The sequence below is a fragment of the Mirounga leonina genome, unplaced genomic scaffold (genome assembly GCF_011800145.1).
Source record: "Mirounga leonina isolate KUSES-001 unplaced genomic scaffold, KU_Mleo_1.0 Mir_91, whole genome shotgun sequence".
In the NCBI taxonomy this organism is placed as follows: Eukaryota; Metazoa; Chordata; class Mammalia; order Carnivora; family Phocidae; genus Mirounga; species Mirounga leonina.
Window position 1 is genome coordinate 45,945,082 of NW_023270839.1, and position 233,999 is coordinate 46,179,080.

General features: G+C 39.4%; 3 protein-coding genes and 1 pseudogene across 5 annotated transcripts; 2 read left to right on the forward strand and 2 right to left on the reverse strand.

Annotated features, from left to right (window-relative positions):
• Positions 1-5,286: 5,286 nt before the first annotated feature.
• Positions 5,287-30,137, reverse strand: HEXA (hexosaminidase subunit alpha). Of its 2 annotated transcripts, XM_034994761.1 has the most exons (15): positions 29,843-30,105; positions 21,170-21,260; positions 15,632-15,724; positions 14,650-14,715; positions 12,964-13,010; positions 12,337-12,447; positions 11,125-11,226; positions 10,528-10,660; positions 9,732-9,912; positions 8,661-8,747; positions 8,316-8,388; positions 7,383-7,566; positions 7,080-7,170; positions 6,571-6,675; positions 5,287-5,534 (listed from the first exon to the last, which is right to left on the reverse strand). In XM_034994761.1, exons 7-15 carry the CDS (start codon positions 11,218-11,220, stop codon positions 5,471-5,473), a joined length of 1,014 nt encoding a protein of 337 aa, XP_034850652.1. In that variant the 5' UTR covers positions 11,221-11,226; positions 12,337-12,447; positions 12,964-13,010; positions 14,650-14,715; positions 15,632-15,724; positions 21,170-21,260; positions 29,843-30,105; the 3' UTR covers positions 5,287-5,470. The 2 variants fall into 2 exon arrangements, with proteins under 2 accessions (XP_034850652.1, XP_034850651.1); XM_034994760.1 differs by lacking the exon at positions 21,170-21,260 and having other exon boundaries at positions 29,843-30,137.
• A 13,378-nt stretch (positions 30,138-43,515) lies between these two features.
• On the reverse strand, positions 43,516-44,454 carry LOC118003357 (annotated as a pseudogene).
• Positions 44,455-46,897: 2,443 nt separating this feature from the next.
• TMEM202 (transmembrane protein 202) lies at positions 46,898-55,097 on the forward strand. The gene is made up of 5 exons (XM_034994624.1): positions 46,898-47,451; positions 47,671-47,926; positions 53,828-53,977; positions 54,316-54,447; positions 54,901-55,097. The coding sequence occupies exons 1-5, from the start codon at positions 47,371-47,373 to the stop codon at positions 55,095-55,097; spliced, it is 816 nt and encodes a 271-aa protein (XP_034850515.1). The 5' UTR covers positions 46,898-47,370.
• Positions 55,098-98,689: 43,592 nt separating this feature from the next.
• On the forward strand, positions 98,690-226,144 carry ARIH1 (ariadne RBR E3 ubiquitin protein ligase 1). 2 transcript variants are annotated; one of them, XM_034994895.1, is made up of 15 exons: positions 98,696-99,392; positions 127,860-127,927; positions 148,747-148,814; positions 172,610-172,754; positions 180,206-180,298; positions 180,787-180,842; positions 196,464-196,530; positions 198,309-198,415; positions 200,646-200,688; positions 201,199-201,270; positions 204,854-204,984; positions 209,120-209,177; positions 214,908-215,168; positions 216,828-216,940; positions 217,964-226,144. In XM_034994895.1, exons 1-15 carry the CDS (start codon positions 99,362-99,364, stop codon positions 218,046-218,048), a joined length of 1,398 nt encoding a protein of 465 aa, XP_034850786.1. In that variant the 5' UTR covers positions 98,696-99,361; the 3' UTR covers positions 218,049-226,144. The 2 variants fall into 2 exon arrangements, with proteins under 2 accessions (XP_034850785.1, XP_034850786.1); XM_034994894.1 differs by lacking the exon at positions 127,860-127,927 and having other exon boundaries at positions 98,690-99,392.
• The last annotated feature ends 7,855 nt before the right edge of the window (positions 226,145-233,999 follow it).

The following is a 233,999-nucleotide window of genomic DNA, read 5'->3' on the forward strand; positions in this document are numbered from 1 at the left end:
CTGTCTGAAATTAGTATCACCTTTCCAGCTTTTCTTTCCATTACTGTTAGTCTGGCAGGGGGAGTGGGAGAGGGAGAAGCAGATGTATACAGACAAGATGTAGTTGGGTCTTATTTTTTTTAATCGTCTCTGGCAATTTCTGTCTTTTAACTGGTGTATTTATTAAAAAATTTTTTTTTAAACTTTTTTTTTTTTTTTTAAGATTTTATTTATTTGACAGAGACACAGTGAGAGAGGGAACACAAGGAGGGGGAGTGGGAGAGGGAGAAGCAGGCTTCCCGCAGAGCAGGGAGCCCGATGCGGGGCTCGATCCCGGACCCTGGGATCATGACCTGAGCCGAAGGCAGACGCTTAATGACTGAGCCACCCAGCGCCCCTATTTTTAAATTTTTAAAAAAAAGATTTTGAGTGAGCGAGAGAGCACACAAGTTGGGGTAGGGGCAGAGGGAGAGGGAGAAGCAGGCTCTCCGTTGAGCAGGAAGCCTGTTGTGGGGCTCAATCCCAGGACCCTGGGATCATGACCTGAGCCAAAGGCAGACGCTTAACCGACTGAGCCACCCAGGCACCCTTAACTGGTGTATTTAGACCATTCATACCTAAACTGATTATTGGTAAAGCTAGATTACTATCTAACATATTTGTTACTGTTTTCCATTTGTTGCCCTTCTTCATTGTTTCTATTTTTGGTATTCTATTTTCCTGCCTTTTATGGTTTTAATTGGGCATTTTATGATTATATTTTCTCTCCTTTATTAGCCCATCAGTTACACTTTCTTTTTAGTGGTTGCTCTAGTTCTTGTGAAATACATTTACAACTAATCCAAACCCACTTTTAAATAACACCATACTTCTTCACAAGTAGTACAAGAGCCTTATAACAGAGTATTTCCAATTCTTCCCTCCCATCCGTGATAACATTACTATCATTTATCTCATTTATAAGCTATAATAACCAAATATATTATTTTGAACAAACTGTTACCTGTTAGACAAATGTAGCATAAAAACTAAAACTTGGATTTTAATTTGAATCACATGGAATCTACAGATCATATTTACATCCTTACAATGTTGAGTCTTCTCACTCATGAACATGTTACCTATTTACATTTGGGTCTTCTTGTGTCTTTCAGAAATTTAATAATTTTCTCTCTATATTATTAGATTTATTCCTAGGATCATATAATTGTTGACTCCTGTTACATGACGTATGCAATTGCATGAGTCAATGTTATGTTTTTTTGCTTAAACCAGTTTGTTTCCTTGCAACTCAAGGAGTCCTAATACAGGTAGAATGTCAGGAAATGATGCAGAGCTCAAGAGACACCCCATTTTGAAGGGGAAAAGTAGCATACCTTAAGTGAATTGGACAAGGGGGCGACTTTGAAAAATTAAAAGCAGAAAACGGACATATTATGCCTGTGTGCAGAGAGAAAGGAACCATTCATAAGGAAAAGGTTTGAAGAGCAAGGCGAGAGGAAACGGACTAGAGCCCAGATATAGCTAAGTACTCAGCTCTATCCATGTGCCTGAGCATAGTGTCCAAGAGCAGAAGAGTGCGGTGTGGGGTACTGGCTAATGGCTGGGTGCAGTGTAAGGTAGAATTAACCGGGTGAGCTTCGATCCATATTGCCTAAGTACAAATCCTGACTCAGCCTAACTGTGTCGCCATTTAATCTTTGTTTCCTTATCTGTCTGAAGCTAATAAAAAGTAAAATAAAAAGTGAGGATAATATTGATACCTAACTCACTGGTTAGGAAGGGGGTTAAATAAGTTAATATCCAATAAAGTACTTATAACAGTGCCTGACACAGAAAGCACATAAAAATGAAGAAGCACTGTTCCCCTAGATGGATCTTCACAAGCATCTTCATTCAAATTTCTGATTTATGTGAGTCTAAACATCCACATAGTTCTCTCAAAATTCCTATGTTCAACATCTTCTCTTTTATAATAGATTATCCAGATACCTCCAACATGCTTTCTCTTACATTCAGCAGCACCCCAGCACAGCAGAGATGCCCCTCTTCCCAGCCTGTGTCTGCCTGCCGGCTGGTACCCACATACACACACACACTCTCTGTCTCCTCTTTTGGGGGTGCCTTCTCAAATATCCCTAATTTGCTATAAAGTGAGCTATAAAAAAATGATTAACAATGAAGAAAAATCACAGCTAAGTATCAGATACTCCAAAGAAAATGAGATTTAAAATAAATTCTAGAAAGCGGTTATTTTGGGAAGGGACTGGGAAAGGGACATATATAACATCTCATCTCTTTTAAAAAAATCTGAAGCAAATATAACTAACTACTGAGATGTGGTAAATTTGGGTGGTGGTTATACTGTGTTTATTATTTTATTCTCTACACTTTTCCATTTGCTTGAAACATTTGAAATCATGAAAAAATATAAGTAGTTACTGTGGTAGAGAAGACATAACATGGATGTGGTTAGAGTACAGTAATTATTGTGAAAATAAGCAAGACTCACAGACTTTTTCACTTTAAAAATCTCTTTGAAAAATGCAGGAAAACACACACACACACGGACTGCTGCAAAAAGGATTTTTTTTTTTTTTTTTTGCAAAAAGGATTTTTAAAAACAACCGTGAGGACTGTAAAGATTTATATACAGAGTGAATAGTAAGTAATGAGGGAAAATTCAACAAGTAAACATTTCACTGAAACTGGTTAATATGTATTTATGTATACATTTATTAACAGTTGGAATAAAAGGATACTAATTTTCAAATTTTCAGAGTTTATTTATTCATAAGAAAAAATACAGAATGATTTTAACAGACAAAGTACCCGGTTCCTCCTTATTTTCTTTCTTAGTGGGGAAAAAAAAGTATATGAAACACAATTGTCATGGCCTGTATTGATTAATCTTACAAGTGATGTTGACAAAACTATAAAAACCTAAACTTTAGAGTGCAGCAATGTTGCCACCATGTGTGTATATGTACATCAGTACAAATTAAGTCAGTCTATACCCACAGAACCCCTTTTCACCCATTCCCATTATCATTCGGCTTTCTGAAGCCCCTGCTATTCCCTGTGCTGTCAGGTCCTCTGCTTTCCCATCCCTCTGCTAATGCACTGAGGTGCACCTAGATTCCAAGGGTGTGGGCTATCTGGCACTCGATCTCAGCTCCTACCAGGGAGAGGGGACGCTGCATGTCCTCCCAGGCTCCATTCACTCCTTTACTTGTATCCCCATTAGGCCTGCTTTGCATCTGTACTAAGATTCCTAAGAGAGCAGCACGGACCCTGCGCTAAGATGAAGAATCAGGAAATCCATCGGGCCGCTTCCTCGCCCCCTGGTGGTGCACAAGGAACATGAGCAGGCTGGAGGCGGCCGGCCCGGTGCAGGGTGGGGCACTGAATGCGCTGCCCAAGTAAAGGAGGAGATGGAGAAGCAGTGGTTCTGTGCACTGGAACAGACTGGGCAGTTGCTGCAGGCACTGCCTCTGACCCCCCATAGGTCCCAGGTCTGATGAGGATCTTCAGGTCAATGTGCTCGTGATCAGTGGGCCCAAGGGAGCAATGGTGGAGGTTGGGGCACGGCACATCCCACAAGTGAAAGTCTTGACTGGGCCACACGAGTTTTTTTTAATTGTAAAAATAGTAACATTGCAGAAAATGTTTATAATAATAGGAATAAGAAATCATAGAAATGAACTGCTGCAACAGGGTTTTCATGGCCTCTTCCTTGACTTGACTGAGACAACCTAAGTGTCTGATCTTTTTACTTCACATTATCTCAAAAAGTAACAGTTATGATCAGGAAGGAAGCAGGGGCACTTAAAGTGAGCAGCATTTCAGGGTCCCAGGTAAGGGGGCTCCTTTGGTAGTGCAGATGGTAGAGGCTTAGCTTGTATCTCTCCAGGCCAGAGCCCTGGGCTTGGCTAACCTGGGCTGTATGGAGACCCTGTCCCCAAGAGGATTCTGCAGACAGAAGATGCCCACCCTGTCCCTGTAAAAACAGCACAAGAAGGCAGGGCTGGTATACCTCCAACCAGGTCCCCACGGGAGCGTGATAAAGGGACCGAAAGATGTCGTTTATGGACCAAATTCTACTCAGACCCCTTCTCAGCCTGTCTTCCCCAAGTTTCTGTGTCCACCAGACTAGAAACCTTCTGAAAGAAATGTCTGAGACTTCTCCATTGCCCTTGCAACCCAGGACCAGGTAAAAGAATTAAATCATCGTCAAAGAAATCCTCATCTAAAACAGCTGCTGCCTACTGTTGGCCCAGCCTCTGGACTGCATCGTTGCTGCTGTTGCTGCTGCTGTTTTTTTAAAGATGTTATTTATTTATTTGACAGAGAGAGACACAGCGAGAGAGGGAACACAAGCAGGGGGAGTGGGAGAGGGAGAAGCAGGCTTCCCGCCGAGCAGGGAGCCCGATGCGGGGCTCGATCCCAGGACCCTGGGATCATGACCTGAGCCGAAGGCAGACGCTTAACGACTGAGCCCCCCAGGCGCCCCTGCATCATTGGTTCTGAACACGAAACCACCAAGGGGCAGTCTGGCCCAAGAGTGAGTCATTTCTTCCTAGGCAAAGCGGGTCACATGTGCAAAGACCCTCTACCAGAGCCACTTGCCCACCTCCCGGCCCTCAGGGGCTGTCCCCTCATGGCTTCGGCTGAGCCATCAAGTCTTTGAGAAGATGCTATTGGGCTGCAAATGGATGGGAGGAGGTGGGTGGAAGTTGCTGGCATATTGGGGAGTGGACCAGGGCCTCTTGGGACCAAATCCTTCAAACGCAACACCTAACACAGGGTCAAGACCACAATGTATGTTCAATATTATTAAAATAACGGTTGCACGAAACTGAACTAACAAGAAACCCAAAGCAGAAGAAAAGCTCCAGGGGAAGGAAGTGTGTGAGTATGCATGGGGGAGGGCTGCTCTGTAACTAGGTTGGGTCTGGAGCCCTTGCCACTCCCCGGAACTTCCTGGGGCTACTCTAATGCCTTCTTCCATACACAGAAGCCTTGGAGGCCTAAGTGACCTCTGCACTTGGAGGGAAGGGAAGTGAGCAGACTGAGCATGGGGGTATGTGGTTAGACTAAGTGTCGGGGGTGGGAGAGGCGTCACACAGCTCAGAGGCTGCGCAGGGTTTCATTCCCAGCTGTCAACTTTCGAGATTCCTCCAGGGGCCGACACTGATCCCAGCCTGGCTGGGCTGCTGCGCCCTGTCGCTCCCGGGAGCAGAAGGCCAGGGCAGGCAGCTCCCCACCCCAGGGCCAGTCACATTTCTCTTACACAGGTAATCCATGTTCATTATGGAAAAATGCCACATCACTCTTTATTGGATGCTAGTGCCAACACTGGCCCCCTTCTCTCCGTGCACAGGGGCACGTGGGCAAGGGGCTCCGTCCCCCGGCCGGGATGCAGTGGAAGCCTGGCCCCACTCCCAATCTCCTAGGGCCAGCACCCTCCTCAGTGCCTGGGGCTGCTTGCTCAGGTTTGTTCAAACTCCTGTTCACAGTAGCCTACACTGAGGGGCTGGGCCTGGACACCTCGCCTGCAAGAGGACATGAAGAAACAGGGCGAGATGAGCCACTGAGACAGGGTCAGTCCAAGGCCCCCGCAACACCTCTACCACAACCAGCAGTCTCCCCTTCCCCTCCCCCAGTGCATCTTGAACTGCCACTGTATACCAGAATTACTCAGGGATCTCATTTCCAGAGATTCTTACTTGGCCTGGGCTCACGTGTTGGCAAGAATCTGCATTCTGAACAGGCGCCCCACAGGGACATCTGGGAATTTGGGGGGACACCTCTTTCTAACCCGCCTCTGTACCCGAGTTCCAAATAACGCAGCATCTTCAGAAAAGAGCTGATGCCTAGGGGTGCCTAGTGCTCTTGGCCCACCGAGCCCCCCTAAAATGGCTCAAATGCTGTAAATGCAGTGGCGGCGGGGGACCAACGTGCTGTCCTGTTCACGCACGGGGTGTGGACATGAAATCCCGTTTAGCTTCACAAGTTCCAGGATGTGACCAGTCTCCACAGGGGACCCCTGGGCATGCCTTCTTTATTATTCAAACGAGCAAGGTGCGTAGAGATGGTAGGGAACTAGCTCAGTCGCCCGGTGAATTACCCACAGTTGAGGCCTAGACCTTGCCACGGCTGGCTCTCAGCCCTGCACTAGAGGCTGCGTCCTCCAGGTCCTCAAGACTTAGTCGATGAATAAATCAGGGAAATGACCACCTTATGCAGGCCCATCCCCAACAGTGGCACAGGGCGCCAGGAGAGCCCATAAAAGCATGGCCATGGCTAAGAGCATAGACTTTGAAGTTGGCTTGGATCAAATTCTGGTTCTGAGTGATTTGGGGCTTTACATTAACTTCTCTGTGCCTCAGCTGCCTATCTCTAAAGGGAGGATAAAACTGCCTACGTTCCAGAGTTATGGTTAAGATTCAATGAAATAATGCCCATAAAGGGCTCAGCACAGTGCTTGCCACAAAGTAAGCCTCTGTCAGCATTCGCTATTGTTGTTCCTGTAAGTCCTCAATCCGCCCACCCACTGTGGGAAGGCCCCAGCTCGGCCTGCTTGCTTACCTTAGGAGCTCACAGCGGAATTGCGTCAAACGTTTAAAGGCAAAGTCCAGGCTAGTCACCAACTTGTTGCTCCACAGCCTTTCAGCAACAGCCCCTGCCCTGGGCCTAGAGGGAAGGGTCACGCACCAGCTTGGCTCCCTTCAAGGGAGCCGGACCCTCACAGGCTGCTGCCTCTTATTTAGGCACCCTGCACTCAGGGCCAAGGTCATTCAGAGCGACAACCTGGCTGGGGGGCTCCTGGGGACTTCTAGGGCTCAGCTCCATCTTCATTCAGAGGTGGATCATGATCCCATTCCCATCCTCTCCCAGAGATATGGAACCAGAGTAAGTTGTAAAGGGATCATGAACGGTTACTGACAGTAGCAGCAGGTGCTCTCAAAACGTACAGCTCCTTCTCTCTCAGGCCTGGAAGGAGGGCACTTGTCTGGGGGCGACTAGACAGGAGCGAGTCTATAAGGAAGAACCCGTGCCCACGAGCTCAACTACCCACATCCTCAGGAAGCCCTTACCAGAGTCTGGGGGCCAGATTGGTGCTGTCCACGTACTCCCCCCACATACAGGCCTCTCCACCAATCACGAGAGCCTTCTGCTGAGGGCTACCTAAGGGGAAACAAGGACCAACAGGCCGCTGCTGGTGAGGGGAGGAGGTGGTAACCCTAGGGTTTCCCCCCAACCACCTTCCTAATGTAGGCCCCTTTCCAGAGAGCTCGTATCTCATCTCACCTGAAAGGTCTAGCCCAGACCCTCCTGTCTCCCGCTCTGTGCACCAGCCCAGCCTCCTCTGGTCAGCAAGGAGAGCTCCCTGCTTTCACCTTTAAATTCCAGGGGCTCCACCATGTAGATCTGTCTCCAGTCAGGGCCATAAGTTATATGATTCAGGTACCAGGGGGCAGAGAGCAGGGCGCGGAAGCCAGCTCCAGTGATCAGCTCCATCTCCTTCATATAACGTACTGGCTCCTCTTCTCGCCATACCTGAATGATTGTATCTGGCCGAACCTGTCAGAAAATTAATGGCACATAGCTGAGATTTCTGGCCCACATGCTTATACAAACAACCCAGGCCAAGGGATATGTGCCCACTCTGCTCTCAAGCAGCTAAGCATTTCTCTGTGACTCCTAACCCCTGGGCGCCTAGCACAGAACAGAAGCCAAGGACTCTGTAGGCCCTAGGAGTCCTCCCTGCTGCTTCCACCCTCAGTCCTTCTGCAGCCTCCTTGTCCGGAATGAGACAGTAACACTGGCTGTGAGCTAAGGGAGACAAGCAGTGGGACACAAGCAAGGGAGACTCATCAAGAGCTACCATGTCCAAGAATCTCCAGATGTTTCTGAGGATGAGACAAGGTTCCTGCAGAGCCCCTGCATTTGGCAAGAGGCTGGGACCTAACTGATCAACAATGAAGGAGAAAGTAGCCCTGCTCCCAAACCTGGAAGACCCTAGTCTATGACTCAGAAAGGAAAAGCCAACCCAGCATGCCAGTCTCAGGAATCCTAAGTAACCTGGCAGCAGAAATAACTCTTGATCAGTTTGTGGTGAGGGAAGAGAGACAGATGTTCTGACACTCACACCCAGGGCTTAGACCTCTGTGACCTTTCTGGAGGGGAAAGGAGAGATGGCCCCTCAGTGCTCTGAATATTAAAGCCTAATCCAAACCCAGGGAGGACCAGTCTGTGCAGAAGCAGAGAAGGGCTGAGAGACCAGAGGGAAGCACTGTAGGTGGCTCCTTCTCTCTCTGCCCCTGGCTCACCTTTACTTTATTATCAAACACCTCCTGCCACACCACATAGCCCTTGCCATAGGCAGAGACGATGTTCAGCAGCCTGGAGAGTAAAGAAAGGGTCTGCTCAGCTCAAATAGGTTCTAGGCTGTTGGTGCCGGTGCTCAAGGGGTTGAGGCTGCCTAGGGACTCGTTCCTGATTGAGCAGTGTCTTCCCCAGTTGGGAACGGACTACTCCAAAGTTGAAAAGATAGGACAAAGTACCCCTCCAAGGGCCTAGAGAGTGGTCAAGCAGGGCCTGGCCCTGGTATGGAAAGGGAGGACTGCACAGGAGGTAACCCCAAGAAACCCTGCCCACCCTCTTTCCTTCCTCACGTCTGTATGTAGAAAGACTCCAGCTCCTTGAAGTCATTACCAAAGCCTTGCTTCTTCATAAAGGCCTGGATATCTGGGTTGGACTTCCTGAATCCCAAGAGAAAATGAAGATTAATTCTTTCAACATTCTCAAAGTCCAAAGCTTGGGGATTAGTCACCTGGCCTCCCACAACTTCTTTTTTCACTTGAAAAACCAATCAACTTCGGATCTCAGAGGCCCCAAATATGGCAGGTGTGGCTGAACAAAGCTGTGTGAAGGGGGCCATTGACATAGGCTGAGCAAGGAGGAGTTTCGACCCCAAGAGCTTTCAATTTAAACTCTCAACAAGAACACGTATTAACCTGTCTGGTCTACAGCATGTGGCTCTGAGGTCTTGGTCTGGGGCTCTGGCACACTGGATTCTGGCTTCCCTGTTTAACCCCCCACACTCAGGCATATTCTGCTCTTCTCATTTATTCTTTATTCCAGCTGGATGTTAAGTGTTGCTGTTACCTGCTGCAGCTCCCTCCCCCAAGAACGTCTACATTTTGCTCACATTTCTTCCTGGAATGTTTTCCCCCTCCTCCACTTCTCAGAAAAGCCTATTTCACCCAGATCCAGCTCTAATGTCCACTTCTCAGAGAAGCCCATCAGCCTCTTTTGAGCAAAGTAGATCTGAAGGTTTGGACCTTACACTTTAATACTGACTAGACACTTTCATACATTAGTGTTAAATTCATCTGTGTCTTGACCCTTCAACCAGACTATTTTACAAAGGCGGGGATTATTTTTCTCTATCATGGACTTTCCCAAGACAATTCTGTTCCCAGACCTGGTTCTTCCCTAAGTATATCAAGAATATGACAGGAAAAAGGGACAGTTTCACATTCACAGCCTTGCCAAAATCAGGGAGGGCCCTGATGTAGGTGGAGAGAGGAAAGGCCCAAGGCCTGAGCCATCTGGATGGAGACAGATTGTTCTCAGAGGTTAGCCCCTGAGGAGCACCTAAGGTAGGTAGCGTCTTAGGAGCTAACCTCTATTCTGAGTGAGCAATTCATCAGGCAGGGATGGGAAGATCAAAGGGATCATACCAGCAGGTGAAATCAACCTCATCTCCTCCAAGGTGAAGATAAAAATCCGGGAAGACAGAGCTGACCTCCAGAAAAAATGTGCTCATGAATTCATAAGTACTGTTGAGAATGGGATTCACTGGTCCGAAGGTGCCAGAGGGATGAGACCCAGAGTAGCAAGGAGTCAATAATCCAGGGACACCTAAGCCGACAGAGAATCCCACACAAGTGTCACAAATACATAGACCCCCACACTGTCATATACTTAAGGACATTAAGCTGCACAAAGTAAGATAATCATGTTCATAAACATTACATGTACATAGGTAGGGACCATCAGGCACTCACAGACGCTGGTGATCATGAGCTTTTAGTCACAAAGAAATAAGTATATCCACAATCATAGACAGAGATGGGTTACCGCCAGACGGCTATCAACACACACACTCTAGCCTTGACACACAGCAGGGCTCACCTTTGTTCCCAAAGGCCGCTCTCCTCATACTGCCTTTAGGCAGCAGAGAGAGACTGCCTGATCCAGCCAAACTGGCAAGACCTTTCTTCCACTCTAGGGCAAAACTTGCAAGAGCATCATTAAGACAAGAACATCTGAGAAGAATCTGCCCATAGTTTAATAGTAAGCAGTGGCCTCCTTTATCCAAAGTAAGTTCTGCCTACCTCAAGTCCCAGGTGGAAGGAGCTGATGGAAAACATTCTTCCAGGGACCAAGGCCGGGGCATGCTGCATCCAAGAGTCAATGCCCTGAAGCCCCACCGAGGGGGATCAGTAGACTCCTTCTATCTGACTTTATTCTTACCTGGTCCCCAGGACAGAGTGTGGCCAGGAGTGTCAAACTCTACCAACACACGGATACCCCGAAGCCGTGCATATTCAATCACCTCCCTCACATCCTGTGCTGTGTAGATATGGGTGGCAGGATTGTAGGACCCCTGAAAGGCACAAGACACCCTTAACAACGTCCTTATCTGAAGGCTAGCAGAGTAGAAGATACTCAAAATGCCTCCAGGACTCACTGCATATCAGGAAATCTACCCACAGCTCTTTGGTATCAGGGACTATCTCCAAGGATCTTTATCATAATTTCCCATAAGCTAGCACATCTATTGCTTTACCTGAGTGTCATAATGCCAGTGAGACAACAGGTAGGCAGGTAGCAGAATATAAACAAACAAAAAGAAAATGAGACTAGGAGAGATTATATGTCAGAGAAAATTAATGGCAAAGTTTGGACTCAAACTTAGGTCTCCTGGTCCAAATCCAGTGCCCTTCCCCTAAGTCAGTGTGTCCCTCAAACTGGCTGGTGAGGATGAGAGCCAGTGTCCTTGCCAGCAGGGCCACAGCCCAGGCTCAGACATCAACCCACAAACTTGCTCTTGGAGAAATTAAGATGTACCTTTCTGGTGAGCTCCGGAAAAGTGAAGCTGTCATATGGGAAAGAAGAGTCATCGACCAGATGCCAGTGGAACACATTGAATTTATTGTATGCCATGACGTCCTGTAGATGAGAGCACACACTGTGAACCCATCAGAGCTTCTCCAGTTTCGGCCTCAAACTTGGGAAGGTAGGCAGACTGGTAGGCTGCTCCACATACCCCACCAGGCTCAATCTGCACCAGCTTCCTGATCAATGTTTATAGGGTCTATCTATCAAATCTTCCCATCAGGGAATGCCTTACCATAGAGGGAAGGAAGACCTAGCACATTTCTTCTTCTCCCAGGGCACATCCAAAGATGTCTGACAGAGGCATTACCTCCTCTTTTTTAGCCACATTGAGAGGACAGCCACAACTATGTGGTACCCTGGTTTTCCAAAAGCACCACCATGCCCTGAAGACTAATAGGTCTTACTGCCATTTGTTCTGGGTTGTCTAACATTTATCCAAACTGTGAAGTCTATTGTTGAATTTAGTAGCGCCATAACCCATAAATCTCAGAAGCCAAGACTGATGGATGTGTCCTCTCCTTTGGTTCCAGAAGAGGAGCGAAGGAAAAGGTAGACACATGAGTTGGATCAGCAACTGTAAGATAAGACTGCCCATCAAACTTAAGATAGTTAGGAACAGGGCGCCTGGGTGGCTCAGTTGGTTAAGCGACTGCCTTCGGCTCAGGTCATGATCCTGAGTCCCTAGATCGAGTCCCACATCGGGCTCCCTGCTCGGCAGGGAGTCTGCTTCGCCCTCTGACCCTATCCCCTCTCATGTGTTCTCTCTCTCTCTCAAATAAATAAATAAAATCTTTAAAAAAAAAAAAAAAAGATAGTTAGGAACATCCTGAGCTATGGCTTTTGAACATCTCTTTCCTATGACCTTGTCCGTAACTAAGCTAAAATAAGCTCAGCTTGATCAAAGAAGCCAATTCCCCAGACCACCTTCTGTATTCCTGGAGATAACCTGGACATTGATCCAGAGCAGCCAGTGGGGTAGATTTAAATCACTCCTTTTTTTTTCTTTTTTGTCTCAGAGTGGGTCATCTTTTCCATTTTCCCTAGGAGCTCATGAAGTTACATACATTCCCTCTGCAACTCTTTAGGAATATGGCAACTGGTCTACCCCTTGCCCCATCACCCCAAACACTAAGGGCAAAGATGGCCTTAAGGCCTGGGTACCAGAGTGTCCAGGATGCTAGTCAGTGGCAGGTAATGGCGAGACGTATCCAACAACAAGCCCCGGTGAGAGAAGCGGGGAAAGTCTTCAATCTCGGTCTTGTTGATAAAGAACTGTGTGGACCAAACATTGAACATATCAAGATTCAAAGGGAACTCACCATGGGGGTGGAGGGGAATGAGGAAAAGTCTCCTGATCCTTCAAAAGCCAATCTATGACTGTTCTGCAGAGCAACTATCTCCCCAAATGCCCCACATCTCAACTTAGGCGACCATAAGCAGGCTCCTGTCAGAAGGTAATGGTCCCATGCTAGCCAGATATAACTGTCCCACACACTACTCAGCCTACACATTCTGGATTTTCACTGTTAATCTGTTTATTTTCTTCAAAGCAGTGTGGTCTCAAGGTCATTACTAAATAATGACTCAGGGGAACTAAATTACAGTGATTACAAACAGGCCAAATCTACCAAACCGGTTTCCACTCATGTCTCCTTCTAACTCTTGTTGGGGCCATCGAGAACCACCAGGACTCTGTCTAAGACAAAGTAAGTTATTCCCAGGATTCTCAACATTTGGAGCAAATCCCCAGAGGTATAAAAGGAACCCTTTCGGAGGACCCCCACTCACCGTGCCCTCAGGAGATCGCCAAACAAGCTGGCTAAAAGTCTCCAGACCTATGGGGAAGTAGAGAGAGTAAAGGCTTAGGGATGTGGGAAAAGAGATGCACCCATTTGGAAGGTTCCCAACGTGACAGAGGAGAATGCCTGGGCACATGGTAAAATGGATATAGTATGGGCTTGATGAGTCTCAACACAGATGCAAAGGGGATACTAGGAAGCCAGCATCTGTTTTTACTCTGCATTTTATTTTGGGAGGTGGCAGTGTAAGGGACTTTAGTGCCTCTCCTAGGAACACACTAACCCTCAAAATCCACATACCTCTTATCCATATTTCCTAAGCCTTGAACTCACAAGAGTATTAAGACAGGCCAAGATGTCTGCTTATGAGTACAGAGGCAGGGACAAACCAGCTCACATGGATTAAGGCTTTCCAAATTAATACTGATCAGGAGCTAAGGGAACTGAGAAAAAGGGGTCCTCAATCTACTGCCCCTTCTATTATCCAAGACTGAATTGTGAAAAAGTAGTTATAAGCTGAAGTTTCCAAGGAGCTTGGGTCCACAGCTGGACCGCAAAGACAAAGAATCATCTATCTTTCCTCTTGAGAAGGGAACTAGCTATAGAGAGCTGAGATATGGTAGGCAGCAACAGCCCTAGAAGGACTGCCCCAGTCCACTGGACACAAACTCCTAGATTCTAGCAAGGCCCAAGGGCAGGCAGGCTGAGTCCAGAGTGTTGTATGTTCTCAACAACTGGAGCCCCTCTTCTGAAAACGCAGCAGAAGGATTTCCAGAGTCCCAAAATTTCAGCATGAAAGAATCTGAGGTCTTAGCGGTCACTTGGCACCTACTTCGAGGCAGATTGCTCTTACATTGTTTTGGCTTCTTTCTATTTTGATTCTGACACCCAGAATTCTGGAGTCCCAGATTTCCCCCTGCCCCAACCTGACTAATCACAGCACCTGCACAAAAGGTATAGAGAGAGCAGAGAAGGGAGTCAGCTCCCTGTTTCTCCCAAACACAGGAGAGGAGGAGAGGAGGGGTAAGGGAACAAAGATGAACCAAAACAAGGTCTGAAATTCTGTGAGAATTTCCCTCCTCATTCACCAGCAGGGGCTTTGCAAAAGTAGTAGAGGTATTTGGCTAAGTCTATATCTAAGGACCAAATACCTTTTCAGTAAAGCAAGAGGAAGGGCAGAGGCCCATCACATGTTAGCTAGTAAAGTTCCAATTTTCTCCTGAAATACTATAGTTCTACATGACTTATACTATTTACTTCTTTTTGACATTTATCTATTTCTTGTGATCAAGTTTTCCTTTTTAAAGAACCTTTCCAATTACGTGTGTTTCGTGAGAGCTGAACAGGCAGTGTTTGTGGCAGAGTCCCAAGCAGCCTGTTCCCTGCTGGCACCCGGAACGTCAGCCTGCAGGGTCTCTCACTGCTTCCCCAGAGCACCTGCCCAGGAGAGCTGCTGCCACCACCACACGGGCTGACACCTGCCAAGTTCTAGAGACAGCTGTAAGGAGAACACGCCCTTCAGGGAGATGGGGAAACACTCCAATCGGTCTCCATAAAGAAAGCTTCCTACACTGAGGATACGTGCTAGGCCCCCAGTCTTGTCCTCCCAACCCACCAATGCCAACCTTCCCACTTGATCCCTCTCTTTCTCTCCCAGCATCAGTCCCCATGTTACCTCGGAGAGCTCCCCAGACAGTCTCAGAGAGGAGGAAACAATGATCATCATTTATGGTCAGGGTGTCTGAAACGACAGGAATGACTCCATTGGTTAAGGACTTCTACTCTCAGATTACAGATCACACGTCCTGTGTAAATCCTTGGATTACAAAACAACAGTAAGATCACATTTTTTTTTTTCCTTTCAAAGAGGAGACATCCCCAGAGCAGAGCAGCTGCAGGTCAGCTAGGCTTGGGTCAGAGTGGGAGGGTGGTCTCCCAGAGGCTCTGTGGGCCCTAGAAGATAATGCACAAGGAGGGTCAGGCTAAAGAAGAAAAGTACCACCTGCCTTGTGGTTCAGTCTATCCCTCCAGAAACATGAGTTCCTGCCAGCCCTTAGCTGAAAGTATGAGGCGGACAGGGATGCTTGGAGGATGTGTCCAGGTTACAGTGTTCCCAAAGCCTTTGTAATCACCCTCCTTTCCCTTTGTCTCCAGGCTTCATTTAGCTACTTCATCCAAGAATGTGAGGAGGAAGCCAAGACTTGAATGATCATTTTGGAGATTGAGAAGTTCCCCGATACTGCTGCTTAGGGAAGACAGGAGGCATCACAGGACTCATGAATTGACTTTATTCAGTCATTATGTCCAAAAACATTATGACCAAAAACTCCTTCTCTCCCCAGAGTGGGGTCTCTTAAAGAAAATCAGCAAAGTGTACAAACTCCTAAAACGGCAACAGAATTATATGCAGTCCAGAAGGCAAGTGTCCTGTGGGACTCCGTGAAAAGCCACTGTGACGTTCCACAGCCAACCTTCAGACACTGGTTAGAGTGCATATGAAAAATCCACCTTCTGTGGCTCTCAGCCCTTGATGACCCGGGGTCTCCACAGTCCTGGAGGGCTGTAGGCCTAGCATCAGGAACTTAGGTCAGACCAACCAGAGCTACAGCCCCAGGCAAGTGCTTGCTCTCTACAACAGGGGACAGGGTGGTACTTACAGTTTTCCACCGACTCCAAAGAAGGAAGCTGGTTACATCCAGGAGTGCCCACAAGGATAACCAATGAATTCTTCTCCGGTGCATGCTGTTTTCCTGAAAGGACAGGGTAAACTCAGTGTGGCTGACCTGCCACCAGAAGCAACAGGCAAAATCAAGGTCCTACAGGAAGGTCCCTAGCTCTAGTCCCTTCTGCTTGCATGTGTGTGGGAAGAGGCAAGGGAGGAGAGGGCATTTACCCTTGGCACAGGCATGCCTCATCACCTGCTCAACTTTCTCATTTTGGTTGTGTTGCCCTCTCTCCCCAGTAACCTGCCCTGACCCACGTATCAATGATCTGGCAGCAGTTCTTTGTAACCAGGGCTCTATACTTCTAGTTTGGTACAGTAAGCACGACTCCAATACTTTGAGAACTGCTTTTAAACTAGAGGCAGCTTGAGGGCATTTCTACTCAAAGCGTGGTCTGCAGATTAGCTGCTGACTTGCAAACTGCAATACTGGTTGAAAGGAAAGGTACTGATAGATAGGAAGCTTATACAATGCCAGAATGTAAATCAATTATGTCAGAATAAACACACTGTTTAGTCCTAACATTTTTCAAAACACATTTTTTTGATGAAGGGAATAGTTTCACATTCCGGTGTGTGTACCTCTCCTCTCAGTGCAGACTCTCGCTTGAAGGAGCACTGTTCTGGAGGGCTCCAGGTAAAAGGTTTCCAGCTTTGTAAGAGCCCAGGAGCTGATGCAAGCAGATGAAGCAGATGACCAGAGGAGCTCCTACGCAAAGGAGGCCTGAGATCATCGAGCTGGTACCCCAGCAAAGGTATACATGGTTACCAGCCCATCCTGCTTCCTTCCCTCTTCCCAAACAGGCTCTCTGTCTGAGGCAGTCTTCTGCCCAACAGTGGAAAGTCACCAAGTAGGAGCCAACATCTAGCATAGTTCTTCAGATGTACCCCACCCCCCCCCCAAAAAAATACAGAGCCAAAGCCAAAATACTAATGCACCATCCCTTCCCATCCACCTAATGGTTCTTCTTTGTGACCTTCAAGGTGGTTCTGATTGTACTGCCCCAAGCCTGACCTCAATGAGATCCTTTCTATTCTTTTCTGGAACCACATTCATCCACACTGGCACCACAACAACCATGACTTCCTATGGAACCACAAAGTCAGGGATAGGATGGCCTGGGAAAAGGCAGGGAGAGAGAATTCAGAAACAAACTGGATCCCAAATGTTATCCATCTCTAGGGCAGAAGTAACCCAAGAGCCTTGAGCCATTTCCAGAAAGCCTGCTCAAACTTCCTGAGCACTACCACATGGCCGCATCTCAGCTCTCGGGCTTGCCAAGAAGCAAGCAATAAGGCGCCCTTTTCTATCATCAAGAACAAAATGTATTCTTTCCCCTCCTTGAAAATATCCTGCATCCCAAACTAATACCTAATACTCTGGGCCAGGCAAACTCACAACTCCATTCTAAACCCTGAAAACTCATCTCCACAACAACAGAGAACAAACAGACTGTCAGGGCAGAGACCACCCTCAAAGCAGAATCTGTAGGGCCCTCCCAAGCTCCCCAAGCAGACAGGCCATCTCTACAAACCCCCAAGACCAAGGAGGACTTAACTGAGAGGTAGGAGCGAAGAAAACTATAAAAGAATATTCTTCCTTAAACTATGCCCTCATCCCTTGCTACCTTGCCCCCACTCCAATCCCATACATCACAGAGCCCTAATATCAGTATGTGGAGAGCTCATCTGCATACTACCCAGGTGGCCATCCAAAAAAGGGCAAAGTCCTGAACTTTAGTGTTAATTCCCTGGACCTCAGCCTATGAAACTGAGGAGAAATCACAACTATCCATGTGCAACTGCCACAGTCACGGTCCTAATGACATTTAGAGGCTGCACAAACACCAGGTTTATCTGAACTATTACCTGGAACATTAAAAAAAACTCTAACTTCTGTTGTTGCTAATATTTTTTTTTCCTAAAACACACCTGCACTCTGTCCTCTAAATCCAGAGTCTTTTCAGGGGGAGGGTTGTAGACTCCTTACAAGATCTGATGAAAATAAAAATGAAAGGACTTTTTCCCCTAGAACAATGGCCCTTACTAAGGGCTCATCCCTCCACCCCCTGCCTCTAATCTTATGGTGAAGAATCCCTGTCCTAAGCGTTCTCAGTGACTCATTTGGGTTTGGGCTGATAAAGGAGGTAGAGTCATGGCTGCTATTTAAACAAGCCATGAGGGGGAAGGTCTGGGGGAGGTGGCAATGTGAGAACTGGCAAAACAGGAGGGGCACTGGGTCATTTAAAAGGATGTAAATAGCGTATCATCATTGTGGTTTTCTGCCTCCAAGCTGCTACCTTGAAGCAAGCAGGAAATAGGCAGGGGACAGGCCAGCTTCCTCCACACACACCCACATGCCCTGCACTGGGAAGAACTGAGGTGTAGGAAGCATGGCATGGCACACTCACAATGAGCCCGCTGGCACAACAGGAAATTCTGAAGCCTCAAGTGCTCAGGAAGAAGCATGGCAAACAGAGCACTGAGTTGGGAAATCAGGAAAGATTGGTTCTGGTTCTCCTGCTGCTAAGCTGAGCGAGTCTCGGGACTCCTATTTTCTCCCCTGCAAACAATGGCAAGATAGGACCGCATTCCAGCTACTCCTCCAAAGAGGTAATACTTGGTGACTCCACACACAGATAGTATGCTCCAAGGTCCCAGTCCATGACCATTACTTCCTATCTCTATTGCTTCCCCATTCCCCTGCTTTCATGTACACCTGCTCTTTTCCTCTGGTTCACTGAAAAGTTTGCACCTTCTAAATTTAGGAAGGGGAAAACATTCAAACAGTACAGAAGTCTTTACAACAAAAAAGCTAGTTACCTTTGGCACCCCTCCCCTTTCAGCATCATTTAGCCTACACAGACAGGTCAGCTCTGGACATGGAACTCTTGAGACCCTTTTTCTACCACAGTCCTGCTGTTGAACTTTCTCCAGGTGTCAGTGCTATGACCCTTCCATTACTCCTCTGTTCCCAGTTCTCTCCCATCTTCACTTCCCTCCCTGCTGGCCTAGGTGTGCTGATCCATCACCTCAAACACAACCTAGCCAGGGCTCTCAGCAACCTGTCCTTTTCTTTTGCTGCACCCAGTGGATCAGTTAACATCTGCCTTCTGTGCACCTACCCTGGCTACTGCATCCTACTGGAAGGAAGAGAGACAATCATGTAACAGCAGGATTGGGCTGCTGTAAAATCATGGTCTCTCATCTTGGCTGGGCCCCTGATGCTGCTGCCCTGAACATCTCCCGTCTCCACCACTGCTTTCTTCTATTCTCCGCAAGAGCTATTTCAAATTTGAGCCACTTTCTTCAAGTCTGTAACTCGATCACCACCACCCTTACTCTCAGTAGACAATCAAAAGAGCACGCCCATCCATCTCTACTTCCCCTCTCCTCCCTGACAAAAACACCTGCAACATACGCCTGGTTTTTATCTTTGCCTCCTATCCTGGTGGAAGGGGTTTCCTTTCACCTGTGCTCTGGATCTCTCCTCAAGTCTCCTTTTGTATAAATGATTTCCCTTTTCCCCCAAATCTTCCAATTATTTCTTTCTACTAATCCTTTCCCATTAGCATTCAAATATTTGCAAGTCTTCCTGGTTTCAACTCCATGTCCTCTCCCAACAGATTCTTTCTTTTGTCTTCTGGTCCCAAAGAAACTCCAGAGAAAATGCAGCCTAAGCAGTTAGGTGCTGAACTTCAAAGCCATACAGACCTGGGTTCAAATCTTAGTTCCAACACTTTCTAGCTGTGGGACCCTGGGCAAGTTATTTTCCCTCTGTGCTGCAGTTTCCTAACCCAAAAAATGGGGATCGTGATTGGTAACTACCTCACTGGGCTGTTGGGAAGATTAAATGAGTCAGTGCATGTAAAGGGCTTAGTGCCCAGACACAGGTGCTCATGGAGTTGGCCAACCTTAGTCCTCTCTTGGTAGCCACTTCTGACATCCTTAGCTACTCCTTAGTCCACTATAACATGGCTTCCTTTTCCTCCACTCCTCTGCAAATGCCTTCACCAAGGTCCTCTGGTTCTACAACTACATTCAAGGGACGCTTTTCAATTCATTCTTCATTCATTCATTCAACAGTCATTTACTGAGTGCTTACTATGTGCCAGGCTGTTCTAAGTGCTGGGGACACAGAGTGTCCCAACACGGTGATCAAAACAGACAAAAATCCCTGCTGTCCCAGAGGTAATATTCTGGTGGCCACTCACTTCTTCGGGGACCTCCTGGCAGCATCAGACATCCCTGATGTTCATGAAACTAAACTCCCTTAGCTTAGGGGACACGTCTCTCTCTTGGTTTTCCTTCAAGCTCCTTGAATATGCTTCCTCATTCTCCCCTTCCTTCGCCAGCCCCTACATGCTAATGTTCCCCAAAGTCTCTAGGCTTCTCTTTTTCTCTTCACTTACACTCTACTTGGACAATGTCATCCACCCCACAGTTGGTTGATGATTCACAAATCTACCTTTCCATGCCAACTCTTTTTCTGGGACTCTAGACTCATAGGCCTACACTCAAATAGCTTAAAAGCCCTTCAAATCTTAAATACTAAGTTGAACTAACTCTTCATTCCTCTTCCTGGCTGATCTTCTCTCTCAGTTTGATAACAGTACCATCTATTGATTTATCCAGACCAGAAACCTCTTCCTTCTCTCATCTTTCTGAGTAGATTAAAAATTCATGCCCCCATAATATTTACCGATGGCCTACTATGTGTCAAACACTGTGCTAAGCACTGAGATTACAACACTAAAAAAGAAAGACCCAACCAAGTAAGTCTAGTTATAACAAAATCCTTATCTCAACATCTTTACCACCCTCCCACCCTCACTGAGTCAATGCCTTAATTCAGCCTCTGGTAAATTCCCACCTGAATGACTAAAAAAAATCCCCCAGTTGTTCTGCCTCCATATATACCCCATTTCAATCTACCGTCCTCTGTGAGCTTTTAATATGAAGATCTTTTCTCTGCTCCTGTGCAGGAATTCTCACGGTAACACAATGAACTCTTTACAGGATCCTGAAAATGCCACATTTTCTCCATACTTCCTTTGCACATATTGCTTCCTCCAAGTGAAGCAAACTTTGCATTGCCTCCACATCTCACCTAATTACGAAATAGCTGATTCTTCCTTTTATAAAACTTTTCTGTCATTCCCCCACCCTCTCCTAAGAGACCTTCCTAGTAGATCATGAAACAACGTATACATACATTTTTTTTTTTTTAAGATTTTATTTATTTGAGAGAGAGAATGAGATAGAGAGAGCATGAGAGGGGGAAGGGTCAGAGGGAGAAGCAGACTCCCTGCTGAGCAGGGAGCCCGATGCGGGACTCGATCCCAGGACTCCAGGATCATGACCTGAGCCGAAGGCAGTCGCTTAACCAACTGAGCCACCCAGGCGCCCGTATACATACATTTTTTCATAACACTTATCTTAATATATGCTGTTTATTTGTCTATCTCCTCACCGAGGCTGTAAGTTCCTCAACAGCAGGGGCCAATCTCAGGGCCTTTGTATTTCCAGTGCCTGACACACGGCAGTCATTCAATAAATGTTTGCTGAAAAAATGAATGATGCTAGAATTAAAAAATGCACATTTAATGCTATGTATGCATAATGATTGTGCTACATGATAAGCAGGCATAAATGGCAAGTAGTTAATGGAGAGATTACTTTTATACGCCCAAACCTAGTATTTGTGAAGTCCTGGGATTAGGGTGGGGAATGATAAGAAGACCCCCAGGCATAGAGAAAGTGCCTTTTCAGATACTGCTTTGAAGAACCGTGGCTCCATTAATCCAAAGATTCAGGTCTTTCTACTCTCTGGAAGGGAGCGCTCATTCCTGCATCAGGGTACCCAGAAAATATGTCTTTACCTCAGGGCACAATAGCTTCTCCTTGCACCCAACCTGCTCCTCCATGAACCAAAATATTTTAGCAGCATGGAGAAAACATTCGTTTTGGTTATAAAGTGGCATTGGTTTGGCGTCTGGAGTGGACACTAGGAAAGTCAACCCAGCCTAGGCACCTTCCTACTCTTTCGGGTGTATCCTGCCCTGCTGTGTCCTGGTATTCTCCTAGGCTGGTGCCCTGTCGATTCTCCATGTCCACATTGTTCCCTTCCCCCTCCCACCTTTATCTCTGTCATATCCAGGCTTTCTCTCCCCATATTCAGTCTAATGAAAGCCCTAGAAATCATTCATTTACCACTCATTTCTTCATTCCAACCAAGATATATTGAGCATTTACTGTACATCTGGAACTGTGCTAGGTGCTGGGGCAGTTCAAAATAAAAACAAGCCCAGTCCTTGCCCTTGAGAAGCTCACAGTCTAGTAGGAGAGACAAATACAAACAACAATTACAAAGCAGTGTGATTAAGGTTAAGGGTGGATATTATAGCTACCTCCAGAAAGGAAGGGATGCTTCACCTTGGAGAGGATTTCTGAGCAGAACTTTGAACCCTGAGATGGTGTTTGCCAGGCTACCAACAGGGGAAAAGCAGCCAATACAAAAGTACATTGTTGTGGCTAGGGGAAGAGGCAAGGCCGCCCCTGTCAAACCTCTTATCCCAGTAAAGTAGGAGTCTGAGAACCCAACTGCCCCTGAGCCTGGAGCCCCGCCACAGTGCTGCTGTATTCAGTCTGGACCATAGTGCCTCCTCCTATGAGTCCCAAGACTTTTCACCCTCTAGAGACTACTAATATCCACTCAGAAGTGCAATCTATTCAGCCCATAAATGAATCCTGAATGTTCTCCCTTCTACCTTCTTTGTAAATGTTGTAGTTAAAAGTTTTCTTGTTTTCCCCTACTTTTAAAACTTAATCTGTTCTCTTCCTCTCTCCCCACCCACAAGAGAGTACCTCCCTGTAATTCTGGATCCCAAAAGATAACTTAGGTTAACATTTTGCACAGTCTTTCAATTTTTTTTTTCTAAATACACAGATTTATTATTTTTAAAGCAAAAATGAGATCCTAATATATAATAGTTTGTAACTTTTTCTCCACTTACCAAATGATTTGCAGATCTTTTAATGTCAATATATATAGATCTGGGGGCGCCTGGGTGGCTCAGTTGGTTAAGCGACTGCCTTCAGCTCGGGTCATGATCCTGGAGTCCCAGGATCGAGTCCCGCATCGGGCTCCCTGCTCGGCGGGGAGTCTGCTTCTCCCTCTGACCCTCCTTCCTCTCATGCTCTCTGTCTCTCATTCTCTCTCTCTCTCAAATAAATAAATAAAATCTTTAAAAAATATATATATAGATAGATAGATCTGTATCTTTACTTATAAATGCTAAATAGAATTCAATTTTTAAAATATACTTTAAAAAGTGGCAAGTCCTAACTTCTCTTTGTGGACATTATAGAATGCTTCTAAGTTTCTGATATTATAAGCAATGCTCTAGTAAACATTCAGATATATGTATATATATATATTTAAAGCATTGGTTGAGAGATTTCTGTAGGAAAATTACTAGAGGTAGAAATGTTAGGCCAAAGATATGAAAATTTTTGGTTCTGACACTGCCAAATTACTCTTCCAAATTGTTATATTTGAACAAAAGTATAAAACTGATTTATATCTGAACCAACATACATGAGCCCATCCCTCCACATCCTTCCAAAACTAGACTATCTCAATTCTTTTTCAACTATGCCAGCCTGTTAAAGAAATATACCACTGTTTTAATCTGTTTTTTAAATATAATGACTGAATTTGAAAATCAGTCGCATTTACTGGCCATATATGTATGTGTGTGTGTATGTGTGTGTATTTTTTTTTTTTTTTTTGAAAGAGAAAGGGAGTGAGCAGGGTGGGGAGGGTCAGAGGGAGAGGGGGAGAGAGAGAGAATCTTAAACAGGCTCAACGCCCAGCGCAGAGCGACTCTGGGCTCAATCTCATGACCATGAGATCCTGATCTGAGCCGAAATCAAGAACCAGACGCTCAACCAACTGAGCCACCCAGGTACCCCTTTACTGGCCATACTCTTTGCACGTTTTAAAAGTTTTTTTCTTGATTTACAGAGCTCTTTTTAGATTTTAACCTGTCTTCTAAGACTGCAAATAGTTTCTCTCTCTCTCCCTCTGCTTGTGCTGTCAAATAAATAAAATCTTAAAAAAAAAAAAAAAAAAGACTGCAAATAGTTCCCCCATTGTGTCTTTTTTTTTTTTTTAAAGATTTTATTTATTTATTTGACAGAGAGAGAGATAGCGAGAGCAGGAACACAAGCAGGGGGAGTGGGAGAGGGAGAAGCAGGCTTCCTGCCGAGCAGGGAGCCCGATGTGGGACTTGATCCCAGGACCCGAGTATCATGACCTGAGTCAAAGGCAGATACTTAACGACTGAGCCACCCAGGCACCCTGTGTCCTTATTTTTTAACCTTATGGTCCTCTTGCTTTGGTTTTTATGTAGTCAAATTTGTTCATCTTTTCCTTTATGGTTTCTTTTATCCGCTTGCTTAGAAAGGCCACCTCTGCCTCTGGGACCATATAAACAGTTTTCTATACTGCTAATAGTTTTATGGCATGGCTTTTATCTTTAGATCTTTAACCACCTGGAATTTACTTTTGTGTTTGATATGAGATATAGATTTAATTTTATTTTTTCCCAAATGGATAACCAGTCATCCTTACATATTTATTGACTAAACATCTTTGCACTTTTGATTAGAAATGTTTCCTTGACCATATATTAAATTCTCCCATGTATGTGAACTCTTGTTTGTCTCCGGAGCTTATTTTCATGGCAGTCTTATAGTTGGGAGGACCTACCATGTCATACCGCTATCGTCTTTTGTCAAGCGCCCAGTATATAGACGCCTCTGCTCATTTCTGTTCTGGACCCACACTCCCATTCCTATAAATGTTGTTTCTTGTCCTCCACCAAGCCACCTGGACTACATATCACCCACCCCCACAGGCCTCTGGAATCCTGTTATTGAACTACCAACATCCTCAGTCTCTTCTACATCCTCCTTAACTGAAGACTGGCTCTCCCCAGGAATATTATTTCCGCTACAACCTGCTCTGAGAGGCAGCTCCTTTTCAGCTGCTTCCAGGACAACTAGTCTCTACCATCAAGTGAAAAGAGCACCTCTTTTCTGTGGCTCATGATATTCAGCTGTAAAATCTCGAGCCTCTCCTTGTCACCAACACTGCAACATCCTGGTCACCTCTTTACTGCCCAAGACTTTGGGTCCTGGTCTCCAGTCTTCCTCTCCATTCCAAGGTTGGCTTTCATCCTAGGTGATTTCAACACTCAAGAGGAAGACCTAACCCACAGTCTAGCTTAGCAGTTATCCAACACCACCTTAACACCCTCCCATGGTCACCTTTTGGAGCTTCTTGTCCCCTGGAGGTATTCCAGCTCATTCTCTCAAGCTTCTGTACTGTATAACTAACCTGCTGAGCCACCCTAGATCTGTGTGCTTCAACCACAGTGACACTGAGTTTCTTAAATATAGGACATGAAGGCTTCTTTCCTGAAGGCTCTTCCCACATGCAGTTCTTTCCATGTGAACGACTACCTATTCCACCAACTCCTGCTTTCAAATACGATTGGACAGCTCTTTATGGAAGGCTTCTCAAAAGGTACCCTCTCCTACACCCCAACACACACACGTGGGTCAGATGCTCCCGAAGTACCTTGTACTTACCAGCAAAAATCACTTTACTGATACTTTACTGTATTCCCACTTCCAGAGACTCTGAATTCTTTAAGGACAAGGACAGTTCAATTAATATTTTTGGACAAGTGCTAATGACAAATTATAGTTGCTTAGTAAATACTACTTGTACTAAGGATGGAAGGAAAGAAGGAAGCTGGCCAGAAACACTACTGGAATCTGATAATGATGGGCCCGGGATCAAAACATTCATAACTTGAGTGCTAATGATTAAGCAATTAGATGTTAGAAGTTACTATCGGAGGTAATTAACACTAAAGTATGATCAGGGCTTACTCCTTCCAAAGGCCAATAGTTTTCCAAATCTGGGGCGCCTGGGTGGCTCAGTTGGTTAAGCGACTGCCTTCGGCTCAGGTCATGATCCTGGAGTCCCGGGATCGAGTCCCACATCGGGCTCCCTGCTCAGCAAGGAGTCTGCTTCTCCCTCTGACCCTCCTTTCTCTCATGCTCTCTGTCTCTCATTCTCTCTCTCTCAAATAAATAAAATCTTAAAAAAAAAAAAATAGTTTTCCAAATCACTAATTGGTATAATGCTTGGTGAAAATATTTGTGAGTAGTAGACCGCCCCAAGATTGCAAAATCTTTGTAGACAAACAGACCTGACTGGAATTTCTGCTCCACCACTATTAGCTGTGAAACCCTGCACATGTTACTTAGCCTTTGTGAGTCTCAGTTCTGAAGGATGGGGATAACACCAACCTCATAGAGTTATTAAAAAGATGAAAGGGCATAATATAAAGCAAGTGCCAGACACTCAATAAATGCTCGTTTCCTTCCACCTTCTACTTCCTTTTTCTTAAGAAGTCAGTTTTGCCACTTGGCTGGAGGAGCCCAGAGTTGGGGTGTCCTGTGGGATAACCACACCATCAGAATGGCTTCTCTGAGGGCTTTTCATGAGCTTCTCATAGGAGCCCAAAAGCTCCACTACTGTGTGATGACACCCTGTATGGCAAACAGGCTGAAACTCCAATAATATAAAAGGGACATGAGCTTAGAGCTCTGAATTTACCTCAAACTAGGACTGTGGCTCTAGTCCAAAGACCAAAGCCATTAACGTGGGATCTCAGTACTAGTTACTACCAGGACAAGGTCAAATAAGACAACAGTTAAACTTTTCAGCTAGGATATAGTGTACCTGGTAAGCCATCTCCCTTGTTCCCAAAGCTTTGCAAAAGAAGGGGAGGCTGCTTACTGATACCCAAGGTGATAAGCACCCAAACTTCCTGCATCCGAGCGTACACTTCCAAAGGAAAAAGCTCTACACCATACCCAAGCCCAATCACCTTCAAGAAGTGGACATCAATAGCACACCACTATTGTCTAGATTCAGGGCTGAGTGCAACGCTAAGGAAGCTTAAGCAATAACAAAAGCTTAAAACAGAAGCAAAGGAAATGAAAGAGAGAAGTTGACACAGTAATGGGTCTTCTTCACTCTAGCCAGGAATTGAGAAGAAAAGCAAATCCATTTCTCTATGATGATGGATTATATAGATCCATAAACCTTGAGGCAGATCACAGAAAATCCTTCACACATAAAACTTTATCACCTCGGGCGCCTGGGTGGCTCAGATGGTTGAGCGTCTGCCTTCGGCATGGGTCATTTTCCCAGGGTCCTGGGATCGAGTCCCGTGTTGGGCTCCCTGCTGGGCGGGGAGCCTGCTTCTCCCTCTGCCTCTGCCTCTTTCTCTCTCTCTCTCTCTCTGACTCTCATGAATAAATAAAAAACATTAAAAAAAAAAAAACTTTATCACCTCCACAGATCCAACCTCCTCTCTTCAGCTGTCCTCATTGTCAGTGACTCCACAAAGGTGGGAGAGAACTCCTAATCCAACTGGCTAACCCTCTTGTTGATACACATTGTCTCACCCCTTATCAATTATTTTCAGGGACAGCAGAGGAAATTTAGGAAGATGCAGAAATATAAAAGTTACCTCTTTTATTTCTAAAAGAAGTATTGGTTGGGCAGTAAATGTAATCCACAGGAAAAGGATTGAGGTTTATGCCTTAAGGAGGCTAAGAAATTGACAATGTGCCCCAGCAAAAAACTGTGCAGCTATAAGAAAAGATAGCTCACACTTGCTATTAAAAACAAAAACAAATTGAAATAAACATCTTATTTAGTTTTTTTATCTGTCTCTAAATCTTTCATTAGGGAATTTACTAGGACACCATTGTCACATATCATCCCCATTTCTATTTTCTTCCTTATACTCTAGACCTACAGCAATGGAGGTAATGGCTTAATTTAGATGTATATGAATTATCCGAATTTATACCATAGTAGCAAACATTCTAATATCTTTTAAGCATTTTATAATACATTGTGTCCTTTTTTTTAAGAATCACTTTTTTTTTAATTTTTTTAAATTTTTTTATTTTTTTTTTTTATTTAACAGAGATAGCGTAAGTAGGCGGAGCGGCAGACAGAGGGAGAGGGAGAAGCAGGCTCTCCGCCAAGTAGGGAGCCCGATGTGGGGCTCGATCCCAGGACCCTGGGATCATGATCTGAGCCGAAGGCAGCCGCTTAACCGACTGAGCCACCCAGGCACCCCTACATTGTGTCCTTTTGCTTCATATTTCCCCAATTGGACTTCAAAGCTTGAGCCTACTTTTTTTTTTAAGACTTATTTGTTTGTTTTAGAGAGAAAGAGAGGGAGGGCACAAGCGGGAGGGGCAGGGAGAGGGAAAGAGAATCTCAAGCAGACTTGCCGCTGAAGGTGGAGGCCGATGTGGGGCTCGATCTCAAGACCCTGAGATCACGACCTGAGCTGAAACCAAGAGTCAGATACTTGATCGACTGCACCACCTAGGCGCCCTGAGTCTACTTTAGAGCATGTTTTTCTTGTAACCTCCAGAGTGCCCAGCGCTAGAATAGGCACATACCAATTAGATGACAGATCTTTTTTTTTTTTTTTTTTTGGACAAGCTAGGCCCTAACTGTTCTATACCAAAATAAACACATTCTGAATGCCAATCTTGTCTAAGGCATTACTTGTCATAAAAGATTCACAGAAATACGTGATCTACCACACACAATAGCAGGCCTTTTATCCTTCCCAGCCTAATCCATCTTACCAGTTAAGAACTACCCTGATACTGAGACTGTATTCCTTTCCCTAGATTATCTAAGTACCATCTGTTTAATGAAATGCCTTTAATTCTATAAATCAAATGAGAACATTTGTGAAAGTAATTTAATCACACTTGAAACGGTACAAGATGATGTTACCATATGGCCCAATCATAAATATGGCTTCCCCCCCTAACTATCTATACATCATAACCAGAGAACCGGATTCCAAAATAGTGTGAAGAAAACTCTAAATTTTAAGCCCAGAAAGCAGAATTTTATTCCTTTGTGTTGCTGACTCTTCTGACCAATTTTCTGTGAAATAATCCACAAATACAATTTTCAGCAACTACCTTAAAGAAAACTGCTCACCCCTGCTGTTTTAGATGAAACTAATATTCAAAGCACTCCTGACTTCACTTCAATCCCACACTTCTCCCCAACCTCATTCTTCCCCACTCCCCAGCCCCACCCTCATCACCTATACCCTCAAAGCACTTTGAGCTCAGGGCGCCTGGGTAGCTCAGTTGGTTAAGCGACTGCCTTCGGCTCAGGTCATGATCCTGGGGTCCTGGGATCGAGTCCCGCATCGGGCTCCCTGCTTGGCAGGGAGTCTGCTTCTCCCTCTGATCCTCCCCCCTCTCATGTGCTCTCTCTCATTCTCTCTCAAATAAATAAATAAAATCTTAAAAAAAAAAAAAAGCACTTTGAGCTCAATCATAACCATCTGTGCCTCTGCTCAAGCCTTTCTTCCTCCCTGGAATACTCTTTCAGTCCTGGCCAATTATATCCACCACCCCACTTTAAGTGGTTACTCAAAATTCATTTCCCTATGGAAGTGTTCTCCGATTTCTCTCACAGTTTAAACATTTACTGGACATGCCATGTGTCAGACACTTTTCATGTAATTCTGCATAGGTCAAGTCATTTCTAGTGTCTTATCTTGCCAATCTTTGGTGTCAGCTCTGATGTCCTCTACCCAGCCCCGGTCACAGCCTCACTGGGACCCTAGACACTTGAACACGGTCAGACGGATCACCTTCGATGTCTCCTGGCCCAGTATTTTCAGCAGTTCGACATCCTGATTGAACTGCAGTCCCGCAGCAGGCATTCTTGGTGAAACAGAGCCCGGGGGGCAGGATTCCAGAGAAATCCTGGCTCCAGAAGTCAGCTCAGTGAAGCAGAGAACGGAGCTGGGGACTAAACGTGGGGGGGTCTGAGATGACGGCTGGAGAAAGGGCGCAGGAGGAAGTGGAGACCAGAGGGCTGTGACTAGACGACAGGGTTGGGCAGAAGCCAAAAGAAGGGCGTCTCGGGAGGTTTGGGGAGGCGCCCCCGGGCAGGCTCTCTCGGAGCCGGAAACGAGGCAGGGCAGGTCCGACTCACTTGTGGGTTCAGGAGGTTGCCAAGAGCGGGAGGTGAAGAGGAGGTCGCGGTAGCGCTGGAAGGCCTCGTCCAGGACGGAGCAGCCCGGCTGCGCGGCCGAACTGACGTGGTACCGGAACTGGAAGTTGTGCGGGAAGATGGCGTAGTGGGACTCGGAGGTTTCGATGTACTGGGGCCAGGGCCAGAGGGCCGTGGCCCGGCCGCCGAGCGCTGCCGCCAGCAGCAGCCGACACCAGAGCCCCGAGCCCGCCATGGCCCGCCGCTCTCTTCGCTCCCGGCCGCCGGGGCCACGTGAGCCCCCGGTCAGCTGAGCGGCGCCCGCGTGACTACCGGCGTGCCACGTGACCGGCCGGCTCCGGGCCGCTCCAGGCGCCGAGACCGAGCAGCGCACGCCGCGGTGCGAGCGCCGGGCGGCGGGCGGCGGGCGGCGGGGGCGAGCGGGAACGGACATTTCCCCCAGCCTGAAGGGCGAACGAGCTAGAGGACGGCCCGGGCTCGGGGAACTTCGGAAGCGGGAAGATGGGAGGATCAAACCACTGGTGGTTTTAACGGGAAACGCTGTGGGGCGGAAGGGGCTGGAATCGGGTAGTCTGACTGGTTCTTCTAGGGAGAGATCACAAGATCACAAGAATGAGATGTATTGGGCGCCTGGGTGGCTCAGCTGGTTAAGCGACTGCCTTCGGCTCAGGTCATGATCCTGGAGTTCCTGGATCAGTCCCGCATCGGGCTCCCTGCTTGGCAGGGAGTCTGCTTCTCCCTCTGGCCCTCCCCCCTCTCATGTGCTCTCTCTCATTCTCTCTCTCAAATAAATAAATAAAATCTTTGAAAAAAAAAAAAAGGAATGAGATGTATTTATGGCTGGAAAAAGTCTGTACTTTCAGCTAGCTGGAGGCATCCCATTTCCTGCCTCGGGTGTGGGCTCCTTCCTCGATGGTTGATAATCTCTTCCTCAGTGCCCCCCCCCCCCCAGTCCCTTCCCCCAAAACAAAACTACACGAACTGGGGTATATACTTACTGCGAGCATTAAGACATTGCTTAGACTTAGGGTGCAAGATGGAGAATACCCGGCAATAAGACAGGCCCCTTCAGGGGCTTACATAGCAAGCCCCAGAGTCAGCACTTCATTCCGTGGGCTGGGCAAGTGAAAATCATCCCAAAGGCTTGCATTTTACAAATCTCACGTCGAATAGTTGGATGGATAAACCAGTTAGGGAGCCCTTGTTTATTGGGGGTGGAAGATAATGAAAGCGTGAACTAGAGCAATGGGGAAGGAAGAGGACTGCAGATCCAGGAAATAGTGGGTATCCGGAAGCAGAGGGATTGCTACAGGAACAGTAGGTCAAAGTGTGATTTCAGGACTGAGCATGTGCCAGGGCACCCCTTTATGTGATATTCAGCGTGTACCAAGGGAGAGGAGTCATTTACTTAAGTTACAAAATGAAGGAGCTGGATTCTGAATAAAGAGACTGTAAAAATTACTAATGAAAATACAAAGATTTTTGTTGAGAGAATATTTCAAACATATTATTCCAATTATCCTCTCTCACCACTCTAGTAGACAATCATAAAAGTAATGAACAACTATTAAAAGTTAAAAAAAAAAAAAGACACAAAAAACATAAGGGGCTCCTGGGTGGCTCAGTTAGTTAAGCATCTGCCTTCAGCTCAGGTCATGATCCTGGGGTCCTGGGATCCAGCCCCACCATGGCTCCATGCTCAGCCGGGAGCCTGCTTCTCCCTCTCCTCTCCGCTCATTCTCTCTGTTGCTATCTCTGTCTCTCTCTCAAATAAATAAATACGATCTTAAAAAAAAAATACATCGTAATCCATATAAATATTTAGAGACCAGCATAGAGATAGTAGCAAAAGTAAATTAAACAGTTATTTTTTTAAAAAGATTTTTATTTATTTGACAGAGAGACACAGCGAGAGAGGGAACACAAGCAGGGGGAGTGGGAGAGAGAGAAGCAGGCTTCCCGCAGAGGAGGGAGCCTGATGCGGGGCTTGATCCCAGGACCCTGGGATCATGACCTGAGCCGAAGGCAGACGCTTAACGACTGAGCCACCCAGGCACCCCTAAACAGTTATTTAACAATATGGATTCTTTAAATTAGTATATATTCAATTCAACATTGCCATCAATTTTAACAGATGAATAACAAGAATAATGACACAGATAGTATAGTATATGATATTTGGTTGTTTTCTTAATTTTTCTTTTTATTAAAGAGCTTGTTAAATGAATAAAACGATTTAATTTCATATCTATAGCTTCTTATAAAATTAGTTTACGTATCAAAAAAAGACATATCAGACAATGTGTCCAGATTTTTAGTTCATTCAGTCATCACTATAGAAGCAGAGAGGAGGGAATGACTCATTTTGCCTGGGGAAGTCTTTCACAAAGGAGGTGACTGTGAGCTGGCTCCTAAAGCATGAGTTAGCCAAGCAGGGAAGGGGAGCACGGGCAAAGCACAGAGGAGTGAAAAAAGATGGCATATAGGTTTTTGAAAGTCGTCATTAAGCCACTCCCTTTTACAAAAGGCTACATCAGTACCTGTTTTCACTAACCTAAAGAAATCTGGAGGATTTTTGTTTTTCAAATAAATAAATAAATAATCAATCAATCAATCAATCAAATGAAAATAGTGTTGTTCAGCATTTGTCTTGCAGCCAGCCATTATACAGGCAGTGCGCGTCCCACGCAGCAAGAGTGGCCTCGTCAAGCTCCTTCCCTGGGAACCATCCTCAGCTGCCATAGCTTTAAACTGTGTCTGTGAACATCTGTGTTTCATCTCAGTTTATTTTGTGCATGCATTAGCAAGATGTGTCCTAAGGTATCAGAAAAGCCTAAGAGAGGTTGTTTTTTGGGTCTGGGAATGCTCAAAAATTTTCCATATAAATGAATGGTAATTGCTTCACCTTTGCTTTACACTATTTTGATTTATGAAGGGTGTCATAGGAATGCTCTACTTTTAGATAGTGAGGAATCTGTATTGAGCGTAGGGTTTATGGGGATAGCAAAAGGAGATGTGTCATGATTATCTCACTTTTACCATACTCTTCTCCTTGGAATGCCTTTCCTACCTCCCACTCCCAGTCCACCTACTTGAAGGTTTTAACATTTATTTTACCACCCTGTAAATCTCTGACTTCTCAGACCTGGGTAAAGTCTTATAACCCTTTGATTTTACCTCCAGTAGACCACTTATGTCATAGTATTGTAATTGCTTGCCCATTTGTCTGTCTTCCACACTAGAGTAAAATCTCCTTAAGCACAGGTTCTGTGTTCACTGTTGTATTCCTAACCCCAGGCACAGTGTCTGGCACATAGTAGATGCTCAATAAAGACTCGTTAAATGAACACCTACAGGGCTCTGAATATGTGTTCTCCAATTTAGCATCTACTTATCCTTCAGGCCTTAGCCTAGACCAGACCAACAATTATGCTGTGAATGGGGTACAAGTGTGCTGAGACAGTGATCCTCTCAGTCCTTAGGTTGGCCAGGCAGAGCCTGGGACAGCTAGACATTCTAGCTGGTCACCTCCAGCCAAGAGCAATCTCCTGTATGTGCTATGAGAAACTTTGAGAAGCACTTAGACATTACCTCCTTTTGGGTACTTCTTTATGGCACCCTCACTTTAGCTTCTTGTTCGTGTCTACCACAGACCACATGCTGAGTGAATGGTGTCTTTTTCACAGTCGAATCCTTACTGCCTGAGCCAGGACTCTGCACACAGTTAAGTGTTCAACCAGAATTTTTCACAAGAATGCATGAATGAGGGAGTATTTGTATTAAGATTTTAAAGACAGAATATCAGTGTGTAGACAAAAAGCAGTCCATGAAGGAGGACTACAAATTTGAAGGAGAACTTCATCTAACTTGTTTGGTTTAGGATCCAGCAGGCCCTAGAACGGTGTCTGGTGCAGAGATATTTAATGAATAATTTTGAATGAATAGAATGAAACGGCACCGAACGTAGGCAGAGATCTCTGAAGAATCTGGAGTAATATCGGGGAGGTAAGAATTCTGTTGGTCTAGAATCAATAGTGTATGAAGAGGAATACTGATAAAGATGTTAGTTTCCCCTTTACCATTGTTTGATTAAGGCTTTTGCCTACTTTAAGCTTTTATCTCTCATGGGAAAATATCAGCAATCCTATCCAGGGTCCCAAGCAGCAAGAGTGGCCCATCAAGCCTCTGATGTTGGGATTTTTAGACCAAAAAAGGGCTCGTTTCTAAAGGTAAGACCGTTGTGTGGTGTTCAAGGCCCTTTCAGTGGGAATCTCTTTTGCTTAAACTACATCCTGCTCCAGGCAACCTGATGGCTGCTCTGGATTAGGATTATCTTGGCTCCAGTCTGATCTCTTAAGCCTTCTGCCTAGAGCCTCAGTGGTTATAAATGCTCATGCTAGCCAAACCCACGGATGTAATCTGCAGCTCCCTTCAGGGAGTGGGGCATTGATGAAACCTTAAACTGATTATGTAAGTCCCTTATGGAAAATAATTTACCCCCTTCGCCCACTGGAATTCCCCAATCGGTTCTAAAAGATTTATCACTCATTTCCTTGCCTTCTTACCATTCTCCTCCTGCTTAGGTCCTCCGTGTCTTATTTTCCTTCCTTGACTAATAGCCATGATATAGCCTCCAAGAAACCTAGAGCACAGATACCGTCAACATTTCTGTTCTTTGGCCATCTACTAACATTTGACTTCAGAAAACATTACTGGTATATTGCTGTGATTCAGGTTTCCAAAATGTCCAATTTCACCAATTCTACGGGTAGACTTCTTTGTCGTAAGAGCACAGTTAAAATGTCTTCTGTTGGGAGTGCCTTTTGGATCTTCTCTTAAATTTCTCTTAGATTTTTTTCTATATCGGGATTGATTATCCTTCTTAGAATTTTTCTGCCCTGTGGATGGCACAGAAAATGCCCTGGGGCTTCCTCCCACTTGAGAGAGAAATGCGGAGATGAGTCAGGAGGTGTCCAGAAGAAAGGGAGGAGCACGATGCATATGCAGGCTAGGCAGGAGTCCCTGTGGCACCTGGGTAGTAATGCCTAGCTTGCCTGTATAGAGTATTCATTCAAGATCTGGATCAAGGCCCCAGCTGTAGTGTTCCTTGGCCTGGATTATCCTCAGCATGTCTCTTCCATAGGGACCTGACAGGGTTATTACCACATTAGGCAGTTGGTCAAAATTCAATGGTTTGAATATTCTGCTCCTGGCCTCACACAATCATGAGTAGATCAAGCATTCATGAAATTCCATAGAGATAGGTTCAACTTCTAACAAAGGTTTAGGGAGAAACAGTATACTACTGAACTCAAATCAATATATGCTATTTGCAGGAAATATATAGGGGTGCCTGGTTGGCTCAGTCAGTTAAGCATCGACTTTGGCTTGGGTCATGATCTCAGGGTCCTGAGATTACGCCCTGCACCAGGCTCCCTGCTCAGCTGGAAGTCAGCTTCTCCCTCTCCCTCTGCCTCTGCCCCCCACTCATGCTCTCTCTCTTTCTCTCAAATAAAATCTTTTTAAAAATGAAAAAATTATATATATGTTGTTTGTAATGTATGTTTGAGAACTACTTAATCCTCTATTGTAAACTTTTGCTTGAGTTAAAACAATAACAAACCAACCTCTTTGCCCCACCCCAAAGGGGTACAGAGGTCTAGGAGGAAATTCTGAGAGGCATAGAAGTTTAGACCTAGATAAGATCTTAGAAGTTATCTAGTTTACTTCTCATTTGAGCTAAGAGACCTGAGAACTAGAGAGGTGAAGTGCTGTTCCTCAAGAGCAAGAATAGGATATTGGTCATGATCAGGTCATGATCCCGGGGTCCTGGGATCGAGCCCGGCATCCGGCTCCCCGCTCGGCGGGAAGCCTGCTTCTCCCTCTCCCACTCCCCCTCCTTGTGTTCCTGCTCTTGCTGTCTCTCTCTCTGTCAAATAAATACAATCTTTAAAAAAAAAAAAAAAAAAAAAAACAACTTTATGGGGCACCTGGGTGGCTCAGTCGGTTAAGCGGCTGCCTTCGGCTCAGGTCATGATCCCAGGGTCCTGGGATCAAGCCCCGCCTCTGGCTCCCCGCTCAGTGGGGAGCCTTCTTCTCACTCTGCCTCTGCCTGCCACTCTGTATCCTTGTTCTTTCTCTCTATCTCTCTGTCAAATAAATAAATAAAATCTTTTAAAAAATTATATAAAAAAACAACTTTATGTATAAGCTAATACTCAGGTTTTCCCCGATTTTATAGCGGTATAATTGACATACAACACTCTGTAAGTTTAGGTTGTACAGCATAATGACTTAATTTACATATATCATGCAATGATTACCACAATAAGTTTAGTTAACATGATCATCTCATATGTATATAATTTTTTCCTTGTGATTAGAACTCTTAGGATCTACTCCCTTAATGACTTTCATATATCATACAGCAGTGTTAGCTATAGTCATCATGTTGTACATTGCATCCCCAGGATTTATCTTAAAACTGGAAGTTTGTGCCTTTTGACCACCTTCATCCAATTTCCCCTCACCCCACTCCTTACAATATTCTATTTTTAAAATCTGAATAATATTAATAATGGTAGCTACCATATACTATGTACTTATCATGTGCCAGACACCATTTTAAGGGCTCTACATGTTTATTTAAGTCTCATAATAAACTTTATGATTGATATAGATGCTCTTATTATTCCCATTTTATAGATAAGAAAATCAGAATTGAGGGGTTAAATAACTTTCCCAAGATGACAGAGGGGAATAGTGTGAAAGTTCCATAATTAATTAACCAGTTCCCCATTAATGCACATTTAGGTTGCTTCCAAATTTTCTTACTTATAAGCAGTACTACAATGACCATTATAGAGGATATTGTTTGCCATGCCAGCATCTGTTTTTATACTTTCCCACCATTAATACCTTGTTTTTCACTTGGAAATTTCATTTTTCAGTTTTGTGCCTTGGATGAGTTTGATCACAGCCCTAGGCCCTTCCTGGATTAAGCTATATAATCAGGGCTACTTTCCCCACCCACTCTCTATAAATACTTGGAAACATGGGATAAAAATTCACATTCTCACCAATAATGTGTGAAAATGCTCGTTTCATCACTCCTTTTCAACATTAGTATTATCCTTTCATTGCTACTGTTAGTGTGTTGAAATTAACTTTAAATATGTGTAATAGAATTGATGAGTAAGATCTAGCAAGACAGAAACAGCATACATGACTTCCACATCATTACAGAAAAAGAGAAGGACCAAAGGAAACTGGATCATTCTGGCAAAATAAGAGGGAAATAGGAGGAAACAAGAATATGTATTTAACAGAAAATAAAAAGAATAAGAGGATAGGACTAAGTCCAGTCTGTCTAAATTATCACACTGTATGTAAATAGGTTAAATTCCACTAATCAAAGACAAAGACTCTCAGATTAAGCAAAGAACAGTCTAAATGTTGTTGATAAGAGACATTTAAAATGATACCGGACACCTGGGTGGCTCAGTTGGTTAAGCATCTGCCTTTGGCTCAGGTCATGATCCCAGGATCCTGGGATCAAGTCCCACATCAGGCTCCCTGCTCGGTGGGAAGTCTGCTTCTCCCTCTGCCCCTCCCACCTGCTCATGCTCTCTCTCGCTCTCGCTCTCTCTCTCTCACACACACAGACACACACACAAATAAATAAAATCTTTTAAAAAAATATTAAAATGATACCAAATTAATCTATGACAAATTAAGCAAAAATATATAATGGGGGAAAAGACTGTCTGCGATAAATGGTGCTGGGAAATCTGGACAGCCACAAGCAAAAGAATGAAACTGGACCACTTTCTAACACCCTACACAAAAATAAGCTCAAAATGGGTTAAAGGTTTAAATGTGAGACTGAAACCATAAAACCCTTAGAAGAGAACATAGGCAGTAATCTCTTTGATGTTGGCCATTGCAACATTTTCCTAGATGTGTCTCCTAAGGCAAGGGATACAAAAGCAAAAAGAAACTATTGGGACTACATCAAAATAAAAAGCTGCATGGTGAAGGAAAGCATCAACAAAACAAAAGGCAACCTATTGAATGGGAGAAGATAAAAATGGTTAGAGGACTTGAATAGACATTTTTCTAAAGAAGACATGCAGATTTCCAACAGACACATGAAAAGATGTTCAGCATCACTCATCATCAGGGAAATGCAAATCAAAACCACAGTGAGATATCACCTTACACCTGTCAGAATGGCTAAAATCAAAAAGAAAAGAAATAACAAGTGTTGGAAAGGATCTGAAGAAAAAGGAACCCTCGTGCACAATTGGTGGTAATATAAATTGGTATAGCCACTGTGGAAAACAGTATGGAGGTTCCTAAAATTTTTAAAAATAGAAATACCATATGATCCAATAATTCCACTACTGGGTATTTACCCAAAGAAAATGAGAACACTAATTTGAAAATATATATGCACCCTTATATTTATTGCAGCATTATTTACAATAGCCAAGCCTAAGTGTCTATTGATAGATATATGAATAAAGATGTGGGATGTACATATATACACACACATATATGTACATATATATCCCATATGTATGCATATGGAATAGAATATTATGCAACCATAAAAAGGATGAGATACTGCCACTCACAATAACATGGATGGACCTAGAGGGTATTATGCTAAATGAAATAATACAGGGAAAAGCAAATACCATATGATTTCACCCATATGTGGAATCTAAAAAACAAAACAAATGAATAAACAAAAAGCAGAATTAGATCTCTAAATACAGAGAACAAACTGAAGGTTGCTGGAGGGAAGGGGGTGGGCGATGGGAGAAATGGGTTGAAAGGGAGTGGAAGATACAGGCTTCTAGTTATGGAGTAAGTTATGGGAATAGAAGGTACAGCATAGGGGATATAGTCAATGATATTGTAATAGTGGTGTATGGTGACAGATGGTAGCTACACTGTGGTGAGCCTAGCATAACATATAGAGAAGTTGAATCTCTATGTTGTACACCTGAAACTAATGTAACATTGTGGGTCAGCTATACTCAAAGAAATTAAAAAATAAAATGATATCAAAACGATGACAGTAAAAAAATGGTATATCAAAGATATACCAAGAGAATGTAAACAAAAAGAACAAGTTAACATCTGACAGAACCCAAGGCAAAAAAATTAAATAGAACAAAGGTGAATATTTTTAATAATACAAGGTTTAAATCACAAAGAAGATGGAAATCATGAACCATCACACAACTAACAACAAAAAAATATATAAATATAAAGCAAAAATTGGAAAAATTATAAGGGAAAAGAAAAAGCTATAATTATAGTAAGGTAAATTAAAATTTATCTGGGAATATTTTATCAGTGCAGAAAAAGTAAATAATAGGAACATCTTGAATAATATTAATAATGTGAATGTAATAGATTTAGAATCATTTTCTACACAAGTAAATTTAAAGCTTTGTATCTTACACATTGTTTTTAAATGTCTATAGGACATTGAGAAAAACTGGCAAAAAACCAAATATTACTAAATTCCAAAAGGTGGAATTATTTTTTTCATTTTTTGAGGTATAATTGACATATAACATTATATTAATTTTAGGTGTACAACTTAATGATTTGATCTTTGTATATATTGAAAAATGATCATTGCAATAGTCCAGTTAACATCCATCAGCATACATAGTTACATTTTTTTCTTGTGATGAGAAGCAAAAAGTAGAATTCTTATAGGGCATGTTCTTTGACCATAATATACTAAAACTGGAAAAAAATCTAAACATGTGGATATATTTTTAAAATTCTAAAAAAGGAGCACCTGGGTGGCTCAGTTGGTTAGGTGTCCGACTCTTGATTTTGGCTCAGGTCATGATCTCAGAGTCCTGAGATCGAACCCTGCATTGGGCCCTGTGCTCAGCAATGAGTCTGCTTGTGATTCTTTTCTCTCCCTCTCTCTGCCCCTCCACCCCGCCTCGTGTGCTCTTTCTGAAATAAATCTTTAAAAAAATAGAAAAATAAAAGGACAACTAAACACACTAGAAACTTATGCTTTGATTATGATATTGAAATTATTGTAGCTTCCCCTATGTCCCAAGTTCAGATAGGAAAAAATATCAATATTATATAAATAATGGCTAATGTATTAATTCAACAATGCTGTATTTTCCTTATAAATGGTGACTAGTAACTGTACATGTTGATATTACTGGTGCAGCCAGTCTGAAAAACAGTATGGAGTTTCCTCAAAAAGTTGAAAATAGAGCTACCCTATGACCCAGCAATAGCACTACTAGGTATTAACCCAAAAGATACAAAAATACTGATTCAAAGGGGCACCTACACCCTGATATTTATAGGAGCATTATCAACAATAGTCAAATAGGGCGCCTGGGTGGCTCAGTTGGTTAAGCGACTGCCTTCGGCTCAGGTCATGATCCTGGAGTCCCTGCATCGAGTCCCGCATCGGGCTCCCTGCTCAGCAGGGAGTCTCCTTCTCCCTCTGACACTCCCGACCCTCCCCCCTCTCATGTGCTCTCTCTCTCAGTCTCTCTCTCTCTCTCAAATAAATAAATAAAATCTTAAAAAACAAAACAAAACAATAGTCAAATAATGGAAGGAGCCCAAATGTCCATAAAGAAGTTGTGGATTATATATATACAATGGAATATTACTCAGCCATCAAAAAGAATGAAATCTGGCCATTTGCAACAACGTGGGTGGAGCTAGAGAGTATTATGTTAAGCAAAATAAATCAGAGAAAGACAAATACCATATGATTTCACTCATATGTGGAATTTTAAAAGATTTATTTTTTTATTTGGGAGGGTCCAATCAATTCAATAAGGCAAGTTTTGTAAAGGAAGAGACAGAATTATTACTATTTGATGATGATACAGTGTTTACTTAGAAAACCCTAGGGAATTAGCCAAAGGAGCTATTGGAATTAAAATGACTTAGTCAAGTGGCCTTATAAAAAATAAATACATAAACAAAAATAGCTAATTTATATGTTAGCAATAATAATTAGAAGATGAAATGGGAAAAATGTGATTCACAAAAGCAAGTGGGTTAATGTACGTAAAGCACCTAGCACAGTTCCTAGTAGATAAGAGGTTACATTAACAAGCTATAAAAATAATATTGATTTCATAGATCCTAGAGGTGAAATTACTGAGACAAAAGATAAATTTTTAAGATTCTTGATTTTATACATGCAAATTATTTAAAATATAGTATACATATAGGACTCTGGTAATCAATGCCCAGATCAAGAAATAGAACATTTCCAGCTCCATAATCCCCTTATGTATTCCTCCCAGTCCCTAGTCATCTTCCTCCGGAGGGTATTTCTGACTTCTGAAAACACAGATTAATTTTGCCTGCTTTGTACTTCACATGAATGCAATCATACCTATGTAGTCTTCTGTATCTGACTTCTTTTGCTCAGCATTGTGTTTATGAGATTCATCCATATTGCTCGTGTGCCTGTAGATTATTTGTATTGCTGTATAGTATTTCATTGTATGAATGTACCATGGTTTTCCATTCTTCTGTTGATGGGCAATTGGGTAGTTTCCAATTCGGGACTATTATGACAGGTGCTGCTATGAGCATGGTAATACATGTCTTTTGGTAGACATGTGGACATTTTTCCGTTGCCTACCCACCTAGAATGAGAAGAGCATGTGTTTATTCAGCTCCAGCAGATACCACCAAGCAGTTTTTCCGTGATTATACCAATTTATACTCCCAACAGAAGTGCATGAGCGTTCTAGTTGCTCTGCATACTTGCCAGCACTTTTTCATTTGAACCATTCTGGCCGATGTGTAGTGATATTGCATTATGGTTTCTTTTCTTTTTCAAGTGGTTAACCCTTTTATTATGCAATAGAGGTAATTGACAGCGATCACGTGGTACATCAGGTTTCCCCTTAGAGAGGCTCTGTGTAGATTCTCCAGAACACACCCTTAAAAATGTACAAGACACATTAATATCTCCAGAATACTAATCACAATGAAAGAACAGTGATGCTCTCTACATAACTTATTCCTATACAATATCTGTTTCAGTTTTATAGACCGATTCTTAATCTGGAACAGCAGTCGTCAAATTGTTGTGATCCAGCACAAAAAATAATTTCACAGCACCCCCCACAATTTATAAATTATATACGCAGATTAGTTGTCATTTAAAGAAGCACATTTAAATACAAAATAGGAGTTTTAAAAGGATGAAATAAAATTTTGTATAAAGTATATTATTTTCTCTACATATCCATGATCAGAGACTACTTTTACTTAATTTTAGGTGTTACATGATTAAGAAACCCAAATATCAAACTATGCATTGAGCACCATTCTAATGCTTTTCAAATATTAATTCATGTAATTCTCATAACTACCCTGGGAGAAAGGTACCATTATTTCCATTCCACATATATGGAAACTGTTGTGTGGAAGGTTAGATAACGGGCTCAACATCAGAGAGCTAGTAAGTAGTACTGCCAAAATTTTAATTGAGGCACAATCATAACTGCTACTCTATTCTTTTTTTTTTTTTAGATTTTATTTATTTATTTGAGAGAGACAGAGAGAGAGTACAAGCATGGGGAGCAGCAGACAGAGGGAGAGGGAGAAGCAAGCTCCCCGCTGAGCAGGGAGCCCAATTGGGCTCAATCCCAAGACCCTGGGATCACAACCTGAGCCGAAGGCAGATGTCTAACCAACCGAGCCACCCAGGTGCCCCTGCTACTCTATTCTTATTAAGAATCATCTATCTCGGGGCGCCTGGGTGGCTCAGATGGTTAAGCGTCTGCCTTCAGCTCAGGTCATGATCCCAGGGTCCTGGAATCGAGCCCCACATCGGGCTCCTGGCTCAGCCAGGAGTCTGCTTCTCCCTCTCCCTCTGCCTCTCCCACTGTTCATGCTCTCTCTCTCTCTCTGTATCTCTGTGTCTCAAATGAATAAATAAAATCTTTAAAAAAAAAAAAAGAATCATCTATCTCAAAAGTCATTCATTGTTAAATCAACCCAAAATTCCCAGGTGCCCCAGTGCATTATGGTTTTAATTTGCATTTCCCTCATGACTAATAAAGCTGAGCACCTTTTTATATGTTTATTGGCCATTGCCATATCTGGCAAAATGTCAATTAAGGACTGTGCTCATTTCTCTATTAGGTTGTCTCTCTCATTGATTTGTAAGAGTTCTTTATAAATTCTTGCTATGAGTTTTTTGTTACACACATTGAAAAGATCTTACCCCACTCTATGGACTGCCTTTTTACGTCTCAAGGGTATCTTCTGGTGAATAGAAGTCCTCTTTATTTTACTTTATTTCATTTTATTAAGATTCTATTCATTTATTTGAGCGAGTGAGAGAGAGCACGAGGAGGGGGAGCAGCAGAGGGAGAGAGAGAAGCAGGCTCCCCGCTGAGCAGGGAGCCCGATGCGGGGCTCAATCCCAGGACCCTGGGACCACGACCGGAGCCGAAAGCAGATGCCCAACTGACTGAGCCACCCAGGCGCCCTTAGAAGTCCTGTTTTAAAAAAAATTCTTGGCCTGCTGCAAGGTCACAAACATATTACTCTGTTTTCTTCTAGCCAAACTGCTTTTTTTCCCCAATGCCATGAAATTAAGTTCTTCTTCCTCATGACTGAATATACACAGATAATGGAAGTAACGGGAAGCATCCGTCTGCTGTAAAGATGGGTGGAATATATAAAAATTCATTTGTTGAATTTTCTTTAAGTAGTCCTCCAGAGCAACTTGAAGAAAAGCAGGAAATGCTTTCACAAGAACACTTTGTGGAAGGACCTAGCATGCTTTAAGTGCCAGCGTCCTGGGCTAGCAATGACACAAATATTTCATCTCTCACCTTTATAGCTTGGTTCTTCCATAGAAAATCCTCTTGTGAAACGCCATGTGTTGTGTTTGTCAAACACACAAATATCCAAGAGAAGGAACACCCCTCTTCTGCTACCGCGATAGGGCGTTGCTCTCAAGCATGTGACAATGCCCTGTGCTTTTCCAGCGTGACTTGTGGCATGAGTGGTATGGAGTTCCTGTTGGGTAAATAGTTCTATTGTTAAATGAAGAGGAGAGTTCTGTGCGTTTTCAGCAGAATTTTCCAGTTCCCGGATGTTATATGCTTTGTCATCCAAATTTTAGTCTCCTTTACCAATGATTGTCATAAGCCATCTTTTAGTCAGAGTATATCTTTTGATAACAGCTTCCCAGCTGCCTTTTTTTTTTCTCAGTCCCCCATGGCGGGGGCCTGGCTTTTACCCCTTGGGGCTCTGCAAGGTCAGTCTGGGGGCCCAGGAGAGGGGCTTGCCTCTGCTGGTGCCTCATCTAGTTCACTGGCCACCTGCTGTGGTGGTGAAATGTTAAAGGATACACCATCCACATGTTTTTCCAAAACTGCATTCACATCAGTCCAATTGTTTTCTCAGAGACTGAGTCCTCAACCAGCCTGAGCCAGTTTCACATTGAAGGGCACCAGGGCAAGAGCGGAGCTGCAGGATTCTGCAGGGAGGAGCTGGGAGCATAAAAAGCCCCCATAATCTGGTTTCGGCAGCAGCTCCATGTTGTGTCAGGTTGGCGCTGGAAGCTCAGGGTCCACGGGCCTCAGCCGTGCTCCTCCTGGACCCCGGAGGCTGCAGGGCAGTGGCTGCTAGACAGGCTGGGGACCCCAAATTGCTTTTAAAGTGGGTAAATAGCAGTATACACAGCCACCAGTTATGCACGAATGCTGGTTTTGTCATATGCATGCAGGCCCTAGCAAGTTCCCAGCTAGACAGAGCATCCTACGTCTCAGTAGGCCTGCGAGTCCAGTGGTGCCTGATCTGTTCCTTCAATAGCTGGAGAGTTGCATCATTTACCAATCAGACACTGGTCACAAAATGACCTGTTAACCCACATTACATCAATATCCTCTCTTTGGTAATGTTCCGGTTTAGTGGTACTAGTGAAGTGGGGAGTGGTGACACATCCTGTTCATCAACATTAATATTTCCTCTGTTTCAGGGGGGCCTGTGCCAAGGTCATGGTCCAGCAAACTTGGAAAGACAGTTTAAAAAAGAATAATGAGGCTGGCTGGCTCAATCGGGAGATCATGTGACTCTTAATCTCAGGGTTGTGAGTTCGAGTCCCACACTGGGTGTAGAGATTACTAAAAAAAATAAATAAACTTAAAAAAAAATAAAAAACAGGGGCTCCTGGGTGGCTCAGTCGTTAAGTGTCTGCCTTCGGCTCAGGTCATGATCCCAGGGTCCTGGGATCGAGCCCCGTGTCGGGCTCCCTGCTCCGCGGGAAGCCTGCTTCTCCCTCTCCCATTCCCCCTGCTTGTGTTCCCCCTCTCTGTCAAATAAATAAATGAAATCTTTAAAAATAATAAAATAAAATAAAAAACAATAGATAGTATTTACTGAGCACATATTAAGGCATTGTGCTAAGAGCTTTATGCATATTATCTCATTTAATCCTCACAAAATTCTATGAAGCAGGAATGATTATTAACCCAGTTTTAGAAATGAAGAAACTGATGTTCAGTGAGGTTAAGGAAATTGCCTCAAAGAACCACGCCAGTGAGTGTTGGAACTAAGTAAGTGCTAGAATGGGGACTGAAATGCAAGCCTGGGTATTCAGTGCCTATGTCTAGCTCCCTAGACATGCATGTGCATCTCACAGTCATGCTGTGCAAGCCACTTAGCTACAGATGGAAAGTCTTTCCTCCAATCAAGCCAGGAGTGCTAGCGTTTTACATTAATTGAAACATCACAATATAATTGCATAGCATGGGCCTAAAGGATTCTTTGTGAGCTAGCTCTGGCCTATATCTGCAACCCTCAACCCCCCTCCCATTGGAGTCTGTACCTAGTAGAACCATACTGCTTCTAGTGCCCCGAGAACCTCATGCCTTGAGACATACTATTCTCCTCACCTCAAATGCCCTGTCACCTCTATTACCTGGAAAATTCCCTTGAAATCCAGCTAATACATCACCTCTTCCAGTAAAGCTTCCCTAATTTTCCTCTGACAATGTTAACCATTCTGTCCTCTGTACCAATCTCTCTCCTTTACATAAAAATACATTGCAGGGCGCCTGTGTGGCTAGGTTAGTTAAATGTCTGCCTTCGGCTTAGGTCATGATCCCAGGGTCCTGGGATCAAGTCCCACATCGGGCTCCCTGATCAGAGGGGAGTCTGCTTCTCCCTCTACCTTTCCCCCCTGCTTGTGATCTCCCTCTCTCTCTCAAATAAATAAATAAAATCTTTAAAAATATATATATATGTATGTATTGCTCATTCATTCCTTTAACATTAAATACTGTTCTTTCCAGGCACTAGGCTAAGTGCCGGGAAACAGAGAGTCAAATGACACTTTTGGAGAAAGAGGACGTCATGCTAGAGCATGGACATAAGCTAGCTAAGTGCCAGTTGTCCTCCCACCCCCAGCTGACATAAAGTATAGGTTTTGACAGGTCGGGGCAGGTGAGGAGAGGGCATGCTCAGAGAAAAGTGTGATAGGGCATTCTGATTCAGCCCAAATTGTGGACTCAGAGTTTATCTGCTCGTGGAAAACAAGAGCAGGCAATGCAGCTGGCCATTAATTTGAATAAATGTCCAGGATGGGGAACAGGATGGCGTCTGTCCACATCTTGGACTAATTTTGAGCCCTCGTGGGAGGAGGAGTTAGGACCAACACTGAGAGAATCATTTGAAAAGAAGACTTTGAGCTCCTCTGGGCACAAGCTGTGCTGGCTATGGGAGCAGGGGAAGGCCATCCTCCTCGCTTTCCCAGAGAACCCAACCCTGCCACCCGGCCCGTGAATGGTAGCTTTCAGCACGCTGGCGGGCAGCCCCCCACGCTGGGGATACTGGCATTTTCACGGTGGGCCCTGGCAGCCCTGGCAGCGACAGGCAGGGGTGTCACGCCCTTCAGGGGCTTCATGAGGAGAGGGCATTGAAGTGCGGGAACTCGAGCAAGAAAGGAGGAAAAGGCTGGATGCTGCATGCCAAACCATGGCCAACAGACTGGTTCCTGAGCCTGTTGAGACACACCTGGGGCCCCTCCACTTTGCGGTGGGGCAAGAGCGTGAAGGCCATCCCGGCTACTGGTAATCTTGAATTCTAACCACAAGCTGCTAAGTCCCGAAGCCACCTGAGTTAACTTCTTTATTTGCTGTTAGGGAGCTGTGTCTCATTTATCTTTCTCTCCCAGGTCCTAAAACAAAGCCTGACACACAGTAACTGCTGACAGAATATTTGTGGATTTCTTTAATGAAGGAGCTGAAAGGAGTCAGACAAGGGAGGGTGGGGAGCATCGTATACACATGCACCCGATTAAAATGTGATGATTTGTTCCTGATCTGATCAGACCCAGAATATGAAACAGACATGGAATCTGGCCCATGGGTTCTGGCCCCTTTTGATTCTGCCAGCACGTGTGGGAGGTACGGAGACAAATTCCGTGGCAGTTAGAAAGCGAGCTGGCTGCCAAGATGGAGAAGAGGGACCACTTAGTCTTGACCTTCTATAATCCTAAGGCTCCCAAAATTCAGGGGAATCGGAACTACCAAAGGGTGAGGAGGTACCTAATTGTAGGTCAGATGGGAGGAAGAAGACTTACTTAAAGGTGGGCCAAGACAGAGTGCCCTCAAGGTAGAGAAATATCACCCTGGGTAAGGAGAGACATCCACAGATCAAACCCACATGGGGATACTTAAGGGAGAGATGAGTAGGAGACCCTGGGGATCAAGGGTGATCTTTTTGGGTAGGCAATATTTCCCTCATCCTTGTAGCCTACCCTCCCCATCAACAAACATCTGAGTGCCACGATACCACCCCGGAGGCGGCAGCACCATGTGGACCAGACACACATCTACATCCGAATGTTCTGTGGCAGCCTGTGTGGTTTTGGTCTCCTAATGCTGATCTGCACAACCCCACTGAACTGGGTGCAGTTCCTGGTGGTCAAGAATGGCCTTGAACTCTACGCAGGACTCTGGATCTCATGCAACCATGAGCTGTGCTGGAGCCACACACCTAAACCGCCCTGTGAGTGCCACCAAACCAAACGCCACAGGCCCCACAGTTCCCAGAGCTTTCTGCCACATTGGCTCTTCATCTTTCTTCCTTCAAGATCTCTTTGCCCTCACCGCTCCGAGTCCAAGAGGGGTCTCAGGCAAACTGTGGATATAGCCATCCTTTTCTCTGGTGTCTCAGTGTACCCTTTCTCCCTCCTACTCCGGGTTGTTTTCTCTCCCAGCTTAGTAGTTGATACTCTCTTTACTCTCTGGGAAGAACTCTTTGGGCCTTTATAAGCTGTCACTGTGAAGCAATGTGATGAGTATTCTAATGTGCCTTGCAGAAATAGAAGTAATTGATCAGAACTGGGAAACAAAGCCAAGTGTCTCAGCCTCCATGAGATTTAACTTTTAAAAAAAATTCCTTTAAGATTTTATTTATTTATTTGAGAGAGAGTGAGAGAGCACAAGTAGGGGGGAGAGGGAGAGGGAGAAGCAGACTCCCCACTGAGCAGGGAGCCCGATGCAGGGCTCGATCCTAGGACCCTGAGATCATGACCTGAGGCAAAGATAGATGCTTAACCGACTGAGCCACCCAGACGCCCTCAGATTTAACTTTTAAGGTCAATTTGTTCTTCCGCCAACAGTAGAAGGGAATAGAAATGCATGTCAGATATGTGCTATAACAAATGCCAGCTATGTAGAATACATTATTAACGTCCAATTTTATGTGAATTTAGGTAAATCTGAAAATGCAATACAAAACATTTAAAAATAAGTTTCTAGGGCTAGAAGATACCATATGCATAAGTTTTTAAATCAGAACCAAGACTTAGAGGAAAGACATAACTACACTAAACAGTTTCCCCATCATCCTCAAAAGATACATTTACATAGAGAAACAGGTATTGTGAAAGAAAACATGCATGAATAAGGCATTTATTTCTCCTTCTCAGATAAGCAGGGGCCCCAATTGCTGGAGGTGGAGTTGGGGGTTGCACCTAGGCTCAACCCTGAACTGGAGCATCTATGGCATGTGGAACTAAGGAGCAGGACCCTAACAAAAGAGCTTGAGAAGAAACTACAATCAAAGGCAGGCAGACAATTCAATTACATCTCCAGCTTAAAAGAAAAACTAGGGAAAACATTTGCAACAAATATGAAAGATAAAAGACAAGTGGCCTTGATGTTTTTTTAAAAAACAAAAAAGGTGAATACCCCAATAAATTCTTGATAAATAGACAATTCATAGAACAAAAGCTAAAAGTATCTAATAAACATCAGAAAAACCATTTTAACCTTAATCATTAAAGAAAGGCAAGTCAGGGCGCCTGGGTGGCTCAGTTGGTTAAGTGACTGCCTTCAGCTCAGGTCATGATCCCAGGGTCCTGGGATCGAGCCCCACATCGGGCTCCCTGCTCGGTGGGAAGCCTGCTTCTCCCTCTCCCACTCCCCCTGCTTGTGTTCCCTCTCTCGCTGTGTCTCTCTCTGTCAAATAAATAAATAAAATCTTTAAAAAAAAATGTTTAAAGAAAGGCAAGTCAAACGAACAATGAGATAAGATTTTTCAAACAGGATGTTAGCAGAGATTTTTAAATGATGATTCACAATGCTGGACACTCTCACATACACTGGGGACCATAAATGGGTACAACCAAAGCAATATGATTATGTGTATCTGGAGATTTACACTCACGAATTCCATTTCTAGGGAAATGGAGTAAAAGATATAGGCATAAAAATTGAGCTGCCATCATACTTATGTAACTGTGCCCAGGCTAAAATTCAGGACTTGAGATTATTATTTGAATGTTTAGTGAGTCAGAATCTTGGAATTTTGTCACTTACAGTAGCAAATAGTTTATTTCTTGCAGCTTGGAATTCACCTGAGGCCAACCATTAATGATTTAGAGAAGGTCAACTGAGTCCTTTAAGTACACAATTATAAGTCAAGTATCTACCCTATTTCCAATGTCAACTAGTCCTAATTCTAAGATCAGTAAGTAGTCTGCAATACAGAGCTCATAATGAATTCCCCAAATGTAATGAGTATGTCCAGGCCTCATGAACCTGTTACAGTATGTTATTATTGACCCAAACATTATTATCCAAATTCGAGAGCTTTGAATTTTCACCTAGTGATTGCAAGAATTCAGCCCCCTTTCCTATGGTACCTCCTGTCATTTCTGAGAGTTTCATGGGGACTCTCTCTGATGGGCTCAAGAATATGTGTGCTCATGATCTTGTGTCCTGGACTCACATGAGGCCATTGTGGCTCTGGCTCTGACTTTTCCTGGTTCTAGATGACTGATAACCCCTCTGCTGCAGCTGTTGCTAATAGAATGGAGAAGGGGTGGGAGGTAGTAGGCACCATCCTTCTCTTTTATTGCTAGGTCTCAAGTGTGGGACAGACCGTTCTGTTACCTCGCCTGTAGGACAGGTGAGGTCAGACCATAGCGTAAAGGAACGTGTTGCCACAGAGGGTAACTTAAACCATCTGGAAGACTGTGGGAAAGAAGGGTAGGTCTTTTAGTCCGAGCACTGGAGCCTCCAGAGCCAGGGCCCTGGGAACCACTGCACAAGAAACACAGCCAAGCTGTGTGGGGATGCTTAATTCTGGCACTCCAACCAGGTTACCAGGGAACCTAAATCCTCAGCCAATTTCACAGCCTCCTCTCCAGGATGCTAGGTCTCCATCCATGATCTTTTCCATTCCCAAACCACCTTCTTTTCCTTGAGCCTGGGGAGGTTTTGTCTCAGCCTTCTGTTGTTGGAACAAAGGTGCAATGTCAACAGTGTGGAGGTTTAGATTTGGCTAAATAAGTGGGCTGATCCCTCAGCAGCACCTTCTTCATCCATATCCACAATCCCACCTCTATTCACTCAGTCTAGCTCCTTCATAACTAAAAGGATCCTGATCCTTTTGGAGCACTGCCTCCCTATCCTGGCTTTGATTTTTGCTGAAGGACCTAGGGTACAGCAAGAGGAATTCCAGGAGATCCTGCCCACCAGTTACAAACCACCAAATGGTGAGTGTTCTCAGTTCGCTGAGAAATCATTACTGCTTTCCGGTAGGGTCGTATTCCTTCCAGTCTTGGTAGCTTTTATGTCCTACCCGATGGTGCTCTGAAGTACGGAATCACTGACTGGGACAACCCTGAGGACCCTACCAAGGATCTTACCAAGCTTTTCAAATGATTCGGACTTCTTCCTCTCCAAATTGAAAGTGACATCCCCTCTCTTCCCAGGGCATTAGCTTCATTGCCTTCAGTAAACTGGGGTGTTGGCCTTCCTTTTCCTGCAACCCAAGGCCACATTAAAGAATATTACTAAGGAAATCTTCAGAAATGTTTGGAAGAGACTGGGATGTCAGACGAAGAAAATCAAGCCTACCACTTAGTCTCTCTAGAGTTGCTTTGTCGTTCATCTTTGTTTATACTTTGCTTTATCACTACAGCTCAATTTTTCCTGTTTATTAGTGTGCAAGTGCCCAAAAAGTGATATCTCAGTCTGGCTATGTATCTTCTTGGTTCAAGCAAGCAAAAAAGGAAATTAGCATCAATCAGTCTCAAATCCAAATTTTCAAGCATAAGAATCAAATTGGTCCAACTTAGGTCAGATCTCCTTCCTTTTTCCAATTAGCTATGGTCAGGAGACTATAGGCAAAGGGCCAGGGCTATAGGCAAGGGCTGCTAGGTCTTGTGGGGGATTGTGGGCTAAATACCATGAACGATGCCTATCACACTGGGCTTCCTGCAGCTCAAAGCAGGCTGATGGTTCTGACTGGCTACATATCCTGCAATTCTGAATGACCCAGATTTCAGGAAATGCGTTGCTCTTGGGTTATCATGTTTTAATGTGGCTAACTTGTTCTGGCCACAGAACAACTCACCTCTATGTGTAGGTGTGTGGTTTCTCTTCATGGACTTTACTATTATCGATGATGTTAGTAAGTGGTGAGTTCTAGAGAACAAAATAAGACTTAAGAGGCAGATCTTAAACTGGGATAAGCTTTGATATAGTTTCTTCTCTCTGGGTTACTTGGAAGCTGGACTAGGATTCTCAGGCATAGAAGTGCTTAGAGAACTTTGAGTGGTAGAGATGAGCTGGCCCCTGTTACCTTGAGACAGGAAAAAAGCTAGACAAGGAGGCACCCTCTAAAGGATATTAAAGAGATTGCAGGATCTGTAGCATCTCAGGAGAGCTATATTTACTTGCAATTGTGTGTTATCCTTTATTTCCTTTTTTAAAGGTTTTTATTTAAATTACAGTTAGTTAACGTACAGTGTTATATTAGTTTCAGGTGTACAATACAGTGATTCAACACTTCCATACGACATTGGGTGCTCATCACAACAAGTGCATTCCTTAATCTCCATCCCCTATTTCACCCATTCCCCCATCCACCTCCGTGCTGGTAACCATCAGTTTGTTCTCTAGAAATAAGAGTCTGTTTCTTGGTTTACCTCTCTCTCTCTCCCACTTTTTTTCTCTTTGCTTGTTTGTTTTGTTTCTTCAGTTCCACATATGAGTGAAATCATATGGTATTTGTCTTTTCTCTGACTTATTTCGCTTAGCCTAATACTCTCTAGCTCCATCCATGTCACTGCAGATGGTAAGATCTCATTGTTTTTTATGGCTGAGTAATATCCAAGTATAGCTATAGATATATTTATAGATATAAGTGTAGATATAGATATATAGATATATATCTATATCTATTTATCTGTATCACATCTTCTTTATCCATTCATCAATCAATGGACTTGCGCTGTTGATTATGTTTCCATAATTTGGCTATTGTAGATAATGCTGCTATAAACATTGGGGTGCATGTATCTTTAAAAATTGCTCTCGAAGTCAAGGGAAGCATCTGTTTCATATTAGGGAGGTGGTAGCAAAAAGTAATGTTTATCATGCCCTTTCTTCTCTCTTACCAACATCCACTCTGCAGAGAACAGAGATCTTGAGCCAGGAGATGAGAAAGGAAGCAGTGTTATGGTACTTGGGTAAGGGCTTTGGAGATAAAGAACTCTAGCAGACCTCTCCCTGAGCAAACATGAGGCAGGGCCTTGAGGGACTCTCAAGAAAAAAAAAGAAAAAACAAATAGAAGATATTTTTAGGGTGTTAAATTCCTGCAATCCAGTAAATTCAGGCTTGAAATCATTACAGTATGGGAGTTTAAGTAAATGGGACTTCATTTTGTAGTCATAGGCTGACAAGGCTTATGCCAGCCAGATAGATTTAAAAGAGAAAAAACAAATAGAAACAAACTACAAGTCCAACAATGGTTGAATCATTAGGCGAAATATGTTAATATGATAAATTGTTCGGTAGCCATTAAAAATGATGTTTACAACAGGTGACTAGGGAAAAAATATCTTACCATATAATCTTAAGAAAAAAATCACTTGATATTCAGTATCATACCCAGTATGTACAGAGGATAGAAAAATACTGGAAAGAAATAATATAAAATGCTAACAATAGCTGCCCTGGGTAGTGGGATTGTGGCTGATTTTTTTCCCCGCTTCTTGGCACTTTTGTAGCCTTTCCAATGCTTATATTGAACAATGTATTACTTTTAGAATTAGAATTAGGAATAAGAAAATGTTTTAATATGTGCTGTGATGTTTAGAGTCACACTTCTTAGAAGCTAGTTTACATCTAAGTTAAATGGGTTAATGCATCCGGAACTATTTGTATATTATCTTCAGTTTTACAGTGAAGGCTTTGCCTTCACAGTAAATAAATTCTGAGTATCAGTGGAAAAACTGGGAAATAAGATCCTTATTTGTGCCCTGGATGCCACATGGCAAGCTCTGCTTCATCTCCTTAGTTCTCACGCCCTTCTCTAAGACTCTGTCTGGTTTTAAGAGAGGTTCCCCCGCTGGACTAACCAAGCCTTCCCTTTCTCCTTTCCCTTGGCAGATTACCTTCAGTTTTCCAGGGCTTTCTTCCTCATCTCTCTCTTCTCCACACTCGTTGCCCTTGGCTGGCTCATCAGCTCTTGCCTGCCTAGAAGAGGAAGCTTAACCACCAACTTGGATCTGAAGGTATCCATACTCAGCTTCATCTCAGGTACAGACCTAGATTGGCAGGGTAATACCAGGGTGAAACTGTCAAGGGAACCAAGTTTCTCCGTGGGCCTTTCATTCTCTTTTTCTTGTCCCTTTCCTCTTCTTCAGTATCACATCAAGTTGCCAGCCACCTGACCTATCCTACTGTATAAAACACACTTCAGCTGACTTAGCCTGGGGGAGAGGTAGAAGCTCCTTTCTTTTTCCCATCTTGGTAAATCCCTAAATTTTAATTCTGCCATACATATGGCATCTGGAAGCAGAAGGAGAGTTGGGGGGGGGTGGTCAAGGCAGACTGAAGACACTGATGGGTTGTGACATCTTTTCTTCTGGTCCTAGCCATCTCCCTGCTCCTCTGCCTCGTCCTATTTCTGGCACAGGTTCACTGGCATGCTAAGGATGCCTTGGAGCCAGATCTCCTATGGGCCTATCACATTAATTGGTGGAGTGACTTCTTATACACATTTTCTGGTGAGTCAGTCCCCTTATGCAAGAAGGATGGAAGAGGAAGTCACTTCTTGAAAGGGAGGTAGAAGTCTAGGAGAAATAAAAGCACTGACTGTTCCTATTTAGACTATTCATACATGGAAAGGCAGCATGGTGTGGTGAGGAAAGCATGGATTGTGGAGTCTGGAAACCTAAATTTAGCAACCTGTTCTACCATTAACTGAGGCATGCACAGGTTGAGTGACTTGCCTAAGACTACACAGAAAGTCGTAGAACCATCATTTGAATCTAGGAGGTTCAAGCTTTGTCTTCACCATGTGAGAAATACTATAATGCAATGAGAGCACAGGAGGATAAAGTAACTGTGCTGGGGGAGAGGAGGGTTGGCTTTTAGAACTGAGGAAAGCATGAGTAAGAATTTTAAAAGTCTAAAGACTATCTATCTATTGAAATTCACCTCAAATTCTTCTCCTCTAGGGATCATCTCCTTCCTCAACTACATAACTTTCAGATTTCGTTCCCTTGATCGAAATGTCAGTGCGATTCCCATAGAGCAGTCAAGGCTGGGAGTTGGTCCAGTGACTACAGTAGTACCTGATGAAGATGAAAGGTTAAGGTCTGATAAGGAATCTCCAGTTGAGGAAGAGAAAACAGCCCCAGAAGCAGAACCGTGATGGTGATAGGAAAACCCAACTACTGCTTGTCTTAAAAACGGAGGAGAGGCTGAATTGGAAATGATGGTGCAGATTTTAGGAAACTCTCCTAATATCATGTCCATGTTACTGAAAGAGAAAGCATTAAAGCTGCTGAAATGTGTTTTGTGTCCACTGGATCTAAAATATGCATTATAGTCATAAAGAAAATAATAAAATTTTACTTAAGAAAAAATTTCTAAGAGAAAACATCAGTGGTTATGGTCATGAATGAAAGAAACTAACAACAGCTGCATGGTGTAGATCAGAGATCTCTTTGGGCATCAGGGATCTTACAGACCAGAATGATTCATAGGGAAAGATGCCACCTAATTCTACTTGAAATTTTCTTTTTATGTGTAGCCTTGGACACCCTCAGGGTGGAAGGCATTTGATCAATATTGTTGAATTGGAATTGCAGATCATTACCAGCAATGGAATGAATATGAGTGGCGATAATACCTACCATCCAAAGAAGCTGAAGGATGTTGGGGGAGGAGGGAGGTTCTGGGGAATCCGTGAGGTCCCATTTCTTGTGAGGATTGGTAATTTGGAACACTTAAAGTCTTATTACATGAGCCCACTGCTTCTCCCTAGGTGGGGAAATATCTTAACCAGGCCCCCACAAGCTGAAATTCTACACAAAATTTATGTATGCACTTTTTTGTGAAGAGAGCCACAGATTCCATCAGACTCTTGATAGGCCTGTGACTCTTTCGACTCCTTAGGCATCAATTTTGTTTTAATGAGCCAAATGAGGCTAAAGGACTTTCTTCAGCCTAAGTATCTATGTGAACCAAATTGAAAGATTAGTCCATGTTTTATATACCCTGTAAAACTAAGTAAAGGGTGTGTGTGTGTGATGATTTCAGGCCATCACATATGTCTTTTGATGGCTAGAGATCCCTTTCAAACCCAAACCAGATTCCATGCAGAAAGTCCCTGACATCCATTTTGTCCTTTATTCCTTTAGAAGCTACCGCAACTACTCTATTGGTTGAGGTCCATACTTCTCCCCAAATCTGGCAATGGAATGGACTAAAGTGCCCAACATCGCCCCTTGCTTCTCTTAAAGATAAGCTTTTGGGTCCTTTTGGTTTAATTTAGAGATTTATTGGTAACCTTTGTAGAAAACAAACATAGCAGACATGGAGCAATTAAGTAGTTCTTTTTTTTGAGTGGTTCTTACAATTTATGTAGTTTTTATAATCCTGGTCCCTGATCAGGAATACCCAAACATTTCCAGATGGTAACAGAAAGACCATTAGATTAATATTTTTAAAGATTTTATTTATTTATTTGAGGGAGAGAGAGCATGAGTGGGAGGGGGAGGGGCAGAGGGAGAGGGAGAAGCAGGCTCCCCACTGAGCAGGGAGCCTGACACAGGACTCAATCCCCGAACCCTGGGTCATGACCAAAGCCGAAGGCAGACACTTAACTGACTGAGCCACCCAGGCACCCTAGATTAATATTTTAGCTTTTATTCCTTTTTTTTAAAGATTTTATTTATTTATTTGAGAGGGAGAATGAGAGAGAGAGAGCATGAGAAGGGGGAGGGTCAGAGGGAGAAGCAGACTCCCCGCTGAGCAGGGAGCCCGATGCGGGACTTGATCCTGGGACTCCAGGATCATGACCTGAGCCGAAGGCAGTGGCTTAACCAACTGAGCCACCCAGGCGCCCTTAGCTTTTATTCCTAAGGATAAGAGTTTAGCAGTACAAGCACATGTGCCCCCACCCATAGAGACACACATACAAACACACATATATACACACACTTCATTTTGACCCTATCTTAGAAAGCTCTCCATGTTGGCGCCTCTTCTTAGCAGGTGACCTTAGTTATAGCAAAATGACTGGTGCCTCCTTACTTCAAGGGGCCTCATTTCAGAGGCTCCTCAGGCTGTTCCTGAGCCTTTGCAAGAACAGGTATGTATTGAAGTCCAGCTCCCCTTCCTCCCACACCCCTCATACACTAAGTATACCCCACACATTGACAAATGAAGAGTTCATTAAGGTCACAAGCTTTACTTATAATTCAGTTGGAATACTTTAGTTGTAGGACTAAACTGACAGAGAGCTAAGTATTCATGACTCTTTAGGAAATGGAAGTCTTAAATGGGATGAGAAGAAGGAAGTAGGTCTGAGTGAGAGTGGAAAATGCTAGATTATAAGAAAGTAACCATAAAGGCCCTGGCTATTAGGAGAGAATGGGTAGTAATTATAACTTAGTTTTCTACTTTGCAAGCAGGAAATGATCTTAAAAGAAAGAGACAACCTTTCATTGCTCCTTTAGAAGCTGAATGCTCTATTTTCTTCTTTCTCACTTTCTTTTCTTGTAGAGATTCCTTTAAAAGCTTAAGTGAATTTCCAATAAGATAGCTCAGTAAATCACCCTTCAATACCTTCCCTCTACTTCAAATACATTGCATGATAGATGAAGTGGAAGGGGGAGGGAGAGGGAGAAGGAGGCAGAAGGTGGAAGAGGGAGAGAGGGAGAGAGATGCGAGGATGAGAAATATAGCCAGTTTAAAACAAGACAAGCATTTTCACAGACCAGAAAAATGATCCAAACACAAGGCTGTGATTTGATTTAAGCCATGGATTTAATGGGCTCCAAGTCCAAAAGTAAGTGGAAGTGAACAGGAAGTCAGCTGCCATAAAGTGAAAAGAGTTAAAGTACTTCTCAAGACATGGACTAGCGGTGGGTTCATGGCTCAAACTAGGGACTTATGGAAAGTCACCAAGGCCTGATTGGGGCTATAGCTTACTTGGAACCAATCCTTGAAGAGGTAAAAAGACTCTAATACAACCAGGCTTAACCAAGCAGCCCATTGGTTCATTAACCAGGTCTGTGATATTCCCTGACAACATAGCAGAACAGGAAATCTGAAATACCATATTATGAGAACTGACGCTGGACTGGGGCACTTGGCCAAAGTAAGGAAACCCCCAAACCATTCGATGGTATGAGCACAAAGGGAAAGAAAGAAAAAAGAAAGGCAACAAAAAAATTTGTTTGCCTACAAATAGGAATTCCAAGCATGTAAAGAAATGTTCAGAAAAAACCTCAAAGTCAACAATCAGAACATGAATTAATTTCAGATTAATTTGCAGTATAGTATGATAGAGGCTTTAAGTAGTCTTAGGATACATACAGAAATATATGACAGAATCACTGATTACAAAAAAAGACCCCAAACTATGAAACAAAAATACAGGGAAATAAAACAAGAACAGGTTCAAATGAAAAAGAACCCAATAGAAATCATAGAAATGAAAAATATAGTAGTCATTAAAATAAAAAAGTCAATAAATAAAAAATCTAGATAGTACAGTCAACAAAAAGAGAAATATTTTATTTTCAGATATATCTAGAATAATTGACCAAATAATATGTCTGAAAGAAAGTTCCCACAATTTTTTTAAGGTAAGTTTCTTTTTCTTTTTTTTTTTTTAAGATTTTATTTATTTATTTGACAGAGAGAGAGCAAGCAGGTGGGGCAGCAGGCAGCGGGAGAGGGAGAAACAGGCTCCCCGCTGTTAGCTCACATCCCAGGACCCTGGAATCATGAACTGATACTGAGCCGAAAGCAGACGCTTACTTGACTGAGCCACCCAGGTGCCCTGAGTTTCAACAATTTTAAAAGGCTATTAATCAGTCTGTGTTTCCTGACCACAGTGACATTAAGTTAGAATTCAAAAAAAATAATAATTTTTTAAAACATTCTCTATATGTTAATCTAAAAAATGCTCCTTAAAAAAATGATGAGTAGGGGCGCCTGGGTGGCTCAGTTGTTAACCGTCTGCCTTCTGCTCGGGTCCTGATCCCAGAGTCCTGGGATCGAGCCCCGCATCAGGCTCCCTGCTCAGCGTGGAGCCTGTTTCTCCCTCTCCCCCTGCTTGTGTTCCCTCTCTCGCTGTGTCTCTCTCTGTCAAATAAATAAAATCTTTAAAAAAACAAAAAACAGGGCGCCTGGGTGGCTCAGTCGTTAAGCGTCTGCCTTCGGCTCAGGTCATGATCCCAGGATCCTGGGATCGAGTCCCACATCAGGCTCCCTGCTCTGCAGGAAGCCTGCTTCTCCCTCTCCCACTCCCCCTGCTTGTGTTCCCTCTCTCGCTGTGTCTCTCTGTCAAATAAATAAATAAAATCTTTAAAAAAAAAAAATGAGGAAAGAGGAAATCACAATGGAAATGACAAAATATCTAGAACAACAATAAAAGAATTGCTACCATAAAAACCCACAGGTGCATTTATTTAAAACAAAATAAACAACGAAAAATAGTTTAAAATAAATTATTATACAGTCAACTTATGAACTTGAAAAAGAATAACTAGATAAACCAACAGGGGAAGAAAGAAAAAAAAATTTTTTTAAAGATTTTATTTATTTTTTAGAGAGCAAGCGAGAGGGAAACAGCATGAGAGGGGAGAGGGTCAGAGGGAGAAGCAGGCTCCCCGCTGAGCCGGGAGCCCGATGCGGGGCTCGATCCTAGGACCCTGGGATCACGACCTGAGCCGAAGGCAGACGCTGAACCATCTGAGCCACCCAGGTGCCCAAGAAAGAAAAAATTTAAAGTAAACAGTAAAATACAAAAAAGTTTTTAGGTTCAAACAACCTAAAACCTAATTCTTTGGAAGCCTATAAAATAACAGACAAACTACAAGCAAATCTAATTAAGAGAAAAAAGAGGGGCGCCTGGGTGGCTCAGTCGGTTAAGCGTCTGCCTTCGGCTCAGGTCATGATCCCGCGTCCGGCTCCCTGCTCCATGGGGAGTCTGCTTCTCCCTCTCCCTCTGCCTGCCACTCTGCCTACTTGTGCTCTCTATCTCTCTGTCAAATAAATAAATAAATAAATAAATAAATAAATAAATAAAATCTTTAAAAAAAGAGAGAGAAAAAAGAAAAAACAAATAAATAATGTCAGGAATGATATTGTACACATTTTTATATATTTATATATATAACATTAAATATATGTTACTCAAGCATATTTTATTGTTTAAAATTTCTGTTTCTTTTGTGTTGGTTGTTATTTCTCCTCTCTCACTTCTGATTTTATTTATTTGGGTCCTTTCTCTTTTCTTTCTGATAAGTCTGACTAGAGGTTTATCAATTTAATTTTTTCAAAGAACAAGCTCCTGGTTTCATTGATCTGTTCTATTGTTTTTTTAGTTTCTGTATCATTTATTTCTTCTCTAATCTTTATTATGTCCTTCCTCCTTCTGGCTTTAGGCTTCATTTGTTGTTCTTTCTCTAGCTCCTTTAGTTGTGAGGTTAGGTTGCATATTTGAGATTTTTCTTGCTTTTGCTACATATTGCCATCTTAGGACTGCTTTTGCTGCATCCCAAAGGTTTTGGCCTGTTGTGTTTTCATTTTCATTTGTGCCCATATGTTGTTTCTTTTTTTAATTTCTTCTTTGATTTCCCGTTTGACACATTCATTGTTTAGCAGCATGTTGTTTAAACTCCAAGTATCTGTGGTCTTTCCAGATCTTTTCTTGTGGTTGACTTCTAGTTTCACAGTGTTGTGGTCAGACAAAGTGCATGGTATGACCTCACTCTTTCTGTATTTGTAAAGGCCTGTTTTGTGACATAACGTGTGATTTGTTCTGGAGAATGTTCCATGTGCACTTGAAAAGAATGTGTATTCTGCTGTTTTAGGATGAAGTGCTCTGAATATATCTGTGAAGCCCATCTAGTCCAGTGTGTCATTCAAAGCACTTGTTTCCTTGTTGATTTTCTGCTTAGATGATCTGTCCATTGATGTAAGTGGGGTTTTAAAGTGGGATTTATTCCTGGGTTGCAAGGTGGTTCAGTATTCACAAATCAATAACATGATACATCACATTAATAAAAGAAAGGATAAGAACCATATGATCATTTCAATAGATGCAGAAAAAGCATTCAACAAACTACAACATCCATTCATGATGAAAAACCCGCAACAAAGTAGATTTAGAGGAAACATATCTCAACATAATAAAAGCCATATATGAAAAACCCACAGCTAATATCATCCTAAGTGGGGAAAAACTGAGAGCCTTTCCCTAAGATCAGGAACAAGACAAGAATGTCCACTTCTACTACTGTTATTTAACATAGTACTGTAAGTCCTAGCCTCAGCAATCAGACAACAAAAAGAAATAAAAGGCATCCAAATCGGCAAGGAAGAAGTCAAACTTTCACTATTTGCAGATGACATGATACTAAATATAGAAAACCCTAAAGTCTCCCCCAAAAAACTGCTAGAACTGATAAACAAGTCAGTGAAGTCACAGGATACAAAATCAATGTACAGAGATCTGTTGTATTTTTATAAACCAATAATGGAGCAGAAAGAGAAATTAAGAAAACAATCCCATTTACAATTGTACCAAAAATAGTAAAACACCTAAGAATAAATCTAACCAAAGTTGTGAAGTTGTAAAAGATCTTGTACTATGAAAATTATAAAACACTGATGAAAGAAATGGAAGATGACACAAAGAAATGGAAAGATATTCCATGCTCATGGATTGGAAGAACAAATATTGTTAAAATGTCTATATTATTTTGTGCAGACAAAATAATCTTCACATTTAATGCAACCCTTATCAAAATACCAATAGCATTTTTCATAGAACTAGAACAAACAATCCTAAAATTTGTATGGAACTACAAAAGACCCCAAATAGCCAAAGCAATTGTGAAAAAGAAAAGCAAAGCTTGGGACACCTGGGTGGTTGTGTCGGTTAAGCATCTGCCTTCGGCTCAGGTCATGATCCCACGGTCCTGGGATCGAGTCCCACTTTGGGCTCCCTGCTCAGTGGGGAGCCTGCTCTTCCCTTCGCCTGCCTCTCCACCTGTTTGTGCTCTCTAGCTTTCTGACAAATAAATAAATAAAACCTTTAAAAAAGAAAAAAAAGAAAAGAAAAGATGGAAGTATCACAATTCCAGACTTCAAGTTATATTATAAAACTGTAGTAATCAAAACAGTATGATACTGGCACAAAAATAGACACATAGACCAATGAAACAGAATAGAAAATCAAGAAATGAGTCCATAAATGCATGGTCTTAGACAAACAGGAAGAAATATTCAATGGGAAAAAGACCGTCTCTTCAACAAATGGATTGGGGAAAACTGGACAGTGACATTCAAAAGAATGAAACTGGACCACTTTCTTACATCATATACAAAAATAAATTCAAAATGGATTAGAGAGCCTGGATGGCTCATTCAGTTAAGCATCTGACTCTTGATTTCAGCTCAGGTCATGATCTCAGGGTCATGATATCAAGCCCCATGTCAGGATCTGTGTTCAATGGGGAATCTGCTTGAGATTCTTTCTCTCCCTCTCTCCCTGCCCCCCGACTCTTGCTCTCTCTCTAAAATAAAAATAAATAAATCTTAAAAAAAAAAGCCTTCAAAATGGATTAAAGACCTGAATATGAGACAGAAACCCATAAAAATCCTAGAAGAAGACACAGGCAGTAACTTCTTTGACAATGGCCATAACAACTTCTTTCTAGATATGTCTCCTGAGCAAGGGAAACAAAAGCAAAATAAACTATTGAGACTTCAAGATAAAAAGCTTCTGCACAGTGAAGGAAACCATCAACAATACTAAAAGGCATGGGGTGTCTGGGTGGCTCAGTCATTAAGCGTCTGCCTTCAGCTCAGGTCCTGATCCCAGGGTCCTGGGATGGAGCCCCGCATCAGGCTCCCTGCTCAGCGGGAAGCCTGCTTCTCCTTCTCCCACTCCCCCTGCTTGTGTTCCCTCTCTCACTGTTTCTCTCTCTGTCAAATAAATAAATAAAATCTTAACAAAAATACTAAAGGCAACTTAGAGAGTATGAGAAGATATTTGCAAATGTCATATCTGATAAAGGGTTAGTATCCAAAATACGTAAAAAACTTACAAAATTCAATACTCAAAAAATGAATAATCCAATTTAGAAATAGGCAGAAGACATGAACAAACATTTTGCCAAAGAAGACATACAGATGGCCAACAGACACATGAAGATGCTCAACATCACAGATCATCAGGGAAAGGCAAATCAAAACTACAATGAGCTATCACCTCACACCTATCAGAATGGCTAAAATCAACAACACAAGAAACAACAGGTGTTGGAGAGGATGTAGAGCAAGGGGAACCCTCTTGCACTGTTGGTGGGAATGCAAATTGTTGCAGCCACTGTGGAAAGCAGTATGGAATTTCCTCAAAAAGTTAAAAATGGAATGACCTTATGATCCACCAATTGCACTATAGCTGTTTACCCAAAGGATACAAAAATACTAATTCAAAGGGATACATGCACCCCAATGTTTATAGTAGCATTATCCACAATAGCAAAATTATGGAAACAGCCCAAGTGTCCATCGACTGATGAATGGATAAAAAAGATGTGGTATATACATATATACAGTGGGATATTATGTGGCCATAAAAAAGGAATGAAACCTTGCCATTTGCAATGACATGGATGGAGCTAGAGAGTATAATGCTAAGCGGAATAAGTTGGAGAAAGACAAATACCATATGATTTCACTCATACGTGGAATTTAAGAAACAAAACAAATGAGCAAAAGGGAAAAAAGAGAGGCAAACCAAGAAACAGACGCTTAACTACTATAGAGAACAAACTGATGGTTAGCAGAGGGGAAGTGGGTGGGGGGATGGATGAAATAGGTGATGGGGATGAAGGAGTGCACTTGTGATGAGCACCAGGCGATGTATGGAAGTGTTGAATCACTATATTGTACATCTGAAACTAGTGTTGCACTGTATGTTAATAGCTGGAATTTTAATAAAAACTTTAAAAATGTTTCTGTTTCGGGATGCCTGGGTGGCTCAGTCGGTTAAGTGTCTGCCTTTGGCTCAGGTCATGATCCCAGGGTCCTGGGATGGACCCTCACATTGGGCTCCCTGTTCAGTGGGGAGTCTGCTTCTCCCTCTGCCTGCCGTTCCCCCTGTTTGTGCTCTCTCTCTCTCTCTCTCTGACAAATAAATAAATAAAATCTTTAAAAAAATATGAAAATGTTTCTGTTTCTTTACTACTCTTTATTTGTGTGTTTCTCTATGTTAAAATCTCCCATGATAGCTTTAGATTTTCCCGTTTTTTTCCTTGTAATCCTATCAGTGTCTACTGAACATTTTGAACCATTAAGATATCAAGTCTCTAAATTAATCTGTGGATTCAATGCAGTTCCAAACAACGTCTGACAGTTTTGTTTTGTTTTTGTTTTTTGTGGAGAATGTCAAGCAGGTCCTAAGATATAGGGCAGTTATTCTCTTCTCCTTGCAAAGAACCAAAAAGAGGCAAGGTAGTTTTGAAAAATAAGAAAATGGAGATATTTATCCTAACTGATATGGAGATAACTTAGTAATCTATTGTAATCAAGACAGTGTGTTATTAGCACAGATATAAACAAACAAATGGAACAGAATAGGAAATCTAAAAATAGACACAAGTGGAAATGTAACATATGATAGTTAATAATTAAAATAGATAAATAAAATAGATAAATAAAATCTTAAAAAAAAAAGAAATCACGTGGTTTTTCTCAGCGGTATTAATGATCCTGTGGATATGTATGAAATGTACTTGTTTCTTTTTTTTTTTTCAAGATTTTATTTATTTATTTGAGAGAGAGAGAATGAGAGAGAGCGAGTACATGAGAGGGGGGAGGGTCAGAGGGAGAAGCAGGCTCCCCACCGAGCAGGGAGCCCGATGCGGGACTCGATCCCAGGACTCCAGGATCATGACCTGAGCCCAAGGCAGTCGCTTAACCAACTGAGCCACCCAGGCGCCCCTGAAATGCACTTGTTTCTAAGGAGATATGCTGAAATATTTTGAGGGGATGTGTCATGATTTCTATACTCTCAGATGATTCAGCAAAAAGAAAAAAATAGAAAGATAGAAAGATAAAGCAAATGTATCAAGATGTTAATAGTTGGTAAATATAGGTGAGGGGTGGGGCGCCTGGGTGCCTCAGTCAATCAAGTGTCCAACTCTTGGTTTCATCTCAGGGCATGACCTCAGGGGTTGTGAGATTAAGCCAGGCATCAGGCTCTGTGCTCAGTGCCGAGTCTGTTTGAGATTCTTTCCCCTCCCTCTACCACCCCCCTGCTCCTCCCCCTACTCCCACTCTCTCTCTCTCTTTTTTTTTTAAGATTTTATTTATTTATTTGACAGAGACAGAGATAGCGAGAGCAGGAACACAGCAGGGGGAATGGGAGAGGGAGAAGCAGGCTTCTTGCTGAGCAGGGAGCCCGATGTGGGACTCGATCCCAGGACCCTGGGATCATGACCTGAGCCAAAGGCAGACACTAAACGACTGAGCCACCCAGGGGCCCTCTCTCTCTCTTTAAAAATAAATAAATAAAACCTTTGGGTGCCTGGGTGGCTCAGTCGTTACGTGTCTGCCTTCGGCTCAGGTCATGATCCCAGGGTCCTGGGACCGAGCCCCACATTGGGCTCCCTGCTCCACGGGAAACCTGCTTCTCCCTCTCCTACTCCCCCTGCTTGTGTTCCCTCTTTCGCTGCCTCTCTGTCAAATAAATAAATAAAATCTTTAAAAAAAATTTTTTAAAAAGTTAGTTAGAATTCCTCTGGGAAGCCAAACCCTGGACTGTTGTTTGTTGGGAGTTTTTTGAGTATTGTTTCAATTTCCTCACTGGTTATGGGTCTGTTCAGGTTTTCTATTTCTTCCTGTTTCAGTTTTAGTAGTTTATAGGTTTCTAGGAATGCATCCATTTCTTCCAGATTGCCTAATTTGTTGGCATACAATTGCTCATAGTATGTTCTTATAGTTGTTCATATTTCTTCCATGTTGGTTGTGATCTCTCTTCTTTCATTTGTGATTTTATTTATTTTGGTCCTTTCTTTTTTCTTTTTGATTAGTCTGGCTAGGGGTTTATTGATCATCTAATCAGAAGATCAATAAGGAAACAAGGACTTTGAATGACACACTGGACTAGATGGATTTCACAGATATATTCAGAGCATTCTAGCCTAAAGCAACAGAATCCACATTCTTCTCAAATGCACATGGAACATTCTCCAGAATAGATCATATACTGGGTCACAAATCAGGTCTCAACCAGTACCAAAAGATTGGGATTATTCCCTGCATATTTCAGACCATAATGCTTTGAAACTGGAACTCAATCACAAGAGGAAATTTGGAAGGAACTCAAATACTTCGAGGTTAAAGAACATCTTACTAAAGAATGAATGGGTCAACCAGGAAATTAAAGAAGAATTAATAAATTCACGGAAGCAAGTGAAAATGTAAATACAACAGTTCATAACCTTTGTAATGCAGCAAAGGCAGTCCTAAGAGGGAAGTATATAACAATACAGGCCTTTCTCAAGAAAGAAGAAAAGTCTCAAGTACACAAACTAACCTTACACCTAAAGGAGCTGGAAAAAGAACAGCAAATAAAGCCTAACCCCAGCAGGAGAAGAGAAATACTAAAGATTAGAGCAGAAATCAACAAAATAGAAACCAAAAGAACAGTAGAACAGATTAACAAAATTAGGAGCTGGTTCTTTGAAAGAACTGATAAGATCAATAAACCCCTTACCATTCATTTAATTCTTTGTTTTCTTTTATCAGAGTTCTGTATTTTTCCTTATATAGGTCTTGTACATATTTTGTTAGCTATAAGCCCAAGTGTTTCATTGTGGAGAAATGATATTATGTTTTAATTTCAAATTTTACTTGCTCATTACTGGTATATGGGAAAATGATTGACTTTTTTTAAAGTAATCTCTACACCCAATGTGGGGCTCAAACTCACAACCCCAAGATCAAGAGTCACATGCTCTACCAACTGAGCCAGCCAGGCACCCCAGAAAATGATTAACTTGTGTATATTAACTTTATATCCTGCAACTTTGCTATAATCACTTATTGTTTCCAGAATTTTTGTTGTTGTTGTCAATTCACTTGGACTTTCTACACAGTCATGTCATTTGTAAACACAGTTTTATTTCTTCCTTCCCAATATTTATACATTTTCTTTTCTTGTCTTATTGCATTCCAGTATGATGTTGAAAATGAGTGGTGGGAGGGGACATCCTTTCCTTGTTCCTGATCTTTGTGGGAAAGTTTCTGTGAAATTCACAAGTGCTTCTCAGTTCCCCCTCCTTGGGAGAGACAGGATGGCAGAGTGGGCTGGGGTTGGGCATTTTCCTTCCCCCACATGAAAGTTTAGAGCAGGCTGGAATTAGTATTTTCTTTTCCCCAGATTGGTTAAACTCTGATAAAACTCCAATAGTTTAGGTGTGGGTAAGATAGTTTCTCTTCATTCTTCTGCATGTGGCTGTCCAATTTTCCCAGCACCATTTATTGAAGAGACTGTCTTTTTTCCATTGCATGTTTTTTCCTGCTTTGTCAAAGATTATTTGACCATAGAGTTGAGGGTCCATATCTGGGTTCTCTATTCTGTTCCATTGGTCTGTATGTCTGTTTTTGTGCCAGTACCATGCTGTCTTGGTGATCACAGCTTTGTAATATAGCTTGAAATCGGGCAACGTGATGCCCCCAGCTTTGTTTTTCTTTTTCAACATTTCCTTGGCGATTCGGGGTCTTTTCTGATTCCATACAAATTTTAGGATTGTTTGTTCCAGCACTTTGAAAAATGTCATTGGAATTTTGATCGGGATGGCATTGAAGGTATAGATGGCTCTGGGTAGCATAGACATTTTAACAATGTTTATTCTTCCAATCCATGAGCGTGGAATATTTTTCCATCTTTTTGTGTTTTCTTCAATTTCTTTCATGAGTGTTCTGTAGTTCCTAGAGTATAGATCCTTTACCTCTTTGGTTAGGTTTATTCCGGGGTATCTTATGGTTTTTGGTGCTATTATAAATGGAATCGTTTCTCTAATTTCTCTTTCTACAGTTGTGTTGTTAGTATATAAGAAAGCAACTGATTTCTGTGCATAGATTTTGTATCCTGCCACATTACTGAATTGCTGTAAAAATGAACTTTTGGGACTTCATCAAGATAAAAAGCTTCTGCACAGCAAAGGAAACAGTCAACAAAACAAAGAGGCAACCCATAGAATGGGAGAAGATATTTGCAAATGACACTACAGATAAAGGGCTGGTATCTAAGATCTATAAAGAACTTCTCAAACTCAACACCCAAAAAACAAATAATCAAGTCAAAAAGTGGGCAGAAGATATGAAAAGACACTTCTCTGAAGAAGACATACAAATGGCTAACAGACACATGAAAAAATGTTCATCGTCATTAGCCATCAGGGAAATTCAAATCAAAACCACATTGAGATACCACCTTACACCAGTTAGAATGGCCAAAATGGACAGGGAAAGAAACAACAAATGTTGGAGAGGTTGTGGAGAAAGGGGAACCCTCTTACACTGTTGGTGGGAGTGCAAGTTGGTACAGCCACTTTGGAAAACAGTGTGGAGGTTCCTCAAAAATTTAAAAATAGAGCTACACTATGACCCAGCAATTGCACTACTGGGTATTTACCCCAAAGACACAGATGTAATGAAAAGAAGGGCCATATGCACCCCAATGTTCATAGCAGCAATGTCCACAATAGCCAAACTGTGGGAAGAGCCGAGATGCCCTTCAACAGATGAACGGATAAAGAAGATGTGGTCGATATATACAATGGAATATTACTCAGCCATCAGAAAGGATGAATACCCAACTTTTACATCAACATGGATGGGACTAGAGGAGATTATGCTAAGTGAAATAAGTCAAGCAGAGAAAGTCAATTATCATATGGTTTCACTTATTTGTGGAACATAAGGAATAGCATGGAGGACATTAGGAGAAGGAAGGGAAAAATGAGGGGGGGGAATTGGAGGGAGAGGTGAACCATGAGAGACTATGGACTCTGAGAAACAAACAGGGTTTTAGAGGGGAGGGGGAAGGGGGGAGGGGGGATTGGTTAGCCCGGTGATGGGTATGAAGGAGGGCACGTACTGCATGGAGCACTACGTGTTATACGAAAACAATGGATCGTGGATCACCACATCAAAAACTAATGATGTATTGTATGGTGACTAACATAACATAATAAAATAAAATAAAATAAAATAAAAAGATAGTTTCTCTTCAGGAAAGGCCTTGTTAAGAAGAACAGAATGCTCTAGCATGTTTCCAAATGGTTCCTTTTCTCCTCCAGCCAGAAGTGTAAGGGGACTTTTCTCTGATATTCACTGTGAAAACCTGCTCAGGGTGCTGGAGGTAAAATTCACTAAAGTGTATGGACCTCTCTAAGACTGGATACAGAGTTTGTAATCTTTTAGACCTGTCTACACTGAACCTCCAGCAATTCATCAATTACAATTCAGATTTACCTATCCTTGTACTGGTTCCTGCAGGAATTTGTGCTCTAGTAGTTGTGATTGTCTTATTTATCTTTCCATCTCTCCAATTTTGGGAGCCACAGTTTGCCTTGTGATCTTCTTTCTCTGATGAGCCTAAAAGAATTGTTTTTTTTTCAGTTTGTTTAGCTTTCTGCTTATTTTATAATGGAGTGACCACCTCCAAGCTCCTTGCATGCCAGACTAGAAATTAGAAGTCCACTCTTTCTTTTTTTTTTACCTTTTTAATTTTCAATCAATAAGCATTTCCTGAATCATTATTAAGTTCCAAGCACTGTGCTAGATATCGAGTATTATACGGCAGAATAAGATAAGCCCTTGCTGCTGAAGTTCACAGACAAATTACAAAAGGAAATATAGACAGACAAATTACAATACTATGTATGAAGGTTATGAAAGAAGCAAACCCAAGGTGCTGCGGGAGCGCAAAGTCTGGGACTGAGGGTTGAATTCAGAGAAGGCTTCCCCAAAAGGGTTAGATTAAAATGAATCTTGACTAATGTTAACTCAGACAAAGATAAAGTGGGAAGTGTGATAGATACCATATGCAAGTAGATAGCATTTGCACCATGTGCAAAGGAGGGACCAAGGTGGTTTTAAGCAACTGCAAGAAAAATAAATTTGTTTGGAGCACAAGAGAACATGGAGGGAGAGAATGAGCCTAAATGTCACCAGGCTTTCTACTTCATGAAAACAAGGACCATGTTCAGCATGAAACAGATGGCTTGCTCAAACAAGTTAATCTGGGGGAGTTAGGGGACTATTTATAAAGTCCTCTTTGAACTGAAAAGGATTTGGGGAAGCCATCAGTGAAAAATTATTACCACTCCTAAGCCTGATCACATAAGTGAAAGGAGCAGAATGGAAAAAGGTGGCTCTATGGAGAAGGCTGCCTTCAAGGAACTCTGCTTTTAGTAAGAGAACACAGACAACCCTCAGTCATCTGGTAAGGAAAGACCTAGTGAATAAACACACAGACCTCTGGACCTCTGATCTTCCGCCCATGACTGCTATTGGTTAAACCTAATCAGAAAGTGGACAGCGAGGGCACCCATTGATATAGTCCATATCAGTCAGCCTCTTTGAATAAGGATGGAGAGTGGATCCAAAGGGACATATGAAAGATACCCAACACATCACTACACCCTCAGTACCTACCACCACACCTGGCACAGAAGAGGTATTGAATGATTGAATGAAGTTGGATAGCAAGCAGAAACCTGATCTTGCTGGGTTTAACTAATTCATGCTAACAAGTTAGGACCTTACCTCACAGCAGTGGGGTGCAATCAGAGCATTTTAAACACAGGAGAGACACATCAGATTTGCATTTTAGAGGCAAATTTGTTGCGAATAGACTGAAGACTTGTAGCAGAGGTACCAGGTAAAAAGCTGTTTATAGCAATCTAGGACAGAGATGACAAGATGTTCTAAGGAAGAGGAAACAGAAATCCAAGATGGGCTTGAGAACATTAAAGAGTTGGAATTGTCAGGACATGTTGTGATTGACTGGCAGGAGATAAGTAAAGGGCACAAGAAGGGGGTGTAGGATGAAGAGAAAAGATGCCTCCATTTCTCAATGACCTCTTGGGTGTGGTGTGTCGGTGAGAAACCTGAGTTTGGCAGGCAGTTTGCTATAGGTTTCTGGAGCTCAACAGACACCAGGATGGGAGAAAGGGATTGAACCAGATCTGGCAAATGAGACAGAGACACTGGACACTTCCTGTTAGTTCTGTTTCCTGGGGTGGGGGAGGGACAGGAAAGTGGGTTAGGTTCTATGGCAGTTGAGAAGAGCAGTGGGCCAGAGACTAGGATGGAAAGAAGGGAAGGACATACCATGGTCTTCCACAGTATTTACAATTCCAGCATCCTGGGTTACCCAACATACAGGGTGAGGAAACCTTTTGTAGGCTAGGTAGTGATGGGGTCCTTTTGCAGGAAGCAGCTTGGGTGTGGCATGGGGGAAATGTCAAGTTAGTAGAGGCAAAGGTCACTCCATCTTTTTTTTTTAACTGGGGACAAGTTAAAAAGGAATATATTTTAAAAGTTGTGGGAGCCAGAGGAGAAAAAGACCCTGAAGTGTGGAGGGAGGAGGAGTTCCTGCCCAGTAGAGGACCCAGGGCTTGTCTTTTCTGTGAGTGGAGATGGAGATGCCTGAGATGACATTCCTCTCATGATGTCCTCCTCCCTTCCCCACCACAGCCAATTCTCCCCTACTGCATGCACCGCTTCTCTTCTCTGTCACCATACCAGCTACAGCTTCTGGAGAAGACCCGAAGCTACATTCGCATGTTCTGTGCTGGCCTCTTCGGCTTCATCTTTGTCCTGATGCTGTGCTTGTCCCCTTTACATTGGGTGAAGTTCATGGTATTGAAAGAGAAGAAGATGCTCTTTTCAGGGCTCTGGACTGTGTGCCACCATGATCTCTGCTGGAGCCATGTGCCAAGGGCACCATGTGAGTGCCTTCCATATCCTAGAGCCCCCTCCTTTGGTAGATTTGCTCGGATCCTCCACATCCCCTCTCTTCCTTTCTCCTTCCCACAGACCTGCCCCTTCTTTTCTCTGCTGATTCACAAGCATGTAAGGACAACTCCTCTGAACAGGGTAAATTTACCCAGGTTTGTTGGGACTAGACTTCCCCAATGACTTAAAAGCCACAACTCCTTAATTATTGGAAGCTAATGCCTAGTGACTTTGTGTTTTTATTACCTTTGCACTCACAACTTAATAAAGAAATATTAATATGAAAGTTACCTCATAATGTACCTCTCAAGGTTATAGTTACAATCTCAACTTGTCACTCATTGTGGAATAAATTTCTTTCCTTGTTAAAGGAATTCCACATGTCAATGAGGAGATGGAAAGAGCGTCCTTACTGGTGCCTGTGAAGCCACGCACTTGGTGGCTCCTTACTCTGACTCCATTACATGTAAGACATGCCCTAATTCTGTCCTCCGTTGACCTTCAGTCCCTTCCCTTTATTTAAGGGCAGGTCACCTCTGCTCCAGCCAAACATCTCCTTTTCCACTTTTCCTGGCAGACTACCTCCAATTCTCCAGGGCCTTCTTCCTCATCTCTGCCCTCATCATCCTCATTATTATTATATGGCTCAGCATCTCTCTCATCAAAGGACCAGGAGACAAAACCTACATAGATCTGGGCATATCCATCTTCTCTTTCATCTCAGGTACATGGTGATGTTGGAAAAGTTTGTCCCTGGAGTCCTTGTATTTCTTCCCCTTCTGTGTCGGTTTCCCTTATTTTACCAAGTTGTTCCCTCCCTCACATGAACACTGCTATCATAGGACAGTGTCTCTTCCCAAAGGGAAGAAAACTTTTGATAAGCTTTTACTCTTCATGGGATTATTACCTCTTAAGGAGGGAACCCTGAAGAGATTATGCTTAACCCAATGGAAACATCTCTGGGAGTTGTCATCTGATGGACTAGTAGAGGAGATATCATAGGCTGGGGGCCCTTCTGGAACCCAGAAAATTACTATGTGGCTAGCTTGCTACCTCTTCTATTGGTCTTATCTCTAGGCTCCACCTTGACAACCTTATTCCAGTCCAAGCAGAAGCCTTTTGCTCTCCCATCTTGGTTAATTGCCAAGTGGGTCTTCCCATGACCACTGCCATAGGTAATAGGCCGCCATGACATAATTGAGATGGTTTGGGTGACAAGGAAGTACAAAGAGAGGGAAGAGGGTGGATGGGAGGGATGGCAGAAGGAGGGTTATGATGGGTAGTGATAGCTTTCCTTCTGATCCCAGGCACCTGCCTACTCCTCTGCCTCATTTTGTTCCTGATGCAAGTGAAATTGTACAGTAGGAACGTCTTGGAGCCTCACTTCCTATTAGTCTACCGCCTCAATTGGTGGAGCAGTATCTTCTACATGATAGCTGGTGAGTTAATGCTCCTGTAAACAGTGAAGGCACAGAAAAGACATTTCTACATGGTTGGTCCCATCTCTCTCTCTTTTGTTTTCTTTTGGTTTGACATCTCACAATTTGGAAGGGCTCTACAAGAGTTATTTCTATGTCAGTGAACAATTCTTAAGAGCAAGTCCTTCCGGGCGCCTGGGTGGCTCAGTCGTTAAGCGTCTGCCTTCGGCTCAGGTCATGATCCCAGGGTCCTGGGATCGAGTCCCACATTGGGCTCCCTGCTCGGCGGGAGGCCTGCTTCTCCCTCTCCCACTCCCCCTGCTTGTGTTCCTGCTCTCGCTATCTCTCTCTTTGTCAAATAAATAAATAAAATCTTTAAAAAAAAAAAAGCGCAAGTCCTTCCAATTTATCTAAAACATTATTTTTCTATAATGATACCTGTCCCTACACAGATAGGAGCAAGATTCAGGAAGTAGAGGAGGAAGGCACAGACTTTAACTGAGCTATTCATAGTTCTTCTGTCCTTCCAGAAGACAGTTCTTAAGTCCTCCTCTCTTTTTATCATATCAAATAACCTCTCCACTTTTATGAATCTCCACAATAAAGCTTCAACATATGACGTATGTTCCCCTGTCATATTACCAATGTAAAACAAAATGGTAACATAGGAGTTTTGCCTTTATAACACTTCTCCTTTCATACTTCTAAGCCATATACTTATTTTTATTCATTAATTAACAGTGGTCTCCAAACCATTGCATCTTACACCCTATTAGCAAAACACTTCTCAGCAAGCATTCCAAAAAGACATATGGTTATTTATAAAATACGTACATGTATTATATCATGAATATATTCATTACATTGTAAAATATACTCAAAAATGAACTGAAAACAAAATTTGCTAAAAATACAGAAAGAAACTACTATTTTCTTCCCATGCCCCAGTGAGTTGACTTGCATACCCCTTGGGAAACACTGTATTACAGAAAAGCTGGGATCAATGCTTTGAATCCCAGGTCCCTAAAGATAATGAACAGGATATTCAGAAATGTATTGTAAATCAAGTTCTGTTATAATTAAGCCAGTGTATCAGGGGTGTTTGATGACTTAAGATTTTATCTATTACTAATCCACAACGCTGACTGACCTTTTCTTTTTCTCTAGGGTTCCTCTCTGGACTCAATCACATAAGTTCTCGGGTTACCCCTCCAGATCAAAATCTCCTTATGATCCCTAGAACAAGAACAAGGATAGGAAGTATGGCCACAGTACAACTGGGGCTAACTGAAACGAATGTAGGTGCTTCTACACGGATGAGCCACGTACTAGAAAGGCAGTCAGGTTCAGTGGCACAATCAAGCGTCCATAGAGCAGGGACTCAAACAGAGGTAGGGATCCAGACAGAGCCAGTGACCCAGACAAAGATAGTAGCCCAAAAAGTGCTAGGAACTCAGACCGGATCAGAGGTCCAGGCTAAGTCAAGGACCCAGACAGAGCCAGAGATAGGAAATGAATCAGTGATGAGAGATGCATTGAAAATTACAAGGTTCACTCCTGAGATAGAACCAATTGACACAGTAGAGCCAAGGCCTGAGGCAGAGATAATTGGGAGTGTGACTGGTGATATGTCAAGTAATCGCCTTGAGGGTAATGAAATCAGAATGACCAAAGTCAAGGATTATGAGGACAGAGAGTCAGCTGAGAAAAATAAGGATGACAAGACAAAAAATTAATCTTAGATACAAGGTAGTGAGAGCAGAGATATTAAAAAAAAAAAAAAAGGCTGGCAGAAACGTTTCCCTTCAGGCTTAACGATGTTTTGTTGGGTCTGTAAGAAGTGTGGTAGGAGTATCTGAAGTAATTCTGAGGTAACAGTAGAATGGCTCTGTGGAACCCTCCCCCCCGGATTATACCTCCTTCACTGAGCAAGTTGATATTATGGGTGAACCATACAGGTGATTAGGATGGCTTAGGGCAAAGCCACCAATAATTTAAGGACCATGAGGAAAACAAAGCAAAGCTTATTGAAGGAAGTTTCCGTGTTAGTGTTGTGCACTGTGACTGGGAGAGGCTGTCAAGAGATGACATGCCCAGGCCAACAAGACTTTCCCGCTTTCCACGACCCCACGATGGAACCTCTCAGCAGGTTTGAAAGAGCTTCTGGCATGGAAATTCAAACTTTCATTTTTGGTCCTTAGTTCCCTAACTCGTTAGGCTGACTTTTAGCAAACATTTAACTTTCTTGGGCCCAACACCCTTCATTGACCAGGTAGGCTTTGAGATCTCCTCTAGTGTTATCTATGGCTACGAATGATAAGCAATGGAGAAGTTAGTCCTGTTGGCTCAGACAACCCTGGGTTATTTTAGCAGCTAACCCAGTGTAGCCAGAGCCACTAAATTCAGTTATCTACCTCCAAGGCTACTTTTGGCAACTCACTTCTTATTTTTTATTTAGTCATCTCATTTAAAAATATAGGTGAATCTCACTGTTTCCAACTGTTTAGAAGAAGTGGAAAGGAAGGGAAAAAATAAAGGCAAAAGGGCCCAGACTCTCTAACAGAGAGTGTACCATACAGACTGAGGGAATTTCATTGGGGCGTTAAGCAGTTTCACAGAAGGGACTGTGACCTTTGAAACTGGAAGCTAGTTTTTTGATTGGAAATATTAGTTGTTCACCATGAGAACCCACTCTTAACTCCTTAAACCATTCACTATTTTACTATTGCTGGCTGCCTGGGCCTCTAGCTAATCAAATATTCTGACCCTTAATTTTGTCATCTTTAAAAGAGACTTCAATAAATGATATCATCTCTATTCCACGTATTTGACTTTCTAGAATATTAGATAAGGAACCAGGAGAGAGAAGAAGATGGACAGGGCAGGAAGCATTAAAAGATATTTCTCCCAGCAAATACGAATTAACAGATATCTGCCTTAAAGTACAGATTCTCTAAGGGGATAGTTAAGATTTTGGTCGTACTTCAATTTGTGTTACTTGCATTAATCAGATAATTACATAGCTAAATACAACTAAGCAGATGCTTTGACAGGTGAGAGAAGAGAAAGAACAAACTTTGCAAAGTGAAGGTCTAACAGGAGGGAGAATTTTGAGAGCTTTTGGTTGGGATGAAGGGGCTGACTACCTGGGGCGGGGGCAGGCATACTGAAAGAGTAAGAAGAAACGTGGGAGATTGATAAAGACAAACTTCACCTCCATTACAATTTTGTCTAAAACCATGAAAGTATCCAAAGTTTGGCTGCTTTGGAAACCTGTATCCACCATTTTCTTGTATTCATACTCGTCTTCCCATGCATCATCCATCCATCAAAAAATTGTGAAATTTTTATTGAACATTAACAAGTAGTTCACTGCATAGAGGGGGATAGAGACAATATGAGTAAAGGGTAAAAAACAGGTTTCAGGAATTCTAATAGTACGCGAAAGACACAGCCCAATTCAGTCTAGGGGCTTAATGGAAAGCTACTTGAATTGGTAAAACATGAATGAGCTCGGTCTTGAAAAAGAAAAATGATAACATAGGATTTCATCTAGAAGAAGAATCACTGAACAAGTCTTTAGTGTGAAGCTGACTGTCTCAAAGATTCTGGAAACAATAACATTACAGCAACACAACTTAAAATTATATTTCAGTTTTAAAGGTAAAAAGCAAAAACAAAATTTACTCGGCCATTTTTGCTCCTTAGACTCTAGCTTTTTGTCATAAATCCTTCGCTTTCCTTTCTCCTTTCTTTCCCTTGTCCTCTTTTACTTTTTGCTGTCCTACTCTTTTTTGGAGCAATATTCATTTCTTCCCCGCCCCCCCCCATTTTCTTTTCTTTCTTTTTTTTTTAAAGATTTTATTTATTTATTTGACAGAGAGAGACACATCGAGAGAGGGAACACAAGCAGGGGGAGTGGGAGAGGGAGAAGCAGGCGTCCCCTGGAGCAGGGAGCCCGACGCAGGGCTCGATCCCAGGACCCTGAGATCATGACCTGAGCCAGAGGCAGCCGCTTAACAACTGAGCCACCCAGGTGCCCCCCCCCCCCCCCCGATTTTCTTACACAGAAATTTCACCTCTCTTCAAACCTTATACTCAATATCACCTCTGGGTCTCTTTATGGAGACCCAAGGACTCAGCTAATTACTTGAAAATATTGTGTTTAAAACTGTCCATCCCCTTGTATTAAAGGAAGGGTTTATTTCCTCAGTTACACTTGCTCTTTGAAGTATTTTGAAAAGCTTTCTATGAGTTCCCCTTCTAAGAGTAGATGAAAAGATAAAACACAGTATTAAATTGCGATGCTTTCCTTTCTCGTCCCTCTGTTGTGGGCAATTGCTATATCTCTTCCACTCTTAGAGGATGTGTTTCCTCCACCGCTCTCCTCTTCAAGGCCCCCAGGCCTCCCTGGGTGGGTAAGCTAGCCCAAAGGTCCTCCCTTTGCAGTAGGGTCTAAGGAAGAGCAGTCCTGATGCCTCATTCCAGAGTGTCAGAGGTTCCATCCTCCTTTTCCACCTCACCATCCCAACTTACTATCAGAACTAATACAGGGCACCTGGGTGGCTCAGTTGGTTAAGCAACTGCCTTTGGCTCAGATCATGATCCTGGAGTCCCAGGATTGAGTCCCGCATTGGGCTCCCTGCTTGGCGGGGAGTCTGCTTCTCTCTCTGGCCCTCCCCTTCTCTTTCTCTCAAATAAACAAAATCTTAAAAAAAAAAATACAAAAAATTTTAGTTTTATGGATGAATAAAAAAATCAGTATAATCAACATTCAAACATCAACAGCTAATTTAAAAATTAGCACTATCACCAGTAGAAAAGGTAACAAAGTTTGTAATAGTAGGGAATAAGAAAATACATAAGGATAAACACAAATGTGAAAGGTCTTTGTGAAGAAAACTAGAACTTTCTTGTAAGACAGAAGAGAAAACCTATTTAAATAGTAATATGCCACCTAATTAGTCACTTGGTCAATTAGTCTGCTTTGCTTCCAGCCTCCTTTATAGCTAGCGATGATCATGTTACATATGCGTGGCCGATGAGACATCAGAGGAAGTATGTTGTGGAGTTACAGAGATTATGTATTTGCTTTACAGACACTCAGGGTGCTGCTCCTAGGTTTTTCATTTTGCCTTAAGTGCTAGTGTGATGCCTGGAGCTGCAGCAGTCATCTTAGAAACACAAAGCAACGAGCATGAAGTCAAGAACCAACATCTGAGGATGGCAGAGCAGAAATGTAGAAAAAAACTCAAGTCCTTAATGGCTTTGTTGAGCAGGTGAAACAATGCTGAGAATGACCTCCTTCCAGAATTCTTGTTCTGTGAGAAAAATAAAGCTTTACTTTTAAAGACAGTGTTTACTGTAATTGTCTCTTATCCACTTTATAATAAAGTTTTAAGTAAATTTAAAAAAAAGCAATAAAGACAGTGTTAGATGAGTTTTCTATTCCAGGCAGCTACATACTTTTCTAGCAAATACAAAGTGTGAATACTACAAAACGAAAATATAAAATCAGATGGTGGAAGAGAAGGAAAATACTACTACCGATTTAATCATTCTCCTAATAGGAAGTCTTTAGACCCATCTACAGAAAATGAGAATAAATGTTTATATAAAGTTATCATTATAATTGTGTTCAATAAAAAAAAATGCAAACTTTCCAACTTGCTAGAAGAAATATAAACACAAAGTGAAGGAAGCACAGAACACATTTTGAAGAAAATTAAAGCTATAACAGAAGCATATCTGAAAACGATATGCTCAAAAATGTAACTCATTAATGAATGTGGACACTTAATATTTAACTAATAAAAGAACATGTTTCAGATTGGACCACAAAACAAAGTCTGAGTGTTATATACAAAATGTATCTCCCAAGCAAAGGAATTCAGAGGATTTTAAAATAGGAGGATTGAACAATGAACATGTAGAAACCAGAATTCAGAAAATAATACCATTTACAATTGCTCAAAGAAAAATGAAATACTTAGGTATAAACCTAACGAAACAGGATCTGTATGCTGAAAATTATGACACTGATAAAAAGAAATCAGTGAAAGTCTAAATAAATGAGGAGACATACCACTTTTGTAGATCAGGAGACAACATAGTAACAATGTTCATTCTCCCCATATAGGTTTAAGGTAATTCCTATCAGAACCCCAGCAAGGATTTTTGGTGACATAGATAAGCTTATTCTAAAATTTATGTGGAAAGACACAGTCCTTAGAAAACCTAAAACCAGTAAGAAGAAAAAGTAGGAGGAGTCACTGTTTAAGGCTTGCTTAAGGAACTCTGTAATAAAGACAATGTAGTACCGTGGAGGAATAGATAACATAGATCAATGAAACAGACTAGAGATCACACAAATATATCCAACTGAAGCACAGTGACAATTTAGTGGACTAAGGATAGCCTTTTCAAGAAATGGTGCTAGAGTAATTAGACATCCCATAGCTAAAAATATGAATGTCAACCTAAACCACACACCTTATCCAAAAATGAACTCAAAATAGGTCATGGACTTAAACGCAAATTGTAGAGTTCTTAGATAGGACACCAAAAGCATCAATAAAAGGGAAAAGTTGATAAATTGGATTCCATGAAAATTAAAAACTTTGGTTCTGTGAAACACCCCATTAAGAAGAAGAAAAACAGGGCGCCTGGGTGGCTCAGTTGGTTAAGCGACTGCCTTCGGCTCAGGTCATGGTCCCGGAGTCCTGGGATCGAGTCCCACATCGGGCTCCTGGCTCGGCGGGGAGCCTGCTTCTCCCTCTGACCCTCTCCCCTCTCATGCTGTTTCTCTCTCTCTCTCAAATAAATAAATAAAATCTTAAAAAAAAACAAAGAAGAAGAAAACATGCTACAGAGGCCTGGGAGAACATAGTTGCAAGCCATGTATCTGACAAAGGACCAGTATCTAGAATATAGAACTCTCAAAACTCAACTAAAAAAAAACCAGACAAATGGAGCAATGCAATTAATTAATGTGCAAGATGCATGAGCAGCCATTTTACCATACAGGATATACAGGCAACAAATAAGCACATGAAAAGATATTCAGCATCATTAGACATTAGAAAAAAGTAAGTTAAAAACCACAGTGATATATCACTGCACACCTGTGTAGAATGGCTAAAATAAAACATAATAATACTCCCAAATGCTACTGAGAATGCAGAGAAACCAGATCACACATATATTGCTAGTGAGAAGGTAAAGTGGGTCCCCCATTCTGGAAAATAGTTTGGTAGTTTCTTGTAAAACTAAACATACAGTTACCATATGATCCAGCAATTGAGCTCTAGGGCAATTATCCTAAAGAAATGAAAACTTATATTCACATAAAAACACGCACATGAATGGTTGTAGCAGCTTGCTTCGTAGTAGCCCCAAACTGGAAGAAATGTAAATGTTAACAGTTAAGTTGTGGTCTATAAATACCACGGAATATTACTCAGCAGAAAAAAAGGGAAAAATATTGATAGAACAATTTGGATGGATCTCAAGGGAATTATGAGGGAAAAAAAACCCTCAGAGGTAGCATACTGAATGATTCCATTTATATAACATTCTTGAAATAACAACATTTTAGAGATGGGAAAAATGGTGGTTGCCACAGGTTAGGGATGAGTGGGGGGAGCAGGGTGAAAGGGTGTTGTGGTTGTTAAAAGACACAGAAGGGATCCTTGTGTTGATGGAACTATTTTGTATCTTGACTGTGGTAGTGAATACATGAACCTAACCCCATGATAAAATTGAATAGAACTAAATACGATAAAGTTTCTGGAAGGAAGCATAAAAGAACATCTTCATGACATCAGAATAGGCAAAGATTTCTTTTTTTTTTTTTTAAGATTTTATTTATTTATTTGACAGAGAGATAGAGAGAGAGAACAAGTAGACAGAGAGGCAGGCAGAGGGAGAGGGAGAAGTAGGCTCCCCGCTGAGCAGGGAGCCCGATGCGGGGCTTGATCCCAGGACCCTGAGATCATGACCTGAGCCGAGGCAGCCGCTTAACGACTGAGCCACCCAGGCGCCCCGGCAAAGATTTCTTAAACAGGAAATACACACACACACACAAACACTAATGTAAAAGAAAAATAGATACACTGGATTTCAGAAAGTATCACTAAGAAGGTAAAAAGCCAAGGCAATTCAGGAATCATTTAGATTTCATTTTCTGTGAGTCTTTTCATTTTCTTGATGGTACTGTTTGCAGAAAAAAAGTTGTTAATCTTGATTAATCCAATTTATTTTTCTTTTTTTAAAGATTTATTTATGGGATGCCTGAGTGGCTCAGTCGTTAAGCATCTGCCTTCGGCTCAGGTCACAATCCCAGAGTCCTGGGATCGAGCCCCACATTGGGCTCTCTGTCAGCAGGAAGCCTGTTTCTCCCTCTCCCCCTCCCCCTGCTTGTGTTCCCTCTCTCGCTGTCTCTCTCTCTGTCAAATAAATAAATAAAATCTTTTAAAAAAAAAGATTTATTTATTTATTTGAGAGAGAGAGAGAGCATGCCCATGAGTGGGGGGAGGGGCAGAGAGAGAGCGAGAGAATCCCTAGCAGACTCCACACTGAGCGTGAAGCCCTATGGGGGGCTCAATCCCACAACCCATGAGATCATGACCTGAGCCAAAATCAAGAGTCTGATGCCCAACTGACTGAGCCACCCAGGCATCCCCCAATTTATTTTCTCTTATGTCACTTGTGGTTTGGGTGTCATATCGAAGAAACCATTACCTAACTCAAGGTCTCAAAGAATTACTCCTATGTTTTCTTCTAAGTGGTTTATATTTTTACCTCTTACATTTAGGTCTGTGATCCATTTTGAGTTAATTTTTTTGTATGTCTATCCTTCTTTTTTCTTTCTTTTTTTTTTTTTAAATACTTTTTTTTTTTTTAAAGATTTTATTTATTTATTTGAGACAGAGAGAATGAGAGAGACAGAGAGCACATGAGAGGGGGGAGGGTCAGAGGGAGAAGCAGGCTCCCGCCAAGCAGGGAGCCCGATGCGGGACTCGATCCCGGGACTCCAGGATCATGACCTGAGCCGAAGGCAGTCGCTTAACCAACTGAGCCACCCAGGCGCCCGTGTATGTCTATCCTTCTGCCAGTGTCACACTGTCTTGATTACTGACTGTAGCTTTGGAGTAAGATTTGAAATTAGGAACTGTGGGGCATCCAATCCTGTTCTTCTTTTTCAAGATGGTGTTGGCTGTTCTAGGTACCCTATATATTTCTATATGAATTTTCGAATCAATCTGCACATTTCTGCAAAAAAAAAGCAAGCTGGGTTTTTGTTGTTGTTAAAGATTGTGTTGAATCTGTAGATCAATTTGGCAAAAATTGCTGTCTAAACAATATTAAGGTTTTTGACCCATGAACCTAGGATGTCTTTCCATTTACTTAGATCTTCTTAATTTCTTTCTTTTTGTAGTTTTCAGCTTACAAGCATTGCACTTCTTTTGTTAAATTTATACCTAAGTATTTTATTCTTTTTGGTGCTATTGTAAATGGAATTATGTTCATTAATTTCATTTTGGAGCCCAAGATATGCATTGCTAAGAACTACTAATAATTTGTTGCAGCCAATCTAGCACCAGTTCCTGGATGCATATTTAGTTATCTCTGGATCAGATTTTGTTTTTATAGATCAGTTTAAAAATACAAGTTAATAATCCATTACAGTGAAAAGGGCATTGCCCGAGAGGTTAGGCAATTGCAATTCTAGTGCCAACTCTGCTGTTGGTCACTTAGAGAACAGGCAAGTAAGTTTTCTGTGGAACTTCAGTTTCTCCTTTTATAATATGAGGGACCGGGGCGCCTGGGTGACTCACTCCGTTAAACGTCTGCCTTCAGCTCCGGTCTTGTTCCCAGGGTCCACCAGGCTCCCTGATCAGCGGGTAGGCGGCTTGTCCCTCGTCCTCTGCCCCTCCCCCTGCTCATGCCCGATCTCACTCGCACTCTCTAAAATAAATAAAACTTTTTTTTTTAAGATTTTATTTATTTATTTGACAGAGAGACAGCAAGAGAAGGAACACAAGCAGCGGGAGTGGGAGAGGGAGGAGAAGGCTTCCCGCCGAGCAGGGAGCCCGATGCGGGGCTCGATCCCAGGACCCTGGGACCATGACCTGAGCCGAAGGCAGACGCTCAACGACTGAGCCCCCCCAGGCGCCCCAGTAAATAAAATCTTTAAAAATCACTAAAATGAGGGACTTCTTAAGTCCCTGCAGCTCTAAACCTAGTCGATTCTACTTGTTTGAACATTCAGAGGAGCCAAGCACGTATTTTAAAGATTCTAATTCCCAATTCTCTCTGCTGTTTTAAAGAGATTATGCATGTTGAGCCCTGTCATCTCACAAGAAAAGTTCTAGATAGGGCCCATAGAACTGGTGGGAGTGGTATCACTGTAATGATAACTTTGAACAAATCTCTCTGGAAAAAGTGGTGACAAAAGCCATAAACATATGGACAAAAGCCTCTTTGTTTACCAAAAGTAAATGGGTGTGCCATCAGCTACCCCCGGAAACTTTTGGCTCTGACTCTAGGTTTGGTAGGATATTGCAAACCACATCACCCTTAGGCCAGCTTTTCAAAAGTATAAGGAATTCCCTTTTTATAACTAACGGTTGTGGACGATTTGGTTATGGGCGAGTGTTTCTTAGTTCTGTGCATTTACTGTCCAACATCTTGACCTCCTTCCTTCCATGCAACTGTCAATCTCTCCTGTGCCTTGGTTTCCCAAAAGAAGCCTGATACATCTTCCTAATCCCTTGCTATTTCTACCCACTTCCGCTCAGCTCCTTCCTTCAGTTGCTCTGGGCGGACAAGCATCTAACACCGGCTTTTTCTCTCGCTTGGCTCAGGGAACATGGTCTTGGAAGCCCATTCCTACTAACACTGGAAGGCTCACAATTCCACCACAGCCCAGATTTCCGCAGAGATTTTGGTCCATTATTGATTTAAAATTCTCATACGATCCAGTTTTCTTCTGGTTATCTTTCTCTAATTAACTCAATCCTAGTGTATTTCCTAATCCATAGTTTCTCTCTCACCCCATTCCCTTTTCTCTCTCCCCCATCTCCACACATAAGTTCAGTTTTTTTTTTTTAAGATTTTATTTATTTATTTATTTGAGAGAGAGAGAATGAGAGAGAGCACATGAGAGGGGGGAGGGTCAGAGGGAGAAGCAGACTCCCCGCCGAGCAGGGAGCCCGATGCCGGACTCGATCCCAGGACTCCAGGATCATGACCTGAGCCGAAGGCAGTCGCTTAACCAACTGAGCCACCCAGGTGCCCCCATAAGTTCAGTTTTTTTGATCCCCTGTTTAACAATGTTTTAGTCACATTCCTGCCTATCATGTTACCATATAAAAACTTTACATTGAATAATAAATAGCTACTCTTTATCAAGCACTTACTATATGCCATTTTATAATAATAGGTGTTATTAAGCATTTTACATATAATATCTCAATCTTAACACACTCTTGTGAAGTTCTATTAGTTCCTCTACTTTCTTTTTTCTTTTTCTTTTTTTAAATTTAAATTCAATTAGCCAACATATAGTACATCATTAGTTTTTGGTATAGTGTTCAATGTTTCATTAGTTGTGTGTAACACCCATTGCTCATCACATCTCGTGCCCTCCTTAATGTCCATCACCCAGTTACCCCATCCCCCACCCACCTCCCTTTCCACAACCCTCAGTTTGTTTCCCAGTCCAGAATGTCTCATGGTTTGTCTCCCTCTCTGATTTCTTCCCATTCAGTTCTCCCTCCCTTCCCTTGTGGTCCCTGTGTTGTTTCCTATATTCCACATATGAGTGCAACCATATGATAATTGTCTTTCTCTGATTATTTCACTTAGCATAATCCCCTCCAGTTCCATTCATGTCGATGCAAATGGTGGGTATTCATCCTTTCTTGTGGCTGAGTAATATTCCATTGTATATATGAACCGCCTCTTCTTTATCCATTCATCTGTTGAAGGATCCTTCCACAGTTTGGCTATTGTGGACATTACTGCTATAAGATGAGAATCAAAAAGATTAAGTGACCTACCAAAGATTACATAGCTAGTTAGGTGGTGACCCAGGATTTGAAACCTCTTAAAAAAATTTTTTTTAATTCCATATAATTAACATACAGTGTTACATTAGTTTCAGGTGTACAATATAGTAACTCAACACTTCCATACAACACCCGGTGCTCATCACAAGTGCCCTCCTTAATCCCCATCACCTATTTCACCCATCCCCCCACCCACCTCCCCTCTGGTAACCATCAGTTTATTCTCTATAGTTAAGAGCCTGTTTTTGTCTCTTTTTTTCTTTTTTCTTTTTTCTTTTTTTAAGATTTTATTTATTCATGAGAGACAGAGAGAGAGAGGCAGAGGGAGAAGCAGGTTCCCAAGGAGCAGGGAGCCCGATGCGGGACTCGATCCCAGGACCCTGGGATCATGACCTGAGCCGAAGGCAGTCGCTTAACCAACTGAGCCACCCAGGCGCCCTGTCTCTTTTTTTCTTTGTGAAACCAAACACTTCGATTCCAGAGCCTCCACTATATTGCTTCCCATAAAAACATGGCTTAAAATAAAAAGCAGTAGATCAAGAAGAAAGAGATGAGGGTTTTAAGTTTTTTTGACACTAAGCTAATAATATCACTGAGGACAGATCATGATCTTTATGATTTTCTCATTCATAAAATAAAGCGATTGAAGTAGAGATAACTAGTATGTCATTTCATAATATTCTGTGATCCTCTTGTGTGAAAAATGTATTTTTGAATTTTATTTTTTCCTGTTGTTGCATGGAAAGGTTTTGGAATTTCACCCTGCTCTCCCATATTTTCATATTTATTCCAGAACTAATTTACATACTAACAGTGAAACACAGGTATGTGTTCTATTTCTATAAAACAAAATATCTTCGGGTGTAGGATAAAACTTCAGAAAATTTCAAATCTCATCCCTATATATCTGGCATTTTAAGATCTGATCTCTCCATGGTGGCATTAGATGTTTAAAGGTGGAAAATTATTGTGGTTTTGAAATCAGTGTTTCTTTGGCATATATCATATAGTTTCCACAGCTATAACAATCGGTTATTACATGTTGATCCTTGAAACATCAATCTATTCTGTTATTTTTTTTGATCCCATGTTCTTCCATGTTCCTATTTATTTCTTGAATTCATTTTCCCTTATGTTTATCAATTCTAAGTCCAATTTAATTTTAAGAACTAAGATTGAATTAGGGGCGCCTGGCTAGCTCAGTCAGTAGAGCATGTGACTCTTGATATCCAAGTTGTGAGTTCAAGCCCCATGTAGGGTGTAGAGCTTACTTAAAAAAAAAAAAATCAGAAGAATTAAGATTGAATTAAAAATTTGAATGACTCCAAAACTAAAACTCCTTATTCCTTTAAGCTGAAATACATGGAGAGGATCAGCAAGGTCAAGGAGAGAGGGCAGGTGGGGATAAAAGAGTAAAGCCCTTTTGCAAATAGGCACACTTCCACAAACTGAAAGCAGGTCTTTCAATCTCTGTGCGTCTTCAATCCCTCTATAAGAATTAAAGTGTGTTTGCTCGTTTCCTTTTTCATTCTTTGGAAAGCATTTTAACTACCATTATAGTTATTTTGACATTTTGTATTTTGCCTCCTCTTTGTTTGGAGAAGTCAGTAGTAAAGGAGGAATTTAACTTTTAAAGTGACCAGTTATATACACTTATTGCAGAAGTATTAAAAAAAACAGGTAAATAAGAAAAATTCCTTTAACTGAAATGTGATGGCTGCAAAACTCTGTAAACCTATTAAAAATAATAAAGTCATACACTTAAAATGGGTGAATTTTACGATATGTGAGTAAAATTTTATGATATGTAAATTAAAAATCCTCTTGCTTGCTTTCTGCCCATACAAATGTACATAGACCATACGACCATCCTCTAATACTGGTTTTAACTTCCTTCCCCCCCCCCTTATTTATCCAGACATCACTATCTTTACAGATCAAATATTTTTCTACAGTGTCATTTTAAATGGTACCATAGTTTTTTGTTTTTTTAAAAAATGATGGCTGCCTTTCTTGCAAGTTTTTTTTTGTTTTTTTTTTTAAGATTTTATTTATTTGACAGAAAGAGACACAGCAAGAGAGGGAACACAAGCAGGGGGAGTGGGGCAGGGAGAAGCAGGCTTCCCACCGGGAAGGAGCCCGATGCGGGGCTCCATCCCAAGACGCTGGGATCATGACCTGAGCTGAAGGCAGATGCCTAACGACTGAGCCACCCAGGCGCCCCTAAATGGTACCATAGTTTTTGATTTTATAATTTGTTTAACCAATTCATTCTCTGAACATTTTTGCAGCTAGATTTTGGTACAAATTTCCCTAAGTTACTAGAAAAAATGTTACTGGATCAAAAGATATGATCATTTTAAGGTTTTTCTTGCTTATAAGCTGCCCTCTAGAAAAGCTGTACTAATTTGTATTCTTACAAGTCATCATTCTGTTCCTGTTTCTCTCCCATCAAAACTCAGTATTCGAATTTTATAAAACTTAACACAGGTGAAAATTTTGACAGGTGAAATTGTATATTGTTATTTCCATTTCATTTACTAATAAAATTGACCTTTTTTAGTTACTTATTGGATATTTGTATTTTAGTTTATGTCTCTGCCCAACCCCCCAAACACACTAAGTCTGTGTATATATGTCTTAATTCATGAGATTTTCATACATTAAAGTTACATAACCCTTTGTCATACACACTGTGAAGATTTTCCCTATTTTGTCTGTCTTTTATTTATGATTTCGTTTTTACAGAAGGAAGCATCAAATTATGTAGTCATATCTATTAATATTTTGCTTTGTGGATTTGTCATTGGTATAATCATTGAGAAGGCTTTTCCTACTCCCAGATGATTAAATATTCACCAATATTTCTTGTGCTGATTTTATATTTTCTTTCCCTGTACTTAAACATTTATCTGGATTTTATTTTGATATATGACATAGGATTAGGATCTAACTTGGTAGAAGGAATACATGGGAAAATAAGTTAGGTCTTCGCCTTATTTGTTGTATGTCTTCTAAGTATGGAAATCTGTGTTGTATATGTATGTAGTCCATAGTCATAAACATGACAGGAATAGTCTCTGCCCTTACGTAACTAACCAACTTGGAGAAGACATTATACAAGTCTGGTGAGTGCTATGAAGAAGTGCTAAATTCTATGGTCGTGTATAGTAGGTGGAATCTAATTGGTTATTCTGACACCTATTGAACGATTAAAAGGAGATCTTTTGGAATTGAAGGAGAATTCAATGAAAAAAACACAGTAACAACAAATGCTTATTATCTCAGAGTATCTGTGGGTCAGAATATGGGTGTGGTTCAGCTGTCCTCTGTCTCAGGATCTCTCACAAGGATGAAACAAGGTGTTGGCCAGGCCTCCAGCTTCACCGGAATGCTTGACTGTAGGAAGAATCACGTCCAAGTGTGCTTACGTAGTTGTTGGCAGGACTTAGCTCCTCACGGTACTTTCGAACCAAGGCTTTCAGTTCCTTGCTGAGGATTCAGTACCTCACAGGCTGTTGGCTGGAGACCTCCCCTCAGTTCCTTGACATTTAAGGCCAGGAGAATTCAGTTTTGTCCCAGGGTGGGCACTTCAGTTTCAATAAAATGATTTGTAAAGAGGTATCTAGGTGCTGTAAAAATTATGTGCATAGCATTTGTATTCCTAGTTCGGGACTGAGGACTAAAATCAGTGTGTGCACACTGTGAATTTTCTGGTTGGTGTGTATTTCTGGTCTGTATATAAATTAATATGTGAGTGAATGAAGCATTCACAAAGAATGAATTGCATATTGAAGGGGACAAACACATAATTCTATATAGGATAGGAATGTCAGGAAAAGTTTAAGATGATTAGAGCGGGCAGAAGTTGAAATGATTTATGAACTTGAGTTTCTCTTTCAACCACTTCATGGTTATAGCTTCAAATTATTTTTCTTTCTCTCCCTCCATTCCTATCACACAGAATGTACTGTGAATCTACTCCCCTGGAGTTGCAGGGTGGCAGCCCCACACTCAGCCACACAGGCATGAATATATCCAATAATTTTATTTTTTGATCTAATGCTGTGGGTTTTATTTTTTAAAAGATTTTGTTTATTTATTTAAGAGAGAGAGAACACAGAGGGAGAGTGGGAGAGAAAAGCAGACTCCCCGCTGAGCAGAGAGCCCGATACAGGGCTTGATCCCAGGACCCCGAGATCATGACCTGAGCTAAAGACAGATGCTTAACCGACTGAGCCACCCAGGCCCCCCCATGGGTTTTATTTTTAACTCAGGAAATTTAATTTTTAAATTATATTTAATCTTAGTAGATATCTACAGAAATTCTGAAACTAGAATTTGACAGCCAATCTTAGACTTTGAAAGTGATAGTGTTAGCTGAGTGCATACATCCTCAACACAGCCAATATTGACCCTAAGGGGGCAAAAATTGGTTCTGGGTGTGTGTGTGAAAAAAAGTAATCTTTTTACGTATAAAGCACTGATATACATACAGTACATAGATATACAGTCTATCTGTGGTAGTAAAATTTCATTGGGGGTAAGTGACTAAGATGGAAAGGTTTAAAAAGATTCCTTAGGGGCTGATAATAAAAAAAAGTTGAGAAATACTGTTCTGGTGCTAAGCTTAAAAGACAGCTGGTAGATGAGCTGTCTTGCAATAGATTATTTCCTATATCACTTCCTATATTAGATTGTAGGCTTCTTAAGGATAGGAAGTGTAACCTGTTTTGTATTTTCAATAACACCTACTAAAATGGTTTATGTTCAATTGCATTCACTAAATGTATACTTAATTGAATTAACATGGAACATATCTTACCCTCCTTGTACCCAATCTACTGCCCCATAAAACCAAAATGCAATGATCAAAATTAGTCTAGTAAAAGCAAACAACCTGACATAGTCTCCCTCACAAAAATCCTAGGAAAATAATGACAAACTTTATTAAAAGAGTGAAAAATCTTAGTATAGTAGGAGAAGTACAGACTATGGAAACAAAGACGGATCAGGGCTTGATTTCTAGCTCTACCATTTGAAAGTTGTGAAATCTTTAGCCAAGTTACCTGACCAGGAAGGAGGAAGGAGGAAGAGGACCAAAAAGAATGAGAGAAGGGAAAGATATATAGAAAGAATATAGAGAAGAGACAAGGGCATTGCTAAAAGTCTTATATACACCCTAAATTTCAGGTATGTTGACCTACTGGCAATTCCCCAAACAGGTCATGGCTCCAATATGCCATATTCTTTCATACAGATATATACTCCCTTCCAGAACATTATTTTTCCACCAATATTCAGCTCAAGCCACATCCTCCCTAAGAGGCCCTCCATGACACCCTTGTCTGCCTCCCACACTGAGATGCCTATCTTCTTGCTCCCCGAACATTCAGATCATACTTTATTATAGTGCTTATCATATTGTAATGTAATTAATGGGTTTACATGTCTGTTTCCCTCACTAATGTGAGCATCTTGGGAACTGAAATGGTTTTATCTTCTTATTCTCAACATCTAGCAGTGCCTAACGTACTTGGCGAATGAACAATGGGCTTGTTGAATCAACTAGTAAAAATACAGGCATGCGAGAGGAGCATAGCCACATTTTTCAACAGTTTGATAGATAAGAGCCATTGCTTTAGAACTGACTGAATAAATTCTACTTCGGAAACCAATATTGCACCGTATGTTCGCTAACTAAAATTTAAATAAAAAAAATAAAATTGGATGAATAATCATGTTTGGGTTTTTTTTTGTTTCTTTGTTTTTTAAAGATTTTATTTATTTATTTGACAGAGAGAGACACAGCGAGAGAGGGAACACAAGCAGTGGGGAGCAGGAGAGGGAGAAGCAGGCTTCCCACGGAGCAGGGAGCCCGATGCGGGGCTCGATCCCAGGACCCTGGGACCATGACCTGAGCGGAAGGCAGACGCTTAACAACTGAGCCACCCAGGTGCCCCTGAATAATCATCTTTGTATACATTCTCAGGTCAAAAACAAAACATTTGTACATTCTCTCTGTCCAATAATGATAAGCGTAATGAGTCTTTCACATTGTCAGTTGTTACAGTCCAGTGAGGAAAATCCTATTGTTATTCCTATTTTTTTAGATGGGAGCACAGGCTCTTAAGTGGTTATGTAACTTGCCTAAGGTCATATGCTTAATAAGTGAGGCTTCTTGTTCTGGAGCCTACGGTGCTGTCACCCTACAGCGCCTCTCAAGGTTAGCTGGGTGAGAATATTCACTTGAGCACAACATTCCTCTGTCTGACCCTCTCCACCTGCAATCTCCTACACACACTCACCTAGAAGAAAACAAAGGCTCAACATCATACTTGCAGTTTGTTATTGTTCAGCTTTGCTTTATGTAAAAAAAATACCTATCAATAATTATTAAATAATCCTTTGGGACTATTCCATTTTATAACATTTAGATAGAATGTAACAATTTTCATTATTTTATTGACCTTCCAAAATCTTTGAAATGGGAACCCTGTTCAGTGCTTCAGCATTCGAGTGTGTTAAACCACACATGTGACGTGTGAAATTATCTTTTCATGAAAGCAAAATGTGGAGCAGCTTATAAAGACTTCTGGATGAGAAGTCATGTACCACAAGCCCTCCATTACTACCTTACTGATGCTGTCTGTGAGGGTATAGTTGGAAGGACAGAATTGAAAAACCGGTTCCTGCCACATTGCAAAATAACCATAAGGAGTGGCGTCTGGTTCTTGGAGCTAGAAGAGGCGACTATGGCTTTTAAATCAAGGTTATTGTCTCAAACACAACAGATGAAAAAAAAAAACCCAAACCAAGAGAGAACCCCCCAAAAAGGAAGACTTTTAAAAACAAAAAGCTTTTTCATTTCTGAAATCTTTGGGGCCAGGTGGGCCTGTCAGGTGCCGCTGTTCCGGGGTCCCCTTGATCACTCTGATCTTCAGGTCCTTGAGGCATTTCCCTCTGGCTCCCTGCTATAGTCCTTTACCCATTCACAACCTGGCTGTGTTGTATCAGTTGCATCCAATCTGCTGAATGCCAACATCAAGCCTCTCTTGCCATGAAGTGTGAGAAGCAGAGGTACCTCTGGGGATGGTATTTGCCCTATAGAAACCCTAGATCAAGAGAGCTGTGAAGGACATGCACAACGGGCCCCCTCCTCCTCCTCCACACAACCTTCATGTTTTCATAAAGACCTAGAATTAAGAGGTAAGAATACCAACGATGATATAACGTTGACAAGATTCAACACATTTGCGGTAAGAAGGCAATAAATGTCTATTGGCCTACAGCTTTTGGTTTATATTAATGCATTCCAACAGTATCAAAAACTTGGAAGTTTGTTAGGAATGGGAGATACATAGACTACTCATGTTCTAGGCATCAAGTGGCAGGTTTGGAATGGCTTGGAAAAACAGCCGTCTCTAAGCATGTGGATTAGGTGCTGGTAAAGAGTGGCTGGGAAGGATGTCAGGCAAAGGGAATAGCAGATGCAAAGGCATAAAGGTATGAGAAAGTCCGGCATACAATGCTTTCTTAGAACACCCAAGTCTAGTGACGTCTGTCTTCTTTAAGCTCCTTTAGCATTTACCACCTGTAACATTCTTCTTGGTTTGTGATCTCTCGTTGATGCACAGTTACCATTTTTATAGCTAACCTGTTCATTTAAGTCTCTTCCCCTTAAGTAATTTGATTTTTTAGGTGGCAGCCTTCTTTTTTTTAATCTCTCCAGAATGCCATTGAAAGGTACTTTGCACTTGGTAAACACTAATAAGTAATTATTGATTCATTGACCAAAAAAAATAATGACTTACATATTTTAAGTTTTCATTAAAAATGCTAAGATTGTATCTACAAGAATAAAGCAGGACTATGTAAGTAGAGGATAACACATCTACTTATTCACTATTATATTTTAATGACATATTTCTAAGTAGGAACAAACATTGCATACAGTCAGTTTATGCTGCCAATCTGGACAGCTGTAGGTTTGATAGCAATTACTCCATTATAACAAATACAAAAGCACGTTTTAGAACAGGAATAAGATCTTACTACAATTACTGAGAATTGCATGGTAAAAACAGTGGACTTGAACTCTAAAAACCTGGATATGAATCAAAGCTCTGTATCCATTGTGAACTTTATTTTTATTATTTTTCATCTTTGAGCCTTTTTCCTTATCTATTAAAGAAAATTAAGAATCCCAACTTCACAAGATCGTAAGGACCGAATTAAAAACATACACACACCTACTGTGGCATAAGAGACTCAATAATACATTTGTTCACTTTTTGCCTATTTTTCATCCATTCATTCAAATACATTCATAAGGCAACACAACGAACTAGAAATACTGCAAACCACAGAGAAGCATTTCTTCTGAAAACTTTTGTTATAAACCCACTTTTTTGGGGCGCCTGGGTGGCTCAGTTGGTTAAATGTCTGCCTTCGGCTCAGGTCATGATCCCAGGGTCCTGGGATTGAGTCCTGCTCGGGCTCCCTGCTCCACAGGGAGTCTGCTTCTCCCTCTGCCCCTCCTCCCACTCATTCTCTCAATCTCCCCCTCTCTCTCAAATAATAAATAAATAAAATCTTAAAAAAAAAATAAACCCACTCTTTTCTTCAAGTGGTTAAGTCATTAGGACAAACATGTTTCCTTTTGGGGGGATGATCATTTGCTATTTTTTGCTGGAGTATAAGCACACATTAAGGCCAAATTAACGTGTCTTGCATTTACAGGGAACACAGACACTATGGTACATTTTGTACATTTGTCTAATTACACGAGGGTATGTACTCTCCTTCTAGTTTCAGCATATCCTACCACCTGTTGTAGGTAATTCCTTTCATAAAATCTTAAGTTCAATAATAGAGTCCTTAGACCCTGTACTCTGGAAGAAAGATAGTTAGAGAAAGGGCTGCAGTCAGGAATCTCGGGTTCTATCTCAGTTATTAATATCTCTACCAGACTTCTAATGAAGCATATAACCTCAGTTTCTCTAAGCCTTATTTTTACCACACTGAACTGGTATAATAAGGGGCGCCTGGGTGGCTCAGTTGGTTGAGTGTCTGTCTGCCTTTGACTCAAGTCATGATCCCAGGGTCCTGCAACTCAACCTTGTGCCGGGCTCCCTGCCGAGCAGGGAGTCTGCGTCTCCCTCTCCTTCTGCCCCACTCCCTGCTTGCGCTTTCTTGAATAAATAAATAAATAAAATCTTAAAAAAAAAAAAGAACTGGTATGATAAGATCTACTTCTCAACAATGATGTAATGTTTAATTGTGTACTTACTTAATTTGTAAATACACAGACAGATGTTTTTAAAGAAATTCGAAGTACTCAATTAGTTTATTAATATCTCTACACTTGTACTAAAATTTAATCTTAAATTTATATTAAAATTTAAAATTTTTTACTTCCTACCTGGTAAAGCACAAGAACAACTAAAACATTTTTTAAAAGGGCAAAAAATGCTGCATTGAAACAAACTTTATAAACAACATGATAAAAAGTAATTTCTTTCCACTTACTTTTGGAAATAGTGTTTTAATTACATTATGGAAAAATTTTTGGTGAGGTGCCAGGTTAGGTGACCAACCATCCCAGTTTGCCTTATATTTCCCAGTTTTAGCACTGAAAATTCCACATCCCAGCAAACCTCTGTTCTGTACCAGCTAGGGTTGGTTCACCCTAGTGCCCTGCCATTACCGGAGGCCATAGCTTACAGCTCTGTATATCTGCCCTTAGAAAAATTCCAGGACTATTTTAATTTCTATATATCTGAAAAGCATTTGCATATTCTTCCTATTGGAATTTCATTAAATACCATTTGGTGAGCATATCAATATTTATGGAGTTTTGCTCTGTGAGTAGATATTTAATAAATGTATACTAATATCTTTTGACCTTATTAGGACATGGGGGTAATGGGAGTACCTAATTACCAATAGCGATTCTTTGGGCATCAAGAAAATATTAACTTGTGTTTTTTTTTCAAGGACCTTGTCCTGTTGTTTACAGATTACTGTACTTCTACCCAGTAATCACCACAACTAAGAAAGCAGTATACCGACAATACTTTTAAGCTCAAGTCACTTAAAAAAACATTGTATGTGGGTCATCCCTTGGACAATTTGGGGCCAGAGAGAAGTTGTTATACTGATTTCCTTAAATAGCACTATAACCTAACCTGATTGCAAGATAATTTCCAAAATATCAATGGAATGAGTGTTGCTAAAAATCTGGTTAGGAACGTTTATCCATGAATAAGAGGCCCCAAGATTCAGAAGCCCTATGATGTTGTCCATGATATTGACCAAAAAAGAAGTTATGAGACTATGGAAAAGATTTCTGAGAAAAAAGGCAGACCAATATTCTTCCTCAGAAAATGAGGATGATTGAGGCCATGTGCATACTTGCATAATTAAAAAATCAATTAAAAGGTTATAAATCCAACTGGCTGTAGTTTTTCCCACAAGATGCAAGGTGACTTATGACACTTTTTTAAAGTTCAAATTTTGTGAGCACTTAACTATGTGTCAGGCACTATGTCAAGTGCTTTAAATACATTATTCATTTGATATTCACAAATAATCTTATGAGAATAGGAATTATAATCCTCCAAAGTCAAGCTCAGAGAGGTTCAGTAATTTGGTTCAAGGTTATAGACAGCAACTGGAGGAGCATAGGCAAATTCAGGTCTGTTTGCCCCAAAGCCTAAGCTCTTAACCTTTAGCCTATGCTGCTTATCAACATTGTTGACATAATCTCGGAAATTTCTATCTTCAGTCCTACCTCCCCTGACCTTCTGTCTTATACACCAGTAGATATAACTGCCTATTCAATATCTCTACTTGGATGTCTAACAAGCACTTCAAATTTAACACGTTTCAGTAAATGGTACCTCCGTTCACCCAGTTCCTCAAGTCCCAAATCTAGTAGGCATCCTTGATTCCTCTATCAACCCCACAGTCAAGCCATCAGCAAAGCTATTGGCTTTACTTTCAAATTATACCTGAAACTACTTCTCATCATCTCTACTGTCACAACTCTGGCCCAAGCCATTATCATTATTCACCCAGACTACTGAGATAGCCTCATAATTGGTCTCTGCTTTCATAGTCCATTCTCCACAAAGCAGCCATAGTTCTTATCTTCTTTTAGCCATAGTTATTTTTTTAAATGCATATTATATTGTTTCATTCTTCTGCTTAAAACCTGCTAATGCTTCCCTTTGCAATAATGTAAACTTCTTAAGATAGCCTACAAGCCCGGCTGGCCCCCACCCCCCCCCCTTGATAGGCCTTTTCTGACTTTATCCCTTAACACTCTCTTCTTTGCTCAGCAAGCTTGTCACATTGGTCCTTATGATTTCAAATTTCTCTGTGATGTGAAGTTATTGAGAGGATTTGAAAAGACAGCAGTGGGGGTTTGAGAAAACTGGTGAAGGTTTGCAAAAGTTGTTAGAGAGGGAGGACAATTCAGAAAAATTTAACAAGATTGCTGAATGGTGTTGATGGTTCAATTGTGCTTGATAATTGGAATTTAATGATAGAATGCATGTGATTATGCAAATTTCTCCAGCAGTGGTCAGCAGCTCCAGTACCAAAGGGGACAAAAAGGATGGTAGGATTTATTCAGGGTAGGGGTAGGATGAAATGAAAAATGGGGCAAAGGAGTTGAGGGTACTCACAAGTGTTACTGAACTTTCCCCCCATATATGTAACAATGGGGATGGGGTAGAGAAGCGTTTGCTAGTGTCGTCAGCTTACCCCAGCTGTGGCAAAAACCTAAAATTGCTAAGTAGAAACAAAATCAAAGGACCAAGACATACCAGCATTTATGTTAAAAGCTTTAAATTACAAATCCTGATTATTTTAGGAAATCTGATTAAACATTTACAAAATTGACAAATTGGTAGAAGCTTATTTACATTATAAAGGAATTTTTCAATTTTAAAAGTCAATTTCCGAAGGGAATCTGTCATTTTAACAGTAAATTTATCAGTAAATTAGGGATTCAGATTTTTTAAAATGTCTAATCTGGCCAATCCTTCAGGGTATCCCAAGAGGGTGCTTTCTTAGGCCTCTTCCTCCTTCAGGACACTTCTCTGGTTCTCCTGTCTTACTTAGAAAGATTTAAGTCCACTCTTAGAACGGCATAAAATACTCTTACTGTCCTGACCCCTAACTTGCCTAATATTTTCCCATTTACCCTCCTTGCACTATAAGCTGCTGAAACAAAACTACTTTACACCTACTGTGCTTTTGCTTCTGTTATTCTCTCAGGCTAGATCATCTTCCCTACCTTCTCTGTTAAACTCCTAGCCATCAATCAACACGCAGCTCACACAGTACATTTCTAGATAAGAGACAAGCACTGTCTCTCTGCTACATTTGGTCCTTGTAGATATTTCTATTACTGCTTTCTATTACAATGCATTTTACATACTCTGTAGTACCTAATTCATATTATGCATTATAAAGTATTTTTATGATTGATGTTTTACGTGACCCAGCCGCTGAAACAGGGCGTGTTCTGTGATCTTGGGCAAGTCCCTTTCCCTTCGAGCCTCAGATATACAATGGGTACTGTGGCTCCGTGAGGAAGAGAGAACATACGTAGAGCCCTTACATGATGCTCCATTAAGGAAAGCCATGACTGTTTACATTGTTCAGGGCTCCGAATAGGTAGGTTCCTGCTGAGCTCAGTTCAGGAAACGCTTCTCTAAAATGACGTCACTATCAGCGACTTAAAAACCACTGCACATTTGTCCCGGAGTACAGAAGCAGAACTACTACGAGGTTCACCTGTCACACAGTTCACGGGTTCCGCATGAAACAGGTTTCCATTTAGTAGCTCAGGCAACAGGAATTTTAGCTCAACAGCCAAGGACTTCCCCGAACTACTCCAGGGCGGGCGGGAAGTGTCTCTACCGCCCGGTGGGAAAGCCACCTTCGCTGGATTCAGTGAGGGGGCTGCATCCCTATGGCCTGCGGCAAAACCCACCACCGGGTCGAGGGGCCTTTCTCTCGGTGACGAGGAGGCCGCACCCTTTTCAGGAGCAAGATTCACTGGTGTCGGTCCACAGAGCGACCGCAGCCGGAACCGAGAAGGCGATTCCCGCGGTGCCGCGCTCCCAGGGCCAGGCCGGGCCGTGGGGTCTCCCCGCTCTCCACGCAGGGGCGGCGGGGCGGGGCGCGGTGACGCCAAGAGGAGTGACGCGACGACGCAGCGCGACGCGGTGACGCACGCCCCTTTGTTGGCTCAGTAGCGGTAGCGGCGGCCGTGGAGGTGGCGCTGGGGACTGTTTTCTCTCGGAGGCCGGAGCGGAGCCGCGTCTGACTGAGGCGGGCGGCAAGCGGCCCCCTCGCTCCCTCCCTCCCTCCTCCGCGCCCTCCCCGCCGCCGCCAGCCGCCAACCGCCAACCGCCGCGCCCGGGGAGGAGCCGCGGCCCGCGGGGCCGGAGCCAGGCCTGCGTCCGGACATCAGCCGGAGCCGGAGCGAGAGCTGGGGCCTCGGCGTCCCCGCCCTCTCCCCGCCTCAGGGCCAGCGTCCGCCGGGCCCTCGCGTCTCGCGCCATGGACTCGGACGAGGGCTACAACTACGAGTTCGACGAGGACGAAGAGTGCAGCGAAGAGGACAGCGGCGCCGAGGAGGAGGAAGACGAGGACGACGATGAGCCGGACGATGATAACCTGGATCTGGGCGAGGTGGAGCTGGTGGAGCCCGGGCTGGGCGTCGGCGGGGAGCGGGACGGACTGCTGTGCGGGGAGACGGGCGGCGGCGGCGGCAGCGCTCTGGGGCCCGGCGGTGGCGGCGGCGGCGGCGGCGGCGGCGGCGGGCCAGGGCACGAGCAGGAGGAGGATTACCGCTACGAGGTGCTCACGGCCGAGCAGATTCTGCAACACATGGTGGAATGTATCCGGGAGGTCAACGAGGTCATCCAGGTGAGGGTGGCCGCCGCGCTGGCTTGACCTGGCCGGGCAGGGGAACAGAGTCGGCGGCCCGAGGGGCAGGCCCCGGCCTGGTGCGCAGCCCAGCCCGGTGCCTCCGGGCCCTGTCTCCTCCGCTGCCTCTGCTGGGGATAGGGGGTGTTGAAAGCAGACATTCACCGGTTAGCCGGGTGTGGGGAGGTGCGCTGGGGGCGGTGCTTTCCAGGTCCTGCTATGGCGGAGGCCTCCGGCCGCCTAAGACTTCTCTTGCGGGCCATTCCTGCCCGTCCCTGGGCCCGGTGTCCTTCGGGCGGGGGGGGCGCCTACAGGGGCGGGGCGGGGGGGGGGGGGGGCGGGTGGAGAAGAGCAGGAAGAACGCTGCCCCAGAGAGGGTTATCCCGGCCTTCAGTCTTGCTTGAGCACTTTTGGAAGGGGTTGGAGTAGGCCTAAGAGCAGCTTGGTGTACGGTTGCCCCAAGTGGGCACCAGTTAATAAAGAAATGGATCTGCTTGGCAGTCTTAAATGCCTACTTAAGGGTGGGGGAGGGGAACTGTTTCTCGGAAGAGGTCCTGATGGGCCTTCTTTTCCGATGGTGAGGTTTCTGCTCTCATCTTTGTATGTCTTTGCTGTTTGTTTGAGACCTAATGCTACTTTTTCATTGGTAGCCTATGACTTACTTGAAGCTGTTGAAATAGTTACTGTAGATTGCATACCCAGCCTTGCAGCTAAAACAACAAAATGCAGTGTTACTATTATTAGACAAGACTCTATTGTGAGTTAGGAGGGAAGGGCTTTCTGCTTCTAGACTAATTTTCTCTGATAATTTTTATTTCTTGGTGAGTTAGGCTTGGTTTAAGTTGATAACCACAACTCATTTAACCGCGTGGGTCAGATTTTGCATTTTTAGCTTTAGGAATTCCAAACTTTACATTTGTTTGGGGGAAAAAACAGCTATGATGGGTGAGGGATATGATTCAAGAATAAAAATGAAGTCTTGATTCAGGGCAACTTTTAGAAAACACTAGTTATATATGAAGAAACTATATACAGGAGCAAGTTACTCTTGCCTTCTTGTATGTCAGTCATTACTTTTTTTTTCCTACCTTAAAATTAATTGGCTAATATTCACTGGGAAATTGGCAGTAGTATGTCACTGCCTACTTGTTCAGTTTCCATGATTAACAGATTTTTACAATATTGTCTAGTAAGCAACGCTTCCACTTGAGCCCTCTATTTTGGCTCATTTGGAGACCCTGTTTTGAATAATAGTAAAAAAAGTATCTGTGATATATAGTGGTACTACTAAACAGTGGACATCTCAAACTTTCATAAGGATACTGCAATCTAAGGAGGAAATTGAAGGGATATAGAAGGAAGATAAGTTTTATTGCTCTTTTTCTGATTCTAAAAATATGACAGTTCTTAGGCCACTAAGTGGAGACTTTTTTCTTTTTTTGAGGAAACTATTAAAAGAATTTAGAGTAAAACCTTGAATTCTCTTTTCGTTTATTTACCACTACAGTATATAAAATCCAATGTTTTCAAACTTACCTAGTTTATTGACATGTTAATTAGGTTTTTAAAAACTCATGGATAGTGGATATTCTTTAACTTCTTTGTTTTCATGTAGTAAATCTCATCCAACTTTCTCAGCTCTTAGGTGTGTCTTAAGCACTGAGGCCAAACCTTACAAGTTCTTTATGTCACTTCTGGAACAGGAATGTAGCTAATGCATATGACATCATTCTTTCTTTGTTAGTTTAGAGGAGAGAGAATAAACACAGATGAACTGAGCTAATAAGGACCACAAAATACTAGCGTTTTTTGTTTTTTTTTTTAGGTGTCCATGCGTGATTTTTGAAAACTGTCATGTTAAGGATGCTCTTAAATGGAATTCCTGAATATATAAATATCAGTTCCTTGTTAAGTTTCTGTTTCGAACTACCAGTAAATCAAAGAATAGGATTTATCCCAGGTCATCTTTTCTCCAAATGGCGTGCTTCCTAGATCTAAACTAGGCTTTGGTTATGGTAAGGTTTTTTTATGTTAGTAGATTTAAACTTAAAAAGTTAAACTGGTCATACATGCACACTCTAAGAAAAAACTAGGCAAGGAAAACCATACTATAAAATCATACAGAATCATACTTTATATTCTGTTTTCAGTAGAAAAAAGGTTACAAAAACAGAAGGAATCTCAACAACTTTCTCTTGTAAATAACTCTTTCCATTTCCAGTGTTATATCTGATTATAAATCTAAACTAATTTATTTAATCAGTCCATTATTATTGGCCTTTTTATTTTCTGGTTTCTGGCTTTTATTAACTTCACTGGGGATATCCTCATAGGTAAATCTTTGAATGTTTTATTTTCTTAGGATAAATTGAATTGCTGAGTTAAATGGTGTGCTTATTTTCAAGGCATTTGATACATACTGCCTACCACGTTGCTTTCAGAAAGGTTATTAGTTTTCCCCCCACCAGTCAGTGCTTGATTAGGATAAAATAGTCATTTTAAAAATTTGCTTCTTAAAAAAAAAGATGAAGTTGAACTTTTAACATGTTTCTTGGACATTGTTATTTCTTTTGTAAATTGCCCTTTGCTTTTGCTCATTTTGCTCCCTTTTTGGGATTTTTATCTTTTATTGATTTATAAGACCTTTTTACATTCATTGAGGTTTTAAATACCAGTTGTCTAGTTTTTTCTTTTTCTTTTCTTTTTTTTTAAGATTTTATTTATTTATTTGACAGAGACAGCCAGAGAGGGAACTCAAGCAGGGGGGGAGTAGGAGAGGGAAAAGCAGGCTTGCTGCTGAGCAGGGAGCCCAACTCCGGGTTCGATCCCAGGATCCTGGGATCATGACCTGAGCCAAAAGGAGACGCTTCTCGACTGAGCCACCCAGGCGCCCCTGTCTAGGTTTTTCAGTTAAAAAAATTAATGTTTGTTTAGTGTGGCAATAAGTTTTAAGTTTATCAAGTTAAAAACCCTTGTTTTACTTCACATTAGAGAGCTTATTGTTAATTCTAAAAAATTTAAATCCCCTGCTTCCAGTGCTACTTTTCAGTATGAAATCAGGTATGTTATTAGTGAATTTGAAAATAAATTTGCAGGAGAAAAAGATTGAAATGTGAAAAGATTGCCAGATTAATTTTTCCTTGGGAATTTGATTACTACTTTGGGGAGATTAGTTCTGGGCAACAGTAGATTAATATTGTAATTTGTAGATATCTGCAGGTTAATTTTAGCTTTCAAATGAGTAAACACTTTTTGTTTTAGAAGACTCTTGGTTTTCTAGCTTTCTGTAATGCTCTTGTTACAGTTTGTTTAATTTGGCTTTGTTATATTTAAATCCTTATGGCTGCCTAGATTATCTTGTGAACTTTCAAGAAAAGATCAGGGGTTTTCTTTAACCTATACCAATGTTAGAGAAGTACTAAAAGCCCTTCACTTACCCAACTGTATGTACTTAACTAGTATTATTAAACAGTGGCTTTCTAATGTAATTGCCTTAGTAGCTGGGTAATTTATTAAACACCACACAATTCTGCAGTTAAGGGGCATTTAAACTTGCTATTTTGTGTTTCCACAACATTATTCAGCAAATCTTGGTTGTGCTTGTGTATGTATGCCAGTCACTGTGTTAAGTAGATTATAGGGCATGGTTCTTGCCTAAGGAGCATATAAAGGTGGGGAACATAGAGGTCCTTGGGCTTCATTCCCAGAGATTGTTGTTCATTAGTTAAGTCTGAGTTGGAGCCTGAGCTTTTATATATTTTTAGCCACTCCAATGATAGTTCTCAACCATTGGAATAGTCATAGTTCATCTACTGTCATGATTTTGACTCAGGGAGAATGAGTAGAGTGAGAAGGGCAGTAATCCCTAGGAATACCACTTTATTTTATTTTTTTTAAGATTTTATTTATTTATTTGAGAGAGAGAGTGAGCACAAGCAGGGGAAGCTGCAGAGGGAGAGGGAGAAGCAGGCTCCAGGCTAAGCAGGAAGCCTGATGCGGGGCTCGATACCAGGACCCTGAGATCATGACCTGAGCTGACGGCAGATGCTTAACCTACTGAGCCACCCAGGCACCCCGGGAATACCACTTTTTTTTTTTTTAAAGATCTTATTTATTTATTTGAGACAGAGAGAATGAGAGAGACAGAGAGCACATGAGACGGGGGAGGGTCAGAGGGAGAAGCAGGCTCCCTGCCGAGCAGGGAGCCCGATGCGGGACTCGATCCAGGGACTCCAGGATCATGACCTGAGCCGAAGGCAGTCGCTTAACCAACTGAGCCACCCAGGCGCCCCCGGGAATACCACTTTTAAAGGATGTGCTGCAGAAGAGGAGCATGGGCTGATGGATGTGAGTGGTCACAGAGGAGGTATAAAGAAGTGGGTGGGTGTCTTGCTATTTTAAGATTTATTATGCTAAATAACCTGTTTTAAAGACAACAGATATCTCATCCTTACAGGGGAAATTTTCTGGTGGCTGTTGAAGTTCTTAATTTTATTTCACCTATTTATTTAATTAAAAGATTTACAGGGTGCCTGGGTGGCTCAGATGGTTGAGCATCTCCCTTCGGCTCAGGTCATGATCCCAGGGTCCTGGGATCGAGTCCCGCATTGGGCTCCCTGCTGGGCGGAGACCCTGCTTCCCCTCTGTGTCTGCCTCTCTCTCTCTCTCTCTCTCTCTCTCTCTCACTCTCATGAATAAATAAATAAAACATTAAAAAAAAAAAGACTTAAAGAACTTCTGAAGTGAGGTTTCAAGCATAAATTGAGAGGCAGTATATACCAGCATATTGGCTCAGAGTCAGTTCTAGCCCTGGCTTTTCCTCCAAATGGCAAGTTTTGTTTATATCTCAGAACCTTCAGTTTTTTTTTTTAATTTTTAAATTTTTTTTTAAAGATTTTATTTATTTATTTGAGAGAGAATGAGAGAGAGCACATAAGAGGGGGGAGGGTCAGAGGGAGAAGCAGACTCCCTGCCGAGCAGGGAGCCCGATGCAGGACTCGATCCAGGGACTCCAGGATCATGACCTGAGCCGAAGGCAGTCGCTTAACCAACTGAGCCACCCAGGCGCCCTTTTATTTTTTTAATCTGGAAAGCAGTTAAGAGAGTTGAACTATTAGATTGGCCTTTTTTTTTACATTGATGTTTTGTTTATCTAACATCCTTTTAAACCTTAGTTAATTGGAGATGCTCATTGTTTCCAAGAAATGAATTCAAGTGTGCAAATCAAGATGAACTCAAATTGGTTAACTTATTTGGGTAGGGGGTGGAAGAGTGAGAGGAAGGGGAGAGAGTTGTGTATCTTGAAGCTGTTAAAAGTGTTCGGGATGATTTATTCCTCTTGAACTTCTTTTCCCACCTGATCTCCTTGAACTTACTTGAGCCGTAAGTTTCAAATTATATTAATTCTTGTTAAATCGCTTATGGCAGTAGTCCTGTGAATCAAACTCTGGGGGTGGGGTCCGGCAGTCTAAATGAGCATTCCAGGTGATGCTGATGCAAGCTCAAGTTTGAGAACCACTGATCTAGTTGAAATTTAACTGTTTTTCCGTGTGTTATCACTAGTGATAAATTAAAACAGAGGTGGGTTAATGGTGGAAAGCAAGTTGTTTAAGAACTAATAAAAGGAAAATTTCAAGAGCTTGGACAGCACTTGCTGAGCTAATAGAGTTGGGGGGGATTTGTCATTACTCCTATCCTTCAGATAAAGTGGTCTTTACTCAGTTATTTCAAACATGCAAACCAAACTAGTGGCATCTTACATTCTAGGTTGGAGCACTTGGTTTTCCTTCCACTTCCTTCTTTTTTTTTTTGAAACAAAAATATTTGAGTTTCTTTACTTAATATATTGGAAAAAATATAAGGTTTTGGGTACTGTAAATGCTCCCACAGTACTGTACTAAATAGTGAAGAGAATATGAGAAGACATTCTCAAGGAGTTGATGATCTCTTTGAATTTAGACCCTCAAAGCTGTATTAGGTCAGAAAGTTGTTTCATCAAGCGCTACGTGGATAGGAGTGGGTATTTATGAACGAGAAATCTGTGGGTGTTATCTGGAAGATGGCTAGGATTTGGATAGATAGGAAAGAGGGATAGAAAGCCATTTTAAGAAATTGAATGAAGGGAGAACAAGGAAGGTGACTGGATAATGGTGACAGAGTGTGTAAATTGTGAGTGATAATGTTGCAGAAGCTGGGAGGTTTGATACTCTGAAGAAAGGTAGGCAGAAGCCATCAGATTAGATTCCTTTATTTTGAGTTTGACCTGTGGTAGCTATATGTATTAGTTATCTTTAACCCTGCATTTCCCCAAAACTTGGTGGCTTAAAAACAACACTTACTATCTTACAGTTTCTATGGGTCATGTTTCTGGGTGCAGCTGAGCTAGGTGCCTCTGGCTCAGGGTCTCTTGTTAACTCTGTTAAGGCTGCAACCAGGGTATCAGCTAAATTGCAGTTCTCAAGGCTTGAGGAGGGGAGGATCCCCATCTATTGTCAGGCCTCAGATTTTCACTGGCTGGTTGTTGGCCAGAGACAGAAGTTCCTTGCCATGTGGGCTTCTCCAGAAAGTGGCTAATAACAGTTTCTTTCCCTTAGAATGAGGAGTCCAAGAGCCCCTAAGATAGAAGCCAATCTTTATAAAAATTTCATCTCAGTTGACATCCCATCACTTTGTCCTGTTCTACTTGTTATGTATGATAAACTGTATCCACACACTCAAGAGGAAGAGGTTACACAAATGTGAAGACCAAGAGATGAGGGGATCCTTGGGGCCATTTTAGAGGTTCTACCATCATATATATATCATTTGGCTTCATCAAGAGGTGAATGACAACCATTATATAATGCTTATCTATCCATTTAATTTATATACAAATGAGAGGCATAGTAGTTTGGATTTTTTATGTTGGATTAACTATGAATTATTTGTATTTGGCTTTGCAGAGCATTATAACTTTAAATGATAAGTATTCCTAATTACTTTTCAATGGCTAAGATTAAAAGAATAATTTGCAGCCTCTTAGAATTGGCAGGAATTTTTCTTCAGTCCACTAATTTTTTTTTTTTAACTTTAGCTACGTAGTGGAATCACCTGAGGATTTTTTCACACTTTAAATTGCAGTTGCAAGAAATAATGTATAGCATAGCGATCCCACATACCCTTTGCTGATTTTTCTGCAATGATACTATCTTGCAAAACTATTGCATAATGTCACAACCAGTATATTGACATTGATTCAGTCTTATTCAGATTTCTTTCCCTGAGATTTTTTTTAAATGCAGGCACTCAGGCTCCACACCAGACTAAGCAGTGGGTCTCTGGGAGTTTGGACCAGGCATTTTCATTAAATAAAAATTTTCCCTGGATTATTTTAATGCATACCCAGGGTTGAGAGCCCCTGTTCTTGTTCATTGTCTCTAAGAATCTTCTCAGTAACATTCCAATCTCTGCTTAACTACAAATAAATGACAATGAACTATTTTGTGATGTAGCTCGTTTCAAATTTAACTCTTGATTTTTTTTAATGTAATTAAAATCTGCTATTGTAACTTTCACCCATTGTTCCTAGGGTCATCCTTTGGATAAAGTTGTTTGTTTTTTAACATAATTATTGTTTTGGAAGCTTTTCTTCCTGAAGTTAATCAGACCCTCCTTAGTACAACAACGAACTCATATTTTTGATAAAATGATTATTGCCTGCTTTTCTATTTTCTATTAGATACTTTCTCTCTTTTTTTTTTAAAGATTTCACCTATTCCTTTGACAGAGAGAGACACAGCGAGAGAGGGAACACAAGCAGGGGAAGTGGGAGAGGGAGAAGCAGGCCTCCCGCCGAGCAGGAAGCCCGATGCGGGGCTCGATCCCAGGACCCTGGGACCACAACCCGAGCCGAAGGCAGACGCCCAACGACTGAGCCACCCAGGCGCCCCTAGACACTTTCTCTTAATAGACATAGTATCACAGGCCGTAACTTGGCTAAGGCCTCAACAATATACAGGTCATCCTTTGTATGTTATCATACTATTACTATGTATTTTTGTTAAATAGCTTAATTATTCCTATTAAATGATGGGATAAATATAAAAGAATTTATTTGGACCGACATTTGATGATCACTGTGAGAGGATGATCTATAACCAGAGGCTTCTAACCTGGCTTGGTTGTATCCTTTGGGGCCTGTGGAGATAGTAGTGGCAGTTTTTGTCCTTTTTTCCCCCCAGTTTAAAAAAAAAAACCTAATATATTTAAAACAGAGCAAAACAGAACTGCCCAAGTGAATTAAATGTGGGCCATTGTTGGGTCTTCAATTCTAAAAGAATGGCGCATTTTATAGAGTCATTGGATTTCTACAGTCATATGTAAGAATCTAAAGTTTTGCTTTATTCCTAAATTTTCATTTAATCAGTGATTGGGGTCATCTGGCTTTATCTTGAATAATGTCTCATTTCTTGATATATCTTGGTGAATAGTAAATGCCCAGTTGGTATTTGAGTTAAACTGATGGGTAGTTTGTCTCTCAGAAGGCAGTTTAAGAAGCTCTTAACTGGGGGCGCCTGGGTGGCTCAGTCGTTAAGCGTCTGCCTTCGGCTCAGGTCATGATCCCAGCGTCCTGGGATCAGGCCCCTTGTAGGGCTCCCTGCCCAGCAGAAAGCCTGCTTCTCTCCCACTCCCCCTGCTTGTGTTCCCTCTCTCGCTGTCCCTCTCTCTGTCTCTCTCTGTCAAATAAATAAATAAATAAAATCTTAAAAAAAAAAGCTCTTACTGAAATAGCAGCTGCTCTGGCGATTAACTTTTCAGAGTTCTTTTTTTTTTTTTTTTCCATTTTTAAAAATGACAAGGAAACTAAGGGAGCAAGCATTTCCTCCCTTTTTTTTTATTTTTAAAAATGAGAATGCTAGTATTAAGGTCAAAAGGTTGTGAGGATTTGATTGAGAAATCCAAATATTGTACTGGAAGTTTTTCCATGTGTTTTTTTTTTCTTTTTCTTTTTTAAAGATTTTATTTATTTATTAGAGAGAGAGAGCACAAGCCGGGGGGGGGGGGTGGAGGGCAGAGGGAGAAGTGGACTCCCCGCTGAGCAGGGAGCCTGATGTGGGCTTGATCCCAGGACTCCAGGACCATGACCCGAGCCGAAGGCAGAGTCTTAACTGACTGAGCCACCCAGGCACCCCCCAGGTGATTTTTTTCTTAATGTAAACATCATTCAATAACATTTTTAATTTTTGCTATGTTCCATTTAAAGAAGTGTCAGAAGTGACCTGACACTTAATACATTTTGCAAAAAGTACAGCAGATAATGAAGTATTAGGTAACATTTCCTTATTACTAAGACATTTGTTTAGACAAAGCTAAGAATAGCTATAATCCCAGACACTTCTCCCCAGGCTTACTTTGCAATCTCCTTTGAAACTGTCATACTTCTAATTCAAATATTAACAGACTCCAATTACTTGGTAATATATCCTTTCTCTTAATCACAGTTGTACATTTTTTAAGGGATTAAGTATAAGCTAGAGACTGAGAAGTATTTTTTGATTCTTAGCAAGTATTTACAAGTCAAAACCTGTAAAGTGTGACATTTTGGACAGGTATTTCTCTGAAACCCATTTGAAACCCAAACCCAAATTTACTGCATTGTCTCCTCAAGGCTCTTCTTTCTTTGACTAACTTCCCAGTTAATTGTTCTTGGAATTTGAGAGTCATCCTTAATTTTTCCCCCCCTGCATTTCCCATATCCAGTTAGCCCTGATCAAGTTACCTTTGAAATTTGTTATTCCTTTTCTTTTTACTAACTAATCCTAATCTAAGGCCTCTTTTTATTTTGCCTCATTGTCTCCAGGCTTCCAGTCTGTGTCATACTACCAAATACAAATGTAGTAGTCATTTTCCTGCTAAAAAAAATTTCATTGTCCACCCCTCCCCCTCCCCCTTACTATTATAAGTCTAGTCCAGATTCCTTTATATGGCATTCATGGCTTCCTCATCTTGGTGTCAGCTGATTTTTTTTTTCAGTGTCAGCTGCTGCTTTTCTGATTCTCCCATCTCCCCCAACTGCACCACTTATAATTTCTTTTTATTGCTTTGTGTTGGGGTTACAATTTCCTAATATACAAAACACATTTGTGTTTTCTTAAATTTGCTCATGCTCCTCCCTCTTGTGATATTCTTTCTCCTCTCAACTGCCTGATGTACTTCTCTTCAGACCCTGCTCAGATATTACCGTATCTCTTGCCAGGTCCCTCTTCTCTACCCTTCTGGTGCTTCCTTATCTTTGTTTGCATGGCACTTCATGTGGATATTGGTATAACCTGCATGAGGTTGTGTAGTATAGCCATCCCAATACCTAAGTGTCTCCAGCTAGCTAGATGTGAGGGTTTTGAGTATGAGAGCTGAATCTTTTGCATCCATAGCATATGGCATACTAACAGTCTTTGCCATAGTAGAAACTCAGTAAATACTTGAAGTTTGTCCTTGCTAGTAAATGCTTGCTCCCTTAGTTTCCTTATCATAAACCAAAGGGAGCCAGGTAAGATTTTCTTTTGTTGCTAATAAGTTATTTTATGATTTGTAGGTAGTGCCACAGTGATAGCGTAAGAAGCAAGAAGAAAGTATTTAAATTCCAAGAGACAAGCTTTTTAAGCGCTCTGAATATGTAGTGACAGTCTTAAAAAGTTTTTTGTTTGCATGCAGTTCCCTGGCACTTTATATGAACTGACAGTGATTTAAAACCAGTTGAGTCACTAATGCTGTGGTTCTCAAAGTATGGTCCATGAAAGCAAAACTACTGTATGATAATACTAAGACTTCTGCCTTTTTTAATGTGCTGACCTTTGTTCTGATGGTGTAGAAAGCAGTGGGTAGGTAAAACCATGGGAATCCTAGCACAAATCAAATCAGTGGCACTCAACTATACAAGTAGTCATTGTATTCTTCATCTCTACACAGTAAAAAATACCATTTTCACTTGTTCTGGATGAAGTATTAAAAGTTACTAGTTTTATTATATCTTATCACTTAAGTACACATCTTTTTCATAGCTTTGGTGGCAAAATAGGCTTAGGTGGAGATAAGCATGAAGCACTTGGGCATACTAAAGTTACAGAGGTTGTCTAGAGGATAAACATCTGTGCAGTTTGATTTGTGGGTGGAACAAGCCGCTTGTTTGATGGAACACCATATTTTCTTGAAAGAATGACTGGTTTTTTAGACAAATGGCAAACATATGGTGAATGTTTCTCCAAATGAATGAAATACACCTGTTATTTCAAGGAAACCTGCTTACAGTGTATTGCTAATGATAACATTTTTTTAAGTGAAAATTAGAATTTTGGAAAACTTCTATTTGCCACTGTGAGACTGCTCCCTAATATTTAAAAATTCTGATGAAATATTGTGTAATAAAATACATCAATATTTGGTAGATCAGTTTAACTTAACCAGTATTTTCCAAATGACCAATTTTCCAGTGACCAATTATGATACTTCACAATCATGCATTGGTAAATGATCCATTCAGAGTACAAGATAGACCACCAGATTTTAATATAGGAGTATGAAAAGTTCTTTGACATGGTTTCAAATTCTGCCTTGCAGACAACCTTTAAGAAACAACCACTTTTTGAATTTTGGTGTAATATCAAAAAGAATATCCATAATTAACTAAAAAGCCAATGAAAGTGCTCCTCTTTTTAAAAAAAATTTTTTTAAGTAATCTCTACACCCAGTGTGGGGCTGGAACTTAAAACCCCGAAATCAAGAGTTGCAGGTTCTGTCCACTGAACCAGCTGGGATCCCCAAGTGCTCCTCTTTTTTCAAACTACTTATTTTTATGAAGCCACATTTCCTTTATTCTTCAAATAAAATAACATATCGAAGAGGGGCGTCTGGGTGGTACAGTGAGTTGACTCTTGATTTTGGCTCAGACTATGAACTCTGGGATCATGAGATCCGGCCCTGCCTTGGGCTCAGCATTCAGGACAGAGTCTGCTTGGGATTCTCTCTCCCTTCCTCTGCCCCTCCCACTCGTGCTTTCTCTCTAAAATTTAAAAAAGAAAAATTTTTTAAAAGAAACAACACATCCGGGGCGCCTGAGTGGCTCAGTTGGTTAAGTGACTGCCTTCGGCTCAGGTCATGATCCTGGAGTCCTGGGATCAAGTCCCGCATCGGGCTCCCTGCTCGGCAGGGAGCCTGCTTCTCCCTCACCCTCCCCCCTCTCATGTGCTCTCTGTCTGTCTCATTCTCTCTGTCTCAAATAAATAAATAAAATCTTAAAAAAAAAAAAACCACACATCCAAGAGACTGCAGAAGCAGATAGGAGAATCCAGCTATTTTCTATTTAGCCAGGTATTAAAGAGACTTTGAAACGTGAAATAGTGCACTCTTCTCACCGTCTTTTTTGTGTTAGAACATATAATTTATTTTCATTGAAGTGTTTTTTGTATTAATCTATAATGGGATCTTTTACTGTTATCTTAATGAGTTAATATTTTAAAAATTCTGTTTTAGTAGCTAACATGATAAATATTGATAGTTATAACTCACATAAACAAAGCTCTTTGGTGTCTTAATTTTTAAGGTGAAAAGGGAGTTCTGAGATCAAACAGGTTGAGAATTGCTGCTCTGATACTCTGAAATATTTCTGAATCATTAAGAAAATGTCATGTAGGCTTGCAAACAGGAGATAGGACTAACCACACTATTTGAATTTAGTATAAATTAGCAATAGTTTATAAATTATAAATTATTACTGATTAATCAGAAACTTTTTTGTTTATAAGTTATGTTAGATGCTCTGCGGGGTATTAACAGAAATATTAGCCTCTGTTCTTATATAAAATCTAGGAAATGTGAATCATAAGATATGAATAGTAGGGGAAAGATGTTGGAAATGGGATGGGAGGCTTAATTTTTTCGAGGAGGAGCTAGTAGAGAATACCACTCAACATATTCCATTTGTTAATTTGTCTATATTTTCATTTCTTACATTAGAATGAAAGCTGTGTGAGAGCAGGACTTTTGTTTTATTCATTGCTGCAGTCCCAGTGCCCAGAATAGTACCTGGCACATACTGGGTACTTAGTAACTATTTCTTATGTACTTTTATTTCAGTTCCATTTTTGAAGAATATTTTGCTATGTATATAATTTTAGGTTGTAGTTATTTTCTTTCAGTACCTTAAAGATTCTGCTGTTGTCTGACTTCTGTTGTTTGTGGTGGGAGGAAGCTTAATGAAGTCTTTACTCTGGGTGTTTGTGAGATTTTTTACTTTGTGTCTGGTGGTTTTCTTTGTGTTTATCTCTCTTTGGGTTTTCAGATCCTTTTGAATCTGGGGGTGATGTCTTTTTATCAGTTTTGGAAATTCTCAGCTCTGCCTTCATCCCCTTTCCTTCTGAGGCTCCAGCTACCCATGTACTAGAGCTTTTTGTTAGTGCCAAATGTGTTCAGTGCTCTTTTGTATATCTTACTTCTCTTTTTTCTGCTTCAGATCGGATGATTTCTATTGATTTATCTTCTGGGTCTCTAACTCTGTCTTTTCCTTTGATCTGCTATCTAATTAGTTCTTAATTTCCAATATTGTATTTTTTATTTATTTTTAAGATTTTATTTATTTGACAGAGACACAGCGAGAGAAGGAACACAGGCAGAGGGAGTGGGAGAGGGAGAAGCAGGCCTCCTGCTGAGCAGGGAGCCCGTGTCGGGCTCGATTCCCAGGACCCTGGTATCATGACCTGAGCTGGAGGGAGACGCTTAAAGACTGAGCCACCCAGGCGCCCCCCAATATTGTATTTTTTAATTCTAGAGTTTCCATTTGATTCTTTTTTGTAGGTGCTGATTTTCTGGTGACTTCTTTTTCATCTGTTTTCTCCAGCATAATAATCATTTATTCTTAAAAGGTTTGTCACCTAATTCCATTAACTGTTAGTCTCTTCATATATTTTTTCCCCTCCCAGTTTTCAGTCATGTATGTGTTCCTGTCATTGACATACTTTTGGTTGCATGCCGTATATTGGGTATAAAGTATTTTAGAGATTCTGAATGACGATAGATTTCTCCAGAGAGGATTTTCATTCTTCCTTCTGTGTGGTTAGTGAGTGAATGATGATCTTAATCCAGCCAGGCCGAGTTCTAGCCCTGTTTAGTTTCAGCCTCTGATCTGCCTCTGGCCCCTTAGAATCTTCAACTAGGAACTTGCTTTATTCTCAGCAGTCCCTTGGCTAGGGATCTCAGACTTTAATCATTGACTCCAAGACGGCTGGAAGCACCACTCTGATTTCATAGACTTTACCTTTAGATTTTTAGTCTTGGCCCTATTTTTAGTCCAGGGATTCAGAAGATGTCCTGAGGGAAAGACCAACCATTCCTCCATTTCTTGAGACACCCCTCAAGTCTCAGTGTTAGTTTCCCTTTTGGGCTGTATTAAGTTCCCACAAACTTAGTGACTTAAAACACTAGTTCATTATTTAACAGTTCCGAAAGTCAGAAATCCGAAGTGAATCTCACTGGGCTGTCTTACCCACTTTTCCACTTCTGGAGGCTACCTGCATTCCTTAGCTTGTGGCCCCTTAAGCCAGGAGCATAGCATCTTTAAATCTCTCTCTGATTCTTTTACTTTTGTCCCCTTCTTCCACTTTAAAAAAATCTCACATGCGCTTCTTTCACTTTGTTTTTTTTACTTTATTTTAAAATTTTTATTTATTTTTAAGTAAGCTCCACTCCCAGCATGGGGCTTGAACTCATGACTCTGAGATCAAGAGTCTATGCTCTACCAACTGAGCTAATCAGGTGCCCTGTACTTCTTTCACTTTGAATGTGACTCTTTGATTATACTGGGTTGACCTGGATAACCTAGGATAATCTCTTTAAGGTCAGCAGATTACCGATTTTAGTTCCCATCTGCAACATTAATTTCCTCTCACCATGTAATTTAACATTCATAGGTTGCAGGTAATAGGATGTGAACATCTTAGGGAGAACCACTATTCTGCTTGCTTCCAGAATTTATAAGTGCTCCCAGGTAAAAGCTCTCTACTGCCTTCAGACAAATAATATCTGGACATTATCTGGCTTTTCCAGTTCTGGATGGGAATGCTGGTTTACCTCTTAGCTGTTCTATCCTACCTGGAAAGGGAACAATAAATATTTAAAAACTCAATGAATAGGGGCACCTGGGTGGCTCAGTAGTTAAGCACCTGCCTTCGACTCAGGTCATGGTCCTGGGGTCCTGGGATGGAGCCCCACATTGGGCTCCCTGCTTAGCGGGAAGCCTGCTTCTCCCTCTCCCACTCCCCCTGCCCCTGCTTGTGTTCCCTCTCTCTCTGTCAAGTAAATAAATAAAATCCTAAAAAAAATAAAAACTCAGTGAATATATTTTTAGTCTATGAGATTTGTCTTGAGGATTTTTGAAGCCTGCATTCCAAGGGAGCAAGCAACTACTTTGTGGACTGTAGAATGCACTTTTGAACTTGGATTCCAGCCAGAAAGTATGACATTTTTAATTTTTTAGTTAATTATTTAGTTAATTAGTTAGTTAATATATATAATATATATATTAAAATATATATATATTAGCTTCCTATCTTGAAAGCATATATATATATACACACACACACACACACACACACACACACATTTTTTTTTCCCCAGAAAATATGACATTTTAAATATTGGAGTAAGGAATCTGAGATGTGGGAAATAACAGTATGGAGGGGAAAAAGATCTGACTCACTAATTTTTATGTAAGGGGAGACTCACATAGACAAAAGTGGTAATAGCTGATATTTGTGGAATGTGTTAGGTGTTTTCACATGTATTAATTTGTTATAAATCCCAGGGAAATATCATTATTTCCATTATACAGATGAGTAATTTGAAGTTAGAGAAGCTGAGAAATGGATTTCTCTGTCAGAGACTGGTAGAGGTCCTTGAAACTGGGTCTTCTTGACTTTTAAGCTCTTTCTTTCTTTTTTTTTAATTTTTTTTAAAGATTTTACTCATTTGAGAGAGAGAGAGTGCAAGCGAGCACAATTGGGAAGGGCAGAGGGAGAGGAGAGAATCCCAGACAGACTGTGCTGAGCACAGAGCCCAGTCAGTACAGGGCCAACGTGGGGCTCTGAGATCATGACCTGAGTGGAAACCAAGAGTTGGTTGCTCCACGGACTGCACCAATCAGGTGTCCCGCCTTTTAAGCTCTTTCTGCTATACTGAACTTTCCAGATTTTAGTTGGACTATTTGAACCAAATTCTTGTACTGTTTTCTTTGTATTTGTGTAGAGAAACTTTACAATACTAAAATGATTTTTCATTGTAGCTCGTTGACTAGCTAGTTGACTATTGCTACATAACAAATTACCCCAATGCTTAGTGGCTTAAAACAAGAAACATTTATTATCTCAGTTTTGAGTGGCTTAGCTGGGTGGTTGTGGCTCAGGGTCTCTAAGGAGGTTGTGATTATCTTGTCAGCTGAGGCTGCATGCTTGGTTTGTGCTCGAAGTGCTTTCAAGAGGCTCACTCACTGGCTTTTGGTAACATGGGCCTCTCCATAGGGCTATTTTAGTGTCCTCCCTCTTCCAGAACAAGTAATCAAAGGAAGCAAGACAGATGCTGTAATGTCTTCTATGACCTAGCCTTTGAACCTACTGTGGGAGGGGTCTAAACAAATACCGGGAGGGAAGAATCATTTGTGGCATCTAGGAGGCTAGTTACTACAGATAGCATGTGGAAAGGAAGGGTAAAATATAGGGATATGCCTATAAGACTAGATTTTAGTTCTGGGATTATGAGATTTATTTTTTGTTTTTAAAGATTTTATTTATTAATTTGACAGAGAGAGACATAGCGAGAGAGGGAACACAAGCAGGGGGAGTGGGAGAGGGAGAAGCAGGCTCCCCTTGGAGCAGGAAGCCTGATGCGGGGCTTGATCCCAGGACTCTGGGATCATGACCAGACCCAAAGGCAGACGCTTAACGACTGAGCCACTCAGGCGCCCCGGGTTATGAGATTTAAAAAAATTGATGCTACTTTTTTTTTTTGATGGCTACATTTAATAAGTAATAAAACGTGAACTTGAAAGCCCTCTAAACCTGGGTATAGAGCAGCCAGCCTCCTTTTGTGTAATACAGTAGATTTACCAAAATCAGTATCTAAAAACTTCTTCCATATGTGAGATAACAAGTATTTCTAAAATTTTAAGTATATAACAATCATTTTATCTATTTAATCACATTTTGTAAAACTGTTTTACCTTATAGTCTAGACTAGAGTCTAGTCCTCTTATCTACATTACTGTGTGACCTTAGACTAAATCAGGCTCTGGTCTGAATCTGCCCTTACAAAAGAAAAGTTTTGGATTTGATGATTTCTGAAGTTCTTATCCAGTTATGAAATTCAAGTACAAGTGGCAAAAGATAATTAGTGTGGATGCTTTCAAGATAGGAAGCTAAAAGACCAAACCTCCTTTCCATCTGCTCTAATGCCACGGTCTATCTTAAACTTGTTTCTATTAGATTTTACTATTCCTGAGACTACTATGCATCTCCCTGTCACCATGTTCTGCCAAATCAGTACTTAACTTTTACATCTATATGCCTCCCCTCAGTTCATATGCTTGGCACGTGTATAAAGATGAGCAGAGAATATTTCTTCCCAGGGCTCCTGATCCAGGAAGGGCAGACATTTAAATAAGTACTTGATTATAAAGGCAATAACTCAGGACCCTTCATGCTCACTTTTAACCATCTGTAGCCTGATCTCAATTATTTTCTGTTTCTGGTCTTGCCCTGGCCTGGTTTTCAAAGTTGTGGTTCTTAGTGTATTGCCATTCCCCAGAAATCCCACAACTTATCAGTTTGTGTTTTGAAGTATTATTTTTATACTGGTGAACCCTGTTGTGTTTCACTGTGTTGTGTGTTGACCCACCTTTGCTACTTGGTTAAGGAAAGCCCTGCCTTCCCAAGAGATTTATTGGTTTTTGGGAAAAAAGCAAATTAATTGACTTTTGTGTGGACAAGTAGAGTCTTGTTATAACTATTAGAGGTTATTAGAAAGCGTCTCTCATTGGTAAAATTAGAAAAATCCAAAGAACCTGAAAAGGATGATATTGATAGAAAGTGGGGCCTTGTGACAATATTATGGTCACCACAGATTTCTTAGAAAATGCTGCATGTTTCCTTTTTTTTTTTTACAGGGTGGTCATCCTTTTCAGTTTATGACAATGTAAAAAATGTTCATATTTGGCCTTAGTTTATAGTCTGAGACCAAAGTATACCAAATCTTTTTCATTTATGATAAGCAGTGGGGTGGAAATGGGATAGGAAATCATGCTTATGAGAAACCTTCTTAAGCTGAGGGATTGCAATGACTAGGTTACAAGAGGACACATATTACGGTGAAAGATTCCTCAGCATGATAGATCAGGCTTTTCCTAATTCGACCCTTGTGTGCTTTATCTGACATTTCTTCTTACTCATACTGGCATAGCAAAGTAATGTGAAGTTTTTCTTTTTGCCTTTGTAAGTCTACCTTTGCTTTTGATGCTTTCCCCTGATAAACTCTTTCATACTTTAAAACCCACCTTAAACATCATTTCTTCTTTGAATCCTTACCTGTGAGAGAGTCTCAAAATTTTGTACATACTTTTATTGTTTAAAAATCTATCTCTATTCTTTTTTTTTTTTAAAAGATTTTATTTATTTATTTGACAGAGAGAGACACAGCGAGAGAGGGAACACAAGCAGCAGGAGAGGGAGAAGCAGGCCCCCCGCGGAGCAGGGAGCCCGATGCGGGGCTCGATCCCAGGACCCTGAGATCATGACCTGAGCCGAAGGCAGATGCTTAACGACTGAGCCACCCAGGCGCCCCTCTTATCTCTATTCTTTATTCTTCCACAAAACAGATTCTGCAATCCTTGAGGGTAGGATCAGTGTATTAATTTTGCCATTCCCATTGACCAGCACAGTTCCAGGAACATAGCTGTTAAACAAACATTGATTGAATAGTCCAAATTAAATATGAATGAATTTTCTTTTCTTTTTTTTTTTTTTTAAAGATTTTATTTATTCATTTGACAGAGAGAGACACAGTGAGAGAGGGAACACAAGCAGGGGGAGTGGGAGAGGGAGAAGCAGGTTCCCCGCTGAGCAGGGAGCCCAATGCGGGGCTCGATCCCAGGACCCTGGGATCATGACCTGAGCCCTGCTTAACGACTGAGCCACCCAGGCGCCCCTAAATATGAATGAATTTTCTTATTGATTTTATTATTGATAAAAATTAGTCTTGATACTATTCATTTTTTTTTTTTTGTCAGTTGTTCACATTCCTACAGGCTTTACTGAATTAACTCTTCTCTCATTCTCTAATATGCTTTCCATTTTTTGTTCTTAACCGGTTATTTAAGAGAATGTTAGTCATCACAACTGTTCTCTGAAGTAGATGGTATTTTTACTATTTTATGGATAAGGAAATCGAGACTTTAGAGGAATTGAATAACTTGCCAAGGTTTTCATAGCTGGGGTTGGAACTCAGTATTTTATATGATTAAATATAAAACATGTGTAAATGTAAAACGTGAATGTTATTGTCTTGTGTGCTGGGTATTTTCTGTTTATCTCTCTAGATCCACTATACTTTTTTCCATCCAGCTCTATGCCCCAGGAGACTGACTTGTACAGACTGAGTCCAATGGGCTCTGACTTGTGACTTCATTGCTATGACCTGTGAATCCAAATAAGTAATAAACAAGAATGGAATAGAGTCAGAAGTCTACCACATGCCCCATTTAAACTTTACAACCTACGTATGTACCTCAAAATTTCAAGCCAGAGTTGCTGTTAACATTTACTTTTTGGAGTCCAGTGTAAGCATTTAAAAACATGAAGTTTTAACATTAAATAATTCCGCTGCTTGACCTACATTACAGAATGCATTTATACTATGCAAAATGTATTCATGATTTACATATGAAATTACAAACTGAGACCAGTGGTCTGCAAAGTCGAACAACATTCTCGTTGTGATAGAAGCACCAAGAGATTTTTGAAGAATAACATTGTGAAATTGTTACAGATGCACAAGATAACAAGTGCTTGATATGTTTAAAGGGAGAATGGCTGACTTGACTCATTTTGCTCAATAATAAGATAGTTCTTTTGTGAAGTTCTCAGAGGAGCTTATTACTGATACCATTTAAAATCATGTAAGGAAATGTCTACCTTTCAACCTCGAAGTGAAAACTTGAGTGGGCCTCAGATTGTTATTAATGTGGAAAGGAAAGTATGTATATAATTTTATTTACCAGTTTAACTGACTTTTTTTTTAAGTTTATTTATTTATTTTAGTAATCTCTACACCCAGTGTGGGGCTCAATCCCACAAGCCCGAGATCAAGAGTCGTATGCTCTTCCAACTGAGCTAACCAGGTGCCCCTTAACTGATTTTTTAAATGTAATAATTTCATTTCACTGGACCTAAGTGTTTTATCTATTTTTTGTTGTAATCATCTCAATGTATATTGCATTACTATAGTTAATAGCTGGGTCCTTGGAACATATGGCAGTATCTGAAGATTGATTTATAATGTTGCATTCCGCTCTACTATAAAGCCTAAAGGGTGAAAGTAGGACTTTAAAATTCACAAAGATTTTCTAGTCATCCTTAGGAATGAAAGCATAACAAATAAACAATAGCTAAAGAATTAAGGGGGTGCCTGGGTGGCTCAGTTGGTTAAGCATCCCAACTCTTGTTCTCAGCTCAGGTCTTGATCTCAGGGTCGTGAATTCAAGCCCTGCGTTGGGCTTCACGCGTGGAGCCTACTTAAAACAAACAAACAAAAGAATTAAGGATGGCAGTAAATTTACCTAATCTTTGTCTCTTACAGAGTCAACACTGTATTTGATTCACACGGAGTCAGATTAACAAGGATGAAAAGGGATCTTAAAGGTTGTTCTGGGGATGCCTGGGTGGCTCAGTTGGTTAATCGTCTGCCTTCTGCTCAGGTCATGATCCCAGCGTCCTGGGATCGAGTCCCACATCAGGCTCCTTGCTCAGCAGGGAGCCTGCTTCTCCCTCTCTCTCCCTCTGTTTGTGCTCTTTGTCAAATAAATAAAATCTTAAAAAAAAAAAAAAAGGTTGTTCTGACCAACCACTTACTAAGCACTAGCTCCCTGTTAAGTGGTCCCTCAGCCTATTCTTAGTGACTTAAACCCTCACAGCCACTTCTAGAAGTGAGTGCATTTCATATTTAAACAGCTGTGATTTCGATTTTCTCCATATGTTAATAGTCTCTCTGTAGCCTTTTTTTGCTTGAACCTACCTGGTTCTAACCCTTCCTCCTGATAGCTTTTCTTTCTTTTTTTTTAATATTTATTTATTTGACAGAGACAGCGAGAGAGGGAACACAAGCCGGGGGGTGGGAGAGGGAGAAGCAGGCTTCCCGCTGAGCAGGGAGCCTGATGATGCGGGGCTCAATCCCAGGACCCTGGGATCACAACCTGAGCCGAAGGCAGACACTTAACGACTGAGCCACCCAGGCGCCCTAGCTTTTCTATTATTTTAAAGATTTATTTGACATATCAGAGACTACCGATGCATTAAACTATATCCAGACTAACATTTTTTTGTGTGTAGACTCTGGTATAAAGCTTCTGCTTTACTTCTTATGGACTGTTGATTAGGAAGATTATTATGCACTGGTATTTTGGATTCAGAGTTGTGCATGTCTGCTCAAGAAAGTTACCTAAGGTGGAATGCTACAGCAGCACATGTACCCTGTTCAGTTAAATAAATGCCAGAGAAGGCAAAGTCAGCAGATCTGTTTATTCATGCCCTCATTGTACACACTGGAAGGTTTTGTAGTAGCAAGTGAATATACCTATTCATCCTAATGTTACCATATTATTAATCGTGTTCTATACATTTATTCTGACTCTGCTTTATAAAAATAAAGGCAGTTGCTAGATGGTGTTAACTAGTTAGCTCTGAATAAAATGTTTTCTACTCCCTTTTTAAAGCTTCTGGGTCAGTTTAAGTGAAGAATATCCTGAAATTGCAATGCAAACTTATCTTTATAATTATAATCAGCGTTTTCTTCATTCTGTGTTACCAACACAAAATACAGAAGTGAGTTGCAGGCTGAGTTCAATATGACTGAACTCTCCTCCATAACCTTTGATTTAAAAAAATTTTTTTAAACAACCTCAGTATCCTAAGACTGTTGATAAGACTTTCTTTAGGATTTAAAAAAATTATTGTTTGACTATGCGTGTATTTTCTTGGCTCAAAATTCAAAAAGTGCAAAAGATAAAGAATCTCCTACCTTAATATCTTCACCACCTGGTTTACGACCACAGAGGCAATCACTATTATTAATATCTTCATTCTTAATACTTTGCTCTTAAAAGTAGAACCTCCACCCTTCTAACTTGATTTTTATCCTCCTTTTGAGACCCTAAATATCATATAGGATTATTTTATGAATTTCTGAGGCTGATCGGTTTTTTTTTCTGTCTACAAAGTTGTTCTATTAATTTAGGAACAGAAAAGCAGTGTGTATTCTATGGCATCTGTTGTAATAATCACTTTGGAGTATTTAGATCTGCAAAAGCCTGTGAAAACTGAAACAGTGGTCAGGGTAAAAGCTCATCTCCTACCTGTCTTTTCCTGGTAGGAAAAAGAATAGGAGGATATGATGCTTTCTCCCTGAATATTCACTTTCTCCATCCCCAGCTATTGGAACAGGTCCACATTGTTTTATTTTTTTTGAAGGTATGTGTGTGTGCGCATGTGTGTGCTTGTGTGTTCTGTGTAGCTACCCAGCTAGCCAGGGCGTCTTGTGTTCCACTTCTTTGCATTCTAATTCAACTATACTTTTGAGGAAAATGTAATGTATAAAGATGAGTCACACATATAAAATGTTCGACTTCCTACATTGTAGAATATTTTTTATTCTAATTGTATAGTCATTTAGTGAATGAATCTAATCAGTTTTTATTAAAATGAAGTGTCAAAGATTAGACACCTTTTCCCCTAGCTCACTTGTTTGTGTGTCAAAGCTAGACAATTCCAGCATATACTAACAAATCTTTGAAGAGAGATTTAAAAAATAGTCTCTCTGGGTCTGACGGACTTCCTAGGGAGGCTTCCAGTGCTCTAGCTACCCCATGCTTCCTGATTGGAAGAGGGCTGTCTACAATTGTTTTAAGAAGGGATTAGTACAGGGGCGCCTGGGTGGCTCAGTTGGTTAAGTGTCGTACTCTTGATTTTGGCTCAGATCGTGATCTCAGGGTTGTGAGATGGAGCCCAGCCCTGAGCGTGTAGCCTGCTTAGGATTCTCTCTCTCCTTCTCCCTCTGCCCTTGCCCCCTAAGTCTCTTTAAAAAAAAAAAAAAAAAAAAAAAGATTAGCACTACCAGAACTACTCATTTCTATAGTGTGACATAAGCCATATAAATGAAATTGTTTTTCCAAATTACTATATTATGATAAAAGTTGAAGAACCACAGTTAGAGTTATGGTAAGGATATGCATGCAGCCATAAGCTAAGGAAGAAGTTCATCCAGTCTGGGAATGGACCTTCAGATTCTTGCTACTGTGCCTTTAAAGTCATTTGCTCAATTAAAATGCCTTCAGAACCCTAGGATATTTGGGAGTGGGGGCAGTTGTTTTTCTAAATTATGGGATTATAGTGGGTGGGAAGGAATGCTGGGTGCTGAGAACGGATTTTTCAGGAATCCCTAGGTGTTTCTTGACTGCTAAAGGCCTCACGTGTACTTTTTTTTTTTTTTTAAGATTTTATTTATTTGAGAGAGAGAGGGAGAACATAGAGGGAGAGTGAGTGGGAGAGGCAGACTGGGACTCAGTTCCAGGACCCTGGGATCATGACCTGAGCTGAAGGCAGGTGCTTAACCCCACTGAGCCACCCAGGTGCCCTAAAAAAATTTTTTTTGTTGTTAAGTTTATTTTAATTTCAGTATAGTTAACATACAGTGTTATGTTAGTTTTAGGTATACAATATAGTGATTCAACAATTCTATACAGTACTCATTGCTCATCATGATAAGTGTACTCTTTAATCCCCTTCACCTATTTTACCCAATCCTCCACCCACCTCCTTTCTGGAACCATCAGTTTGCTCTCTGTAGTTAAGAGTCTGGGTTTTTTTTTTTCTTTGCTTTTCCTTTTTTGTTTTGTTTCTTAAATTCTACACATGAGTGAAATCATATGGTATTTGTCTTTCTCTGACTGGCTATTTCACTTAGCATAATACACTTTAGCTCCATCCATGTTGCAAATGGCAAGATTTTGTTTCTTTTTTATGGCTGAATAATATTCCCGTGTGTGTGTGTGTGTATCACATCTTCTTTATCCTTTCACCTATCAGTGGACACTTGGGCTGTTTCCATAACTTGGCTATTGTAAATAATGCTGCAATAAACATAGGGGTGCATCTATCCCTTTGAATGAGTGTTTTTGTATTTTGGGCTATTTATCCAGTTGTGTGATTACTGGATCATAAGATAGTCCTATTTTTTTTTTTTTTTTAAGATTTTATTTATTTATTTGACAGGGACACAGTGAGAGAGGGAACACAAGCAGGGGGAGTGGGAGAGGGAGAAGCAGGCTTCCCACGGAGCAGGGAGCCCGATGCAGGGTTCGATCCCAGGACACTGGGATCATGACCTGAGCCGAAGGCAGATGCTTAACGACTGAGCCACCCAGGCGCCCCAAGATAGTTCTATTTTTAACTTTTTGAGGAAATTCCATACTGTTTTCCAGAGTAGCTGCACTAGTTTGCATTCCACCGATGGTGCCCTAGGGTTCCTATTTCTCCACATCCTCTCCAACATCTGTTGTTTCTTGTGTTTTTGATTTTAGCCATTCTGATAGGTGCAAGGTGATATCTCATTGTGTTTTGATTTGTATTTCCCTGATGATGAGTGATGTTGAGCATCCTTTTCATGTCTTTTGACCATCTGTATTTCTTCTTTGGAGAAATGTCTGTTCATGTCTTCTGCCCATTTTTAATTGGATTATTTAGTTTTTGCTTGTTGAGTTATATAAGTTTTTTATATATTTTGGATATTAATCCTTCATAGGATATGTCATTTGCTGATACCTTCTCCCATTCTGTAGTTTATCTTTTAGTTTTGTTGATTGTTTCCTTTGCTGTGCAGAAGCTTTCTGTTTTGATGTAGTCCTAATAGTTCAGTTTTACTTTTGTTTCTCTTGCCTTAGGAGACCTATCTAGAAAAAAGTCGCTACATGCAATGTCAGAAATTACTGCCTGTGTTTCTCTTCTAAGATTTTTATGGTTTCAGGTCTCACATTTAGGTCTTTAATCCATTTTAAATGTATCTTTGTTGTGTATGGTGTAAGCCAGTGGTCATTGTTTTGCATGTAGCCATCCAGTCTCCTAAACCCCATTTGTTGAAGAGGCTGTCTTTTTCTCATTGCATATTCTCTGAGGCTAATGAGATCTTAAACATAATACTTCACTTTAATTGGGGACATTAAATACGTTGAATACTTGATTTTTTACCAACTAATATTTCTTTAGCTGCTACGCTATGCTGGGGGAATATAAATACTGGACAACTCTTTAAAGAGGCATGTATAAATAAGTTATAATATAGTGATATGTGCAACATATCACTGACATATCTGACATACAGGGTCAGAGAAGGAATGTTTAATGCTGTTTTCTGGGAAGGACTGACAGTTCCTGGTGGAAATGGGTCTGAAGCTAGGTTTTGAAAAATGAATAATCATAGCTCATTGGGCAGGTGGGATAGGAGAAGGCATCCAGCCAGAGGAAGAGAGGAATAGAATGTACAAAGGCAGAAGCTGTTAATGGTCTGGTATGGGAAGTAGTGTGGTAGGGGCTGAGGCTAGACAGGCAGTTTATGAAAGGTTTTAACATAGTACTAAATGAGATGTATTTATCCCCTAGGACCTAGTGAAACAAATTAATGTGGAATTAGTGTTTAGAAAGACCACTTTGATGGCAGTATAGGGAATAAATGAAAATAGGATGAGATTAGGAAGCAAGGAAAGTAGCGAGAAGTCTATTACAATAATTTGAGCAAGAAATATTTGATGAGGTTAGTGAGGCTGGACTAGAGAGAAGGGAGAGGCATTCAAGCAATTAGGAGGTAGAATCGGTGAGAATTGGTGAATTTTATTAAGAGACAAAATAGCTGAATAGTTAAGTCTTTGGCATCATATATAGAACTAAATTCAGGTCCAGCTTTGCTTTTTATCAATTTTATGACTTTGTGTCAGTTATTTAATTCTCTTATTAATAAATTCTCTTTCCTCGTCTGTAAAATGAGTACTTGAAAAATAGTTTAGGGGTGCCTGGGTGGCTCAGTCGGTTAAGCAGCTGCCTTCGGCTCAGGTCATGATCCCGGGCTCCTGGGACCGAGCCCTGCATCGGGCTCCCTGCTCAGCAGAGAGCCTGCTTCTCCCTTTCCCTCTGCCTGCCGCTCTGCCTTCTTGTGCTATCTCTCTGTCAAATAAATAAATTAAAAAAAAAAAGAAAGAAAGAAAAATAGTTTAGTTGAAACTTTAAGAAGCCTTCATTTAATTGACTTCCAGATTAATTGTTCCTCTCCGTTCCCTCAGTAAAACAGATTTATTTGATGTCTATGGCAAGCCTTCAGCTTGTTGATCTTCCTAAATAAGCAAAAGTAAATAACAAAAGTAACCAGTCACAATAGGCCTCATACTTTGATTCTCCCCCTTTTTAAGATTTGATTTATTTAGAGAGAGTGCGTTTGTGCAAGCAGGGGGAAAGGCAGAGGGAGAGAGAGAAATCTCCAGCAGACTCTGCCCTAGTGCAGAGCTCAACATGGGGCTCAACTACACCACCCTGAGATCATGACCTGAGCTGAAATCAAGAGTTGGATGCTTAACTGACTGAGCCACCCAGGTGTCCCGATGTCACTTTTATGAAATGTCCCAAATAGGCAAATCCACAGAGACAAAAAGATGAGTGGCTGTCAGAGGCTGAGTGGGGAAAGGGAGAATGGAGAGTGGCTGCTAATGGGTATAAGGTTTCTTTTTGGGCTGATGAAATGTTCTAAAATTAATGGTTGACAGAACTGTTTGTCACAACTCTGAATATAATCAAAACTACTGAATTATATACTTTGAAAGTGAATTTTATGGTATGTGATTATATTTGAATAACAGTATCATAGAAAACACTAATATACATACCACATTCACATTTCTGCAGTTGTCCAATAGGTCATTTTATAGTTTTTCTTCTTCCAGTCTAGAATTCCATCCAGGATCATGCATTACATTTGATTATCATGTCTAATTACCTGCTCATGTTTTTGAGAGGTTACAGTAAGAAATGAATAAATGGTTAGATCCCTTGGAAGTGAAAGGGGAAATGTTTTTCCTCGGTCTTTCTTAACTGGAGAAAGAATCTACATTATCTTAGATGCATACAAAATAAAATGTTTGATTAAAATTTTGGATCTAAGCTTTAATGAAGCTCAAGCGAGCTAGCATTTTGAGATATTAAGGTGTGTTTTTAAAATAACTCAGGGGGCACCTGTGTGGCTCAGTCGTTGGGCGTCTGCCTTCAGCTCAGGTCATGATCCCAGAGTCCAGGGATCGAGTCCCATGTCGGGCTCCCTGCTCTGCGGGAGGCCTGCTTCTCCCTCTCCCCCTCCCCCTGCTTGTTTTTCCTCTCTTGCTGTGTCTCTCTCTGTCAAATAAATAAAATCTTTACAAAAAAAATAATCAGAAATTTCTTGAAGTGTGAATACTTGTTTGAATGGATTTGAAGTAACAGAAGGACTCTAAATAGATTTTAAAGATACTGTTGGTAATTTTGTATATGTTTTACATATATCTTGTATCTTGGTAATTGACCTAAATGACACTAATATATTTTTTTAAGCCCCTCTAAAGTTATCTAGATGTGGTGCTAGCAACCATTTTTACATAGAAAGACAGGGAAATGTAGAATGGTAAAATGCTGAAATACTACTTTTACTTTGTGATTCCAAGTATACTTGAATCACATAGACCCTGGTATTACAGAAGTTTTCTGCTTGTAATAATTGCCTTATTAATTTTGGCATAGAAAGTCTTTGGATGTGAAAAATAATTTTGTATTAAAAAGTAACTACCTCTGAAGAAATTGTGTGGCATGGTTACAGAAATGTCTGCTCTGTAACTGTTGATGGTATTAAAAATACTGATTATTTTGCCCATTGCGGTGGTACTATTTCTGCTTGAAAGAAGGGAATGATATGGAAATCAGAAATAGTTTATTTGGGTATGTGTATGGGAGGATTGTAGGCCTGAAGTTCAGGTATTTTGCTTAATAGAATATAGGTAGATATGTTCTCTTCTGGTTTCCCCCTTCCCTTTATATACCTTGATTTTAATTTTTATCAAGTCTGTCTATCTGGCCTTTGCCGCTGTGGCCCATTGATCTGTCCATCTGTCTGTTACAGTGCATATTGGGTACTTCCAGAAGTATGAATTCAGTGATGCAAAGGACAGGCGGGCTGCAGCAGCAAAGGTAGGACAGAATCATTCCAAAGACAAGTCATTAAAGGACCATTAAACACACATATGTGCAAGCACATTTTGGCAGCAAGTACCTCATTATTTAAGGGCATACTGTTTATCCTGTAAATCTTGATGACAAGCCTGTTCTAACATGACAAACTTGATATATCCACTTATAAAGGGCACAGTTTTATTAATTTTATTACTTAGGCAACAGAGTAAATTGGTGTTTGCCACTATCTTTTAAAAAAAATGCTGAATAATAGAAGAAATGGTTAAATGGAGGATATTAATGTTATTTGCTTGATTCATGGACCTGGTTGATTTTCAGAAACTATGATGACAGAGGACCCATTTGTAAAACTGTGGGAGAAAAAGGAGGAAGAAAGCTAGATTGATCTGGCCATGTGTGTATATTTTATTATGTCCGAATCTGGAATATTTTGATGGAAATAATCTAAATTTTGCAGGTTGTTTAACTTCTATGAGGAAGTTTAAGGATTTCTATTTAAATATTTGTACCATTTACTTAGATATTTATATCCATTTGCTTGCAAAATGATAGCAATTGCAATACCAATACCTGGCTTCTTTCCTTTTTTTAAATGCTGTGTTAGAATGAGAGAGCAACAGCATTTTTTATACTGAATTCTAAGACTAAATCAGAGGCAAGCTTTAAGAACTCAGGCAATATAATGCAAATGTTTGAAGAAAAAGAAATGGAAAGCTTACATATAAGGTAAAGTATGAGGTTGCTTATTTATATTATGCTAGTATTGGCTGACAAAGTGAGATTCTAGGGATAGCTGAATGATACAGATTATTTGCATCATTTTCTTTGTTGATGTGCTTCTAAAAGGAAGAGGCTATGTTTTTCTAAATAGGTTAATACAGTGCTTTTCAAGGCTTCCCAAATGAAAAGGCAGATACAGGTTTGTATTTGGCTTTCAGTGAAGATTGCTGGATTTTCAAAATGACTATAAAACCTAAGATCTCAAGTAGCCACTGCTTAAATTCTGGGCCAAAAGGCTGAGGGGTTAGTAGTTCATACTATAATAAACTGTATACTACATTGAGAAGAACTGGTCTGCAATCTCTTTGAAGTTTCATGGTATACCATAGAGGTTTTTTGAATCAATTGTGTTGAAACAAGGTATTTTGGTGTTTGACAGCCCTTTTTTGGGGGTCTTGGAAACCTTTTTGGTTAACTTTTTTACTTTCCTATTTTCATATTTAGCCCCTTCTTCCAAATGTATTTGAAGGATTTCATGGTCTAAATAGATTGTAAATCATTGTTTACCTTGTATTAAAATGCGTATTTGTCACAAGTCTATAATTTCTTTAAAATTGTCCAATCTAGATCAATATAAACAAACTAATTCTGAATTTTAGAGACCTAGGTTCCTTCTAATCCTGACTCTGCCACGATTGACATTTCAGAAATAACTTTTCAGTTTTTTTCCCTTTTAAAATGGATGTTGGTGGTACCTTTACAAAATTTGGTTGTCTTTTTGAAAGGGGATTCTTAGTAAGGGTGTGAAGATGGGAACTGTTAACTGGATCTATCATTGCTCAGATTTGATTTTTATTTATTTATTTTTTATAAAGATTTTATTCATTTATCTGACAGAGATACAGCGAGAGAGGGAACACAAGCAGGGGGAGTGGGAGAGGGAGAAGCAGGCTTCCCGCTGAGCCAGGAGCCTGATGCAGGGCTCCATCCCAGGACCCTGGGATCATGACCTGAGCCGAAGGCATATGCTTAACAACTGAGCCACCGAGGCACCCCTCAGATTTGATTTTTAAAAAAAATAGTGTTCTTATGTCAATGTCGGTCTACAATTGAAATATTTTAGAAGAAAAATAAGTGGGTTATATTGGTGCTCTTTCTCACTTCCTGCTCTGGTTCCACTTTATTCTGTAAGTTGCTATTTTTTTCCTTCAATATTACTGTGGGGTTAAAAATTGTTTGTACAGTATTTTCTGATATGAACATACCAGTTTGGCATTTTTTCCTCTCCCCTATTGTGTGTCTCCTTCCTATTGTTCCCTTCCTTTTCCTTTCTTGACCTAACCTAACCTTGGAAGTGGGCTTGCTGGACTTTGGTTATAGACATTTGTGGTTTTTATAAATTAAATAACACGGAATGTTTTCAAAGGTTACTGAGTTTATCTTTACACCAGTAGTGTGTGAACTGTCATTTTCTTTGCACCTTTGCTGACACTATTAAGAATCTTAAAATTTTCATTAGCCTGATAAAATATTGCTTGATTTAATTGAACATTTCTCTAAACTGTCTTTTCATATCCTTTGCACCTTTTCTTAATGAGTTCTTAATGTGATTGTTACTGTAGCTCTTTTCTCCAATTTGTTATTTGTTTTAAACATGTATGTGGTAACAAATGAAAAAGTTATTACCATCTCCAAATGATTACATTTATAACTTTTTTTTTACACTTATAACTTTAATATACCTCTTTTCCATCACCTTTTGACATTTTCCTCTTCCTTCTCTCACCTTTGATAACCCACTCTGTGCCACCTATATTTTTATGTTATCAAAGTCCTTTTGGTTTGTGATCATAGCCAAGTATTAATTTGCTCATAGCTTGATTTTTTTTTAAAGTGACACTATTGAACAATGTTTGCTTTTATGACAGTCCAAGTAGTATATTAGGATTATTACTTTTTTTTAAAAAACAGGCTTAATGCCAAATGCTCTGGACCTTCCTGAGAACAATGCTTCTGGTATCAAGGTCATTTGGATTGTATTTACACTCTCCTGGAACCCTCCATCCTGCTCTTCTAAATCAGGATGCCCTTCCTACTAAGCCTCTTATTGTCCTCTTGAAGTGGAGCCTCTGTTTCTTAGATCTGTGTCTTTTTCTTGATTTAATCTCATTTGGTGGGCTACATCCTTAATTTATATTTTTATAATTTAAATTAATTTTTAAAAAGTATATTAATTCATATACTTTTCTTATGCTATTTTTTGTTGTGGCTCTGATGGTGTCTTTAATTTGCCCTCAACTTTGGTTGCTGGATGGGCTAGCTGAGAAAGTCTAGATTGGAATGTTTATTAAAGATAACTGCCTTCTGCACTTACTGTTGCTAATAAATCCAGGACCAGTCTGGTTCTCGTTTCTTGATGACTTTTTTTTTTTTTAAGTTTCAGCCTTTTCTCTTTATCTCTTGGTTGTCTGAAGAGATGTGTTAAGTGTGAATCTTCTCATTGTGTTGGGCCTTGGTAGACACTTTCAACTGGAAGACTTGTGTCCTTCTAACGCTTTGGGAAATGAATTTATAATACTGCTTTTGTAATTTTCTTCTCTCTCCTCTGGAATTCCTGTTATGATTGTTAAAAACAATGGATAGTGGCTTAAATAAAAATGATGATAAAATTATATAAGAAAGATAGGAGGGAAGGTGAATGTTAAGAGTGCTGAATCTTCGGGGCACCTGGGTGGCTCAGTCGTTAAGCGTCTGCCTTCGGCTCAGGTCATGATCCCAGGGTCCTGGGATTGAGCCCTGCATCAGGCTCCCTACTCCGCGGGAAGCCTGCTTCTCCCTCTCCCACTCCCCCTGCTTGTGTTCCCTCTCTCGCTGTCTCTCTCTGTTGAATAAATAAATAAATAAATCTAAAAAAAAAAAAAAGAGTGCTGAATCTTCATCATTTGCAAGGATGGTAATAGATAATATCTAAAATAGAAACATAGTAACTATCTGAGCAGAAGCATATTATTTAGGATAAAAGTAGTAAATACCAGAAGAAACAGGGAAAAGAATTTAAAATGCTTGCCTCAGGATTGGAAATCATAGTGACTGAGATGTGGCAGAGAGGATTGTTAAACCTTGAGCTTATAATTAACTTCTAAAACTGTGCACATACACTAAATTAAAAAAATGTTTAAGCAGGGGCGCCTGGGTGGCTCAGTCAGTTAAGCGTCTACCTTCGGCTCAGGTCATGATCTTAGGGTCCTGGGATCGAGTCCCATGTCTGGCTTCCTGCTCAGTGGGGGGTCAGCTTATCCCTCCCCCTCGGACCCTCCCCTTGTTCATGCACACGTGTGCTCTCAAATAAATAAATAAAATCTTTAAAAAAAGGTTTAAATGTTTAAACAGTCATTTTTCATCAACCAGGGAAATTTTTCCTTAATTGATGTTCTCTAAGCTCTTTGACACAAAAATAAGGAACACTTCCTGAATTTGCATGTCATACTTGCACAGGTCCTGGATTGTTTCAGTTTTTGTATATGTGTTGCTGAAGTGAGCACTGCTATCTTCATTCTTTAAAATCCTCTCAGCAAATATATGTAGAAGTGTTCTCAGTCCAGGTATTCATTATAAACATCACGAAGGGAGGAAGGTTCCAGTTGTATATGCCATATGTTCCTTTTTCATGATTCTTAGTCATTGAGCCTGTGTATTTTGAGAATAATTGGCAGGAAAACGTATTGGAGACATACATTGCCTATTACAGCTAGGTTATAAAACTTTATTTAAATGATACAGCAGTATTTTTGTGTCTATTTCAAGATCATTTGGATTTATGACTACTTTTTGAGCTTGAAAGAAATTTACAGTGGCTTTTTTTTAATAGGGTCTTTTTGAGATAGATTAAAACTTCTATACTCCTTTAAATAAGCACTATGATTTTTAAAGAATCTCACTTATGTTTCTGTTTTACAAATTTTTGTGTACCATATACACATATATAGAGTGTAAGTAAGCAATAGTGAATTGCTAATCAGAATCCTACCACTTATCAATAGGTATTTTGATTTGCTGTGATGAGAAGGGAGGAAGTACTAGTTCAAATACTGTACTGCTAAAATTTGTTATTAAGAAGTAGTTGGGAATGTGTATGTATCTCTTTTTTTGAAGTGCTTCCAGAAGAAGAGAACTGTTACACAGCACTTAATATTCATTTCACTTTGCAGAACTAATTCAATTTGTATGCCATCTTTAGGTAGTTTGGAGATGGCTAGTGGTTGTGTTAAGTGAAGTGCAGTACCTTGAAGTCACTCACATGTTTTGGTTGTGTGTTTGTGGAACATTTTCAGTATGTGCCACAATAGCTATGTATAGAATGCTAATACTTCGGGCTTGACAATTGGAACCCAGAGGTGAGCTTATGAACAGATAACTAAGAAGATTCTTAAATAATTCTCTAACAGTTCTGAATTACTGCAAAAACAGTAAAGTAATATAAGTTGATCTATATAGAATCTTCGTTTATAGTTTAAATTAGCTCCGTTATACCAAAGTAATGTGGAATTGGTAGTTACCTGGTTTTTGGCCTTTCCTTTTGGTTCTTACGCTTTTATCTGTAAGATTATTTTTTTCCCCTTGATAGAGTATGCAGGACTTTTTCCCCCTTGGGAGACTGAGACCCAAGAAAATCTTGCTTTGAGTGGGGCCTCATGTAATGGTAAATGTTTAAAAGTAGGGTTATGTTTGTTGGAGGTGACATGGCTCTTGATCAAGTAGATGCTGAAGCATGCAGTGCTTTGTAAAGGTGTCAGTTTTTTTTCTGATGTAAAATAGAAGTTTTACCTATCCTTCGTATAAAAGTGTCCCTTTCATCACATGCCCGTTTGGTTTGCAGTTGAATTTTTACAGAATAAATCAAATGATTACACGCAGTAATAGTATCCTTTCTTCTTTTACCGAAACATTTTATTTATTTTATTAAATTCTGATTAAACTCTTGACATTCTTTTTTTTTTTTTTTAAGATTTTATTTATTTATTTGAGAGAGAGTGAGAGAGAGAAAGAGCACAAGAGGGAGGAGCGGGAGAGGGAGAAGCAGATTACCTGCCGAGCAGGGAGCCAGATGCGGGACTCGATCCCGGGACTCCAGGATCATGACCTGAGCCGAAGGCAGTCGCTTAACCAACTGAGCCACCCAGGCGCCCAAACTCTTGACATTCTTCTAGAGGTGAAATCTTGACTCTCTAAATTTGAGATGACATAGAAGGAAGTAATTGCCTTCATAAAATGCGTGTACAAGGGCAAGTGAAGAACAGCAAAGCCAAATTTGAGATGTTATTGATGGTAGTTCACTAAATGCATTCATTGACAAGTTTTGGTACATCAGGATTACATTTGTATTTCAGATGCATACCTCAGCACAATTTCAAGTTAAGTATCATGGATCTGCAGAATTATATTTGGTCAGAGCTTGTCAGTGTTAAATTTTCATTTTAATTAATCTCCAAGGGTAGTGAGTTAAACTGTGGAATTTTTGCTGAAGTAATCTTCCAAGAAGCATCTCCAGTGGGGAAGTCTCTTAACATCATTACTTTGAACATTTCCCCTGTCTCTTTTACCTTCCTTCTTGAAGGATAGCTTAGAAGTACATATTTGAAACTGGAAACTTTGAGGATTCGTGTTGTTTAGTTGTAAATTTGTTTTAAATGCATGTAACTTTTAAGCCATTTGGGAATTCTGTGATTATCTTCCTCAGTTCTCCAAAATTACCTTTCTGTGCTGTGTTGGGCTAGAAAGCCAAAAACTATTTCTTCTCTTTTCTGCCACTGCCACATCACACCCCCCCCTTTTTTTGTTGGGTTTTAAGGGTGTGAGATTTTTCTGCAGTAGCAGAAAGGTAGCACTGCATTATCCATTCTTCATCTTTATGCATTATCAAGAGGCATTTGTGGCAAAGGCAGCAGCTAGACTGTTTTGTTGTGTACATCATCCTGGGTATCTAGAGGCAGTTGTGGTAGTGGTAGTGATGACTTCCTGATTCCTGGATTTCTAATCCTTGGATCACAGTCATCTGTTATTCTTGAATTTAGTGGTTCTGTTGGTGGCTTAAGCAGGGAGAGCTCCTTGTGATTCAGTGTGTTACGTTCTGGTGTCATTCTTGTAGACATAGCCTTATAGCCCCACTCCTCCAGTCCTTCTACTAATTAAGCATGAACTTCTTTTATTAACTCCCCCTTTGCTAAAGATACTTAGTTTGGGTTTTTATACTCTTCACCAAACCCCGAATGATCAAAGTCAAGAGCATCTTTTGGTGACAAGTACTGTTCTTCCATTTTATATATGGTACTGTATGAACTTTGGATACATAAATAATTTATTGTATGTCATTGACTAAGCTTTAATTATATTGCAGTTTTTAGTAACTCTTAGTATAAAGCTCTCAACATACTTATATACCTTTTAAGAGAAGAAAAATTATACTTGGATTACACATGATAATTTCTTAAAGAAATCAAGTATTTAAATCTAAGGAGAATTTGGAAATGAAAACTTTTAGGGTTAGTGTAGCCATCTCTCAGAACTTGATGTAGCTTATATCAGTGCTTGTCAATTTCACTGTACATACACGTCACTTCAGGAACTTTTGAGAGTCTGGTTGAAATGATTCAGTAGATGTGGATTGGGACTTAGGATTTTGAATTTTTTTTTTAAGATTTATTTATTTGACAGAGAGAGAGAGAGAGAGCACAAGTAGGCAGAGAGGCAGGCAGGGGGAGAGGGAGAAGCAGGCTGTCTGCTGAGCAGGGAGCCCGACGCTGGGCTCCGTCCCAGGACCCCAGGATCATGACCTGAGCCGAAGGCAGCCACTTAACCAACTGAGCCACCCAGGCACCCCACGATTCTGAATTTCTAACAAACTCAGGTGATTGTGATTTTGTGAACTACAGTTTGAGAAGCAAGGCCTTGTACTGTTTATAGTTGATGGTTATAAAAGTAATACTCTAAATTTCTATTCATATTATGAAGTACAAAAAAAAACACATTTTTTCCCCCACCCCATTCCCAGACCAATCCCCAGGGATGGTAACTCCAGAGCATCTTCAATATACATCCTTCTAAACATTGTATTACATACTGAGTATATCATAGAACTTTACCAGGGGTGCCAGGGTGGCTCAGCCGGTTAAGCATCTGCCTTCTGCTCGGGTAATGATCTCAGGGTCCTGGGATCCGGTTCCCTGCTTAGTGGGGAGTCTGCTTCTCCCTCTCCCTCTGCTCCTCCCCTCCGCTCATGTTTCTCTCTCTCAAATAGATAAAATATATATATTTTTAAGATTTTACTTATTTGACAGAGAGAGATACAGCGAGAGAGGGAACACAAGCAGGGGGAGTAGGAGAGGGAGAAACAGGCTTCCTGCGGAGCAGGGAGCCCGATGTGGGGCTTGATCCGAGGACCCTGGGACCACGACCCGAGCAGAAGGCAGATGCCCAACAACTGAGCCACCCAGGCACCCCTCAAATAAATAAAATCTTAAAAAAAAAAAAAGAACTTAACTTTGTAACTAAAAAATGGAATATTGTACGTTGCTCAGTAACTTCCTTTTTTCACTCAGTGATGTCTTGTGGATATCCTTCCATGTCAGTGCATATACAGATTTTTTTTTTCCGTTTTTTTTTTATTGCATAATCTGAGTATGGATGTGGCATAATTTATAGACAGTCCCCCTTTGGAAAAATGCAGGTTATCTTTGCTTTATTGCTTTTCCAAATAGTGTGCATGTGAAATTTCTTATTCTTCCCCTTCTACACTTTATTTTTATTTTTGTTTTTTAAAAAGATTTTATTTATATATTTGACAGAGAGAGAATGAGCAGAAGCAGGGGGAGTGGCAGGGGGAGAGGGAGCCTGATGCGGGGCCTGATCCTGGGATCCTAACCTGAGCCGAAGGCAGATGCTTAACCGACTGAGCCACCCAGGTGCCCCCCTTCTACACTTAACATATTTCTGCAGAGTAGGTTTCTGGAAGTGGAATCTTTAGATCCTGTCTTAGGTCATGTGCATTTTTAATTTTGATCAGTTCTACCAAACTACTCTCAAAAGTTGCATTTCACTGACATGAAATATTTCCTTCGTCCCTGGATATTGTAAATTTTTAAGATCTTAGCCATCGTGGTAGATTAAAAACACTTGTTGTAATTAAGGAGATTGAATATTTTCTTGTTTTTCAGCCAGTTATATTCTTTTTTTTTTTTTAAAGATTTTATTTATTTATTTGACAGAGACACAGTGAGAGAGGGAACACAAGCAGGGGGAGAGGGAGAGAGAGGAGCAGGCTTCCCGCCGAGCAGGGAGCCCGATGTGGGGCTCGATCCTAGGACCCTGGGATCATGACCCGAGCCGAAGGCAGATGCTTAACGACTGAGCCACCCAGGCGCCCCTCAGCCAGTTATATTCTTAGACTTCATAAACCATCCATTTGTTTTGGGTTGTTTTTTATGGACTTGTATATTTGCTTATTTACTGTGTATTGTAGGTGTTGCAAATACTTCTTTCTATACAGAAGTTTTTATATTTTATGGCTTTGGGGTTTCTAATATTAAGGCATTACAAAGCAAGCGTCTGTAAAATTTGGATCATCAGCAGCTCTCAAGGAGCTTATCGATTAAACTAGATAGTAACATACTATAAAAACGAGGCCATTCTTTTTTTTTTAAGTTTTTATTTAAATTCCAGTATTAACATACAGTGTTATATTAGTTTCAGATGTACAGTATGATGATTCAATACTTCATACATCACCTGGTGCTCATCACAAGTGCACTCCTTAATCCCCATCACCTATGTCACCCATCTTCCCGCCCCCTCCCCACTGATAACCATCAGTTCTCTATAGTTTAGAGTCTGTTTCTTGGTTTGCCTTTCTCCCTTTTTATTCCTTTTGCTCATTTATTTTGTTTCTTAAATTCCACATACGAGTGAAGTTATACAGTATTTGTCTTTCTCTGACTGACTTATTTTGCTTAGCATAGTACTCTCTAGGTTCATTCATGTCAATGCAAATGGCAAGATTTCATTCTTTTTTTATGAGCCCATTTTTGTGTAGAAAAATTGTCAAACTGAGTGTTGAGGTGGAATGTATTGCAGATCAAATTCTGAGATAAATGAAAAGCTGGGCTCTAGGCCTTTCTGTGTATGTTAATTGGGTTAAAAAGTGTTTTTTTGCTGTTTCATCTTAGACTACTGTTATATATTATAAAACCCATTCATTTAATATTGAGCTTTCTCCTAAAATAAGGTTGTATATTGAGATCTTTCAAAAAATAGTTGCCTCCCGGGCGCCTGGGTGGCTCAGTTGGTTAAGCGACTGCCTTCGGCTCAGGTCATGATCCTGGAGTCCCAGGATCGAGTCCCACATCGGGCTCCCTGCTCGGCGGGGAGCCTGCTTCTCCCTCTGACCCTCCCCCCTCTCCTGCTCTCTCTCTCTCATTCTCTCTCTCTCAAATAAATAAATAAAATCTTTAAAAAAAAAAAATAGTTACCTCCCCACAATACTAATAATAGCAATGCCATTCAGTAACTTGGCTAATTCTACCAGGAGATTCTGTCACACTCTTATTTATTTATTTATTTATTTATTTATTTATTTATTTATTTATTTATGTCACACTCTTTTAAATGTGGGCATCTGTATACATGTATACACCTAGAATTGTAGTCTTCACCTTGGCTATGTAATGGAATTGCCAGGGAGCTTCAAAAATTTGGTAATGCCAAGGCTCTTCCCTCACCCTCCTCTTCTGATGTATCTGGTGTGGGGGGTGGCCTGCACATTGGGCTTTTAAAAGTTCCTCATATGATTCTAATGTGCTACCAAAGTTGAGAACCACTTGATCAAAGGATGGAGGATGATAGGGCATTGATACTAAGGCCTCAGCTGGAGAGTTGGCATATTCACACCCACTTTTTATTATTTTTTACTTTATTTTTTAAAAAAGATTTTATTTGTTTGAGAGAGAGAGAGAGAGAGACAGCGAGAGAGGGAACACAAGCAGGGGGAGTGGGAGAGGGAGAAGCAGGCTTCCTGCGGAGTAGGGAGCCTGATGCGGGGCTCGATCCCAGGACCCTGGGATCAGGACCTGAGCCGAAGGCAGCCGCTTAACGACTGAGCCACCCAGGTGCCCCATCACATCCACTTTTTAAAACAGAACTTTGTAGATACTTTCAAACCATATACTGCTGCTATAACCTTAGAATGTAATTTTCTTTAAATTACTATAGTATTACACTGCTAGGTTGTGAGGAGTCTGGTTGAGATTCTCTTTCTCCCTCTCCTCTGCCCTTCCCCCCTGCACGTGTGCACTCTCTCCAAAATAAATACATCTTTAAAAAAAAAAAAACACTTTGGGTGAGAAATTCATGTATCCATGTCCCACTCTAGACAACTGAATCAGAATTGCTGTGGTGAAGTCCAAGTATTAGTATTTTTATTTTTTTTAATTTTTAATTTTAATTTTTTTAAGATTTTATTTATTTGACAGAGAGGGAACACAAGCAGGGGGATTGGGAGAGGGAGAAGCAGGCTTCCCGCCAAGCAGGAAGCCCGATGTGGGGCTCCATCCCAGGACTCTGGGAGCATGACCTGAGCCGAAGGCAGACGCTTAATGACCGAGCCACCCAGGCGCCCTCAAGTATTGGTGTTTTTAAAGTTCCTCAAGAGATTTTAATATCCAGCCCAAATGAGGGACCATTGTTTTAGAATTTACCACTGGGGAATATATGAGATTTCAGATTGTTTTATTGCCCTAAAAGTTAAATGTGCTGCTGCTAGTACTAATTTTCTAATTGTTGATTTTGCTTGTTAACTTTTTAAATCTTTTTGTTTGTTTATATCTTTAAAAAATGAGGACCGCCAATAAGAATAGGATGAAGAGTTATTTCAGCCAAGAGTTTGAACTGACTTTCTACTCAGCTAATCAAGAGTTTTGGTAGCATGCATAGGTGATTTCTCTCCTTTGATTGGGCCCCAGCATAAAGCAATTAAATCAGAATCTTTAAGAGTGGTGCTACAACATAAATTTTTATAAAATTTTCCTAATATTCAGATCCTATTAATCTATTTCATCGTGGGTCAAATGAGTTAATCTCTCTAACTTCATCTGTAAAATGTAAATAATGCCTATCTTGTATAAAGTATTGATGTGAAGATTAAATGAAATATGATGTATAAAGAGTGCCTGGCACTGAATAATTTCATGTCTGTGTTCCTTCAGCATCATTCTTTTGACACTTACTTTACTTTAAACAGTCAGAACTCCATTATAGATGCTCAAGTGAGGTTAAATTACTTTTATAACTTAATATTTCAAATTTATGTTTTAATTTATATAAAATTTATACTTTTGGGTGTACAAGTCCATTAATTTTGACCAGGGCCTGGAGTTCTGTATCTGCTACCACAATCAACATACAGAGCAGTTCCATAATGGCCTTCTTAAAAATTCCTTCCTGCTGCCCTGTTTGTTCAAAGCCTCCCCCACCCTTAATTCTTGGCAGCCAGGGATTTATTTATACACCATCCCTGTAGTTTTGTTTTTTCCATGGTGTCATATAAATGGAATCATACAATATGTAGCCTCTTGAATCTGCTTCTTTCACTTAGAATTTGCATTTGAGTTTCATTCATATTGTTGTATGTATCAATAGTTCTTTCTTTTGTTGAGTAGTATTCCATTGTGGATGTACCAGTTTCTTTAACCATTCCCCAGTTGTGGAATTTGGGGGCTGTTAGCAGTTTTTGCCAGGTAGGAATAAAACTGTTTTAAACTTTGTTATATAGGTTTTTTTGAGTGAAGATAAGTTTTAGGGTAAATTCCTAATAGTGAGATTTGGGGCTTGTAGTAAGTGTATGTTTAACCTTGTATGAAACTGCTAGATTTTTTCCTGTTGGCTGTATTATTGTGCACTCCTACCAGCAGTGTATGGAAGTTCCAGTTAAACCGCATACTCTGCAGCACTTGGGTTTGTCTGATAGGTTTCCTCTTCCACCCCATACAGGCTTGTAGTGGTGACACTGTGGCTTCAGTTCCTGTGTTCAAATAACTAATAATATTGAACATCTTGTTCTCTTTCGTGCCTCTGTGTAGATGTTCTTTGGTGAAGTGTCTGTTCAAAGCTTTTGCCCGTTTTTAAAATTGGGTTTTTGTTTTCTTAGTAGGTTTCAAGAGATTTTAAAAATATGTATTCTAAATACAAGTCCTTTATAAGATATGATTTGCATATATTTTCTCCCAGTCTCTGGCTTTTCTTTCCATTTTCTTAACAGTGTCCTTTTCATTTTGGTGAATTCCAGTTTATCAGTTTTTCTTATGGATTGTGCTTTTGTTATCTAAGAACTCTTTGCCCAAAATGAGGCCACAGAGGTTTTCCTCTAGAAGTTTTATAGTCTTATGTTTTACATTTAGGTCTGATTCATTATTAATTTTGTATAAAGTCTAAGGTTTAGGTTAAAGTTGATTTTTTTTTTTTAATATATAGATGTCTTGATTATTCTAGCACTGTTTTTAGAAAAAAACTGTTTTCCTCCCTTTGCATTGTAGCACCTTTGTAAAAAGTCATTTTGCCGTATTTGTATGTATCTATTTGTGGCTTCTGTTTCTTTGATTCGTATATCTATCCTTTTGCCAGTACTGTAGCTTTATAGTATATTTTGAGATCAGGTGGTGTTCTCTTCTTTTCTTAATAATAACATTTTAATGTATTTATTTGTTTTTCAAGTTTTTATTTAAATTCCAGTTAACATACAGTGTAACATTAGTTTCAGGTGTAGAATCTGGTGATTCATCACTTCCATACAACACCCAGTGCTCATCACAAGTGCACTCCTTAATACCCATCACCCAAATATCCCATCCCCCCACCCACCTCCCCTCCAGCAACCCTCAGTTTGTTCTCTGTAGTTAAGAGTCTGTTTTCTGCTTTGCCTCTTCCCCCCCCACCATGTCCATCTGTTTTGTTTCTTAAATTTGACATATGAGTGAAATCATACGGTATTTGTCTTTCTCTGACTGACTTAATTTGGCTTAGCACGATACTCTTTATCTCCGTCTAGGTAGTTGCAAATGGTAAGATTTCATTCCTTTTTGTAGCTGAGTAGTATTCATGTGTGTGTGTGTGTGTGTGTGTGTATCACATCTTCTTTATCCATTCATCAGTCAGTGAACATTTGGGCTCTTTCCATAATTTGGCTATTGTTAATACTGCTATAAATATCAGGGTGCATGTATCCCTTTGAATCATTATTTTTGTATCCTTTAGGTAAATACCTAGTAGTACAATTGCTGGATCTTAGGGTAGTTCTACTTTTAACTTTCTGAGGAACCTTCATACTGTTTTCCAGAGTGACTGCACCAGTTTGCATTCCCACCAACACCGCAAGAGGATTCCCCTTTCTCTGCATCCTTACCAACACCTGTTGTTTCCTTTGTTAATTTTAACCATTCTGACAATTGTGAGGTGATACCTCATTGTAGTTTTGATTTGCATTTACCTGATGCTGAGTGATGTGGAGCATCTTTTCATGTCTGTTAGTCTGTTGTTATGTCTCCTTTGGAAAAATATCTATTCATGTCTTCTCACTTTTTTAACTGGATTATTTGGTTTTGGGGTGTTTGGTAAGTTTTTTTTTTTAATAGATTTTAGATATGTCATTTGCAAATACCCTTTTCTACTCTGTAGGTTGCCTTTTAGTTTTGTTGATTGTTTACTTTGCTGTGCAGAAGCTTTTTTTTTTTTTTTTAAGATTTTATTTATTTGATACAGAGAGCACAAGCAGGGGGAGCGGCCGAGGGAGAGGGAGGGATAGAAGCAGGCTCCCCACTGAGCAGGGAGCCTGACAAGATCCCAGGACTCTGGGACCATTACCTGAGCTGAAGGCAGCTGCTCAACCACCTGCTTTTTATCTTGATGAAGTCCCCGTCGTTCATTTTTGCTTTTTTTCCCCTTCCCTCAGGAGGCATATCTAGTAAGAAGTTGCTATGACTGATGTCAAAGAGGTTGCTACCTGTGTTCTCTAGGATTTCACATTTAGGTCTTTCACCCATTTTGATTTTTTTTGTGTGTATGGTGTAAGAAAATGGTTCACTTTCATTCTTCTGCATGTTGCTGTCCAGTTTTCCCAACAGAATTTGTTGAAGAAACTATCTTTTTTTCCCCATTGGATATTCTTTACTGCTTGTGGGCCCGTTTCTGAGTTCTCTATTCTGTTCCGTTGATCTGTGTGTTTTTCTTTTTGTACCAGTACCATACTGTCTTGATCATTTGTTCTTTTCAAAATTATTTTGGTTATTCTAGTTTCCTTGCTATTACATACAAGCTTTAGAATCATTTTGTTGATACCTACCCAAAAATCCTACTGGGATTTTGATTGGTATTGAATTGAATCTATAGATCAGTTTGGGAAGAAATGATATTTTAATTATATTGAGTCTCCCAAACCCATGAAGGTGTGTCTATCCATTTATCTAGGTCTTTTTTTTATTTCCCTCATCAGTATTTTGCAGTTTTCAGCATATGGATTCTTTATATATATTGTTAAATTTATACCTAAATATTTCAAATTTGGGTGCTATTGTAAGTGGTTCTTTAAAATCTTTTTGATTTCTAGTTAGTCATTGGTTGCTCTGGGGATTATAATATAAATATTTTAACTCTTCACATTCTACTTAGAATTAATATTCTACCGTTCCAAGTAACACATAGAAGCTTCATCTGTATAGATTACTTTTCTCCCAGTCCCTTTATGTTATAGTTGTCATATGTGTAAACATAAGTGTTTAACCCTTTCCCCCTCCATTACATGTTAAAATTTTTGGTTTCAGTAATTTTATGTTTTCAAGAACGTAAGAGGAGAAAAATAGTCCCTAATATTTACCCATTTACCATTTCTCTTGCTCTTTCTCCCCAAAATTCCATGTTCCTCCCTGGGATCATTTCCCTGGCACCTAAAGAACTTAGCATTTCATTTAGAGCAGGTCTGCTGGCAGTGAGTTCTCATAGTTTTTTTGTTTGTTTTTTGTTTTTGTCTGAGAATATCTTTGTCTTCATTTCTGAACTATACTTTCACTGAACATAGAATTCTAGGCTGACAGCTTTTGGTATTCTCCCACAAGGCCCTGAGAGACTGTTCTTTTTTTTTTTTTAAGGTTTATTTATTTATTTGACAGAGAGAGACAGCAAGAGAGGGAACACAAACAGGGGGAGTAGGAGAGGGAGAAGCTGGCTTCCCACTGAGCAGGGAGCCCGATGCGGGGCTCTATCCCAGGACCCTGGGATCATGACCTGAGCCGAAGGCAGCCGCTTAACGACTGAGCCACCCAGGCGCCCCGAGAGGCTGTTATTTTAAAAACAAAACAAAACAAAACAAAACAAAGCAAAAAGGATAGTTTTTTTCTTTTGTTAAGTTCAGATAATTTTTTATTGATACATCTTCAAGTTCAGTGACTTCTCTGTCATCTCCTTTCTGCTATTGAGCCTATCTAGTAACCTTTGTGTTTTTTAGTTCTAAAGTTTCCATTTGTTTTTGTTTTTGTTTTTGTTTTTTTTTTAAAGATTTTATTTATTTATTCGACAGAGAGAGAGACAGAGCAAGAGAGGGAACACAAGCAGGGGGAGTGGGAGAGGGAGAAGCAGGCTCCCTGCTGAGCAGGGAGCCCGACATGGGACTCGATCCCTGGACTCTGGGATCATGACCTGAACCGAAGGCAGACGCTTAACGACTGAGCTACCCAGGCGCCCTCCATTTGTTTTTTTTATAACTTCTTTACTAAGAATTTGTTTCATCCATTTTAAGGTGTCCATTCTCACCTAATGGATCATGTTTTCAATAGTTACTTTAAACGTCTTTGGTATTTCTAATATCTGGGTCATCTTGGGGTCGGCATCTATTAATTATCTTCTCCCTTGAGAATTGGTCAGATTTTTGTTCTTGCAATGTGTGTTAATTTTTGGATTATCCTGGACATTTTGAATATTATGTTGTGAGATTCTGAATCCTGTTAAATCCTTTAGAGAGGTGAGGATTTTTTTTTCAGTAAACCAGTCAATCCAGTTAGGTTATAACTGCATATTCTTTCTCACTTTAGGTAGTGGTTCCATTATCTGTTCAGTTTTCAAAGCTTTTGCTGTGTTGAGTTGCCCTTCCATTCCCACTTAGATTGATCTAGGACTTGGGCAGTGATTTATATTATAGTTCTATTCTAAAAGCCTCATCTATACTTTAGCCGCCCACATGTGCATGCATAGCTTGCAGGGTGAGCCGAGGTTCATATGCAGAATTAGGGGTTTACTCCTCCATCTATCTCTGCTCAGCGATTTCCCCTATACTCTCTGAGTCCCAGAAGTCCTTTTCTTCATTCCTCTAGGCAGAAGCATGGAGTTTTCTAGGTTTTAGTTTCTTACCTGTCAGGCCTTGAGGTGAAGTGGCAAGAGAAAAAAGAAAAGACTAGGGATCACCCAACTTTTTTTCACAACAGGGACCCTCTTCCTGATTCTTCTATTCAAAGGAATGGATTTTCTCTTGTCATTCTGCAGCAGTGTAGTTTCATGGCTGCAGCTGGCCTCAGGCAGGACCTAGAAAAACAGGAGAAAAAGAAAAAAAAAAAAGTATTTCCCCTTCATTGTTAGGAGCCTTTTGCCATAATCCTCTAGCAAAAAAGATGCTCTCTTAGTATTAGCTGCTCATGCCTGCTACAACAGTTTCCCTATTTGGCCCACTCATGGGTCAAAGCTAGGAACTAAACGATAAAAAGCAGAGTACCCACCACCACTTATTTGTTGTTCTTCACTTCCCTCCCCAATCTGCCTGCTGTTTAATTTTAAGAGCATTTTGTCCAGTTTTTAGTTGTAATCAGTGGGAGAGAGAGCCCCTGCAATGAGCTTATTACTCCATCTTGGCCAGGACCAGAAGTCACATTGTTTTGTTTTTAAATAAATTAACATTATTGGTGTATAACTATATGACTAAATATACCCTTTTTTTTTAAAAAAGATTTTATTTATTTATTCATGAGAGATAGAGAGAGGCAGAGGCAGAGGGAGAAGCAGGCTCCCCGCGGAACAAGGAGCCTGACGCGGGACTCGATCCCAGGACCCTGGGATCATGACCTGAGCCGCAGACGCTTAACCGACTGAGCCACCCAGGCGTCCCTAAATATATCCATTTTTAAGTGTATAGTTTGTTTTGAGAAATGTTTTCCCTCATATAACCAACCATCACATTCAAAAAATAGAACATTCCCAGAAAGCTCCCTTGTGTCTCTTAGCTTTCTGCCATCCCCTCCTCATTCTGTCCTGATAACACCCTTTGGTGGAGGACGTAAAGGATATTTATACATATGACTAGTAGTTAAAGGAGATCTTTAATATTCCTTTAGGTTGTACTACATGGAATAAGTGAAAGAATATTAGTTTCAGATTGTCAGGGTAAAATTCACAACTTTTTCACTTAATTAACTGGATAATATTGGGTAATTTTTATAACCTCCAAAGAATCTAGTCATGGTTTTCTCGTATTTAACATGGCTGGTAAGTGCTCTCTTAGAGAGAGCTTTGAGAATTAAATGGGGTATATAAAGTACCTTATACAGGGCTTGGCATATAGTAGATTCACATTATGTGTTATTCTCCCAGTACCTTTCCTTATATGCAGTGTGCATAAATGACTTGAGCCAGCTACATTGAAATAGAGACCAAAATATAATTACTTATTTAGTATTGTGAAATATCTCCTGCCCCATAGCCTAGACCCTGGCAGAATATATAAGTATTTTGGCATTATCATGCCACTGTGGTTTAGATGAATTTTTTCAATCTATCCTATTAGGAAAAGCTTTTGAGCATCTACCTTCGATGTAATATGTACATCAGGCACATACACCTACACAGGAAGGATGAGATAAAAAATAGAAAAATTGTCATGTTTTCTTCATCCTAGGGGACTGCTGGTCTAATTTTCTGAATCCCTTGTGTCATGATCACATGTGGGGATGCCCTACCCCAAACCTATTAAGTAGAACTGTGGGGGTGGACCCTAGTAATCTGTGTTTTAACTGAACTTTCCATAATAATTTTTGATGAGCCAGGAACAGGTTTGGGAACCTCTGGATGGGACCAGGTTTTGATAATGGAACTCAAGCACGGAAAAGACACTCCAGCAACATCAAAGGGCATCAGAGGGCATTTGTCCTCTTCTCCCTTTTTTCTCTTTGCAAGTTGAGACTCAACAACTCCTGAAACATTTTTCCCCAAGCACTCTGTCTAGTGGCAGAGAACACAGTCTATTTGGGTGCCACAGAGTTATAGTCATATAGTTCTCATGGGTACTATTGGACGTAATTCTCCCGATAGGATTATTGTCTTTATTTTACATATGACTAAACCTGAATGAGTAACTATTTCAATTTCAGGCAAATCCTGTTGTGAAAACCTGTTTCCAAACAGAGTTGGATTGGGTTAGGGGGGTTGGGGTGTTAATAAATTGTTGAATCATATTTCTGAGAAAGAGCCGGACAAAACAGTGTCCGTATATTCTGTACAAATAAACATAAAATAGGATCAGTTAATAGGGGGTTTTTGTTTTTTTGTTTTGTTTTTTCACATGTTAACTCTTGTAAAGTGGTGTCTGCTGAATGCTATGTTAAAGGAGGATTCTTAAGGGAGTCTGGGCCCAATCCAATCCTAAATGGATTAGCAAAATGTGTCTAAAGTGGGTGAATGAGAGTTACCATGTCTGCATCTTTGGATTTTTGGGGGGGTATTGAATGTATGTGAATTTTCCTGTGACAAATTGTATTGTTTCATGACATTTTTATACAAGATTATTTTTTAATTAGATCAGTTGTTAACTAATACCGTGGTCTAACTATGGTGACACAAAAGTAGTTTTATATGCAGAGATCCTTTTTGAAATGTTATTTGATTCAGGTTTGAGTTCCACCTCTGACATTGTAACTAGCATTTTAAGTAAAAATTCTGTACCCAGATAGTAACCTGACTAGTTTCGAGAAATGGAAATAAATATTAATAAAAATAAATGACAGCATTAAACAATAGGACAGTTAGTTTTGGGTTTATTTCATGCTGTTAGCCTTTCCTTCTAGAAATGAAACAGCATCCTCAGATTATACTCTCTAAATTATTACCTACAAATATTTTGTCTTTTTCATTAAATATCTCTGAAGGACCTTATGACTTATAAATGGTTTAGACTCATTGGAACTATTCAATACAATAAGGTATTAGAAATTTTATTAATTAGAAATTTTGTTGATTAACAGAGTGACAGTCTGCTAAATCTTAATTGTAAGATTTAATTTTAATTAGTGCTTGATTTAATACAGCAAGTTTTCATTAAATTTCTTTTTGGCTTTAAAAAAAATTTTTTTTATTATGTTCAATTAGCCAGCATGTAGTACATTATTAGTTTTTGATGTAGTGTTCAGCGATTCATTAGTTGCATATAACACCCAGTGCTCATCACCACACGTGCCCCCTTTCATACCCATCACCCAGTTGCCCCATCCCCCCACACCCCTCCCTCCTGTAATCCTCAGTTTGGTTCCTGGAGTCCAGAGTCTCTCATGGTTTGTCTCCCTCTCTGATTTCTTCCCATTCAGTTTTCCCTCCCTTCCCCTGTGGTCCTCCGCGCTATTCTTTATGTTCCACATGTGAGTGAAACCATATGATAATTGTCTTTCTTTGCTTGACTTATTTCACTTAGCATAATCCCCTCCAGTTCCATCCATGTCGATACAAATGGTGGGTATTCATCCTTTCTGATGGCTGATTAATATTCCATTGTATTTATGAACCTTATTCATTCTTTTTGGCTAGTTTTGAATTCTGCTTTAGAATCCTATAGAAAACTGACAAATTAGTGTGGCAGACTATTTTTAAATAGTCTTGATCTCACAATTATTTTTGTATTATCTTTGTAGAATAAAGAAATATCTTAGGAAAGGAAATTTGGGTGGGATGAAATTAAATTCAACCTAAAAATTCACTAAATATCAATGAAGTACTGTTACCTTAAAATAACTTTTTTTCCCCCCCTTCTTTAGAATCCAGCAACTATCACAAGAATACTCCTTAGCCACTTCAATTGGGATAAAGAGAAGCTAATGGAAAGGTAAGGAACTATATTGTCAGCTTTGTACTTACAAGTAGCACAGAAAACTTGTTGAACTGAATTTACAAGAAGCAAATAAGGAATTGATTTATAGACCAGTATGTGAAAAAAACCAGTGAGCAAGTAGTATGTGCTTTAATTTCTTGTATTTCTCATCTGTAAATTTTGTAATAAACTTAATGTTAAGGGAACTCGGACTTAATGTTCCTTTTATTTTGGAGCTAAGGTGGGGGCTCTCCTTCAGTATCTTCAAAATTACATCCTCTTGAGTACTGAGAACTAAAAATGTTTTGAAAAAGTGGTTGAGGGGGCACCTGGCTGGCTCAGTTGGTGGAAAATGCAGCTCTTGATCTCAGGGTCCTGAGTTCAAGCCCCAAGTTGGGTGTGGAGCCTGCTTAAAGGAAGAAGATCAAATACATTTTAAAAAGCACTCGATACAGTCCTCAAACATATGAATAATATCTTCCATTAATTACTTAAAATTTTTTTGCCCATAAAACTTTAAAATCTTTGTTAAGCATATTAATGACATTTATTCAGTAAAAATAAGTTGCTCAGGGTATCCTGACCATCAAAATAGCTGTTTGGACTGGTTCTCTGATTTCAGGCAGGATGATATTCCATTGAGTATTTTTTCTATTTTCTCTCTGAAAATGTTTCTGGTTCTAAAAAGGAAGAAATTACAGGACTAGTGAAGGACAATATTAATGCCATTCTTAATCTTTTTTTCTTCCTTAGATTGAAAGTTAGGAGTACTTGTTAAGGTGGTAGGGTGACAGCCTATATTTATTCTATCAGCCATATTCTTCAGTCTAAAATTAGCAATCCTATTTTTAATAAAGAATTAACACTAGTTGGGAATTGAGAACCCAAATATTATGAGAAATAAATGGAAAATACTTCCCATTTGATTTTAAAATTGAAAGAACTTTGCAAAACATATTAAATAATACTAAGAGCATTGATCAGGTTTTGGGTTTTTTTTTTAAGATTTTATTTATTTATCTGTCAGAGAGAGAGAGAGATCACAAGCAGGGGGAGCGGCAGGCAGAAGATCCTGGGATCATGACCTGAGCCGAAAGCAGACACTTAACCAACTGAGCCACCCAGGCGTCCCTATTGCTCAATTTCTCACGCATTGCACCCCAACTACAATTTAATAGTAACAAATAATAGTTATCAGTTATTGAGCCCTTTGTGCCAGGCATTATTTCATTTTATCCTCCTTATAGCTTTATGGTGTTAGAAACTATTATCCCCACTTAATTGACATGGAAAGTAAGGCTTAATATATTTATCTTAGTTTGGTAACAAAAGGAGTTAGCACTCAAACTCATGTTTGTTGGACTCCAAAGCTTATGTTCTTAAACATATATAGTTTTCCCAGGGTTCATGAAGAATAAAATGCTCCTGACTGTGATTGCCCCCGCCGCCCCCTGTGGATCTGACCACCTTTTTTGAAGTCAGTGGTATTTCTTAATTTTGGTAACATTTATTTTCTGGTTTATTTTGTGACAGGATAAGGAGTTTTCATTATTTATATCTGATATTCTTCTGACTTAACAGTTTGTTTCTTATTAATGTATTTCTTCAAAGAAAATTTTCTCCTATAACACTGTTGATACTGCTGAAAGCATTTTTCAATTAAATACTGTACTTAGATGTGGTAAGTATGAATTAAAAAGTAGTCAGCTCCTTGGAAACTTCTCTGTGTGTGAACTTTTCTGTTTCTTTTTGTAATTTCAGTTTTTTATATATTCTGAAGATATGTTATTGGGAACCTTTAAATCTTTAAATAGTGTTTTTAAAACCAATATGCAATATCTTTTTGTCTCATTTAATGAGTTTCACATTATACTCTATGTTTGATATTAACACTGCCACACTTTATGATTACTAATATGTTTAGATTTAATTGCTGCCATTGTAAGTAGTGCTTTGTATTTATTATGTTTTCTGTTTGGTTTTTTTGTTGGCTTGATACCAAGTCTTCTTTCTCTTTCTCCCGGCCCCCCCCCCCCCCCCTCCCGCCGGCTTCCATCTCAGAGTTACATGTTTTATTTCAGTTTTTCTAGTGGTCACCTTTATGAGCACTTTTACTAGCATATATTTAACTTTTTTTTTTTTTTCCTTTTAGCTAGTCTCTTGCATCCCACTGTTTTCTCCAAATTTACTTTTTTCTCTCAGAATAGATCTTTAGTCATTTAAGTCATTTCATATGTATTAAAATTTTTAAGGACTCTAAGAGAAATCCTTAATATTCTGAAATTTTGGGTAGTTTTTGAAAGCATATTCATTTGTGCCCTTTAAGTCTGAGAACTAATATTTTTGGTTTGGGGAAATTCTTAGCTATTATTTCTTCTCCTTTTCTTGATTCTCTTAATGCTTTCTGGAATCCCTGTTAGTCACATGTTGAAATTTCTGGATCCCTTTTGGAAATTAATTTTAATTTTTTTCAAAATGTTTTTTCTGTACTTGTCATCTTTGTCTTTCTACTCTGGTCTGTGAAGTTCCTCAAGTTTATCTTTAATTCACTAACTTGCGTTTCTTTTTGCACCCATTCTGCTATTGAGCCATCTTGAGTTGTTTAGTTCAACAGTATCCATTTTATTTATTTTAATAACTTAATTCTTGTTTTGTGGATGCTCTTTTCCTTATCTCCCTTGGCACATAATTCTTTTTACACTAATGTGTTTTCTTCTAGACTGTTTATCAGTAAACAGAATTTAAATTATGTATTGGTATTTAGTACCTTTCAGAGTATGTTATTTTCAAATTGATCAAATTTAAGCTATAATAAATTCCAGTAAAAAATCAATATGCATTCTATTTTCACACTTTCAAGTAACTCATTATCCAAAAATGATTATAATTAAACAATGACAGTACAAATGTAAGATATGGCTGAAGAGATACAGGGAAATTTGCAGGCTTAGTATCTTTATAAGAAAAAGAAAGAGGTAGAAAACAAAGCCTTTGAAACAGGAACTTAGAAAAATACAAAATAAACCCAAAGACAGTAGAATAAATATGTAAGATAAAAGCAACATAATTGAACTAGAGAACAAAAATACATAAAACAAAAACATCTTTGAAAACGATTTTTTAAAAGGCAAATATCAAGAGAATGAGAAACAAGCCACACACCTGGAGAAAATATTTGTGAAAGATACCTGATAAAGGCTTATCCAAAATAAACAAAGAACTCCTAAAACTCACTAATTAAAAAAAAACCCAGTGGGCAAAAATCTGAATAGACAATGCATTAAAGAAGATACGCAGATGTTAAATAAGCATATGAAGAGATACTCATCGTCATATATTATCAGGGCATTGCTTATTAAAACAAGATACCACTGCATACCTATTAGAATGGCTAAAATCCAAAAACACTGACACTACCAAATACTGATGAGGATGCAGAGCAACAAGAACTCTCATTGCTGATGGGGATGCAAAATGGCATAGCTGCTTTGCTTTCAGTTTGGCAGTTTCTTACAAAACTAAATATACTCTTTCAGTAGGATCCAGCAGTCATACTTTTTGGTATTTACCCAAATGAGCTGAAAGCTTGTGTCCACACAAAAATCTGCCCATGAATATTCATAGCATTTTTATTTGTAATTGCTAAAACTTGGAAACTATTAAGATGTCCTCCAGTTGGTGGATGGATGAATAAACTGTGGTATGTCCGGACACTTGAATATTATTTTATGCTAAAAAGAAATGAGCTATGAAGTCATGAAAAGATATGGAGAAACTTTAAATGCATATTACTAAGTGAAAGAAGCCAATCTGTAAAGGCTACATACTGTATGATTCCAACTATATGATATTACTACAGAGACAGTAAGATCAGTGGTTGCCAGGGGTTAGGTGGAGGGAAGGGTGAATATATAGAGCAAAAAGGATTTTTAGGGCAGTGACACTATTCTGCTTGAAACTTTTATGTTGCATGTATATCACTGTACCTTTGTCCAAACCCATAAAATGTATAACACAAATGTGAACCCTAATGTAATCTGTGGACTTTGGATGATAATGATGTGTCGATATAGATTCATTGATTCTATCACATGTACCACTCTGGTATGAGTTGTTGATAGTGGGTCAGGTTGTGTGGGGGGGGGGCAAGGGGTAAATGGGAATGCTCTGTACTTTCTGCTCAGTTTTGCTCTCAGCTAAGACTGTTCTTAAAAAGTAAAAGCTGTGTCGAAAAGGGTGAGGAAATAAACCATTGGCAAATATGATGGGGGTAGGGGAGAAAGGCACAAACAACATTGGGAATAATGCATAATTATAAATAAATATAAATATATATTATACATGTTATATAATTGTATATGTTATAAATTTATAAATATATAAATAAATACTGAGTACCACTTTTACCAGTATATTTGAAAGCTTAGAAATGGAAATTACTTCATTGTCCCCCGAGAAGTAGAAAAATAACCATGGAAAAATGTAGTAAATATTTACTAAAAGATCCCTCTCCTCCAAAAACCACTAGATGATTTTATGGTCAAGTTCTATGTAATAAACCATCAAGGAACTGCAAGTTTCTATTGAAAATTATTTCAGAACATAGAAAAAGAGAAGACATCCTATTAGCCAAATCAGAATAACCCTTGTTACAAAATTTGAGAAAGACTGCATAAGATATAAATCACTTTTATTATGAACATAGCTGTTGAATTCATAATAATATTTAATTAAATTGGAAGAATTAATGGTCTAGTAGGATTTCTCCTAGGAAAAGCAAGAATATGTCACCATTAGGGAAAAAATAATTCATCTATAGTATTTACTACTTTTTAACGGGTTAGTGATACCCATGATTTAGAAAAGAACAATTTTTAACAAACTAAGAAGGTAATTTCTCAGTGTCATGAAAGGCATCAACTAATAATCCAAAGCAGAATTAACCTTAATTTTGAAACTTTGGAAGGATGTCCAATAAAATCAAACAGGGTACTGGCTGTCACCAGCATTTAAATGTACTAGAAGTTCTGATAACTATTATTTAAAATAATACGCAGAAAATTAAATAAGTGGTATAAAAATTGGCGATGGGAGGATTTGGATTATATTTAGATTTTTCTTTATACTTTTATGTATTCTGTGAACTTTCTTCAGTAATCCCAGGAGAAGTGTTATAATAACACATTAACTGTGTAATCCAGAAAATAAGAACTCATTTGTAATGAAAACATTTATTTAAAAAAGGAAGAGAGGGGCACCTGGGTGGCTCAGTCGTTAAGCGTCTGCCTTCGGCTCAGGTCATGATCCCGGGGTCCAGGGAACGATCCCTGCACAGGGCTCCCTGCTTAGCAGGAATCCCTCTTCTCCCTCTCCTACTCCCACTGGTTGTGTTTCCTCTTCCTGTCTCTCTCTCTGTCAAATAAATAAAAATTTAAAAAAAGGAAGAGAAATTTTTGTAGACCATATAATCATCTAGCTGGGAAACCCCAAAGAATGAACTGACAAACTATTAAAGTGGTTGCACATTAGAATCACCTAAGAACTTTAAAAAACACCAATGCCTAGGCCCCTTTCCATTCTTTCTCCTTCCCCATCCCTTAATACCCTTGGAAAATAAGAAGAAACTCAGAATGTGAGTGACAGTGTGCATCTTCCTTTCCTTGAGTATAAAAATGAAGGTGACTCATATGACAATCTTGTAACAATTTAGGATCCCAGGAATCATAAGAAAAGTTAGTGTGGCCAATAATTTTGTTACATAGCTTGCTTGCTTTCTTTCTTTCTTTCTGGGCGGATGGGGGGGGGCACAAGCAAGGGGCAGAGGGAGAAGCAGGCTCCCTGCTGAGCAAGGAGCCCGACACAGGGCTCAATCCCAGGACCCCGGGACCACGACCCGAGCTGAAAGCAGACATTGACTCGACCGAGCCACCCAGGCGCCCCCACACCCAGGGGGAGTGGGAAAGGGAGAAGCAGGCTTCCTGCGGAGCAGGGAGCCTGATGCGGGGCTCGATCCCAGGACCCTGGCATCATGACCTGAGCCGAAGGCAGATGCTTAACGACTGAGCCACTCAGGCGCCCCTTATATAGCACTTTTTTAAAAAATCGTACTTCCCATTTGGTAACACAATATATTCAAGCATCATTTCTATTCATTTTGACATCCTTAAAGAGAAGTCTTATCCTAGGCAAAATTATGAAGCACTTCAAATTCTGTCATCTCTTTCTGCTGTCTTTCCTCATTTCCATATACCAGGCATATTAATTTTTTGTTTGTTTATTCATTAGGGAGCCCTAGTCCCTGCCATGGGGGAGGACTTTACGGTCTAGTGAGGGCCATAGAGCTATAAGATTTTTTGCCAATAATTCTTACTCGCCTCCAGACTTCCAGTCCATGGTTTAAACAAATTTGTCTTGACCCCAAAACCAAGTAATTTATTCTTTTAAAAATACATTTTGGTGAAGGTGGTGAGGAATTAATGGAGAAGGGACCACTGAAATTTTTTGGTGTCGTCTTTTCTCTCTCATAGCTTTCTAGACCTTTGCCATTTTCTTTCCTACCCAGCCTTCTGAATTTTTACTATGTAGATTAATTTCTTTTCTATTGTATAAATTAAATAGAATTTTCTCTATTCACTAGATTTCTTCCCATGCTCCTCCACATGAAGCAAAACGGAACAAATCAGAGAATCAGAAGTGCAGCAACAACTCCATCTGCCCTTCTACTTCTAAACTTTAAAGGCTAACCTTTCTATCTGGGCTTTGGTCTTATAATTTTTGTGGGATGTTCCTTCCGTTATTTCATCTGTCATATCTTGAGCCCTCTCCTTTCCTGGTATATCAGTCAGGGTTTTTAGTTGTAAATATACTTGAAGAGGATAGGTGAAAATGACATTAAAGATGGGAAGATCAGCCAGTAAATGAAGGCTATGCATCCAGGAAAAGTGCCCAAATCATAGTGTCAAACTATTTTAGTAAATGTGCTATTGCTCTTGCCATTGGTCACAGGCATCACAGCTCATACCATGAATATTGGGCAAGTGACAGCACAACTAGTATTTCTGCTGTTTTGGCCTCTGAAAGATGGATGTATCCTACCCCTTTGACAGAATGAATTCCTCATCAAATCTTCAAGTACTGTGCTTTTCGTAACTATAGGTCATCCTGCTCCTTCTAGGCTCCTTCATCCTTTCAGCAGGAGAGACTGAGAAAGTGAGTTGTTCTTTTTTCCCTTTCTTTTTATGACAAGACTTTTTTTTAATTTTAGATTTTTTTATTATTACTATTGAAATATAGTTAACGTACAATGTTATGTTAGTTTTCAGGTGTACAACATAATGATTCAGCAATTCTGTACATTACTCAGTGCTTACCATGATAAATGTAGTTACCTCTGTCACCATATATTATTACAATATTACTATATTCCCTGTGCTGTACTTTTTCATCTCTGTGACTTAACTCGTTTTATAACTGGAAGTTTGTACCTGTTTTGCCCATTCTTCTACCCACCTCCCCTGACAAGACATTTAAAAATCCAGCTTCTGGGGCGCTTGGGTGGCTCAATCGGTTAAGCTTCTGACTCTTGATTTCGTCTCAGGTCATGATCTCAGGGTCATGAGATCAAGCTCCATATCGGGCTCCCCGCTCAGCGGGGAGTCTGCTTCTCTCCTTCTCCCTCTCCCTCTGCCCCTCTCCCTGCTTGTGTACTCTCTCTCTCAAATAAATAAATGAACCTCTGAAAATCCAGTTTCTGTCTGCCTTTCTTTTTCTTTTTTTTTTTTTTTTTAAAGATTTGATTTATTTATTTGACAGAGAGAGAGAGACAGCGAGAGAGGGAACACAAGCAGGGGGAGTGGGAGAGGGAGAAGCAGGCTTCCCTCTGAGCAGGGAGCCCGATGTGGGACTCGATCCCAGGACCCTGGGATCATGACCTGAGCTGAAGGCAGTCGCTTAACCAACTGAGCCACCCAGGCGCCCCTGTCTGCCTTTCTTTTATCTTTATTTCTGTCTCATATTATACTTTAGTAGTACACAACTTTTAAGATGTCACCAAATTCATGTTTGTGTTGACTCAACTTGGCAACTGTTTCCTTTGTCTGACATGGGGCTTTGTGGATCTATGTACGCTGTTAGCTACAAAGCCCTAGGGAGCACTTTTGGAACTGTACTGTCATTGGCCCATGCCTGGAATGCCTTCCATATTGTCCCTTTTCCTAATTGTTCTTTTTTTTTTTTAAAGATTTTATTTATTTATTTGACAGTGAGAGAGCACAAGCAGGGGGAGTGGCAGGCAGAGGGAGAAGCAGACTCCCCACTGAGCAGGGAACCCGATGCAGGGTTCGATCCCAGGACCCTGGCATCATGACCTGAGCTGAAGGCAGCCACTTAACCGACTGAGCCACCCAGGCACCCCCTTAATTGTTCTTTAAAACCCAACTTAAGCTTTACTTCTAAGATGGCTATTCTTATTTCTCAAGACAGTTAATCACTTCTTCATTGACCCTTTTATATGTATTTGATATAATATTTCAATGCTTCCATTAGTTATTTGTGCATAAGAACTATCTTATTCATCTTTCATTGCTAGTACATAACACAATTCCTAATATATAGTCAGTGATTAATAAATATTTTAGTTCAACCATTTCTAGGTTTTATTTTTTATAATACGCATGTAATTTCTGTAAATTATGACAAGCATGTAAATCAGATTTCAATATGTCAAGAACTAGAGACAACCGCCCCCCCCGCCCCCAAATCAAGCTTCTTTAGAGTTGATGACAAGTAAAAAAAAAAAAAAAATCAGTATCTTCTCTATAAGGTTGGTGTTAATGAGTTAACTGGTATATTTGAGGTGAGGGGAAATACATAGGTGGTTGATGACTCACTGCTCTTCATGGACAGGTGTAATCAAAGAATCTTGAAGATTGATTTCAATGCAGACTATGTTGCAAAGAGCTTTCCAGTTTTCATTCTGAAGCGTTAACACCATTTAGTGAATAGTTGCTAGAACCAGTACTTGTGTTATGATGGTACGGAACTTTTCTTAGCCACATTACTAATAATACATTGTTTCACAGTTAACTTCTGAGATGTGAGAGTAAATTTGGTTTGTCAGAAACCAGGCTTTTGTGATGGCATTCATCAATCTAATATAATATAGTGGGTTCTTACTGTTTAAACAGTTTAGGTGTTATTGGAGAGCATGTATCAAAAGCGACAAATGTACCTTCTTATTATACTATAGTGGTTAAGAACATGGGATCTCTGCTCCACCACCTCCTAGCTGTATGAACTCGGAGCAATTTTCTCCATTAGTTACTTCATCTGAAGTTATTCTGTTGTCCCTAGTCTCCCTATCTTACTACTTCATAAATTTCAAGAATGTTTTTGAATATCAGCTGTGTAAAAGACATTGAGCAGAGGTTTGGTGATGAAGAGGTACACAGAACAGTGTATCATACACCATTTTACGCTTAAGGTACTTATAGATAAAACTTTAAGGGAATACGTAAAAGGTTCTTTCTGGCTCAGGTAGGAAAGGATTTATTGATGAGATGGCATTTGATTGGGCTTGGGAGAGCAGGCAGAGTGGGAACCTGGGCATTTCAGGTTCAGGAATCAAGTCGGGGGAAGGGGGTAGTTTAAGGAACATATGTTGAATGGTAATGGGATTTAGAGCAACAGCAGTACAAGAAAGATAGAAGGAAAATGATGGGGCATGTTTAATAGGAAGCACACTGTGGAGGACCTTGAATTCTAGGCAAGTGAATTTGGCTTTTTTTCCTATTAAGTAGAAAGGTTTGAAGGTTGTTTTATGGAGAAATGTGATATAAGGGCATTTTTGCAGTAAAAAAAATGTAGTGACAATATGAGCTGATTGTCCATCAGCAGGATGACCCATTGGAAAACTATTTTAATAACCCAGGTAAAAGGAAAATGTTGGCTTGACTTAGGATGGTGATGGTTAATTGAAAGCAGAGTGGGTGGAAGAGATGTTAAGGTGGAGTTTTAACTGACAGAGAAAATATGAGACTCTGGGAAACTTCTGGTAATTTGGACCATTCTATCCACTAAGTACAGTAACGAAATCTGTATGATATTGAAACATCTTTTAAAAATCAAGAATATCTGGAGCTCCTGGGTCGCTCAGTCAGTTAAATGCCTTCAGCTCAGGTCATGATCCTGGGGTCCTGGGATCAAGCCCCGCATTGGGCTCCTTGCTCATTGGGGAGCCTGTTCCTCCCTCTCCCTCTGCCCCTCCCCCCCCACTCGTGCTCTCTCTCTCATTCTATCTCAAATAAATAAAATCTTTTTTAAGAATCAAGAATATCAAAAAATTAGTAAAATAGGAATTACAGGGTTAAGGCCTGAGAGAATATGGAAATCTAGAGAGAGGAGCCAAGCATTCCAGTCTGCTTTACACTGGAAGTATATTCTGATCTAGGAGAGGTAGCTAAGGTAGCTGTGATTTTTATTGGCCCTTTAATTAGTGGGGGAAAGTTGGAGTCTTAGGCCCACCAAGAATGAGGATTAGATAAACCAGTTCTTCTAAAGATTAAAGATAGTATTCATGTCATCTGGGTATCCTAGAAAAACTTAAACCTTGAATGTGGATTAAGATGGTCCCAGACTGTTAATGTACCCAGGCACTTGACACAAACAAATAAAAATCTCTTCTAGGAAAAGAACATTAAGGCCTCAAACTACTTCCCCAAATTATTTTTTTAATTAAAACATAACAACTTGGGACTCCAGATACTAGAATTGTCAGAACTGGATCAAATGGGTATACCATCAACAGGGAACTAGAAAGTATGAGCTATCTTAAAGATATGAAAAAGATTTTTTTCTTTTATATTAATTTATTTTTAGTTTTTTGTGTTTTATTTTTTCAATTCATAATTCCATTTCTTTATGTGCAGCTCATATGGGTATGGAACCAGTGTCAAACACTGAAAGCAGCTATTGAAATAAGTCAAGTGTAAGTGTTGACACCGCTTGTTAAGAGGCACGATCTGGTTCCAGCAAGGTTAGGAAAACAACTCGAAAAAGACAGAATTTCTATAACTAAACAAAATAAGCAAAATTGAGTCAGTCAATTAATTTAACAGCATATTGGACAAAACTAAAGAGAGGCTTAATGTACTAGAATATCAGACCAAACTACTATCTAAATTAAGTACATACACCAAAAGATGGAAAATACAGAAGAGAAGTTAAGAAATGTGGAGGATATAATGAAAAGATCTTTTTTTTTTTTTAAAGATTTTTATTTATTTGAGAGAGAGAGAATGAGAGAGAGCACATGAGAGGGGTTAGGGTCAGAGAGAGAAGCAGACTCCCCGCCGAGCAGGGAGCCCGATGCGGGACTTGTTCCAGGGACTCCAGGATCATGACCTGAGCCGAAGGCAGTCGCTTAACCAACTGAGCCACCCAGGCGCCCTAATGAAAAGATTTTATTGAGTTTTAGGAGAGAATGAGCCAAAGGTAGTATTTGAAGATATAATGGCTGATAATATTCCAGTTTGGTGAGAGAAAAAAACGCCACAGAATTTAAGAAGCCTTAATAGTTCCCATGCATAATAAATACTGTTTCATTGATTCTGAGATATTTTATTGTGCTTAAAATTTGAATGCTTCTTTCAATTGATGGCAACTTGTAGTCCAACAAGATTGATAGACTGACCTATGTGAAAATTTTCCCATTTCACTTTCTGGTAAGATATGAAATTTCAGGTCCAAAGCATTTTAGATTTCATGAAATACGGTAAAAAGAAATCCACATTTTTTTCTTTTGAAATCCATATTTTAAAACATCATAGTACAACTACAGAAACAACAGCAAAAATAGACAATCATGAAAGCTAGATACAAGGACGATTACTTTCAAAGAGTAAAAATTTGTGTATATATAATGTACATAGAGAAAAAATATATAGAAAGTGTATATTATATTTATATATTCTTTTTAGAGAACAGCTGACTTAACAGCAACAGTGGAAGTGATAGTAAGAGGATACCTTAGTAGGTTGAAAGACAAATGCCAATTTAGAATACTGGGTTCAGGGGCACCTGGGTGGCTCAGTCGTTAAGCATCTGCCTTTGGCTCAGGTCATGATCCCGGGGTCCTGGGATAGAGCCCTGCATCAGGCTCCCTGCTCAGCGGGAAGCCTGCTTCTCCTTCTCCCACTCTCCCTGCTTGTGTTCCTTCTCTCCCTTTGTCTCTCTCAAATAAATCTTAAAAAAAAAAAAAAGAGTACTGTGTTATGGAAAATGTTTTCATAAACAATACCATCTTTTAATTAGTATAAACGCCTTTATGTTGTGACTGACCTTTGTATTCTTTTAAGTCAACATTTTAAGTTCTAGCAATGTTGTCAGAGTGTCAAATATTCATAATGTTATTTAAGCAACTAATTTAATATTAAGGGGGAAATCGTGGAATGCAGTCTAAGTTGTGCTTATAAGGAAAGTAATGAACTAAGCTTTCATCTTAAGTCTCAAGTAATGAACTAGACATGTCACAATAGAAAACGAGCAACAAAGTAAATTCAGAGAAATTACAAGAAGAAATAACAGAGCGCAGAATTTAATAAAACAGAAAAGAAACATACAGTAGAGTGGCTTAAGGAGCCAAAAGATTTTAAAGACAGATTAACATTGATACCCAGGTGAGATTAATCAAGAAAAAAGGCACAAATAACTAATACCAGGAGTGAAAAAGAATGTCACTTTGAATCCTGCAGATATTTTAAAAAAAACTTCTGAGATATTATGGATAACTGTCAAAATTTGAAATTTTAAACGAAATGGATAACTTCTTAGAAATTTGCAATTTATTGAAATTGACGAGAAATAAATAGAAAACCTATATGAGCTGTCACTATAAAGTGAAAGTTTCTGTAAAGAAAAGTCTAAGTCCAGATGGATATACTGGAAAGTTCTACCAACACTTAATGAGATAATAACTCCAACCTTATATTCTTAACCTTGGATTCTTTTAGAAAACAAAGTGAGGATACCCCATCTTCATAAGGCTGTCACAGCTTTGATTCCAAAACCCCAAACCCACAACTTTGATTCCAAAACCCAACTGAAACATTACTTGTTAGTTTCTCTCACTTACATAGGTGCAAAAAATAAAACCCACAATATTTGCAAATTATATAGTTCAGCAATACATAATAAGGATAATAACCCAGCCTGGACAACTCTGATTTATCCCAGGAATCTAGGTTTGTTTAACCTGGAACAGTTCAATATGGTCACTTGAACAAATTGTAATGAGAAAAACATTTCAATAGAGAGGAGCTGTTCCTAAACATCAGTCATCATTCATGATTTTAAGAAGAAGGCATTAGGAAAATAGGCACAAAAGGGAAGTATATTAATCTAGTAAATCTGTAAAAACACCTATAGGAGATATCATAGTTCATGCTGAAATGTTGAAAAAATTTCCCTTTTAGGTAAGAGTTCAAGACACAGATATCTGTTATTTTCACTTCTGTTGAACAGAATACTGAGGATGATCCTAGCCAGTAGTATAAAGTATCATAGCTGTAAGGGAGATGATAAACAATTAATATTCACTGATGATATGAATTGTGTACATAGGAAATCCAAAGGAATCTACAGATAAGTTAATTTAGAAAGACTGTAAAAATGTTATTTTTTTTCTGTTCATATTTACACACATATCTTTGATCCAGTAATTCCACTTCCAGGTATATACCTAGTAGAAAGAAATATGCACATCTAATTTGAAAGTTATAAGCGTGCTCATAGCATTATTTATAATAGCTCCAACCTATGAACAACCCTATAATTATGGTTATAATTATGGTATATTTCTGTAATAACTTCAACAAAAAATAAATTAGAGCTGCAAGTGACTACATAGGTGAATCTTAAAAACCATCATATTGAGTGATAGGAAGGCCTCTAAATACTTTATGTCCTATATGATTTTGTTTATATGCAATTCAAAAACAGGCAAAACTAAGCCATATTGTTTAAGGATGCATATTTAGGTGGTAAAACTATAAAGAAAAATAGGATAGTGATTATATCTCAGGGGAAGAGGAGTTTGTTACTGAGAAGGGATGTTGGAGTGTTTCTGAAGCACTAGCTGTATTCTAGTTCTTGTCCTAGGTTGATTATACACAGGTGTTTGCTTTATAACAATTTGTAAGCTGCCCATTGATGTGTATGCACTTTTCTAGAATTGTGTTATATCACAATAAAAATAACTTTAAAACACATTTGTACAGGGCGCCTGGGTGGGTCAGTTGGTTAAGCGACTGCCTTCGGCTCAGGTCATGATCCTGGAGTCCCGGGATCGAGTCCCGCATCGGGCTCCCTGCTCGGCAGGGAGTCTGCTTCTCCCTCTCCCACTCCCCGTTTGTGTTCCCTCTCTTGCTGTGTCTTTCTCTGTCAAATAAATAAATAAAATCTTTAAAAAAAAAAAAAAACCACGCATTTGTACAGGGAGGAAAAGGAACAACCTTAAAAGGGAAAGATCTGGTTTGTTTTCTGGATTGTTTTAGGTTTAATAGTGTCTTTGGTTACCAGAAGTACATCAACATTTTGCCAAGAGTTTCCTCACTGCCTTCCTGGGCTCTAGTATTATATCCGTCCTAAACTTTGACCCCATGACAACTCATTTTATCATCCTCCATTACCTTTCTGGTTCCTACCACATCAAAGCTGTACCATCAGACTTTTGAAAATCTTCCATACCTTCACTCTATTCTGTATGGCTATACTTAGGTCAGGATGCCCTTGACTATTCAGGCCCCAATCTTCTCAAGAGCTGTATTTTATACAAATTCAGAGAGCATCAGTAATATTTCATTATGGGGTTGTACTCACAGACGTCATGTACAGTCCTGTATCATTTGCAACTCATCTGATCCCCCTAGGATCACCTTAATCTCTGAATTCTTTTTTTAAAGATTTTTATTTATTTATTTGAGAGAGAGCACATGAGAGGGGGGAGGGTCAGAGGGAGAAGCAGACTCCCTGCTGAGCAGGGAGCCTGATGCGGGACTCAATCCTGGGACTCCAGGATCATGACCTGAGCCGAAGGCAGTCGCTTAACCAATTGAGCCACCCAGGCGCCCCAATCTCTGAATTCTTAACACATTACTGGTAAGTCATTTTAACTTCTTGAAGTTAGTTGCTATTTTCTATATTTAACTAACATTCTCCTCCTACCTTTTGTACTTAGCATGTCATATTGAAATAGTTGTCCATCTCTTTCCCTCACAGCCCCGTTAACACTGCCACTGACCAGCACAATTCCCACATGTAGTTACTTAGTATGTGAGGGAACTGTGTAAAAATGGATATTAAATATATACTGTCTTGTATTTTGATTCCTTATTCTTAGTTTTAGCGTAGCTAGATTTTAAATATACTTTTTGGTTTATAGGCTCTCAACATTTATGACTTAAGGACTTCCGTTAAATATATTGAGACATCGTTATCAAAATAATAAAATGATATCATTTTTAAATATTTTGTATGTATTTTTCATATTTCTCTTTAGTTGGACTCAGATCCACTATTGCATGAAACAAGTTTCATTTTACTTACTAAGTTGTGCAGCTTCTGTGTAGCAGGAGGAAAAGACCATTGAGCAGAGCAGAGGGTGTAGACATTTCCCTTGCATGCACATATTTGGACAGAGGGCACAGAAGCCACTGTCTTCGTTTTCTTTGAAGTAAAATAATCATTTTAGAAAATAATATTGGTTCTTGTCATTTTGGGGGCCATAGATCTTTTGAGAAAATAATAAAAGCTTTGAAGCTTTTCCTCAGGTTGGGGGGTGCGGAGAAATGCACATGTGTAAATAAGGTATAAAGGTTTGGATACTGTAATGTTTTTGAAGATTCAGAAGCTTTAGGTTAGAAGAATTTGGTAAATTGAAATAATCCTAATCAAGCCAGGGAACATGGACAACTACCTGTGAGGGAATAGTCATTAGTTTCTTAAAATGTTTGGCATAGTTTCAAATCTACCTTAAAAGTTTGTATGAGAATAAAATTTATTTCTCAGAAAAACCTTTTGATTAGCAAAATGTTGATAATGGTTAAAGCTGGATGAAGGGTATGTGGGAGTTCAATTTACTGTTCTTTTGACTTTAGTATATTTAAATTTTTTTGTAATGGGGTGGGAGCCTTTTGGGAAGATGACATAGATTATTGTGTTTCTGTTACAATTGTGCTAGTTCAGGCCTAGAAGGAGTTATCTTACATCTGTTTCACTGAGGTTCACTTCTTAATATATTTGCTTTCGTCGTGGCTCAGAACAAAAAGGATAAAGTATGAAGGAACAAATGGCAGAAAGTTTTTCAAAAATTATGCAGTAAGATAAAGAATGAAACCTTGCCATTTGCAACAACATGGATAGAGCTAGAGAGTATAAATGAGTCGGAGAAAGATAAATCCTATTATTTCATTCATATGTGGAATTTAAGAAACAAAACAAAAGAAGCAAAGGGAAAAAGAGAGCGAGAGAGGCAAACCAAGAAATAGACTCTTAACTATAGAGGACAAACTGGTGGTTACCAGGGGGGAGGTGGGTGGGGGATTGGGTTAAATAGGTGATGGGGATTAAGGAGTACCTGTGTTGTGATGAGCACTGGGTGTTGTATGGAAGTGTTAAACCACTATATTGTATACCTGAAACTAATACTACACTGTATGTTAACTGGAACTTAAATAAAAACTTCAAAAAGTTATGTAATAACGGGGTGGCTGGCTCAGTCAGTAGAACATGCGACTCTGGATCTCAGGGTCGTGAGTTCAAGCCCCATGTTGGGTGTAGAGACTATTTAAAAATGCAGTCTTTTAAAAAAAAAACAATAAAATTTTGTACTGCAACTTGTTTAATAGCTTCTTTGTCAAGTGGTCTTTTGCTCAGCAGTAAGCAAGCTCAGGATCATGTGTTTTTTTTGTTTTTTTTTTAAATTAGGTTGATTTTCTCATAGGAGAAAAGACTTACAGTCTCAGAAAGTATTTTTTAAAAAATACGTGACCAGGGGCACCTGGGTGGCTCAGTGGGTTAAGCATCTGCCTTTGGCTCAGGTCATGATCCCAGGGTCCTGGGATGGAGCTCCGCGTCAGGCTCGAGAACCTGCTTCCCCTGCCCCACCCTCTCTCTCTCTCAAATAAATAAAATCTTTAAAAAAAAAAATAAATACATGACCAGTATTTTATTTAGCTATAAACCACATATAATACATTAATATTAAAATGAGAACTAAACTTACTTTTTAGATTAGCATAAAAAACCACAGAACTTTTAAAACAAGTTCTTATAGACATCTCTTTTCTTATGAGGACCAAAAGTCTTCCTTAGAAAAAAGATTTTCTATCCCTAAGTCCTTACTTTTCTATCCATAAGTTTTAGTTCTCTGGAATTCTGAACTTTACCTGGTAGAGGTTCATATGTGTACCAGTCATTTTACATTCTGACTTTAGTCCTTCTTTTCAAAGAATACCATTAAAAACCACATTCTACTTGAAGAGCCCTTTTTAGATTTAAATTTTTATCAAAGTAACAGTAAAAGTCTAATAGTTTTAAGGGTTTTGTTTTTTTTTTTTAAGATTTTTTATTTATTTATTTGAGACAGAGAGAATGAGAGACAGAGAGCATGAGAGGGAGGAGGGTCAGAGGGAGAAGCAGACTCCCCGCTGAGCAGGGAGCCCGATGCGGGACTCGATCCCAGGACTCCAGGATCATGACCTGAGCCGAAGGCAGTCGCCTAACCAACTGAGCCACCCAGGCGCCCAGTTTTAAGGGTTTTAAATGAAAACTGTTGCTCCTGATCTTTGGTTTTAGTTAGTCTCATTCCCTAGAAGAGAGAACTGTTGGCTTTACTATTTCTTAATAGCGTGCTTATACTACTATACTGCATCTACTGGCTTCTTCCTATGAAATAGGAGGATTAAGCTTTGAAACTAATGTTTATGTGTGGGAAAGCCTTCTTTCCTAGTGTATTTTTTACTCTGTGGTTCAGTTGTACCGTTCTAAGACTCCTTTTTCGTATTTAATCTATTATTTTTGCTTTTCATAAATATGATCACAGTTTTTATTCATCCATATGATTTAAACAAGCTGTTCCTTTGCTCCTTTGATATTTTTGCCCAAGTATACTTTTTCTAAAAGTAGAAAAATTACACCATTAGAAGCAGGTTAATAGGACCCAAAGAATAGTTGAAATCGCAATTCCTGGAAGAGATGTTGGAGTCACAGACCTTTTTTAGTGCTTTATCAGAACTATAATTAAGGTATAGGATAATTGTGACTGTTTTGTCGCCTTTTGGAATTGAAGTCTGGTACCCATAAAATGCCACACGAGAATATTGAAACAAAATAAAAGTGTGTGTACATGCATGTTATACATGGACATATATAGTGTATTTTTATTTATTTTCATATATGTGTGTTTTTGTTCCCTCTTAGATTATAGCATTAGATAACTGACTTGTTACAAATACATAATGGGAACATTAAAAACCTGTAAGGATTGAACCTGAACAGCCTCGGAATATACAGTAGAAAAGCACACTATATAACTTTATATTAGCTTAACCTTTTTGCTTTTCTCATTCTGTTGTGAAAATTAGTACTTCTTCAACAGTGGTCTTTTTATGAAGTGTGAAGATATAGAGGCTTTTAACTCCTAATGGCAAAATTAAATATTGAAGTGGCAAACAGTGATGCCACCATCATTCAGAATTCAAAAAGAAACATAGCCAGCTATGTACCCTACCAACCATGTCTCCTATCCCCACAATCACACTCCGTTCTTAGGCCGTAACTGTTAGTGCCTTAAAATTTAAAATTGTTTGGTATATTTCTGTCCAGAAGTCAAGTAAAATGAGAAATTAAGATCTAGATATTCTGGAAAGTTGGCTAATTAAGTGCCAGTTTGCCTAACCATATTTCAGTAAACATGCTAAATGAACAGAAAGCCTTAGAGAAGAGGATTTAAAATCTCTACTGAGAAACCTCTCCAATTGCCCTTCTAACGATCTTAATCTAGAGACGTCTAGGCCATGTGATAGATGAGGTGGGGTTACTCTAATTCTACCCTTCCCTGACTGAGGAAAGACTGCACTAAGGGAAAAACCACACTGCTATTCTTATTTCTATTTTCATCAAACGAATAGTTTTCTCAAAAGGGGGTGGGTGGCAAGAGTTGCAGGAAAGGAGGGAAACAATGTCGTAGAATAAGCTTTGCAGGTGTTTAGTAAAGTCATAGAAGCAGAGAGAATTGTGTCTTAACTGATTAAACTAGATACCTGAACAGCAGTGCTTCACACTGAATCAATCTCTTCATTTTGGCCTGTTTCGCATGAGGGAGGATGTAACTAAAGGACTTTTCAAATAGTGAACAGGTAAACAAAGTATGGGAGTTAAGAATCCACCCTTATTCTTGAGCATAGTTGTCCTTAATAAAACTATCATAATTAGAAAGAAAAAGCTTCTTTGTTCTCTTAAGGAAATTAAAATAAACATAGACTGTGAGATGAGGGATCAAAGATGAATTGATAAAACAACAGAACAAGATAGGGCGCCTGGGTGGCTCAGTCGTTAAGCGTCTGCCTTCGGCTCAGGTCATGATCCCAAGGTCCTGGGATCGAGTCCCACATGGGGCTCCCTGCTCGGCAGGAAGCCTGCTTCTCCCTCTCCCACTCCCCCTGCTTGTGTTCCTGCTCTCGCTGTCTCTCTGTCAAATAAATAAATAAAATCTTTGAAAAAAAAAAAAAAGATAAAAAGGAAGCTGATGAAACTAAGAAGAAAAAAGGGACAGGTAATCCCACACAACTTAAACCACATTGGCAATAGCAAGAAACAGAGCAGGTACTATGGAAAATAGAGACATATAAGACAGGAAAAGGACAAAGAAGGAATTAGCAAATGGTAGACACAGAGGACAAATTCACAAAGACTGGGTACAAATCCAGTAGGGCACAGTCTTAATAACTAAAAAGGATCTTGAAGTGATTGAGACCTGAATGGCATTTTGAAAGAGAAAGTTTTAGGGGCGCCTGGGTGGCTCAGTCGTTAAGCGTCTGCCTTCGGCTCAGGTCATGATCCTGGGATCCTGGGATCGAGCCCCACGTCGGGCTCTCTGCTCGGCAGGAAGCCTGCTTCTCCTTCTCCCACTCCCCCTGCTTGTTTTCCTGCTCTCTTCTCTGTCAAATAAATAAATAAATAAATCTTAAAAAAAAAAGTTTGAATGCTAAGATAAAGCCTACAGAACTACTGAATTTCAAGAATGAAGAAAACAAAATTATAAATATGCCAATTGAAAAAGGATTTGAATTATAAAATGAGAAAAATTGTTTTGACCACAGACTTCAATAACAACAGGTACCAGAAGGAAATGGGTGCTGTCAGTATAAAGAATACTGGGGCGGGGGGGCACATTTTGGCCAAAGTAAGCATTTGAATTATGTCTGAGTAATTAGGTAATCAGGTTAAGGAACAAAAAAAGTTTTTACCATTCTTGAAAGGAAAGCTATATAATGTAAAAACAATGTATATGATTAGTGAAACAATTACATAAAATGATAATCGGGGTGCCTGGGTGGCTCAGCCCTTAAGTGCTTGCCTTCTGCTCAGGTCATGATCCCAGGGTCCTGGGATTGAGCCCCACATCAGACTCCCTGCTTGGTGGGGAGCCTGCTTCTCCCTCACACTCCCCTTGCTTGTGTTCCCTCTTTTGCTGTCTCTCTCTCCCTCAAATAAATAAATAAAATCTTTAAAAAAAAATGATAATCAACTAGGAAAAGCTCCAGAGATTTCCACCAAAACTGGAGGGTTAAGTGTAGGGTCATGTAACATAAGGATGCCCAACATATTTAAAGTCGACAACTTAAGAAATAGACTTAAGTACTGATTTTAAGTGTTTAGTGAAAATAAATTAGATTTCAATATTTCCAAATAACTGTTACAGTCATTGGTAGACCATGTAATTAATAAAAACAGAACAGAATTTTAAAATGTTAAATTTCTTATGAAATGGAGCTTAATAAAAGAAAAAGATTTCTAGGCCCATTATGTCTGACAGTATGAGTGGATTCTTAAACTCCCCATTCTGTTTACCTGTGCAGTATTTGAAAGTTCTCCAAAGTCTTCTAGAGTGTCTCAAAAAGTTAATAAACCCATTACAGTCTGAAATACGCCTAAAGCAAAGGAATTCAGATTTGTTACTGTGGATTATCTTTAAGAAGTTACTCTAATTCGGTTCCTCTTTAAAAAAAGAAATGATTATAATAAGATTCTTCTAGATACTGGGGCTACAGCAATAATAAGATAGTCCTCATGGGGTTTACACCCCAGCAGAGAAAACATAAATGATTACGGAGTTGATCATGTGATTAAGTGTTGTGCAAGAGCACAAAAGTACCATGAGAAGGTTATACAGGGAACCTTACCTAATTTGGGGGCCGCAGTGGGGAGGAACTGAGCGTTAAGCTGAGACCTAAAGGTAGGAGGAAGTGTTCGGGGTAGTTGAAACACCCTTCAGCAAATGGTTAGCCATTTAGATTAAAATGAAATGAAATAGAATCCCAGGATGCCTGGGCCGCTGGGTTGAGTGGCTGTCTTTGGTTCCCATCGGTTCCCATCCTGATCCTGGGGTCCTGGGATTGGGTCCTGCATCAGGCTCCTTTCCTTGCTCAGCAGGGAGCCTGCTTCTCCCTCTGCCTGCTGCTCCCCCTGCTTGTGTGCTCCCTCTCTCTCTCTCTCACTTTCACAAATAAATACATAAAATCTTTAAAAAAAAAAGAAATGGAATCCCAACTTTATTCCTTATTACACAAAAATAATTCCCTTATGAATCAACAGTTTTAATGGAAAACAGTTTAAGCCTAAATAAATCATGGATGAATTTTTATAATCTTTAGGTAATGAGATCTTGTAAAGCTTGATATGAAATCCAGAACTCACAACAGGGTTGCATGATCAGTGTGCCTACATGAAAATTAAATGTGACAGTTAAACATCATTAAACAAGGTTGAGGGCAAACTAGAAACTGAGGGGAAGAAAGTAGTCCATGAGAAGGCCTACCCTTTCTGTTGACATACTGAACTCATAAATTAATAAGATGTTCACAGAAAAATGTGTTCAGCCTCAGTAACAAAGAAATGCAAGTTAAGTCTAGATATTTTCCCCCAATCAGATGGGCCAAGATTATCATTTAGAATTATTTATATGTGGAACATTTAAATGTCCCTTAGTATAAGGCTAGTTAGGTAAATTACAGTACATACCTACAGTGGAATATTATGCAGTGATGAAAACGTATGTTCATTGACAAAGATATCTTAACATATTGTTTACTGAAGGTTATAAATCTGGAATAAATACTATTTACATGAAATTACAGACACATGTCTTTTTGGCTGTATATGCATAGAATGGTGTCTAGAATGATCACCAGAGTATTAGGAGTTACTAATTTCATGTAGTCAAATTTGGATGGCAGAAGTTTGTCTCTTCTTATGAGCATAAATATTTTTTCTAAAAACGAGGTGTTTAGTTTCTTTACCTGTTCATATTTAGTAGCTTCATATGCTTTCTACTTTTTTTTTTTTAAAGATTTTATTTATTTATTTGACAGAGAGATACAGATCGAGAGAGGGAACACAAGCAGGGGGAGTGGGAGAGGGAGAAGCAGGCTTCCTGCTCAGCTGAGGCGGAGCTCGATCCCAGGACCCTGGGATCATGACCTGAGCAGACGCTTAACGACTGAGCCACCCAGGCGCCCCTGCTTTCTACTTTTCAAATAAAACTTGACATCTTAGGTTTTCTGAGAGATAATTAGGGGGAAAGCATTTGATTTTCTGCTCTATATAATTTGATTAGCTGAATCATCAGTGACAACTTTAACTTTATATGAGTTCCCCTTTTATAATGTATTGACATTTTGATTAATAATTTGATCATTTCATTGAAACATTCTGTAGTTATTTATAAATAGATATTTGTTAGTCTTGAGAGAGTAATGTGATTTGTTCTCATTTGAGTGATTTTCCAGAGATTCAGTAAGTGCTTTGACACAAAACCTGAACAAGACCTGCATTAAAAATAATTGGAAATCTCCTTTGAGTATCACTTATTCTTTAAGTTGAGAACCTCTTTTTTGTATGTAAAGAAGAAACATTTTATGAAAAGCTAAGTATATAGATTATTTGATATAAAAACATTTTAAGATGCACTTTTTTTGTTTCCTCCTTCCTCCCCTTTGCTAGTAAATTAAAAATTATTTTTTAAAAAAATTTAGAAATCTGTTTTGTAGAATGAGACATGTAAGTGATTTGTGGGATAAAATATGCTTTGTAGGTAGTTTACTTGCTAATATATTTAAGCTGGTGTAACTAAAATTATTAATAAAGTCATTTGTTTAAAATATTAGCCTAGCCTTTTAAAATACTATTAGTCTTCATTAAAGTACCACTAGAGATAGTACAACTTGCATTCTTAAATTTTAGTTGTAGTACTGTTAAAATACTAATAGCTTAACTTTCCAGGATAAAAACAAAGTAAAAAATACCAAAATAGCAACAAAAACTTAATCTGCTTTACACACACACACACACACACACGCACCTCTATTTTGCTATAGTTTGTAGCCATACACCTCCTTTCCTCTGAGCCAAAAAGGTTATGATCTGGGTTTATTTTAATTCAGTTCATTGCTGTTCCCTATAGAAAATCAGGTTTTTGGAGAGCTCTAACAGTGTGCTATTGCTGGGCTCTCATCCTTTCTGTTTAAATAATGCAGGTACTTTGATGGAAACCTGGAGAAGCTCTTTGCTGAGTGTCATGTAATTAATCCAAGTAAAAAGTCTCGAACACGCCAGATGAATACAAGGTCATCAGCACAGGATATGCCTTGTCAGATCTGCTACTTGAACTACCCTAACTCGGTGAGTATCTGGTAGTTTAAGGCTAGCACTAACTCTCTGTTTCAGAGGGTAAATCAACTTAAATTATTTAAACCGAGGAGGATCTGGGAGTCTGGGATTGTATTGTAGTAAAACAGTAACCTATCAGAATATTAAGGATAAAGGAAAGGAAGAGAAAGAATAGAGCTTGTTCATTCACCTTCCTCCCCTGTTTGCTTTTTAAAGCAGCAACATGTCATTAAACATCTAAATCTATTCTGAGTTTATTTTACTATCATGGGAGAATTGTTTAATAGGTGGGCAGTGAGTAGAATTATTTTTTATCCAAAATAAGATAGATTTAAAACTAACATTTTAAAATAAATACCCAAAACACTAATAAAATGTCTTTAATAGTATTTTACTAGGGAGCTTTGAAGATTTTTCATAACAGAAGAGTTTCACTTATACAGATCCATTCTGATGGAATTTCTTAAATATAGCAAGTGGTAACAGTTGGAGCAGACACTGGGACCAGTTAATTGAGTGAAAGTATCCCCCTTAAAACCCACTGAATATAGACAATTTATTTTGGTGTGTCTAGTAAAGAATTTTAGGCTTAAACATAATCTTCCTGTGAAGGCCTTACTTTAGTAACTACAAGAAAATACTATTTGTGACATAAATGTATTTAGTCACTTGGAATTCACCTCTTTAAGATATTTCAAGATATCTAAGAAATAACTTAATTCTAACTATCTTATTCATATTCTCTGCTTTAATAGTTAAGCAGCTCTTTCTAATAATTACTATATACAAAGTCTGTCACCAGTATTTTGACACATTGAAGTTTTTTCATTGTTTTTTTTAGAAGTTTATATATGTATCTGTAGAGGCCCATTTGAAGGGAACTAATTTGCTCACATCCAAGTGCTTAGAAAAGAGGTTTTAAAAGAAAATTAAGTACTCTTAGAGAAATAGAACAATGAGTTAAAATAACTTTGTAGGTTAAGTGTTGAGTTGAATTTCCAAATTCTCAAGTTTTAATTATAGCTCTGATGCGAACTATTTGGCTTTGTGTAATTATTAAATCTCACTGGGTCTGAGTTATTTTTACTTTCAAATGAGTTAAGATATTCTTTCAAATCTCTACTATTCTGAGAATTGTATAATTTCCCTCCTTTAAATCACAGTCTTGAGTATTTTAAAAAAAAAATCAACATTACTTAATATTAAAAATAATTAAATTCATGTTTTGACCATTTTATTGTCTGTCTTTAACAAATTCTGTTTGCCAGGTGACATTTGTATAGTTCATAAAAGTTTCTGTGAGGTAATACTGAGACCCAAGGAATTGTCCCAGATTATACAGGGTTTCCTTATTCCCTGGCATTTCTCCTCCTGCTCTATTACAACCAGCTCCTTCCTCGTTTAAATCTTAAATGTAATTTGAGTCCTGAAGCTAGCTGCTTACAAATATCCCCCATAACTTTCTCAGTGCCCTTGGTATTGTCTAACAGTCTTAACAAATTAGAATTAAAAATCAAGACTGGAGATTTGCATTGTAAATTTTACTTGCACTTATAACTGATGATAGAGAACCTACTATTCATTTATTCATTTATTCAGTGCACCAGGCACTATTTAAAGTGTTAGAAACACAATGGAGAATAAAGGCATAATGCCTGCTTCAGATAATTTACAGGTTAGCTGGGTAGATAAGTAAAATGACATATTCAGAAAGAAAAGTAAGCACTTGAATAGGGCATGATACTGTGGGAACACGTTGGAGAGAGATACCTAACCCAGTGTTAGATCGGGGAGAATTTCCCACAGAAATTGACCTGTGAAATAACCTCTAAAAGTGTGATAGTCGGGTGAACCAGGAAAATAAAGCAATACAGAAGCCAGAGGAAGAGACTGTACCTCCAAGAATGGTAAAAACATTGCAAAAAACTTCAAAGAATTGAAAAGTGAATTTGGAATTAACAACATGAAGTTTACCAATGCTATTGGAAAGTTAATTTAAGTAGTATGGTAAGATGAGAAACCATACTGCATGGGCTGAAGAATCATTGACTTGAAGATGGGAAAGGAAATGGAGGCACTAAAGATGAACAAATTGCTCTTTAAAGGAAGTTAGGCTATGTAAATGACAGGACAAGAAAGCAAACAGCAACATGGGTTGGAAAGTAAGTTAAAGAGTTATGGAAACTATGCCAAGTATTATAAAAAATATAGTGTGATAAAACTAGGACTTCTTTTCTCATGGTTTTTAGACTAATATAGAAAGATAATTTTAACCTCTTCACTTTTGCAAGTAAATGTCACCTGAGATGCCATGAAAGCTTTAATTGGATGAGTGATTTTTTTTTTTTTACCTCTGTTGTACAATTCCCATGTTTCAATTTCCATCACTCTCTTCAAACACTGATATAGCCTTTTATTAATGTATATATCTTCAGTACCTTCATCCTTCCAGAAAGCAACTTTAGCTTTATACAGTGCCACATGCAAACAAGTTTAGCACTTTGGGGTTAACTATTGTGGGTGATCTCTTCTTTAAAAACAATTTCCTGAGACTTTGGGGCATTTTTAAAGTTCATAAATTCCCCAATACATTGGCCTCAACACAAGGGTTTCTTAGCCCTGGCAACATTCATTCACTTTGTAATAATGTTGTTTTGAATTAAAGCATAAGATCTAGCTTTGCTAACACCCTCACTCTACTAGGGAATATGGGTTGGGCTGTGATATCTCATTTTTATGAAGTAAATAATTTGTATATTCTAAGAATCAGATATGTTACATAAAGGCAACTTTGATGATTGTGAGGATAATCCACCCTCCCATCCCTCATCCCTTGGGCACCTCTGAATCTTTGTGCTGGGAATCTAAGTCCAAACCTATATTCCTTTTTAACCCATTCCATTTTTTGGATGAGGGAACTGATGCCCTGATTATTCAGTTTTTGTAAACAAAATGGCTTTAACTTTAGAGATTATATGAGCAACTTCTGATGGAGGAAAGATATTTCTTAATGTTCTTACTGCTGTTTGACATTAGTTGCTGTGTATGTAAAATGGCAGGGATAAATGAACCCTTTAAGAGTGTTTATTCTTTCAGTTCTTTTTTTAAAGGACCATTAATTTCTGTTTTAGGTAATATTTTGTGTATTTTTAGTGTATTCTGTGTCAGATTTATTTATGAATAAGTTTGTTGATAAGTAATCCTATCCCTTGAGTCACGGACCCAAGTAGGTAAGCACAAGGTAGTAAGGGAACAAGTATGTGAAAGGAGGAGGAGGGAAAGGGAAATGGAACCAGAAGGTGATACCCAGATATGTCCACGATAATGACACCACTCTTGAGCACAATAAATGTGTTTATTACCACAGGTTAGTTTTTGCTTTATCTTTAGACATGAGTGTGTGATTTATTTTTCTAATTTATCTTGTTTGGTATTATTATCTAATTAGAAGAATTATTGAAAAAGAGGCCTTTAAAGAATAAAAAGCTTTGTTTTTTTCTTATAATCATCGTTGGTCCAGAAGTTCCCAAAGGTGGAGGTGTTACTTGAAATGATCACTTGGTAACCATTGTGACCTCTGGTCTCTCAATCTCAAGGATTCTTTTTTTTTAAGATTTTATTTATTCATTTGAGACACAGAGATACAGAGAGTGAGAGAGAGAGCATGAGCAGGGGGAAAGGCAGAGGGAGAGAGAGAAGCGGGCTTCCCCCTGAGCCAGGAGCCCGATGTGGGGCTTGAGCCCTGGACCCTGGGATCATGACCTGAGCCAAAGGCAGACACTTAACCATCTGAGCCACCCAGGCACCCAATCTTAAGCATTCTTATTTGAAAAAAACAAAACAAAACAAAGCACATGAGGAGGATACATATGTATTTTTAAGTCATGAATAAAACATTTTAGAATTATTGATCTTTTACACTGCTATTATTGTCCTTTACAGAATGCTCCTTCTCATAGCCTTGAAAATCAGATGCTCTCCATTAGTGATCTGACAACAAGTTAGTGCCAGATCTCCTTTACAAGTGGGGAGTAGTGAGAATAGATTCTTTTGTTTCCTAGATTTTTTTTTTTAATGGATGAGAATATTGATTTCCAAAATATTTACCTTCACTTGTTCTGTGAATGAGTTAGAATCCTTGTCAATCTGAATAGCACCACATTTTAAGCTGGGTAAATATTTTCCATGTCATTTGATCCATAAGACTAGTCTCAGGACTTTGATACATTTTTTCCATATCTGCTTCTGGGCATTCTGTATATAGTTGATGTGCTATTGTATAGAATTTTGTATCCTAACTATTTGTATCTGAATGTCATAAGCAATATCAGAAATGTCATGAGCATTTTTCAGATAACAGCTAGTTAGAAAATGGAATGGAATAAAAAGTACCACTTAATGTGGGCCACAAAAAGAATAAAAGAGCTAGAAATAAACTTGGCAAGAAATGTGAAAGATCTATTCTGAAGAAAACTTTAAATACTAAAGGAGATAAAAAGATGACTTGAGTATTTGGAGAGAGAATAATAGTAAAATATTGAAAAAGAAGACTAGATTGACGGGGGTAAGGAGGAACTAGTCCTACCAAATACAAGAATAATTAGTGCAGTGGAACAAGATAGAGTTAAATATGTGTGAGGGGAATTTGGTGTATTGTAGGAGGGTGCATTTCAAATAAGGTGATTTCAGTAAATGGTATTGGAACAACTTGGTTACCATCTGGAGTAGAATCTTAAATTCCTTCCTAACTCTTTATATTAAAGTTAATTTAGAAGCTGGAAATTTTAAAACTAATACACTTTGCTACATACAAGTAGAGAGCTTCTTTATGGCAACAAAATGTGAGCATTCAGATTTAAAACAAAATATTTTCTATGCTTATAAATGGCCAGTTTTCTAAATAGGTAACAATCCCCACTAAATCACTAAGGAAAAATATAAACCCAGTGGAAAAATGGGCAAAGTAGGTGAAGAGAGTGCACAGAAAAAGAAATACATAGTCTTAAATCTTCTTTCAGATGTTTAAACTTCACTCATAAAATAAATTAAAATCAAAACTAATGAAGTTACTTCATTTTCACCTGTTAGATTGGCAAAGATCAAGGAGTTTTGATAATATACTATGTTGACAGGGTTGTTGGGAAACCAGGTTCTCTTGAACAGTATAAGCTGCTACAACCTTTTTGAATGAAGCTTGATAATTCTATTAAAGTGTAAATGTAAAAGTAAAGTGTATGTAATAATCTATTAAAATGTAAATGTAAATATATTATAATGTCACTTATACAAGTTAGTCCCAAGATGCATTTGCATGATCACAATGATGTATATATAGCCAGTGCAGTAGCATAGTGGAAGAAAAAAAAATAGTCTAAATGTCCATTAATGGTGGATTATTTAAATAAATTATGGTACCTTCACACAGACTGTATGAAGGGGTGGACCCCTGTGTACTAATGTAGAACCACGTGAGAAATCTATTAAATAATAATTAACCAAGATGAGAGTGGGTGCTACTCTTGCTGTGTGTACCTGTGTATGTTAGAACGTGTCTGGCAGAATATGTAAGATATTGAAATAGCGATTACTTTCCTGAAGTAGAGGACAAGGATGGGGAGAAGGGAGACTTATTTTTCAGGGGCACCTGGGTGGCTCAGTTGGTTAAGTGTCTGCCTTTGGCTCAGGTTACGATCCCAGGGTCCTGGGATCAAGCCCTGCATCAAGCTCCCTGCTCCGTGGGGAACCTGCTTATCCCTCTCCCTCTGCCGTTCCCACTGCTTGTGCTCTCGCTCGCTCTCTTTGTCAAATAAAATCTTTAAAAAAAAAATAAAGTTAAAAAATGGGAGACTTATTTTTCAACATAAACTCATACTATTAAATAATTGTTTTTAACCATGAGCCTGTATTACCTATTCATTTAAAAATAATTTAGGGCGCCTGGGTGGCTCAGTTGGTTAAGTGACTGCCTTCGGCTCAGGTCATGATCCTGGAGTCCCGGGATCGAGTCCCGCATCAGGCTCCCTGCTCAGCGGGGAGTCTGCTTCTCCCTCTGACCCTCCCCCCTCTCATGTGCTCTCTCTCAAATAAATAAAAAAAAAATAATAATAATTTAGAGTAAATATTGTAAAATATTCTTAGTTGAAACTGGTGACCATTATTTGTATATTATAGGATATAATATACTTCATTTAACTATCCATCAAATTAGTAGTATTTCAGATCATGTAAGTAATACAAGATTAGAACAAATGTTACTATTATTCTTAGCTATCTGAATAAATCTTTTGGTTTCCATAAGATTTTATTGATTAGGTAAGCTACATTCTGTGCAACTCAGAAGTCTATATTTGTGTGATATTTTGTGTGTGTGTGTGTGTGACATTTTTTAATACAGCTTTGAGATATAATTCACATATGATACAGTTCACTTATTTAAAGTGGTTTTTAGTATAGTCACAGAGTTGTACAGTCACTACCACAGTAAATTTTAGAACATTTTCATAACCCCAAAAAGAAACCTCGTCTCCTCTTAGAGTCGCTACGGACTCTTACCCCACAAGCCACTCAATCCGAGGCAACCACTAATCAACTTTCTATATGAATTTGCCTATTCTCTGGACCTTTCATATACATGGAAATCAAACAATATGTGGTCTTTTGTGGCTTCTTTCATTTAGCATAATGTTTTCAAGGCTTACCGGCATTATAGTATATATCAATACTTCAGTCCTTTTTATGCCTGAATACTGTTCTTTTATATGGATATTCCACATTTTGTTTATCCATTCTTCAGTCAATGGACATTTAGGTTGTGTCCACTTTGGGGCTACCTTGGATGATAGTGCTGTGAATATTCGTATACAAGTTTTTGTGTGGAGCTGTGTTTTCATTTCTTTTGGGTATATACCTAGGACCGGAATTGCTGGGTCATGAGTAACTCTGTGTTTGATTGTTTGAGAAACTGCCAGTGTTTTCCAAAGCACCTCTACTATTGCACATTCCCACCAGCAGTGTATGAGGATTCTAATTTCTCCACATCCTTCCCAACACTTGTTACTCTCTTTTTGAATATAGCTGTCCTAGTGAGTGTGAAGTCCTGTCTCATTGTGGTTTTGATTTACATTTCTCTGATAAGTAAGGATTTTTAGCATCTTTTCATATGCTTATTGGTACATAACATATTCTTATATTTAATACGAACTTGTCTGCCTTTCCTAAAAATTGCAAGTATCTACTGTAGATGCATTTCTATTTCTAATTAGGTATTTTATGTTAAATGTATTTGCATGTCTAAGTTTCACCACCAAGAAGTTTATTTTAGGAGCCCAACTAGTCTTGTCAAATTAGACATTTTAGCCACTTTGAGAAATGTGATCTAATTAATAAGAGACTTACTGAGTCACTATGTATAGTGATTTTTCTGATAATGTCTTTTAAAAGTCTATGTATTATTTTTGTTGCAGTATTTCACTGGCCTTGAATGTGGACATAAGTTTTGTATGCAGTGCTGGAGTGAATATTTAACTACCAAAATAATGGAGGAAGGCATGGGACAGGTAAAGATGCCAATTTGATTTTTAGTTTTTGTTGAACTTCCTTCAGTGTTTAGACCTTTGCAGAAATATAAACAGGTGAAGCATTGTCAATTATGAATTGCATGGGGAACTTTTTTCTATATTAAGACTAAAAGATAATTAAGGCTTTTTTTCTATTTACAATGTGGCGGTCCAGTTAAAGATACAATTCAGGTAATGTTTTCTCAGCAGCATTAGGATGTGTATATAGGCTAAACTTGTTGAACAGTTTTGTCAGGTGTCTTGCTTGTGCCTTTCAAGTTTTATATTGACAAACCAATTATTCAGGTCAGCCGTTCTAGTTACCTTATGGTGATAAACACACACATACATTTCCTTTAATAGAAAGGGAACGATTAAGATTCTATAAATGTTAAGGTATTCGCAACCTACTGAAGTGCCTGGCGATGGTAAGCATTCAGTAAATATTTGTTGAATGAAGACATAGTTTAAATTTCAATCTTTTTCAGACTATTTCGTGTCCTGCTCATGGTTGTGATATCTTAGTGGATGACAACACAGTTATGTAAGTATTTTTGATAGATTATGCATGTTGAATATTGGTTAGTTGGTTAAACCAAATTAATTTTTGCTCAAATCTCAGAGGAGCTGGAATTTTTAGTTGGAAGAGACTTTCTAATCTACATTCCTTCGTTGTACAAAAGCTCATTTCTAACTTATTAGTTAAATGCCCAGATACTATTCTTGTAAACATATGGCAAAATACTGGGCAATATATGATAGCTAGGTTTTAGTAAACCTTGGAAGTGGAGAATAGGATATGTTGGTATGTCAGTTGAGGTCCTGTGGGAAGCAGATGCCAAGATAGAGTTAAAAGGGAAGGAGATTGTTGTGGGATAGCATCTGTGCAGGTTAAAGAGAAAGGAGTAGATACATTTTGATTCAGGTATGACACCTGTTAAGAGAGACAAGGAAGTAGGAAGAGACTCTGACAATGGGGCAGCTGTAAGTCTCTGGCAGTCCTGTAGGGAACTCCACTCCATAGATGGCCTATAGACGAATGCCTCAGGAAGCAGAAATGGCTGGGCCATAATTCCCTTCCAGGCTCCGTTATTCACTAGGAGGTACCCAGGGGGAATGGGGCCGCATTTGAAACACTGCTCCCAAAGGCACTACATCTGGAAGTTGTTGGCTAACTGCTCTTGAGAAAGGTTCTCTTATGCAGGGAGAAAGTAAGTTGAAGAAACAAGCATAGATTTTAGTCCCGAACCTGTGGTTGATAATCCTGGGTTGTTTAATTCTTGAATCAGTGCTGTTTCATAGCCTCAGGCTACCTAATTGACTTCACCTAGGAAGATAAACAGATTGAGGGCCTGAACCATCTGCAAACAGATCATGTAGTTAGTACTGGATAATTGCCTATGCAGAAAGGTTTGTCTGTGTTTAAGCACTGGGATTTGAAGGTAATAAAAGTAAAAACAGCCATGGACTTTAATGAGCAAATTTCCTAAGCTACCTAATAAAGCCTTAAATTGACTTAACCAGTACAGTTTATATAGCTCACTGATTCCAATTTATTAACCTCAACCTCCTTTGGTTTACTAAAATATATTTACTATTGCTTGTTGTTAGCTCTATGTTAATACTGTTTCTATCTTTCAGTGAACCTTTTTTCCATTATTGTTTTAAGCTAGCAGAAATAAGTTATGTATCATCCTGAAGTACCACTATCCTTCCAGTTGTCTATATCTTATCCCTTGATACTTTGATTCCTTGTGTTCTTTCATCAATACATCAGTTTCATCAGTACATTTCATCAGCACAGGTCACTGTATCCTTTTATCCATTATGCAAACACTTACTTGGAAGCATAAGATAGATTTCCTTCTCCCAAGGGGTTCATAATACTAAAATGCAGAGTTTAAACTTTATATATAGAGGCATGTATAAAGTACAGTTAGAAAGAAGCAAATTATTCCACCTGAAGAGTTTTTTTTTTTTTTTTAAGATTTTATTTAGCTAGTTGAGAGTGAGTAAGAGAGAGAAAAGGAGCAGAGGGAGAGGGAGAGGCAGACTCTCCACTGATTGGGGAGCCCAATGCATCGGGCTCTATCCCAGGACTCCAGGCTCCATCCCGGGACTCCAGGATCATGACCTGAGCCAAAGGCAGATGCTTAACCGACTGAGCCACCAAGGTGCCCCTCCACCTGAAGAGTCTAAGGAGTAATATAAATGGGGTAAAAATTTGGATCGAGGGAGTGGAGGGTAACACTGCTTAAAGAATACCAATATTTTTAAAATATTTCATGAGCTTTTCTCTATTAAGTATTCTCTGGTGGCTAGAGTAGAGTGTAGCAGGATATTAGAGATGAGGATAAAAGGACCTTGACAGTTTGAGTTTCATCATAGAAGGTTTAAGACTGTTAAAATAAGATTTATATTTTAAGAAATACAATGTATTTGGCTGGGGTCGGGGACGCCTGACTGGTTTAGTCAGGGGAGCATGTGACTCTTGGTGGGGTCAAGCCCCATGTTTGGTATACAGATTACTAAAAATAAATAAGCTTTAAAAAAAAAATACAACTTTGGTATAGTGGAGGATAGTTTAGAGTGGGGAGGCATTTGGATTAGGGAGATGCGGCTATGAATTTATGAAAATGAATGAAATTTTTTTTGCGGGGAATGGAGTAAATATTTTCAACACATAAAATGAATGTGGCTAGTATCATAAGGGCTCTTACAAATCAAGAAGAAGATAATCCTATGGAAAGCAGTTCACGATGAAAGAAGTTTGAAGGGCGCCTGGGTGGCTCAGTTGGTTAAGCAGCTGCCTTCGGCTCAGGTTATGATCCCAGGGTCCTGGGATTGAGTTCCGCATCCTGCTCCTTGCTCAGCAAGGAGTCTGCTTCTCCCTCTCCCTCTGCTGCTCCCCCTGCTTGTGCGTGTGCCCGCCTCTCTCTCTGTCTCTCTCTCTCTCTCTCTCACAAATAAGTAAAATCTTAAAAAAGAAAAGAAAAATTTGAATGCTAATAAACATTATGTAAACTATGTAAATGTAAATCAGAATTTGATACTCCAATTTTAAAAAGTTGTGTTTTTTGTTTGCATTTTGGATTAGTAAGGATTAAACAGTTCGGTAAAACGTAATGTGAGAATATAGTACAGTAGAGAATATAAACTGTTGTAACCTTTTTGTAATGCAGTTTGACAATTTCTACAAATTTATGTGCTCTTTGGCCTTTCATGCATTAGCATCACTTTGAATATGTCATTCTACTGTCTTCATGCATTCATTGTTTCTGAAAAGTCAGCAGTTAATCTCATTGTTCCCTATTTGCTACTTTTTAAGATTTGCTGTGTCTTTAGCTTAAGACAGTTTAACTGTGATATATCTAGATGTGGTTCTCTTTGTGTGTATCCTCTGGGATTTCTTGTGCTCTTTAGATATGCAGCCTGGCACATAGCCTGGCACATGCACAGAAAATTTGGAGAATACTTATAAGAGCATTTCAAGGGTGATATCAGCTAGGGCTTGAGGATTAGGAAGAGGAATTTTTATTTTTCACTTTATATCATTGTATACTGTTGGTATATATCTTCCACTTTCTTTCTTATAAATAAATAATTGAATATGCGTAACAGTTTTTTTCTTAGTATGAAAGAAATAGACTCCTTCACAGTCATGGTGTTACCATTTTTAATTTTTAAATTTGATAGATTAAAAAATAGTTTGTTTTAATTTGAATTCAACTCATTTGGAACTTGACTTGAACCTGAAACCAGATTCTTTCCTGAACACACATTCTCCTATAACCTTCTCAAGTTGAAGCTGGCTTTTTCCCTGATACACCTTATGGTCAGGAGGCAAAGTCATTGTCCTAAGCCCTTAGTTTCTCGACTTCAGTTTAAAATCCATGTATATCCTTGTGTCTTAAGTTATCCAGCTATGCTGTAGTCCTTTCTGCTTTTATTCGCTTGACTTCTTGGGTCGCTCCCACTTAATTATAGCGTTAACACCTCACTCTCTTTCTCCCAAGCTTTGCTGTTATCCAGTGTGATTTCAGTGTCCATATGTATAGTCTGTTATTCTTTACCCTAACCCTGTGGTTTTCAGAATGTAATTCCTCAACAAGGAGCATCAGCGTTACCTAGGAACTTGTTAAAAATGCACATTCTCAGGCCCAGATCCAGACTTACTGAATCAGAAACTCTGGGGATGGTGTCCAGCAATCTGAACAAGCTCTCCTAGTGTTGTTCTGATGTATGCTTGAGTTTGAGAACTGCTGCCATAGCCTTTCATTTTCCTAATGTATTCATTTCCAGTAAAATTCCCTTTACACAGATACCAACACCCATACCAACACCCAAGGCCACCTCCCTAGGCCTATTTCAGATCTACTCCAGTTGACTTTGCCAAATCATCTTTTTCTGCCTCTTCCTAAAATATTGCTGTTTGGGGTTCTAGGTTTCCTCTCACTTTATATACTCTTCTTAATCATACATTGGGCCCAGATTTGTATGTCCAGGTCAACTCTCCTGAGCTTGGAACCCACATATGCCACTGCCTATCAGGCATCTTCATATGTATATTCCTCAGGCTTTGCCTTGTCCAGTTCTCCTACCACCACCACCAAACTCATTCTTCCGGCTGCTCAGTATCAAGAGATGGTAACCACAAGGTGTTAAAGACTTGCCTAAATTAGAAGCCTGATGATATCCCTGATTCATTTTTCTCCCAGAGTGATCCTTACACCACATTCTATCATTTCCACATCCTAATTAGTCTTAAGTCCCTCCATTTCCCTCTGTTCCTACTGCCATTAACCTGATCCAGGCTGTCATATTCTCTTAGCTGGCAATCTATGACTGGTTCCTAAGTGATTCCCTTAAATTGTTTCATCACCTTTCAGTTCTTCATTTCCATTCTATATTGCTTACCTGTGCAGCTTCATCTCAACTTTTCTCACATTCTCTTTTCTAGCAGTGAAACTTGGCTTCTTGAAAGTACTGTGTATTTTATTTGCATTTGGTTTGGTTTGACTTTGTTTACTTTTTCTCTAAGGTCTCTTGACTTATTTGCAATACTCTCTTCCTATTTTGTTCTTCAGTTCTGTTAACTTACTCATCCTCTTAGTCATTCTTCAGGTCTTAGTTTAGATTTGCATATTGGTTTGGGCAGATATATATCCTGTGTGCTCCTTAACTCGCCCATATTCCCTTACTATACATTTTTGTAATTGCCTACAATTGTAATTGTAATTCATGTCTGTATACTTTCTTAGACCATAAGCTGTATGACTCTAGGCCCCCATTTGTGTTCACTAAATGCCTATTTCCATTCAAGATGTGTGATCATAAGTGCCTAAGTTATGTCGTAGATTCATTTTTTTATTCCTTAGCAATGGATATGTAATACGCATGTATCCTTGAATAAGTAATTGGAAATATATTATTCTCTCTTGTTTTTATAAGCATATATCATCATTTTATACATTAGTGATGGATTTGTGCTATACCATCAAGGCTCTTTGGTTAAGTGGGTCTCCCCTACACAATGTTATGCTTTCACAGTCAGGAGGGTAACTGGATACTTTGAGAATTTTTCTTTGTCCTAAGATTTGTCCTTGATGTTTTCATGGACTAATGAAAATCATTTCTCTAAATTATTTATCACTTGAGACCAAATAAATATTCATCTATTTTTATTCATCTTAGCACTTGGTTATTTTTTTAATACAGTTGTTTTAGGGCCTAAATTTCTTTTCTATGTATAGTTTCTCTATTAATCTTAGGGATGGTAAAGGTAAACGTGTATCTATTAAGTCTTTAAATACCTTCAAGTAATATTATTTAGTCTCATCTTGACTAATCATTGATAGTGCTAACACATCTGGAATTGTGGTGTTCTAATTCAACATCCTATGAGATGTTGCTAAAAAATTTTATGATTTATTTTCATATATGGAGGTTTTAAAACAGAGATGATGACAGGAACTTGTTGCTCACTTCTAGCAAAATTAAAGCAAATGCTTTTACTTTGAGCTTTAATGATACATAAGATTTTTAAAAAATGATCTTAGGGTCATGGTATATGAAAAATAAATTGTTCTATTTTTTATGTATTTAATTTTTAAATTTTTTATAAGCACTCTTTTATCCATCTTTATTACATATGACTTTAAACACTTCTCTGCATTCAATACAAAATAGATGTCACATTCATTCCTGAAATGACTCTTCTCAAAGTGGAATGCAAGTAGCACTCTTATAGCCATTGTTACTACATTTGGTTTTAAATTCTCTTCTAAATGCCGTACAGAATGGATATTACATATATGCAAAAATAAATTGTTTTAAATTAGATAATATAACTTAAATGCTATGTAATGGTTATTTTCTGTTCCATCAACTGTAAGCAGTATATCTTAACTCCTTACTGTGGAAGGTGGAGAGATTGATACCTCTTTGTTGTCATTCACTTTTATCTCTTTCACCTCCTAGTTTCTATTAGATATATAATTACTTTATGTTGCCAACTTTATAGTTGTTTTTTCCTGTTCTGGAACAGATTCTTTCATGTTTTGTCAGTAAGTTTATTCACAAAATTGTAAACCAGTACTTTTGTAATATAACTACATAACTATTACATCAAGTAGTTGAGTGGATCCAGAAGGAAGTAAGTCAGTGCTTCTAAGTCAGTGCTGCTGCAAGAAGAATATTCCTAACATCTTAATCATATGGTTTTTATTCTAACAGTATCTTAAAGGTTACAAATACAGTTATGAAGCTGAAGGCATACAGTTGGTACCATCTGAGGCAAGAGACAGACTAAATTTTGATATGTGTTCATCTCAGTACTGTAAGCATCTCATCTCTTACAGGGGAAGATCCTTATTCCTAAGTACAATAGGCTCAGTTTGCTGTATGTTGATTTTTATTTTACTTTTTTATTAAGTTTTTAAACATAGTGACTAAAGTATGTAAAGCACATTAACCTTAAAAGTATGTTTGTTTTACTAACCACCCAGATCAAGAACTTTTCCGGTACCCAGAATGTTCATCCTTAGACGCCTTAAGACGGGATCCATCTCACTCTTGTTCCCTGTCATGATTTCTGTCACCATCAGTTAGTTTTGCCTGTTCTTGAGCCTCATTTATATGGGATCATGTAGCATGTATTCTTCTTGTGAGTGTGTATCTGCTTCAGTTAACGTAATTAATGTCTTTGAGATATGTGCATGTATTAAATATATCTATGTTTTTAGGTTTGTTTGGGTTTTTTTTGTTATGACTAACGTATTTCATTCTCCTGAGAGAAGACATTGGGAGTTTTTTGGTTTGCTTGGTTTTGACTACTATGAGAAAGCTACAAAGAATATTTTATATGTGTCTTTTGATAAACATGCACTGACTTCTTTTGAGTATATACTCAGGAGTGAGGTTTTAGCTTCAAAAGATACTGCCAAGTGGTTTTCCAAAATAGTTGTGTGTGACTGCTTTACTCCTTGCCCATATTTATAATCACTAATTTTATCCATTCTGGTGGGTATGTAAGGAGATCTCCTTAGAGTTTTAACTTTTAATTTCCTGGTGGGTAATGATGTCAGACGCCTTTCCATTAGCCTCTTGGATATCTTTTTTTATGAAGTGCCCATTCAGATCACTTAAAATTTTGTTACTTTGTTGCTTTATAAGAATTCTTTAAATATTCTGATAGTTTTTTGTTAGATATATATTACAACTAAATTCCCTTATGTGTCGCTTCCCTTTTCTCTCTCTTAATGATTTTTGATAAACAAAAGTTTGCATTTTAATGGCATCTAACTCATCATTTTTCCCCATTTATGATTATTGCTACTCAGATCTTTTTTTACTCCAAGGCTGTAGGGGTAAAAGGGGGGTGCAGGAGGGGCAAAGGGAGAGGGAGAAAAAGAGAGAATCCCAAGCAGGCTCCATCCCCAGTGCAGAGCCCGAAGCAGGGCTCCATCTTACAGCTCTGAGATCATGACCTGAGCTGAAATCAGGAGTTCAGATGCTTAACCAACTGAGCCACCCAGGTGCCCCAAGATTGTATCTGTTTTTAAGGTAGTCCACTGAGACTTTATGGAAAATGCTTTGGTAACATGTGACATTAGAGTTGTATGTCTCATAGTGGAATAAATTGAATGCCTCCCATTATTTCTCCACAGTGAAACAGAAGAGCACTACTTTAGTATTCTAAAGTAGGAAATTTAGTACAAAAGCTATAGAACACTGTCTGTTTTAAAATACTTGGCTTAAGGGATCAGAGCTCAAGTTCATACTGAAATAATGTCCTAGTCTCATTGAAATGCAAAATAAATAATTTGTCAAAATTCAGTAGTCCGCAAGGCAAAGTATATAGAGTAAGTTACTGATGATGATTATCTAAAGTTTTGAAAATATTTTTGAACTATAAATGTAAACTTAATATATTGAAGGGAGGCAGAGAAGTGTGTGGGAGGCGTGCATGAAGCTGATTGTGTAGGGCCTTATACGCCATTATATAAGATCTTTGGCTTTTTCTGAGATAGAGCCATGAGAAGATTCTGAGCAGAAGAGTGACATGGTTATAGAGAGTTGCTCTGACTGCTGGCATTAGAAAGAGACTAAGTAGGAGAGGGGAGGTTGGGCGACTCTTAACAGCAGTCTGGGTGAGAGATGATGGCAGTTTGATCCAGGATGGTAACAGAGGAGGTAGTAAGAAATGGTTGGATTTTGAATTTATTTTCAGGGTAAAGTCAGAATTAGAGAATGGAGTATAAGAGGAAGAGATGAGCCAGAGATGACAGTGAATGTTATATTCATTTTTAATGAGCAGAAATTGAGCAGATTATTATAAAGATGTTGATTACATTATCATAACCCTACAACCCAAATGTCCAAGGAAGATGGAATGTAACATAGCCATTAAAAAAAGGTTTGGAGGGGGGCGCCTGGGTGGCTCAGTTGGTTAAGCGACTGCTTTCGGCTCAGGTCATGATCCTGGAGTCCCTGGATCGAGTCCCGCATCGGGCTCCCTGCTCGGCAAGGAGTCTGCTTCTCCCTCTGACCCTCCCCCCTCTCATGTGCTCTCTCTCTCATTCTCTCTGTCAAATAAAATAAATAAAATCTTTAATAAAAAAAAAAAAAGGTTTGGAGGGGCGCCTGGGTGGCTCAGTCGGTTAAGCGACTGCCTTTGGCTCAGGTCATGATCTCAGGGTCCTGGGATCGAGCCTCACATCAGGCTCCCTGCTCCATGGGGAGCCTGCTTCTCCCTCTCCCACTCCCCTGCTTGTGTTCCCTCTCTTCATGGTGTCTCTCTCTGTCAAATAAATAAATAAAATCTTAAAAAAAAAAAAGATTTGAATTTGGGGGGGTACCTTATTTCAAGTTTATTTAAAAAAAATAAGATTTGTGTGGGCACCTGGGTGGAGTCAGTTAAGCGTCTGCCTGCCCTCGGCTCGGGTCATGATCCCGGGGTCCTGGGATCGAGCTCCGCATCGGGCTCCGCATCGGGCTCCCTGCTCGGCAGGAGGCCTGCTTCGCCCTCTCCCACTCCCCTTGCTTGTGTTCCCTTGCTGTGTCTCTCTCTGTCAAATAAATAAAATCTTAAAAATAAAAATAAAAAAAAGATTTATGGGGGCGCCTGTGTGGCTCAGACAGTTAAGCATCTGCCTTCGGCTCAGGTCATGATCCCAGGGTCCTGGGAATAAGCCCCACATTGGGCTCCCTGCTAAGCAGGGAGCCTGCTTCTCCCTCTCCCTCTGCCTGCCGCTCCCCCTGCTTGTACTCTCGCTCTCAAATAAAAAAAAAATCTTAAAAAAGATGTGTGGATTATTTTAATGCATTGGAAAATGCCTATAATCTTAGTGATGAAGCTAAGATATAAAATTATATGTAGTACAGGGGCACCTGGGTGGCTCAGTCGTTAAGCGTCTGCCTTCGGCTCAGGTCATGATCCCACGTTCCTGGGATCGAGCCCTACATCGGGCTCCTTGCTCAGTGGGAAGCCTGCTTCTTCTCCCACTCCTCCTGCTTGAGCCTCTCTCGCTGTGTCTCTGTCAAATAAATAAATAAAATCTTAAAAAAAAATTATATGTAGTACATTCTCTATTTAAAATTATATATCTGGCGTTCCTGGGTAGCACAGTCGGTTAAGATCTGACTCTTGGTTTCAGCTCAGGTCATGATCTCGGGGTTGTGAAATTGAGCCCTGCATGAGGCTCTACAATCAGCACAGAGTCCGCTTAGGACTCTCTCTCAAATAAATGAAAATAAATCTATTTTTTAAATAAAATAAAATTATATATCCTACATTTACCCCCCAAAAAGAGGAAAAGGTCCAGGTTATAAAAATGTTAAGTGGTTATTTCTCCTGAGTGATAGAGTTGCGGATGATTTTTATTTCCTTATGTATACTTGTCTATAATTGGTCTGTCAGGAAAAAAAAAAAACCCTTTTTACAGAAAAATATTTTACCATTAGTCCTAAATTGAAACATATTATTATTGATTTACTCAGGGTGCTAAATCAGCATAAGATGTGGTTTACTACTTTGTATACTAAAAGAAATCCTTGTGTTTAAAGTCACCTGGTTTCAAATCATAACTCTTCAGTTATTTCATTTGTAAAGACAGAATTATCCCAAAACTCAAGGGTACTTAAATGCATCTGACACTGTGCCCATAATGTATAGTAGACTATCAGTAGAAGTCCTTATGTTTACCTTCATAAAGAGCTGCCTTCTACTATGAGAGTTGGTGTAATAACTATTTTTGATATAAGTGATGGCAACAGGTCTTTGTCAAGAGAAGTAGTTTATCAATAGCCAGGATAACACTTGTCGTCTTGAGAGTACTTATTCTCAAGGGTAAGAGATCACTTTCTTACTCTTCTCTATCACAAGATAAACTGTGACCTAATAACTGAGACCTAATAACCTTGGTCTAGTACCTATGGCTAACCTTTGTTCTCACCAGCTAGTCTAGATCAGTTATAAGAAATCATTGGCTTGGGGCGCCTGGGTGGCTCAGTCGTTAAGCGTCTGCCTTCGGCTCAGGTCATGATCCCAGGGTCCTGGGATCAAGCCCCGCATCGGGCTCCCTGCTCCACGGGAAGCCTGCTTCTCCCTCTCCCACTCCCACTGCTTGTGTTCCCTCTCTCGCTGTATCTCTCTCTGTCAAATAAATAAAATCTTTAAAAAAAAAAGAAATCATTGGCTTTTGTCACATCGGAGAAGCATTATGAGTAATAGAAATAAAAAATGGGAAATGAGGGCATCGACTTTGGGTCTCATTCTTATTTTTTTATTTTATTTTATTTTATTTATTTATTTTATTTATTTGAGAGAGAGAGAATGAGAGAGAGCACATGAGAGGGGGGAAGGTCAGAGGGAGAAGCAGACTCCCTGCTGAGCAGGGAGCCCGATGCGGGACTCGATCCAGGGATTCCAGGATCATGACCTGAGCCGAAGGCAGTCGCTTAACCAACTGAGCCACCCAGGCGCCCTTATTTTTTAATTTTTTGATGTAAATTTAACATAAGGTAATATTTACCATTTTAACTATTTAAAACTATACAGTTTAGTGGCTTTTCATAAGGTGGTACAACCATCACCACTGTCTTAATTCCAGAACATTGTCATCACCCCTAGAAGAATTCCCGTATTCATTAAACAGTCATTTCTCATTCCCTCCTTCCCCTAGACCCTGACAGTCACATATGTTTTCTGTCTGTACGGATTTGCTTATTCTGGACATTTCATTTAAATGTCATACAGCATGTGATCTTTTGTGCCTGGCTTCTTACACTTAATATAATGTTTTCAAGATTAATCCATGTTGTACCATGTGTCAGTACTTTATTCCTTTCTATGGATAAATAATATTCCATTCTATGGATATTCCATATTTTGTTTCTTCATTCATTAGTTCTTGGACATTTAGGTTATTTCCATTTTTTGTGAAAAAGTTTGTGTTTTTATTTGAACATTTATGTGCAAGTTTTTTATTTGAACACCTGTTTTTAATTCTCTTGGATATATGTACCTAGGAGTAGAATTGCTGGGTCGTATGGTAATTCTGTGTTTAACCTTTAAAAAAAAAAAAGATTTATTTATTTTAGAGAGAGAAAGTGCACTCTAGTGAGTGCACAGGGGTGGGCGATAGTGCAGAGGGCAAGAGAAAACCTCCAGCAGACTTCCCGCTGAGTGTGGAGCTTGATCCCACAACCCTAGGATCATGACCCAAGCCGAAATCCAGTCAGAAGTTCAACAGATTGAGCTGCCCAGGCACCCCCTGAGGAATCTCCAAATACACTAATTATTTTTAGACCTCAGTTCCAGCATCCCTGACATGTGGAGGTTTTACTCATTTAAAAAATACTTCTACAGGCCAAGCAATGTGTTAGATACGAGGGATCCTTTCATGGAGCTTATTGTTTGGGGATGAGGGAGCATGAAGGCAGATACTAAACAAATGATTTAAAAATTTTATTTTTATTTAGGGGCGCCTGGGTGGCTTAGTCCGTTGGGCATCTGCCTTCAGCTCAGGTTGTGATCCCAGGGTCCTGGGATCAAGCCCCACATTGGGCTCCCTGCTCAGTCGGGGAGTCTGCTTCTTCTCCCTCTCTGCCCCTCCCCCGCCACTCATTTTCTCTCTCTCACACACAAATAAAAATCTTGAAAAATTTTTTATTTAAATTTAATTTAGGTAACATTAATTATATTTTATTAATATAATTTATATTATATATTATTAATAATATACTCTTATTAGTTTCAGGGGTAGAATTTAGTGATTCATCAGTTGCATAGAACACCTAGTGCTCGGGCGCCTGGGTGGCTCAGTTGGTTAAGTGACTGCCTTCGACTCAGGTCATGATCCTGGAGTCCCTGGATCGAGTCCCGCATCGGGCTCCCTGCTCGGCAGGGAGTCTGCTTCTCCCTCTGACCCTCCCCCCTCTCATGTGCTCTCTCTCATTCTCTGTCTCTCAAATAAATAAATAAAAAATCTTCAAAAAAAAAATAAAATAAAATTTGCCTTATTCACTTTAAAAAAAAAAAGAACACCTAGTGCTCATTACATCACATGTCCTCCTTAATGCCCATCATCCAGCTCCCCTCCAGCAGCCCTGTTTGTTTCCTATAGTTAAGAGTCTCTTATGGTTTGCTTCCCTCTCTGTTTTTATCTTATTTTTCCTTCCCTTCCTGTATATTCATCTGTTTTGTTTCTTAAATTCCACATATGAGTGAAATCATATGGTATTTGTCTTTCTCTGACTAGTTTCACTTAGCATAATACTCTCTAGTTCCATCCATGTCATTGCAAATGGCAAGATTTCTTTTTCTTTTTTTTTTTTTGATGGCTGGGTAGTATTCCATTGTGTGTGTGTGTATGTGTATACGCACACGTACACATACCACATCTTCTTTATCCATTCAACTATCGATGGACTGTTTCCAACTATCTGGGCTGTTTCCATAGTTTGGCTATTGTGGACATTGCTGCTATAAACATTGGGGTGCAGGTGCCCCTTTGGATCACAACGTTTGTGTCCTTTGGGTAAATAACTAGTAGTGCAATTGCTGGGTGGTAGGGTAGTTCTATTTTTAACTTTTTTTTTTTTTAAGATTTTATTTATTTATTTGACACAGAGAGAGAGGGAGCACAAGCAGGGTGCATGGGAGAGGGAGAAGCCAACTCCCCGCTGAGCAGGGAGCCCAATGTGGGGCTATTTTTAACTTTTTGAGAAACTTCTGTACTTTTTTCCAGAGTAGCTGCACCAGTTTGCATTCCCACCAATAGTGTAAGAGGGTTCCCCCTTCTCCACATCCTCACCAATGTCTGTCCTTTCCTGACTGGTTAATTTTAGCCATTCTTACCGGTGTGAGCTGGTATCTCATTGTGGTTTTGATTTGTATTTCCCTGATGCTCAGTGATGTTTAGCATTTTTTCATGTGTCTGTTAGCCATTTGTATGTCTTCTTTAGAGAAATATCTGCTCATGTCTTCCGTCCATTTCTTGACTGGATTTTGTTTTTTGGGGGTGTTGAGTTTGATAAGTTCTTTATAGTTTTAGATACCAGCCCTTTATCTGATAAGACATTTGCAAATATTTTCTCCCATTCTGTCGGTTGCCTTTTAGTCTTGTCAACTGTTTCCTTTACTGTGCAAAAGCTTTTTATCCTGATGAAGTCCACAGTAGTTCATTTTTGCTTTTTCTTCCCTTGCCTTTGGAGACTTGTCTAGCAAGAAGTTGCTGTGGCCAAGGTCAAAGAGATTGCTGTCTATGTTCTCCTCTAGGATTTTGATGGATTCCTGTCTCACATTTAGGTCTTTCATCCATTTTGAGTTTATTTTTGTGTATAGTGTAAGAAAGTGGTCCAGTTTCATTCTTCTACATGTGGCTGTCCAGTTTTCCCAACACCATATGTTAAAGAGACTCTTTTTTCTGTTGGATATTCTTTCCTGCTTTGTTAAAGATTAGTTGGCCATAGAGTTGAGGGTCCATTTCTGAGTCCTCTGTTCTGTTCCATTGATCTATGTGTCTGTTTTTGTGCCAGTACTGTACTGTCTTGATCACTGCAGCTTTATAATACAGCTTGAAGTCTGAAATTGTGATGCCTCCAGCTTTGGTTTTCTTTTTCAACATTTCTTTGGCTATTCAAGGTCTTTTCTGGTTCCATACAGATTTTAGGATTGTTTGTTCCAGCTCTACACAGATAACTTTAAAATTATGACAGGGGCGCCTGGGTGGCTCAGCCATTAAGCGTCTGCCTTCGGCTCAGGTCATGATCCCAGGGTCCTGGGATCAAGCCCTGCATCAGGCTCCCTGCTCAGCGGGGAGCCTGCTTCTCCCTCTCCCACTCCCCCTGCTTGTGTTCCCTCTCTCACTGTGTCTCTCTCTGTCAAATAAATAAAATTTTTAAAAAATCTTTAAAAATAAAAAAAAAAATTATGACAGATTTTTCTAACAGGGAGATGTATAAGATGCCATGAGAACTGAGCAGGAACTGGTGTGGGTAATTGTCAGAAAAGGCCTCCTTTAGTTGGTAACTATATGTTAGCTGAGTTAAATAAAATAAGAATAATATGGCAGCATCTAATATTTATTGAGTGTTTACTATTTGCCAGGCACTGTTCTAGTTCACAACTCTTATTTCTGCTATCCATTTTACAGATGAGTAAACTGAAAAATGGAGAGGTCAAAGAACTTACCCCTAGTACATAGCTAGTAAGTGTGAATCCAGTATTCAGTATGCTATCCCATCTGAGCCCACCATGATATTCTTCTCTTTCTTTTTCAAGAGAGGTAGCCCTATGCAAAAGCCTCTGAGGAAGGATGATACCCACTATTTTGAAAGAATACAAACGTGACAGGAGTACACTGAAAGTAGCACAGAACAGGATGGGGTCTTGTGGAAGGCAAGCAGTGCAATAAGAAGCTCAAGAAGTCGATGGGGCTAGATTATACAAAACGTTATTGTCTGCTGTTTTCACTGTAGATAGTTTTTACAGGTTTTGTTAGTTGTTAACTCTTTTTCTGCTTTAACACCATTTTCTTTAAACACTCACAGGAGTGTTTACCATTAAGACTAATAAAACTTAAGCTTCAGGATTCTTTACTTTCATGGATTCCTATGAGTTCTAGAAATTGCTATGAATATATAGAATGTTCTAGGTGGACAAGGGAAGCCAGGTTGCAGTCAGTAAACATTTCTGGTAAATTACCAACAGATCTCAGAAGAAGGCCCTCAAATTTATGTATAGCAAAACGTGGATCTTGACATTCTTGTCAGTATCTCTGATTTCACACACTGGTTTTTGGGAGAGCATCTTAGGGAAGTTGGCTGCAAATTGCTGTCTTAGGCAAGTAAGAAGACACTGAAAGGAGCCTAAACTCCACAATAGTTAATAAGTCATTAGACTGTAATAACAAACTGGGTAAAAATGGAAAATTTTATGTATAAGAAACTTGGGGATGGGGGTTCTACCAAAATAAAACTATAGAAACTTTGAAATTGTTGTCTTGATTTCTATAGTTATATTTGTTGATAGTCTATATACATTTAAGTATTTTCAATTTAGGGCAGTTTTTAGAGCCACCACACTGAAATTTTATTTTATAAATGTGGAAAAATACTCTTGGCTGAGAACTTCCTAATAAACTTTTATTCTTGCTCTCAGGCGCCTGATCACAGATTCAAAAGTTAAATTAAAGTATCAGCATTTAATAACAAATAGCTTTGTAGAGGTAAGTGATTTCTCTTAAGTTTTCCCTTTTTTAATAAGAGGAATTGTTTATTAATAGATGTAATTAGTTTTTCTTATACAAAATACTTTTGATAGTAAGAAAGACCTAAAGGTCTTGGATTATGACCATAAGCTTGGATTATGGACTTTATTCATGAGGTATATACCAAATACCTTTATTCTCAAAGGAATGTGACAAACCAGTAAGTAGATGTCTCTTCATAGATCTAGAACTTTGGTGATAAAATTATTTTTTCAGTATTCTTCCTTTATCGCTAGCAAAAATTGTAGCTGATTATTAATGATGTGATGTTTAATAATGCTTGGCAGTTTAACCTTGCTATATTTCTGCTTGTTTTAGCTTCCATTACCAATAAACTTTGTTAATAAAGAGAGCTGTAGTTATTTATTTTTTTTTAAAGATTTTATTTACTTATTTGAGAGAGTAAGAGGGAGAGCACAAGCTGGGGGAGAAGGAGAAGCAGGCTGCCCCCAACCCCCCAAGCAGGTAGCCCGACACAGGGCTCGATCCCAGCACTCTGGGATCATGACCTGAGCCCAAGGCAGACACTTAACTGACTGAGCCACCCAGGTGCCCCTATAGTTACTTGTTTTTATCAAATGCCTTTCTTTAATCAAATACAGAGGTCAGCAAACTATGACCTGCCTGTTTTTGTAAATATTTATTAGAACATGCCCATTTGTTCTATGACTTCTTTTGTGCTACAGTGGCTGAATTGAGTAATTGCTACAGAAGCCATTGTGGCTGTCACAAACAAAAATCTTTACTATCTGGCTCTTTATAGAAGAGGTTTGTGAGCCTCTGTATAAGATCGTGAATGTATATTGGTATTTTAATTCTACAAAGTAGTTTTTATGTCTATTAGATTAAACTGAAGGTCAGATCTTCTAGAAAACAGCGTATTTTAGGAATAGTATATTTTTTAAATGGTCAATAAACTTTAATTCTGGTGCAGAGTGTTAGTTGAGCCATGTTTTGTTTCATAATAAAAATACCTCAAACGCTTTACTTTTTTTTTTTTTTTAAAGAACTAAAATGTGATTGTTGCCATGTTTTAGGAACTGACTTTTGTTCTTAGAAGACATTTTTATGGGGGCGCCTGGGTGGCTCAGTCGGTTAAGCGTCTGCCTTCGGCTCAGGTCATGATCCCAGGGTGCTGGGATCGAGCCCCACGTCGGGCTCCTGGCTTAGCGAGGAGCCTGCTTCTCCCTCTCCCTCTGCCTCTCTCCCTGCTCATGCTCTCTGTCTGTCTCTGTATCTCTGTGTCTCAAATGAATAAATAAAATCTTAAAAAAAAAAAAAAAAAGACATTTTATGGTCAAAGAAAGAAATTTACATGTATATTCTATTGCTCTAAACACCTTCCATAAGTAGGAGTGTATGTTGTTTTCTTACATCTTTGAAAATTGCCCTGAAGTAGAACCATAACCAAATCGATGCTTCTTAATGATCACAAATGGGTAATTATTTTAAAGTTTATCAGTACGATTTTGAAGGTGGAACCAGGAGACAGTTCACATATTTATAAAACCAGGTCTTCAAGGGATCTGTAATCTTAGAAAAACAGTGCATCTAAAAGCATTACGTTAGAAGACTACTAAATATTGGGGGCAGGCTTTTATATGCTTGTGTCATCATCTCTGTCTTTGGCCCTTGCACTGGGAAAGCAATGTAAGTTAATTGCTTGTTGTACTAGGAAATCTTGCATTCATGATTTAATTTGTTGTCATTTTTTATTTTCTAACTTGGGTTTCCAGTGCAATCGACTGTTAAAGTGGTGTCCTGCCCCAGATTGCCACCATGTCGTTAAAGTCCAATATCCTGATGCTAAACCTGTTCGCTGCAAATGTGGGCGCCAGTTTTGGTAAGCAAGTGATTTCCCAAATTGAAATAGTACACATAGCTTTTCTATTTATTCTTGGTAGTCAAATAGTAGAAAAATTTTTTTTACCTCAGTGGGGAAGGTGGGTGATGTTGATTTAAAATAGTGTATATTTCTTTTAAATAAGAATTAGATTAAAAGGCCATATCTTAAATAATTTTTTCTCTTTCCTTGTTGCTCTTTTTTCTAATGGGGGAAAATGCAGCTATAATCACATTTTCTTGTGTGCTCCACTGGAACTAATATGGGAGCAAACTTACAGATCTGGGACAAGAACTTAGTTCTTCTTATTTCTGACAGACTGCTTATTTTGTCAGATTATGTTTGGTTCCTTTATCATTCTTGCTCTGTTTTCAAGTTATCTCTTAGGAAATAAAATACACAGGATTATTTTTCCTTTGCTCTGACAAGTTTAATCTTACTCCTAGAAAGAAAATGTGCAGATAAATTTGGAGAGATAAAACATGGTTGATGAGATATGCTTTTTAACCAACACTTTCCCTGTGGCTCCTCTGGCCCCAGCCTTCCTGGTAACCTCTATTCTTGGAGTTTATAACATACTCTTCAGCCTTTGAATTCTAGATTTGGCTTAATAGAGAATTTCCAATACCACATATTCTTATTAGAGAGTTAAGATGATTTTCCATTTTTTCCTTGTGGATCTTTTAGGAGTAAGAAAACAATCAAACCAATTAGCTCTAAGAGCTGGCAAATAGACATTATAATGGTATCCCATACCATTCTTTTTTTTTCCTCCACAAACAGCTATAGAATTAGACTTACACGTCCTTAATACTAAATATTTCCAAAAGGAGCAGGTAAACTCACAGAGATTAAATATGTATGAAATACATGCTATTTTGGTAGAGATTACATTACTGTTTTAGAGTTTTAGATACATTACTATTTTAGAGTTTACTCTGTAGATAGGAGGTGCAGTCTGATTATATACTACTACTTTATTTATTTATTTTTTTAAGATTTTATTTATTTATTTGACAGAGAGAGACACAGCGAGAGCGGGAACACAAGCAGGGGGAGTGGGAGAGGGAGAAGCAGGCTTCCTGCTGAGTGGGGAGCCTGATGCGGGGCTCAATCCCAGGACCCTGGAATCATGACCTGAGCCAAAGGCAGACGCTTAACGACTGAACCACCCAGCCGCCCCTATATACGTACTTTATAACATATTTTTAGTTGATACCAAAATACAGAGAATAACAGCAATGAATACTTATGTAGCTATTAACCCAGCTTACACAAAGTCAGTATTTTGTTTTTGTTAAGAAATAAAACATGACAGATTCATTTGAAGCTCCTTTGTTCCCTTCTCCATCCCACTCCCCATCTTCTTTTCCAGAAGTAAACATTATCTTTGACTTCATTTAAATTGATAGCACTTTGTTCCTCTCATTTGCAAAGGATTTTTGGCACTCCTGAATTACTTGATTAGCTAATAGCCACTCAACAATTATTTTTTCATAAGCATTTGTATTTATTCTTAATTTATACTTTCTTAAATGTATATACCATGTGCCTAGAGTACAGGAAGGAATTAACAATTAGTATATTCTTAGAAAATATTTAGTCACATTCTTATGTTTTATACTTTACTTGGTACAATTTATCTCTACAGGGCTGAGGTTGATTTGTTTGGATCATGCAAAGATGTGACCTGTTTGCTTCCCAAGTATTGCTCACTGTGCATTAGCATTAAATTACATAATTACTCTACAAAATCAGACTTTTACTCTTCATTTGGGGTGTTAAGAGATTTAATATTTGCTAATAAAGCACTGGTCAAAATTTAAGTTCAAAATAGTGAAAATTATTTGGTGAATTCAAGACTGTTTACAGCACAGAACTATACATATATAAAACGATCAGAAAAATACAGATGGGATTAAACTGAATTTTTTTATCTTAACAGTGTGGTGAATGTTTAGAGAGTCCTTTCTTATATAATTGTCATCAGAGCCTGTCTTCATGCCTATAATCATTTCTTTATTTCACACATACACCACAGTACACGCTCTCCTAACACTAAATTCTAAATAATCTGCTGTGGAATAATGTAAACTTGGCTCATGCCCTTGTATTTGCCAGTTACTAGAAACGGATGAAACCACTGAGAAACTATGAAACATGAATTTGCTTGCTTGTTTATTTACTTACAGTGGGTAGGACTTAATTCTTTTAACTCTTATGTTAACAGCTTTAACTGTGGAGAAAATTGGCACGATCCTGTTAAATGTAAGGTGAGTTTGTCTGGCATTTTCATTTTTAAATAATGTAATAGAACACTTCTGAGACTTGACTGAAAACCAGGGCCCACAATTTTGTTATCCATTTGTAGACAGAAGATTGTGTTTTTCCTTTCTATTTCAGATGAACATCGCAAGTATTCATGAAGCATTCCTTAGGAATAAGTCCCTTCCTGATGATTATCAGGATAACAGTGGTTAAGGCACCTCCCTGGGCAGGCTTTGTAATTAGCTAAAGGGAATGACACATCTTGGAGCTGGGCTTCTCATCAAGCTCTAGGTTCCCCACTTGGCTTCAGCCAGAGAAGGTCTTCCTTTGGTTCATTTTATATATATAGGATATGAGAACTACAGGATTCCCTTGGTTTAAAAGGAAGTAAATCCAGTGATAATCTTGTCCTTTGCCTTTTACATTTAAACTTGACTGTATTTTAATGTTGAAGTAATTTGCTATCCTTTTCTTAAGTCTTTTGTTGTACCCTAACAGTTGTTGTTTTCAAACAGTGGTTAAAGAAGTGGATTAAAAAGTGTGATGATGATAGTGAAACCTCTAATTGGATTGCAGCCAACACAAAGGTTGGTGTTTTCCTTCAGTAAACTCTTGGTAGTGAAACTGTTATGAGAATAGGTGCATTAGCAAAATAAGTTTACCTAGTTAAGGACTTCATTTTACCTTTTCTCAGTTAAGATTTGGGGTTTTTTTGGTTATTTTGGGGGCTGGGGGTTTTGGTTGAGTTTGGGGTTTTTGGTTTTGTCTTTTCCCCCTAGAATGCCAATTTTTTAGTGTTCCAAGTTTATTTTATTGAGCACTACTGCAACATGCACAGTACTCTTCTTTAGTAGAAGATTTTGTCTGTTAGGAAAACATTGGTTTCCTATAGAAGAAAAAGCTAACAATTTTTCTACCCAGGGGTTTGATAATGCTTTTTCATATTGTTCTGCCTTTACGTTTCTGCCTTTAAAAATCTCCAGGGTTTGGGGCACCTGGCTGGCTCAGTGGTAGAACATGAGACTCTCGATCTCAGGGTTGTGAGTTTGAACCCCACATTGGGTGTAACTCTTTTCTTCTTTCTTTCTTTTTGCTTTCCTTTTCCTGTCTCCTTTTCCTTTCTTTTCTTTTCTTTCATCTCTACACCCAGTGTGGAGCCTGAACTCACAACCCTGGGATCAAGAGCTACACACTCTACTGACTGAGCCAGCCAAGGGCCCCTCCTTAAGGAGTCATTCTTTAGAGCAGTATCAAGAGAATTGAGTAACTGTTTTTGTTATGTAACTGCACTGGGCTTAACATGTTTGACATCTTTAACATACTAAATTTCTAAAATAATGATTGAAGAGGCTTGACTCCTAAGAACTGGAAGTTTTGAGGGTAATATAGATATCCCTTGTTCTTTTGTTTTTATTTTTGAAGTACATTACTGCTTATGATACTAGTTTTAAGATTCAGTCTCCTTATGACCGTGGACCACTGCTTTAAACCTAGACAGATGTTTTGTTCTGCAGATGGATGTAGTCTTGAGCACCCTTCTTTTCTGTCACAAAGTAATAAGCATATATTTGAGTCCCAACTGGGTACCCAGCAATTTCTTAGTAGAAAATTGTATAAATAACCAATCTTTAATTCAACCTTATATCCCATCTGTATTGGAAGTGACTAGGGTGATGAATGGTAGTGTTATTCATGGACTATTCATTTTTAGTATTGCCTTTCACATGTGAAGATGATGCTTAAAGAATACTGAGTTGTTTGACTAGTGTTAGAGCCAGTCACAGGACAGTGATAAAAAAGAGTATTTATACAATGGAGGCCAAAACACACAATTTTATATCATTAGTACCCTGTTGTACCCCAAAAGATTAAAACGTGAATATATTTTTATGTCCCAGAAAGCCTTAGTAGTGAAATAGTCTTGTCACATTAAACAAATGCCTATGCCTTTGAGGAATGTATGGTTGAAATCAGTATTTTTGTGCTCTCTAAAATTGTCATGGTAAAAGTAACTCATGTCACTTAAGAAAACCTTTCTGTATTGTTAGGAAGTTGTTACTTTGTTGTTGAAAAAATTTCCCAGCCAGGCATATTTTCTTGAAAATTGATTTTCCATCAGATAGGGCTTTACCTAGAATCTTTTAGTATGCTCTGTAAAACTCATAATTAGAATAGGGCACTTGTATTTTTACTAAGTAGTTTGATTAAACTGTAGCCCTCTTTCTGCATCTAGAGAAATCCCCCAAATACTATAAACCCCCAAGATGTTTAAAATAGGGAGTACAGGGGGCGCCTGGGTGGCTCAGTCGTTAAGCGTCTGCCTTTGGCTCAGGTCATCCCAGGGTTCTGGGATCAAGCCCCGCATCGGGCTCCCTATTCTGCGGGAAGCCTGCTTCTCCCTCTCCCACTCCCCCTGCTTGTGTTCTCTCTCTCGCTGTGTCTCTCTCTGTCAAATAAATAAATAAAATCTTTTTTTAAAAAATAAATAAATAAAATAAAATAAAATAGGGAGTACAGGGCGCCTGGGTAGCTTAGTTGGTTAAGCATCGGAAGCATCGGATCTCGGTTTTGGCTCAGGCCATGATCCTCAGGGTCCTGGGATAGAGCCCCACCTTGCATTGGGCTCCTAGCTCAGTGGGGAGTCTTCTTCTTCTCCCCTTCCCCCCTCCCCCGGCTCCTACACACACACTCTAAAATAAATAAATCTTTAAAATAAAAAAAAATAAAACAGGGAGTATAGGCTTGAATATGTTTCACTTTGTTTAGAAAGTAGATTATTAAGGAAGAATGGCAATTAGTAATAACAAAGTTATCTGCTTGGTAGTTTTGAGAAAAACCAAAAAGTTTTTCTCTTGAGAGGCTTCAGAAGCCTTTATTATTGTTATTTGCTCCTTAAACAGCTTTGCAGATTATCAGTGGTATCCTAACATATTGAGAGCTTGATACTATTTCGTTAATTATAACCCAGAAATATAGAATGAAACATATTTTAGACCTGGAATTTGCTTCTTTGGGAAAATGTAAAATATCTTAGTTGATTTCAGAGATTTGATTTCAAATGTATAATTAGAAATGGCCACATTTCCCTATTTAAAATGACTATAGTTTATGGGCCAGGGTAGTCTGTTTCACAAAGGCAGAATTTTGTAAGTAATATAATGGGTGATACTCCCCCCTTGTGGGAGTTACAGGCATCAAACAAATGCAGCAAAAATATAAGCTTTACATCTTATTTATAGTTTCATTAAAATGAATAAGTTTGATTTTCTTGATTTTCCAAAAGAAAAATAACAATAGACCTGCTGTAGGGTAATAACTTTGGCTCGTTAGTAACCAAGAATATGACACAGACTTGGGAAAAGCTGTGATCTCTGTAGCACAGTTATAAATGGACCACAATGAGAAAGACTTAAAGCAAGGGTATTTGAGGGTGCCTGCCTGGCTCAGTTAGTAGAGCATGTGACTCTTGATTTCAGGGTTGTGAGTTTAAGCCCCATGTTGAGGGTAGAGTTTACTTAAAAACTACAACAACAACAAAAATAAATAAAACAAGGGTATTTGACAGAAGAAAGTTGGGAAATTCAGTAGCCACAAGAAGAATTTACCTATCTTACCAGTCCTACTTGCCTGATTCTTAAGGCCAAATTGCTTGGGCTTGAATCCTGACTCTACCGTTTGCTACCTGTGTGACCTCAGACCAGTGTTTTTATTATTTTTCTCTCCCTTAGTTTATTCATCTGACAAATGAAAATAGGATCACTCTAAGGATTATGAGTTAATGCATATAAAACACCGAGAACAGTGTGTGGTATACAGGAAGTACTCAATAATTATTTCTAGGTGACACTGGACAGTTAATTATATTTACATGAACAAAATGTTTTACCTCCTGTAAAACTACATGTATGGTTAAAAGTACTTCATGTTTTTGTCCCCAACCCCGCTAAAACAAATCTTTTAATTGTTGTATATCTTAATAGCCAGTAATAATGGTAATAGCTTTTCTAGTAGTACTTACTGTATTGCACACTGTTTGGAGTGCTTTCTTTACGTGTATTCATAACAATAAATGTATTTAAAAATAAACCAAATCTAGAACTGGCTTCTCTTCGGTGGTAGTAATACAACCTAGTGTAGCATTGACACCAACTTTGTAGTTTCTCTTCATAGGAATGTCCCAAATGCCATGTCACAATTGAGAAGGATGGCGGTTGTAATCACATGGTCTGTCGTAACCAGAACTGTAAAGCAGAGTTTTGCTGGGTGTGTCTTGGCCCTTGGGAACCACATGGATCTGCCTGGTAGGTTGGGGAAATGAAGGGGAGAAAATGTTCACATAAGTATGTAATATATGCTGTGTATTAACAAATGTTTCTACCTCATGGAAGTCACCATCTAACTTGGGAGCTAGATAAATGAATATAGTGTGTGATCATTATTAAAAGTATATGCAAGATGTCCAGAGACAGGGATAAATGAGGCATATTTCACAGAGCAGGTAATACTTGAGAATTTTAAGGGGGATTAAGAGTTCATTAGTTGAAAGTGGTAGGAAAAATGTTCAGGGCAAAAGGAGCCTCATGAACAAAGGTAGAATGATGTGAAAGTACATGACTTATTTAGAGAAGAGTTGGATTGTCTAATATGTCTGTCTAGGCAATAGTTGAAAACTAAAAGATTATTGGCAAGACCCAAACTGCAGTTGTGTTTTATTTACCCTCGTATGCTATTAGACAAAAATGTGTCCCAAACTTTAAAAATTGGAAAATTGCGCACTGCAATCCAGATTTTTAGCCTTTCTTTGAAACATAGGAACAAGCCTGCATTCATGCTTGGCAGCATTTGCCTGGAATTGATTAGTAGCCCCTTAGATGAGGCCTTTACTTTCTAGTTTGAAATATTTCCCCAAGACTGAATCTTAAGGGCATTTGCATATATCATGATAGCACTATGTATTTAAAAGATGGCATCACTTTTAATAGAGATAATATATATCTGTCTTCTGTCCATATTTCATAGCAGTTTGGGAAAATGTAAGTTAGATTCGTGATGTCTTGAGTTTTGAGAAAAAAGGGAGCTAGCACATCTCCTGATAAAAATGAAAATATTTCTGAGTGTTTTAATACACAGATGACCCATTTCACTAATTTGTGTTTCCTGCTTATTGGCATTTCAGTTTGTGGCCCCTCCTAAGTTGTGGGGCATAGGAAAAGAGTTACAAAGTAGACTGGGACCTAAAGTAGTTTGGACATTATCAGAAGGATTTTAAGTGGGGAGTGACCTGATTAGATCTGTAATTTAGATGAGATGGCTCTATGTTATGTGCTTTACATACATTACCTCAGAATTGTGGCTGCTTTGTAGAGAGTGAATGGGAGGGGAAGAAATTGCAGGGGCAGGACAGGAGGAGGATCTCACCTTAAGACAATGGCAAGTCTTTTCTTTTAGTTTCATTGGAACTTTTATTAGTTTCATTAGAGGAATAGTGAGAGGGATTACTTGGCCTGAAATTAATTCTGACTTAGGTAAAACTAGTTGGTTGTGTGGAAGTAAAGAAAGTGATTTTACCACTGTCAAAGCCAAGAACGATATTGGGGGTTAGCCAGACAGGTACTCTAGATTTTAAGAAGCAAACTGGGGGATTAGACTATTCCCAGAAACTAAATTCACTCTAGTATATTTAAACCAATAAGCCTAATGAATAGAGAAGAAGAGTTATTAAAAGATACATTTCTTGTTAAAGATGCCTTTTTTTTTAAAAGATTTTTATTTATCAGAGAGAGAGAGCACAAGCAGGGGAAGCGGCAGGCAGAGGGAGAAGCAGGCTTCTCCCTGCTGAGCAAGGAGCCTATGCGAGACTCGATCCCAGGACCCTGAGATCATGACCTGAGCCGAAGGCAGATGCTCAATCGACTGAGCCACCTGGGCATCCCAAAGATACATTTTTTGTATGTAAGGAAATCTCTGATCATAACTCAAATTTTAAAGAAGCTATATTGAAAACTGAACAGAGGGGTGCCTGGGAGGCTTAGTCAGTTAAGCATCTGCCTTCAGCTCAGGTCATGATCCCAGGGTCCGGGATTGAGCCCCACATTGGGCTCCCTGCTATGTGGGGAGCCTGCTTCTCCCTCTTCCACTCCCCCTGCTTGTGCTTTCTCTCTCTTTCTGTCAAATGAATAAATAAAATCTTTAAAAAAAAAAAAAAAAAACTGAACAAAAACAAAACAAATGATGGATACAGGAGAATGAAGAATGGCCTGAACCAGGGTTGTCAGAAATGTTTCCTGTGTCTTGCCTTTACCCATAGCTAACATTGCAAATGAATCATTCTATGCTTCCTTATTTAAATCTGAAAATGCCCCAGAATTCTCAAAATAGCATTCCAAGTAGCACTGTCCAGCATCTGAATTAGAAGTATAGATGAATTCTCTTTGCTTTTCTGGCCTTCAGTTCCTTAATAATTTTGGCTGAGTAAAGTCCAGAATGAGTTGAGGCTTATAAATACCTTAAAAATATCAAAAGGAACATTTTTAAGGATATGTTCGATAAGAAGAAGAGGTATTAATAGTTGACCAGTAGAGGGCAAGAAGAGCCGATCTTTGGGCTAAATTAAGTAATTTTTGGTAAGAGAGGATTATAACCCAAGCTGGGGGGAAAGTTAATAAATCTCCTGACTCGAGTGAATTGTGGTCTGGGTTACTTTAAAAACTGAAAGATGAGATCAGTAAGCTATTGTTGGTTATTTTACTGAGTAGTTAAGGAAAATAGAAAGCTACCACAAACTGAAAGCAGACAAAATGTAATCCCAAATTTCCAAGATTTGTGATTGATTCCACAAACTACATATAAACCACGTAACTTTTCTCTTATGTCAAATCCCCAAATCAAATGGTATTATTAGGATGATGGATTAGGGAGTGTTTTGTAGACCTCAGCAAGGTATTTCAGTGTGAGCTGAGAAGTTTGTGGCCTAGGCTATGAATACACGCAGAGATACTTGGGATTAATTGAATGTCCATTTCTTGGAGTTACAGGAAATGGATTTGAGTCTTCCTAAAGGAATACTTCCAAGGTTTGCTGAAAGATTTTGTCCTTACCTTTTTTATTCACGTAAACTATCTATTGCTTTTCTGGTCAGTTTTACTGACGACTTTCTTTCACTAGTTAGAGAATCATGCATACATTTTGGGATAACATCATAGAAGAATATTAAATTTATAGACATTAAAATCCTGGAAAACTTGACAAGCTGGAACAATGAGTCCAGTTTAACAAGATTTAAATGAAATTCAGAATTCTTCCTTTAGATCTAAAAGGATTACTGTTAAAAAGATTCTGAAGACATGACTTACAGCATGTGAACAATATAGTCCATAATTAAGGGCATGGCCCTCAGTTGGGAGACCAGCATTTTTAGCTCTGAAACCCTAGTTATATGACCCTTAAGTATGTTACTTGTCTTCTCAAAACTTAATTCTTTGTCTGCTCAATGAGGATAATAATACACATTTCATAAGGTGGTTCAGGGAATTGAATCTGATAGTACATTTAAAGACTTTAGTAGTGAGTAGGTGATATGCAGTAAGCACTCAAGTATCAGCTGCTCCCATAATGTAGATTCCCAGAAAAGCAGAGGTAGAGTTAATCAGAACAAGGGAAATGCCAGTCTTGTTCATCTCTACTCTGAGCTGACTTCTGGGCACGTTTCCCCTGCTTCTCATTTTGTGTGTCATTCAGTTTTCAGTGACTCTTGAAACTATAATAGCATGTAAAGCATATAGCACAGCAACTGTTACATAGTAGTCCATCAACTGTTGGTTCTCTTTGATTTATAAAGATAAGAAGGTGAGTAACTGGAAAAATTGGAAATATTTGGTTTAAATAACAGACAACCTAGGAAATAAGACCTCTTTCTTCAAAAACTGAGTTAGAAGTTCAAACTGCAGGGGCGCCTGAGTGGCTCAGTTGTTAAGCGTCTGCCTTTGGCTCAGGTCATGGTCTCAGGGTCCTGGAATTGAGCCCCGCATTGAGCTCCCTGCTCAGCGGGGAATCTGCTTCTCTTTCTCTCCCTCTGCCCCTCCCCACCACTCATTCTTTATCTCTCTCAAATTAATAAATAAATTTTTTTTTTTTTTTAAAGTTCACACTGCAGTCAGGAATGGAAATTCTAGAATGACAGTGTTTTCTAATGATTACAAGTGAGCTGATTTGGAATGAACTACTTCAGGAGGTGGGGAATCCAACAACACTTTGATTTCCTTTCAGTCTTGTAATTCTGTCATAAAGGTAGAACCCTGGGCATTTTAAATACCTCAGTTTACCTGTATAAAGAAGAATATTGCTTCTAGATAATCTCTGAATCCAGGCCAAACTTCTGTGATTTGTTCCCTTTTCATTGATTTTTGGCCTTACAGAATCCTCTTAATTTACTTTAAGGTACAACTGTAACCGCTATAATGAGGATGACGCAAAGGCAGCAAGAGATGCACAGGAGGTAAGTACGTTTATTTTCAGGTGACAGTTGAACAAGAATGTGCTTACGTGTTTATTAGGGAATAATTCAGCAGAAGTTTTCAATTCTGAAAGAGTTGTGGAAAGACACCCCAGTAAATACTGGGTATCTGTACATTTAGAAAGGGAATCTTATCCAAAATGCCTATCAGTAGCACTCCTGTTTATAGATTTGTTTGCTTTCTTTTAATTAATCTAGTCATGTAGCACAGTATTTGTTAAATAGTTTTGCTGCTGTTTATATACATTCTTTTTTTTTTTTTTTAATCTCATTATTCATCAAGAAGTGGTAAGGATTATAGATGAGCTGATTTAGAATGGACTGCCTCAGGAGGGGAGAGTTCCCTGTTACTAGTTAGGGATATAACTCACTGTTGTAGATGGATTCAAACACTAGGTGTGAATTATCTTCATCAACACTTTGAGTTCCTTTCAGCTTAGTAATTCTGTCATAATTGTAGAATCCTGGAATTTAATTATTCCTTACATTAGTCTATTCCATATTGAAATTCCCTGGTTGTCCCAAAAATGTTCTTTTCAAATGGTTTTCCTTACTAGGATGACATTCAAAACATCTGCTGCTTATTTTTTTACTTTTTAAATGTTCCTTTAAAATTGATTTCTAATTGAAAAGACCATAAATACAAAAGAATATATACAGCCTAGTCTATCATATTGTTAGAAGTGAGAGTTCTGTGTCTCATTTTTTTAAAAAGCTGGAAAATAATATTTTGTATTTATAAATGATGAATGGTGTTTCACAGATTCTCACAATATCTGTGTTCCTTTTAAAGGGAAAAAAATGCCCACAAATTCCAGTGTTGATTTAAATTATATTCACTATAAAATTACTTAAATGTTTCAACATAAAACCAGCTATAAACGTCTATGCTCATATACAACTACACAACCAAACCAAGAAAACTACGAAACCTTTGAGACTCAAGTTAAAATTAATTTGACAGGTAAATTGTTTGTTGAAATAAAATAACTGTTGATAAACTGCTGGATGGCCCAAGTTTTTTTAAATTGAGTGGTACTATGCTACTAAGTGCCATGTGGCAACTTGTTTTCCCACCGACTTTTTAGATCTCAGCTATTGTAAACCTTTATTCCTATAGTGCATCATGATTTGGTTTGATCAGAATTTATCATTGATGTATTCTCTTTCACTTGTTTTCCTCATTAGCTTAGTACAGTTAATGTTGCTTAATGCCAGTTTTAGCCATTTCACAAAGTAAGACCTGAAATAAAACTTTTGGTTCTTAATTATAAATTCATTGAGATTATCCCAGAGTGTTTGTGTTTTCTTAGGTTGTCATCAGATTTTAAAATACTTTTAAATCCCATGGTCTGTTTAGACCAGATCATTTGGCTCCCCTACCCCACTCCCATTGAGTATGATTAGACTCCAGTTTGAGATGCATCACACCATGTAGTTTTAATATAAAAGTTGTATACTGAAGAGTCATGCTTTTCCAACCTCCCATTTGGACTTGATTCTACTTTTGTATTTTTTTATTTAGCTCAGTTTGTCATTGCATTTCTTTCTGTTGTTGTTTGTTTTAATATTAGCCTTTCTCCCTATGGCTTTCCCCTTCTGTTTTAAGTAGTCACGATTCTCTTAAATCCTGTTGAAGAAACCATAAATTTCTCTAAAGTTTATTCTAATTCTGATAATAGTTATCCTACAGAGAATAGTCTACAATGTTCTTTTTTTTCTTAAGCCGCATTGTATTTTTCCTAATTACCATGGTATAGGCTTTTAGTTTTTACTTCTGAATGAATAGTAATCTAGCTAGATCTAGCCAGATATGTTATTCACCAGTAGAGAAAGTATATGAGTTATCCTTGGCCTCATTTGGGTGCTGGTAGAATCTCTTTCTGAGATCCACAGGGAGGGTGGATTATTGTGCATAGCTTCTAAGCCAGTTTCTAACATGTAGATTCTAGAGGGTAGAACACATTATTTTTCTGGTTTGCATCTTTTGGACTGAACTAGAATCTTCTGATCCTGTGGGTGTACAGAGAAAGACTTTATGAGTGGCTTTATTTGTTTGTTTATTTAGTGGGAGCTGTTCCTCCCAGAATGGAGCACACATTGCATGCTCATCTGGCCTCTTCTTTCCTCACTTTCCCTACTCCCATAATCTGACATACTATTCACGGGGAGTTGTAGCCTTAAAAAGTACTAGAAGGTTGGCACACAGTCCAGAAAGAACATAGATGGGTAGTTGAGTACTTTGGAAAGGTGTACCTGTGTTGTAGAAAGTTGTTGACTTAACATACTGTGCCATGGTGCTGATCATGGTGGACATTTGGATTTTCTTATTTTCTAGGCCAGGAGAATTAGTATACTTTTTCTGTAAAGGGTCAAATGGTAAATATTTTCAGCTTTACAGACTATATGGTCTCTTTACAACTATTCGACTCTGCCTCTGATCTTGTAATGCTAAATCAGCCATAGACTCAGATGAGTAGTCATGCCAGAGTTATGGACAGAAGTTGAACAAAGTTCCAAGTTAACTTTATTTACAAAACCAGGCAGCAGCTGGATTTGGCTCACATGGCCAGAGTTTGCTTTCCCTGCTCTAAGCTCTAAGCAGTCAGGTTTGTTGTTTTGGACTTCTTTTCCAAACTGTTTTTAGGTCATCACTCAGTGCATTTCTCAATCCAGGTTCTGGCATTTGATTTAAAAGTTGGTCTTATTTGCAGTGGTGGAATGGGTTCATGTTGAATTTTAGAGGTATTTTAGTGAGAAGCTATTTTAGAATTATTGAATCATTAAATCAGTTACTAAAGTCCACTAACATCATATATTTTATATGGTAGTTTAGTTTTTCCATTTCATCTTGGAAATTTGACAGACTTGAAAATATTAATGCTTCGGGGGGAGATAAAATGCCAAGCAGATTATATTCTACATATTAGATTTTAGACATAATTGGCATTAATTTTTTGATTAATGCATATTTAATAACATTAATATTCCTTTTAATCTAATAACAATGACATACAATTGGCATAATTTTCCAGTGTACAAGCATTGATTTGATACCTCTCTGATTCTTGAGTAGTAATAATAGATTTTTTTTTTAGATATTTCACTGTTGTTTGATACTGGGTCATGTAATTGGCTAATTATGTGGTTCAGAGTTAGTATTTCTAAGCAGGAACCCAACCATGGGCCTAGTAGCGTCTGTGCTATTTGTAGTCTCTGAGGCATAAGGAGAGGAAGAGGAAATGACAGTAAAAAGAAATACATAGGGGTGCCTGCATGGCTCAGTTAGTTAAGCATCAGCCTTTGGCTCAGGTCATGATCCCAGAGTCCTGGGATTGAGTCCCACATCGGGCTCCCTGCTCAGTGGGGAGTCTTTTTCTCCCTCTTCCCCTTACCCTGCTCTTGCTCTCTCTCTCTTGCTCGCTCTCTTAAATAAAAAATCTTAAAAAAGAAATGTGTATGTGTGGTACGAAACCCTTTCATAGTGGTTGCATTTAACAAACATTTATTAATCATTTTCTGCATATTAGACACTAGAGATAACAGTATTACTTTTTGTTTCACTTATTTGTGGAACATAAGGAATAATATGGAGGACATTAGGAGAAGGAAGGGAAAAATGGCGGGGGGGGAATTGGAGGGAGAGATGAACCATGAGAGACTATGCACTCTGAGAAACAAACAGAGTTTTAGAGGGGAGGGGGGAGGGGGGATTGGTTAGCCCAGTGATGGGTATTAAGGAGGGCACATACTGCATGGAGCATGGGGTGTTATACGAAAACAATGGATCGTGGATCACCACATCAAAAACCAATGATGTATTGTATGGTGACTAACATAACATAATAAAATTAAAAACAAAAAAAACCAATATTCCTTTTTAAAAAAAACTATCTCTAGAGGGGCGCCTGGGTGGCTCAGTTGGTTAAGCGACTGCCTTCGGCTCAGGTCATGATCCTGGAGTCCCGGGATCGAGTCCCGCATCGGGCTCCCTGCTCGGCAGGGAGTCTGCTTCTCCCTCTCCCGCTCCCCCCTCTTGTGCTCTTTCTCTCTCTCTCTCTCAAATAAATAAATAAAATCTTTAAAAAATAAATAAATAAATAAATAAAAGACTATCTCTAGAGATTTACAGTATACTGTGAGAGACCAAGGTGAATTATTTTTGCAGTCTGATAAATAATATAAAACAAATCTAGACCAGGTGTATTGTTTCTTTGGTAATACTTCATGTATCTTTAAAACACTTTTAATACGGGGCGCCTAGGTGGCTCAGCTGGTTAAGCGTCTGCCTTCAACTCAGGTCATGATCCCAGGGTCCTGGGATCAAGCCCCGCATCGGGCTTCTCCCTCTCCCTCTGCCCCTGCTTGTGTTCCCTCTCTCGCTGTGTCTCTCTCTGTCAAATAAATAAATAGAATCTTTAAAAAAAAAAAAAAAAACAGATTTGGGGCACCTGGGTGGCTCAGTTGATAAGCGTCTGCCTTGGGCTCAGGTCATAATCCCAGGGTCCTGGGATCGAGCCCCACATTGGGCTCCCTGCTGGAAGCCTGCTTCTTCCTCTTCCACTCCCCCTGCTTGTGTTCCCTCTCTCACTGTGTCTCTTTCTGTCAAATAAATAAATAAAATCTTAAAAAAAAAAAACTTAATATAACTGCAATACCATTATTATCTTTGTATATATGTTTTTAAATTTTTTTTTTTTAAAGATTTTATTTATTTATTTGAGAGAGAGAGAATGAAAGACAGAGAGCATGAGAGGGAGGAGGGTCAGAGGGAGAAGCAGACTCCCCGCCGAGCAGGGAGCCCGATGTGGGACTCGATCCCGGGACTCCAGGATCATGACCCGAGCCGAAGGCAGTCGCCTAACCAACTGAGCCACCCAGGCGCCCCCTGTATATATATGTTTTTAAAGCAATACTTTGTTAATATCATTATCCAGTGTTCAAATGTCTCCATTTATCTCATAAATTTTCTTTTATAGTTGGTTCAAATCAGGATCCACACAGGTCCACAAATTGGATTTGATTGATATCTTTTGAGTATTCTCTAATCTATAGGTCTCTACCGTTCCTTTTTCCCCTCCACGTTGCCAGTTATTTGTTGAGGAAACTAAGTCATTTTGTCCTGTAAAATTTTCACATTCTGGATTTTGCTGATTGTAACTCCCTGGTATCATTTAATAGGTTCTTTTATCCCTGTATTTCCTGAAACTGGTGGTTAATTCTAGATACTCAAATTCAAACTCAGTTGGGGAGTGAGAGGGGCACCTACCTGTTGATACTGTAGACTTTCTTTGGTATTATATGAGGAGTTAGATGATGTCTGGCTGTCACTGTTGTTTTCTACTTTAAAATGTTGATGCTTCTTACTTGTTTACTTATTGCATACTGCAGAACAGTGTTATCCAGTATAACTGTGATGGAAATGTTCTTTATAAGGCCACTGACAACAAATGGTTATTGAGCACTGGGGAACTGAATTTTTTATTTTAGTTTAAATAGCCACAGGTGTCCAGTGGCTGCCATATTGGGAAGTGCAGCTATAGGATATTCATAGCAGTATTAAATAACAAAAGGTGGTAAGAGATATCTGTTTATTCCTGAGTTTACCTTAAATTCCTATACTGTTTCATCTGTAAATATGATATCAGCTTTTGTGTGTATTTGATACATTTGTTATAATTACATGTCCATAATTTTTCTTAAATGGGACAGCGATCTAGGGCAGCCCTACAGAGGTACCTGTTCTACTGTAATCGCTATATGAACCACATGCAGAGTCTACGCTTTGAGCACAAACTCTATGCTCAGGTAAAGCAGAAAATGGAGGAGATGCAACAGCACAACATGTCCTGGATTGAGGTGCAATTCCTGAAGAAAGCAGTTGATGTCCTCTGCCAGTGTCGTGCCACACTCATGTACACTTATGTCTTCGCTTTCTACCTCAAAAAGAATAACCAGTCCATTATCTTTGAGGTAGGAATAGTTACTGAGTGGGGGAAAATATCCCTGTGTCATAGGTCTACTTGGTCTTTCATAGATAAGATACATAGAGTTTTAAAGGTTCCTATTTGCTCAGAATTTAGATTTCTTGTCCTAAACTACATTCAAGTTGATGTGGTTTAGCCAGCTAGTGATTAAGTGTGCAGGCTCTGGAGTCAGCCCTGAATTTGAAACTTGACTTAATCACTTTTTAGCTCTGTTGACTTGCAGCAAATTACTTAATGTTATCTATATCTTTATTTTAAAATGGAATAAATACTTCTCAAGGATGTTAACAAGGTTTAAGTGAGACAATACATGTATATTGCTTATATAGCACCTGGCACATCATAAGTTCTCAGTAAAAGCCTTTATTCAGGCAAAACTAATATATGGTATTAGAAGTTAATATGGTGGTCACCTTCGGTGGAAGAGTAATGACTAATGGGGGCTTTTAGCAGTAAAGGTTTTTCGAATAGACATGCTCATTTAAAATTGATGCATAGGGGTGCCTGGGTGGCTCAGTTGGTTAAGCATCTGCCTTTGGCTCAGGTCATGTTCCCAGGGTCCTGGGACCGAACCCTGCGTCGAGCTCCCTGCTCAGTGGGGAGCCTGATTCTTTCGCTCCCCCTGCTGTGCTCTCTCACTCTCTCTTGCTCACTCTCAAATAAATAAAGTCTTTTAAAAAAATTAAAATTAATGTATAATAAAAAAGAATGAGATCTTGCCATTTGCAGCAACATGAATGGACCTAGAGAGTGTAATTCTAATAAGTAAATTGATTTCACTCATGTGGAATTTATAAAACAAAAATAAATGATCAAACAAAAAAAAAAGGAGGAAAAAAGGCATTCTTAAATACAGAGAACAAACTGGTGGTTGCCAGAGGAGAGGTGGGTGGCTGGATGGTTGAGATAGATGATGGGGATTAAGAGGTATAAACTTCCACTCACAAAATAAATTAATCACAGAGATGAAAAGTATAGCATTGGGAATTTAGTCAATAAGATGGCATTAACGTTTTTTGGTGACAGATGGTGACTACACTTACTGTGATGAGCACTGAATAAAGAATTGTTGAATCACTATATTGTACACCGGAAACTAACGTAAACTGCGTATTAAAAATTGATGCATAAAACACTGATGTCCACAGATGACTAGACAGTAACCCTGACTAGCAGATGGGAATTAAATGGGTAAATGTATAGAACTAGCCATAGTAGTAAAGGATAACAATTTTAATCTTACATGCATTGTTCTCTTAGAAGAAGTAGGTGCAGCCAGCTGTAAACAGGAATGGGTTTATATTTTTTCCTCAAGTTTCCCCTCTCTTTGTGTTTCAGCAGATAGCAGTTTGCAGAACTAGAATATTCCAAAAAGACTTTTCCTAATCACTTTCAGGACTTTTTCTTGATATTCTTCCAGTGGTAATGGGTAAATCTTTTGTTCTTTTAACATAAAAAATTATCCTGGAAAAGAGAACAAGTTGTTAGAGGTGAAAGCGATTAAAGAGCTTACAGGTGCAGAAACCACCTGTGAAAATTACACAGTCAGTGTTGAGAACAGTCTATTGGCAAAGAAGCAGATGGTATATCTTTTAGCTTTCATCTAAGCCAAAATTTACTATGTATTTTTCCTCATTTCTTGCAGAATAACCAAGCAGATCTAGAGAATGCCACAGAGGTGCTTTCGGGCTACCTTGAACGAGATATTTCCCAAGATTCTCTGCAGGATATAAAGCAAAAAGTACAAGATAAGTACAGGTGAGATTTCTTTACCAGTTGTTGAGCAAAAGTTTCTGACCCTATGCCTTCCTTAGTGGCGAAGTTAGATGATTGTGAAACTTGGATTTAGCATATTCAGTAACTGTGTTGCTACCATGTTTCCCACAGATTGCTTCTGTCTTTTGGGCAACGAATTGCAGATAGTAGTGCTAGTCAAGTATTTATCCCATTGGCAGGTTCTGCATCTTCCATTCAGCTTTATCTACTTAGTTGCCACATTGTGAGGAAGAAAGAACCTAAGAAAGGGCAAGTGGTTATTATGAGGAGGGATGACATTAGGGTGCTGGTTGTAGCCTGGGGATTCTGGGGTTCATGGCTATCGACAAGTGAGCTAACCAAGCTTTTTTAGAGTTTTTATTAGATTTGTTTTTTCTAAGGAGAGGATTACTTTGTCCTAGGGGTAGAGGATACTTCAAAATGTGTTGCCTCTTAAGCTAAAGATGCAAAATGTTTGCTTTCTCAACATGGAGCTGCTGTTTTCCCCAAAGTTGTTTCCTGACATATATATACTAATATCTTTTTAATAGTAGTAGGAAAATTTGGACATTTGGAAGACTTGGAGATTTAGTTCCAAGTAATATTTTCACTTCCCTTAGTCAGCTATAGTTACTACATTGTGTTTATAGTCACTTTCACAGTTAACAAAGATTTTATAGGTGGGAATCAGTAACCCTTGAAATTATTTCTTTCTGAAACTATTATCTGTAGAATGACAGAATTGAATCAAATGCTTTCTAAGGGACTTAGGAATTTCTTACAATTTATTACTCTAGAATTAATTCTCAAAACTGGGAATCACAACTTTTGAAGAATACCTTTTTAAAATCGGAAAATGGTTTGTTTTTAGCTGTGTACATCTAGACCTGAAATGTGCCTGTTAAAAAAAAAACAAATGCTTCTTCCAGGTCTGGATAAACTGTACGAGTGCCTTTAAAATTAAGTAAATGCCTCTTTTTTTATTATTGGAGGCTGACAAGTGTTTTTTTTTTTCTTTGATTGCAGATACTGTGAGAGTCGACGAAGGGTTTTGTTACAGCATGTGCATGAAGGCTATGAAAAAGATCTGTGGGAGTACATTGAGGACTGAGAATGGCCCTGCATAAAATGAACTCTGAAAACTTTACCATCTAGAGTGCTCATGCAATTAAAACAAAACAAAACAAACACAAACAAGGAGGCACTAAGCCTGTTCTGACACCTCTGGTCTGTAGTACCAGAATTCTGTTTTGTTAACGGAAAGTTTAAGTAAATTATATTGTAATAAAAAAAGGTAGATAAACCATTGTACAACAGTATTCTAGGCCGCCAACAAAAGTGTGACAGACACACTAAAAGCCCTCCAACTTTAACTTGTAACGTAGCTTCATTCTCAAAGCTGACTCCTTTTTTTCTTTTTCTTTTTCCTGAGTATAGTACAGTTAAAATTTAAAACTGCTCCTTGACACTGCTTTTCATGTCCAAACCAGCCATTTTGTTGTACTTTGGTAAAGAACTTCTTCCCCTTCCTCCCCTACACATACAGATACACCCACACACACAGACTGACTCTCTTTCTCTCATACCCCAAGGTCATGAGTGAATTAGTGAATTAGTTCCTTGTAAAGAAAATTCTTGGGGCGGGGAAAGGGGTAGGCAGCAAGAGGAATTAAACAAAAAAACAAAAAACTTTGTATATGACTTTTAAAACAAGAAGACAACACAGTATTTTTCAAAATTGTATATAGCGCATATGCATGGACAAAGCAAGCGTGGCACGTGTTTGCATAATGTTTAATTACAAAAAATATTTATTCTTTAAAAATCTTCAAGATTATGTCTATTTGCTGTGCATTTTCTTTCAGTTTGCTTTATCTTTCCAGGGTTGAGGGTTGGGATAAAGGTGTGTTGGTTTAGCACCTCTGGAAGACCTAACTAGAGCTCTGTGATTTTCCTTTCCTGAGATTACTTTGCCCTTTCTCGTTTTGATAAGTCCGTTGCTGGCCATGGGCCTCATGCCTTGAATTCCAGCTCTTGATCAGGGACAGGGAGGTCAAGCTCTGACTAAATGCCATGGCCTGATAAGGGCCGCAAGAGGGAGCTTTTTGCTGTCGTTCAGGAATGACCCAGTCCCCAACCCCCCCCCCCCCATGGCCTCATTCATCTACCTAAGCCTTTGTGCACCCGTGTCATGCACATACCTGAAGGCTTCCTATGCTCCCTGTCACATCCAGAGGAGACATTTCAACTTTTTTCTTTCTTTTTTTCCCCCCTTAATTGCTGCTTTTGAGCCTTTTAAGATTTTAGTTATGGCTCTTCTCTCACCCCTTCTTTACATTAGGGTGTCAAATAGAATGTTTTTGCTTTAAATATAAATATAAATAAATAGCCATTCACTTAGTTTCAGATTGTGAATTTAAAATGGCAGATACTGAAATTGCTTGTGTGTGTTGCTGTGGGTTCAGTTTGAAGGCAAACACCCCTAGAACATAATATTCCCATCTAGTGCATTTAAATAGAAATCACTGAGTTTGCTTCTTTTCTACTGTCAGCAGATAGGAGAATTAATAATGCATTTTAGCTGTGATGTCCATTTTTATGAAATTTCTACTAAGAGCTATGTTAAAAGTAAAGGATGGTGGTGGTTTTATTAACTATATACCTGTTTAGGCCATTCTGGCTGTGGTATTTTTCAACAGGTCAGCATCCCTAAATCTGTCAGTTTTATACAGGAGTGCATAGTGAGCTAGGCAACTAGATCAAGAGGTCTTAATATTAAATACCAGTTTTCGTGACCTCTTTGTCTTCCTTTAAATGTCTTGCGCCTAGGGAGTGTTTACCATTTGTGAGGCAGCTTTGTCTGCTCTTGCATTGTACATCTTATTACTCCATTGGGAAGTAGGTTCACTTTCCTCTGGCCTTTTGCCTAAGTTAGGCTTTGCTGAATCAACCCTACTTTTCCTTTTAGAAAAAGGTTGTTACATGAGATGTACTTGCAACTGTTCTTTTCCCATCAAAAATCAGTGAATGTTTGCTGAGTATATTATGCTGCTTCCTTAAACCACTTGTCGCTTTAGGATCAACTTCACCCATACCTTTTATCCTCTCCTCCCTTGCCACCTCAGGTGCAAATCTGAACTCAGTGTCTGCTTCTTCCATAGTCTCTTCTCCCCTCTCCCCCGTCATTCATTTGACTTTATTTTAAATGACTGCATCAATCTTAAAAGACATTTATCAAAACTAAGGAGATTTTTTTTTTTTTTTTAACAGAAAGCTTGAATGAGTTCCTTTCCCTGGTAACTTTGAAAAGCAGCCAGAGTTGCTATCTAGATATATGTGGCTCCCTTAAAATGTTTTGTGTATGTGTGGTGTTTTTAAAAATCTTACCAGTTAACTGCAGTATCTAGGTTTCAGTGTCATGAATCCTCTTTACATGCTGCCCTTGCAACAAGTATCCAAAAACAGTGTGTGCACTTCATATCAGCCCCCACCCATGGAGGAACAGTGCTTTTTAGAGATGCTTTTTAGTTTCAGTGTTGGCATATTACCTAAGGGTATTGCAGGTGTGGGTGCATTCCCTAATTTGTATGGATCAAGGTGAACTGGCCTTTTCTGAACTTCAAGCTTTTAACAGCTATCTCCATATTTGATGGAATTCCCTGAGTTAATTGCTTTCATTGTTAGTAGCTTCAGTGACCCCAGCTGTGATAGGCAAGCCATATTGTATGACAGCTTCCCTATTTCACCTACCTAAGTCTTTTTGTCAGAGACCTAAGTCTTTTTTGTCTATTCACGGTAAGCACCAGGGTCTCCTTGTCTTCTTGAGGGCAGTTACATTGTCTTTTGAAAGTGCATGCTTCATTTGAACAATTCATTGAGCAGTAGATGGACTTTAAATGATTTTCAATAAAATTTTGATCCAAAGCTCAGGATACACACAGTGGTAAAATTGAGTAGCATATAATATCATCAAACTCTAAATTCTGTGTAATTTGCTGCGACCCAGATTGTATGTGTTTTATGTGTGTTTAAATAAATATATTAAATACACATGTGTATACATACACACCTATATAACAGATCCAAGACTGACTGACTTGATTTGAAATGGTTGAATCTGCAGTGTAAAATGTGGTTCAGCCATGATTAGGAACTGAAATTTAGTACAAGAGAGAAAAGGACTTGATGTAACAAAATCTTTTAGCTACAAATCCCGGTATAGAGCACTTGGGGGATGGGAGGGGGCGGGTTGGTGAGACAATCAGATCGGTAAATTGATTAAATGCTCCTAACCCTGTAATTTTGTGCATAGAGCACCCTGTGGTGTGGAAATAACTGTTCTTAGATTTTCATTGTAACTGGACTGTTCAGGTTGCCCAGAGGGAAAGAACATTCCTAATTCTAATAAAATAAACTTTTATTTTGTTATTCCATTAGTTACTTATGTTTATTTTTATAGTTTAAAAAAAGATATATTGGTGGCCCAAGTCACCTATATTATGTGCCTTATTCACTGTTCCTACTTAATATAAAATGATGAGATTTGGTTCAGTTTCTTTGCAGGGAACTGTGAATGAGACCATCCCCAACAATTAACTTGGTTAATGAAGCCTTCGGAGCATTTTCTGAAAGCTTTCCAATTTCTGTCTTGAACATTGAATTTAAATTGCTCTTTGGGTTGTAACAGTGATATTAGATGCTCAGATTTTTGTCAGTTTTTTAAACTATTTTAAAAGTCATTTAAACTCCCTCACATTGCTTCCATTTAGCTCACTCTTAAAGCTACTAAGTATCTCTTGTAGGGGTGGAGGGAGACTTTTTTCTTAGAGAAGGTCCCCATAAATCGGGAGACCCCATCATTGATATTCTAGCCAAATCCAGATTTGAAGACAATTTAATTTGGTTTTATTTGGATCTATACTTATGAGAGTTCATGTATCACTTTTATCTTCAAAGCACTTTAATTTCTATTACTGTCTGTGAGAAGAAAATAAGGCTCAGTGAGGTTAAGTAACTTGCCCAAGATTTCAGTTCCTTCTATCTGGGACTCAATCAACATTGTACTACCTCTTTGTATATTAATTTAGTCTCAGAATGACCTAGCATTCAGTACCTGGAAAGGTGGCTCTTAACTACAGCATTGTACTTTGAAACCGCATAAAAGACTATATAAATGCCTGTCACTGCTGTTTGAGGAAGGTTAATGTACTATCTCTGATCTTTAATTTGTTGATGCAGTTTCAACAAATGTGGCTCTTTGTTTTGCCCAGTCAAATGAAACCAGCTATGAGAGAAGAATAGCCCTTCCCACCTTGCTGATTAGGACAGGACTCATGGGAAGACTATCCCATGTGATAGTTGAGGGTAAAGGGTTCAGCATTACTTGATTTGATAATAGTGGCCAAGCAATTTGCACTTAATTGGTCTAGTTATTTGTTCAAGTGAATTTTTAATATAAAGAGTTTTGGATAGCCTACTAGAACGTGTTACAGAATTTGTTTTGTAAGTGATAACTGAAAATGTACAAACAACTGAAATCTACTTGTTCTCAGCATTTCTTGGAACTGGATGGCATATGGGGCTTTAAAAAGATAAGTAGTGAGCATTATGGGGAAATCTTCGCTCCTTCAGGAACAGGAAAAAGTGTGGGCCCCTCAGATTTTGTCAGGTTTCTTTGGGGATAAAGTTGGTGTATTTCTGGTTCATTTTAAGGGATCTGCTGCTTAATCTCCCAAGATGAAATCGCTAACCTGGAAATGCTCAACTTGGAAATAAATAGTGCCTATTGTAGGAGTAAACAGACAACTTCTGAGTTTTAATTTTTTGCTTATTGTGGAATTAAATCAGTGTTTAAGGCAACTGTTGGTCTTTTCTCTAGGCAGCAGGTTGGGAAAAATGAGTTTTTTTTGAAAAGCAGTTTTCAGACTATGATTAAACCACAGATACGCTTGTTTAGGGCCATTTTCAGAGTTGGAGCCAATTAGTATATAAATCAATCACACATTGATATGTAGCAGCTCTGACAATACCAAAAGCACAACTTTATTACAGTAATCCAGGGGTGTCAAGTAAGACAGGAATCTCAAAATCATATCTACAAGAGTCAGGTAAATATTTTAATAGACTACTGTGGGCTAAGTGGGCTCTGAGAGGAGCATGGGAAATAAACATGTGAATTCTCAATTTTGAGATGTTGGTAATTCACAATATTCTTAAATGTAGGTCAAAAAAATTACACTTGGGCCATACTGTTTTTCAGTTTGTGTTAATCTTGGGTTTGCTACTGAATGCCACTGTCCATCTGACACACTGGAATCACTAAGCAGAGTAAAAACTAATGCCTACATTGCACCCCGTAGAGATTATGATTTAATCACTTTGGTTGTGTCCTGGGCATCAGTAATTTTTAAAGTCCTATCCTTACCCCCATCCCTGATGATTATGCAACACAGTCTGAGACATGCAGACAAGGTTGGGACAGTTGATCTAGACGTGTATAGTTTCAAGGAGGGGGTATAGGTGAGCACTCTAGGTCATAAAGGACAATGGACCTGTGGCAAATTCACAAGCTCAGGAAAGGGCTATACTGTAGGCCCTAGCTGAGTGGGGTTTGTGGATTGGTGTCTTCTAAGGGTCTAGTGCAAAGTACCCAATTTGTTTTTTGTTAGTTTTCTGGTATGTGGTACACCTTGGAGAAAATAATTCATTTTACAAAACCAAAAGAACAGTAGAACTGATGAGCAGAGTAGAATGTTCCCATCAGTTGGCAATATATTCTCTTCCCAAGGGGGAGGAATCTATCTGGGGAGTAAGTTAGTGTAGAGTCCGAGCAAAGGTAGTTGAATGGTTATTAGCAAAGCTGTCATTAAGCTATTTGTGCCAAGTCAATGTACTTAATCACTGAGAGTTAGAGCACTTGAGAGTCTCCAGTTTCTCACTGTTGTTTTCATTCTTGTGTGTTAAAACAGTGGATTTTCCTGTTTTTATTCCCAGTGTGGTGTAGTGGGAAAAAAATCTCAATATTAGCCATAGTTTTTTATGGGCTTTTCTTTTGTAAAATGGGGATACTAATAGGAGCTCTAACTTGCTGAGTGCTTCTTGCCAGATGCCTTATATTATCTGTATCTTATAAGCAGCCCTAAAAGTAAACATTGCTATTCTATTTTATAAATGAGAAAACAGGTTCATGGATGATTAACTCACTCAAAAATTAGAGTTTGTGGCAGGGTCATGCTTGTCTAATTCCATGTGTTCATTCCATCATGCTCTATTGTCTGTTTTATGGGGATATTGTGAGAATCAAAGAAAATTAGTTGGAAAACAAAGCCTAGTTACAAATAATAAGCATACTAGTACTAATTTAGACAAAAAAAAAGATCCAGAGCCGTCTCATAGACTCCCAAAGGCAGGATGAGATTGGACCCAGGAACTAAACTGGCATTGTGTATCATCTGTAAATCCACATCATTCTAACAGCTTCTGCTTTTCTTGTCAGCTACCCTGTAGCCCCAGGTGTTACATATTAACTGTGCCAGACAAGTGAGAGAACCACACAGCGGTGGGCCAGGATCATCTGTACAAATGTGGCTTCTGAGAGCTTACCCCTAAGGGTTGGGAGGCAGATCTTGGGAGGTCATGGTTTGCTAGCTGCATGTCACAAAAGTTGTCTTCGACAAAACCAAAATGACCTAAAAATTTTTTTTAAATAAATGTAAAGAATTAGTATATAATAGGCAATTTTGGCTAACTTATTTCATGTTTACAAACTGCTTCAGGTCCATATTTTTTAAACTCACAATCCTGGCTGGCTCAGTTGGAAGAGCGTGTGACCCTTGATCTCAGGGTTGTGAGTGTGAGCCCCACACTGGGTGTAGAGCATACATTAAAAATAAAAAATAAAAATCCTATGAAAGAATTACCATACCCATTTTATAAGTGAGAAAATAGAAGCTCAAAAAAGGTGGGTAATTTTCCTGGGGTATTCCTTTTGTATGTGGCAGAATGAAAATTCAAACCTAGAATCCCTCAGTGATATCCATGGTATCAAGCACTGTTCACTGGAGGTACAGGAGTGAACAGAGTCTGCTGGTTTATCTGAAGCTATTAACCCTGATTCTACACAAAGACTCAATGGATTGTCCAAGGTCCCCCAGACAGTGGCAGAGCTGGAAGTACATTTTGACCATTACACTGTATTTCATCGCACTAGTTGCTTTAGACCAAAAGTACCTGCTAAAGTTACATTCACTGGCTAAGGGATTTCCAGCCTTAGATTGCCCTGGAGACTCAATGACCAGTTCTTATTTTTGGCTCTTCTCTAGTCAAAATGTTTCTTTTGTTGTTAACCTCAGATACTGTACTAAGAAGGACCCAAAGTATGCCTTTTTCTGCCTCACATTTGAGAACCACCCTAGTGTTTTAATGAGAGTTAAGAAACAAGCTTCATATTCTCAAACCCTTTTCAGAAGGCAATCTTACCTATTGTGAGCTGGTTTCCTATGCACAGGGTAACATTTCTTGGCTTGGTGTCTTCTTTGGCACCTGTATAAAAGTTTGGTATTTGCTTTTCAAGCTCCCTGCTTTTTGCCATGGAGTATTCAAGTTACTTTCAGGTTAGGAGTTTTGAAGGTGATCATAGGAATATAAAATTAATTCTGTATAGTAGTTAGTTCTCCAGAGAGTTCTCTAGGCTTTGTAGATTTTAGATTGCCTTCCGATGGCTAATGTTGGTTTCTGTATAAGAACAAAGCGGTGCCCTAGAAGCCACTGAGGTGTGCGTTAAACGGCTGTTTCTTAGAATTGTGAATCTGGGGGTTGTACAGTGAGGATTCAGTTCTCTGGAATCAATAGGCCATGGTGGGATTCCTGGGGAGTAAACAAACAGCGTAGGATTTCATCCCAAATTTTCTGAGGGACACAATCTAAAAACAGTACCTACTGAATTTTCCAGCTTACCCTTACAGGGAGGCTCCCTATGTGTACTCTCTCTCAGCAGGTCACATCATTTGCTCAGAGGGAGTACAGCATAAAACAATAGCCAGCATTTATGGAGCACCTCTTGTGGGCCTACTTGGGCAGTAGACATTCTGATGGAATGCTCTAAAATTGTAAGTTCTTGCATATGCTCTCAAGTCATTTATAACCTAATTGCTGGTCTTCCTGGTATGAACAAAGTTGTTTGCTCATTAATAAATTCCTACCATATAACCCTGCCTTGTGGTTCATTTCTACATAACTAGGGCAAATACTAAAGAGTTTTCTAATAAAGAAGACAGCATAACCTGAGTGTCCCAACAGCTTTGGGGAAAGATGCCTGCTTTGGATAGGAAATGAGTCTGTATCCAAAAATCCTGCACCTGATTTGGAGCATTGTAAAGGTCACGGCTGCAAATGTCAAAGAATGGGCTTAATGAAGAGTGATAGTGTTCTATATGCCTTTGAAGAATTTTTGCTTTTTTTTTTTTTTTACTAGCTTGCAATAGAGTAGGTTAATTATTGTACCATCTGTTCGTGTTAAAATCATATTAGTACAAGTCAGTGCCTTACGATGGTCAAATGGTTGCCCACTAACCAGTGGAAATAAACTATTGTTCAACAAAATTGCTTCATAGATTCTAAATGCTATTTCTTTGGGACACTCAATTGTGTGTCCTTTAAGATAAATTCTATAATCAAGGGCCTAGCCTGAACAGACACGGAGGAAGGAGAACAAATCGGATAGGTTAGTAAAGGTTTGGAGACAGATGCTCCTGGAATAGGAATCCTCCACTCACTTTTATTTTAAATTGATATATAGGAATCAATATTTCATAAAATGCGCACATCTTACATGCTAAGTTTGATGTTTTGACAATTGTATACACCTGTGTAATAACAACCCAGAATAAGATAGAGAACATTACCATTAACCCAGAAAGTTCTCTTGTGCATCTTTCAAATAATCTCTGCTCCCATCCCTACTCCAATGACTATTTGCTATTTACTATCATGAAAGATTTGTTTTGCCTGCTTTTGGACTTTATAAAAATGGAATCATATAATATGTACACTTTTGCATCTCGCTCTTCTTTCACTTAAAATGCTTTAAAGATTCAACAGTATTGTATGTTTTGGTAAATTATTCTTTATTGCTAAGTAGTATTTCATTCTATAAATATACCACAATTTGTTTATCCATTCTCCTATTGATAGACTTTTAGGTTGTTTCCAGCTTGGGGCAATTATGAATAAGGCTGCTATGTATATTCTTATGTAAATTTTAAATTTTGTTTTGTGGATACATGTTTTCATTTATCTTGGATAAATGCCGAAGAGTAGAAAATTACTGAGTCATATGGTAAGTGTATGTTTAACTTTTCAAGAAACTGCCTTCCTGTTTTTCAAAGTGGTTTACCATTTTGTATTCCCATCAGTGATAGAGTTCTAGTAGCTCCATATCTTTGTCAGCATTTACTGTTGTTAACAAGTGTTTTTTTTTATTAGCCATTTTGGTCGGTATGAAATAACTCTGATTTTAATTTACATTACATTTCCCTGATAATTAATGATGTTGAGCACTTTTCATATGCTTACCTTACATTTGTATATCTTTCATGAAGTGTCTTTCATGTCTTTTCCCATTGGATTGTCTTTTTGTGATGATTATTCTATGAATTCTGGATACAAGTCCTTTAACGGATATATGTGCTGTGATTTTTGTTGTTTGATTGTAGACAGTGGGTTATCTATTCACTTATTGGGATATTTTGATGAGCAGGAATTTTTATTTTGATAAAGTCTATCTTATCAATTTTTTATTTTATAGTTTTATGACCTCCAGGTCACAAAGAACATATTTTCTTCTAAAAGTTTTATGGTTTGGGGTTTTATGTTGAGGTGGATCACAGATGGTCTATGACCCATCTCAGTGGTTTTAAGCTTTACATCTTTGGTTTGGAGTTTTACATTTAGGTATATGATCCATCTCAAATTAATTTTTGTGTTCAAAATGAAATTTATTTCAACATGGATATCCAGTTTCAGCAACATTTGTTTTAAAAAATTTTTCTTCACCAATTAGATTGACTTGGCAACTTGGTTGAAAATCAATTGACTGGTTATTTCTAGACTCTCTATTCTTTAATCTGAAGAAATTCTTTTAGCCTTTTTCTTATAGTTTCTCTGGAGATGAATTATCTCAGCTTTCATCTGTCAGAGGATGTTTTTATTTTACTTTTATCTTTGGTATTTTAATTGGATATAGAATTCTATGTTGACCTTTTCTTTCTTCTTTCAGTACTTTAGAGAAGTCATTTATTTATCCTCAGGTCTCATTTGTTTCTGGTTGGAAGTCATCCTTCATTTTTTTTTTTTTTACCTGTGCATAATGTAGGTTCACCCTCCCACCCCCCATGATTACATCTGCTCTTTATCTTTGATCTTCAGCAGATTGACTAGAGATGTTTTTCCTTGTATGTAGTTTACCTAATCTCTCGGATCTGTGTTGATGTTTTTCACTAATATTGGATATTTCTTGTCCATTATCTCTTCAAATATTTCTCTTGTTCCATACTCTCTCACCTCTTCTCCTTCTGGGACTCCACCTTCACATATACTAGATGATTTGATATTATTCTACAGATCTCAGATGATTTTCCCCACATTCTTTTCTCTTGTTCTCAGTTTGGATACTTTCCGTTTAGCTGTCCTTAAGTTCCCTAAATGCTTTCCTGTTAACTCCATCTAATGAATTCTTTATTTCTGATATTGTATTTTTCTTTTTCTTTTTTAAATAAACTTTTTTTTTAAAGATTTTATTTATTTATTCATGAGAGACAGAGAGAGAGAGGCAGAGGGAGAAGCAGGCTCCCAAGGAGCAGGGAGCCCGATGTGGGACTCATCCCAGGACCCTGGGATCATGACCTGAGCCGAAGGCAGACGCTTAACCATCTGAGCCACCCAGGTGCCCACTTTTTTTTTTTTTTTTAAGTAAACTCTACATCCAGCGTGGGGCTTGAGCTCATGATCCTGAGATCAAGAGTCGCATGCTTCACTGACTGAGCCAGCCAGGTGCTCCTGATACTGTATTTTTCATTTCTAGCATTTCATTATATTTGTATAGTTAACATGTGTCTGCTAAAATTTCCCATTTCTTCATGAATGTTGTCTACATTTCCACTAGATTTTTTAGCATTTTCATCATAGCTATTTCAAAAACCCTATCTATTGATTCCAGTGTTTGGCCTCCACCAGAATTTTTAGCATTTTAATCAGAGTTATTTTAAAGATCCTGATAATTCAGCATCTAGGTTGTCTCTAGTTCTTCTATTGAACCTTTCCTCTGTTACCATGGATCTCATTTTCTTACTTTTGCACGTGCCTTTGATTTGATTGTATGCTAGACATTTTGCACACACACAAAAAACAGGAGAAACCGAAGGAAATATTACTTACCTTCAAAATGGGGCATGCCCATTTTTCTTTCAACCAACTTGAGTAGTGGCTCAGTTAACCTAGGTCTGGGCTTTATTGTGGCTTTAGTTTAATTCAGTTCACCATTAGCTTTAAATTTTGAAGGCAGAATCAGCACTTTCCCTTCAGTAAGTCCTGGGTTTGGGACATTGGCAAGATTCCAGAGATTTGACTTAGCTTCACAGCCAAGTCATCAGTCAGTCTTTGGAAATGTGAGAGATCGCAATGGAGACAAAGTGATCTAGCTGCCAGGTTTTTTTTGGTCAGTGGAATGGGGTATGGGGAGGTATTTCTCTCCATTCCTGTATGTGCCCTATCCTAGTCTTTTGAGGAATAATGCCCACAGTGCTTTGGGGATGGATCTCTCAGCTCTCCTGCCCCACTGCTTAACCTTCAAGAGTGCTTCTGGTGGATTTTTCAGTGTTCCTCCTTTGTTCCCTCCTTTTTAAAGGGTATCTTGCACTTGGGAGAGGCTCCACTTACCTCAAAGGAAGGACTGATCTGTCTCAACTCTTTTATCTACCCCACTCCCACTTCTCATCTGTTATCTCCCCATACTTGGTTAAGATCCAAGAGATAAGATTGGTGAATGGGTTCAGGCTTTCTCTGTGGATTTGGGTTCTCTCGATGCTAATGTCATGCCAGTCTCTATGGGCCTGTTAAAATTTTGTTAAATTTCAACTGGTTTGTCTTTATTCCCCTATGGGGGATTCCTCTTCCCAGCATAGTTCAGCCAGAAATATGAGTAGCCATGGGTCTGTCTCTCCTCTGAAGTGCTAAGTCCTTCATTTATGAAGGTTCATTTATGTTTCTTTATGTCCTTATCTTTCTGATGGGTTTAAAAAGATTTTTTGATCTTTTAGCTAATTTGTCCTTTTCTTTGTTTGCTAGGATGGGAGCTATATCCTCTTGTGATTTTCAACATCCAAATCAGAAGTGAATTCCAGGAATGAGAATTTTCAAAGTGGTTTCATTTACATATTTTACTAACTAGTTTATAAAATTAAAAATAAATGGATAATAAAAAGTCAAATTTTATTCAGTGGTAAACAATGAAAAATAAGTCATCTTCCCATTCTATTTCCCATAGCCCTCTTTACTCCCTGTACAGAGACAAACATCATTACCAGTTTCTTGCAATTTCTTCTCAAAATGTTATTTACAAAATGTGAATATCCTCCCCACCTTATTTTTTTTAAGAAACAGAAGCATACTCTATTTTTTACACTTTACTTTTTTCCATATAATTATTTCACCATCTTGAAGTCTTTTATAGGCTATAATATATGTTAGTATGGATGTACTTTGGTTTATGTAAACAATCCCTGGTGATTCAAGTTGTTGCCAGTAGTTTTTCTCACAATGCAATGTATATTCCTTTGCCCACATTCACTGTTGAGTGTATCTGTGGTATCAGGAATGGGTATATTTAAAGTGCTTCATGAAGGCCACTGGAGCTTCACATTATTTTATAGTGTGTTTCCCTAGGTGTTCCCTGGCTCTTAGGAGTTGGTGGTATGAGTTTTGGGAGGACCAGTACCACACAAGAGGCATAAGGTGCTGTGCTAGAGAGTTGCCTAGCAGGTGACATCAGAACAAAGCTGGCTGGGTTAGACCCTATCAGTGTAGCTGTCTTCCCTTCCTCTCTCCCTCCCTTCCTCTTCTTTTCTTTTTTGGGGGTGTAACTCTTTCTTTATTCATATATTGGGGATGTTAAAAGTTACTGATGCCTGATTCCTCTCCTGCATCCTCAAGCCCTACCATGGGGGAGAAAAAGATGAATGTCATTTTGTTTGTAATGCCTTAACTAGCTGTATGACTGAAATGATCCTGATAAGCAAAATTACATCCAAGGAGGATTTCTAAGGGAAATGAAGACTCATTTGTTATATAAGAATCAGTGTCTTTGTGATTCTGGGATCTTCCTGTGAAGATGTTATGTTTTTTGAGGAATTTGTTCCTAATTACCTATCTAATTAAAGCACATTAAACTTAGTTATTGCAATTTGAGAAACCAACATGCTTTCTTATGAAAAAGGCCCATGTACAGAAAGTGCTCCATCTTTCTCCTAAGATCTGCGATCCAAGGAGAGATATATAAACATAAGATAATAACAACATCTATTTATTTAATAACATAGGCGTAAAGAATGTCATGTAGTCCTCACAGGACCCCTTTCAGGGAGATTTTATATATTGGGAAGTGTGCTTATCTGCTTCCCTAAGACTCCCTATCTCAGTACTTGACTTTACTATTCATCCAGTTGCTTTTAAAGTTAGAAACCTGGTAATTTTCCTGTGATATCTATCCCTCCTTCTCTCATTCTCCCATATCCAGTTCTACAGCATGGAAAAATTTACTTCCTAACATCCTTGAGAATCTATTCACTCTAGTCCAAGTGAACTATTTCATTGTCATTTGTTTGCAGTATCCTTTAGTCTCGCCTAGATTATCAATTCTTATCCCCCTCTTGATTCATTTCACTCATTAGCTAACATGAACTCTTTATTTTTTTAAAGTTTATTCCTTATTTTTTTGAGTGTCTCTAAACTCAATGTGGGGCTCAAACTCATGACCCCAAGATCAAGAGTCACATGCTCTTCTGAGCCAGCCAGATGCACCTAACATGGACTCTAAGTCTGACCTTGTCACTCTTTGCTCAGAACTCTCTAGTGCCTTCCCAATGCCCTTAGAATAAAATCCCTCACATGAGCTCTGTGGATCTGCACCACTAGTCTTTCCTACCTCTTCACCTCTTGCAACCAACTCCTTTCCCCTTTCTTCTTTCCAGCCACACTGGTCTTTTTGTGCTGCAAACTGGCCAAACTTCTTCCATCCTCAGGGCCTTTGCACAAACTCTTCCTTTGCCTTAGGATTCTCCCCAGGCCTTGCCTACATCCTCATCCCTTGTTCCCCAAGCTAATGCCTTATCCCCTAGATTTCATTTTTAAAAATCTCTTACTTCTCTGTCCAAACAAATCTATATTGGATCACCCTGTTATTTGCAATGCTCCCTATTTCTCCTTATTAGCATTTACCACTCTTCTAATTATATAGTTATGTAGTTCTTTTCATTTAATTTTATTTTCTCTAATTGGAATAGGTAGTACATCCACTTGGTAAAAAATCCAAGTTGTACACAAGGCATAGAGTAAAAAGTCTCTTCTCTTCCCTGTCCCTCTATATCCAGTTGTTCTTACTAATAACCACTTTTAACATTTTGAATATCCTTCCAGAGTTATTTTCTGAGTAGACAAGCAATTCTGTATATAATATTCCTCTTCATTTTTTGCCTTCTCTTTATTAACACAGATACTATATACATTTTTCTGTAGTTTGTTTTTATCAGTTAATAATGTATCTTGACAATTCTTCTATGTCAATATGTAAATTGTTGCCTCTTTTCATGTACCAGATAGTATGGGCTTACCATAAAATTTTAACCTCAATTATTAGACATTGAGGTTTTTTTCAGGCTTTGGTTATTACAAACAATGGTGCATTGAATAACTCTGTATGTAAAGTCATTTCCCGCAAATATACCTATAGAATAAATTCCTAGAATTGAAATAAGGGAATTAAAGGCTTTATGCATTTTAAATTTTGTAGTTATTGCCAAACTGCTCTCAATGGAGGTTGTATCAATTCACATTCCCACTAGCCACAGATGAAAAATGCATGTTTCCTGACAACTGTGTTAGTGAAAATTTTTTTCTTTGCCATGTAAGAGGTGGAAAGTATCTCTTGGAAACTTTAATTTGCATGTTTTTTCTTCCTTGCAAAGTTATACTTCATGTTTAACAGCCATTTGTGTTTCTTATTTCGTGTGCTGTTTCTTCATAAATTTTGCTTATCTTATTAATGTCTGATTTCCTCTCTCTACTTTAAGGTCCGTGCTGTGGGTGCAGGGATCTTTAGTTAGTTTTGTTCATGACATGGTTAGTTCCAGGTGCTAGAATGAAGCTCAAGAAATGACTGGCTCATGTCATGCAGCAGTCAAGTTCAGAACCCATGTTTGACTCCAAAGTCCACATGCTTTTCCACGATCACTCACGGGAAAAACTAAGCTTTTAACTCACCACCCCAGGGGCCTGATGGGTAATGTAAAACGGCTTAAGTGTGTCAGGAAGTGGATTGTGGCAAAATGGCGAACCTAAGTACAGTCGCAGCGGTTTCTCACGTTTTACTGACATTCGGGAATGGAAGCCCACGGTCGGATTTTTACATGCCCCCAGGCCGGGTTTCTGGCTTTCTTGCGAAATCTCCCGGTTTTTAAATATTTCCAGTCAAAACAAGACTGCGCTCACATGCAGCCCACCGGCAGCGGATTTGCAAATTCTGGCGTAGAGAGTGGGAACCTGATGAGGCGAATACCTCAGGCAGTGAAAGCTAAGAAACGAGGAGGTTTCGTTAAAGTCGAGAATGGGGTTCTGTATCCTAGGGTTTGAGGGCCAGGATTCCCGGAAGGCCTGAAATAAACGCAAAGTGGCGGAAGGATCGCGCGGTCTTCCCGGCTGTGTCCGGCCAGTCCGGCCAGCGCGATCCCGAGTTTCTCCAGCAGCGCCCAAAACAACGTCGTGGGGGCGGTCAGGGTTGCCGTGGAGGAAGAGA

Bases quoted from the DNA above. Each gene is read 5' to 3' on its own strand.
- HEXA (XM_034994760.1), bottom strand. From the start codon at position 30,095: ATGGCGGGCTCGGGGCTCTGGTGTCGGCTGCTGCTGGCGGCAGCGCTC. The intron at 14,716-15,631 runs GTAAGTACCACC...CTGTCGTTTCAG, and splicing joins TTTGGAGTCGGTGGAAAACT to ACACCCTGACCATAAATGAT. The intron at 8,748-9,731 runs GTATGATCCCTT...CTTGGGATTCAG, and splicing joins GAGGTTGATTTCACCTGCTG to GAAGTCCAACCCAGATATCC.
- TMEM202 (XM_034994624.1), top strand. From the start codon at position 47,371: ATGGAGAAGAGGGACCACTTAGTCTTGACCTTCTATAATCCTAAGGCT. The intron at 47,927-53,827 runs GTGAGTGCCACC...TTCCCTTGGCAG, and splicing joins CCACACACCTAAACCGCCCT to ATTACCTTCAGTTTTCCAGG. The intron at 53,978-54,315 runs GTACAGACCTAG...TTCTGGTCCTAG, and splicing joins CATACTCAGCTTCATCTCAG to CCATCTCCCTGCTCCTCTGC.
- ARIH1 (XM_034994894.1), top strand. From the start codon at position 99,024: ATGGACTCGGACGAGGGCTACAACTACGAGTTCGACGAGGACGAAGAG. The intron at 172,755-180,205 runs GTGAGTATCTGG...TTTTTGTTGCAG, and splicing joins ACTTGAACTACCCTAACTCG to TATTTCACTGGCCTTGAATG. The intron at 209,178-214,907 runs GTAAGTACGTTT...TAAATGGGACAG, and splicing joins CAGCAAGAGATGCACAGGAG to CGATCTAGGGCAGCCCTACA.